The sequence below is a fragment of the Pithys albifrons genome, chromosome 6 (genome assembly GCF_047495875.1).
Source record: "Pithys albifrons albifrons isolate INPA30051 chromosome 6, PitAlb_v1, whole genome shotgun sequence".
NCBI lineage: Eukaryota > Metazoa > Chordata > Aves > Passeriformes > Thamnophilidae > Pithys > Pithys albifrons.
Window position 1 is genome coordinate 10,899,691 of NC_092463.1, and position 245,561 is coordinate 11,145,251.

At 43.6% G+C, this 245,561-nt stretch overlaps 3 protein-coding genes across 12 annotated transcripts; 1 reads left to right on the forward strand and 2 right to left on the reverse strand.

The window, feature by feature from the left end:
* Positions 1–45,091: 45,091 nt before the first annotated feature.
* Positions 45,092–66,979, reverse strand: LBHD2 (LBH domain containing 2). 3 transcript variants are annotated; one of them, XM_071557461.1, is made up of 6 exons: positions 66,799–66,979; positions 57,653–57,753; positions 57,341–57,418; positions 53,363–53,453; positions 49,441–49,642; positions 45,092–48,345 (listed from the first exon to the last, which is right to left on the reverse strand). In XM_071557461.1, exons 3-6 carry the CDS (start codon positions 57,367–57,369, stop codon positions 48,269–48,271), a joined length of 399 nt encoding a protein of 132 aa, XP_071413562.1. In that variant the 5' UTR covers positions 57,370–57,418; positions 57,653–57,753; positions 66,799–66,979; the 3' UTR covers positions 45,092–48,268. The 3 variants fall into 3 exon arrangements, with proteins under 3 accessions (XP_071413562.1, XP_071413563.1, XP_071413564.1); XM_071557462.1 differs by lacking the exon at positions 66,799–66,979 and adding an exon at positions 66,715–66,780; XM_071557463.1 differs by lacking the exon at positions 57,341–57,418 and having other exon boundaries at positions 66,799–66,975.
* Positions 66,980–114,700: 47,721 nt separating this feature from the next.
* CDC42BPB (CDC42 binding protein kinase beta) lies at positions 114,701–211,457 on the forward strand. 7 transcript variants are annotated; one of them, XM_071557464.1, is made up of 39 exons: positions 114,701–115,161; positions 143,357–143,448; positions 155,043–155,126; positions 158,619–158,714; positions 163,631–163,779; positions 166,098–166,191; positions 167,979–168,179; positions 169,759–170,007; positions 170,959–171,038; positions 172,054–172,220; positions 172,310–172,429; positions 174,319–174,452; positions 177,287–177,529; positions 179,060–179,170; positions 179,625–179,869; positions 180,056–180,161; positions 180,717–180,841; positions 181,587–181,692; positions 183,293–183,441; positions 184,044–184,138; positions 184,226–184,305; positions 185,729–185,779; positions 186,889–186,978; positions 187,415–187,489; positions 187,880–187,985; positions 190,383–190,519; positions 191,100–191,239; positions 192,800–192,881; positions 196,008–196,224; positions 196,629–196,691; positions 201,865–202,461; positions 205,478–205,575; positions 205,674–205,758; positions 205,913–206,033; positions 206,125–206,242; positions 207,197–207,235; positions 207,365–207,473; positions 207,565–207,635; positions 209,701–211,457. In XM_071557464.1, the coding sequence occupies exons 1-39, from the start codon at positions 114,984–114,986 to the stop codon at positions 209,830–209,832; spliced, it is 5,235 nt and encodes a 1,744-aa protein (XP_071413565.1). In that variant the 5' UTR covers positions 114,701–114,983; the 3' UTR covers positions 209,833–211,457. The 7 variants fall into 7 exon arrangements, with proteins under 7 accessions (XP_071413565.1, XP_071413566.1, XP_071413568.1 ...); XM_071557465.1 differs by lacking the exon at positions 207,197–207,235; XM_071557467.1 differs by lacking the exon at positions 187,415–187,489.
* Positions 211,458–217,362: 5,905 nt separating this feature from the next.
* On the reverse strand, positions 217,363–241,031 carry AMN (amnion associated transmembrane protein). 2 transcript variants are annotated; one of them, XM_071559385.1, is made up of 13 exons: positions 240,997–241,031; positions 240,699–240,836; positions 238,448–238,566; positions 238,294–238,338; positions 228,971–229,058; positions 227,246–227,481; positions 225,537–225,674; positions 225,347–225,455; positions 224,232–224,314; positions 223,129–223,315; positions 222,235–222,409; positions 217,901–218,003; positions 217,363–217,637 (listed from the first exon to the last, which is right to left on the reverse strand). In XM_071559385.1, the coding sequence occupies exons 1-13, from the start codon at positions 241,019–241,021 to the stop codon at positions 217,542–217,544; spliced, it is 1,542 nt and encodes a 513-aa protein (XP_071415486.1). In that variant the 5' UTR covers positions 241,022–241,031; the 3' UTR covers positions 217,363–217,541. The 2 variants fall into 2 exon arrangements, with proteins under 2 accessions (XP_071415486.1, XP_071415487.1); XM_071559386.1 differs by lacking the exon at positions 238,294–238,338.
* Between the last annotated feature and the right edge of the window lie 4,530 nt (positions 241,032–245,561).

A 245,561-nucleotide genomic window follows, 5' to 3' on the forward strand; every position in this document is an offset into this window, starting at 1 on the left:
CTTGGCATCTGGATGGTTCCTCTAGATTTAGATAACTAAGTATTTCTAGTGTATCGCAAATCTTCAGCCTGAAAGAGAGAAACAGGGAAAATGTAAGAGAGGTCTCTGAAATCACAGGAGGCAACAGAAGAGTTGAATGTGTGATCATCATACCTTTTCTTTTGTCAGAATGAGAACTGAAGATCATTAAGTATCATTAGCAGGAGGTTGGCTCCAAATATAAAAGAGGTTAATTTTTTACACACCACACAGCTGATCTGTGAATTGCATTGCCAGGGGAGATAGATGAAAGAATTTTACAAGGATTCACAAAGTGAGTGGGTAGTCAAGGAAAATTAAAATCCACTGAAGGCAATTAAATACAATGATGATCCTCTGACTCAATAAAACCTTAAATCATAGGTATTTGGGATGGGAAATGAGAGTAGTTGTCTCGGTTTGAGGGGAAAAACCAAAATGTTTTACCCACAAGCAGGGGAGGGGCCTCCTCCACAATAATCACACCACTCTTTATCAAATTTAAGAAAAGGAATTTTAATACAAGAAGGATAACTGCTATATATATATATATATGTAAACAGACTAGTGCAACCCACTTCCCCAACACCATAAGAGAAAAAAAAAACAACAACAAAACCCAGCAGGTTTTCCTCCGGGAGAAAAGGTTATACTTAAGTGTCCTTGTCACAGCTCGGCTGGCTGCAGAGTGAGTTTCAGTCCCTCTCCAGCGAAACAGACGAGCAGTGGGCTTTCAGATGGACTCAGTCTCTTCCCCCTGTGTTCCCCGTCCAAGAAGCCGAAAGGTACGAGCAACCAGCAGCAAATCCAAGGCAGGCAGCAGCACGGCAGGAAAAGGTGGTCCGAAGTAGGCAGCGGCAAGACAGCCAGGGAAAAACCCCAGCAGTAACCAGCAGGGCAGCCTGCCTCCTTGGAGTCCCCACTCCCCCCTTCCGCCGAGCCAAGACTGAGGAGAATATCCAAAAAAAAACCAAAAGAGACAAACCTGCCCCCACCCCAGCGATCACAGTTAACTGCTTCTTTTGTTAACCGCTGGCCTGGGCAGTTAAGTGGCAGGGGAGAGAATTTACATAATAATCCCAAACTACAACATTATCCACCCCTAAATTCTCTTCCATGCCGATACTCTACATTAAACTTAAATTTTCTTTCAAATAATTAAGTGTTTACAAATACAGTAATATGAGTCGTTTACCCAGAGATAAGTTCCCCTTGAGGTATACATCGTGTCTCTCCATCTTCCTGCATCACCCACCAGGTGGAACCAGATCCTTGAGCAAAGACAACCCCACGAATGGGTTTGCCTTTGCCTGAGGCAGGGTTGATCCAGACTGTTTTCCCTAGCATACCTCTCAGGTGTATTACAGGGACTTTGTCTCCATCTACAGTGTGAAGGGGTTCTGATTGGGCAGGGCCGGCTCGATTGACAGAGCCTCTAGTGTTGACTAGCCATGTAGCCTTTGCTAAGTGTTGATCCCAGTGTTTGAAAGTCCCTCCACCCAACGCCTTCAAAGTGGTTTTCAACAGTCCATTACACCGCTCAACTTTCCCGGCAGCTGGTGCATGGTAGGGGATATGATACACCCACTCAATGCCATGTTCTCTCGCCCAGGTAGCAACTAAGCTGTTTTTGAAATGAGTTCCATTATCTGACTCAATTCGTTCTGGGGTGCCATGTCGCCACAGCACTTGTTTTTCCAGGCCTAGGATGGTGTTCCGAGCAGTGGCGTGAGGCACTGGGTGTGTCTCCAGCCACCCTGTGGTTGCTTCCACCATGGTGAGCACATAGCGCTTGCCTTGGCGGGTCTGTGGCAGTGTGATGTAGTCAACCTGCCAGGCCTCCCCGTACTTATACTTATCCCAGCGCCCACCATACCACAGGGGCTTCACTCTCTTAGCCTGCTTAATGGCAGCACATGTCTCGCAGTCGTGGATAACCTGAGAGATAATGTCCATGGTTAAATCCACCCCTCGGTCTCGTGCCCATTTATAAGTGGCATCTCTGCCCTGATGGCCCGAGGCATCATGGGCCCATCGAGCCAAGAACAGCTCTCCCTTGTGCTGCCAGTCCAGATCTGTCTGTGATACTTTCACTTGCGCAGCTCGGTCTGCCTGTTGGTTGTTGAGATGTTCCTCATTGGCCCGATTTTTGGGCACGTGTGCGTCTACGTGGCGGACTCTCACAATCAGCTTCTCTACTCGGGTGGCAATATCTTGCCATATATCGGCAGCCCAGATGGGTTTCCCTCTGCGTTTCCAATTGGTTTTCTTCCATCGGTCTAACCATCCCCAGAGAGCATTGGCCACCATCCATGAGTTGGTGTAGAGGTAAAGCTTTGGCCATTTCTCTCGTTCAGCAATGTCCAGGGCCAACTGCACGGCTTTAAGCTCTGCAAACTGACTCGACCCACCTTCTCCTTCAGTAGCTTCTGCAACTTGTCGTGTGGGACTCCATACAGCTGCTTTCCATTTGCGATTAGTCCCTACAATGCGACAGGAGCCATCGGTGAAGAGGGCGTAGCGTATTTCCTCTTGTGGCAATTGATTGTATGGTGGAGCTTCTTCCGCACGTGTCACCTGCTCTTCCTCTTCATCTGCTAGACCAAAATTTTCACCTTCAGGCCAGTTTGTGATGATTTCCAGGATCCCAGGGCGATTTGATTTTCCTATACAGGTGCGCTGCGTAATCAGGGCAATCCACTTGCTCCAGGTAGCATCAGTGGCGTGATGTGTAGAGGCAGCCTGTCCTGACAACATCCACTTCAGCACTGGTAGTCGAGGTGCCAGAAACAGCTGTGCTTCTGTGCCAATCACCTCTGAGGCGGCTTGGACTCCTTCATAGGCGGCTAGGATCTCTTTCTCTGTGGGGGTATAGTTGGCTTCAGATCCTCTGTAGCCTCGGCTCCAGAATCCAAGTGGTCGGCCTCGAGTCTCACCAGGCACCTTCTGCCAAAGGCTCCAAGACAGGCCATTATTCCCGGCGGCGGAGTAGAGCATGTTCTGTACGTCTGGTCCTGTCCTGACTGGTCCAAGGGCTACAGCCTGAGCAATCTCATGCTTGATCTGGTCAAAGGCTTGTTGCTGCTCAGGGCCCCAGTGGAAATCATTCTTCTTACGGGTTACCAAGTAGAGAGGGCTTACGATCTGACTGTATGCTGGGATATGCATCCTCCAGAACCCTATGGCACCCAGGAAGGCTTGTGTTTCCTTTTTGCTGGTGGGTGGAGACATTGCTGTGATCTTATTGATGACTTCTGTTGGAATCTGACGGCGTCCATCCTGCCACTTCACTCCCAGGAACTGGATCTCTTGGGTTGGTCCCTTAACCTTACTCCGTTTGATGGCAAAGCCAGCTCCCAAAAGGATCTGGATGATTTTCTCTCCTTTCTGAAAAACCTCTTCTGCTGTGTCCCCCCACACAATGATGTCATCAATGTATTGCAGGTGTTCTGGAGCCTCACCCTTCTCCAGTGCAGTCTGGATCAGTCCATGACAGATGGTGGGACTGTGTTTCCACCCCTGGGGTAGTCGGTTCCAGGTGTACTGCACGCCCCTCCAGGTAAAAGCAAACTGTGGCCTGCACTCTGGTGCCAGAGGAATGGAGAAGAACGCATTAGCAATGTCAATAGTGGCATACCACTTTGCTGCCCTGGACTCCAGTTCATACTGGAGCTCCAGCATGTCCGGCACAGCGGCACTCAGCGGTGGGGTAACTTCATTCAAGCCACGATAGTCCACAGTCAATCTCCATTCTCCATCAGACTTATGCACAGGCCAGATGGGGCTGTTGAAGGGTGAGTGGGTTTTGCTGACCACCCCTTGGCTCTCCAGTTCACGGATCATCTTATGGATGGGGATCACAGCATCACGGTTCGTTCGGTATTGCTGACGGTGCACTGTCGTGGTGGCAATTGGCACTTGCTGTTCCTCAACTTTCAACAGTCCAACAGCAGAAGGACTTTCTGAGAGACCTGGCAATGAGTTCAATTGTTCAATCCCTTCTGTCTGTACAGTGGCTATTCCAAAAGCCCATCTATGCCCCTTTGGGTCCTTAAAATATCCATTCCTGAGGTAGTCAATGCCCAGGATACATGGGGCGGCTGGACCAGTCACAATGGGGTGTTTCTGCCAATCTCTCCCTGTCAAGCTCACTTCAGCTTCTAGCACAGTCAACTCTTGAGATCCCCCTGTCACCCCAGAAATAGAAATAGTTTCTGAGCCCACATGTCCTGATGGCATTAATGTGCATTGAGCACCAGTATCAACCAAAGCCTTATACTTTTGTGGGTCTGATGTACCAGGCCATCGAATCCACACAGTCCAATAGACACGGTTGTCCCGTGCCTCTACCTGGCTAGAGGCAGGGCCCCTCTAACACTGATCCTGGTCATAGCGGTCAGAACCTTTTCTCGATGAGTACACCTGGGAGGTGCCCTCCTGTGGGTCAGATTCTTGCCCGTGGGAAACTGGGACTGCACTTACTCTCACTGACCTTCTTCCATTCTCCTTCAGTTCTTGTACTCGGGCTGCAAGGGCACGGGTGGGTTTCCCATCCCACCGTCCCATGTCTTCTCCATGTTTGGCCAGGAAGTACCACATCTCAGTTCGTGAGGTCTGTCCACTTCCTCTGGCTGGGGGGCGTCTGGCTCTGACTTCAGAGGTTCTCATTCGCACTGGTGCCACTTGGAGACTTTCCCTAATTTCCTCTCTGATCGCTTTTACCTCTGCAGGCAGCGTCTTGAGACTCTCAACCAATGTCTCTACAGCAGAAATACGGGCCTGCATTGGGCTGTGGGTCATGCTTTCATATATCCGGAGCTTATTTGCTACTGCGCCCACTGTTTCATGGTTCTCTTCCCTATACATGGATGCCAGGAAATCGGTGTATTCAGCTGGCCCCGAGCGTGAAAGGTCCCACCACATATGTGGTGTGCATCTGACCTTGTCAGGGTCATTATTGGCTTGCCCACCTCTTCCAAAAAGCACGTCCATCATTGCCATCTCCCTCAGACGTAAAATTCCTTCTTCCATCGTCTTCCAAGTCTTCCTAATATGATGTTCCTGCAGGATTTCTCTATAAACAAACTTCTCTCTTACACTCGTTAGAAGTCGTGCCCAGAGTGAAAGGGGCTTTGATTCCCTCACGAACACCTGTTCAATAGCCACGTCCTGGGCCAGAGCCCCCAAAAACCTGGCTTCAGCACCATCCAGTTGTAAGGTTTCACCCATAAGGTCCCAAACTCGGATCAACCAAGTCAGGATGGGCTCACCCGGGTGTCGAGCAATGTCTTTCCGCAAACTACGGAGATTATCAAATGACAATGACTCAGTGATGATCTCAGGCTCTGGGTTTGCTTGCTGTGGAGGTGCAGCAGCCCCCTCATCGTCTGCTGGATGGTCTAATTTGGTCTTATATTTCCTTTTCTGAATAGGGGCAACTTCCATAGGCTTGGCCTGTCCTCCTGGTTTAGCCTCATCCTTTTCTCCCTTCACTGTGGCATCAGGGGTTTTATTCTCTCGCTTTTCCCCCTTCACTGGGCTAGGTTTCTGAATGCATTCTGGAAAAACCCTGGCCCTACCTTCAAACATTCTGTAAGCTGCAGGGATACAACCCTGCAGAAAAACCATAAAGAGCAAGATATCTCTGGCATCCAGGGAGAATTTAAACATCTCAAAAGCTGTTGTAGCAGACTTGAATGGGGAATGGACAAAGGGTTGGGAGAAGAGATTCCCCTTTGTTCCTTCCCAAGGGTCCGTACTATTATCACTGAATCCCCAGAGGTAGCAGCTTAGGTTGCGGCAGGAAAACAGCCTGGAGAGCACCACCCACATGACATCCAAAGGCATCGAATTCATGGCACCATAAATCCAGAGTAAGAACTCAATAATAATTGCGGCTATTTGAGTTTTGCTCATTGATTTGTTGATAAGACTTAAACCTGCCGCTCCTTTTGGCATGAATTTGTACCAACAAAAAGCCAATATATTATACAGGATGGTCCTGATGAACCCTAAGCTCAAGACCCACATGGTGCCACAAAATAGCAGTTATCCTTCTTTGTTTACAAGCCCCACACGTTGGGCGCCAAGAAATGTCTCGGTTTGAGGGGAAAAACCAAAATGTTTTACCCACAAGCAGGGGAGGGGCCTCCTCCACAATAATCACACCACTCTTTATCAAATTTAAGAAAAGGAATTTTAATACAAGAAGGATAACTGCTATATATATATATATATATATATGTAAACAGACTAGTGCAACCCACTTCCCCAACACCATAAGAGAAAAAAAAACAACAACAAAACCCAGCAGGTTTTCCTCCGGGAGAAAAGGTTATACTTAAGTGTCCTTGTCACAGCTCGGCTGGCTGCAGAGTGAGTTTCAGTCCCTCTCCAGCGAAACAGACGAGCAGTGGGCTTTCAGATGGACTCAGTCTCTTCCCCCTGTGTTCCCCGTCCAAGAAGTCGAAAGGTACGAGCAACCAGCAGCAAATCCAAGGCAGGCAGCAGCACGGCAGGAAAAGGTGGTCCGAAGTAGGCAGCGGCAAGACAGCCAGGGAAAAACCCCAGCAGTAACCAGCAGGGCAGCCTGCCTCCTTGGAGTCCCCACTCCCCCCTTCCGCCGAGCCAAGACTGAGGAGAATATCCAAAAAAAAACCAAAAGAGACAAACCTGCCCCCACCCCAGCGATCACAGTTAACTGCTTCTTTTGTTAACCGCTGGCCTGGGCAGTTAAGTGGCAGGGGAGAGAATTTACATAATAATCCCAAACTACAACAGTAGTACACCTGGGGGCAGAGATGGAAATAAATGACTGTACGCGTGCTCCATACCTGTGTTCTTTTCCTGAACATCTCTTGTTAGCTGCTGTCAGAGCCAGGGTATTGGGCTAGATGCAACCTCTGTGTGACCCAGTGTGACTGCTCTGGTGCTCTCATACTCTGGTATTGGAGAACATCTGCCATGTAGAGTGTCTGCCTTGTCAAAGACTTTCTGAAAGCCAATAAAAAATGGACACATGATAGCTGCTATTCTTCTGCTTCTTTAAAGGATGTGGAAAATATGGTCAATGTAAGAACAGGACAAAACCCAGGTTGCATTGGAAGCCTGTTCTCATCAGTGTTGTCAGTTTTGCTTTATGTTAGTATGTCAAAAGGTTTGCCTTGGAATGTTTTCATCCTGATTGCTCTTGAAACATTCAGGCTCCTGGCAATATTGTCCACTGCTCCCTTGTATGCTCCCACAAACTTTTTTTGTGGTGAGAAAATTTTCCTGGAAATACATATTTTACTTTTTCTTGGAGAGAAAAGTCAGAAATTGCCAGTGAATTGTTGGCAACGTTCCTGTCTTTACTTCTAATGTATGAAACAGTTTCCTGTAGCCCATTGCTGTTATTTACTTCATTATTATCTGTCCTTACTTGCACATTCATTCTGTCCATGAAACATTTGGTATTAGGACCTTGCTGTAACAAAATCTTCAATGACATGACAGCACTCGTCTCCATCTCCTTCACTACACCTTTCTGGTTTAGGGGTAGTGCTGGACAATTTCCAACAGAATAATCCATGTCAAGACTCTTGTATCTATTTCTGGCCTTCTTGTCTCAGTGTCACTCAGAGGCAAGACAGTGTCTCATCTTCCTCCAGCCAGTGTGTCTCAGAGGTTCATGAATTCCTCATTCTTCATTCTTCTGCAACCTGCTCCTGGCTATTTGTGCTTACTCATGCTGAGCAGGTCACTGCTCTCTCCATCTTGCCTATGACTCAAGCTGAATTTCCAGCTGGTGTCTCTGTAGGTACATAGTGGAAACCCATCTGTGATCAGTCTTTTTCTTGCTCTTCATGGTACTTGACTTCTGGCCAAGACAGTTTGTTTAGGATCCATCAGTAAAGGACCACTATCATAAATAGCCATTAGCCTGCTCTTCCCTCCACCTAAGAAATACTTTGTGACAGGCTCAATTGTCTGCCTTTGTCCTCCATGTAGAGCCTTCAGTCCTCATCTCCACTTCTAGATCTGAGAAGCCAGCTTTTCCCAGCCTATACATTTATCTCCTAGACCCCTGTCACTGTCAGGATCAGAAATCCCCCTGGTTCTGTGCACTGGAGTACAAAGAGGTGAGGCATCTTGTGCTGCAATGAACTGAAGTATAAGTCCCATGTGCTCCTTTCTCCTATGCTTATGGGAAGAGGAAGAAGTAGCAAAGAATGTGCAAAGTTATGGATAAATGGGCACTCAGTCTACTTCTTTGTTCTGTGAGAATGGTACAAAATTTTTTTTGTTTCTTGTTTTCGCACTAGCAATTCAGGTCTTGTCTACCCTGTTTGTTTTTTCTTCACTAGAGAACTAATACTATTGTGACAATGCAAGTAAAAGCTGATGAATTTTGAGTAGAATTGGTTTTCCTATAAAGCGTTTTAAGCAGTCTGTATTTAGCTAACATTTATCTAACTCCACTCCTAGCCAACAGTTGGAAGAAAATATCTTTGCAGTTTGCCACCTCCTCCTCTCCCCATTTCAGTAGAAACTGCAAAACCTCCCACTCCACTTCTCTAGATCTTCCGAGGAGACCTCTGCCAAAACACAACTTGAGGCTTGATATATATTTTTTAAGTAAGAAAAAGCAGAAAACAAAACACTTCCAGCATCTCATACACAAAGAATCAGAATAGGGCACAAGTCCAATTTGTTTTGCTTCCTAAATTTCCTGAACACGTACTCTTACAGAGGCAACCAATGTGCTCTGCTACATGCTCTACCCACGAGCTTTGTCATGGCTCACTGCTGGGAGCTCAGTCTTCAGGGTGGCATCAAAGCAGGGACTTTCACAAGCTCCTGAGTGTTTGGCACAAAGGAGATCCTGTCTTTGTCAGCTTGGGATGAACTTGTCAGCGATGACACCAGTCTACAATGATGACTCTGATTCTTCCTTGTAGTCATTGTTTCTGCAGCCCTTAACAATTTCTCATGCAATTTGTGGGTGTAGAGGGAATTTTTTGTTGGTTTTGAAGTAGAGCATGGACATGCTTCCCAAGGTTTTTCCCAGGAGGTGGCAGGCAGAGAACATCTGTCCCACAGTCTCCTGACAGCATCAGGGAGGTGCTCTACTGGAGTGCAATGAGCTGTGCCCAGGACTTGGCAACTGGCTTCCTCACTCCACTGTGGGTGAAGTCAGCATGAAGGAAATGGAAGAGGGTCCCAGCTCGGGTTCTCGGCCAGCCTGTGGGCGAGGTCTCAGTTGGGACAATTGAACAAGGTCTCTGTAATTAGACTCTGGCTGGCACAGAGCGATGCCTGTGTCAGGGCCACTGGGCAGTCTGCAGAGCACCAGCCTGCACATGCCAGGCCAGAGCCAGTGGCAGGAAACTGAAAAAATAGTCTTTTTTAAAGAGCTTCTCTTTCCTGTCTAGAAACTGTTTTCCTTAAAACCTACTGATCAGTTGGGAAACTTCAGTGCAGGCTCCTAACCCCTAACAGTAGCCAAACTTTATTTTTTCCTACCACACATGAGAAGTTAAATCCTGCTCCCATTGACTTGTGGACAATGTCAGTTCCAAGATATCTGAAAGCTCTTTTTTTTTCACCCACAAGTTTCTTGACTTACAACAGCACAGCTTCCAGGAAGGTTATTACCTCTTTCCCTCCTTTACCAGCATAGGTGAGTGACAGCTCTGGCATCTCGCTCACACTGCACAACTGGGCCCTGCTCAGTCAAAGCTGCAGGTACAGTCTTGGACAACTCAAAGCATATTTGCCTGAGAGGCTTGTCCCTACCTTATTTCCAGCCTCTAGACATCCTGAAGGATGTCACAGGATGCTATCTTTCATGAGAAATCTCTGATACCCACCTATGAATTGGCTTTCCAAACTCATTGTCTTCCTGTTTCCTCACAGGGCAGCTGCAAACATAGTTTGACTGGTGGTCAAGAAATACCAATACTTTCAGTTAACTCTTAACAAGTGGTGTGAATTCATCAAACTCCCATGATACAGGCTCATGGTGCTGCAAAGTAAAATGAAAACTTCAGCATGTGGTAAGCAAGGGAATGCAGAGTCCTGGTGCATCTCTTAATTGAACCTGTGTCCTATTCACTCTGTTTCTACTGCTGGAAAATGACATATCAGCACCTCCTGCTCTACTGCTTTCTCCTTAAATACCCCTTGATCCTACTATGTGAAACCTGCGTCAAGTTTGACTTCTGCAACCTTTCCACAAGCAATAGTACAACCTGCCAAATATGCCACATCACCCAGACCTGTCCCAGGACAACTTAGATGCCATTCTAATGCATTCAAGCTAAACACACAAATCTTCACAAAAATAACAAAAAATTCATTACTTTAGGAAGCATGGACAAAAAGTACCCCAGTCACTGATAGCTTACACCAGTGGTAGGACTCTTCTTCCCCATCACAAAGGCTGTACAAAGAGCCCCTCTCCAGAAATGCATTCTCTGAGTTTGCAGTTTTGAGGTGTTGGTTGCTGCCTTCCTGAATTGACTCTTCTCTGGAAATCATGCTGGTAACTACTTCAGGATGACAGTCCTGGAGACCTGTCCTATTTAACTTTGTGAGTAGCTTAGAAAATAAAACTTGACAGCTTGCAAGTGTAGATGTTGGGTTTCCTGACCTATTCTGCCTGCAGGAGAACAGAGAGAGAGACTGGAGACTGAGCCTCGTGTACAACCTGGAATCATCCTGCCTAATGTTAGGCACCACACTGTGGTCTCAAAGGTAGGTAGAAGCAGGATTCCTTGTATAGTTAAGAGAGAGAGTAGTCCCCTTGTCATGGGGTGTAAGTCAGGCCTAACTCTGGCTGGGACACCCTGCTCAGCACCTATCCCAAAGCACTTGAAGCAGTTAAGGGAAGATGGCATCACTCTGCACGTACACCTTTAGCAGGAGCAGGCTGCTCAGTGAAGGAGGTGACAGATGAATGTGTGGCTACATCCATCTACTGCCACTGCACTGCCCATGGTGTGCTGTGAATTGAACTGCCATTAACCTCTGCTCTGTTAACTGCTGCTCATCTGTCTTAATTACATGCAGAAGAGACAATGGGGCCTTGCAGAGGGGGAAGTGATGCACACAGCGGTTATGGGGCACAGAGCTGATGTGCACTCCATCTACCATGAAACCAGAGTGAAAGGGTGATTCCCTTCTCAAACTAAATCAAACCTTCTAAAAACAGAGGGAATTGGAAAGCTCTGAGAATTGGAAAGCCAAGCTGTCTAGCTTTAATGGGAGATTTTGTACTGGACTGAGAGAGAAACTCCATCAAGAACTTTAACAGCCTCAGCCAGCAGTAGAACATTTGCTGAGAAGACAGTGTTCCATGAGCACATCAAGTGCCTTGTCAGTTTTTGGTTGTTTAATTTTATTATTTATTGGATAACTCAGATTATCCCCTCTCCTTCCTGTAGGGTGATGTACTGTGGAGACTGCATGACATGAAGACAGATGGAGTGAGGGAAAATTCTGTCTGATCACGTGGTTCTTCACCTGTTGACTTTCTCTTTCCAAGAAAAAAAAGTCAGTTTGAAACAAAAAATGCTGTTTAGTTCTTTTTGTCAGAAATGCCAATTTTTTAAACCAGAATTGTTGTCTTGAACTCAGCATGTTTTCATTTAGAGCAGCCCAATACTGCTTACAATTCACTGAATAAAGTTTTTCTTACTTGCTCTGACTAAAGAGCCTCCATTCCAGAGGCAATGAGAGAGGTGAGCAGCTCTGCCTCTGCAACAGCCAGGATGAGAGAGCAGCAAGGCTTGGCACACCACCAGGACAAGCTCAGGGTGCTCAGGGTGAAGGGAGTGAGAGGGATATCTCCTGGGTTCATGTTCATCACCTTGATGAGTGACCACCAAGGGAGCTGCCAAAGCTCTACTCCTAGGTTAGTGAGTGATCAAATAAGACACAGATGAAATTCAGAATTGATAGAGGCTAACCAATAGCTCCTCGGAAAATGAATTTTAAGTGTTTGTACAGTGTTGGGTTTCTCAATTTGTTGTGACAGCCCAAGGAGAAAATAAACCATTGTGTTGCTTCAGATAGCTGACCCTGAGGGTGTAGAAAGCTGGATGTTAGACTGCCCAGGAAACATGGAAAATGAGGGTGAAAAGCCACTCCTGCAGAACATTATAATATCTGTGCTCAAGTGGGTCTCTGATCTTTATTCACAAGCTGGTAGGGGCGACAGATGTGTTAAGCACCTCTTCCCACTCTGAGAGCTGGGCATGGACAGGCACTGTCATTTGACAGCCAACAAGGCTGGCAAGCACAGCCTTTCAAGTCAAGCCCAAACCAATGGGAGCCTTGTCTAGGGGAGCAGTGAGTGGCAAGAGTTTTCTTTGGGATTGTAATCATAAGGACAGTGGGATTAATTGGCCATAGCCTTGTGCGATTTGAGGAAGAAAGCAGAAGTATTTCTATTGTCCATCAGGGACAGAGCTTATTGGAAACCCAGACCTGCTAATGGAATGCAGCTTCAGACAGCTGAGGCTGATACTCCTATGGCATCCTGGCATCTATCATGTCATCCCTTCTACATGCTTCATGATCCTCTTGCGGTCTGATCAGATTCTACTCATCCTAGACAAGTGATGCAGCCCTGCAGAGCCAGGGGCCAAGGATGGGGGGAGGCAGGGTGGCAGCAGTCTCCTGTTAGACAGCTATGAGCTGCCATGGCAAATGGTACCTTTGGCAAAGGAGAGCAAGAAAACCGCTCATTTTGTGGTTGTTGTCATTGTTGTTATTGCTTTGTTCTTCCACACTTGACAAAACAAGGCTTTGTGCCCAGCTGCCATAAATAAACAGAATAGCACCTGGAAATATCTTAATTGGATTCTCAATTTTTCCAATGGAGAAACAACTTTATGAAGTCCTGACTATTAGCTAACTGTTCACTTCAGGAGAGTAAGACTATAATAATGCTATTAAATAACTTGCTTTCAGTGTTTACCTACAACTAGGTGTGCAGCTCTGTGACCATGCTTCCTGCAGGAGGACCTCAGCCAGGCTACTGGAGGCAAGTGGGGTGGTCCCAGATTTTGCTACAGGCTGGGTTTTCCTCCATATTTTGTTCCTTGTGAGCATCACTGGAGGTGTATAATCTCTCCAGAGATGAGGAAGGGCTATGCTGGGAGGTTACCCTGTGTCCCTGTCTCAGAAGGCAAGTCTGAAAAGAGGTCAGAACTGCAAAGCATCAGGACAGGCAATAGGCATGTAATGCCAGTGTGTACAGAGGAAGCAAGACAGAGATAATTAACCTTATGTAATGAGGCTGAAAGGCAATACACATAAAACTGCTGAAGGGAAACAGTCTTTCCTTGGTGCTTTGGCTGTGAAAGTCATTAGCTTAGTGCTGTGGTGGCAAGTCTGAGAGCTGAGTAGGTAGGTGCAGCCCCTCATTCCTGCTGCAGGGGTCAGGTTCAGGCTAGATGATGGAGCAATTCAGTTGAAAGCATTGTTTTATTTTATTCTATTTAATAGAGAATGGTGTATAACTGACACTGAATGCTAAAGGTTTCCACACAAGTCGCTCTCACTCATGCACAACCTTTGAGATTCAATTGTAGTTGTAGAAGGTGGTTTCCAGGGATTTGTTGGTAAGGTTAGTATTCAATAGGGATAGTTGAATACTAGACCTGAGAAGTGATGATGTGTGGCTGATCTAGGGCAGGCTGGATAACTTCTCTTCCTGGCATGCTGTTACACCTCTGGGTGCTGGGCTCCATCCCCATCATGCTGGCCTGGACGAGTTTAGGGGTGATGCTCCCTGCCGTGCTGACATTTCAATCGGCTGCAAATGGCATGAAGTTGTCCTCTGTACAATAGGGAAGGTCATGCCTGGACACTGTTTCAGGCTGTCTGCATTTCCCAGTTGCTTTGGCAAATGGAACAGCTTGGGGATGGTGTTTCTATTGCAGCTTGGGCAGTTAAATAGCCGCCTCCTGATGCCCAATGGAGACAGTCCAGCAGGTTGGGGATTAATCCACAGTGTTTGATGGTGGGGGTTTTGTTGGTGGTTTGGTTTGGTTTATTTGGGGTTTTTTGTAATTATTTTCTTTGTTTAGATTTTTCCCTACAGTCTTCTGACATTGTGTACCTGCTTTTATAGGAGTGTGACAGGGCTTTAAATATATTAATGACAGACATGGAATGGAGCTGTATGACTGGATATGGCTTGTGTGCAGGCAAAGCTGATTCAAAAAACTCCAGAGGTAAATCAAGCATATGAAATTTGAGATTTTGTAAAAAATTTGGCTGAGTTTGCAAACAGTATAGCTAGCTCTAAAAAGACTCGAGGGTTTTTTGGTTGTCAAAATAGCACAACCAGATGGCAATAGGCTATTTTTAAGCATCAGTTACATAATTTTGCTAAATATTTTTCTTTCCCCTCCAATTCAAAATTATCTGTAACTCAGACTGTGCTGGTGCTGTGTATGGCAGTCTCCTGATACAAAGGCATTCCTAATGTGTTCCCTGTGTTAGGGGCAGCCAAGGCCAGTCTGCCTGTGAGAGGAGTGGAGGAGGAGCTGAGATAGCCCCAGGTGAGATGTGCCTTCCCCAACATCATAGTCCGCTAAGGACCAAAGGGATAGACAGATGACTGGGGAGTCCATGGACAGTCTCAAACATAGCAAGCCATGAGCCAGGTCCAAGCAGAGTGTGGATGTGGGTCACAGATGAGGAAAGCTGGGGCAAGGAAGGAGTTTTGATGTCTAGGGAGAAGGTGCATGGACTGTTCAAGATATCTGAGTGGAACAGCAACACTTGGAAGAAGAGAAGGTAGTGGATATGCAACTACAAAGGGCCCTGAGGGGTCCACAGATGTGACCAATGCAAAGGGACTCTGCTTTGGGGGAAGCCATGAGGTTATTCTCCTCACACCCTTCTCCTGCACCAGAGCATGATGATTTTTGGAAGAAAAAACATTTTATTCCCATAGTCTTATGCATCCATTGCTATACCTTGAATGGTGAGAAGGGAAGAAACTGTTCCTTTCCAACTCCCAAGTGACAGGACTGCAAAGCAGAAGAGCAACAAGGCTGGCGAAGGGACTGGAGCACAAGTTCTAGGGGGAGAGGCTGAGGGAGCTGGGGTTGTTTAGCCTGGAGACTCAGAGGTGACCTCATCACTGTCTAGAACTACCTGAAGGGAAGTTCTAGCCAGGCTGGAGTTGGTCTCTTCTCCCAGGCACTCAGCAATAGGACGGGAGCCACAGGCACAAGCTCTGCCAGGGGAAATTTAAGTTGGATATCAGAAAAAAATTCTTTACAGACAGAGGAATCAAGCGTTGGAATAGCCTGAGCAGAGAGGTGGTAGATTCACCCTCCCTTTAAGTTTTTAAGCTGAGATTGGATGTGGCACTGAGTGCCATGATCTGGTAAAGGGACTGGAGTTGGACCAAGGGTTGGACTTTTAAGCTTCAGCTCAGTCTTGATTTCTGCCTCTGCCTAGACTCCCAACAATGCTGCCATTACCGTCTATGTACTTCTGAGTTTAGCCCTGTCTCTAGCTTTCCTCACCTACACAGTGGTAAAATCTTGATAGGGCCCAGAGCCCCAAGACACCAGCCACTTGCTGTGAAGAGCTCAGGGAGGGAAGTCTCCTGTGATTATTTGCAGCAGTGAGGAAGGCAGCACTCTTATTTCTTTGTTTCTTTCCTTTTTTCCCCTTTTTTCTTCAAGTAACCCAAAGTCAGTGCTTCTATACACAAATATTTCTGCAGTATCACAGGAGAGAAGGAGAGGGATGGGTGGCTCAAACCAGTCCACTTAGCCCAGAACAAAAACAATTTTTTTTCAGGTTGTTCTGGTTCTGGTTTCTTAAAATATTTTGATTTGGGATTAAAGCCAAATGACCTCAGCTATGTGCAGAGCCCTAATTTGAGCTCTCTGGTGTGGGGTGTTTTCTCTGTCTACTGGAAAGACAGATGATTCATCAAGCAACAGAAATCTCTTTGCTCAAATCCTCTCATAACATGTCTCTGCTGTCACCCACAGTGTAACATTACCCCACACCACACATCATATGTGAATCTGCCAGTCTCTCAAGGTCTTCTGCTTTCTTGATGGCTGTGAGACTGCTGACCCTGGACAGGTTGAGCTGCGTTTAGGTTTTCATCTTGAGGAACTCGTGAGACCTGAGTGCATGGTGAAGTGACTGTGCAGCTATGAAAATACTTGTGTGTATGTCCTCTCTCCTCACTTCTTCCCATCATCTTCTGTAGTTTCATGGTCCTGCTTAGCCCATACTGCCAGTGGAGATGCCAACTGCTGGCATTTACCTCCTGGAAGAAAAAAATGGACTCTCTGGAACTGATTTGGCTCAAAAAGGTTGCCCAGAATTGCTGCCAGCCACATGTCCAGAGGGTTCTCCCTAGAAAGAAGATGGTTAACCCTTAGTCCCACTGCTGGAACACCAGAGCTGCAGGAGCAGCTGAAGCAGTGTTGTTTGCTGCCTTTCCAGGTCTCCTTGCTCATTTGAATAATTTGGAAGATGGTAAGCAGGAATTTCTCCTCCGTGCATTTTCTACAAGCCCTTTTTCCCTATGTCACATTCAGGCTGAACCTTCCTCCTCCTTTCTTCCATACAACATGTAGCCCACACCCACAAACCAAAATAACAGAGCTGGTGATTGCCCAGAAAATTTAAAAGGGAAATAATAATAATAAAGTATTCAGGGTTGGGTGAGAAAGCAGTGACAAGGAAACAGGAATCTACAATACTGTGGGAGGGTCACAGCATCACACAAAGGCCACTGGGTTCTGGAATGCTGAAGTGGCCAAGCTTGCAGTCAAAGCAGTGGGGATGTACACTGGAGAAAGGGTGCAAGAAGAGCTCTGTGAGAATCAACACCTTCCCTGGGGCTGCTCTTCCCACTGCCCAGTGAGAATCAGTTGGGACTAGTGAAAAATTTGGGAAAGCGCACACTGCAAGGGTAGGACTGGGACTGCAGATATGACCTGAATCTACTTTGTGGCTGCACCATTTTCAGAGCTGGTCTGTTTGGAGTTACCCAGGACAGGTTTTTCCTATAGCAGCTACCTCTTTTTATGCATAACCCATTTTATTCTAGTTTGAATGCCTCTTTCTGTTTTAGCATAACATACTTGGCAGAAGTCAAGATATTTAAGAACAATTAACACCATACTTGAATCTGATTTGCCTTTCAGGTATAGGCATGGCACAAAAATCATGCCAATAGTCGGTGGAGACAGTTTCCCTAGAGGGAAACCTTTGCTGTAGCAGGACCAAGCTGTGTTGATGAGTGTAGATCAGTGGTGTTTGGCAGTATCACAGGGACAAATAGAGCATTACATTCATAGTGATGGTGAAGGAGAAGTCTTTCACCAGCTTCAGTGCTATGCCATTTTTTCAGAAGCCAGTTTTCTTTTCAGATGTGGCAGAGCTTATTGATGAGTATATGACCTCACTGCAATGATTTACTGAAACAGTTATGGGTAGAGCATGGCTGGTTGCTTCTGGTCTCAAAGTCCATCACCCACGTGATGTCCCTGGGCAGTGACAAACCTGCATTAGACCTGGCCTGAAGTGAGACAGATGCAGCTGGAGAACTGTGCTGGCCCTGTGCTTATGAATTAGGAATGCAACTCCTCCAGCACAGGCACACTCACAGTTTTGGGCCTGGTAGATGACTTTTCTATTTTTATAAAGGGGAGGCTCCTAATTATTTTATTTCCCTTTTTTGTGTTTTAAATTCTAGGTGACATGAAAAGACTGTTTATTTTCCAGCTGTGAGAGGAGGGGTACCTTCTGTCTGGTGAGGATGAGTGTGTGGCAGCAGCAGTCAACATCTGTCTCTGTCAGATCAACAGTAAAGCAGCAAGAGACCGAGCTGTGTCACGAAGATCAATGGCTGGAAAGATACTTGGACTGAACATGGTCCATACTCTTTCTGCTTCCAAACACAGATACAGTCAGTCAGTCCTTCCCAAAGAACAATGGCCCTGGAAATCTACAGGGCAGAGGCAAGGCCCATGATCAATACAAGTTGTGGCCCCAGGGGGTTGCTGGGTCCTCATTAGAGTGAATGCTGATAATATTCTCATCTTTATGCTGATTGCTCTTTCATTGCTCCATCAGGAGCACCTCCCACACCTCCTGAGCTCAGTGTCCTGGAGAAGGGAGTGCTTAAAGGTGAGGTCAAGGTAATTTCAAGAGGTGTTAAAAGAAAAAGTGAGAGCAGGCTGGCAGTCAGGAAAGGAAAATTGGCCCCATTGTTAAAGGTAGAAAAGAACATCAAAGAGCTTTTTAAAATGTCAAGAGTGGAGTATTGCTGTGTGCTCTTTGCTTACTGAGTAGAGTTGAAGGGACATTTGCCTTAAATATACCTTACATACAAATATACAGAAACATGTTTTTAGTGTACTTTAAACATAAGCTATAATAGTCTTTGGATAAAAAGGCAGTCATTATTTCTTTGAGCACACTCTCTACTGCCAAGCAAATGTTCCAATGTGGCAGGATGGTGGCTTTAAAAATAGCTGTTCACTCCCAAGTCTCTGAGAGTGGCTGGGAGGTAAATTAAATGTTTGACTGTGAACAGTCATTGATGTGGTCCAAGAGCTGCAGCCAGCAAACTCTCGTTTCACTGAAGCCAGTGGAAATACAAGGCAGTGGGAAAAGCTTGCAGAAAGAGAAGGTTTGGGCGTCTTCAGAAAGCTCCAAGTCTTTGGGGAACTAGTTTTAAAATCATTACTAGCTGAACTGCTAAAAATCACAGAAAACTGGGTGGAAGGGCACTGACAAGGCATTATTTTGGGTGGCATACCGGTGTCATTTCTCAAAGTACTTTTCCAATCTCTTCTTAAATATCCAGAGACGCGCATGCCTCTGCTCAGCAACTCCAGCTCCACCAACCCAAAGCTCTGCTGAGTTTTGTCTGAATCTCCCCAGCTGTAACCTGAGCACAGTTTTTTGTCCTACCCACAGCTGAAATGGCGGAAAATTTATTTCTTCTTTTCTTTATGTTCTTTGAATTCTTCCTTACTTTTCCAGGAAGAAGAGACCCACTTCTTCTGACCTTCCCAAGGTCAAGTTGCAGGTTTAGGTCCTTGCTCACCCCAGCTGTTGTCTCCTCTGAACTCCCTCCAGCAAATTCAAGACCTTAAAATGCGTCCAAGCTGAACACAGTAGCTGAAGCAAAAATCTTACTCCCATTGAACAGACTTGAATTATTTCATGTGTCTTATCAGCAGCAGTCCTGTTTGTATGTCACAGTACAGTATCTGACTTTTTTGCAACAGCAAAGTTGATTTGCAGTCCAACTGTAACCCACTAAAACCTTTAGTTCCTTTCCTACCCAGCTGATACCAAAGTAGCTTGTTATCTCCCATAAACAGGAGTGCCTGTTCCTTTCTACAGTCGAGACTTTGAATTTGTCGTCATTGAATTTCATCCCACCTTTTTGCAGAATATTTCTCTGATTTTTTTTTGGTTACTTTACATTCACTTGTGATCCAGCATGAAGCAGCCTGCCTCGTGCTAGGGCTATTTGCAAATATAATAAGCATATTTTCTATCCCACTATCAGTACTAGTGATGAAGATACTGAAGGGTGCAGGTCCCTGTCTTTTGGACTGTAAATACCTCCAGTCTCACTGTGAGTGGCCTGATCACTGAGTACAGTTGAGTACAGTCACCAAAAATTGTTGTACCCCTTATTTACAGCTGTTTGGTTACTGCACACTGTTCCCTAATGTGGAGGGTGTCTCCTGGACACCAGCACCTCCAGCCTATCCAGGTAAGCTGTGAGTCACCAGCACTGGCTGTGGGCATGGCACCAGTGCAGCTCCCCACTGCACCCACATCTTACCCTGGGCACAGCACTCCAGCATCGGTTTGTTCTTCATCCCAAATTAAATATTTTTTTTCCAATGGAAATATACTTTACTCTGACAAGAGGGAGGAAACTCATTGGAATGTTTAATTTTGGCAGTTTCACGAGAGATTTCAAGAAATGTGAAAATATTGATTTTGTTTCCACTTGTCAATTTTCAAAATAAAAAATTCTTTTTTTCCCCCTTTCAGTTAAGTTTTTCTTTTCCACTCCCCACCCTCATCAGCACCTACCCTCAACTTTTCCTCTATCTGTTTGCCAGGGAAAGTACAATGTTCAGATACTCTTTCCAAGTCTTCCTTTTTCCACTGTCTAACCTTTCAAAACTTTGATTTGGAGAAGTTAAAGAATGAAAAAAAGGGTGAAAACAAAATTCTGGTTTTTCTAGGACATCTGTGGAGCCATTCTTGTGCAGGGACACAGAAGGAGAGAGTCCTAGTTAAGAAAATAACTAGCATTAATGTCACTCAGTGGCCAAGAGCAAGCAACAGGGAAGAAGGGAAAGCAGTGCAAAAGTAAAATGCATTAAAATGCAGGAAAGGGGAGGTGTTTTGCTCTGACTTGGCAATAGTTAAACACATTCACTATTTGAAAAGTGTTGATATTCTCCCCTCTCCCAGACTTTCTTTGCCCTGAGCAGGTTCTTCTGATGGGCTGTGTCTCCTCAGTCTGGTTCTGCTTCCCATGGGTGTGCCTGTGACAGAGACAGGTCACAGGCATGCTGTCCCTTTCTCTTTCATACCACAGCAGCAGTAAGCATTTTCAGTGACCATACCACAGTATAAAAGTCAACCCTCCTTTTTTTTTTTTACATTTCATGGAAAGAGCCAAGAAAGAACTGATTACAAAAGTGCAAGGGATAAACTATTCCATAAATTTAAAAAACAGCACTATTACTTTTGGAGGGGGCACAAAATGTGACTCAGAGCAGGACTGCTGACTGGAGCTCAGCCAGCCAATGTGTCATCCCTGAGAGCAGTAAGGCTGCTAATCTCATCCGCTAGATAATCTCACTCCCTGCTGAAGGCAGTATTTAAGGGCCATGTTTTCAGCAGCCCTACAAAAATAGGCTTGTTTGACTGCAGGAACTGGACAAATTGCAGCATACGTAGATAGCACCATGGCACGAATACTGATTTTCCACATGCACCCAGAGACACCAAGAGTTTATTCTGGGCAACCTGCTGGAAGTGTGGCCAGAGCTGCCTGTGTTCCCTGCACTAAAGGCTGCAGCTGTACCTACAGCCCACACCGTCACAGTGACCACTCACCACACTTCCCTGGCTGGAAGGATTACTGTCGAGGGTGGCAGGCTTTCAGGGCCCCTCTGGCTGCCTTGAAACTGAACTGGAAGAAATTCTTTACAGTGAGGGTGGTGAGGCATCAGAATAGGTAGCCCAGAAAAGCCTTGGATGCCCCATCAAGGCCAGGTTGAATGGGTCTTGGAGCAACCTAGTGTAGTGGAAAATGTCCCTATCCCTGGCAGGGGGTTAGAACTAGATGATCTTTAAGATCCTTTCCAACCCAAACCATTCTATGATTCTATGAGTCTTCATGTCCCTGTGCTCTCTACCCTTTCATAGGCTCCTGTAGAGGCTATTTAGGGGTTATTTTTCTTCCTTTTCCTTCCTTGCTTGCTTCCTAGAGGATATCTTAACTAGAAACATATTCTGGTTAAAAATTCAAGATGAGAATGAGCTGAAAAGCTACATCTCAAGCTTCCCTGAAACCTGTGCTGGTTTCAATCAAGGTCTACGTCTCCTTTTAAAAAAATCAACCAGGGATCCTCATCCCTTTGAGGGCAAATGAAGGCAAATGCCTTCTTTGTTCTGCCAGACAGGAAGCAAAGAGGTAACTCCCCACATGCAGGGGTGATAGTGGGAGAGGGAAGGGAACATATCGTGGATTTTATCTTGATTCATTGTCAGCTTCTTTGAAGACCCTGCTTTGCTCAGATGAGAGTACAAGATAGGGTGGCTTTTCTCTTTGTGCCTCACAAGTGTTGAGGTCCAGAACTGCATGTTTGAACTTGTGAATGGTGTTTTGCCCAGAGCCACCTCCTGCTCCAGCCCATGGCCTTGAATGTGGGTTCCCAGGTGAGTTCAGAGGTCTATTGTAGACTCCTATGGAGTTTTGGGAAGGTATCTCAGTTACCTTTAATCTATCACTCTCTCACCAAGACTGAGCAGCTTTCTTTATTTTCTTTTCATTTATGTACCAGAAAACCTCTGTATTATTAATTCCTCTGAGTTGAACTAACTCAGCCTGGTTCTTGGAAGTCCTCACTGGTTTCTGAGCCGTGACCTCAGCAGTATCATCACCAGTTGCACTTGCTGTCCAGGCTGCTGTGCGGCAATAGAACCTCCCACAGTGATGTGACTCTCAGCACATCTCTGCGTGGTATCATTACAGCAATATTTGTCCATGACCATATGAGTTTGAGTAGCTGTTTCTTCCTACTCTCTCCTCAGCTGAGCCTTGACTGTGACTAGAGCACCAGAAGAGTTTGCTCAGGGAGGCTGTGGTGTCTCCAGCCTTGAAGACATTCTAAACCTGACTGGCCCCGAGCAACATGCTTTGGGTGCCTTGGCAGTGGCTATTGTCCTGCAGAAAACATGCTGCCAGCTCTGTGGCTGTTCCTATGGCTTCCAGACAGTAAAGATCACAAGCTCTGGGTTTTTCTAACACTAAACAACTTGAGTTTCCACCACCTTTTTCAAATAAACTGATGGATTTTATGATGACCATTGATAAACTGCACTTATTTCAGAGTCGTTGGAAATGCCCCAGTGACTTTTTCTTCACATCCCTGTTAGAAATGTTTTCTTTTCCATTTCTAGGTAAGCAAGAAAAAACATGACTCCCTCAACTCTGTTGTCAGATTTGGTTTAATCAAGTTAATTACTGACATTCTTTATGATGCTCAGTAATTTCAGCCTAAAGACATGTTGAACTTCACAGCTCTGAATACACAGGTAGAATGGGAAGGCAAATCCATTCTCAGCTAGACTGAGGTAGAGGCACAGTGGTAAAAGAAAAGTTTAAATATGCCGGTTCATTTAACTATCTCAGCAATCATCTGTTTACCACCTAGAAAATATTTTGTAAGGTTTCTTGAAGGTTTGTTCAAAGTTTTGGGCATCTTTCTCTTTTTTTTCTAGCTGAATGAAGACCTCATTCTTTCACCTCTCAGCCTGATGGAGCTGGAGACTTGGGATAGGTACTCATATAATAATTGTGCAAGACAACATTTACTGAATAACCTGAAGCAGAGAGGTAAGTGATTGCAGACATTTTTATCATCTGTTATTAATTGGCATACCTGTTGCACAGACCTGTTGGTACCACAGGATGCAACAGTGAAAGATGAAGTCATGGTAATTGCAATCTGCCCGTAAGCTATCATTTAATTTACATTTTAATTAATTTATGTTGAAGCAATTAAAGGCATGAAGGAAAGAACGTGCTAGTGTCAATTAAGAACTGTGAGTCAAAGAGGAGAGCTTGGTTCAAGACAAAGTTCATATGTGACTTTAAGCTCTTTGAAAACTTGAATAAAAGAAGACATAGTTTTAGAGTCTTTGCCATTTTGAGAGATAACAAGTTTCCTTAGTTTTCAACTGAAGCAGAAAAAGTTTGAACATCAGTTCCTTGAGCTCAAGGAGAAGAACTGCAGCAAAGCTGGAAATCAGATCCTGAGATGTTGAGCAATCCACATAAGTATCATCCTTACAAGAGCATTCTTCCAACTGGCTCTCAACAAGAAATTATGAAAGACTTGTGTGTTTTTGTGAGCAGGGTGATGCCTTTGCTACACAGTTCTCATAACCTGGCCTTTGGCTGCCCAGCCATTTGATGTTCTCAGAAAATGGCTGTTACTGATGAGAGTTTTGATAAGTCTTCTGATTTTAATATTTATTGTTTACCTCAAATCTCAGATCTGCTGAAACTTCACTTCTTTTTAAATGAAATTAAAAGGAACTTAAATGTATTTTTGAATCACACTCAGTGTACCATATCTGGAGTTTTTCAAGCCCCTTCCTCAGTTCTGAAGGACTTTCTGATTTGGGACTTTCAGTGTTGCTGATGTTGCACATCAGACGGAATGAGCCGGAAGGTGCTGAGCTGCTCCAAGCAGTTCTGGTCACACCATCAGTGCATCGTCTGGAGGATAGCAAGAAGTGGCTGCCTGTTAAGGAGGGGTACAGCAATGCTGATTTCACCTCCTTGAACTATTTATTGATTCAGCTTTGGGTGCCAAGGTGGGGAAAGAAAGGAGCTGGGTTTGCTACAATGGGAAATGCAAACATCTGAGAATTAGGTGGTTTCAAAGCAGCAGCAAACACAGGTAACTTCTTACACTGGTGAGGGGGCTCAGGTACCAGCAGGTATCAGGCTAAATCTGAACTGAGGTACAGCAAAGATATGACAGGAGATTTATGGTCTTTTCACAAGGAATTGTTATTTTCCTATAAAATCTATGAGGGAGGACACAGCAGAAATATTTCTGTTAGCTTGGTACAGACAGGGATGGCACACAACCCTGCCTGGGAGGTGATGTGGAGAGAGCAGGTTCCCAGAAAGGTCTCCATGCAGGGAGACACAGCTGCTGAGCTGAGGAAACCCGGAGATAAAAACCGTCTTTGCAGCAAGAGTCTGAACTCAAAACATAATTTACTTCTAATTTTGATTCTTTTCTACACCGAAGGGCTTTCTGTTCTCTTCTGCTCACAAAACCTCTTTTTTGAATTTCATTTATTTACAGAGCTCAGGGTGGGGAAAAGGGCCAGGGGGCTCCCTTGAAGATTCGTCTGACTTGGGTCTGTCATGAGAAGCACTGACAGCACTGAGGACAGGTCTCCACCCCTCCCTGCTGCTCCTTGTCCTGGGCAGACTGCAGGTTCCCTCAACAGAGTTTGCTCTCTGCCTTCTTGCAGAGCCTCCGGGATGCTCTCTCCCTGCCTGGTCACTGCCTGGCTGGGGCTGCTCTGGCTGATGTGATGCTCCAGCTAATCAGCATTTTCACACAATCATAACCAGAGATATGTGAGATTTCTGAACCAGTCCTGGGCAGTGCGGGTCTGTTCTTTACCTTCACAGCACGGCGGTACAGAAAGCTACTAAAAACCGGCAACATCCGGCTAGCGAGGGATGGGAAGGGGCGTGAGCTTCCTGAGCGGTTTCAGGTTGCGTCCCAGCGCTGGTGGCGGCGCTGGAAAGTAGGGGCCGTGGTGGCTCCGGCAGGGACATATACGTGGCACCAACTGCTGGGGGGACGGTGAGGGCAACCGCAAGGAGCAGCCAGGGAGACGGTTATCTTTGTCCTGGAAGGAGGAGGTCGGGTGGAAAAAACCATGAGCGATGGGATGAAAACCAACCAGGAGAGAAAGGTCTGTGGGCCAAATCTGCTGCAGCTGCCAATGTCATCAATGGCAGGGCTGGCGGTGGGGCGGGAGCCACCCTTTCCAAATACGGCAGAGGACGTTGGATGCTCTCCCAGAAGCGCTGCTGCAAACCCACCCAGAACACTCATGACACAGGCGAAGACAAATATTAGTCTCTCATTTTAAAAATAAAAAAGTCTGATAAGATATCGAGAAAATGGTGCCAGCTCAGCCCTGCTCCTGCTCCTGGGGCATCCAGCATGTCACCCCACTTTGGGGACAGAGACATAGTTGTTGCACCGGGTGTGGCCATGCAGGTGCCCAGGGAATGAAGTGATGCTCTCTTGACAGGGAGCAGCTGTGAGAATGAAAGCAGAGTGGGATGCATGGGGCTGCCTGAATCCTCCATCTGCAGAAACAGAGCTGTGGCTTGACCATCAGGTTCCAGTTGCCTGGTGAGCTTTGGCATAGGTCTGGTGCAACTCCTCCTGCTGCCGAAGCACCCATTTCTGGTATCACTCATGTCCTTATCCTATTTCTGTGTAGATGGTCCCAGTCCACTGCTGCAAGGGAGGAAGCTGACCTCCCAAGTCAAGCCAAGCTGGACACAGGGACCGAGGTCTCCTCACACAACTCCCCAGTTCACCCCTGGATCTTAAGCCACAAAAAGCCTTGTGCTGCCAGGCCCTGAGCTATAGGAGGTGTTCTCAGACTTTCCTGCTCTGCCCCTGCTCTCATGGTATCCTGCCCATTACCTTTCCTGCTGCCTGTGGAGGGACCCCTGTGTTTTCCAAGCTCCAAATGCTGCAAACACTGACATATGTTGAAATCTAACCCTGCAGATCATTAACATGGGGGAGCAGTTTAGTGAGGAGAAGTGAAAATTTTATTAATGTTCTTTTCATGTTGAAATTATACTTCTCCATAAGCTAAGTGATGAAAGAGAACAGCTGTGTCAATAGTCAATAATGGGAGGGGAAATGAGTTGTTTATAACCAGAGGATGTTCACAGGCTTTGTTTGAAGAAGTGTGTGGCTCCAGCATTAAAGTATTGAGAGGGTGGGGTGCAGGTTTGCTCAGAGCATCCCCCAGACACTGTAAGGCACATGTAAAACTGAGCAGCAAGAGGTGCTAGAAGGTGAGGCCAAAGTGTCAGTGAAGATTAGAGCTCGGATACCAATCAAGATTTCCCACCTGGGACTTCTGGAATGCAAAAGGTGTTCATCTATGCGGCTGATAAAATGCTGCTTAAGGAGGAAAAGATGGAGATTAGGGCAGATATCACTGAAGGAAGAAAGACAAATGTCTGGGGAAGTCTCAGGCAAGAGGTTTATCCTTGTGCTGGCCAGAAGGTTCTGGACCATATGTTCTGGAGTAGAGTTAAGGTGACTGTTTGGTCCTGCAGAGACTACAGCCTGCAAAAGGGAGTTAAATTCACATTCCCTGCAACTGATCTGTGCAAGCTGAGGAGGATTTTGAAAATAATGGAATCTTTTTTTTTTCTTTCAGATTTTTTCATATTTACCCATTTTTCCCCTCAAATGCTTACCCTTGGAGTAGATATTCCTTGTTTATTTACTCCTCCTACAATCCCAGGGTAAAAACAACATTAGAGTTCAGGTTGTATATCCACTGCTTTCTTTAGCAGACAAAGCCTCATAAATGCTTTAGTAGGTAAAATACTGAAGCTGAACATTTTAGGTAAGTTGGGAAGTGACGCAGAAAGTTTGATTCTGAAATTTAGAGATGTCAAATAAAAAAGATCATCTCTGTGTCATCTGAATGAATGGTTTTCCATGTAATGCCCAATATGATTATGGCAGGGAGGGTAGAGAGGAAATATTTCTATGTTCTTTTCCGTTTTCTTGGAAATCCCTCCATATCCCAATGTCACAAGTTTTGCATGCAGTTTTCTTTATCTTATGCAGTAAGACTATTTGTTTCATTTATTTTTAAACATCTACTCAAAAATTAGATTGATCTTCTTCTAGAAATATCTGGTTTTCTCCATTAACTAAAAGAGAATAGCTTGGTGTGTGCAAATGGCTACAGTTAATGCAGGGGACCTGCCTGCCAGCCAGATATCTCCCCTTTTTGGCTCATTTTTACCTGGTTTTCTAGAGATTTATCCTTATCTCAACCATCAATTTTGCCAAATACACTAAAGGGAGGTTGACTCTGCTTTCCTGAGTGTATGTTTTGGGGCCATGTCTCACTGTTCAGGACATCTCTCATTGAAATCACTGTTTGAATGTACTTGGACCTTCAGTAGCCTATTTCTGTCCCTCCCTAGGCAGTTGCCGAAGGCAAAGCTCACCCCAGTTTGTTATTTCCAGCCCCTTGATGCCTGAGCAGTGGGTCTGACAGCAGACTCTTCCTGGCTGCTGGTGCTATGTGTGTCCACCTGTGAGCATTTCTGGTTCCAGCTCAGCTGGTGGCCAGGTACTTGTGTGCTGCAGAGGCATGTCACCGTGGGCCAGGGAGTGAGCAAACAAGGTGTGCAGAGAGGAAGCCCTCCCTGCCTGCAGCTGCATCTGAAGGCTTTGTTGTTTGTGTCCTTTATATTTCATGGAGGACCTTGGATGTCCTGAGTTATTTACTGTGGTATTTAAGCTCCTCACTGATCTTTGGGCAAATCCACACTACTTCTGCATGGGCCTAGGAGAAAGGCAGGAGCCCTCCAGAACATAATGGCATGAATTAAGAGGCTTGTCAAAGATGGCACTTGATTAGCAACCCCCTTCATGCCCTATCCTCTGCTTTTGATGTGGGCAATCAGGAGATGGTGTTACCAAGGCTACGGGACTTGTCAGTTTGCCTTCCAGGTCCTCTGTGGCTTCTCTCTTCCCCCTCTAATTGTGCCCAGACATTCTGTTTAAATACCATCTGCTTCAGCTGCAATTTGCACAAGTGTCCCAAAGGGCCTTGCTCTTGATTCTCCAATAAGATGCCCTTTGTATGCTAACCCTCTACAAGATGGTCTTGTTACAGGGAAAATACACTTGTCTTCGAAGAATGATAAAATAAGGGTGTGAAGGAACAAAAGACAAGCAGGTCAAACCTGAGATCAGTGTTGTCTGATCCAGATTCCACCGCAGATAATTCCTGAAAACAGTAAGGCAAGAATTTGTCATAATCACTGAAAAAATTAATAGAAGACCCAGCCTGTGTTGAAGTACCTGTCTGCTGCCCACTTCTACTCTTATTCTGCAAGTGAAATCCCCACTGGTGTCAGCAAGATTGTCATATGGGAAGTAACAACTTTGTTATGGTCATCCACAGCACCAGTGTGAACCAAACCAGGCCTGAAATTGGCTATTTCTGCTTGCAGCCTCTCTTCCCACAAGTTCTGTCTCTTTTACATAAAAACAAATTTAAGGTAAGCTAGTGGAGTTGCTGTTTGCACGGAATATCCCTTGTGCAACCAGTCTGATCCCAACACCATTAGAAAATTATTTTAATGTAGCACTAGTCCCTTCTCAGCAGGTTCACATTAAGATTTTTTTTTGCAGTGTCTAACCAGTACCTAAGCATTTCTTGTAGTATACAGAAAGAATATATAATATCCAAATCAGTAGAATTTATTAATATTTTCAGGCTCCCCCTTTTGCCGTTTCTCTTGTACTCCTACAGTGTTTAGGAATACTTTTGTGGACAGCATCATCTTTTGAGAGGTCCATCAGCATTCTGCTATGGGCTGTCCTGCTAAAACTACCTGTAATTCAAGCTGCTTGCCTGAAGTTTCCAATTGTAAGATCCTTTCTTCCTCTTTGTTTAGTTTGCAGCCTTTTCCTGTTTGGGCTAAAATGTAACATTAAGAGAGTCAGGTCAGAATATATTTACTGTATACCTAAAAATGTTAGCCTAAAGTAGCAGTTTCTGAGAATAAAGCATAAGAAAGGGTAGTGTTTTTCCCATTTTATGAAAGAATTGCAGGAGTGACTAGAAATTTGATGGGTGTATTGTATCAAGACCATCACACTGTGAAAACTCCTCAAGAAAGGCTTTCAAAAATTTAGCAGGTGATTTCTTCAAGCCTCTGCTTTTCACGAGTTCTGCGCACTGCCAGGAATGTTGCCTCAAAACAGTCAAAGCAACATTGCACTCTCAGTTCCCTATAGTCACTTCTTCGCATCACCAGAGCTCTGGATCCAGACTGGAGCTTCCCTTAAGATCCAGCATGAGCAGATCTTCAAAGATAGCCAGCAAAGACATTTTTGCTTGATGCTCTGTCATAGAATCATAGAATTATAGAATCATAGAATGAACTGGGTTGGAAGAGTCCTTCAAGATCATCAAATCCAACTCTTGATCCAACTCCACTATAATTACTAGATTATGGCACTGAGTGCCACATCCAGTCTCATCTTAAAACCTCCAGGGACAGAGAATTCACCACCTCTCTGGGCAGGCCATTCCAATGCCTGATTACTCTCTCTGTAAATAATTTCTTTCTAATATCCAATCTAAACCTCCCTTGGCAGAGCTTAAGTCTGTGCCCTCTTGTTATACTGATGGGTTGCCTGGGAGAAGAGACCATCCCCCACCTGGCTACAACATCCTTTCAGGGAATTGTAGAGAGTGATGAGGTCACCCCTGAGCCTCATCTTCTCCAGACTAAACACCCCCAGCTCCCTCAGTCTCTCCCCATAGGACTTGTGCTCCAGTCCCTTCACCAGCCTTGTTGCTCTTCTCTGGCCCCGCTCCAGCCCCTCAATATCCTTTCTGAACTGAGGGGCCCAGAACTGAACACAACACTCAAAGTGTGTCCTCACCAACACAGAGTACAGGGGAAGAATCACTTCCCTGGTCCTGCTGGCCACACTATTCTTGATACAGGCCAGGATCCCATTGGCCTTCTTGGCCACCTGGGCACACTGCTGGCTCATGTTCAGCCTCCTGTCAATCCAAACCTCCAGGTCCCTTTCCCCCTGGCTGCTCTCCAGCCACTCTGTGCCCAGCCTGTAGCACTGCAGGGGGTTCTAGTGGCCAAAGTACAGGACCTGGCACTTGGCCTTGTTAAACCTCATCCCATTGTAATCAGCCCATCTCTCCCGCCTATCCAGGTCCCTCTGCAGAGCCCTCCTGCCTTCCAGCAGGTCGACACTCCCTCCCAACTTGGTGTCATCAGCAAATTTGCCAATGATGGACTCAATCCTCTTATCTAAGTCATCAATAAAGATGTTGAAAAAAACTGGGCCCAACACAGACCCCTGGGGTACACCACTAGTGACCAGCCACCAGCTGGATGCAGCTCCATTCACCGGCTCTCTCTGGGCCCTGCCAACCAGCCAGTCTTGTACCACTTTATATCCTGCAAACCAAGTGGTGTGCCTTGTGGCAAGCCAGGGAAGGGTGGTTAGGGAAAAGTTGGACCTGTTTTGCACAAGCCTTCTCTTCTGAATGTGATTCAGTCAGCCTGGCAAGGTCTTCCCTGCCTCTTGGACTTTATCACTGGTCACTCCATGGGTCAAAGCAGGAACAGATCCCTGGACAAGGTGCACATCTCTGGCTAATACATGGATTTGCTCCTGATGTCTCTGCATATTTACTTGGCTCCCTGATTTATGAGGTCACTTCATTCCTGTGTGCCCTGGGATTTTTCTCTAAGCTAAGCAGGTGGGAGATTGGTGAGAAGGAGTAATAATGGACAGAAGACCTGTGAGAAGGAGAAGAGTTGAGCGGAAGGCGACTCTCTCCCAGCCATCTGCATGGCTGAGGAGAAGAGGGCATGTGACCTGTGTAGGAATTTCTGAAGTCCTTGCCCTTTGGTGTAGGACTGTAGGCTCAGAGTGAGACAGGTGATAAAATAGTCCCTGACCAAGGGAGGCTCTTAAATCACAGAGGAAACAGAATAGTAGAAGGTTGGTTATACATGATAAAATAGTTGCAGGGGTTGGGGTTTCATGGGCCTTTGATGAATATCTTTGATGAACATCTTTGACAAACACACTTTGCCTCTTCTGGGGTGTTAGGTGTTTATTGGTGTATAGGCCAGTAAGTCCTGAAATAGGATGGATAACAGCAAACCAGAGAGGAAAAAGGAGAAAAGGGGGCACATGGGGCAGAAAACTGGACACCATGCCCGAGCAGAACCAGGAACAGCCTCCAGACTTCCACCTGGCATCCTGTTCTGTCTCTGTGTGTGGAGGAGGAAACAGGTCAAAAGACACTTAGATTTGTGACTGGTTCTGGGTCACCTAAAGCTGTCACAGAAGTGAGGCAGTTGGCGGCCTACAGACCTCTTCCTTTCTGGAGGACTGGACAGTCTTCCCAGATGGAGCTGTGTTATGGGTTTAGCCAGATGGGCCTAAACTTAGGTTTTAAAGTTCAGCTCGGCCTAGGATTGTCAGCTGATTTGAGCTGGGCTGAGCTAGCTAACAGCTGACTTCTTCCAGCCAATAATATTGTATTCCATACCATACTACATCATCTCAAAGGGTGTACAATCCGGTGTGTGGGAGTGGCTTAGTCAGTTCTGCTATGGCCGAGGTACAAGCCAGATGTGATCCAGCTTTTGTCTTGGAGCAGGCCTTGCTCCTGCCCCTGCTACCTCTGCTTGCATTTTGTTTGCATTCAGGGAAGTAGAAACATTTTTGTTGTTACACTTTCTGTTTCTTGCTATGTGTCTCTTAGAGTACTTACAGATCTAGTGTAATAAATAGACTTTGCTTTGTATTAAATGGGGAGTGGGAAGTTATTCCTTGTTATATATATGTGTAACTTGGGTAAGTGTGTGTTATATTGTAGTTTACTCTTAATTTTCTCTTTTCTGTATAAATACATGTAGTTAGTTTCAGCATAAACCTGCTTTAGAAGTTTTTTCCCTCTCTCCCTCTTCTTTTTCCCTTGGCTGGTTGGAGGGGGGAGGAGGAACCCTCTTCACTCTGTCTTGGACAGTTGGCATTTTGCCAGCTCAACCCAGGACAAGCTGACACATCTCTCCCCTTCAACAGACAACCCAAGGGGACTGAAAGCCAATGGGACTGGACCCGAGTGACCCCAGTTCAGCAGGAGTTCAAATGCTGAAGAGATGAGTGGAGGGTAGTTTGCTTGCACGCCCACAGCAAAGAGATATCTGTCGCTGGCGAATTCTGCTGGGTGTGCTGAAAGGTCAGCAATGTTTCAAGTCAACCAGCCAATAGCTATTTTTGGCTTCCATTTTGCAAATACCACGTCAGAAACAAAGAGTTATTTTGGTCCATCAGGATTGCTCTGATAACTTTACTCAGTACAATGTTAAATAGCCAAGCCCTACAGAAATAACAGCACTGTTTTATAATCCCATATTATCAGATATTTAGAGGCACACAGGGGTGGGTGGGCGGAGGGGAGAGTTTAAATCTTTTCATGAATACAAAGAAATATTTATGTTATTCATTTCATCCTAGTCCACATATTGTAAAGATTTGGAGTACTGTGTAGGTGTGCATAGAAGTGTGGATTTTTAAACAAGGGGGTACTTGTCCTAACAGGTGAAAACAGCAATAGCTATTGTCATCCAGCACTTTTTAGCAATGCCAGTGCACAATGTGGCTGGTGTGACAAGGAGCAACTGAGGCGGCTGTAAAGCCCCAGTCGCATACACACTGTCACCATGGCTTCCCCCACATCTGTGTCTTGAAAACACCTCCTTACCCATAAAAAGCCTGGTGGAAGTGGAGCATATTGATTTGTGAGTCACACGTAGCACTGCTACAGCAACAACCATGGAGAGAAAGTCCACCTTCTTACTTTCTGTGGTTTGTGGCACACAAGATCCACATGGAACCAGTGCTGCCATTTGCTGAGCACTTTATGGACTCAGGAAAGACAGCCCTTACCCAGACCTTGAAAGTGTCCCTGGAGAAGACAGATAAAGGGAAGAGAAAGAGAATCTTGTAATGTCCAGTTTATGGCTGGAGAGGTTAACCAACCTCCACACCTATCAGAACCAACATTTGTTTTTTAAATTGCTATTGAGGTGTCAAAGAAACACCTGTATTTTCAAGCATAATCTTCATGGCAGATGATCACCACATGGAAAAAACCTATTCTAAAGTGTCCAGATGGTAGCAGTGAGAAACTGACCTCCTCTAGGAACACAGAATTTTTGCTCTGAGAGCTGGATACTTTGGAGCCACATCCTTCTGATTACCTGACAAGGGTGTCAGAGACGCTGGTGCTGGATGAGTCTCTAAGCCAAGCTGTCCTGAGCACCAGGCCTGGGATAATGGTTCATCCTTTTATTAAGCCCACCTTTGCAACACTCAGAAGGCTGAAAGGAAAACTCCCTTCTGTCTTGTCTTGTCTAATCAGCAGCAGACGGTTGTGGAGAAGAGGCAAACTCTTCTCATGTATGTGCAGTGAAAGGGCAGAAGGTAACAGTCACATGTTGTAGAAAGGAATGGGAGATAAGCAAAAAAAAATTTCAAGAGGCTGGTCAAGCAGGAGAGGAGGATACACATTCTTATGGGGTGATTCCATCCTTAAAGATGTTCAAGGTTCAGTGTGACACAGCCAGGAGCAGCCAGCTTTACCACCAATGTAGCCATTCTTTGAGCAGGTTTGGACCACATAAAGTCTAGATCCCTCCCAACTAAAATTATTCTGCAGTTTTTCTGAGTTGAAAAACATCACTGGCATGCTCCCTATCCTGCCTGCTGCCATCACTTCCAGACCCAGGGACTCAGCTGTCTGGTGCAAGCAGTGGGATGTGAGAAAGCCTCAGGAGTTTTCATGTCTGCCTGAGGGATTTGACCTTGTTTCCTGCCTCAGAGGTGATTGCTCTGTAAAGCGCTAGGGAGTTGTGAGACTGCAGTTTATTTTCAATACCTTAAAAAGCAAAAATCCCACTAAGCTTCGCACACAACCTCAAAGAGCTGTTTGTCCACAAAGAGAAAAGAAAGACCCCGTTATGCTGCTGCTCAGAGCAGCCAGCTGGAAGGTAAATGTAAATTAAAAAATATTTTGGAGTGAGAATTCACCAGAGCAGGGGTTGAAGTCCTGCAGTCTCCCTTTCCCTTGTCCCCAGATCTCCCCAGATACCAACCTTGAGCTGTGTGCTTTCCAGCCAACTTGGTGGAGGGAAGGCCCCGAGATTCTTTTCCCTGCTGATAGGACTGCCCCCTGTCATGGTGGGAGGAGGGGAAGGCTGAGGTAGCCCCAAGAAGGCTCCTATCTGTAAGCACTGAGCAGAAGCAAACACCCTTTGACACTAGTGTGTAAGTCGCTGGGAGAGGCTGGACTAGAACTACCTCCTTCCTCAGGATTTCCTGTAGCATAACTTGAGCTTCCCTGTGTGTATCAGGCTGGCTGTAATGAGTCCTGCTTCCCAGGCACTGCATCTTTCCATGTCCCTCCTAGGGAGCTGCCATGACTCATTTGGGGATTCTGCAGGATGCATAGAAGTCTGGCATTCAGGGTGATCTCCTTGTCTGGGTTTAGCTCATAAGGACTCATTGATTGGGTCAGCACTACAGAGTCAGCTTGAAATGATGACAGAACATGGGTTTCCAAAGCAGTATCACTAACTAGAGTTTATTGCTCACTAGATACATTCTTTTTCTGGAAATCTAACACCTGGAATTATGAGACTATGAGAAAATCTTAATTTGGGGATTTTCTAAAAGTTGTTCACAGTCTTTTGTGCTGTAGAGTAATGACTGGAAATGCAGTACCTCTCCTCTTCCCCTGCTGTAAAGAGCAGTTATGGAGCCCAGATCCACTTGTTTTAAATCTCACACTTCTGAGTCAAAATTGTAGAACTTTTGAACACCTGGAGCTGACAATCCTACAGCCCAGAGGTCCTTATGCCTAGACCACCCAGTCTTTGCATATATCTGCACAGATACATGTGTCTTCAATTTGTAATGTATTTTGCAAAAGCTGTTCCAATTTCTTGAAACAGGCACTTGATATCTTGAACATTCACATTTCTGAGTGGTGGGATCTTTTGAAGTGTCCATGTGCTTTTTGTCTGTGTGATGGAGAGGCTACTGTCACTCGGTCAGTGCGAAAATAATATATGCAGTTGCATATTTGGGTAGTTCATCTTCTGGAGTGTTGAATAGACTTCCTACATGATGCCTCTATCCTTTGCTCAACTTTCAAAATGAATATCCCTGAGAGGTCTGCATTTTCTGGCTCTGAAAGATGTTCAAGCACAATGAATCAAAAGGGCATGATTTTCTAAGAACTTGTATGAGAAATTTATGGCTTTGCTTCTTCCAAGATGAAAATTGTGATGCAGCCTGTAAATTTACTAAGATGTTTGCCTTTAAAACTCAGCTTGTGACTTCTTGTGGGAAACAAGGGGACTGCTAGGTATAAATCAACCTGTGCTAAATGCACTTCTGAACGAGAAATCTGGTCCAAAAGATGTGCTCTTTGTGGTGGAGTTAAGCTGAGCTTGAACCCAGTGTTACCACTTCACTCATTTGTGCACACAAGACCCTCTGCCATGAGTTCAGTGGCACTTTGAGTTGGATGAGATGTTATGAGTAGGAGCAGAGTCAGCTTGCAGAGACGATCCAGGCTTAAAAAGCCCTTACTTGGAGCACTCCTATTGTTTTCCAGCTGTGCCAACAGTGGTTTTCCCAGCACCGTTCAAGGGAAAGAGTAGGATATGTTGGTTTGGGGCAGCTCAAGAGGCTCATTACCCCATGATTCACACCCAGCCTTGGCCACCCCCCAGTCAGTGGTGGTCATCCAGCGTAGCTGATGTGAAAACAAATCCTGAAGATCTCTGCTGGGACACAGAGAGGAAAAAAAGTTAAACTGCTATGGAGAAACAGTCCCATGTATATTCCTGATTAGTTTACATTGAAATATGGCTACTGACATGTTATTTTGGTGACAAAGGCAAGAGCTTCTTGTGTCCCTCATTCTGCTGCCTACTCCACATGGGTGGAGTTTAACTGAAATTGGCTGGAGCTCTTCCACATACAGCAAACAGCAGGATTAGCAGCAATGTTTTGCAAATATCCCTTCTACTCAAATAACTTATGAACTAAAATGCTCCACTAGGCTGCAATCACCAGTAGGATTGTTCTAGTTTGTAGTTTCTATGGAGAGCAGTGTGTTTCTGGAAACTAGGCTGGGTACAGTTTTTTTCCTCCACTTTGAAACACTGTGTTGAAGAAAGTGGAGGTTGTTAGACGTTTTGAAACATGTTATTCTGCAAAAACAAGTTCCCTTTTGAATGATTGAGAATAAAAATTAATTTGCATGATGTTACAGGCTGTGGGCTAAGTTGCGTGGCTTAATGATTATTTAGGAAGATACAGACTAGCTAAAACAAGATGCCAGTTCAGAAAACAACCTGGCATTGCCTGAGTTTGCAGATCAGTAAGTCATCACAGAACAAAGGAATTGAAGAGGTTGTGGCACCATACAGGACACTTGGCAGTGGTGGAACTGAATGCCACATGATTCAAATCTCAGTATTAAGGCACAGAATCATAGAACAATTGGAGTGGGAAGGGGCTTATAAGGATCATTGACTACAACTCCTGGTTCTGCACAGAACAGCTCCAGGAACTGCACCATGTGCCCGAGAGAGTTGTCCAAAAGCTTCTCAAACTCTGTCAGGTTTCGTGCCATGATCACTTTCCCAAGGACCCTGTTCCAGTGACCAACAACCCTCTGGGTGATGAACCTTTTCCTAGTATGCAACCTGAACCTCCACTGACACACCTTCAGACCATTCCTTCAGGTCCTGTCACTGGTCACCACAGAGAAGAGATCTGTGCTTGCCCCTCCACTTCTCCTCATAAGGAAGCTGTAGATGGTGAGAGGTCTCCCCTCAGTCTCCACCAGGAGGAACAAAGTGACCTCAGCTGCTCCTCGTATGGCTATCCTTCTAGACTCTTCACCAGGTCCCTTCACAGGACATAGAGCAGAGAGGCAGGTCCCACTGATAGCTCTGACATAAGGTTTGCTGTCTGTCCTTCTGCTTTTTACTCTGGAGCTCAAGCCAACACCAGAAGGGTCCCAGAGGTGTCACAGCATCTGCCAATGACTGGTAGTGGGTGACTGTCCCTGTGTCAGCCCCTTTGAAGGATGGGGATGAAAGGAAAGCAGAGCAGAAACATGTTAGGTACATGTGGGCTGTGAAAGGCCAGTGATTCAGTCTAGAGGTGTAGGTTTGGTGGCACTGGGGGAGGGTTGAACACTGGTATCTGCTCAGGACAGGCAGCAAGGTTATTGCCAGCCACAGGGCTTGGCCAACCACCACTACAGCCGCAGGATTGGCTTCTCAGCTCTCTCAGCTGTTCATGTCCAACAGAGGCAGCTGTGTCCTGGAGAGGAGAGATGGGTGTGTAGCAACATCAGATGACTGCTGATAGGAATGTAGAATATTTGAGCTATTTCACTTTCTGTGTATAAAGCTCAGTGTCAGCACCAGAAATGGAACACAAAAGCAAATGTCAAAAAGGAGAAGAGTCAAGAACTGAAGAGTAACAGCTTCTGGTAACTAAATGCATGTTTCCACCCATTAGTTTGAGGATGCAATCCCTAAATCATGCCAGCCTCCACAGTATGTTTTATGCAAACTTACTGTCTTCAGGAGCTGAAAGTAAAAATACTGTTGTCAAACTCATGCTCTTACATCATATGTGATTCTTGTCCAATTTGCTAAGCAGCAGTGCACAGTGTCACACTGTGTGGGCATTATTTGGAAGTCTTGTCTAAATTCCAACGTTTGTGAAATGTTAGGCGTATAAATTACTGCTTTTAAGTTTGGAGTGAAAAGGAGTGAATAAGAGTGCCACTGCTTTTAACCAACGTATCATCTCAATGCCATGCTCTTAGCAGGGAACCCTTAAAAACTACTCAGGAACCTTCTTCCTGCCTCTAGAAGAGGCAGACAAAATTTGTGTGTGAGGACACTGCTTCTTGGACCAGACCCCACCGATGAGAAAGTTTGTCAATCCCACAGGCATACAGAAGTGTGGATGTTAGATGTAGAAATGCAGAATACTTTACTGAGAAGTAGGTTTTCTCAGGACAGTAGAAGTGGAGTGGTTCAAAATTTGGGGACTGAGCCTATAAATCTTCTGTAACTTCAGCTCAGACAGATGAAGTGGCTGCATCTATGTTTGTTGTGGAACAAGAACCAGAACAGAGGTCTAGGGTCTCCTACAATCCAGCAAGAGACATTTCTCCTCCTTGGTTAATCCATCTTCTTCTGAATCATTTATGGATGTTTTCAGGCTGCTTATGAAGTTCAGAGGCATTAGGCTGAAGAAGAAAGTGCAGAGAGGCGTTGCATGTGCTGTCGGCCCCCCGGCGGCGTGTCCATCTGCTCTCGTGTGCTAACGAAGACCTGCTGTGTGATGCCTTTCAGGAAGCTCCAATCTGCAGGGTCTTTTGCATTAATGTTTAATTGCACTCTGTGTGCTAGTCATGTAGGAATTCAGACAGAACCTACGTTGCTTAGCAAAGATGGAGCATATTAGCTGACTTCTCCAGGCTGTGGGCCAAATCCACCATCCTCTGGTGCAGAAGACACCAGCTTGGGATAACATTTTCTTTTGAAAAATTTTCCAAAATGGAGAGGAAAACATGTCATCACTATAAGGGATCCCATTCTGTGTTTTTTAATCCTGCCTTTTGTTGAGCTACCTGATTTCTTCAAGAAGACACATAAGGAGAATTCTCAGTGGAGATCCAGAAAATCTGCCAAGAAATGCACACCAGAAGAACACGGTCACAATCACTTCAAAAGTAAGCTCCAGCAACAATCCAAGTATCCACATTTGTTGTATTACCTCTGCAGAATCAAGTCGACAAAGTCAAAGCAATTACCTCTGTACATACCTGATCTCAGAGAAACATCATTTGGAGGTTCATAAGCACAACTTCACCAGACCAGGCCAAGCAGCATGGGTGCAGCTCAGGCTGGTTTATGCCTCTGTGATAAAAGTTGAGCATGTGTTAGCTGTTTTTGCATTAAACACTGGAGATCCCTGCTCTTTCATGCATATTGTGTGCAGAGCATTTTGCTTTGCATTGGTAGCAAGCCATTACTCAGAGGGTAATGGTATCCTAATTAAAAAAAAAAATACACAAAGAGAAGATCCGGCTTAACTATGCACAGAGTGTCACATATTCCTGACAGCTTGTAGGAAGACTGGTATATCAAAGAAGACTGAAATATCAACATGAGTATCTTCAGTGCAGTGCTAATCACATTAAATTTTGAGAGGAAATGAGGTCTTCAAGTTTCTTCTGAAATCTTTCTCTGGAGCAGAGCTGATGATCACCTTAGGAATGTTGAGTATTTGATTTTTGGCATAATATGCTCTGTGCCAGTATGTCTTATTCAGTTTGTGTATGTTTAACATTTAACTTGTGTAAGTTCACTACTCTGCAGTGGTACAGTATTTACAAACCTACCTACTGCACTACAATGCCTATAGCATATGTTGTTACAGAAGCTCTGTTGTTTATGAACACTTCAGGCATGATCACATTATAGGGAGAGCTTTATTCTGCTCTGGTGTAAAGCATGGACCTTATCTTACCATCTGCAGTCATGCATCTGCTAAGAGCTCACATTGTCTTTTGTTTAAGGCACAAAATTGTCACCTCTAGACTTTCTAAGTAAGAATAGTTCCACAAACAAAGATTTTGCTAAAATGTAGCAGCATCTGGTTCTCATTTTGGGTATCAGCCATTTATCCAATTTTCTAAGAGACTCAAGAGGTCAAAAGACTCCAGTTCAGGCACAGAGTTGGTGGATCAGGTTGATTTACATGTCAAGATCATCTTTGTTCTCTCTTTGAGTCAGCAGATATTACAGAATGACACAAGAGAGTTTCCAGCATTAATGCAGTACTGCCTGTGTCTTCTCATGTAACCTGTACCCATCTATATGTTAAGACTCTGTAAGATTCTAAAATGGTGTTTTCCCAAGCCTGCAGATGTTTTCTGATTAGAGATGTGCGCTGGATTTAAACAAATCTCCACTTAAATGCTGTACTCTGTGTATCTAGGTCATTTTCACAACATTTTTATTGTAAATCTGGAATAACAAGAACAACTCTTGGCAGAGTTCTGTATGGCAGAAACACTCTACGTCTTCGAATAAAAACATGCAAGATTTTCTGGAAGGGGAAAAAAACAAAAAAAACCCAAATTAGTTAATTTGTCTATAGTTCTTCTGGCAACTCAAGAGTGACCAGGAAAGAAAACTGCAGAGACTTGGAGCTGTTGCTTTTACTCCACTTTTAGGCAAACGTGTTGGGTAGCTCTTGGACCATTTCACCTGATTCCTTTCATCTCAGCCCACTCTTGATTTGGCCCTGGGCACCTGCAGTGGTGAAAGTAGCTAAACCCTGCTGGCTTTTTCCCAGCCAGAGCCAGCTTGCCTACACAGCTGGGATCCCAGCTGGGCTGTAGTGGGAAGCAGGGCTGGCAGCAGAGGGCAGGGGGGCAATATGCAGAAAAAGGCACCCCAAAGTGGAGCAGGCACGTCTTGAGCCTCAGACAGGGTATGGACTAGGCACATCTGTGTGGGTGAAACACTGCAGGCATGTCCTGCTGGCTTCCTCCCAAACCTGGTGCTTGCAGAGTGGAGCCCACGGCCATAGGCACTGTGTTCCTAAGGTATTTCCAGTACAAAACAACCAAAAGGCAGTTGCTACCCTGAAGAGTTTAAAATTGAATCACTTGGAAAGAAAGCTTTGGCTGGCTTACATTAGTGGTTATCATGACCCAAGCCAGATGTTGAGATGTGACAAAATCACCTATTGCAAAACCAAGGTATTTACATGCCTGGGTTATTTGTGAGTTGGATCTGTTCTTTCCTATTTGCTGGAATGAGGTGCAAGTACCTAAGCAATGTAGTTTGCTGGGTTGTTCACACAGTGAGGCCTGGCCAGCAGCACTCCTGCCCAAACACATGGAGGCTCTGCACGTGAGAAGGGCACACATCACTGTTAGAAACCAGAAAAACTTCGGAGAGTGTAATAAAAAGTGTACTGACTCAGTGAGCTGGCCTTGATTGGGACAGCAGCTTAGCTTGAGAAGCACCATCTCCTGTTCAACTTATTTCAATAAATAACTGAGCAATTCTATAATGTAGGGATTTCAAATACCCTCATTTTATTCCTTCTTTTTTCCCCTTGGTACCCAAACTCATCCCTCAGCTGCAGAGGACCCTAAGCAATGCCAGGAAATTGGGAGGATTACTATCAGTGGATCTGCAAGCAGGGTTTGTCCCCACACACCTAAACTTTGCATACTTTAATAGCTTCTTTTTCACAGAATGTTTATGAAAACCATACAGATGATTTCTAACAGGACAGTGGTTCATGCTGAGCCAGCAAATAATTCTCTAGTCTTATTTTGAATCATTCTTGGAACAAGTCTGAGCTCTGCATGTACAAACTGGACCAAAAAAATATGGGTGGGGAAAAAGACATAAGGCCCTTTGTCCTCTCTGGAATTTGTTTAAAACCTCAGGGATGAATAAGGCACTGTATTTAACCCATCTGGCTAAAAATAGGCAACAGCACCTTAGCCTCTGTGTGAACTAGGGAATTCAGATGTGCCTGCTCAGTTACAATCCCACTTGAGAGCACAGCTTCAATCTGAGATGTGTCCCTGCACTAAAGGGTCATTAAAGGCAAATGAGGGCACTGGGTTTGGTACAAAGAGAGACCTTGAGCTAGAAGGACGATGCTGAGGCCAGCAGAAGTCAAGAGAATGGTTTGGTTTTGCTCATGTTTTCTGGTGCTTTAAGCACCAAGTGCTCCTGGCACTTAGCATCCCAAAACCCATCTCAATTTTTTTCTTGTTCCTACTGGAGCAAAATTGGCTTCAGCACTATGGGAGTAGCTGTTCATTCCTGGGTACCTCAAGGACTTCATGATGAAAAAGGCACCAAGAGCCTTCCCCCTCTGCAGAGACCCTTCACAGGAGTGGGATTAGCTCCTGCTCTGCCAAGGGATGCTGTCCCAGCACCTGCACACCGCTCCTCTGGGCCACATTAACCAAAACCAGGATGGACAGGAACACCTGAGACTTAGAGAAACTTCTTCTGCAGCAGATGCCAGCCCTCAAGGTCCTGAGGAGGAGGAAGATGAGCTGCTCCAGCCATGCACGGCCTGCTGGGGAACAGGAGTGCTAGTGAATGATTATGGCCATTTAGAATTAAAAAACCATGCTGCTTCAAGAGCCAGTGCATTCCACAGCTATGTGAAGACAATTTTTGTGTCCAGTTCCCTTTGTCCTGTGTAAGTTTTAAATTTTGGGGGGAAAAGCTAGTTGCTTCCCCACACATACCCAAGCTAGGAGTTAAAGACCAGTACCAGTGAAATAGCTACTGAGCTGCTGGTTTATATGCCATGTTCTGTTTCTTTTGTTCTGCCTCTCTGTGTTCGGTTGCAGTTCTGTGCTTGCCAGATCTCACCAACCTGAAGGTGGACATGTGAGTCTGTCAAAGGAAGGCTGAGTCGATGAGAGAGGTGCCTGTGCTTTTACTTCTTGTTCAAATCATTATCAACAAATAGTTGACAGCAACAATAGGTTATTCTGAGGTTTCCAGTGCTGGAAGTCTGGAGTTTTCCCAGATCTGGGGTCTGGCTGTATGTCCCAACAGCATTCCAGACCCAAAGGTTTTCATGACTTCATCACCTACTGAACAGTAATGTGTGGGGGTACCGCTGTCAGGGTATGGAGGACGTGGGTATGTGACAATACCCAACCTATGTTTCACAAATTAAATGACTAATTCATAAAGAGAATTTGTTGCACTCCAGGAGCTGTGACGAAGCTGAATGCTGGCTTGATTGCAAACATACATTCAATGGCTGGACTCACTGCAATCATGGGCATTTTAAACAGATTTTCTTTGGTGTGTGGGTGCAAATTGTCAGGCAGGATGAAAAGATCCTTGTCCTTTCTAGTGTGAGGTCTGGAGTTTGAAAGCTGAGCATGAGAAGAATAACCCCTGATCCATGTCCCCACCTACCTGGAGACTCCTGCTCCTCTGCCCCTGCCCACCCTCACCACTGGGTTCAGGGAAGATCTCTAGAAGGGTCTGCTAAGGTTAGATGTGAAGTTTTTGGGCTCTTCGTGGCAGAAATGTTGGAGAAAAGGAAAGAAAATGTTTTACCAGTGTTTTTAGAGGAAAGCTGCAACTTTTAATGTTTTTAATTTATGTATCTGTTAAAGAGACAAAACAAAACAAACAAACAAACAAAAAGTAAAATCTTAATTTTCCAGAACTGAGTGAATTCAAACTATTTAAACAAAAGCCATTATATGTTTTCAAAGACACGGGAAAAAGGGTGACTTGCACTAATTTGTGGTGGAAGCAGTGCATACAACATGAGATTTTATAACATGAGATTATAACATGAATGTGAGGGATGTGCTGTTCAGTCATGACTGAAGGGGGAGAAAAAAAACCAGTAAAAACACAAATTAGGCTTGAGTTAATTTAGATGTGACATTCTTTAGTTTAACATCATAAAAAAGTCAGTTTCATCTCTTACCGGTGGTTTAAATGAAAACTAATTCCACTGAAAACATTACTTTCTTCTTTAGACAGGAGCATCAAGCAGAATACATTTAAAGAAAAATTACTAATCAGATGTCTGATTAAAAATAAATGAAAATGTCTCATTTCAATGGAATAACCTGAGGATCCAGTGGATATAAGTTTAAAATACAAATGTTTGGATAAGACAACAGTTCCCACGCTCATTTAATTAATTACAGATAAACTCTCCATGCTCACCCTATTTAGTTAATTACAGATAAACACCCCCTGCCTTCTGACTCAAGGAAAGTGAACAGCCAGGGCTCAGCACAGACCTCACAGCAACATAAAATTGGCACCAGTTGAAATCGCATCCTCTGGAGCCATCAGGGAGCACCTGTTGCATCCTTATGTGGCTGAACACCACACAGGAAAACTCCAGATGGAAGAGACAGCTCATAGACAGGTGAGAAGAAGGCAGTGTCAGCCCCTTTGTTATCCCACTCTCAGAGTAATGTATGCCTGGACATGAGATTTTCCATGCATGGCACATGGAAACTCCAGTACTGAGTGACATCAAGCATCAGGTTTGCAAGAGCCGCAGTGCCAAAGCTGGGCTTGCTGCCTTCAGCCTGGGATACAGCCAATTTCCCTTGCCATGCCACCACTGCCCAGCAGGCACCACCCTGCAGTGGCAGGGAACTGGCTTTGACCCCAAGCAATGCCTTTTGCCATACTGACTTACCCATCTCAGAGAGCAGCAGTCGCTTTTGAACTGGGTAAGTAAGATGCAGCCTCACTCTCCAGTTACCTGATCTTTTGCTTTTTGGTAACTTGACATTTGGGGAAAAAAAATCAGTTGTTTAGTGACAGACTATCTCTGCCTCTCATCTTCTCTGCCACATGACCCTGCTCTCTTTGCACAGGGTATAGGTTTCCAGTAATGTGAGTTCCTGTTGGGCTCCACAACAGCCTTTCCAGAAAATGCTAAAAATGTACATTGCATTAAAAGGTGAATGAAGATGAGCCAACTGCCTTGCTGCTAGCACAGCAAGGCAGGGTACCACCAGGGTGAGCAGGGCAGAGAGGGAATCCCAAAACAGAAGCAGGGAATGTTGAGCTGCCTGGTCTAGGAAGGGCTCAAACAAAAGCGATGGTGATGGCAAATTCCATTGATGTAAATCTGAATTTATAAATGTAGGAGCATGTGGATTGGAGGGCCTGGGCGAGTATTTGCATGCCTCAAAGGCAGGCTTAGAGTGGGCTTTTTTCTCTGTATTTGTGGTAGGACACACCACAAAAAACCCTTTGTATGTTTAAACCAAGACACTGTGGATACACCAGTTCTTCCAATCAGTACAGTATAGGCATTTAATAGGCTAAATGGTGTAATACATCTGCAGGACATACATTAGTCGAGTGTTATGTACAGGTGGCATTTTACAAAATTAGAAAGAACTGAAATAGACCAAAATCCAACAATATCTTACTCCATAAAACTTCCTTTCTGCACTACGTGAAATATTCTACAAGCTGGACTAGAAAAATATGACTGAATGTCTTTTTTTTTCTTTTTAGTTTCTACAAAGCTTTTAATCCAGAAAAAAATACAAAACAACTATTGAGTTTATTTGAGAGACAACACTTGCACACAGACAAAGTAAGTGAACATTCATAGACCTGCAAGTTGAATAAATAGGGCTTGTTTGTATAAAACAATTTTGTCTCTATCTTGCTCTCCTGTTTTAGGGCCTCTGGCCCATGTTCAGAAAAATAAAAATGGGAGGCGGAGTTTCGCTTTGCATGGTTGTTAAACTGAGGCCACACAGCTTTAGGAGAAAGCTTTAGTTTGAAGCAAGCACTTGCTTCAGGTAAAATACTTCAGGGAGCAGTGCAAAGGAGGGAAAAGGAAAGAGAGGAGTAATTAGGCTGGAAGAAGGAAATCTGGAATTTCTATATGGGCTGTAGCTTTACGTGCAAGGACAAAAAAGAAGTAGTGCTGCTTGCATGGCGTTTTTTCAGGGTGTACGTAGAATTTTGTTGTTTCTTTGAGAAACTTATTTAGGGAAGTGCCATTGACCTCAGGTGGAAATAGGATAAGGGCCATCCAGAGCAGGAAGGGAGGGAGCGTCTGAAAGCAGATAAAGAGCACATAAAATTGGGGGAAGTGTTTCAAACAACTGGTTTTCCTTTTATAAAGCAAAAAGCAACTTAAGTGATACATCTAACGTCATTCCTCACCGAGCTGGGCAGATGCAGATTGGAAGGAAATCACACAGCTAAAAATATGTCGTCACTGTTGTTGTTTTCTCCCCAGAGCTTTGAAAAACTTTTTGACAGTCAATGCAAAAGCAGCATTTAAAGAACACCTCCCATCAGTGTGGCTGCCTCACCAGCACGGTTCTCTTCCCGCAGTGGTGGGTCCGAGCTGGGGACCTCTCCTCACTGCTCAAGTGCTACTGCAACACATAAGCTTGAGCTTGTTCTTGTTTTGCTGGCTTTATCAGAAAACTGTCACCAGGGAAGGGGGGGACAGCAGCCAAATTTAGGAGGTACTTTTGAAACCTGTGGTTACTCTGCTGAAATTTGGTGCTCTGATCAGAATCCCACTCACCCAACAAAATAATTCTGTGACAATGTAGGCAACAAAGTCTACATCAAGAAGGCAAAACAGATTGTTATATCAGTTGAGAGAGCAAAGTTTAACTTAATATCACATTATACTGTACTACACTGCTTATAAAAAGGGTCCTAGATCCCAAACACCCCAAATAATGAGCTTTAGTTTTGTACATAAATTAATATTGTTTTGAAGTGAAATAGTCTCTTTCCTTTGTATTAAACATTCATTGCACAGAATTCTTTGTGAGTAAATATATTAAATTTGGTTGCTAAGAAGGTATAAACTTAATACATCTGGTCAGTAAATTTTATTGACCATCACACAATTAAAAGTTGCTGTTAGAGAAAATCATTAATGGAGAAGAGAAAGCACTTGGAACTCAACTTAGGAGTTAATACTGTAAGAAATTCTGTTATTTTCATTCTACCTACAGCAAGTGGATTCTTCTGGATGCAACATTAATTGGAAGTACAGACTCCATCCAGCCCTGCAGAGATGGAGAAAGCCAACTTCACAGTTTATGGGACACTCAACACTGACACAGTCAAACCCCTCAGAGTACACACATTATCTCTCCCCACCATCACCATCCAAAGTGTTTTGGGCTGAGATAGGTGCTTCTCCTGGGATGGTGGGAGGGAGTCTCGTGGGGGTCCCTGTGCAGGAAGGGGTTCACCCCTGTCAAAATGACCCCCACATTCCCAAGGAAAATCCACAGGAGGCCACCATGAGCTCTGGGCTCCAGGAGGTGACCATGCATCCAAAGCCAAGAGGGCTGTGAGGGCACCCCTTGGCACATATGCTCCCACAAGCAGTGCCACTTGGGCAGGAGGGAGGCAGATGTTTGTCCCACCACCAGGGCTCTCCTCAACCCCCTCCTACTGCAGGGAATTGAGGAGAGACCTCTGGCTCAAGGGGAGACCTGAAGCCAGACAAAATGAAAGACAGGTTTGGGATGTACTATGAAGTTCCTGCCCCTACCACTACCAGCTCAGGCTGAGGGAGGAACAGCTGTGCCTCTGCACTTGGGTTATACACCAAACATATCAAATTAAAAATGTCACAACAATTTCTATTAACAAGGTGGGATAAAGCCAACCCTGGGGCGAGCAGGAGCCATCTCACTGGCTTTAAGGGAGGCAAGTGCACCCCACACTATGGCTGGACCTGGCCTGAATAGTGCACAAACAGCACAGTCCACACAACCAAGCCCAGCACAGATAGCCTCACTCCACAAACACCAGCGACTGGCTCATCACTTTGTCAATGTACAGTGAGAAAGCGCTTCCAAAAGACATCAGCCTTACTAAAAGGTGGCTAAGGAAAGGCTGGTTCATCCAAATTTGCACAGGTTAGCCAAAGGGAGAGAACTGCTCTGGGCTGCCCTGGGGCTGCAGCTGGGAGGCAAACCTTGCCCTTGTGTCTCTATACAAAAGTTACAAAATCAACTGGTGACATTATATTACATCTATTGTCCATAATATCACAGTGCTAGTTTTAAATGGCTAAAAAAATGAAAGGTTTTAGATTTAAGATATCCCTCCTGCAGAAACACAACACCTTTGTCCTGCTCTTGATACCTGAAAGCAGCCTTTCTTGAAAAAGGTAAAAACAATGAAATGCACTAATTGAAATTAGGAGCATCTTTTCCTTGACAGTCTCATATTTCCTAACACATCCCACTGTTTCCCAAGGGAAAATTAAACAAATAATATGAATCTCAGCCCAAAAATCAAAATGTTAAAAGAACAGTTCTAAAGCCCAAATGCTTCTTACCAGGTACTAACTAAATAAAACCCTTGCAGATTTAAATACAGATTACTTTGACATGTCTTCAGAGTGTGTTAGCTTTCCAACAACATTCACAATGAAGTTTCACTTCTGAGGCCATGGAGTTCCTATTCATGCTCTTCAGTTCTGCTTTCCAGGGTATCTGTACTGTCTTCCATTTCTTGAGCTGGGTGTGCTAAAGGATCTGCAAAGAAACAGCTTGTCAGTATTTATTTCCCCATATAGGTTCAACCTTTGCTTGGTTCCCTGATCCACCTGGCAGTTGAGCTGTTAGGGTAATCAGACTTGATACAAGCAATTTTCTCTGCTTGCAAACCAGTAGTTAAACCTGGAGTAGGGAACTCTGAGTGCATCAGTCTGAGAACTTAAGACCTCAGGTCAGATATTAGTGAGATGAGGTGATCCCCATGGACAGCCACTGTCATGGGAAGGCTACCTGCTGTCTTAAATCTGCTCAAACTGTAATAATGAATCTAAGATCAAGGCACAAAAACAACACAGAGGCCATGATGGGCAGCCTGGAGGTCAAAAATAGATTTGGCTCATAGATCTACTTGAATGATCAAACCCTGTGGTTGTCATCACCCAGAAATGCCAACTGGAATAGCAGGTGATTTTACACTTCAGGACCATTTGTCATCACTCCTTTGATGGCAAGGGAAGGTGCATCTTGCACCCCATCCTGATTACTGTGTCTGGGCATTTCAGTGGCAAATGCTGGTACACTGAAATGGAAAGTGGGTCACTCTTTAAGAGAAAAGGATAGCACTGAGATGAAATAAAAAAAGAGGAAATAAACAGACCAGTTCCACACTGGAGCACTCCCTGCACAAGCTACAGTCCAGCAAACTCCTGTCTTTGGCAGTATTTACCCCACAGTGACATTGCTAATCATAGCTACATATTTGTGAATTCCTGATGCATAAACATACTCCTGAGACACCATGATGTTTTAAAAATGTGCAGCTGTTAAAAACTTTGTTTCTAGGATAGCAGACAGGGAGGTAGATACAGGCTATTACCAGAATTACTGTTTCTGAAAGTGAACTACTAATATGCAGTGAACTAACTGTCTGTTGGCCATGTGAGTGGCTGATGCAGATGAAAACACTTAAAAGCTACAAGGAAATTTTCAGTCCACAGGACTCTCTAGTGCAGGTGTTTCTAGGGATCTTCAAGTACCAACAGTTCTTTGGTTCACTGTTAACTTCAGTGCACAGCATGGTCTGAAACAGCTATTTTCCTATGGGGTACAAGGATGAAAGTTACTCATTCAGACCTCCCAGATCCATCTGCTGCTGCTGCTTCTGGACACAGACTCTTTGGTCACCATGAAGACCCTTGTCCTCTCCTGATTTCAGGTCCTCGGGAGGCCAGCGCAGCTCCCCACTCTCCACCTCCCCAGACTCAGTCGGCTCCACCACGATCGAAGGCAGTCTTTTGGACAGCTTGGGGTACTTCTCACGTGCATCTGGGAAGGCCTGGTGAGACATTTGGGGACATGTACATCAAAGCCTTGCCCAGGGATGCATAGTCAGAGCAAGCAGAGTACATCCTTTCTACCTTTTAACATGCACTCACATGTCCCTTAAAAAATCCTGTTCAAACTGGTGCAGGGAAACAGTCCTGCATACAGAGAATTTCAATAGTTGTTGAACCCAGCTCCTTGCTGGACAAGTGTGGATGCAGAGGGGCTATAGGTCTCAGCACATTCTCCCCTGTACATGCTGTCCCTTCCCAGGCAAAGAACACACTTCGCTTGCCTGTGTGTCAAGCAGACAATTGCCTTGTGTGATCTGACGTGAGCAGTAAAAATGAGACTTAGGAGACAAAATTTGTTATGCTGCCAAACACTCATGTTTCAATCCTGATGGATTTTTAGGACACAGAAGTCATTGCTGTAATGCTAATCTAAATGGCTGCTGCAGCCCTTCTGGCTGCTGGCCTTTTACTCTGATATGATATTCATGTTTTCTTGCAGTGAGAGTTTATTAAGAAGCCACCATTCTGCAGAGCTATTCTCTGTAATATGAAACACAGTATTTTATGATGCATTCAGGCAAAATAGGTAGCCTTAGAGATGATTTTTACACAGAGGATGCTGCCAGCTATTTATTTTAATTTGTCACATTGAAGCTGCAGGTCAAACACTAACTACACAGTGGTTAGAGCTTGAAGCTGAACTAAGTAGTTTTACTGAAGGATACTGTAACACATAAAAGCACTTTCCTGTTTTCAGCATCCCTGGATTACTTAAATCTCTCAGGGTGCTTTGTGTTGAATTGGTTTTTTCTGGGTTTTTTTGAGGAAAAATCATTCCAGCTCCTCCAGGACATTACCATAAGAAACTCAGTTGTTGCTTCACTGAAACCTTATCTCATGGATTCCCAAACTTCTGTATACCTGCACCAACAAGCTGCACACCTCTCAGTGCTACCTGAGTTTTATTTTCATTTTATTTTTTTTTTATTTGTAACAATAAAATCAAGATGCATGCTAGGAGATCGAACTAGTGGTTAAGAGCAAGAACAATCCCAGTTCAACTTCAGATGCTGCCACAGGTTTGCTGTGTGATGGTAGGAACCCCCAGACACATCTGCAACATGTTCCCCACTGAATCAGGGTTTCTGTTTAGACCAAGCACAGCTGGTTATGTGAGCCAGTCTCAGCACAGCTCCTGCAGTAGAAACATGTAAATATTCCCTAACCACCATAACAGAGGGTATATTCCTCAGAACACTGACAGGGACCAGTGGGTGTCATAACCCACTGGAGGTGTTTGCTCCATGGTTTTTGAAACCTTCCTTCAACTCAGCAGCTGCATTCTCTAAGACCTAGGGTTTAGATATCCCACTTGGCATCAGAGATGGCATAGGGTGGTAAGCCCTTGGGAAGAGTTGTGTGTCTAGGAAGCAGTATGCACAGTTTTAACATTGCTCTGATGCCTGTATCCGACTTCTGGAGATGGGGAAGAATAGTAAGCCTCATTCTTATGCCCTCAGTTCCCATGGTAGTGTTGTGAGGATTAATCACGCTTTGCAAATCTGTACAAAGGTGAGAAACATTGTGTGGTATTGTTAGTGTTGCAAAGGGGGACACAATTAGGAAGCTATTTCTTCTGTGAGAAAGCCCCTTCAGTACAACTAGACCAAGTGAATCACCCAAGGTAAACCTTTCTGACACTTCCCCGAGCTGCACCCGCAGGGTGTAACTCATCCTGGCCAAGCAATGCCACTCATGCTGCCTTATCAGAAAAGTTCCCCTCAACTTCCCATTACATTTCCACCTCCTGAGCTGTTTATAATTTGGAAAGACAATTCCATGGCAGCTGTCTCGACTGGGTGGAATTCTTAACAAGCTGCTAAGACAGTCCTGCTATTTCCAAATATGAGACAAGGTACGATCTCCTTGGCCAGGACAGGTCCACCGAGGCCCCTGGGCAGCTGTGTACTCCTCTGCAGAACCATGGTGGAGCCCAGGTCCCTGAGCCTCATGGCTCAACTGGCAGAAAACAGCCATAAAATCGTGGGCAAATTGCTGTCTTTCCTCCCACGGCTGCACATGCAGGTGACAGTGACCTCTTCCCCTGGCTGCTGTGCAGCCTGCTTGGGTGGCAGAGGGCTGCATGACAGCCAGCCCATCCCCAAGCCTGCTGGCAACTCCTGGATGGGAGATCCAATACAACAAAAATCCCGCTTTTTCATCTGCTCTCTGAAACCCAAGGAGATAAAACAGAAAGATCTAAAAGTGTGCTGAGAGACAACTATTATGGCTGCAAAAAAATTTAGGAAAGGCCCTTGTGTAGCCTCAGCCTGACTACTTTTGTTCATGTCATTCTTATATGGTCTTTTCTCACACCAATCACATAATTTTTTTTTCCACCAGATCCCAGTATTTACCATGTCCCTCCAGGAATGAGTCAGGACTAGCAGGAAGCAGAGCTGCCTGTCGGGCCTCGCTGTGTTTTTCTGCAGAAGCTGGAGTGCATGACGAGTGGGCAGGAGACTGCAGGAAAAGAAGGACCAGTCTCCTGGACCAAGTGCTTGGAAGTTGCTGGAAGAGACCTGCTTTTTCCACTGAGTCACTAACTTTGCACTATATCTCATTTCTATTTGATTTTTCCATCTCAGGTGGCCATCACTAAAACGTGGATGGTAGCACCTTCTCCCAGAAGTGAAAGGTAAAAGAGCTGGGGGAAAAAACTCTGGAGCATATGATCACAGACACCACAGAACACCATAGAACACCTAAATACATAGGTGGGAGTTGGGGCTGGGACAGAGTTTGGGCTGTGTACATTAACACAACACTGAAAACCCAGAACTTGGCAATAAAAAGGAAAGAGAGTATTGAAAATACGCTCCATGAGTGAGCAGCATCTATCCTGTGAAGTTGCTGAGACATGGGGAAGCCTATGGTATGCTCTTTAATTGCACAAAGTTTTTCATCACATGCACAAGTGATCAAAAAGGAATTTGCAAAATTTCAGTTCTGACACCTTGTGTTGAGAAGCAGCTCTGGGCCAACCAGGACACATTTGGGTGGTTTGTCCCTGGTAGTGACACAGAATCATGAGCACAACCACAGAGAACAAACTGGGCCGTGGGAGCTGTCACAAGAGGGGCTTGAGACATCGTGATCCCTCCTGCTGGAATGAGCACTGTGGGCAGGTACATGAGTGGGTGTGTGAGACTGCCTGGGGACAGAAAATACTCCTGCACCTACCAGCAAATGGCCCTGACCAGTGCTGCTTCTGTGTTGCCACAGCCATTTATATGAATTACACAATCATTTCAAATGATCTCTGTTCTAAAAAGGGAGCTCCCTCTGAGCCTGAGGAAACTCAGCTTATTACAAGGATGACTGTATAAAAGCTGTGGCACAGTACTGGCTGGATGTCTTCATTGCACAGTAGTAGCTCAGATCTGAACCCTTGGTGGCAAACAACCTCTTTGCCTGTATTCCTGCAGCATCCAGGCATCACTGTCACTGCCCTGCAGACCTGGCACCAGATAAAACACTCTTGCCAAACTCCTACCTTTTAATAATAAAACCTAAGTAAGATCAAACATGTATTTCAGAGCTTGTTCTTCCAGCAGTTATGCTCTACAATTCAACATCTACCTGTGTGACAGTTATTGGTTGCATTAAATCGCTTTTGATAAGCAACTTGGGATACTTTTCAGTTCTGCTAAAGTTACCTGGCTTGAAGGGCCTCCTTCTTCCTCAGGAGTCTGACTGAGCACGAATTCCTCCATCACCGGTTCTCGTGTGTTCATCACCTCTGTCATGCTGTCAATATTAAAACAGAATGGGAAAACTCAGCTCTGAGCATTAATCCCCCAGTTAATTTAACAAAAGGCACTGGCTTCTCATACTGGTTAAGATAATTGTTACAGACTGTCCTTCCTAAGCAATCCACCAAAAGGTGTTTTCTTGACCCTCCAAGCCAACTGCTACTGCTGTGTCTTGTGATGCTGAGCAGGACATCAACCCCAGTTGTACCATGAACAGCAGAGAAGAGCCCCACAGAGTCCCAGGGTCACCAGCTGGAAAGTGGGAGTCCTCCAATGTTATCAACAACCAGCTTATTACTGATAGATGAGCTTAGAAATTGCATCTTGTTGACCAAAAAAAGTTACTGGTGGAAATAGCAGTCTTGAATTAAATTCTTATTCTGATTCTTCACAATGTCTTCAATACTTGCTCTTCCAGATGTCTCTTCCATTTAGTCATGAGCCAGCACTTCTTTTTAAACTGTTAATTCCAGACATACCAGCTGTATTGGTGTGTAAGGACCAGATTTTCAATAGTCTTTACTCGCCTGAGTGTTCAGAGGAGTGTTGAGTGGGATTTTCAGATGCATTGGGGAATGTTTGGCACCTAAATCTCATTTAAATCAGGGACTTAGGAACCCACACTGTTTATGTGCCCATTAGGCATCCCCCTGTGCCATTTGGCCCCCTAGACACTACAGCACTGGCCCTTGAGCTTACCTTGTTCTGCTGAGCATTGCAGCACTCCAGAAGAGGGGTAAGAAGTGGCTGCAGGTCTTGCTGCAGGAAGCTCAGCCCAGCCCAGGACTGGGGAGCTGCATGTCTCTAGGGCATTGGGATTTTCCCCACATTGCAATTTGTAGATACAGCACTCTACTGAAAAATTTGAGAACGCCTGAGAACTTCAGGATGCATACTAAGTGTGTAGGAGCAAACAGAGCCTGATCCACTCTGACCTAGAGACTGAAAAGGCTACGTTCATTTTAAATGTGAACACATCAGCCCTGGATAGATTTGGCACAGGGCTTTTGCTCTCTTTAGCTGGCATTCATCAGGTAGAGCAGTTAGTGGCTGCTGGATCCTCCTGCAGCACGCAGAAAGCAGGCATCATCAATTACACCGCCCTGCCACCTGCCACAGCAAACACCCCTTTAGGCACGACTAAATGGTGCCATTAATTCAGGTCCCGCTTCACACACAAAAGCCTTCTTTGTAAAGGCTGCTCCTACTGAGAAATGCCAAATAAAACATCTCAAGGATAACTTGTTTCAGGCTTACATTACCAATTACCCCACAAAACTAAATTTTACAATATCTGCAATTACTACAAAACCCTTCACAATGACTTTAATTATCTGTGGCACAGAGCAGCACGATAGCGCAAAGACTTGAACTCCCACTGCATCACATTTAACGAAGAGCACAGCAGATCCAGAAGCCATGAGCTCAGCTGTGGACCAGGACCCAATACCACAGACATCCATGAGCTTAGGGAAAAGCCCTGAAGCAACAGACTTGGACCTGACCAACAACTGAATGAATCCACATTCTTCCTGGTACGTACACACATACACACACACACAAACAGGACAGCAGAACCAGGCTTGGAAACTTCACAAAAGGCTGAAACAAACCCCTGATCTGGGCACTTCCCAGCTTACACAGCCTGAGTCCTCCCACAACCATGGCACAGTAGAAGAGGGACAGATTCTGCCTGCTAGAAAGAGAGTTTTGACTTCCTGCTCTTGCTTGGACCTGTGCCACTCCCCAAGGACACCACAAACCTCCTAATCAGTAAAATACATAGATTTTCTGGACACATGCTTTTATTCCTGCAGCACCAAGTGGGCCATACCACTGGGTACTGGTGAACAATAGTACTGAGGGAGCAGTGATCTGGAAATGGGAGACCTCTTCCCAGGGCGGTGACTGTGGGTTCAGCTGTGCCAGCTGTTCCTGCCATGTGAGACAGCACTTAAAAGAAGAGAGATGTGCCCTTGAACCAAAAGAAAAGTAGCACTGCCTCCAATACCTCCTCCCTCTGAACACTCTGGTGCTCATGGCATTCTTGCCTTTTTACCCCATTCTGGCCCTGGTCTCTTCCTTGATCCCAGAGGAACCCTTTTGCATCCCTCCTGCTGCCCCTCCAGCACTGCCTCTGTGAATGACTACACCAGGTAATAGCAGGACCATGCTCTTCCAGCCCAACTCTTCAGGAAGAGTTGGTGTGGGAGGCTTTCACACCACGTGTTGGTCAGACTGAGCTGAGCCTGGGGGAGCACTGGTCCTGCCACATGACCATGTCCAAAATGCACATCTTTCTCTTGGCCTCCTTTTTGGGGTTTGATGCCCCATCCCCAGCCATCCTGGATTGCACGGGAAAGGGAAACAAGAAAGTGTGTGTCCAGATGAAAATAATCCTGGAGCCTTTGTGTGGGGCTGGTATTTATGAAGTCTGGGTCTTGGCAACCACACATAAGACATGTTCCTCTGTTGTGTGTCCCAGGGGCTGATCCCTGCAGCCACCAGCAGTCCTGCAGACACTCGTTTATTTTAGCCTGGTTTATTTTAGCAGCCTTTCAATACATAGCAAGCGTTCAAAATATTTCTCTGTCCTTGTTCCATGGGACATTAGAGATATACATCCACACATGCACTGTCAAATGTCTCTTATGAGCTCGAAGATATTGTTAAGACCTCACAAAATTCTATTATTGAGCAATAATTGGCTCCGTGCTTCCCTAAGACCACATTATACCCTGTAGATTCTTTCTAAATGACAAATGATTTGGGCTAGAAAAATGGTGACAGTCCTGCCAGTGTTACAGCAGATGCCTCAGTGAATCAGCTCCCAAGCTGTTGAAGCTCAGGCCATTTCACAAAATCTGTGCAGCTTAAGGCTTTTGATTGAATAGGATGGAAGAAGTGGTTGCACTTGATGTGCTTCAGAAAAGAACATGAGGCCATGCAATTGGCAAAATAATTAGGCTTTAACTGGAATAGATTAATTGTTCCAATCTCACTTAGAAACAGTTAAGGTAAGCAGAAGAATCTATATGGACTGTGAAAGCAGTGATGCTTCTAACAAGTTTAACTACATCTTTAATACTAAAAATAAGTAGATGCAAAATAATTGAGAATGCTACTACAAATCTGTTAACCTGAAACTTCAAAATCACCTGTAAGACACCACTGAATTGTTTACAAAGCCACATAATCTGAAAAAGGGCCTTGGTGGTGCTGCTTAGGGCTTTTTGAACTGTCAGAATGTTCATGTGCAGGAGAATTTTTTACTTTTCAGCCAGTGTTGATGGAAAAATATTAAGCCACATTTAGTGCGCTTTTATGTGATATGTACTAACATACAACAGAAAAGTGACTGATACAAACAATTATAATAACTACAGCTCTTAAATTTGGTCTTGAATTCATTTTCTGTACCATAGATGATGGCATCACCAATGACATACAGTAGCCATAGTGATGAAAACAAGGCAATAAAAAGCATTTACAAACAAAGAATAAATTCTGTTCTGGTGGATGAGTCATCTACTCTGAACCTTAAAATTCTTGTGGCAGTAAATTAAGAGATACATTACTTCCCCTAGGTTAAATTAAGTACAAATTAGGGGAAAATAAAACAAAATATGTTCTTGCATTTCCATGAGAAAACTACATTTAGAGAAGTTTATCTTAAATGCAAGTGCTACAGTTGCAGACCCACACTATGTTATCTCTTTCCAGAGGCATGGAGGAAGTGCACAGCTCACTTTCTGCTGCTCATGATGGCACTAACAAGGTCAGTAACATACAGAGCAATATATAGGCTGACAAGTGCTAAACCACATACCATAAGAAAGTGTTTATTTTTATTTGAGGTTTTTAACAGAGGGCAAAACTGACCTGTGAAATTCCTGGGGGCAAAGCAGCATTTGAATGAAGACCAGCTTCAGGACTCAAAAATGGGCAGCACTCATGTGGCTATGGAAAAGAGGCAGGTTGTGTGATGCAAGCAAAGATTTCCTTAAGGAGGCAGGCACAAACACATTTTAGGGACAAGCTGAGCCATGATTAGGAAAAGTGTTACCTGGAGCAAGGATCGGTCTAGAGGATTCTCAGACATGCACCAAACTGAGGCCTGATTCTGGCCAGAGCATGAGACACTGCAGAGGATAAACAGCAACTACAGAGCAATGACAGAAGAGAGCACGTTACCTTCAATCACATCAACTAATGTTGCTTCCAAAAACTGTCCTTGCTGCAGGCGTTTTCTTTGCTGATGAAGTGTTGTGCAAACTGTCAGATCCTAGAAGTGTCTGAAAGAGACAAATACAACAGAGTCAGAGCTTGCGACCGAAGGGACAACGCTGGCAGGGACTGGTGGGACAGAGTTCTACCAAAACCTTGCTGCAGAAACTCCTACTGTTAAGGTGTGTATCATTTTCTACGCAAGATGGGATTTGATCTCACTAAGGACGAGGCTCAGAGAGCACCTTGCGAATTATCGAGTCAATTAATGTTCCAAAACAACCCAAAGCCCTTAGCAGAAATACCTTGCAACCTGACTCTTTTTGTGATGCTAAACCTTATTCCTCAGAGTGAGTTACACAAAAACTACTGAAACTGGGACACTCTGAAATTCTCCCATACAGAAATTTTAATGATAGTTAGAAAACTGGAAGATAAAAATGTGTTTCCTTCTCTGGCAGGATCAGTTTGTTTAGTGAGACACGGTTCAAAACATCAACGAATGAGATTCCTGCTCAAGAAGCTACTGGTCAAGACACAAAGAAGACAACATGTGCTGAAACAAGAATATGTTAAGATTACGATACTGCATGGTTCTTTCAGAAGTCACAGGAGCATTGATTTTTGCAAAGGTCTACTCTAATTTGAAAGTAATACTTTGACTGGTATCAGGACAGGGAGCCTGCTGAGCAAAGGTGAGGACCCCACCATTTCAAACTGTGAATCACTGATTTCTGATGACTTCTCTGTCAGAAAGCCTTAGGTGAAAAGCTTGAGGAGTTCCAATGCTGAAATGTAGTCAGTATCTTGGCCAGAGATGATTTTCTGAGAAATTTGTTTAGGCCTACAGCTTTCCAAATATATATTCATGCCAGCCACAGCTATTTCCTTGGATGGGGAAAAGGTGTTTTCGATGAAGTGAAAGGCACTAGTGTATATATTTTACATTCTCCAGTGGTTTGGACTCCAGCCCGAATGATTAAACAAATCTACCTGTTCTGGAAGCCTACCAAGATTTATAACACTGGATTAATTGCACACTGATTTTATTCAAAAACAGTGACAGATGAAAAATTGTGCACTGCATTCTGGAGTTTCTTTTCATGCCACAAACCACACTTATTGGAAATTAAGGAAGCAGGAAATCACTTCTCCATCCCTAGGATTAAATTCAGAAGGTTTAATTTTTGTCTGGCATAACCAATGACCAAATCAACTTCAGAGAGGCTACTGTTTTGTACCTTAAAAATTCATGACTGCACTCAATGCTTGCCTCTTATGACAACAAGAGAGCATCTGATACCACGTTATCCAATACTCTGGGAAGAAGATTTTTATCCCACTACCCATTACAAAACCTCTGTTATTAAACCTGCAAAAATTCAGCAAAAACTTGTCTACCTTCAACATCTCCTTCAGAAAAGACAGGATACAATAAGAACAATTATTACACTGAGTCACCCATAAATGACAGACAAAAGGGTGTAAGAGATAATAAACCAGCCACTACATGGTTGGAATCCAAGCCAGGCCACTTGCTATTTAGAGGTATCTTCAGGTGCCTGATTAGTAGTATATAAGGATCCATGTGGTACTGAATGAAGTAAACCCTCCCATTCATTGCTTTCTAGTCTCAGCAAAGAACTTCTGGATTGAACTGACCCAAGCCCAATGCCCTCTCCAGTGTTTTGGGCAACTCTGTCCTATACTGCATGCCATGTTGGAGAGGGGCCATCAACCCCTGGAGCTCAGCTACTCAAAAGCTGTAATAAAAAGAAAATCAATTCAGGATTTCAGCCTGGAAGAAGTCCGTTATTCCAGGCCCACAGCCATATTTAAAAACAGAAAATACTTCTTCCCAGTCAAGATTGTTGTAGAGTTCATTGTTTCCAGCATATAAAACTACAAGAACGCATTTATTCTCTGAAGAAAAAATACTCACTTTACCTACCTAATAGATGTGATTATCTTCTTTGGCTGACACTAGAGGAAACATAAACTAATACCCTTCCCCCTGTGATACTGCTTAATATTTTAAAAACAAGGCACAGCTACTGAGACTGTGCAATGAATTTTACTGCAATGGAAACAGTCAGGAAATTACTCAAGAAAGCCTTTCCCTGCTTATCTCTTCTTGTCCCTTCTTACTTTTACCCACTTTTGCTGCCTTCCAACCTGGAGACCATTTGCTCAATGTACCCTCTCCCAACCTACTCATCTTCTGACAGCAAAATAACTTGCCCTTCTTTGCCTCAGCTTGACCAAGTCATCTCAGAGACTAGTGACACTGCCTGGCCACCCCTCCTCTAGACTTGCAGAGCCCTGCTACACCTGCCAGCAAAGGGACTACTCCAATGAGCTGGTCATGTCTTGCCTCTTTAGGAGCCATAGCACCAAGCAAAACAATTGTAAGAGAACTGTTTTCACCAGTGAGACCAAGCAACACTTCAGTGATGGCTCCTTTGCCCAGACCAGGGGCCCTCAGCCCACATAAAGGGATGGATTTCCACCTGCACTGCTTGGCATAGGTCACAAGGCCAGGCACTGAAATGTGCTTTTCGGGCTCCTCTCCTACTTTGAAAAGCATCTGGAACACATTGGATGTTTGGAACTTCTACAGCCCAAGGAGACAGTCTGTCCCAGCAGGGTGGGCTCACCACCCACAGGAGGACAACTGGTACTGGGGAGCATGAGAGGGATGTTGGGCAGCAGTTCTGGCCAGCTGGGGTGTGTGGAAAGCCAAGCCTGGCTGTCTCTCCTCAGACATGACTGGCCCTTCCATATGGGGCGAGGAGTTCACCATGCACAGCAGCAAAGGCTCTTCTTGGGATAAATCCACTGTGAATTGCAAAGTAGGTGTTTTTTAAGGCAAGCGTGCCTCATTGGGCAAAACAGAAATGGGAATTGGCCACAGATTGCAATCCTAGCAGCCCACAGATTGGCCACTTGTTAAAAGGGGCACGTTTCAGAGGCTCTGAGCCCCAAACCCTTCTCCAGCAGGCAGCAGCACCTCTAAAATCAGGGCACTTTTATTTAGAGATTCCTCCTACTCTGAAAGCATCATCCCTTTTCTTTAAGCTTCCCCAGTGTTGGAGACAACTGGGTGGCAGAGGTAGACCTGACCTCAGGGTGCCAGAGCTGTTGTTAGATTAGCAGAGATGGCAGGATGGCCTCCTCCCCTCCCAGGCTTCACAAACTGATCATTCCCTCACTTAGCACTCATGAAATATTATGATAACAGCCTAACAATACCAAATTGAAGGTGCACTTTCTAACAAATAAGTGTAGATAGGAGGCAGAAATTGGCTTTGAACCGCGGTTCCACTTGAAAATCTATCATTTTCCTGGCATGGCAGAAGCGGGAGCCCTCCCCTTCTCATTTCAATGGGACAATCCCAAGGGCTTTACCAGCCCCGTATTTAAATTGTGCTGGATAGACACCCCCCACTCGGCTCTGCTGGCTCAGCATCGTTCACAGGAGCACCATAAAGACGGAGCTCCAGGTGCTCAGCCGCGCAATCACAGCAGACATGCAGTTCACACTGATTCCAGATTCCACCTCAAATAATCCAGGAATGTAGCCTTGGGTGTCCAGGCTTCCCCTGCCTCACCACCACAGCCTCTGGATAAATGCAAACTTTTCTTCATGCAAGGAGTCGAGTCTTTGTATGTGCTACAAAAAGAAACCCCTGCTATTGATTACCAGGAAAATTGGGACAAGGTGTGCATAAGAATGGTATTAGGCAGGAGGAGCAATGGCCTACTGCTTGCATTTGGCAGAGTGGAAAATTTCGATGGGTCATAGTAAACTCTGCTCAGCAAGTCCTGATAAACAAACAGGTCCAAGGAGGTTTTTCCACCCAGAGAAGAAGAAAGGGTTCCTTATTTGGGCCACTGTACTGCAGCCAATCAGGCTGTCGGTTCAGCCACAGTGGATGAGAGAGAGATCTAAGGCATAGCTAGAGTTGTTGTGGTGGATGAAGCCACGAAGGGGATGCTCACACGGTACAAGAAGGTGCACGTCCATGCAACAAAAAGTCAGTCAGCATTTTCTAGGGCCAAGTGCTTCTGTGGATCCAACTCTACTATGTCTCAGTCTCCTGTTAATGTCCTAGGAGGCCAGAACTACATATTATACCAACAGAGGCAGCCTGGGTCATCCACAGGTAGCACCTCACCCAGTACCTCTGCCGAGGGTGGGGCAATAGCTTCATCATCTTGGCACAACCCAAAACAAGCGCTTACCTCAGTGACACCCTACAGCCTCCAGTTTTCATGACTGCTAAGGAGCTCAGCTTTTGGACATTGTGGATAGGAACTTTGACAAAGTCTTTGTTTCTCCTGGTTGTGCATTTGTAATGGATGCACTTTATGAAGTGTGGATTCCATGGGACTAGCAAAATGTAAATCACTGCATGGCCCATAGAAGATAAATGTATGAACTCCTATTTAAACCTCCCACTTCTTTGTGGATGCAAATCTCTTTCCTAAGCAACTGAGAGAAGTGCGATATGTGTCAGAGTCTGGAGATTAGAGATCTGTTCCCTCGTTTCAGAAGCTCTTGTCTTTGGCCACCCACGCAGTACTTGAGTTCTGCTCTCCGCAGGCCAAAGCTGCCTTCCTCTCCTCAGCAGTGTGTGTTCCACAGGAGATGTCGATCTCTCTCAGGAAGTAGCGAGATGAAATGACTCTCAAAGTGGAGGAGCAGGCATTTCAGCAGGAGACACAGCACACAGTTTGGGAGAGCGAAAAGGGGTAGGAGGCTGCTATTTCCAGACCATGCTGCCTCTCACTGCTAACTTCGTGGCAAGCTGCAGTTTTTACTGTTCCTGCTCCAAAGAAGTTACTGGGGTAAATATCACCCTGGGGAATTTCTCAAACACTCATCTGTGGACTACCAACACTACAAAACACAGGCTTGCAAAGGGCCGGTACTGGGAGATCACTCTAACTCATCCTCCTCGACTCCTGGTGTTGCACAGCAAGGGATCTCAGAGCTGCAGTTCTTATGTCCCCAGCTCTTGCAGCGCTATGACTACACAGGAACTCAGCTTCCAGTTTGCTGTAATTGTCCAAATTCCTACTGGCTCTCTTGGCAAAAAGAAGCAAAAAATTTCATAAACAGTCAAAGAAGAACTAAATGGAACCAAAATGTGCCTATGTTCAACTATCACAATTTTTAAAGTAATCTCATTATTTGGGGGGGTGATTCAATTAAAAGCTTTTTCAAATTATATTGGCAATGCTGCTTGCTACGAGTGCTTCCTTGGTGGATCCTTCTTTTTTCCTTTTCTTTTTTCCTGGCTGCTTTAAAGAAGCTCATTTATTTCAGCTCTTTGATCTCAGCACTAAACTACCTGGGCTTCCTTGTGGAAGATGCCACAAGGGATAGATATGGCAGGGGAGAAGAGGGGGCAGCCAGCCAGGAGGATTGGAGATAGGGAAGGGGAGCAGACAGCCAGGAAGGATGTGTAGAGCAGTGGAGGGAGGAAGAAGCAGAGCAGATGGGAAGAATGACTAAGCCAGCTCTGAATGCTGGTAGACCTCGATATCGTGGAAATCTCCACAAAGGCTTCATGGAACCGAGTGCCGAGAGAAAGTTTGGATTTTTTTTTTAACATCAGATTCAGCAGCTAATTGATGTGAGAGGACCTCATTAAGAAAACACCCCCATCAAAATTAGAGATAAGCCTCAACAAGCTGTTGAATGTTTTAAGAGGCATCTCTTCTGGTACTTGCTGTGCAAATACTCTCTCATCTGAGAACTTGCTTTTGGGATCGGAAATGCCTGTGCTGAGCAGAGTGATTCTGGGCTCTGCTCACACAGTGAACCTTATGTTGGCTTTAATTTCTCAAAACAATCTTATGAAGCCAGGCATCTTACAAATTACTATAACATTCCTTCTAACTCAGAGCATTCATTACTAAAGGGTCTCAGAAAGAAATGGTTTTGTTCTTGGGTTCTTCTCTGAAAGATGTCAATTCTCTCATCCCTCTTATTTCACACCACAATTATCTCTCACCTTGCAGCACCCATAGGAATTGGTGACAGATGAAAATTGGCTTCCTGTGCACCTTTCTACTATTCCCTAGGTATTTCTGGATAGTCCTGAATTCACACCACAGTCCCATGAGCACATGAGATGGGAAAAAACATCTCAGAGCATCAACACAGAGTACTTGATTCTTAGATTGAAATGTCATGGGAAATGGATTGTGAAATGTCTGATGTCTTTCTGGCACTGTGAAAGAATACCCTAAATAGTCTATCATTGGGCTCATTTCTAGGTAACAGAGTAGGATAAGAGGTTAAGTGCAGTAGATCAGTATTTACTTAAAAGATAAATTAATTTTTTCCTTGTAACTTTGGGGGAATTAGAATACACTGCTATCAGTACTGTAACATGAAACAATATCAATCATTTAGAAGATAATTTAGTAAAGCAAATGAAGCAAAAGTGTTAAGATGTAAAAAAACAAGGAAACAAGAATCCAGCAGACAGTCCTAAGAGAACAAAGACAATGAAGTGACTATTAATATTCTCTCTTGGCAACTAACAGCACAACTGAAGGTATCACGATATCACAACTAACACCAAATATGCAGCTGATTTTCCTCCAGGAATTAGAACTCTGTCACCTAAATTGAATTTCCAACTATGGGAAGTTGCTCCAGCTCAAGGCAGAGAATATGAGAACACCATGTCCTGCCACAATACGAATGGGCAAGATGGAGGATGAGGACAACACTTAGCTAAAAATAAAGAAATCATTAGAAAAATTAAAATTCCATTTTTTTTCAATGAGTCATTAGCACTGAAAGCAGATAAGCATTAACAAGGGTATGAGTCTTCCTGCCAACCAATTAACATTCACCTTCCGGATTCAGAGGTCTCCTAAATATTTGCACAGAGGCAGTTTATGCGTGTGCATGTCAGAGACAGAACTCAGCTGAGAATTCAGGTTACATCTTACACAAGTTGCAGTGGTCTCAACAGAGGAGTTGGACATGGACTATTTTCTCCTTGTCCTATGGGACATGGATACTACTAGGTACGCTGGTGAGAGAAGGGGACTGTCTTGCTGGACCACACCTTCTTCCAGCACTGGTATCTGCTTTGCAGAGGACTGCTCATGCTCTCTCCAAACCATGAAGGAGAGGTGGTCCCAGCATCTGTGGACTTATAATCAAAGAGGGACAAAGACTGAAATGAGATTTTAAGGACCTGTTAGTATCAATCAGTTGACTTCATTCTACCTGGATGTTATGGGTTGGTAGTTTTCCTGGGGTTTGCAATAAAGCCTTCCTTTGAAGATTGAAAATACAGGAAATTGATTATTTTACAGAATTTTCTGGAAAATGTACATGTTTGAAGAGCAAAGGGAAAGGCTACTGATGAGGCAGAAGCTGGTTTCCTTGAAATCTTGGCAGAACTTTTCCTGCCTTTCATGACATAAGATCTGTCCCAGATCAAAGCTTCTCTGACTGACCCCTCCAACACAGATGTGGTTAAATGGGCTCAAACGCAGGGACATAATTTAAAAAAATGAGAGAGAAGGAGCAATATCAGCCTGAGATACTGTGGGGTTGGTACCTGATCTACGGAAAAGCCTGTTGCTTAATACAAAGAGATCATTGTGAGAAGGGAGGGAAAGTAGTGACTAAATTTGCACATTCATTTCTCCTGCTAAGGTAATGTACCAAAAACATTGGAGGAAATTCCACCTGATTGACAAATTGTCAGGCGAGATCAAGAAAGCAAGGAAACCAGGTCAAGTCATTCTCCGTTTGCTTGTTTTCTCTCTGTAATTATGATGTTGACTCTGAAAACATGTTTTTTAAAAGGCATATTAATTATCGAAATCCTGAGCTGTGAGCTGGATTCTTTTCTGGGCACAAAATTTGTTGCTCATTAAAACTAAGAAATGGAAAACACTGGCTTGAGCCTGGCTGTGTGTAGGCAGATTTCCCTGCTTCACCTTCCTTTATAGGCTACTCATAAGGAGGCATTGTGCAGCAATCCAAGCTATAGGGCAGGTGTGAACACCAGCTCTGAGTCCTTTCAGTAAGACGCGAACCTATAGCCAGGAGGGCTTCCATTGCTGTACCGACTGTACAACTGCAGTAAATATCTGAGTCAGGAAAAGACTAAGGGAAACAAATTTCTCTCTCTGTATTGCTTATTGTGGCTGGAGGGGTTAATGCTACATCCAGGCTAACCCAACTCCCCTCCACGACTGTAGCCATATTCAGAGATCTACAAACACGGCTCTGTCCCAGATGAAAAGAAAATTTTTGTGGTATGTTCATTTGGCAGATGGAAAATACACCCCTTGCTCAGAATGAAACATAGTCCTCATTTACAGAGCAAAGTAGGTTCTTTCATTCTCTAAAAGTAGTCGTATGTGTGGTATTTGCTACCTGATGGGAAATGCAAGATTCCAATGTTCAGTTCAGCTCGTCTGCAAGCAAAAGCATCATTGTCTTAAACTTGGGCTTTTGTCAGCTGCTTCCTCGCCTCAAAAGTTGCCTTGGAAAAAAAACCGGCACAAACGAATAGCTGAGGCGATCGCAGCCCACAAACCAACAACTCCTCAGCGCTGCGCTCATTCATCAGGATTCCTTCACACAGCCCTTTCGGCTGCCGAACGAGTTGGGTGGTGTTTCTTTTTTAAACGAGAACCCTTTTAAAGAGAATTCTTAACACCCTTCACTCGAAAAAACCAAGCATCTGGAGAAACAAGCCGCGGCAGAAGCGCGCGTTCCGCCTCTCCTTCCCCCGTAAATCCCCGCAGCCAGGCGTAGGACTGACACACTTCTCCCCGCTCCGCGCTCCCACTCCTGGCTGTCAACCCGACCCGACCCGACCCGACCCGATCCGCACCGCACGGACCCGCAGCGCCCCGCACCGACCCGAACCGACCCGCTGCCTCAGCGCTGGCCCGGCTCCGGCCGCCGGCTCTGCCACGGGCGCGCCGCTCCGCGAAGGTGGCGCGGACCCCCATGGGGCTGCGAGTGGGACACTTACAGGTGGCCGCTCAGCTCTCTGCCTCTGCGCCCCCCGCACTCCCACGAGCCCGGCGAAGACCCCCCGTCCCCCGTCCCGGCTCACCGTCGGGGCAGGCGAGGCGAGGCGGCAGCCGCCCGCCGCCCATGCACGGCGGCAGAGGGGAGCCGGCAGCTCCGTCAGCGCGTCCGCATCCTCACGGGCCGGGCGCTGGCACCGCCGCCGCGGCACCTCCCCGCCCGCAGACCGGCCCCGCCGTCGCCAGCGCGGGGAAACCACTCCCCCGGCAGCGCCGGCGGGGCGGTGCAGCCACGGCCCCTCGGCACGACACGGCTCGGCTCGGCTCGGCACGGCCGCCCCACGGGGAGGGGGCGCCGGCGATCCTTGCGGTCCCGGCACTTTCTGCGGACACGCGTGAAACCGCACGGCCCCGTTCACCCTCGACCCCCGCACGGTGCCGGTTCCACACAGCGCGGACAGAGGTCCCGCAGGGGTCACTTCCCGGACCAGTTCCCCTCCCGCGTTTTGCTCACAGGCGTATGGCTGACACGGGGCTCCCGACCTCTCCCTGCAGCAGCCCCTGATGAGAAAACGTCGCGTTCAGAATGCACAAACTTTGTGGTTTTTTTGGAGGGGTTCTTTTTTGTGCAGGGGAGCAGGTGCTCCATTCCGGGGTGAGTTTCCCAGTTGCATCTCCTGCCCACGGCAGGGACACGCTCTGCCGTGCGCAGCATTCCACCACCTTGTCCCGAGGACCTGCAGAGCTGAGGCTGGCTGGCGGTGTATGCCAGGGCTGGGGTAAAGGGCTCCCCCCTGCCAGGGGCTTGGCAGGACCCCACCTCAAACATGCTGGAGAGAGGCTGTCAGAGCGATATCTGAAGCTCTGCTTGCATTGGTGATGCTGGTGACAAAGGCACAAAACACCGCAGTGGGGGAAGCCACACTGGTGGCAGCAGCCTGGGGTGCAGTGGTGGATGGATATTGATGTAGAGAGGACCATGGTCTTCCCCACTGCTGGGCATCCTCCCTGGGAAGCAGTTCAGGCACAGGTGCTGAGGGATGTAAGGGGGGCCCAGACTTACTTTCCTCCCGCTGAACATCCAGTGATGGAAGCTGTGGGTTCAGCCTGCAGAGCTTCAGCCCCTGGAGTCCCCTCTTTGCTTGGCCCTGGGGGAAGTTGGGCTCCAAGGAGGGACATGTGACACGGCTGCCAGAACAGGCCTTGCCTTTGATGTCTTTCCCAAGAGTGGTGCTTCCGGCACAAGCACGCAAGTGCACAACAGAGCAGCATGAGCACTGAAGGGGAGATGGATGTCAGCCAAGGGGAGACTGGTCTAGCATTTGGTTTGGGTGAGGTCCTGCATAATGAATGCCAGCATGCATGAATGGTGCAGGGTCCATGGAGCATCCAGGGGAGACACAGCTAGGTGTTAGAGCAGGGGTAAAGGAGGTGATGCGTAACATCCTCTTCAATCCCCTCTGCTCCATCTAACATGGAGTTGTCAGGAAACAAGGATCTCGACTTCCATTTCAGGGTGATTCATGCTTGGCTGGTGGGGAGAAAAATTTCAGCTGCTGGTGATTTAAGAGAAGATCCTGCCTATTTCTGTGGGCAATGATGGAAGGTAATTCAATTAGGGCAGTGGGATAGTGCTGGCACATCTACATTCAGCTCTTCATGCACTCAGGATGGTGGATGGGAGAGTTCTATGCTCATGCCCAATGAACCCATTTAGGGCTGAAGGCAGCTTCCTACCAAAGGATGTATATAGATATATGTACACTCTCTATATAGGGAGTGTATCTACTAGGTTATTTTCCAGTGCCAGGATTATGGACATGGATCCCAACTCAACAGCCACGCAAACCTGAGTTTTGTAGGGTCTCCTTTGGAGCTGCTCCTGAACTGTGAGCTTTTACACATTATGTGCTTTTTCTATGCTCCTTTCACAAGTGTGTATTAAACATAACTATCAGTTTAATCCTGTATATCAGTATATAGCTTTAGTGTGTAAAGGCTCAGTGTTTTGAGAATAAACACGTGGCAATGGGCTGGCCAGTTGTTTCTGACAATTCTGTTCCCAGACTCATGTGTTATTCCTGTCTAAGGACAGAACAGCTGCAAGAGGAGATTTATAGTGTGGATACTAAAACCGACTTACCAATAACATTGGGAATTGCAGGAAATCTTTAAGAAGAAAGTGTCCTGGGACCAGAACCCCAGATAGATATTAGGGTGTCTGGATCTCTCATCAGGGTAGTACCCCTTGTGCAGTGCAGGTGCTGGCTGGGAGAGGGTAGGATCCAGATATGGGGCTGGACAAGCTGCTCCACTGTGTCAAACAGAGAAATTGCTACTACTTCTTCTACCAGCTGTATCTAAGGGCAGCAGAATCTTGCAGGGAGGTTGGTGGGAATAGTGCGAATCCTCCAAGGGACTTTTACCTCTGTTTTCACTTGTACTCCCCAGAAGCAGGTTCCTGCCTGTGCTTTTTCCAAGCTGCTTTCCTAGAAGCTGCAAGAGGCAAGGTGGAGAGCACAGACAGACAGCAACTGTTGCAGAAGAAAACAATGTCTTAAAGCTATTTTGAGTTTTGTGGAAACAACTATTTATTTTGGTTTTGTGGCCCCAAGGAAGAAAAAAGCAACCTTCTGTCTCCACCACAGGATGCATTTAGTCCAGAGTGGCAGATACCCCTCAGTAGTACACAGAGGCTGCACCCAGTCCTATTGGTACTGTGGGATGTTCTGTCTGCTGCCAGTCCCCATAGTGACCAGAATGTGTGGGGACTTTGCTTCTCCTCCTTGCAGGAACTGTTGTAGAGAAGTGAGCAATTGTGTCTCTTTGTGAGGGGTTTTCAGATAAGAGGTACAGCTGAGCTTCCCTGTCCTTCCTTCTCCCCAGCATGTTGAGGTCTTCGAGGGATGGGCACCAGTCAAGGGCTTTCTTTCCATTCTTTGGATGTCACTGGACGGTGTGAAACTGGTAGCTGGGACTGATAAAGAGCAGCCAGCTGGGACACTACCCAGATAGAGCAGCAGTGATAATGAGAAAGATGCAGACAGCCAGTGGAAATGGTTGAGGTTTCATTGGATCATGAGAAATCCCCAAGTGTTTTTTGATGGTCCTCTTGTAGCAATATCTCTGCTGTGTGTTTACCATGTGTCTGGTGAGGAAATGGAAACCTTTTCTCACACAAACACTTGTGATATGGTCCATGTCTCTGTCGGCTGAAGATGTGTCTGCTTCAGATAGAGAAAATATTCAGAAGAAGTAACCAGCATCTGCCTAGTGCTCTCCAGGAGAACTTTGGAGTTGCATTACCAACCCTTGAGGACTCAAGCGGGGAATTCACTTTTCTCCATGGGCAAGTTGTTTGGATACCAGTTAGGAAAGCAGAGGATGTGGATGGGGTAACCTCTGTGTGGGCTCCTGGTAGCCCTATAATGGTAGTTTCTGAAGTCCACTGCAGTTTCTAAAATAATCTGTAATGGCAAAGGCTCTCTTGATGATGAACAGGGTAAGTGCCAGTCAACCAGTGTTATTCCTGTGGAACTGATTTGAACACTGCACAGACTGAATTTAATTTCATGATTAATTATGCCAGTAGACCCCAAGTATTGGATAGGTTCCTTTATTAAATAAATGTCATGGAAATAATTATTGGCTTCAAGAGAAGGGGTTTGCATTTTCAGATCCTAAGACTGATGTGAGAAGGGCACTCATCCTGCACACCAAATCCAGTTGAAAACCCAGGGTCAAGATGCTCAGTGAGACATGCTGGTGCTTAGGCCGAGGGTGGCACCAGCTGCATGTGCCACCTCCAGATTCTTGGGAGGGAACCATGTGCAAGCCCCCAGTGCCAGCACTGTTGCATAGGAGAAGACCCTGCCTTGAGCCTCTGCCAAATTCTAGTTTGGCCAAAGGCATCCAGGTTAGACATGCAATATCCACAGCTGGATGCCCACAGTGGCATCTGCATACATATGTGTCCATCTTCCATATCTGCCTGTAGAGCTGTGTGCAACAGATGCAGCTGTCACCTTGCTTCTTTGTGGTGTATGTCCTGCTGTTTTCATGTGTTTTAACAAGTCAGTACATCAGCTGAGTGGTGGTAACTGCCCATCCACACAGCATCTCTATAGTAGTGTGTCTTATCACAAACCTTTTTTGCTATATATTGAAAGGAAACAATTTCTTCTTCCTCTGTCATAAGATAACATCGGAAGCAGGGACAGCAGTGCTGGCTCAGCTGAACTGAAGGAATCAAATGAATATGCATGATGCTAAGGCATTATTATTAACTTTGTGAATTTAATGTTGTAATTTTGACCTTTCTTCTCCCATCTTTCTCCCCTTTGTGGATTGTTGTCCTTCCTGGGCACACCTCTCATTGTGAATTGTGAGATGTCATACCTTGTTGTTTGCTGCTGTTACTTGTGAGTGCTCTGAGACAATTAATCACCCCAGTTCTGACTGAAAATTCTCAGTCCTTCAATTTTCTGGTTGCATTCAACTGAGTAATGTCCTTGCAGAGACAGGGAGAGAAGAGTTTCCAATTCATTTGGCGATATTTGATTATTTTAAAAGGTCTTTTTGAGAAGCATTCTGTAATATGTAAAGTCCCATGGCTACATATCCTGAAGGGAAACATGCAGCACAGCTCCTCAATCCAAGCAAGCATGAGTGAGATGGCCAGTGGCAGGCTGCTCAGCTCTCACACAAATGAGGCAGCAACTAAAGGGATCAATTCCTGCCTGATACAAGGGCTTTTGGGTCAGAAAATCCGGCCACACTGTGATTCTGCTTGAACCAGGTAAGATGTATTAATATGCACCAAGCATGCAAATCACAGAGGCTTCAGGTTCCAGGGATTCAGGCTGGGGAAATTATAAAGAATCACACAAAACATTCTTATACTAAACAACAAAAACAGACGGAAAGGATGAGAGTTACTTTTTATTAAAACACCTGCTGTTCCTTGGCTGCAGCGCTCCTACTTATATGCTTTCCCCAACCCTTAAAACTTCACTCTGATACGCTTTTGAGGCCATACATCTTCCCTTGCCACTGTGCAGGGAACATGGCCTTGTCTACCCCCCATGTGAGTGTGCAGTACTGGAGGGGTTGTTCATGGGTTAAAATCTGCAGGGATGGCTGTAACAGAGGTCTCCCTTTGTAATACCAAATGTCCACTTAAATTATTATGGTAAATATTGGCTATGATAATGAGTTACAATGTATTACAGTATTGGCTTAATTTCCTTGTCCAAATTTGGTCCCTTCTCATATTGGAGCAAAGTTTTATCTGTCTGAATCACTGCATAAGTCAGATGTGGTCTATAGGCACAGGACTGTCCTCCAATAGCCCATTCCACTCCTAGAGGCTGTGGTGGGGAGTATGGTTGCCATGGTGGTAGCAAGACAATTAAAATGACTTTATAATCAGCTGAATGTACTGACTGTTTCCAGGATACCATATATCCTAATCAATCTCAGCTCTGACAAACCTTGGAGCAAAGCCAGATCCATTGACAGCAGTTGATGGCATTTAATTTTTTTCTTCCTCCTCCAGCCCCCCAGGGTTAGCTTTCCTGCATGGATTTGAAGCTGCAGTTCAAGGTGAAAAAAACCTCTATCCTTCCTGGATGTGGTATCTTTCATTCCACATCCTTTAACTTGGGCCATGCAGCACAAAAACTGTGTGAAGTTATCAACATTTCTCTGACCTCCTGACCTGTCAGAAGCTGAACCAGCTTCATTGCATCACCTGATGTGGGTGCTGCCCTTCCGATGAGTGTAGAGAATAAGGGATCTCTTTGTTGAAGGCTCCTCCTAGCAGGCTATGCTGCTCCCCCTGCCAGGCCATTCCCTGTGGGTGGTGGGGGCTGGAAGCAATATGTTGGAAATCACACTGTATCCCAACAGCTTGGGATTCAGAGCTGTCAAGCAGTGGCTCATTGTTAGTACAACTTCTTCCAGAATGCCAGAAAAAGAAAAGGCGACTTAAAACTTTTTATGACCTGCTGACACATGAGTCTGGTAGGAAACTGACTGTGAATCTGGAGAAATAGCAGAGGGGTTTGGAGACTTGCTGCTGCTGGTTACAGGGTTATTTTTTCCTACAGGTAGCAAAGTGAGCCAGAGGGCTCCTCCAATTTACATCTGGTTGTTCCAGCTGGCTTACATGGATCTGCTTTGTGGTGTAGGTGCTGCCCTGTGCTTGGTCAGCACTTCACAGGGATGTATAGTGTTTTTCTGAGGGATTTTTGTATTTTTGCCATGATTCAAGAATACTTGAATTCCCATTTTAGAGTTTCTGACATACGTGAGCCCTGAGGTGACTATGCAGTCCCAGGTGGGCGGCTGGGCCAGCTGTGTCCTGCAAGTCTGCGTGACTTTGCAGTCTGAGACTACAGAAAGGCATAAAATGGCACTCCTGATTGCTACTACTAAGAGAACTTAGGTCAGGGCTGCTCTGTGTGACACTGGGCACTGCCCCAGTGCAGGTGCTACTGTGGGTTTCAATCTCAGGGCTCTCCTGCATTTTGTGGTGACACTGTCCAGTTCAATGTTCTTAACTTTTTTCTTTCTTGAATCCTCACTTACAGACAGAATACTTGATACAATAATAATCAGCATTAAAATAAAATTAACCTGAATCTAACTTACATTTATGGCCCTGCTTAAACCTTCTGGAATTGTGAAGCCTGTTTTGCAAGCTGCTGGTCTATGTCTTTGCAATCAGTCAATAGCATGCAATCAATCACTGCGAGCTCTTGCTTTAGATTATCAGACTGTGGACAAATCTCCTGAATTTCTAGCATGCCCATAGCTTTGTTAGCTCTTCATTCTCTGCTGGGATTTACCTGATCCCTCCAGCTGGAAGGGTCTGCCAACAGCCTCCACTTCACAGAAGGGGTCCTCCACTCAGGCAAACACTCCTGGCATCTGCTGGAACAACAGATTTGAAAACATTAGCCTGCTCCAATAGTCTCCAGGTTAGAGGGTCACTGAAAGTCCCCAAGGTATACCAAAAACCTTGTTGGGAGGCTTTTTCTCCCTTAGGAACCTGCTACCTTCAACACTTACTCAGTGGCCAAAGACAAAAGGTTGAAAAAGCCCTAATTTTCCAAAGATAAGTAATTTAGAGAAGTAAATGAAAACTTACCGTTTTCTTTAAAGGCTCTGTTTGAACATATTTTTCCATGACTCTCCCTTGACACCATTAGGTCTTTCTAGCAGCTAATTTTGGATGATTTTGTTTCAAAATATGTTTAGAAACTTAGGTTCCAATGCAGGATAATAATTACCCAACTAACAATGAACTTAACCAACCACCCGAAGAGCCAGAATGATTTACAGCTTTCAAAGGAGCTGATGCTAGCTTGTCTTTTGTCTTTTTACTTAATGTCTCTCTAATATTTTTCTCTGGACACAATGCCTTTATGAACTGTTTTTTCTCCTTTTTTTTTTTTGTTCTTCAATAGAATGCCAAGTCCTTCCACCACCTAATTCTCTGAATACAAAAGAAGATTTAATATCCTCTAAATGACTATAAAGAACAAACCTACCAGATGGCTGACTTCATTGCTCAAGGGGGATGCAGGCTGCTTTTCTTGGAGAAGCATTTCAACGTGGTTTTGAAAGAAAGTCACTAGATATATTCATCTTTCCCTTAGTGGGGTGCTGTGATATAACTCAGTAAAGGTGCAAGAAGAGGGAAATACATTTTGTGATCCAACAGAGGAAACAAACAGAGCATCATGAAAAACCTTTTTTGCTGATTTCTTGAATCTCTCTGAGAAACATGTTGATTATGACCTTGAGTATATCTGCAGAAGTTTTGAGACATATCATCTGGATGCTATGCATAACTTTTCAGACTCGAAACAAGATTTAAGAAAGTTGCTAGCATTCAAAGACTATTTCTCCAGAGTTAAAACAAGGATGTTGCTGACATATAATCAATGCTCTTCAGGAAGAAACTGTTCTGCTTCATTCTCTTTCCATTTTTCCTGTGTCAGAAGCCAACAAGATTAGTTAATTAAAAGGACTTCTTTAAGAACAAGTGTTTTGCATCTCACTTATTTTCCAAGTATTTGGCTGAATAATTTGTCTGACACACAGCTAAATCATTTATCTTCGTAGATTATCTGAGATCACAATATTTATGTATGGACCTATTGCTCAGACTTATTTGCTGATTAATTTATTGAAATAATCTGTGCTCTGTGTCTCATTTGTGGCCAGTTCCTTGGGAGATGTTGATATTCTGATGATGTGATGTGTTTCTGTTTCCAAGTGGATGAGTGAAACTTTCTGGAATTATGTTGTGATGTAAGTGGCTGTTTGAAATGTGTTTTCACACTAAATTCACACTTGGTGAGTATTCCTTCCAGAAAATGTGTTCCCTAGGATAACTGTGGAAAGCAAACACAAAAAAAGGAAGGAACACAGTCAAAGCAAATCCATAAAAAGATTCAGATGCACAGAAATGTGTTCTCAGGACACACTTATCTCTATTGTGAAGCCATGTGACAGAGGAGGAGACCTCAGATTTATGAGGCAGAGATCACTATGTTCCAACCACCTCCATATCCTGCAAGGACAGCCTGGATGATGATCAACTGCCAGACCTGCTACCAAACAAATGACCCACAGTCACTTGTGTTCTCCTTGGGAGGTAGGTTACACAGCAAAATACCAAGCAAAGCAAAGTGTAGCATTACCTATCAAATGAAGAAAAGGGAGAAAAGATAAAAAGGGCATATTAATGGGATGGCAACAATCTTGGTATTAAGGATGAAGAAAATAGGGTATTTAATGTGTCTCCAAGCTGACACAATAGCCTGTAGTAATGGCCACTACCTGATACCTTGAAAGCAACAGAATAATTTCCATCATGATTTAGTGATCAGCTTTCCTTCTGAATTTGGAGATCTGATCTCCTTATCTTTGCAAGTGCTACTGGGACACCTGCTTGGTAACAAGAAAAGAATTCAACTTAACAACAGCTCATTCATCCTGGTGCTGTGTCAGGCAAAACCCAAGCATTTATCTAGAATATTAATTTTCTACAGACCTTTGCTTCCTATTGTGTTTGCTGTGCACCAGTATGTATTTTAATATAGCCAGACAGAGGCCTTATCTCACAGAAAGGCAATCAAATTCTATTTCTCCCCACCATGAGAGAGTAGATTCAAATGATACACCTGTCACAATATAGCTCAATGGGGGAAAACAACTATTCTGGATTTAATCCCAGCTACCAGTTGGGAAGACAGGTTGCAGTTTTGTCCCTTACTAGTATTCACATATATCTCTAAATGTTGAAGGATGTCCTTGGGCCATCTAGAAATGTCATTGCCTTTTTTAGAGCTTTGGCCATGTCTATACAGGGATAGTATTTTTCAGTACATACATATATACACACACACACATATATATATATATGTATGTATATATATATGTGTATGTATATATATGTTTGTATGTATATATATGTAAATTTTACACACTGCATCAAATTCCCCAGTCTGCTTTACTTGTTATGATAGTCTAAGGTGCTTCTCTTGACAACCCTTGTGCATATACTATTTTCTCAGTACTTGGGAGATATCCTGAGTCCAGTGATCCCTTGCTCTATTCTGTGCTCTACAGATTTACTGGCAGTACTTTGTGGGATACGTTTCCAAAACTACGGGAATACTGGTCTGGAGGGTTAAGTATATGTGGTAGTTTGGACTTTGGTTTTAGCTAGGGCTCAGTTTAGGAGGCTCAGAAAATCTACGTAGATTGGAAGCAAGAGGTATAAGTAACCAAAGAAATATTTCCTACCAGATGACACAAACCTGATATAAAAATACAGTAGGGTAGGAGGAGTTTCTCAGTTCCATCGTGTCTGCAGTAGAGACCGGACACGCTGCTGCTGTCCTGCTCTTCTGGGCCTTGCTACAGCCGCCGCTACTTTACATATTGCTTTAGTTCAGAGAGCTAGAAACATTTTATTGTTATTCTTTTTTTTCTGTGCCTTGTTGGGTGTCTTTTGAGGTACTTTATGAATCAAGAGTGATGGAATCTTTTTTTGGTGGGAAGTAGAAATTGTTGTTACATCTAACTTGTGTAAGTGTGTGTTATATGGTAGTTTTAATTTTCTCTTTTCTGTATAAATATATATAATTAGTTTGAGTTTCAACCTGTTCTGAGTTTCCAGGTTTTTTCTCCCTTTTTCTCAGTGAGGAAGGCTGACACTTTATGTTGTGCAGTTGGCATTTTGCCAGCTCAATCCAAGACAGTGTATTAAAGCACCAAACTCCCATGATTCACATCCTTTCCTGCCTTTCATTAATGTTCCTGGCACCATTTTCAAATTACTATTGGGCAGCAGATGGAGGACATGCTGCTAAGTGCTATGATTATGAGATTCATTAATATGGATGGGATTATGCACATTCATTTGTAGTTGGGCAAGCCAGAAGAATTTACATCTGGGGTTTCCAAAGACATTGAATACTGAAGTGATAAAGCTGTAGGACATGATGCTGTAGGAAGATAAGTTCAAATTTTGTGCAGCACTTATGTGAAGCCTTTTTATTTGATGAAATTTTTGTTACAGGGCTTACATTAGGCAGCAACAACTGGTGGGATACAGGTAGTGGTGCAGAACTGGATGGTCAGGGCCAGTGCCAGAGCTTCTGAATGACAAAGACCAATTAGACATGTGAGCAGAGCCCAGAGCTACAAGAGAAGAGCATAGCTGTGAATGTCCATGCTACCATTACCTCTGGCATCTTACTGCTGATCAGGAGCTCACCAGCTGGGGCTGGAAGATCAGCTACAGCAAATGTTGCCATTTTGAAATGAGGAGGTTTTGGCGCCATCATGTCATAAGCCTGAAAATGTGCAAAAGTTGAAACTTTAAAGAGTTGTACATGACAGACAGTCATGCCTAGTCTTTACCAGCAGAATCAGGTATTTTCCATGAGTTTGCTGAGGCTGACTGATCACTATAAAACATTCACTGACAATAATGGGAAGCAGAAAGCTCTGTGATGCTGTGTCACTGAGAAAAACAGGTCTGGGTGCTGGAATGGAGAGGGACTATTTGCTTCTAGACATGATATGAACATTATGATTCCTCTTCTTCTTCTGGGCATCTGGATACAATGTATGGTCTGTTTCCCTGGCCAAGGAGGCTCTTCATTGGTGGTTTCATCATGAAGGAAGAATTATTTAGCTTTGTGCAGAGTGGTTGCAGATGATCACTGGCATGTACTTCAGGAAGCGAGGTGGTACTTCATCAGAAGGGTGGGTGTTTCTCATCATGATGTGCTTCATGTGATAAGTGCCTGCAGTTCTTTGGCACCTCCATAAGAAGACAGACATCCTGAAGGAAATATTGGAGCAGGCATGTGAGTAGGAGCAAGAGAAAGAAATTTAATGTTTTAGGCAGATGAGGAAAGGATCTCTGCAAAATGACCAAAATAGTCATGACCACAACATATTGGAGGGGAAAGAGAGTGATTTTTGGCCTATGAATGCATTGTAACCAAGGAAATGTCTTCCTCTTTGAAGTATTGATGGTGTGTGGGCATGTTCTGTCATTTAGGGGTTGAGCTGGATCTACGTGCCCTTTTCCACTCAAATGCACTAAAATGAATGTAAGTGAGGAAAGTAATACATGATGTGTTGAATAAAAACCCAAAGACTGCAGGGAGGAAGCACACAAACATAATAGCTGTGAATGAAATGCCTGGTTGGACTAAGGATGACAAAAGGTGGGCTTGGCTGTAATGAGAGCCCCAGAATGGTCTGTGCTCTGGCTTGAATGGGGTTCTCCATGCCAAATCCTGTTTCCCTAGATGTTTGACTCTGCACTGCCCATACAACCCTTCTTGCCAGGGTGCCTCATTCCCATTCTTTGGGAGCACCTCAGGAACTGCCATCTCCCTGTAGCCCCTCTGCTGAGATGCAGTCAGCCCTGGCGAAAATTCTCTCCCAATTTTTTCCCACTCAGGTATCTGTCAGCCTCCCTGTGCAGGATAATGCTTCTTTTCACACAGGTTGTGTGCTACAAGTGCTAAGGGAAATGATAAAACATCTAAGTGCTTATTGTCCATTCCCAGTTTCCATGGCAACCATGATAAAATGTTTCTTTTCCCACATTTCAGGAATGCCATTTGCCTCCCACTCTTCAGTTCCCTTCAGGAGAAGGCAATGCATAGCCCTCTAGTTCCTCAGGGACAGATCCCTATGGCAAAGGCTCAGTGCTGCCCTTGAGTCTAGGAGAGATATTAGAGAGCATGGGGCAGCACTGGATAGCTGGTACCTCATCTTGGTACAACCTCCCAAGACTCAAACAGGTCTTGTCTGAAGAGGAAATGGTCGTGCAAGGACCACACCAGGAGCCGGTGTCTGCCAGGTGAGCTCTCCTTGTGCCTGCAGGAGTGGAAGAGGAGAGCCAACTCTCTCACAGAGGAACATCTTTGCCTTGGACAGGTGTGCTGTGCCACCTGGACTTTGATGTCCCTTATACAGTATCTACAGAGTAATACAAGTGCACTGCGAAATTAATGAATTTCCCAGAGGTCTTCCTGAGCACTTCACAGCACCCCCAAAATCTACCTGCACCTTGCTCAGCTTTGGGAACTCAGTTGCAGGAGTCAAACACTGATAGTTCGCCTTCTTAATCAGCTGAGTGAAACAACGAACTAAAGAACCTTTCATAGAGAGTTTTTCTGCCTGGGATGTATTACTAATGTACACATAAGAGCTTCACAGCGCGCTTAATTATTTCACCAATATGTTGCTGGTTGCTGAACCCTGCATTGAGTGAGCTGCTGTGAGTGTGCAGAGCTGAGCAAACTTCCAGGAACATGGGAATGGGATGTAAGGGCAGCAAGCCTGGCTAAGAGTTGTGGGGTGGTAGTAGGAGGCAGAAAACCTCTAAGTCTTGGGCAACTTAATTTTGAGTTGTGCAATGCATTTGGTATCTTCTCCCAGGTAACAAGTGACAGGACAAGAGGAAATGGCCTTTAATTTGCACCAAGAGAAGTTTAGACTGAGTATTAGGAAACATTTCTTCACTGAAAGGCTGGTCAAGCAATGCACAGTGAAGTGATAGTGTCACCGTCCCTGGAAGTGTTCAAAAAATATGAGATGTTGTACTTGGGGACATAGTTTAGTGGTGAACACAGCAGTGTTGGGTTAATGGTTGGACTTGCTGATCTTAGAGGTGTTTTCCAACCTTAACAATTTTAGGATTCGAAGAAAAGAGGGTTGAATGCTAAGCAGATAAAGAGTTAATACCGGGAGAACAGAAGTGTCATATATTGTCTCAATATTTGAATATACATGATATAATTTACATGTATTTATACATATCTGTTACTGGAGACTCTCTGCACTATGTTCGACAAAGCTCTTCTGAAGACATGTGAGTGTATTGCTTAAATCTGGTAGGTCTTTGCCCATCACTGTCTCCCTCTGCTAATGCCCCCCTTGGTAGACCCTGAAGCACTTCTGAGGTAAAAAAAATACAACGCTGGGTATTACTTTTGTCTTGTTCCTCACTGGTAACACAGTGGTTCTGGGAAAACAGTCTGTCCCACCACTGTCCTATCTGGCAGCGTAATCTGCACAGCACACCTACATATCAGGGAAGTTATCTGCAGAAATATAGTCCAGCTCCTCATAAGCTGAACAAAGAGTGGGATCATTGCCTACCTGCCAGAAGTGGTCTTGCCTTCCTGCAGCACTGCACAGCTCCAGGAGAGCAACCATTTTCCCGTGGCTCTCCTCATTCTGGTGGTGCTTCTCCAGATGGGGAATGAACATGCAGCTCTGGCCTTGTCAGGCCCCTGCGGGGTACTCAGGGAAGCTGTGCAGTGCTGCTAAATGAACACACTCCTTTCAAGCACTGGGAAATGACAGCACCAGAGAGCTGGCATCTAGTCAAGGTGTTGCTGGAGCTGTGGTGTGTTCACACGGGTCCCAAGGAGGTCAGTCCCAATAAGGAGCAGTATCACTTGGTTAATGTTTGAAACCCAGAATAAGTGGCAATGTTGGTACCAGAGCTGGCTGAAGATCAGGAATTCTGGTTCACCAAAAAGAATACTTTTTCTTGCCTCTCCCTCCTTCTGAGTTTCAGAAAATTGAGGCCAAAGACCCATAACCTCAAGGCTTCTTAGCCCAGGGAAGGACTTTCCAAATACAACTTTCTGATCCTCAGTTTGCAGTACTCCGAGCCTGGGAATGTTAGGGATTCCGAGGAAGGCAACCCATAGCCTGGCCTCAGATATGTTGGCTGAACCTAACTCATACTATATGAGACATTCAAGTCCACAAGAAAGCAGCCGTTAGCCTGGAACTTTCCTGGAAAATTTCCCGCCAACCACAGTTTAAAATGAGAGGTAGGGAAAGGCTGCACCAGCTTCAGCACCATCCTCCCGGCACAGCACCATGCTTCTTCCTACCCCCATTTTCATAAAAATAAAATATCGCCCTGCTCAACTGCAATACTATTTCAGACACTTAGAACTGAGGAGAAAAATAAATAAAAAGATAATTCTAGTAATACTGTATTAAGGCCACAGAGGCAGCACAGGGGGACCAGACGAGACCCAGAATCAGATGTGTTATGGACTGAAAATGGCTATCTGTGCCTCTTCACTTCAGAGCCAGGGAATGGTCCCTGTCCTGATTTTAATTTTTATTTCAGACCTAGACTAGCCAGCAAATTTAGTATGGAAGTGAGCAGCATGAGGATATCAGGCACTTCTTATACAAACTACTTTAGTTTCTCTGGTGTAACACCTCCTTAATGGAGGTTTTGTGGAAGCAGCAAGAGGTACAGATGTGTTGTTTTGCCTGTATAACAGGCTCATAAGGGTGCTCAGGATGAAGTATGCTGCACTACAGCTTCTTCAAATTGCCAAGGTGACCAAACTCCATAATTTGCCAAATTCCTCACAAACTCATTGTGGGACAGTTACTATATGGATTTAACTCCTAGGTGGTCAGTATACTGAATGGAATCCAAGGTTGGAGGATATTAACTAACATTAGTTTGCATTTTCATTTCTCTAGTTTATGAGTGGTTTATTGGAAATCAGCCTGGGATCCCTAGGTCTGTTGAAAGAAAGGTATTTGAAGAAAGACTTCAAGAAAAGGGCTAAAGAAAGGATTGGTTACACAACTAATTTCACATCATAGCCATAAGCATCTCATCTATCTCCCAGCCATTTCCATTACAGCTAAATAGACCTGTTGTAATGAAGCATTGAGAGGTGAAAGAGGGGGTTAATGTACTAGTCTGTTACTTCTGAAGATATAATTTACAATTTGATGGAGGTCACACAGGAAAATAAGCATGGTTGTTTCAGCTGATTCTTCAGGTCATGTCCAATGGCTAATTTTCCTGAATCTGCAGGTTTTGCATTAGTTAAGAATCTGCATAAGTGACTTTGAGAGATTGTGTATAAACCTGTTATGCAGTCAAAACAACACTTCTGTGCCTCTTGCTTTTATTTAACATTGTACTCTTATTACCTGGGGTTTACTCTACTGGTGTGATGTATTTTTCCCCTCTCAGATAAAGTAAAGTAATAGCCAGGGGCCTGTGAAGTATACAAATGGGGCTGAGTTGGAAAGGTCAGCCCTACAGATATGTTGGACCATGCCAAAGAGCAAGGCCAGCAGATTAAGCTATATAAATATTTAAAGAGCTGTAATTAGGACTAACATGGCCTCACTCCCAAGGTTCATTATTATACATGCACATGGCAGAAAAGCAACTAATCATGACCTTTTTCCACTTGCTTTTCCTTATATTTTTGACAGAGTGTTTTTCACTGCCTAAGGTGTTCCTGGCTGGCACTGCCTCCTTGGGAGGAGACAGAAGATTTATTGTGGCTTTCTGTGAGACCAGAAAAATACTCAAAAGATTTCAGAAGGAAGTGAGGGTGAGATGTTTGCTTTCACCCAGGCTCCCTGTGCTGCTAGGATCTGAGGCAAGGAGGCAAAGGTTTTCCCTGTGTGGTCAAAGCTCTGGTCCAAAACACAGAAGGACTTGAGGAGCCCTTGCTGAGGACACCAAATGTCCCAGTGTCACAGACACACTAATACCTTCCTCCTGGTGGGACAACTCCAGCTCATCCTTGGCTTCAAGACTGCGTATTTGCAGCTCCAAGACTCAGCTGTTACAACTCTCAAGGCATGCAATCTCACAAGCTATAAACACTCTAGTTGATACAAAGCACAATATCCTCTTTGCTTAGCAACATGCGTTTCCATGAACACCTCACGACATGAGGCTCACTGTTGCCTCAACACTGAGCCTAAGGCAAGGTCTCCATCCTGGGTTGGAGGTAACAGATGACACAGATATACTGCCATGTCCTGGAGCAGCCACCTTCCTCTGACACAAGAAGCAGTGGGACACTTCTTCTTGGGGTGGGCCATCACAACAGCCATCCTGGCTTTTATGTCCCTTGAAGTGCAGCAGTAACTCACAACCTTGGTACCGCCACCTCCAGGCAGGGAGAGCACTGTGGGCTGGTTACTGGAGGAGAGTTACCTTCTCCTTCAGAAGGAACTTCAGAAGAGCACTGAGCTGTCATTCCCAGATGAAGAGGGTGAATGAGGGTCAGAGGCTTTTTCCAGATTGTCCATGGACAGATCCTGATGTTGGGTGGGGAATAGACTCATAAATTCTCTCTGCAGCATCTCATGGGGGATGCCATTTGTGGAGACCGGCCGCTGCAGGGCTGCTGGTGTGAGTCAGGGCTCAAGGCATACCCACACCCCACATTTTTAGTCCTCCTGCTTTCCAGGCATAACATTTTAATTCTGTGTCTGTGCCCCATCCCACTATGCTCACAGCTCAGGAAGAAGAACCAGAATTACCAGCATAACAGGAGCACTTGTTTTAAACCAAACATGATGGTGTTGGACAACATCAACTGCACCTAAGCAAAACTTCTGGTGGCTGTGAACCAATCTGGGTGCCATTTCCATTGAGAAAGACTTACTGGTCATCTGACCAAAGACAAAGACAGAAAGATGGAAAGAATGATAAAGAGTGGGAGAGGATTTCCTCAGCCAGTCATTAAGTTGGCAAGCACACCTGTGCTGCACAGGCCAGCAGTCTGTACCCAGACACACTTCTCTGGAAGTGGTCACAGAACAAGAAAATTCACATATATGCACATGCAGAAAAAAAAGAAAAAGGGTAAAAAAGAAAGGAAAGAAGGTGGTTTGCTGCCCTACTCTTCCCTGTGGCTACATTAATTGGGTCTTACTCCTGCTGTCTGTATGCCGGCAGTACTCCCACGGCACTGACTTTAACAGGAGTGCAGATTGCAGGATCAGGCCCACAGTGTCCTGGAAAAGATGAATAATAATCACTACGTGGAGAAACACTGCAGTTTGCAGCTCAAAGAACACTTTAAATCTGCTTAGCAATTTGTAACGCCCACAGTGGCACACTGTGTAAAGCTGCAGTTATGAGACAAATCACTTTTCCATTAACCACAGCTTCAGGATGTGCCTTATGGCAGCACACAGGGAGCAGCGAGGGGTAGAGGGGAGGAGAACACTGCAAGTGAGGCGGTGCAAGAAGCCAAGAGGTTTGCTTTTTCCAGCAGCTGCTGTGTTATCCCTTTATGGTTATTTTCTGGGCTCACTGCAATTAATCCCCATACAGCCTGATTCCAATGTCCATCCATCTGCGGACTGTTGTGCCACCCATCAGATCTAACCATCTCTCAGTATTGATGACTTTTCTTCAACAGCAAGCCTCAAAAAGGCAAATTACATGAATTTTGCCAAATTACAGTATTTTTCCCAAGTACAAATCTCAGTGTTTTTTGATGAAGTCTGACTGGCCACCCAGTGTTCTGCCAGTGGTTATCTGACCTCACCTTCACCTGAAACATCACTCTGCCATGCCAAAACACAACGATGGGGCTACAAAAGCTCATTGTAAGAGCCTTACTCTTTCTTATTTAAGCCTTTGACATCCTGCTGATCTTCTGGAGACAGAGAACATCTCCAGATGCAGTATGTTCTTGTTTGGCTTGGGGCTGCTTTGCAGTAGCAGAAGGCACTGAGCCACTTGGGGCAGGAGTAAGCAGCAGGTCCCAGTCTCAGCCATCACAAAGTTTAATCAGATGGTGTTTGACCTGGACCATGTTGAGAGCAGGCAGCCTGGGCTAGCATTGGGAGCCTCTGGGGAGAAGAGTGCTGGGAACCCATGGCAGGGAGCAAGGAGTGTTGTTGGAGCTAATCCTCCCTATCGGTGTGACAGGGCTGGTTTTAGGGAACCCTGTGATAGCTTTCAAGTGAGGGAAGCCTCAGCAAAGAGAGCCAAAATTGAAGACGTCACACTGAAATATCACAAGAGAAGCCAAAGAGAGACTAAGTCCGATGTCCAGTCTTCAAAGCAGATAAAGGCAGTTTGTCATGATGAAACAACCCTGATACATGGGACTAAAGCCTGATCCCATTCTCCCCAAAAGTCCAGCTGGCACCTCAGGGGCCCTCTCAGGCAGCAGGGGAGATATCCCTTTCTAGCCTACAGGGAGGGAGCAAAGCTGCTGTTTCTGGAGCCAGCAAGACCTGCAGCTGAACACCCATCACTGCCACAGTCACAATGGAGAGTGGATTTAACCCACCCTCGCCAGCTCTGACCCTCTTGTCCCCAAACTCCCCCACATACCAGGCACAAAGAGATACGTACCTGATGATGACAAAAAGCACTGGCAGAGACACCTCCTGAAACACAGACATCAGTGGCAGGAGGACATTTACAACAAATTCTTCACCAAACGCTTTGACAGGATGACCTGGCTTTGAAGTGTCACGAGAGCAGAGTGGGCTGCTGAGCATGAATGTCACAAATCTCTACCAAAAAAACTAAAGACCTTGGACAAACAAGATATAAAAGGGTGTTTTTAGATGCAGGGAGAAGGAGGACAGTGAGTTATCTTGAAGCATCTACACAAAAGTACACTGACATTTAAGTCTGACAAAGCCTCTGAGGAGATCCAGGCAGACTGGGGAATTAGACAAAACGGGCAGGGTCTCAGTGCAAGCTTTTATCTCATTCCTAGGGAAGGTGTTTGGAGACATTGAATGAAAAGAAAGGGTAGCAAGATAAACAGAGCAGGCAGCTGAATCCCTCAAGATTTTAAAACAATGATCAAAGGAAAATGCAAATGAGGAACCTGCCCTCAGAAAGTCAGAGGAAAAAGATTCATAGTTCAGTGGTGGGAATCAGGTATTAGAAGAGGAATTTCAGCTCCTCCAGGGAATCCATCCTGTCCTACACTAGTAAATCACATGTTTATGCTGCAGGGAGAGCATGGGCAGTGCTTAACAGACCACGTTTCCTTCTGCTTCATGGGAAATGCTACAGCTCCTAAATGTTAGATCTAGGATGTCATGGAAGGATGTGTAAAAAATAAGATATTTTATGTAAAGGAAAAAATTTTCATGGTAAATGTGATTAAATGCTGAAACAGGTCACCTACAGTTGTGTAATCTTAATCCTTAGTGATTTTCAAAGCTCAGAGGGTAACCTGGTTCAATCTTGAAGTTCATCTTGCTTTGAATAGGGTGTTGCACCAAATTATCTCTGGCACTTCTTTTCAACATAAATTGCTCTATGATTCTGTAATTCTATGATCTGAAATTATCTCAAGGTAGTATGTTAAAGTTTTAAGATGTTTGCTTGCTGTCCTAGGAACCCCAACACTGCAATACTTGAACTTAGAGACAGAAAGGACCTTACAAAAAATACAGACCATCTGCAGCTCAGCAAAACCTGAGCTGTTCCCAGAACTACTCTAACAACCAAAGTCAAACTTCCCCAGTTTGCCCTCAGACTGGGGTCTGTGCTCCCATTCTTAATGTGACCCAACATTTCCACTGGGCAGTGCATCTCCACTTCCAATGGAGCAAAAGAGCATGTCTACTTCTTGCAAGCAGTCAGATCTTTTCACTTTACATCCTATCTCAAGACAAGTTTTAGTGCTGTGTTTGAGTAGTGATGGGGGAGAAGCAGGAACATTTCATATACTCAAGGTTTCTTTGCAGACTTCATCCTGCCATCCTCAGGAGGACAATGTTTGGCCACGATGTGTTTCAACAGTAAGCCTGAGGTCATGAACCCTGTAGCCCTGACTCAGAGTGGAAGACAGGGAAATAAAAATTAAAATGAACCTGAAAAATAAAAGCAGAAAAGAAAAATCCCATGGCACAGACTATTCTTCACTAACACCAGTGGTGACATTTGGTTTCAAGCTGGTCATGCCTGGCTCATGGAAGCATGGCCAGGATGCCTTACTTTGCAGCTGTCAGTCAATCAGTACTGAATACCCCAAAGAGATCACATTTGATCATTATTTCTTCAGTAGTACCTTGAGGTTTCCATAAAGGACAAGCACCCTACAGAACCAAATATCATGTGCACTAAATACACCTCTCTCCTCCATCATCATAGTGAGGTTTCCAGTCTCTTTTCTCCCTTGACCCACATTTTTGTTGCAGGTGCTTTTAAAGGAAGGAAAGAATATGAGAAGCAGCTGTTTGATGGCTACTAAAGGCCTGGGATGGCAGCAGCAGCCAGAGCTGAGAGAAGGATTAATGGGCAGCATGCACATGAGGAGGTCAGAGGTGGCAAATAAATGCAGTTTATCAGAGAGTTACAGAAATGAAGGAATGAATCACATTGGTTGCATCACCATAGATGAGGCATAAATAGAGTTAATCAGCACTGAATGAAAGCATATTAACTCAAGGAGAATTATTCATGCACTGCAGGTGTTTTCCCAATCTCTGTCCATGGAAGTAATGAGTGAGAGCAATAATTGGTGTCCAGCCCATCTCTAGCCAGCAGCTATTGCCCCTTCTGGACTGAATTAATCTTCCAAATTGCTATGCTGCTTTACAACACATATTTCAACATAATGATCTTTTACTTATTCTTATTTTTGGTAGCTAGTGAGTTATAGAAATTGATAGCATCCTTTGCAAAAGAAATAACGAACCCAAGGGGAACTGATAATTCATTGAACTTTTGAACTGCCTCCAAGTCACCTCTCTGGGACTTGAAAATTATGATGTATTATTTATTCAGCTCTGGCTGTGCCTCTCTCAGTGTGGTAGGAAGCTTCAGCAGAGTTATAAGAACACAGGCCGTGTACACTTTCCCTGAACACCCACCAGAGAGAGCCTGCTACTAATTTGCCATTCAGCAGGGACTGTGTTTTCCCTTTGTAGCCACTTTTTTAAATAGCAATTTCTACATGTCAGTTTACTAATGCAGCCTCAAGAGTTTCCCTCACTCTGGTCAGCTGAGCTGCTGCTTCCTTGCTGCAACACAGAAGGTGTTTTGGAGCCCTAACAGGAAGGTTCACAGACACTGCTGACCTCCCTGCTCTCTAGGCCAACACCACATCTCCCACAGACTTCAACAATACAAGAACTGATCCCCAAATAAGTGGATGTAGCTCCTCTGGGTCCAAATCTCTCCCTGCAAGATACTGAGCTCTGTAACCAGACTCAGAAAAGTGCTAAAACAGATGTTTAACACAAGCATGTGCTCACCCTCTTCAGAAGCTTAGGGCTCTAAGGATTATCTCTGTGAAAGTCCAAACCCCATTAATTTCCGAGTGAAGACACAAGGTGAAGACTTCAACAGGTGCTGAGAAAGCAGCTTTCATCCACACCATCAGTGCTGACTTGTCTCTCACCTCCTCACCCTCCCTCCACGGTGTTGGCTGGGGGGAGATGCTGGCTTAGTGTGGTTATGGGACCAACCCCAACCCTCTGGCCCCTGCAGTGGAAGCGGGGCCACGGCAGCAGGTCTGAGATCACACGGCTTTGCGATGGCAAAGGTCCGTTGCTTTGAACACCTGAAGCAGAGCCACAGGAGGAAGAGTGAGGAGCACAAGAGGCCTATGACCCTTACGTCCGGGCCAGCCTTTGACAGCAAAGATTCCCTACAAAATCTATTCAAGTGTATGAATATGTTGGTAACCCTTTGGCGGCCTAGCCCCTGCTGCAGCTCATGCCTGGGGCGCTGCGATGGGACCGCGGGGTCCGGGTACCCCCGCGGAGCCTCCGCATCCTCCCCGCGGCGGCCGGGCGGGACACGGGGCTGCGTGGCGCAGGCAGCCGCCGTTCCTTTACTCCTGGCTCCCTCTCGTGGGCCTCTCCAAAAAGCGCAAATTTTGCTGCCCCGGAGCAGGCCGCAGCCCTCTTCGCCTCCCGGTCGTCCTTCGTCCCAGGGAGCTTTGAGGGTGGCTGTGACACAGAACCGGAGTTTGGGCTGCGGCACCTGGCCAGGAGTGTCATTCTGGCTGCCTGGCAAAAAGCAGCAGTTTGAGTTTTCCAGGGTGTGTTGGCTTCACAGCTGTGTTCATGTCCCCAGAAAGGGGGTGTTTCTCATTTAATGCTCCTGCCTTTATTTCTTACAACTCGTTTCAGGAACAAATGTGCTTTCTCCTAAGCAAAAAGACCATCCACGGTTGTCACTCCTCTGCCCTTTCCCACATTTCCTCAAGCTGAAGTCTACAGTAGCTGCATCTCTGGCAGTATTGCTGCATTTCCCTCCACTGCTGCTACCCTGCCCCATGGAACTGAGCCTGACTGTCGCTGTAGCATCCTCCATCTACCCTGAAACTTAGTTTAAATCTTCATCTAAGACCTCAGCTTGCAGCGCTTTCAGAGAGCTGTCCTCTTCCTCCTTGTTCCCAGATTGTCTGCAAGCTTCTCTGCCCCTTCTTGACCCACTTCACCCCAGCTCTCACCTCCCTTTTCACTAGCCATGACCTTGCACCTGCTTGGCAGCTCCTCCATCCTTCTTCCTTCTCTCTGGGCACCTTCTGCACCGTTCTTTGCCAGGGCACTATCAGCACTGCTGTGTGCTTCTGTCAGCTGACCCATTCCTTTCATCCCTGTGATGCCAAATCACCTAAAAGTGTGCTCCTTATCTTTCACTCCTTCCTTTTATTCTATCCCCTCTCATGTTTTCCTGTTTCAATCCCAGCTGTATCCCTTATTCCAGACATAACTCATTCTGAGAGTCAAAAAGTGACAAGCCATGCCACCCAAAGCTGCACTGGGTACACAGAGCTGATACCCAGAGCTGGACATGCCTGCAGCCGCAGGGCTGTAAATTAGGGTTTGGTGCTTTGCTGCATGAGTTGGGAAAGGTAAATGAGCCTTGCTGTGCTTTTCTTTCCTCCTTTCATCTGTTCTCTGTATGTCAACCATAAGCTGCCCACTGTAGGACAATTTGTTATTCCCTTGTGGTAAGGTGTCAAAGAGGTCCTATATTCTGTGTGAATCTAAGGCCTGATGAAAACACAAATAATAACAGTAGCATATAGCACTTGTGAAATAAACCTTTAGCAAATGGGTATCTTGGAAGTTCAGTGATGCTTTCTAGTCTTTTACACATTAAACACCCATGAGCCTGCAGCTGCCTCCAGGACAATTTATTTCAATTCCACCTCATTTTGCTGTGAAGTACTCCATGAGATTTAGTGGCAGTGTGTGAAAAAGGAGCTAGAAAGCATTTTGTTGTAGAACAGCTACTGAGCCATCCAATATGCTTGATGTGCTTTATTCAGAGACATAAATCACTAAAGTACTGAAAATTTATGGAGAATTATACCATTTGGTGATGCATCTGCCTTTCCCTTCTCAATGTTTAGGTTTCTTGGGGCTCACTTGAGCATTTAGCAAGGAGGAGTATACCCTGCTGATCAGTCCAAGAGTTGCTTTGCCTCACAGTACAAAGGGTGTAAGTGAAGTGGAAAACACATGTTCTTTCTCTGTGAGAATCACTATTTACATGTCACTTGCTTGGAAAATTTAGCAAGCATTGTGTGTGTTAGAAATGTCTGAAGCCTTTGGGAAACAAGGCAAGGCTATTTCTGAACTACATCATTCAGTCCGGAGGGTTTCCCCATCAGGATGAAACTTCTCTATTACATAGCAAGGTAGTTGACAGCTGACAGAGAAAATAATTTTTGCTTTGACTAGTCTGGTGTCCCTTCAGTCTGGTCATCTAGGACTCAGCAATATCAATTGCACATAAGCTGTCATGGAAGAGTTTGGGTTGGAAGGGAACCGTTAAAGGTCATCTACTCCACGCCCCTACAATGAGCAAGGGCATCTTCAACTACATCAGGGTGCTCAGAACTCCATCCAACTTGACCTTGAATGTTTCCATGGATGAAACATTTACCACCTCTCTGGGCAACTTGTTCCAGTGTTTTACCAACCTTATTGTGTAAAAGGAGAAAACACAAGATGCTGAGTTGAGGGCAAGATAAGTAAGTATGCCTTTACAACCACCCTAAACAACAAAGCCTGAAGCAGTGCAGGAGTTAAGAGAGCTGAACAGAAAGACTCAACTTTCTTCTGTTGTCCCTTGATGCTTGGCCTTTTCTCCAATAGATCCTTCCAAAGCTTTACCAGGACCACCAGTGGAGAGCTGACTCCAGGCAGCAGAGCACCAGCCACTGCCCACAACCCAACCACTGCTGTGAGAGCACAAACTCTTTCTGCTTCAGGCAGACATGGGATACCCCCCATATCTCATGAGGTGCCATCATAAGATGGGAAAGAAGACCCTGCTCCTGCTGTCACTGACACCAGTGTGAGACATATCTTCAGTGCTGATGGCATGGGTTCCAGCATAGAACTGTCCATGTCAGGGGAACCCAGGCTACCACCTTAAAGCATTGGCTTGGCTCTCACTCGGTCTAGCTGCAAGATTCTTGCTGCAGTCTGCAGACACTGGATTTGAACATTGCCAGAGTGAATGCACTGAGACACAGCCCCCTGCAAGGCCCACAGCGAGCAAATCCCTTTCCTTGCCCTCATTCCTGCTGCTGACCATCCTCCATCGCAGATGCCCTGTGCAGATATAAGGGAATGTGTGTGATATTCATTTGCCACTGTTTGCCAGAGACAATAGCCATTCATGTAACTGCCATCTTCATCCTTCTCAACACATTCTTTTATCAGAGGGATAAATGCTGGCCAGTGACTTGGCTGTTCAGTGCCTTTCAAGTTGGGGATGTGCTGCTAAATGAAGCAGCATGTGCTCTCTGTCTGCCTCTTCTTATCTCCTTTCTCTTCAGCAGGAATTATTTATTGCCCAGGAGCAGCAGTGAGGGGCTGGGTGTTGGTCTCCCAAATGGAGACAGGCCAGAGCTGGGCTCTGCCTTCTGATTCCCCTGCTGCTGAATCTATTATTATTTCAGGTGAGCAGATACTCTCTCGATGTATAATAGAAATGAGTGAGGACCTAGTTCTTAGCCCAGGATCAGTATCTTTGAATTCAGATTTTTGATCAGCAGATAAAGGGGCAGAAAGCAGGGGAAGGGGCAGAGATCACAGGACCACAAAGGTCCTGAGAAAGCCATGGCATCTCTATGCTGTTTCCATCAGCGTGGGAAGAGGCAGAGATTTTGATTCTGCACATCAAAGTCAAAGGTGAAGGCAAGTAAATGGAATTAATTCACTTCTCATTTGGGCAGTAAGTTCACTCATTTCTCACCAGGTGCCTACAAACCCAAGCAGGGACAAGTGCTTCCTTTTATTCACCACCAATCACCACTTTTTGTCCACCAGCACTGATACGTGTTCACAAATAGCTTACTTTTACTTTTTTCCTATGTATTTTCTTATTTTCTATATATATATCAATGTAATATCACATAAAATGGCTGAACAAAGTCCTCTCTAGCCTGTGCCCTGGAGAGGCAATCACCTGGTTCTTAGGGAGACATAAGCACACATTTTCCTTGCCCAACAGTGGAAGGACTTGGTCAATGACTGTGCCCAGACCTCTGCACTGAGGCCCCCTTGGAAATACCTCTGAACCTGGTGGGTGTGCATGACACCCACCCTCACTGCACCGTGGTTGGCTCTTAGGGGTGGCTCCTTGGTGGCTAATGTGGGGTGTGGTGCTGTGCAAACACCCCCCAGGGACAGTCCCCTCTTCCCCCAGGGTCTTCATTGCGAAGGACGGATGGGACAGGAGACTGCAATGTGGTCACAAAGCAGAGGGCAGCAGCAAAACCAGCCCCATTGCTGCCCATGGTTAAACTCCTCTCCACTTGTCTTCATTTACCACAAAAACCTCTGTTAGGAAATTTTGGAGATGACTTAAGAGACCCCTAAAGTCAGCAGGTGGCTTTGGGAAAGGACTTCTAGCAGCTGCTGAGCAGGGAGACAATCAGTCCTCAATATTGCCTGCATGGGGGAAGCAAAGTGGCCAAGGGAGGAGGTGGCAGGGTGCATGACTTCAGGACAGAGCCTGGAGCTTGGTTGGAGGACAGCTTCTGAGCTGAGAGAGAAAATGGCATGGCCTTGGTGTTATGGCATCTTATGATGCAAAAACAAAAATTACCTTTCCTTCCTTTTTATACTTACCTTTTATTAATAATTTGCAAGGGAAAGGTGGGGAAAGTAAACTATTTCAACCTACATCTTTGATGACAAGCTGCAAAGCCACACCATTAAATAAATGCAGAGCTCCTTGTGAGCTGGTGGCTGCGAGCTGGATGCCCTGCTCATCCGCACACCCAGGTTTGTGCTCACACCTTAGCTTGCACAAACCAGGAGTGGCATTGTGGCTTTGTTTACAGCAAACCTGAGTGCTGGAAGCTGTAACTCCCCAGGGACTCAGGGCCACAGACTTAGAAGAGCATTTGGAGTTAGTCAGACTGGAGAAGTCCAGTCACAGGCAGCAATGTGGCATCTTATTGCTCAATTCATTCATCTTATTTGTTAACTGTTACAGAGGAAGAAACATCCTGGAAGGACATCAGATCTGACAAGGGGGAAGCAGACAGAAGTTCTGCCAACACAGTTCCTGCTCCCACTGCAGCTGCAGTGCAGGACTGCTGTTACCATCCCCATCACAGTTAGAGGGCACAGTTATGGTCTTCTGCTGCAGCAAGCAGGATTTTCAGCACTGAATTTGGATTTAAGAGTGGGGGAAATGGCACTTTGGAAATGGTTCTGGCTGGAAATGGTGGAGAAATACTATTGCAAGCTCCTGTCTCCTCCCTGGGCTGCTGCTGGGGTGATTTATGAGCTGGTTTATGGACTGAGGCATGCAAGAGTGATTGACTGTTCCTCTGCAGTGCAATGCAGGCTGCAGCTACCATCAGCTGAAGGGTGTAAAGTGCTGCTGTGCAGTACCCATGCCTGGGAAGAGACAGGTCCCCACTTTTGACTCCCAACAGACCCACTCTGAGGTTATCCTCTGGGGTAATACCTGGCCCAGCAATCACAACAGTCTTATCCTGGTCTTTCCCAGGTAGTCAGGGCTTGAAAACTCATATTCGTAAGGCAACTACAATATTCAAGGGGTCAGAGCTGCAAGGATGCAAGTGCATCTACTAGCTACATCTTCCCACAATCAGAGTTCCCAGGGAAAAACAGTCTTTTTGTATGGATTTAACGTTTGGGTATTTGCTTTATGGTTCCAAGTCAATATCTTTAAATGCTTTGCAAAAGAGCAATAGAAAAGCTCTGCAAACTGTCCATGCATATTAAAAGCCTCATCCTTCAGCAGACTAAAGCCAAGCAATAATCCACTCAGCTCTCACTTATTTCAAGCTTACTTTTAAAACAAAATCATCAGAATATTTAGAGTCAGACAATCCAGCATCTCTGACCTTCAAACTTTCCCAAGGACCCGTGTGTGGCTGATGTGAACATCCCCATCCTTATGCCACCATGCAGGGCTGCATGTTGGGTTTGCAGCCTGCTTGGGCCAGGGACAGCTTATGAGACCAGCTCAGTGGCATTTTGCTCGTCTTGCTTTGCCATAATAAACAAATAATTACCATCAGTATTATCAGCCTCGCTATTTATTATTTTTATTTGACTTAAGATGATAATTTGCATTATTGCATGAAAGCTTTTCTCTATTCCAAGTAACCACATTGGATTGGGAAGCTATATTGCCAATCAAGCTGCCCATTTTAAATGACTCCTTCTTCCTAGAAATGGCAGTGCCGGTCCAGCCAGCAAAGGCCTGCCTGCTGAGGAAGCTGGAAATTTGCTCAGCTGTTTGTCTCCTCACTAGCCTTATCCCAGTAAATGGATTTTCACTGGGAAGCCAGGGAACAGGTAGGCTCCTACAGCCTGCTGCAGTTGCACAAACATGAATGGAGAGACGCAAAAAAACCATCATAAAAACTAGAGAGTTGCCTGGGACAGATAAAATCCCCACGTAAGGGAGAACTGGAGGAAGAGACATTTCTTCTCCCTGTCTGTGTGCAGGGCTGAAGGGAGGGAGGGATTGGTGCCCAGCTAGGGCAGTGGGCTTTGGCTCAGAGCCCTGCTGCTGTAGGGGCAAGGGGCAGGCTGAGGTAAGGTGCCACTGTCTGCTTCACTTCATTTTATCTGAAAGGGCAGCTGCTGACAGAACCACGAGTAACATTTGTCTGTGACTTTACCACTGGTTTCCATGGAAAATACTGTGTCACAGGGGAGTGTGAATTCAAGGCAGGAAAAAGCTGAAGAATTGCAGAAGCTGGGAAATAGGATTGGGAAAAGGCAGGTCAGGGACTGTGCCAGTACCTTACTGGTGGGCTTTCTACGTGGTCAGCATGCTCCTATACTCACACCCCAGGCTGCATGACTGCCATAAGCCGTCAGGATTTCCTGCAGGTTACAATGACACGGGTTATTTTAATAAATCCTCACCTTGAAAAAGGTCTCTCCCCACATCACCCATTGAGGCCTCTCTGGGCTCCCACCAGCACCCCTCAGCCAGAACGCCCTGAGTCCATCGATCCCCATGGCATCCCCAGTATGGCTCCGATCCTGTGTCACTAGAGGGCACTCAGGTTATTTTTTCCACCAAGCCTTGAGTATTAATATTCATAACATGCTCTGTGCTCTTGGAGCGAGTTGGCAATATTCTCTTACGGCAGCACAGAATTTTTTTCAGCTGTTTTGCAGGCGGCGGGAGCAATTGCAAAGGCATCTCCTGTTTTCAGAGGGAATGCCACAGGGGCTGATGGCAGTGCCAGGAATGGTGCGTGCACGGTGTGGGCTGCTGTGCCCGCCAAACGTGGGACCACGTCCTGCTACACTTCGAGGTCGTGCTGGAGGAAGAGATGGGTCCTGCCTCCGCAGGGTGTTCAATAGGTGTAAAGTCACAGCCTCCAGGAACTCAAAATAAATTAAGAGCACTGATACATCCGAAGCTTGATGCCTGGTGAAGGATGAGCTTGCAGTGTGGGCTTTTGTTTCCTGCCTCTGAAGTAGATTGCTAATGCAGCAGCAAAGTAATACATTTCTGTAGGGGCCTAGAAAAGATCCTTTAGAAGGAGATGAGAATAGTGATCTGCCTGGACTAAGGAGTTGCACTGCATGCCTCACTTGGATGGTTCTCCACCCCCCATCCCCCACCACGCTATTTTGACCTGATACTAAGGCTCCTGTGTCCTACCCTGACTCTGGTGTTCCCAGTGGAGCAGAGGATACAGCAACTGCCCATACATCGTCCTGAACTGGAGCAGCACCAGCCTCCCCAGCACAGCACTGTGCTCTGCATTTCCCCAGCTGCAGGATGCCCCATGCCAGATCCTCCCCACCGCGTCCTGCCCGTCAGCACGTGCACTCACACACATCAGCACATAGGGCACCACTGGCACATGTCCCAGGAGCAGCCAGCAGCTGGTTTGGGATACAGCTCCAGGGAGCAAGGCTGTGAGGGAGAGACATGGATGGTTCCATCTTCCAGGTTCCCCCAGCTGTTGGGTCCTCCTTTATCCAGGCAAAACATGACCTGTGGCAAATTCCCTGATGCCTCCTCCACCAATGACTGGGAGTGCAGCCTTTGCCTTCCCACTGGATGGATGCTGGAGCCAGCATACTGCTGTTACAGGGGGACTTGTCTCACCATGACCCTCAGGTCTTTGCCAGCAGCAGAGCGTGTGTCGATCTCCTCTGATGAGCACACTTTCCTCTCACAAACCACATCCCATTAACAGTAATGCTTTCTAAGCTGTAACTGGTATTCAAATCCAAGAGAAGTAGAGTATTTTCCCTTATTTATTGCCACTTTATTTGCACTGGAGTAGCAGCTAGAGGCTCTGATTGGGACTCCCTCGTGCAAGACATAATGAAAAGATGGTCCCTGCCCCAAAGAGCTTCCGGTTTAATTACGGCATGAGCGACAACAGATGGATGCCCCATACAGACAGGGAGGAGCACAAGGTAACAGGGAGACAATTATGATTAGCTTAATAACCCGCAGTCACAGTACAGCAGCTGCCTGTTATTGTCACTAATTGTCACTCCAAATGCTATGAAAGAATTCTTTCAGTTTAATCCCAAAATGTTCTCTATCACCCAGGGGGGGAAATGCAGATATTTTCCAACACCTTGTGCCTCACCTCTCTTTGAAACTGTCCCACCAAGCCTGAGGACACAGAACATGTCTCAACATTGGTGTTTTTTATAGGTACCTCCCTCCCCCTGTTTGCTTCCCAGATGGCCCCAAGACACAACAGAAGTTTCTGTCCCCTCCACTCCTATCTCTGTCTGGTTTTACCATTAAATGGATGGAGGAGCTACAAATAACCTCGCTAGGGGCAGAGTGCATAGGCAGAGCCCACAGAGGAGCAAGAAGCAGGAGGAGGTCTTGCTGCTGGATGTGTGGTACTGTTTAACCACAACATGAGGGTTTAGCCCATCCTTTTATTTTTCTCTCTCTTTCTCCCCACTGTGACTCAGTTACATCTTATGTGCTCACTCCCAGCATCCTTCATGTGCTTGGACACTGTGACTGTCACAGCCTAAGACCAAATTGCATTCCTTTTGTTGTTGAAGTAACCATCACAATTTAGGTGGCATTTAATCCAAAACTACTCCCATCTGTAGCTTTCTTGACTAGCTATTTACTACGTATTTCTGTATATTTTTCTGTGTTTCTGTGCCTACTTCCAGATTTTAACTGCTCATATTCATGTTTCAAATGTTTCTGACTGTCTATTGAGGCTGGCTTGTCCATGTCATACATGTGCAGGATGTCCATGTCATACATATTGCAGGATTTCTCTATGCCCAGAAGAGGAGAAGTAGAGGGCACATCTGGCCATTGAAATTATATTTCTGCTCTGACTGAGCCTCAGAGGAGCCCATCATTCTTTGGCAAGCAGAGAGACTCTCAGGAGACTGAGGCTGCAATGTGGTCTTAAGCCCAGGCCCCACCAGGCACAGCTGCCCTGCATCCTCTATTTCTACAGCCATCAGTCATTGCCCCTTCCCATGCACAGGCATGAATCCTCCAAAGGTGAGTTGGCCGTGGGGTGACTTGGACCATCTCACCTCCCTTCTCCACAGATGGCCATCTTACCTCAGACTGGAAAAAAGGCCTATACTGCCTGCTGAGTTACACCCTGGCCCTCAAGGAACCCACTGGATTGGAGCCATGAGCTCATGTGACCAGCTGTCTGTAGCATCTCCCCTATGAAGAAGCAGAGGTGTGAGCATTGCCCTTGCTGGCTGCCACCGTCACAGTGTTACAGGACCTCAACCCACCTTCTCTCCCTTCCAAGGTCTTGTTTTAGCTTTTGTTTCCTTTGCTGCTCTCTTTAAGCTGAAGTAAAAGACACCTGTGTAGAAAGCATGGGATAGAGAAGGAGGATACATTAGTCTGCACCACTGAGGGCATGACCTTGAGCTCTTCAAGGCTCAGGTGTTACCTGCAGCAGCAAACATGCTGCTGCAGTAGAGCAAGGGATGAGGAGCAGCAGCTGGGCTGGCATCTCTTGCTCATGCTCAGGGAGAGTTCTCTGAAGCAGGACCAGAAGTTTCCTTCAGCCAACACAGCCCATGGGGAGGTGGGAGAGGCTCTGGTGGCTGGGCTAGTCTGGGCTTAGCCAGGCACACTGTGCTAGCCATGCACACCAAAAGTGCTGTCTGCCAGCATTATGCCATGTGGCATGATGTGCCAGAGTCCTAAAGAGAACAGGATTGCCAGCCTACCAGCTGTGATGGAACCTGACCAACTTTGGGGGAACTAAGCAGGAGCGCTCGCAGCAAAGTGATGGATAAGTTCATGCACTGCCCACCTGTGAAGTGCCATGGGCAACTGCTGGGCAGGCCTGGCTGTGTCCTGCCTGTGAAAGCCATTTCTGGGTACTTAATTCACTTTGTAGTGTTCTAAAAGCAAGAAATAAGGTGCTTTTGCCTTGCAACTCAGATCACTCTGTGTCCTTGGATACTTGCTTCAGGTCAAGTGTGAATAAATTGTGCTTGCTGCTTTCCCAGATATATTGCTTTTGTTGGAACAGCAAAGTGCCAGGTTTATTAGCAAGCTGAAGAAAATCTCTGGGTTTTGGTTTGGGTTTTTATTCTGAGCATTAATCACTTGTTATTTATTCCACTATCATTAAAAAATGTCTGTTAAAATATTCAAAGATTTTATGGCAGCTGCTGCTGAACCATTGCAAAGTGGAAAAACTCCTTCAGTAAAATTAACCCATCACATGTTTGTTAGCTGCATTATCTGAGGTTGTATTTCTTTCTTTTCCCTACCTGTTAACTATTGACATGACAAGTACAAGCAAGATACAAGATAAAGTGTAAATGTAATTTTAAAATAAAGCCTTCTGTGTTGAAAAGTGGTAACTATACTGCAATCAATCTGCTGCTACTGTTTTCCTTCTGCTCAAGTGGATATAAGTCAGGGAAAAGGAGAATGCCACAGGATGCAGTGATGTGCTTGCCACAGCCTAGGCTGCCAAACGAGGTATCTTGGGGCCTTAAAGACCATGACAGTTGAAAATGATTTGCCGGCGCATATTTTGCACCATATGTCCTAGCAGTTGAAGTACCTATGAAGTGTGTTTAAGCAATGATATGCTGGCAGAATGAAGGCTGGTGTTCCTCAGCCTTTCAGCAACCCTGCTAAGGGGAATGATTACAGAAGCTGCAGAATCTGTTGGTTTTATTCTGTGTTGGGAATGTGGAGCTGGTTGAACTTGCCATCCAGCCCTGCAAAAAAAGGTGAAAGACATCAGAGGCAATAAAAGGCAAATCAGCATAGAATTTACAGAGTTCAAAAACTGAGCCATTCCATTGTCAGAATAAGACAATATTCCCAAAAGAATGCGGTCAAAAAGCACAGGAGTAGGGGAAACCCAACATAAATATATGTTGGGAAGAAATTACTGTTCCTTCCTAAGGATGCAGAAATCTATTTGAGACAGGTCTCAGTACATCAGTGCCTCAGTGCGTTCTTTGCAATGATGAGACAGATGATGTGAAATGATTATAAGTCTTGCATAGCTAATTCACTGCAATGTTTCAGAGCTGTTAGTGGGATGATAGTAAGAGAAAATAGAGAGGATAATGTGTGCCAAGATTTTTAAAAAGCACTTCATAAAGAGAAAAGTTAGAGATTAATTGACTATTGGCTGTGGTATGATAATGCAGTAAAGCATTGAGTTAGATAGACAACTGGCTCAAAAACAGCTTACAAGGGGAGACTAGGACATGAGCAAACCAGCAAGCATTTGACATTAAGACTTTAATTATCTGTAATGCCTTGTATGTTTAAATGACTAGGTTGGGATATGAAATATTAGTTACTAAAATTTGCAGGTTAAGACAACAGTCGGATTTAATAAGCAGGAAGAGAGCTGGTGTGTATGCAATACAGCTCTGCTCTGAAAGGTGACTGTGAAAATTATATACTGGATTTTTTTTTACATGGTTGTATTTCATGGAAAAACAAATGATAGTTTCATAACCACCTGCTCTGCAAACTGAACAGGAGATCCTCAAACATCAGTGGGAATATTTGTAGAGTTGGGTGCTTCCCAAACTGGATCAGGGCATCAGTCTCTGCCCCAAAGCCAATAAAGGAGAGACGGGGTTTACTGTTGATGACTAACATGAAACAATAAATCAGGGAGAAGTGCCAAGCTGCAAATAGCACTGTCATGCAATACACTGCCAAGTATTTGGGAGTCCTATTCAGAGAAGTTTTGAGCTGATCAGCACTGTATGTTGCTGCAATAAAACTGGGAGAAATAACACTGTTGCTGGGGGTACAGAATGCAGTCAGTGCCATATGGCCTGTGGTAGGTGCCTTTTACTGAGATTACATCACAAAACAAACACAGTAGTTCCACAAATGCTGGTTTAGGACCAGGTTGAATCTCATGAGCTATGGTATGTTTCCATGCTGCTCTTCCATTTAAGGAATCTTTAAGAGGCAGTAAACATATGCTTCATATAGGGGAGGCTGCTCAGGAATTCAACTGTTCTGGGTAGCGTGGTTTGGTCTGAGCAGTGTTTGAGGCTGAGTGACAAGGGTTGAGAAGTGGAAAAGAAACTCACAGGCCATTCAGAAACAGACACAAGAAGATGTGTTAAAAGTACAACCCCAGCAGTCAGGGGTAGTGCAGGGCTTGTATGTCTCTGTGTCTGTCCAGCCTGAATCCATAAAACTACTCATTCAGATCAAGGCAGTGACTGAAAGGCCTGCCGGGATGTAGGCAGCAAAACTGACTCGGACTCTCCAGTGGTGTGTCTGGAAAAGCCTGACTAGCTCCCTGGCTTGAGGGGGCCCCCTCTCCTAGGCATCACTGTTACACTTTACGAGGCTTGAAGGGCAGTTTCTGATGTTCCCATGCTCTTGATTTAGTCCTTTCTCCAAACTGGGCATGCAATGTAGGTCACAGTCAACCCTTCCATTATTGTTTCAAACCCCCAAGCCAGTAAAAATAACTTATAAAGACTTTCATGTTATCTCCACCACCCATTTTTTTTTAGCAAATCAGCAGGAACACTCTGCACCCTGCTCCTTTGCTGGTCCTGAGCCTCCCAAGTGTCTTTTGCATTTTTTTTTTTTTTTTTTTCAAAAATCCTTCTGCAAACAGCTCAGCTGTCTGGAAAATGGCCACTTACTCTTCACCTTTGCCCACCTCTCTGTTAAGGACCTCATTAAAGTGTTCCTTTGCCTTTCTGCAGCTGAATTCTTTGGAACTAAAAGCTTCCATTTTTCTTCTCTATCGGATTCACTCCCATTTGCTGTCTTCTCACTGCCACTTTTGTAAAATGCTCACATGCTGTTAGGACTCCTACTCTGACCCATCATGTCTGGAAAGCCACAAAAGAAATATCTTTTGCTTCATCTTGTCAGCTTTTTGTACCCACTTGCAGCAATATCATATGCCTCTGCAAGAGGCTGAGTTGGGTTTTAAATGCAAACAGTCAGTCACACAGCACATTAATCCTCAGCTGCTTCTGTGTCATCCTTCCTGGGTTGGGTATATCTTGGAGGTACCAACATCTTTCACAACTGTCACACAACACTCAGTCAAAACCTCAAACTCAGCATTTCTGTGATGTTCCTTTCTAGATTTTGGTTTCTCAAAGCCTTCGGACTACTTCTATAGCTGTTCTGCATCTACTTCTTCATCATGCAGGTATTTCTGCTATCAGCATTCTTACAAGTTATAGTCAGAGCTCCTCAGGAACCTTGTGTTCTGGATTTCTGATTTCCTTAGCAACTGTCTTCTGGTTATGTATCTGGTGTTCTCCTTGCACCAGTACCTCCTGATTTCTACAAAATTTGTCAAAAGCACAGAAATAGTAAAGATGTTGCCTTCCTGCATATTCTGTGCAAATGGTGGTTTCACAGAGGAGAGAGAAGTTGTGTTTTCACCCTCACACAGAGGAAGGCAAGACTGCCCCCAGCCATCATCTACTGGGTCTGGCAATAAGCACAATGATTGTAGCACTCAGCTGAGAGCCCACAAGAGGAAAGTGGGAAACAGTAAGGGAACTGGAAATATTGGCAGTAGCCAGAAGGAACTGATAAACTGATTGGAGGGCTGGAGGACAGAGGCATGGGAAGCATGTGTGGGAAAGACAGTTATGGGACTGGAGTGCTGGATGAAGAGCAGTTCTGAGGATGCTGCTGTGGAATGACAGAAAGGACAAGTAGAGGAATGATCATTAGTGCACAGGGCAGAGATCCATGAGAAAAAGTTTCCTTAGCTCTACAGTCCCCATCCTGGATCACTAGTGACAGAGTGACATGATTAACAGTGCCCTGATCTCTGCATCATATGTTTCAGTGTGGCACACTTAGCTAATCTCATTCCCTGTTCACAGTCCAAGGACTCTTAACATGTGATTGGTTTGTTCCTCTATTTTGACACTGCAGTTCTCTCACCCATTTCATCCAACAAACTTGAGAAAACCAGCATGTATCTGTACAGTTCTTCATGGTCTGTTCCTGTTACTTCATCATTTGCTTCTACAGTAATTACTGACAAAGCAGATACCATGCTCTCTTTTTTATCCTGAAACAGCAAATTTATTCACTGAGGGCTTCCAAACTGGTGACTGCTAATAACCCAGGCTCATCATAATACATGCTCATGCTGCATATCTGGCTGGCTTGCTTCTGCTACAAAACAGTGGGTTTGTGCCTTTTTAAATGAGAGTATTCCAGCTCTCTCAATTTTTGCGTGCCTGTGATACTCCTCTGGTTGCAACGTCATATTTTGGAGGTGACCTGAACTGCATAGGATCAAAACATTCCACATTCCAGGTTTCACTTGCACGTATTATTGTTGGTGATTCCTCAAGGTGTATTTGAATTTCATATAAATCAGGGAGAAATCATATAGGAGAAATGTTCCGCATATGCCCAGCCTGCAACCTAAAGGACCAGGCTTCTTCTCTTGGATGCTCTCCTTCAGTGTGATCTGAAAGGAGCCTGAAAGCAGAACTATTGGAGGATTAGCTGTGTGCCCATGGGAATACTAAAGCCCTTCTGCAGGGCCATACCCTAGCTAGAAAGAGCCATTAAAACACCATTAGAGCTCATACTTTGTATGAATGAGGCCCACAGCCCTGCCTCAGGGTAGTGAAAATGAAGCAAACCTTCACTGGAGCCTCAGGAGTAATTCTCAAGGGGAATGCAGCAAGCAGGAGGAGGTGCATGCAGAACAGGACAAGCTGTAAACTTGCAGTACCTCTGAGTTTAATCTAAGCTGCAGACCAGAGACTGCTTGCCAACTGCATTAAAATCATAGAAGGATTTATGTTGGAAAAGATCTTTCAGATCATTAAGTCCAACTGTAAACCCAACACTGCCAAGTTCACCACCAATGTCACAGCCTGTCCCACAAAGACAGGACAGATACTTACAGCTAGAGGGGAGATGGCCACTCTGACCAGGCTGTGTCTCACCAGTCAGGGGCTGCTACAGGTACCTTAGATATGTGAGCCTGCCTATGAGCCATCAGGGACAAAATCCTGGGATAGGTGTCCACCCAGGGCTCATCATGGCTCAGACATTGGGTTGCTACCCCATATTCCTCTGTATGCCTCCAACCAATGCCATCCTGGTGCTTTGCTATGGATCCAGTAGGATCCCACAATGGGAACTGCACATCACCTTGCCCAGTGATGGATGCTCCTCCAGGAGACTTTCTCAGTAGCAACACACCGGAGAGTTTTGGGGCAAGACAGATGGATGGACATGACTAGGGAGGACCTCAAAAGGTCGATATTGGTTAGCTTAGAGACCTTTTTGTTATGTTAAGAGGAGAGATCACATCAGCCTTGCTGAGCAGATTCTCTGCAGGTTCACTCACTGTGAACCTTGGCTCCAGGAGTGATATCCTCTCCCTCCTGCACAAAGCCCATTTCCCCCAGATGAAAAATGGCAGTTACATGAATCAGCAATGTGTCCTTGTGACAAAGGTCAAAGGTATCCTGGGCTATGTTAGGAGGAATGTTGCCAGCAGAGTGAGAGAGGTTATTCTTCCCCTCTACTCAGCCCTGGTGAGGCCCTGTCTGGAGCATTGTGTCCAGTTCTGGGCTCCTCAGTACAAGGCAGACATGGACATAGAGGAGAGAGTCCAGTGAAGGAACACTAAGGTGATTAAGAGACTGAATCATCTCTCTTATGAGGAAAGGCTGAGGGAGCTGGGCCTGTTCAGCAAGAGAAAGAGAATTCTTGAGGGCATCTTATCAATGTGCATAAATACTTGAAGGGAGAGTGTAAAGAGAATGGATCCAGGCTCAGTGGTGCCCAGTGACAGGACAAGAACCAGGGGGCACCAGCAGAAACCTGGGAGTTTTCATCTGAACAGGAAGAAGCACTGTTCTGTGAGAGTGACTCAGTACTGACACAGGCTGCCCAGGGACAGTGTGAAGTCTCCATTCCTAGGAACACTCTCGTATCTGTATAGATACTGCCCACAGCTCTGGGCAACCAACTCTAGATGTCCCCGTTTGAGCAGGGGTAGTGGAATAAGGTGACCTCCAGAGATCCCTTCCAACCCCAATCACTCTGCAATCTATTATTCTGTAACATGGTGAGGATCATGTGTAACACCTGGAGTTTTAAAACAGCTGACCTCAACATGACAATGAGTGATTACATTTGGAAGCTGTCCCTGAGATTCTGCTTGAGCTGAAGCCTGCTGTGAGTACTTTGCATTTACTCTTCAAAACTACACCCAGGTGGATGGCTCAGAGAACAAATGTATTTAAATTAGGCATGTGAATTTGCATCTTAATCATGTTATCATGATAAAGTAGTACCTCGGTGTTACCTGAGGCAACCATAGGCTACACACCTAAACGAAACCTGAAATCGTCAAACCCCTTCTGCTTTACATATATTATGTCAGTACAGATTTTCACTTCTGCAGGGCAAAACATAGATTGGCAAGCAGCATTTTAATAATTGAAAGAAATAGCCTTGTCCAGGACAGGCCCCAATTAACTGCAGTAATGACAAATGCTTTGGAATAATGTATCCTGTTCTTGGACCATCACAAAATTAAATTTAGGTCTTATCCTACTCCCAGCATACTCAATAGCAAAACCTCAGAATCAGATGGACATCAGTGGATTTCAATGAAGTTATGACTGATTCTATCAGTCCTGGGGAATTTAGTTATCGACATAGTGAGACTCCGCAATTTGCTATTGACTCCAATGAAGTCATGAAAATTTACTGTAGCTGAGGATCTACTTCCCTGCCCCTGCTTAATATCAGGAACAGGAGCAGTATCTATTCAGCATTGAATATAACAGAATAAATTATTTCAATTTATTAGGAAGGGACCTACAGCGATCATCCAGTCCAACTAAACTCTGACATATTTGAAGCATCAGTAACCTCTCTCAAGGGATCCTGTTCCAGTGTTTGTCCACCCTCTCAATAAAGAAATGTCTCCTAACATCCAGTCTAAACCTCCCTAATGTAGCTTTAAACCATTCTCATGTGTTCTGTCACTGGATCCGAGGGAGAAGAGACCAGCATCTCCCTCTCCACTTCCCCTTCTCAGGAAGCTTTAGGAAGCTGTGAGGTCACACCTCAGTCTCCCTTTATCCAAACTAGACAAGGCAAAGTCTTTAGCCACTCCTCACAGGCTATTCCTTCCAGCCCTTTCACTAGCTTTGTTGTCCCCTTCCAGGTGCATTCAAGGATCTCACATCTTTCTTAAGCTGTGGGAACCAGATTGGCACACAGTATTCAAGGAGATCCTCTCAGAAAGAGTGATCACAACTTTGTACTCCCGTGTGTTGTCCACCCCAAGCCCTCAGCCTCTGACAATGGCCACTGCAGAGTCTTCAGTTTTGCTCTCAGAAAAGTCCCCATTCTCCCATCACAGCTAACAGACTCAGAACAAGCGATAACCACAGCAGCTTCCTCCTTGCACACTATTCATCTGCTTTTATATCTCACAGCAGAGAAGCAGCTCTCAAACACAAGACTAGTTGGGGATTCCTTCCTTGCTGCTCCTCCTGTGGTGCTTGCTGCTTGGAAGATCTCACCTGGGACTATAGGATCTTACCACAATGTGATCACTGCCTAGTCTTTTGTCTCTGAAAACAGAACTTTGATAGGACATATGTGATGCCATAAAATGTATGTTTCACACTGTCACACACACATTAGCAGATGCAGTCTCTACCCCCATGTTAGTCAGAATTGCACACACATCTGCATCATGATGTTTGGTCTTGCCTCTGAAGTTGGAAACCAAACTGAAGCAGCTCATGACAGATTCAATTTTCAGAACCTCAAGTTGCTCTAAAATGCATGGATCATTCCAACATAATATGGAGACAATTATACAAAGCCAAAAAGAAAACAAGACAAAAGCATGGGAGCTGCAGATAACTTTGTAGTTTTAGGAGTAGTTGAGGGCTTGCAACTACAGAGCTTGCTGGAGATGTGTGTGGGATCAGCAGTTATCCTTTCCTTTTTGTCTGAAGCTGGAGACCAAGCCTTGCTGCTGCTCCTTCCAAGGGCAGGTGAATGCCCCACCAGGGGCACTGCCAGCCACCACACAGTCCCCATCCCCAAATTAGCCAAGTGCATGTCTATCTCTTCAGGATCCTCCCTGGCTTTCTGTCTGCCCTTCTCCTTGATTCCTGCAGACCACAACAGACCTCTGGAAAGTCCAGTTGTGTGGCACCACCCATTCCTGCAGCATCTGCTACTGGAGGAGAAGTAGCTCATTGCTGGTCCCGAAGAGCAGGGAATTGGCATGGGGGTGAGAGGGAAGTCCCCAGCATGGAGGTGGGAAGTGAGGTGGAGGGGGAATGATGGTGGCTGGGATAAGGGGAGTCAGGTAGGGGTAGCATTCACACTTGCCTGCAGTGCTGTGAAGTTCAGGTCTCTTCTGAATTGCTGTCAATGCTGTTACAAATCTTTGTAATTGCTAACGTGTGAGACGAGGGCTTTGGCATAGATCTGTGCTGAGGTGGGGTAAGTCTGTAAAGCCAGACTGAATGCCTTTGGATGTGAAATGGCACAGTCAAGATCAACCTGAAGCTTGGCTGAAATCTTTGTTTAGAGCAAATGAGTAGGAGCAAAATGTCTTTTTTACACATTGTCAGAAAGAATCACTTTGTTTTCGGAAGAGGTTTTATCGAACAGAAATGTGAGAATTATCAGGAGCAGCCTTTGAAGATATTTGATGCTGAAGCTGGTAAAGTTATTTTTTCACTGTCCCAGGATACTGTGAATTGGAGCCATTTTGGTCCCACCTCTGCCTTTCTGAATAATGCTCCAAAATTTATAATAAAAAACCATCAGGTGGGAATGGTTTGCCAGATCGTCATTACTGAAGAAGTAGAAGCATTTTTCTGTACAGTGTCTCCTGCTGCTTTTAGGGCAGTGTACAACTGCATTTTTCCTGAATGCTATTTGTGCTCTGCCTGTATCAGAGAAAGAAATGGGAATATTTTCTGATTTCAACTTCTCATTACCACAAAATTATTATCTATGGATTGTCCATTGTGGAGAGGGAGCCAGGGAAGAGAATACAATGGAACTTGCTCTTTATTTTGATTACACATTTTCTGAAAAATCAAAGAGCACTTTGTCAGAGAAGAAAGAAGTGTGTATTAAAGTAACATTACTTAAAATGCAAAAATATTTCATTCAAAGCAGATTAGTTCTTTTCCTTTTATATAGACTTAGTTGTGCTTATCTCCATGGGAACACTACTATTAAAGTCAGTGACAGATTTTTAAAGGTTCAAGAGAGAAGACTTGGGGAAGTTTTATTTTTCATCTCCAGTCATTCTTCTAACGACATTAAAAAATTAATAAAATGTAGTATTAATTTAAAATGCAAGATGAATAACGCTGATACTCTCAGCAACCCAGGAGAACTAATCCTACAGATTAGCTAAGAAAAAGGAACATATTTCCTACCATATCACCTAAAACTCCTCTTATTCTCTGCAAGGAACAGTATGACTATCAGTTTGGCTGAACCACAGTGCTAGAGAATCTAGGAAAAAATAAAAAAGCCACAAAACAAAAGCAGATAATCTTAGTCTCTCATCAACCAAGGCACAAAAAATCGCCTCTAGCAACACTATGTTTTTCACACTTTGTACAAAGATTGATCCGACCAAGTCTGGCAGATGTGAAGTTGCAGTAACACAACATAATTAAATGACAAAATGGCAGCTGTACAGAGAGCAAGACATGGTGTTGTGACTTGCAAGATAGCATAAATGGAGGTGAGTATTTGGGTTTTTTAACATGATCTCTGTACCAATGCTTCCACCTTCTTGAAATGTCCCTGAAGAAGCATCAGTCTAAGGAAGGTTTTATGTTTTGTTTTGTCACTCTGTCAACACTGCCATGTGCCTAAACAGACTGAATCATTGAGCCAATGTTTTCCTTAGGGTACTGTGGATTTGAAATCAGAACTAAAATAAAAATGAGCTGTTGTCTTGCCTAAATGTGGTGATGACATTCTGTTCCAGATGTCCACGACAATGACCTCATCTATACCCCTAGTTCCCTGTACTTCAGTCATTTCCAGACAAATAGGGGAAGAGAGGGATGGGGTGGGGGAACTGGGAGAAGAAAAAGAAAAAAAAAAAAGAAAGAAAAGAACAAGTGATCTCATAATGATTTTGATGAAAGCAGCTGCCCACTTCAGTTAATGCTGCTCTCAAAGCGTGAATGGAATGGGAAGCCTGTTAATTTGATGGGATCCATTTCAGGGGCCTTGTATTAAACTGCCTCTAATCAGGAAACGTATGGATCAATAAGACTGACGGTTTCCTGAAACAGAAGCAGTTCCCTTCTTTCAGGTAAACATATATAGGCAGAAATTTTTGAGTAAGACAACTATATGAGTAAGAGATAAAATGATGTGTTTGGGAACCTGCTGCATGTGGACTGGAAAAGTGAGGGATTAGCATGGATTCTTTGCCTATTAGAGCACTCTGTTCCCTAAATCCTGCAAAGCAAACCAGTCAGAAGTGATAGTATTCTTAAAAGTCGCTAATACACTTAATGATATTTTTCTTCTTCATTTGTTTGTTCTCTTTAAGAAAGCATGCACCAACTACAAAATACTTTTGCAGCCCATTTTGCCTTACCTTCAGTTCAAAACATTGGGTTATACCATCACTAAAATCTAGAGGTTTACAAGAGCAAAACAGAAGCGCTGCTAACAAATACACCTAATGGCAGAATGCACTTAACAGAAGGTAGCCTGCCAAATGGCTTTGCTGCTCTTTTTGCTTTTTTAATTATTGTTATGAGAAAGCATTTTAGTGAAAATTAGACATGAGCAGACTCTCAGCCCTTCCCAGCACTTTCCTGTGAACAACTGCCCTTTTTCCCTCCCACTTTGCTCATCATCATGTGCAAAGACAAAAGCATTTGTGAAACTCCCTTGCTCAGCTAGTGCATTAGCAGTGAGCTGAAGCAGACAGAGCTCCCTGGAAGCTGAAGCAGATTTCTAACATTCATCACCAAAAGAGCAGAGACTTTGCCTTCTTTGAGAAATTTTCTATGTACTTCCCACCACTGATAACACAATACCAGTGGTGACTAGCTGTTGTTTTTAATATTGAATACATTTGCTCAGTGCTCAGGCTTACATGATGCAATGTCATCAAAGGCAGCCCCACTGAAAGGTTATTTTTAGCTCCCAGTATAGATGACAGCTGTAGATTGACACTGCCTTTGGCAAGAAAGAATTTTTTAGAATATTGCCAAATACAAACAAAGCTGAAAAGGTGACAGTTTCCTAAAAAACAATTCCAGGAAGGAAAGTCTATGATAACAAAACAGTCATGTTGCTTTTAGGCATATTTAACTCTTTATTATATTTTACCTTTGGAACTCATTAGTATGAGCTTTCTCTGATTTCAATTTAGTTATATTTTGTATTCTGGATCTTTGGAAAACTCCCTTGCTGCACATTAGTAATCTTCTCTCTCAGTTACAATTTTCATCTAATTTCATTGATTAGTAGACTGTATTTAGGTCTTCTAGCTAGGTTTTCTAGCTCTTTAGAGTCTCCCCTTTGCTCAATAATAATTAAAAAAAACCAAAAACCAAATAAAATATTGCAACTTGATGCTTTTTGTCTCTTTTTCTAGAATTATCTGTCTGAATGTGACAAAGGAGATATTTGTAACATCTTAATTTTTTTCATGTTATTTTTACCATACGGTCTCCCTTGTTAATGAGATGTTTGCAATTTCTGTTCATACACTTTATATTTCTTCATTCCTCTCAATTCCAAACTGATCTGTGGGTGGATTTTCCTGAAGTCATGAAGTGGTGACACAGCTATTTCCTGTTGCCATCAAAATTCTGTAACAGAATTTCTCCCTCCACTAGTTACTAAGTTACTTGGAGTACAGCCAAAACAAAACAAAAAAAAAAATAATAAAGAGACCTAAGCTGACTAGATGCAAAAAAACTTTTCAGTAGCCATATGGACTTAGTGTATTCAGTTCTGCAGGCCTATAATGATTCCAGATAGGTGAGAACCCCTTCACTCATTCAAAAACAAAAACTTTAAAAAAGGATTTAAAAAATAATTTTCCAATAAAATATGCCACAGGGGAAAAAAAGGAACTGTTAAGATGGATCATTTAATTCATTTTAGCCAGATCACATTTATTTTTAGCCTATGGAATTGGCACAGAGGAGTAACAGAAGCAGAGCACCTTCGGCTACATTTCCGGGCTTGTATATATTTCCTACTAGGAATACCAAATGTCACTTTTCAGCTTGGTCGGTTTTTTTGTAGCTGAAGCCCTTGCTGTGAACACCCGGGATTATTTACAATACACAAAGTTTTTGACTCTTTCCAAGAGTTTTTTTTTAAATGAAATTTCAACTAATTTTGGAATACCTGCAGTATTGCTCATAAATAATCCTGCACGTGCTGGTCTGATGTACTAAACCTCCCATAGCTGTTCAAGCCGGCTTCAATATCATCTGTCACCCATCTGTCGTTTTCCCAGGGCTGGACCCAGCTCTTCCCTGGGACTGGTACAAGTCAGGAACAGCTCCTGAAACCCCTGAATTCTACTAACGTCAGACAGACTGAGAAGGCTGGAAACAATAGAGCAATTGGTGGGCAGAAATGGCTATTTCTTCTCCCAGCTGCCGCCTCCTTTATCTCTTCCTCGCTGAAGGAGGTGATGATAACACCTACAGGAACAGATAAGAAGCGGAGAGATTGTAACAAGATCTTTACAACTCTGTTCTCCCCAGCCATTACTCTGATCAACTGCCCGAAAATGAGTCTTGAAAGCGGTAATAAGCAGCAAATGTTACGGTCTCCTTTTAAATAAAGCAGCAGCACCAGAAAAACAATTGCGATTGTTAAAATGCCAAGGATCCTGCAAATGAATATATCTGTGATATGACACAGCCTGAGGTCAGGTGAAACAATTGTAACCAAGGAGGAACACAGCGAGAGAACAACCAAAAAATTTCGAGGTCTGCTGTGAAAAGTTTTTGTGGTTTTTTTCAAGTGGATGTTTTCAGAAGGAAGTACAAAGAGATAGAAGTTATTCAGGAAAAACAAAACTATTTTAGTCCACTGCGGGTTTTCTTTGTTTTAAAATTATAGGTTCTCAGTATAAAAGTATGATTCACAAGATCTTTCACTTGCATTTTTTAGAATTAGCAGGTCCCAACATGCCTGCATCTTCTTGATCCAGGTACTAGGTCCAAATGCAAACACACTATTATTAAAAACTGAATAGCTATCAAATATAACAAGTATTTGGTGTCAAGAAGATATCAAACACGCCTGAGGGGCAAGGGCTTCTAGAAACAAGTATTTTTGTAATAATTTGCTGGACCTCTCTGTCACATTGGAAGGAACACTTTCTGCTACACAATAATCCATGTAGCTCTGCCTGGTTATGCTCCCGACCCTGTGGAAAGGGCAGCTCCCTGTGTGCAGCACTGGTTGGGTTTGGCCTCACCATTGGCCCTGAAGGTGATGGGTGAGAATGTTCAAGTCCCTCAGCAATGACTGACATGTCACATCTGATCACGAAGGAGCCCTGGCAACTGCAGCCACAATGGTGCAAAGCCCCATCCAGCTCCTGCTGCCAGAGGCAGGGGGTTCCCAGCCCTGACAGAACAGCACTCAGCTGCATCTCTTTCTGGTGTGATTATTTTCAACACACAGCACTCCAACTACTTGCCAGGGGAGACAAGCAAGGAAAAGGCATCCTTGCCAGTTCAGCTTTGCATCAGGACCTGACTGGCTGCATTCCTACAGAAGTAAACTCCCATCCCAAGCTACTCAGCATCTTGCCTTGAGGTGCTACAGCCTCCACAGAGAACAGTTCTCAGAATAAGTTGTGATGAGAAAAAAAACCAGCACTGCAGAAAGTTTTGAGTGCCTTACACCCAGGTCCCTTCTCTTCAAGGGAGTAAGGAGAGCAGCTGTTAACACACAGGGCTCTTTTTGCCCAGGCAAGCTGCTGCTGCTGGGAAATAAAGTCCTACCACTGAAAAGGTTTTGAAAAGGTTAGAAAGCCACAGCTTCCAGACACCGCGTCCTGCTGCAAGGCCATGCCTACTCCTCCAGCCCTGTGCCTGTTGCTGCCAAGGCAAGTCCCACCACAGGACAGGGAATCATGGCCAAGGCTAGGAAAGGGAAACTCCCTCTCCAGCCATGGCTGGAAAAGTCTCCCAATGCCCACAGAGCCCAGTGAAGGCCTGTGGCCTCCATCTGGGGTCAGTCCCATGCTTTGTGGGAAGTCAGGCATGGACCTGGATGGCTTGGTCAGGCTGCCCTGTCCCCAGCACATCTGCCTAACTAGTGTGGAGGTGAATTTGCCCTGGAGCCCTGTCGGGATGGCACAGGTTGGGGCACACACACACACACAGAAACACACACAGAGCCAGGTTGGGACACATATGTTGTCCACAAAATGGGATTTGCCACCTGATGTGCAACAAGCCAATAATTACACTGGAGAGAGACACTGATTTATTTATCTCAGACTTGTGCAAGCCTGGGTGCTCAGTGTATTCCACAAATCAAGCACATGCCACAGGACTTTCCATCCATTATTTATACATCAAAATTTGGACTTACTAACTTTCCAAATACAGCCCCTCCATTAGGGTAATGTCCATACAAGTTCTGTAAGCCCAGTTAACTTCTATCCATGCTATATGTATTCACCTGGGAAGGGGTATTTTGGACCTATAGGTGTGATTTTTAGTATTGTAATTAAGATAGTTCAGCTACAGGATACATGGACTCTGAGTCTTTTGCCAAGTCAGCAATGTATTGAGAGACATGGAGCAGGACATGGAGCAGGTCCAGTGGAGGGCAACAAAGGTGATTGAGGGATTGGAGCACCTCTCTTATGAGATCAGGCTGAAGGAGTTGGGGCTGTTCAGCCTTGAGAAAAGACTGAGAGGGGATGTTATCAATGTCTATACGTATCTAAGATGGAGTGCCAAGGGGGGTAGAGCCAGCTCTGCTCGGTGGTGCTGAGCAATAGGACAAGAGGCAACAGGCAGAAACTGATGCACAGAAGTTCCACCTGAACATGAGGAAGAACTTCTTTACTGTGCAGCGACCGTGCACTGGGACAGACTGATCAGAGAGGGTGTGGAGTTTCCCTCACTAGAGATATCCAAGAACTGTCTGGACTCAGTCCTGTGCTGTGTGCTCTGGGATAACCCAGCCTGAGCAGGGAGGTGGGACCAGATGTGGTCCCTTCCAACCTGACCCACTCTGTGATCCTGTGATTCTGCAAAACACAGACACACACCAGCATCTTGATTTACTGCACCCTTAAAGCTTGTGAGCTCCAGCACAAGCATCCCTGAATAAGGGATGCTGGCGGCTGCCTGCCCCACTGAGACCATCTCCATTCTCAGGCTTGGAAGCACACAAAGCTCTCACACCAGAGAACCTGCTGGCAGAAAACAGACACACACACTCATACACACACACACACACACAGAGACATACACATACACAGACACACACACACGAAAGTGCTGCTGCGGACGCGCAGCCCGCCCTCCCCGCGGCGAATGTGCCGCTACGGGCCGCCGCTCGGCCCAACCTTCCTGCGCGGCTCCGCGCGGCCCTGCCCACGTCGGAGCGCGCGGGCGCCGCGGGGTGGGCGTGGCCGGGGCAGCTCCGAGAGACGCGCCGGGCCGGGGGAGGAGGAGCGGGAGCCGGATCGGGATCGGGATTGGGGATCGGCCCTTCCCTGCCGCCGCCGGGGCGAGGCCGGGGCACAGCGGGGCGGGAGGTGGCTGGGCCCGGCCCATGGACCGTCCGCGCCTGAGGCGGAGCCCGTGGAAGGAGCCGCTCGGCCGCGGGAGGCGGCGCGGGGCGGCTGAGCCCCGCTGAGCCCCGGGGCCTTCGCTTCGCCCCGTCCCGCCCGCGCCCCGCGCCCGCCGCCCAAGCGGCACCATGTCGGCCAAGGTGCGGCTGAAGCGGCTGGAGCAGCTGGTGCTGGACGGGCCGCAGCGGCACGACAGCGTGCTGAGCGTGGAGACCCTGCTCGACCTCCTGGTCGGCGTGTACGCCGAGTGCAGCCGCGACTCCCCGCTCCGCCGCGACCGATACGTGTCCGACTTCCTCGAGTGGGGTGAGCCCGGAGCGCCGGGGGCGAGTGGCGGGGGCTGCGAGGGGCGGCGGGCCGGGCCCGCACGGGGCTCCCGGCTGTGGCCGGAGACGCCGCCCCTGGATGCGGTGCCTCCCTGGGGAACACCCCCGCTGCCAGCCGGGCCTTGACCCTGCGGGTCTCCTCCCTCGGTCCCAGGCGAACCGTTTGGTAGCTGGCGGCAGGAAGAGCATCGGAGTGTCCTTGGCCTGAAACCATGCTCGGCTTAGCCCGAAATGTCAGGCTAATCCAGCGCTCCTCGGAGGGTTTCCTACCTGGGGGAGGGGAGAGCAGCAGGCTCGGGCTTTGAAATGCTGCTTCGGTGCCGGGTGGTTGCTCTGGAGAGAACGTGTGTGTGTATGTGTGTGTGTTTGTGTGTCGAAGAAACAAGGGTGCCCGTTCATCATGCAGTCATTTTTTAAATTCAGGTATGCTCCCGAAGGACAGAGCATTTCTAGGCAGCCTTTCTAAGACTTTTGTGTAATGGTTTCCTGCTCTTAAGCATCCTGATAAGGAGACATGTCCAGTAGTCTGGAGAGTGCTGACAAAAATAAATGTTTATATTTTTGGTAACACTTAGGATAAAAGTTTTCTATCCAATGTTACTTAGTTAAAGGCTATTAACTACAGCTATGTGGAGAGCAGAGATCCTTCCCTGCTGCATGTCTAAATGAATTTATGTTAAAACGGCCGTGGTGGCTGACTGGTTTATTCAGCCGAGTAAGTTATGAATAATAATAATAATGTATGATGAAGATGACTTAACTTCTCCTTGGAATAAGAATTGAAGAGGAGGGAGGAGAGATCATTGCTCACAAGTACATTGTCCCGTTTATCAGCTGTTCCATGAAAAAACCCCACCAAAACAACAAAAAAACAACCAGCAAAACAAAGGATTTCCTAAGGGAGAGGGAGGGGTAGATTTACTTCAGCAAATGCAAATGTGTGTCTTCAGCCCTACAGGCCAGAGCACTCACATGAGGGGACAGCTGGTTCTCCTTAATTTCTGTGGGGACCACCACTCTTTGTCATACACTAACAAACTAAGAGGATTCACTTCCTGGACTCTTCTATTGACGTCAATAATGCGATTGCCAACTGAATAATTAACTACTTTATCACATCTGCCCCGCAAGGCTGCAGCCTGGGGAGCATTGATTATTTGTTTTGTCGTGGGAGCTTTGTACATCTTCTGCAAAGTGCATTCAGGTTTTTTTGTTTTCAAGCTGATGGCTTGAACGAGTGAGCACCAGCAAACTGTTAAGTGTGATAGATCAGACTGCGAAGGTGCTTTGAGCACTGAAGTTGAGGAAAGGATTTGGGGCAGAATGATATACTTTTTCTATAGCACTGCTGGTGGCTGTGTCTTCCCGATTGATCCCGGCGTTGTCACTTTCAGTGTGATGGAGAGGCCGATTATCCAATTGTTTATAAAATTGCTTCTTTTAATTCTATTTATTGTGTTCACTGAATGTGAAAATGTTAACTGACGTGATGAAAAGTATAGTTCGCAATAAAAACAGTGTGTAGTTCCTACTGCAGTGTGGGATTACCCCGGTATAACAAAGTGCCCATTCAATAAATAATTGAAATGTATGTGAGCTACCATCTGGTGCTGCAGAGTAGGGATAAAAGTTTATAATCCAGACTCTTGATGGTAAGGGGGTGGGCCTATATCTGGACTGCTTTATAGTTGTGTTTCATCAACAAGGGATACCCTTGGAACCAATTACAGTTGATACTGTGTGCTCCTCCCTTTCCTTCAAGCTGTTAAAAGCAAATAAATGCCAGCAAGGAGACACCTTTTATCTGTGTCCTGATGCCCTCACAGTATGTTTCCACTGACAAGGAACTTGCTTCTGCCTCCAGCTAATAAGGAAAATATGCCAAACATGCTAATCTTCCTTATGTCATGATGTGTCTTAATTACAGCCTTATTCTCTGTTAGATGATATTCTGGACTGATGTGCTCAAGTTTTCTGTGCTGCTATGTGTATGCAGAAGCATGAGAGTATAGTTAAATATTTAGGATATACTTTGAAGACCAGTGTTTCTTTATCAACTGGAGACAGAAGGAATTTCCTTTTGACAAAATGGAGACTTATCACTGACAATGGAAATAAACTGCATAGGTATTAAGTTTTAATTAAGTTGAGCTGTATAACAAGCATTTCTTTACAATTATGGATTTAAAACTAGGTGTGAGGTATCACACATGTAAAATTCCCTTGCCATGATTCAGTGTGGCTAATGGACTTACTCTCATTCTTAATTGCCAAGAGAAAAGAGAGTTAAGGCGTGATAGTTGGGGCAGTGCTTTTTCTGGTGCAGAGGAGATGTAGTTGTGTGGCATAGTTCCTGGATGTGGATATCTCTGTTCTGTGGGCAGCATGATGGTGCACATATCCTGGAGATGATGGTTGCTGAAGAAGAGAAATAGGGAGTCCAGAAAATTAAGCCCCACGTTTATCCTGTGAGACTTGGGCCAACTTGTCCCTATTCAACATCTATGGAAGCCTCACACCTTACCTGCAGAGGCTGGTGAGCTCCAGATGGTGAATGCCATTGCTTCTGTCCTAAAAATCCCACTGCTGCTTCCTGGCAGTCCTGCCACAGGCTTATTTCTTCAAAATCTTCTTCCTATTTGCTAACCATATAAGAGTAGAGGGTGTGGCTGTTTGCCTTGAGGCAGCTTGTGGCTTCCATTGCTTTACAAATGTAAGAATCTGCCATTTTAACCTTGGCAATTATAGCTTTCCCATGGTGAATGGAGCTTTCAAACTCACTATTTCTCCCTGTAATGCATGTATAATACACATATCTTTATGCCAAGGATCTTTGGAGAAGAGTTACCAGAGTTGAAAGTGAGGAGTCCAAAATCCTCTTCTTCTAGTTATTTTTATTTGTATTTCTGTTGAAAGAGCCCACCCAGTTGATTATTACTATATTGTTTATGTAATAGATATTGAAATAATGCTCAGTATTCTTAGCAGGAACTGAATCCAAATCTTTTAGATAACAGACACATGTCTACATGTTCAGAAAGAATTTCCCACATCTGTGCTCAGTATCTTCTAAGCTGTTGCTGCATCTGCTGCTCTTGGAGTGAGAAATTCTGAGGAATCCTAGAAGTGAGGAGTCCTGTTTATTTTAGTTTGTTTTGCTCATTCTTCTCTGCAAGTAAGCCTACCTGAAGCCATTAGCAAGCACAGAGGAGGCTGCGTGTCCTTTGTACATATCTGATGCCAGTGCCTGGATTCTGTGGGATGGTACTGTCCATGTGCTGCAGAGAGTCCTCCTAAGAGACTCTTCCTGCAAAAATTGTGTGCTGTACTTGTTTAACCTGACAAGGAGAGAAGTACAGGAGTGCTGAAGCAGCATGGCTGCAGCTCAGGTGCCTGTGCACCATCTGTCCTTTAGCTTTCAGGTACAGTGTGTTCCTCCCTATGGAGCCTCTTCTTCTGTCATACTGAGGCATCTGAATCTTGCATAATCCTGTGCTAGAGTGGCTGCTCCCAGGGCACCTTGCTGGCTGGCATCACACTTAGCTGATCTGACATCACCTTGTTTTTCAGGAGTTATCTTAGTTGGCTGTGGCTGGTGCTCACTGCCCCTTACTTCCAGTCAGCAAGGACTGGTGCAACCGGCTGCTCTGTTTTTGGACAGCTACTTGGCACAGTTTGCAGCCAGTAGGCAACTGCGTTCAGAGAAGTCTCACAGGAATGGGCCTTATTTGTATTCAAAATTATCTTGGTGCTGCACAGCCTCTCTTACTCCAGCCTTTGTTTCCTCTGACCCTGTGTCGCACTCCTGGCATGATACAGAGGGCAGGGTGGCACATGTCCCCATATACTTCAGTCAGTGTTGTCTCACTCCTGGACTATGTACTGTCTGGTTCTCTCTGTGAGGCCATCTCAAAACTGATATCAGAGTGGTTTAGACTGATCTGAAATATGTTTGGTTTTACTTGAAGCAGGTGCATGAGATACTTCTGTGGACTGTTTCTCCTGATGTGTTATGAGCTGTTTGTTTGAATGCTGACTTCTGTTTTGTGTTCCCAGTTGGTGCAAGATCTGCTACTCAGCCAGAGTGGTGTTCTGCTTTTGGATGGTGGTGGGGTTGGGTTTTTTTGTCTGTGTGTTTGGTTTTATTTTTTTCCTGAGAGAACTTTTAAGGGGGCTAAAGCTATGGGGAAAAGGAAGATTGCAGATGATTAGCACAAGTAGACTGGCTAGACACCTTCTGCCGAGCTCTTGAAGACAGTCTAGTGTAATACAGTGGATGCTCTTGTAGTAACTACAATATGTTCCCACTGTGGATTAGAGGACAGAAAAATGTACACGCCGAGTGCTCAAAGCAACCTCTAACCTAGCTCTGAGCTGCCACTTTTGGGTACATACCTGTTACACTTGAGGCTGGGCCATAGATGGAAAAAATCATGCACAGAGCATTTACCAGGGAGGCTGCTGCTGTGCTGGTGCAGTGATTCACAGCTTTGGTTCGCTGTTGGGACTCGTGCTTCAGGTTTGGATCTTGCTGCTTGGAGGGGCTCTGTCAATTTTGCAAGTCGACTCACAGGCCTACTTTATCCTCCTTCCAGTTCTGCTTAAAGAGGCACCTTAACCTTTCAAATAAAAGAGTACCTGATGAGGAAGGGGAGAACTTTGCAGGATGGCCTTTCTGTCAGAATAGTACCAAGCTTGCTCTCTGCCTGAAAGCAGTTGTATTCAGAAGTGTAGATGTGGCCCTTAGAAAAGATCTGCCCAGCCTGCATTAGAGCATCTTCAAAATGAGCTACAGGGTGGACTTAGTCTTCTGACTGCCACAGTTGCTGAGGTACTAGAAAAAATGGTAGGTAAGGGCAGGTGCAGAATATGTGGGTGAGTGTGTTGCTGGTATAGGAGGCAGAAATGATCCTTAAGTATTTCTGAGATGACCTTAGAGTTGTTGAACTTTGAGCTTTGCTTATGAGGATCTTTTCTCTGTTCTTTTGGGGTTACACCAAGAAAAACTGTCACTTGATAACATGTCATGTCTCTTGACTTGAGGGCTTAAATTCCTCTCTTCTTACCCTTTGGCACTCCTTCCCCCTCCCCTGCTTGCAAAAATACACATAAAAAGCCAGAAAGGGACCTCAGGCTCTGCCAGCTCGTATAATGTCCTTGTCTGTGCAGGCAAAAGCTGTGCAGTGAGGAATAAGCCTGTTGGCCACGTGTGTGAAATGACTGAGGCTGGATAATGAAGACAGCTGATGAACAAGAAAACTGAATTTCGGATTTTGGCTAAATGTCCTCTACTCCCATTCTCTGTCCACCAAAGACTGTTATGATCCCTTCTACCAGAGCTGGTGGCAGGAGGGTGTGGATTGAGGGCCCACCCGGGCAGGACACAGCTGCAGGTGTCCTGCAGAGGTTCTCGGAAGGCGAGTGGTGGTGGTGATTATGGTTTCTTTGTGCAGTGTGGATGCTGCTGGAACCCTTTCCTGTTCCAGAAGGCTTTCCTTTGGTCAGATAAGTTGCATCATACCTTGGATCACCTTTGCTAATGAAGTCTTAGTGTGAGCATGGCTACCAAATCCCAGTCTCCTGAGTTCTCTGCTTTGATTAAACTGGTTTTGTTATTTTCAAAAATGTATGTTAGCATTAGTTCCTGTTGAAGTGACCCAAACTGCCATGTTGGCTTTGACAGCATTGTAGTCAGGGCTAATGACCTGAGGGCATGAGGTTCAAACCCTCCTGCTGTGTGATGGTGGACTCTTTACAGTACATCTGTTTCAATTGCTATTTTTCAAATGAGGCAATATCTTTTAATGACTTTTTCTGTAAAACTTTATGCAGTGAAACACTGACACTGATGAACTGGTGCCATCATGTTTTAGTAGTGGGAAAGCAACATGGTCTGGAGGATGAGAGATCCATTGGAATGTGCTTTTAAAATGACAGGCTCCTATCTGAAGCTTGTCTTTTGTCCTATAGAAGGAAGTCAGTATCGCTTTTCTGTGGATAAAGGTGCTAATAAATAGCACCGGTCTTTAGTGGGGGCTTGAGGAATTATGTGGTGTGTTAAAGGCTCTAATCCGTATTTTGCATTTGAATTTTGTTTATCTGTGAAAACTCAGGGGTAAATAACTCACTGATAAATTTATCATCATATAGGAAAAAATATGTGCAACTAGGATTTTCTCACTGGTATATAAGGCATCCATAAACTAACAATTTTTCTGACTTGTTTCACCTGCAAATCTAAATTATTTTCTTACTGATCTGTCACATATTAAGATCCAATATTTTGGAAAAAAATTAATTAATATACATCCTTAAAACTGCCATGGTTGGCAGAGTGATGCATGATCAGTGGAAATGGCTTGGAAGTCAGTTTACTCAGCAAATCCAGTATAATGAACTTTTTTATCAAACTAAGTTGAACTAACCTATTTTTGCACACAATTCACGTGTGGGAGTGAGTCAGTTTCTTCCACACCTACTAGAACAAATGATTTTAGCTGCGTGAATCAGAACTGAGGAGACTTGTTTCATTAGCTTCTTTTAGCAAGTTGCTTTTACTTTATGGTTCTAAATTGTTTCAGGTTTTAGAAATGATCTGTAGTTGAGATTAGCTGGGAATGTTAAACTACAGATTCTTAACATTTATAAAAATTTTATTTTATGCCTTGCATGTGATTTGAAGCTATTAATTCAAGCTGGTTTAGATGGGTGTTAGAAAAAGGAAGAATTATAATATTTATCCTTAACAGTTGCAAATTTGTGTGAGCCATTAACAGAATAGGATTAGGAAAAGTTTTATGGGTTCATCTTTTTCATTACCCAAGTATGAAAGGATTAATAGGATGATGGACAACAAACCAATATTTTAGAAAAGTAGAAGGTGCTTGTTAAAGCTTTTTACTGTATTGTTGCCTTTGATAATGCTTTAAACGGAGTGGAGCTGAATTTCCTAGGTCTTTCATAAGGTACACTTGAGAACTCCAATGTATTCTCAGTGCAGTTACCAAAGGGCTCAATAATATATCTCAGTGAAGCTTTAGATTTTGTGATGTTTTGTTTTCATTTTTTTTTAAGAAAAGAGATTTAACTTTTAAAAGCTTCTGCAGGTCTAAGAATTTTTATATACATTTACTCTGTTGTTCACTGTGATCTGTTCATTTTAGCTATTTCTTAACACTAAAATCTTCCACTCTTATTTTTCTCATCAGCATATGCTGATTGCCAGAATGCCGAGCTTTCCTTTATAAGGATCTTGCTCACTATAATGAATGTAGCTTTCTTCAATAGGAAACTACACACTGTTTTCTTAAGCCCTGATTTTGCATAGGCCTCAGTAATCATGTCTGTAGATAGAGCCCATTCAGATTAAGTGTGTGCATCCATCATTTCCAGCTGAGGCCTTAGGCATCCCGAAGTGCCTGAGATCTTAATTTCTATCATTCATGTCATCAGGGTCTTAACACTGAGACCTGTTATTACTTAACCATGGCCTAAAGCTTCAAATGTGATTAGTATCTTTGGACACCCAATCTGAGACCTCTATAAAGGAGTCTGAGCTTTGGAAACTGGTGGGGAGTCTTCACCAAGTATTGAATCATTGAAAATGAATGGAATTTATTAATCAGACATGCATTAATGAAGGCTGAGGTATAGTTCTTAATTTGCTTAAGTGCATTGCCAGTGAGGGCTGAATATATAATATAGGTGCCTTTTGTAGAAGATGAGAAAAGATCAGAAGCAGCACCAATTCCAAATTCTTTTCATGATTTATAATTGTTCTCCAACGTAAAAATAAACATGGATAATTGCTTTGTGAAGTCCTATTTGAAATGTATTTGTGCCAGTTTAGTTAAACATGCATGTTCAGGGTTTTAGAAAAGTCTGTACTAAATTCTGTCTGGATTTTTAATTCAGCTTAAATGTGGGTTATATTGTTCTAATTGTCATCAAACAAGTAGGTGAAAGATAAAGTGGCAAGTAAGATGACACCTGTTTTAAACTCACTTATGTAGATATGTGGAAGTCAGTCTTAAAAGTTGCACCTACTCTGGCAATATTGTACTTTTTTTGTGACTCTGTAGTCTGTGGGATGTGGATTCATTCTTTTTACAGGTGGTATAACTTTACCCAAAATACAGCGACCACTATAGAAGTATGGGGGTTTTTTGTACATTATGATTTTCCTGCTAGTAGTGGTCCCTTAGCCTAAGAATTAAACTCTGTGCCTTCCCTGGACAGACAAAATCTGCCCTCATCTGAGGAAGGACAAGATTTCTAGTAATTTCTTGGTAATACTTGTGGAGGATCTGAAAGCTTTTTCCCACTCTTCAGGAATTCCTCTGTCCCTGCTTCCCCTCTTGCTTCTTCCAGAGGTCTGTGTGCACCTGGGGGGTGGATGAGGGTTATTCCCATTGCCTTGCACACCTTTGGATTTCTGCTGTAGTCACAACATGACTACTGTGACTACGTCAAAAGTTGGCTTCTTCCTGGAGCTTTTCTGTGTGCTCCAGCTTCATTGCTGCCCCTGTGACTTGGATTATCAATGCAGAAAGCTGGAGTGTTCTGAGTGTATTTCTGTTTTACTGTAATTAAGGCAGAGTAGAAACAGCAGGAGGGTGACTTCAGGCATGAAGATCCTATTATATCGTTTTGAAATATGCTCCCAAAGGTTTTCTTTTTAACATGCACATTTATTCTTTAAGTTCAGCTCTTTCTTCTGAGAGCATTAGTTAGGTCGCAATGTATTGTTTCCTTCACCCCCATTTCTGTGTGTGGTGTCTGTGTGGCTGGGCTCTCCTCTCTTATTAGCCCTGAGAGGTGGGTGCCCAGTGTGCAAGCTCTGCAGGCTCTGTCTGTTCCTCGAGTCTGGATCCAAAGGAGAACAGCAAATGTGTTTTTCCTACAGTTAGGTGTACTCAAGTAAGAAGTTCCTATTGAAAATTTTAAATTAAGGATTTAAATTGTAAATTATGTATAATAATATATTATTATATATAACACAGTATTAATAATATTATTAATAATAAATTCAAAAATTTAAAATTAGGTTTCTATGTCTGAGGGTTTGCATTATGTCTGTGTGAAATGGGAGTGTAGTGTCTGGCCACATTTTCTTTCTTTTTAGTTTGTATGTTTTTTAAGCCAAGGAGGGGATCTCACTGTGCTCTTGCTATCAGTGGTTCCTCTTAGGGTGGTTTCCTTGCCCTGAAATGCTCTCAAGTTAGTCACCCTAAAGAAAACTACATTTTTGTGATTCAGAACCTCACCCCATGTGACTTCCCTCAGGAGGCTGTGAGAAGAAAAGGTTTACATGTGCAAGAGGCTAAAAGTGATCTGCATGTCCTAATGGAGTAAGTGGTGGCTGGTAACTGCCAGATGTTGGGTTACAGTGCGCAGTGAAGGCTGGAGCCTGTGCTGTTTAATCTTTCTTGCCTTTTATGGGTAACATGGTATTTTTCCTAAACTCACAACACTTATCTTTCAGAGTAGATTTTTTGAGAAGCTGCAGATCAGTTGTGTCACAGAGAAGAAGCACAAACATTTTCTTTCCAGACCAGCTTTACTCGTTGTTGTAAAATGCCCTAATCGTGTGGCAACATATGGCTGCATAGTGGAGTTAAGTTTGACTGCGTTAAATTACTCTGTTATGTAACTGAAGATTTCCATTACCTGTAAGTTCAGCCTTTGGTTTCCCGAACAGTTAATGTTTAAGTTGGGAATAATGACAACATACCTGTGGTCCTGCTGGCCTGGTACTGCGGTCCTGCTGGCCTGGTACTGCAGATAACACAGGACAACATACGGTGGAGGTGCCTGACTGGAGGCAGTATCAGGCCCACACGGTGTCTTTATCTTACCCTTAGAAGTATTTACTGGTTATTAAGGCAACTGAACTGTGGTTGTCACTGTGTTTGTTATTGTGGGCCAGCAGGATTTACTGGATTGGATATAGTGGTGTACCAACAGGGCTCTACTGGTCAGGCTTGACCCAAGCAGGCAACACTCAGCCAGGTCTACATGTGTGGCCGGAAATAAACCTTGTGAATCCTGAAGTTGACTCTATCCGATGTGAATTATAAAGATAAAAAACCTGGCATTTTGAGAAGGAGGGGAGGGGGAGAATTTTAATTAAAAAAATTAAAATTTGGTGATGGAGAAGCTTTTACTGCCCTTAGGAGAGGTCTTTGCAGAATCGCCCTCAGCATTAAAGGTATGCATGGATCTGAGTGGCTCAGATCAGGAGCAGAAGTGCTGAAAGAATCAGAGCTATAGGTTGTCTAGGTATAACCTTCCTGTTCTTGTGGGTGGTATTAAACATTGTAAAGATTGTGTTTACTGCTTTGGGCAATTGTTCTGGGTGGGGATAGCAGATACTACATTCTATCCTTCACCTTTTGCATACCAGCATTTTACTTCCTTCACACTGTGAAACCTCACAAAGTTCATCATGACAAGTGTGAAGTCTTGCACTGTGGAGCTGTACAAGCTGGGGAATGACCAACCAGAAAACAGCCTTGCAGAAAAAGATTTGGGGATCCTGGTAAACAATTAGTTGGAAAAGTCAGTGGTGCATCACTGTAGAAACAGAAGCTGCCTGTGTGCAGTACTGCATCTGTGAGAGTGTAGCTAGAGGCTGAGGGAAGTGGTTATTCTTCTCTTTGCACTAATTCTGAGGCCTTTTCTGGAGTACTTTGTCTACTTTTGGACTTCCAGTACAGAAAAACCACTGGGAAACTGAAGTGAGTCTGGCAGTAACCACTGGTGTGGTTGGAGGCCTGAACTATGTGATGAGCAATAAAAGCCTGAGATATGTGAGGCTGGTCAGCCTGGAGAAGGGGAGTCTGATCCTCAGCTGTCAGATGTGTATGTGTGGTTAGGGAGGACAAAGAGAGACTTCCTGGGTGCACTGCCAAGAAGGAGATACAGTGGACACAGGCTATGGCAAGGAGGATTCTGACTGTTTGTAAGGGGGCACACAAGTTCTCCTTTTGAGGGTGGTCTGGCACTGGAAGTTATCCAGAAAGGTGATAGTATTTACATCCTAGGGTACAAACCTCAGCTGGACAGGACCTTGCATCACCTGATGGAATTTTGTTGTTAGCTTTGGGTAGGAGAGTGGACTCTGATCTCCAGAGATCCCTTCCAACCTAAATTTACTCTGTGATTCAGTATAATATTTTTTCCGGTGTTTGCAAATGTTTGTAACATCTAATAGAGAACAGTTGTTCTTCATACTTCTCAGAATGGAAAAAAACCCATGTGAAATAGAATCTTCTTGTAGCAGATAAAGAAGTCCACACAACTTGTACAAAGTTACTGTTAATTTTTTGATAATCTTAGGTGGTACCACAGTCTGAGCATAAGTATTGCCAAACCTTTTACTAAGCTTGTAAATGAAGGAAAGCTAAATTTTGTTCATGTTGTTCTGCCATGAATTTAAAGAAAGCACCAGTTTCCTCGTTCCTGGCGGAAAATTGCCAGAACAGGTTTTAAGAACTTTGCACCTGTGTTTTATGTCTAGTGCTTTTTCTCAGAAAAGTGTGGTTTCCTTATGTCTGGTTGTTAGCCTTGATAGCAGTTGAAGTATTTTAAAGCATTGTTCCATGGAGCTGTCAGAAGAGCCTGCAATCCCTGCATGGCTGCAAGCCTGAATCATCCTTTATGAAAAATACAGGTTTAGCAGTTCTGTGAGATACATTCTCATATCACAAAGGGATCTCTGTTTAGTAGGGTTCCAAATATCCTTGGATCTGACATTATAAGGAGTCTGCCTAAGCAGTTGCTAACAACAGGGTGAAACAAATCTTCCTCATAGTTCTAAAGATCTAATGGGAGATAGTAGCTGGGGTTTTTTTGCTTCCTCTGTAGAGTAAGAGCTTATGTGACTTACATGAAGTTGGACTTGCAATATGGATATTCTTTACTGATGATTGTACACTCAGCTAACCAAAGCACACAACAAATTCAGTGTTTCAAAATCATTTTGATATATGGAAAATAGCACAAGAAGTGCTGCCAGTGATGAGGATAACAATGTACAAATGGGGCAAACCCCAAGAAATAAATCCTTTATTAGTGGTGTGTTGTGCCTATAGGGTATTCTAAGTGCCACTTGACTTTCCATACAATGAATTTATATCTGTGTCTTTGAGTATGTTGCTTAGAGCAAACTCCTTGGAAAATAATAAGATTCTTCAAAATTCTCATATTCCTAAATGCCTGGAAGTCTGGTAGATATCCTTCTCAGAGAACATATACTGTCAGCTGTGTCAGGAAGGCATTAATTGACAGTACCATGTATTGTAATGGTCCACTGCCTTTCTAGGGCAAGGACTGTGTCTGTGAGCAGTTTATAATGTGTGTGAGTTTTCCCAAATAAACTTTTTTCAAAGTGTTGTGTAGTTGTTACAGATGCACACTTGAAGGTACCTTGAAAGAAAAAGCAGATAGTGAAGTAAAGGCAATAACTTCTTTTTGTGGACTGAGTCTTTCTGGTTAAAACTACTGAGAAATATCATTCTCATCCTCAAATGTCCTTAATTTCCTCTTTCATTTAATTATTCAGACTCTTCACTTCTCACTTCCTATTTGTATTTAGAGCAGGCACTTTGCAGTGGTGTCTTTAAAGCAGCAATGCCCACGTTGCAGCAGTGATCTTTTGTGTCAGTGTCTGTAATACGTCGTTGTGCACATGGGTAAGGATGGCTCGCTCTTCAAGTATACGCTTGAGAGCTACAGACTAAATAATAAAGAAAATGTGCTCCAGTAATTTACCTTCAGAGCTCTGTGGGAAGCTCTGTGGGGAGCTCTGAAATGGGTGACAGCTGGTGAAAGATAATGGATTATCTTTCTGCTAGAGGAAAGCATGGGCAAGACCTACTTCTTACTTCAATCTCCTTGCCCTCATCTCTCCCTCCCCCTTCATGTCCCATATAACATTAAGAACATGTCCTCTCCATTTTCTGAGGGACTTGGGTGGAGACTGCTAGTTATCACTTTCGTGTTTAAAAAATAAAATAAAAAAAATTAATTGGCAAGGAAATAAATTTAGGTGTGCATAACAATTCATGGAAGAGGAAATCTACACTGTCAGCTTGTAATCTGTTAACACATATCCAGAAATAGGTTGCTGAGGAGTCATAGTACTTGACTTAAAGTTTGTAGTATTGCAATAAAAAATAAGCAGGTACATGAATTAGAAAGGAGTGGGAAAAATACCATTTACAGTCCTAAATATTGATAAATATACTGCAAACATTGGTCAGGCCAGATGTCTTTGCCTGTGTTTCCTGAAGTACCTTTACTTTAAGGAAAACTTCAAAGTTGAACTTGCTTACTAAAATATTTGTAAAGCAAGATTTTGAAGGAGAGATAGAACTAATAGTCCTCAAAAAAACCCCAAAAACTTTTCTTATGAGATAATAAAGATTCTTACCAGACTTGGGTGTTTTGATCTGTTCAAATATCTTCATGTAAAAAACATGAGGCTCTGGGTTGACTTCTTGGTTCTTTGAAAATGCTTTTCTTGTAGAGTGGCTCTTTAGAAAATAATAATGTCTTGAATTTTAGGTTCATATAATACAGTTGTAAATACTTCTGGCTTCTTTTCTTCAGTTAAAATACAGCTGAACAATCGGTCGGGGTGAACTTTTGCCAGCAATTACACAAACTACTCTGCTCTTGTAAAATTTCTTAAAATAATTAGGTATATTTTTGTTCCTGTGTGAGGGTAACTACTGGTGCAGGCTGAGCACAGTAATAGAAATAGTGACAAAGTGACACTTGCTGCTCATGCAGATAATAAAAAGGAATAGTTTAACACATGACTGTTCCTGCTACTTCTTTTTAAAGATTTCATGGTCCTAGATTTCTTTTTTTAATGATGCTGCTATGGACTTGGGTTTAAAATTCAAATTATATGGGAAACAAGAGGTAAGCTTCCAGAAATTATTATAAAATGAAATTTTGTGGCTGTTAAGGTATTAACATTAAGACAGTTGCCAGAAGAACAGTCTTCAAGACTTTAAATCCTAGACAATTCAATCAACAAAAATGCAAGTTTATAAGCACAGCCTTCTTTCTCCTCAATGCTGCATTATACCTGTCTTACAGACCATTGCCACAAACTCGTGTTCTCTGTGTACCTGCCCCTAAGAACCAGATTGAAACTTGTATATTACTTTAAAACCGTGAAAATATGAAGAGATTAAAAACATTTTTGCTAATATTCATGTCCTTGCTGGATTCACAGTGGCAATCCAAAGGTGGAATGATTGAACAAGCAGTCCTGAGCACCCACTTCAGCATGTTAAAAAAAAAAAGAGGTGACCTAAGTGGCATATATATTATCCTAAGAGATGATAAAGTAAAAAAATAAAGATTACATCTTTTCTATTAGAGAATTCCAAAGGGTAGAAAAGGATTACATTCTCTCAGCTCTATAATACTAGCATCAAAAATGAAACTAGTTTGTCTGAACTACAGTATCAAGGATGAAAAATTTGACTGTCTTTATAAATTGTGGTTTGGGACTGAGTGTTCTTTTTAAAGTGAGTCAACGCAAGTGGAAAAAATTGCATAAGACCTAAAAGAATCACGGAATGGGCAAAGTAGCTGAGGTTTATTTAGATGACACTGGAGACAAATTAGTAAAGGAAAGTACTGTATTCCATGTGGGAAAAGAGAAGGGAATGGGGTATCCTGAAATGATGCACAAAGAGGTAGAAAGGCAACCATTTGGCTTTTTTCTGTGTAAATATTGACTGAATGTCTATACTAATTTACAGTTGCATTGAAATAATTCAAAGTATTTTGAAAATTGACTGAGGTGTCTTGTTCTACTTGTGGGCAGCTCTTCTTCTTGTGGTCTCCTCAAAGGCTGAGTACTGTCAGAAGATTTCTGGAAGGAAGCTGTTGCATCTTCACTGGTTCCTACTCTGGAAATGGAAAGCTGTTAAAGCACACCTATACTTGTAGGGGTTTCCAGCTGCATCTGTACTGGCATGCAGGTGCTCACCCTGGTGTTACACTGGAGCTTCCAAATGTTTGGTTGTTATTTCCAAGTATGAGTAAAGGCAAAGGTTGGAAGCCAGCAGAATGGAGCCTGAGGTATAGATGAAGATTGGAGATTGCCAGGGTACTACAAGCTTGTTCTGAATGTCCTTGTAATTGACTTTCTGTTTTGAAATCAGCACACCTGTCTGGATGGGCCGTAAGAGGAAGGAAAAGGAATTGTCCACCTTAAATGCACAGAAATAAATCTTGGGGCAAAACAATTTTACATGTGGTGCTTATTAAATAAAGATGGCATGCAGATAATCTCACACTGTAACTAAAGAGGAGTGTACAAAACTGAAAAGTTGGGTTCAAAATGACAATCTTAAAAGCAGAATGTTCCACTAGGTACTGCATCTGAGATAAAAACTTTTGGGATGATCCTCACTTGATCTGCCTCCCTTGAAAAGCTGAGGAGCGAGACACAAAGGTGCAAAGTGGTATTTACAACTGTGAGTGTAGTGATTGAACAGATTTTTGTTTCCTGCTGACTTTGAGTACACAAGAAAGAGGGAGAAAGCAGAACCTACCAATCTTGGACTGCTGCTGATCATGCTGGAGTGTGCAGTAGAGGGGGGAATGTTCTAAATTGGAATGTTAGTGTGGAGGATAAAGCTTCCAGCAGCCTGCAGGAGGTTTGGGAATGCCTCATGCGTGGCCATTAAACAGCCCATCATGTGGGCTGGCAGTCTGTTGAGAGCTTTTCTACAATCATAATCCAGAAACTGGATTTAACAATTTTTGAAAGATATCACAGCAAAGATGTTAGGAAAAGATGGGCTATAAATACTAAACAAAACAAAAACTGTTCTTTGATACACAGAATACTGAGATAAGGGTAAAGAGTTCATTCAGTGTACTGTACATAAATTAGCAAAAATTTGGATAGGAAAGTGAGATAAAATTGCAGAATGAGTGGGAGAGAAGAAGGAAGAACTTCATCCTGCCTTTACCAGAGAAAGCTGAATTTATAATTCTTGGAGCCTTGGAAATGTCTCTAGGAAAAGGCATGGTTTCTATTTTTAGGTTCTTGTTCTGTATGCTTTGCATATATATATGATGTTAAAGCTCTTTAGTCATGCTCTAAATCAGTTAGATTTTAAAAATTCACTCCTAACTGTTTTAAGATTTGACTTCCCTCAGGACAACTTTTTGATTGAAAGAACAGTTTAAAAATTGGGACATGCATAAACTGTCATGTATTTAATATTCTAAATTATCATTTATGCAAAATGTTTTCTTTCAGGGGCATACAATGTGTGCAAAAAACCAAACCCTCTTTCCACGCAAGCTGTAAATGGATTTTTTTTTAATTTAAGAGCACGCGTTATGATCTTGGGCAGTTTGAAACATCAGACTAATTAGTTGATGCTAGCAAACCAAAAACTGAAAATGGACAATATTCTAAAACAGAATTGTGCAGGCTTCTTCATTTATTTCCTAATAGTGACATTTTGGGGATTTTTTTTGTTTGGTTTGGTTTTTAGGTTTTTTGAGGGGAAGGTGAAGGCGGGGGTGGTTGAGCCATGAGCACTTATAAAAAAAATGTCCTGTTAATGATTCATGTACTATACAATTTGACTCCATTTTTAGAAATCTGCATCTAAGGCCAGGTTGTGGATTTCTTCATAGTTTTCCAGTAGATTCTCCCCTGCCTCCATGGTAAAAATTGAGACCTTCCTTATCCATTAGTAGTATATGGAAAGCCTGGGGATAGGTACAGACAAATTGTGAAATAAGCTGAGACAGTATCAGACATTAAGGAAAAGTTGCACAGTGAGATTGGAAGCACGTTGCCTTATCTGGATAAAGTTTTCATCACATCTTGGAAGGCTGAGAGATGGATTTATCCTGTCTGAGCAAGGATGTGTCAGGAATGTCCTGACATGCCCTCTGGAGGTGTGCTTGCCTTCTGAATACCCCAAAACACAGTGATTGTTCTGTTACAGGTGGCTGGCCATGCCCCTCATGGTTGCCCTGTGTTTGTTGGGTGTGACCTTTAGCACCTGGAGTCAGTGAAAATAGTGCTGCTGTTACTGGTTGTCCACTTTCTTGCTCCCAGCTGGTAGAATTGGAATGAATAGATCAAGACAGAATGGCCTTGGCTCTAGAGCTCCTGGTCTAGAGAAGGAACTGAAGAAGTGAGTGATTTCAATAATAAAAAAGCCACTCTGAGCCATCCACTATAATGTGTAGCAAATAATAGCATGAGACTTGTTAATATTCTCTGCAGATTTAAAGACAATCCCCCTCTTCTCTGCTTTTGAATAACTTGAGCTACTCCAAATATTCTTGTGCCTGGTTACAGTAATTGCTTGTTGCATGTCTTCGTGGCCTTTTCCTGTGGCAAAAATCTGACTTTCAGTGACCTTTTAATTCAATCTCAAGTTCCAGGCAAGTTTTGAAACAGGGTGAGTAATGTGTGAGAAAATGTCCTCCTGTCTGCTGCCATTTAGAAGGAAGTGGATTGAAGAGAAAGATGTGCCACACCTGTACTTACAGTAGCTGTTGCTACCTGAACTCTTGAAGTTGAAAAACAGCTCAGGGTGTTTATATGTGTAGTGTTGCAGCCTTGAACCATCAGAAAAATAAAAATCTGCTGCAGTTCTATGGCACGGTAAGCTGATCTAATGTCCCTTCCCATTAGTCTTATGTTTCCTAGTTTATGGTGTTGATCTGGTTGGGAGCTGAAGTACCAGGAAAAAGGCAGTTGTCATTTGGCTGTACTTCCTTATCAGCTTTCCATGGGTGTTAGCACCAAGTCAGACCACCTCTGCAGCAACTGGACTGTGATGAAGGCTGATGTGTGGGCAGCTCATCTCCCCCTGTGCCACAGTACAGTGGCCTCTGAAGAACAGCTGGGCCCTTCTTGCTTGTGTTGATTTTGCAGCCTCTCCCGACCCGTCAGCGATGATGATTCAGTGTGTTAAACTACAGGATGATAGTTGTGTTGTGTCTCGGTAGGCTGGGATCCTGCTGGTTTAGTGAGTAGAATCAGGTCAATGAGGTGAGACCAGCTGGGTTTGTTGGAGCTGATACAAGGAAGAGAGCAGGTCTGTGGATCTGTCCCTCTGGTTGCAGTGGTGTGCTGTGGTTGGACCATTGAAGTAAAAGGGTCACTTCATAATGTGAATTTTGGTCCTGCCACATAAGTGCATTTGTGTAGGGTGCTTTGGCAAGAAGAACCTAATAGAAACCTCTGACATAAAGGAGGTGGCATGTGATAAATACAGCACCAGTGTAAAGTATAAATTGTCCTGTTACATTGTGCGTGTATTAAGTTTATAGTAACTTGAGAGAAAAATCTTGCCTGTATCTTGAGCAAAAAAAAGGGATGCATTTACTGTAAATAATTAATAACGCTTTCTTGCTACATTTTACTTCTAAAGATGAAATAAAACGTGCCATCAAGAAATAGAACTTTGCTTATACATTGATGATGTAAGTGGTGGCTTAATTAATGTAAGTGTATGCAAGCTTATATCAGCACAGCGTGGTCATCAGATTGGAATTGTTTTATTTCTTAGCAGGGTGTGCAAGAGGTGCTGGGTCTGATGAAATTTAGTGTAATCCTATGCTGTTGAAATTTGGGTGAGCTGAAATTTGGGATTGTCTTAATCTCTGCTTTGAAACCATCTGAAAAATAAGTGATGATCTCAAAGGGTTTTTTTCTGAGCTATTCTACAAAACTATTCTATGAAACAAAATTAAGTTTCTAGAATTTTTCATCATGCAGTAAAATAAGCAGATTTCAGCAATATTTGCAACATTGTTATGGAATAAAAGAAATTGAATCCCTGACATTTCACTGTTGGGAACCAGTGATTCATGTAAACCCCTGAAACAATTTTCCATTACTGATGTGTTTCAGTATGCAATTGCCATTTGCTGTGGCTTAAAGGGCTTCTCCAACACCTGCAAGATCTGGCCCTGAAGTAGGAGTACAGCAAAATTGAGACACAAATAAAGCTACATTAAACAGAAATTGCATTCTGTGGTGTGTTACATCCATTTCTAACACTATTTTGACATGTATCTTGGGAGATCCTGTGCTGATGTGGTATAGGTTGACTAGAAACAGGCCCTGGCATAGCATTTCCATGCTCGCTGCAGCCCAGTCCAGATTCACATCCATCCCAATTGCCCTTCTCCAGTCTTGTCCTTCTCCCTGCCTTGGGCTGGGGCACCACAGTCGCAGCTGTCTGTGAGTCACGTTGGGTGAATGGTTTGGTGGGAGGGGGTGGAATGGGATAGACAAGTTAGTGTTCACCTGGAAGTGTTTCCTGGTTTGTCATAGCATGTGAATGCTAATGTTGATCCAAACAATAGAGTGGAGTGTGGTGGGAAGAAATAAGAAGGAACTCTTTCGATAGCAGAATGAATTTCCTTTGTGAATTAAAGTGGTCAAGTAGTTCCCTACTCATTTGTCTCAAATGTCTGAGATGTCAGACAGTTGCAAGGAAAATCTATAATTCAAAATGCTTGTATATGACTTGATGTACATGTGTCCTCTAGGCTTGGTATGATCATCTTAAGGAAAATAAAAGCATTGAAGATGAAGCTTATGAAGGCACTATCAACAATTATTTAAGAATTTCTTTATTATGGAATAGTAGTATTTTCTTTGCAGTTTTTTTTTAGCAAGGCTTAAGAGGAAGGCAAGTACCACCTCTGAAAACCTTACAAAATTTGAGTAGAAGCAAGATACATTTGTTTCAGTCTCTTCAGAAAGCAACAACTTGCAGAGGTTGGGCTTCTGCTCAGTAGATTAGTCACTGAAGGCTCTAAGGCTTAAGAGGCTGATGAACCACCCGGGAATCCTTGGCTGGTGCACAATCTGCTGAAGGAGCTGGGAACCTTAGGGAGAGGTTAGAGTGGCATAGCAGCTCTCCATCTCTGAAACAAATGTGACAAGTTGAAAAGAGGTATGAAAACCTGGACTACAAAGTGCACAGTCAGGAATGCTGTGTCTGTAGGAGCTTGCTTTATTTTCTCATGAGGGTTGGTCTAGAACATCATCTCCAGCTGCTGAGTGTTTTCTGAAATGCTCTGTGTCCTGACAGCTGTATCTGAAATGTTACATGTTGTGAACCTTCACCACGTTTGTGTGGATAGTAAGTCACTTCTGACTTTCACAAACTAAATGCCATTCACAGTCACATTTTTCTTCAGTCTTTGCACTGACAGTACTGTCTTCCAAGATCAGCTTCACTGTTGGAAGGGGGAGAAGACAAATCCTGCCTGACTTGGTTCTAGAGACCAAGTTGTGCTTTCCTAAATTTGGATAATTTCATGACAGTAACACCAAAATGAGAAATTGGGCAGTGAGCTTCACCCTCCATTTGATACAAGCTTGTTCTCCTTGTACTTGCATTCCTTGGAGTATTAGCATAGGCCATTACCTTTAGGTCTGATAAGCATGTGGTTTTTATTTTACCTGACCATTATTTTTCTTTTGGCATGCTAAGGTCTTGCAGATATATACTCATATATCAAATACTCATATATCAAATATACTCATACAGCAAATAGTCATTTCGTGGTTTTTTGGATATGCAACCCAACATTTATTTCCTCTCACCTGCTAGAACTCTGTTGCTGTTTAGTTGTCAGACACGTGCAGTGGCTTTGACAGGAGTTAAATTGGAAATGCATTTTGTCACTTGGACTACTGGGAACCATCTCTGTATTCCTTAGTAGTAGTCTGTACAAACCTTGAGTATTATCTTTGGTGCCCTTTCATTGTAAGCATGAAAAGCAGTGAATGGGCTAGTCAGGCAGATGGCCAGCTATGAAGTGTTTGTGGTAACATTCATCAGTGAGCTGGCAAATCACTGCTGATTGAGTCCTTCTGGGTGGCTCTTGCTCTTGGAGCTTGCCACACAAAAGAGTAGTAGTGAACACAGACGATATTTCAAGATAAATGCCTTGCTCTTCTGGTGGCAAATTTAGCAACACTAATAGGATCAACATCAGAACTACTACTCAATATTTTTCTTCAAAGCATTTCCCAATGCCATTACCCTTTACCTTGGTGGTAAATTTTTCATGCAGTTATCGCAGACTAATGTAGAGATTCTAAATACTACAATCAGTTCTTCTGTAATTGAAAAAGCCACTTGCAGAGCAAAATGTAGATGTTGTGAGCATTCAGTCTTGCTTTATGCCTAAATTAATATTTTCGCCTTTTCAACTTTTGAAGGGTTTGCATGTTATTATCTGATCCAAATCTTGTCCAAAATCATCTCTGTTTAAGTGTCAGCAAGGTATCTGATAGAAAGTGGTCACAGTCCTTTACATATGTCAGAAAGCTTTCATAAAATGAAACAAATCCATAATCATGGCTGCAAATGAATACCTTTGTGCAACAGTTCTTCAGAAGAGCTTGAGGAGTTTTTAACCATTTGTATACCAAATAAAGAATAACTATTATATTTAATAATTAGTTACTATTTACTGTCTTAAAAAATCAGTCTCAAGAAGACTCAAACTTTCTTGCTCTTTTGTTAGTGTATATGTCTGTTTCTGGGCAGTCCTGTGGTGTAATGGAGAGCACTCTGGACTCCGAATCCCAAGGTCCTGACTTCGAGTCTCAGTAGGGACCGTCCCTGCCATCCCATCCCATCAGATCTCGGATGCCCAGCAGGGTCAGCCCCGGTTAGTACCGGGTGCTGTGACAGTCCCGAGGACTTCACTGTCACTGTCCAAGCTCGCTCGGCCCTGGCAAATGGACCTTGGGACTTAAACGGTGAGGCCAGTTCTGCGCACACTGAGCCTCACCTTAAAAAATCCACTGTGCAGGCTGGAAGGGCTCACCCATGTGGGGAGAGCCCTGCCCAAATCTTTGTTTGTGAAGTTTGGCCATACAGACATACATGTCTGTTTCTACTGGCATTTTAGTTCAGATAAATGCTGTTACAAGAGAAATTAGGATATACTCAGTAGCCAGGCACTGTGAAAACTGGATGGCCTTGGTCAAGGAATGAAGAGGACTCTGACAGTGTGTGAAGCAGTGGTCATATCAGGAGGCTGTTCTGCAAGGGCTGTAGGCACTTTGCAAGAGGTAACCAGGTTGTGCCTCTCCAGTTTCTAAGCCAGTGGAGTTTGTGTCATTGTAGTGATAACCAGCCTTGCGCTACTGCAGTGGTCTCATGGATGTTGATGAATGAAGAAGAATTGGATCTCTGAGCAAGAGGCAGACAGAGTAAGTGAAGTGTGTCTATGTATGTCATAACAGGAGGGAGGGCAAGCAGAAAATGTGAAGAACACAATGTGTCACCTTTGGCTTGTGACCAGCAGAACTTTGCTGAAGTTTTTCTTCCTGTAGAACTTGTATCTACCTCCTTTACTAGGCTCAGTGGAATATTGCCCTGCCCATCCCACAATACGACCTTCCCTTTTCTGCTGCACTCTTCCTTTCTTCCCTCTTCTGTGTGCCATTGCTTCACTGTCCCTGCAGAACCATGAGTGCTTTGCACCTTGGCGTGTGCTGGCTGCCAGTTCAGCAGGTGACTGCTGTATTCCTGATGCAGCCATAGGTGTCTCCTAGTCACTGCCATTTTTTTTTATAAACCTTGTAGCAACTTGGCATCTCTGGAGAACTCCAGTGGATTTTGTTAAAGGGAATATGAAGGGTGTTCACTGGGATCAAAAGATACTGGGGGGAGGAATGGCCTCAGACTGCCCAACACTGTAATCACACATACCTTATTTCCTTAGGAAACCAGACTGAAAGAAACCTTTCACAGGGGTGAACAGTGAGAGGAAACAGGTCAGCACAGGAAAAGGGAGGCAGAGATCTATATTTGTAAAAATTAAAACTGGAGTCAGCAAAAAGTGGAAGAATAAAATAATTTGCATTTCTCAAAATATAGGGAAAATTTCACAATGAGTAGCAAGGGGATTGTACTTCTTTAAAAGTCAAGTGTGGGTTGTAACAGGTATTTATCGCCTTAGTGAGCAGGTTGGGGCTACCTGGGTGTGGGTATCTCCCAAGACGTGTATACAAGCACTAACTTGTTAAACCTGCCAGCCTTCTGTTTTGGTAGCAATATCACAGGAATGCTGGTGTCTTTGAAAAGGGTGCACAAAGGGCAAATAAGTTAGTTGATTTCTAGAGTGCAAGTTAAGAGGGATGGTTGAGGGAAATGGTAAAATTTACTGCACTTTCATGTTCTTCCTCCAAAGAAAACATCTTAAATAAAATATTGTATCTGCGTGGTGGGAGGATGGCTCCACAGACGGTTATCTGCGTCATTTTCTTGTTTCCCTGACATTAATATTTTGCAATTCACATAGTTTCCTACCACAATGTTTTCTAAAGTGGATGAGTAGATAAAGGGACTGTGGTGGCAGATGCATTTCTGTCTGACCAGCCAGTTTGGACCTACCTTCAGGGTACATCTACCTCAACGTTGTTACCATGTTATACAATGACTTCAACCCCAAATCACTTACGGGATCAGTTCTGAATTGTGAAACTGTCTGGTGTAGGGCAGTCTAGTGTAGAAAGGTTGTCCAGAGAGCCCATGACATCTCCTTCCTTTGACATATTTGAAACTGACTGCTCTGAGTACTGAGTAACCTGGCCTGAAATGAGTGTTGACTGTGATTTTAGCAGGAGGTTGAATTAAAGACCAACTAGTCCCTTTCGACCTGAATTGTGATTCTGTGTACTGTTTTCTTGCAGTTGTCACATTTATTTAAAACTTGGAGCTGCCAATGATACAAAATATCAGATGTTCTTGACCATTTGGCGGCTTCAGCTAAGAGTGGATTTTTGTGAATTTCTGGAAACTTGCACTGCCTAACAAAATATGGCTGAGTCATCAAATTACAGGCATTGGGTAACTCCACACTGAAGCAGTGATTATCATGAACCCACTGGTGTAAATGTGCTAACTGGGAAATTCCAGATGGTAAATTGTAAACATAAATGGATTCAGGATCTGAACACAAAGTAAGAATTCCAAACATATCTCAACACTTCTCATTTTTAGTGACATTCTAGGTGGGAAGAATTGGCCTATTATTTTTTGAGGGAGATGTTGGCAATCCTGCCGTCCTTCCCTGACCTGCCCTCAGAAATGAGAGGAAATGTGACGTATGCTCCTGACCTTGACAGTGGAGCCCATTCCTGGGGTAGCTGTGCAGAGTGCCCAGTCTGCTGTGTCAATTCATCTCTGCTGGCATTTCCTGCAGCTTTTAGTCATTCTGAAACAGCCTTCAAATATTTTCTATCAGGTGGCATAATACAGATTGACTGCAGTGTAGGTGCACCAGCTCTCAAACCTAAATCACAAACTATTTACCTGTCACTGTGCTTTAAATTATATTTTCAAATTATTCAAATTGATGTTTTCTTTTTGTGTAAATAAAATATCCTAATCTCAGCTATCAGTGGAAGAGGAGAATATGATCAGAATAGAAATTGCCTGTGAAGTGTGTCTTTCATACGTACCCTGGATTGTAATGAGGAAATAAACGCTGGCATTTTGCTTCCCGTTATGAATCAAAACATCAACTGTTACTGTTTTGTATTGTATTCCTGAAAGCATACATTACTGGGCTCCTTAAAATTAGTGTTTGAGTTTTGGTTGTATTTTTTCCCTTGTCTGGCCTTATGGAGAACACCCTTCTTCCAAATAAGAATAAGTACAATGATGTAAAATGAGCTTGCAAGAAAAGGCAGTGATACATACAAATATATTGCATGTAGAATGTCTATCCTGAATTCTGATTACATCCTCACAGTCATGAATAAACAAACTCTTGCAATTACCCTCAGCTGATGTTACCCTGGCAACAGTATATATATAACAAAATTCAGTAATCACTGCCAACAAAACCCCCAGTCTGGCTAATGCTTCTGTTTGCCAGGATGAAATACTTTCATTAAGTATTAAATCAACTCTAAATCATAAGTTCTGCCTTCAATATTAGGATCAAAACTAATCAGTAAAGTGTAATTATTCATTCCAGGGTATGGAGATGTTTGCTCTGAGTTCCCTATTTATCAAATAGTGATATGTAAAAGGAGAAGCAGGAGCTTTTTACCAGTTAGCAATAAATCACTTGGCGTTGTTCTGGCAAGCACAACAAACACAGCCTGTCTCTGACACTTTTTGGTGCAAGTTTCTGCTCACTCAGTTTTGCCAGTTCTGTTCATGCTGCTGATCTGGATGTTTGTGGAAGGAGGAACAGCAGCCTCCTGGGAGGAGAGCAGGAAAGCAAACTGGAAATACTTTTTTGATTTAACTTACTAAGAGGTATAAATTGTGAAATCCAGTTCTTAAATGTATCAGGTCACATCCTGGTGTATTTTATTGCACTTCAAAGTGCCCATAAAGTAAATAGGAGTTTAAATGAATTACTGGTCTGTAGCCTCCTTTAAGCTCTGATTTGCTGTGTACCCTCTGTTGTAGTCTCTGTGGTGATAAGATTCTGTGGATATTAGGTTTTATTTTCAAATTGTATCTACTTTTAAGGAATCTCAGATGCCTTGACTAAGACTCAGATTTTTTTATTTCAAGAAAAGTCCTGTCCAATTTAAATTTCTTCCATCCATTGAAATATTCATGTTTAGTGCTTTCCAGGAGAGGCCACTGAAGCTGCTGAGTTTGAAATGATCAGCAGGAGAATGGGGGCTGCTCATCCTTCTTTCTTCAAGGGTACAATTCCTAGAAAGACAAGATTCATGCCCATCCCTGCAGACACTATTTCTTCTGCTTACTGTGATTTAAGTATGTGCTCTGCTTGCTACATGATATTTATTATCTTTGAAAATATAAAACTAATCTAGTTTACTTGCTTTTATACACCTTTCTGCATTTCTAAACTGAATCTCAGTTTTAGTGGTTAAGGAAGTTTGATACACTTCAGAGCAAGGAAGTTTGTAGAAAAAAAGAAATATTTTGTCACCAGCCAACAGAAATATAAGATATAAGGGTTTTTTCTTGAAGTGTACAAGACAGCTTAAACTTTGACAGGTTTGTGTCTTCCTTCTTTGAAAGTTGCTTGTGATCAATTTACAATAACAGGGCTTTTATACTTAAACCAATTAATTTATTGCTCTGAGAAGCTGTGAATGCCCCATCCCTGGAAATGTTGAAGGCCATCTTGGTGGGGCTCTGAGCAAGCTGGTCTATTGGAAGGTGTCCCTGCCTATGGCAGGGGGTTGGAACTGGACGATCTTTAAGGTCCCTTCCAACCCAAACCATTCTGTGATTCTATGATTTTGATATTCTGTTTACTTACTAGAATTATTGCTAAAATTTGTTATTTATTTAAAACAAAAATTATTACTGGGTTAGTGACCCCAGAAATAAAAGTACTAAGTTTCATTTCCCCTCTCCTTGAATTTTAATAACAAAAGCTGGTGTTTTGCAAAATTAGTCCAAAGACCCACATTCTTAATAAGGGAACTGTCTCATTTATTACTCATCTTCAGTCGTGTTTCCTCAATCTGTCTTCGTTTGATGGGAAGGAGGTGACAGAACCTTGCAGATAATTGATCTGTATCAGCCATCAGCAGTGGTATTTAGTTGTACAGGTGTCTGATGGGACTGGTATAGGTCTTTAACTGTTTTGAGTTGGTGATGCTGGATAAGTTTTTTATAAACAATTTGGGATAATAGACTTAATAGCCTTGTGGGGAGGGAGACATGGTAGGCATGTCTGTCCAGCTGAAATAGAGTCTAGGAGAAAATCTAGTAGAGTGTTGCTCTTAAATTTCGTACTTTGGGTTGACAAGAAACATGCAGTGAAAGAAGTATTACTTCTGGAGGAAACCTTTTCAGTAACACCTCTCTTGACTACAAGGAAGCAGCATGGCTGTTCTTCAGTACAGCTGTTTCTTCATTTGTTTAGCTCTGATGATTTTTTGCTGAGAAGTTTTCAGATTTTGGTTAAACTTTATACTGAAATCTGCAGTCTACAGTTCAGACTTTTGTATCTCTTTGTTGTTGTAAGGCTTGTTGTTTGTGTTAGCATCTGAAATATCAAGGCAGTGACCCCTCTTGTAGGAATTCTGTTTGGCTTATAACTCATTAGCTTAATCATAATGTAAGGTGAGGTAAAACAAGAGTCTGGCCTGAATTACAAATAGTAGTTCTGTGATGTTTTATTCAGTTGTAGATGGGAAAAATACATGTATTGAAAAACTTCAGTCTTTTTAGTCTAACAATGTTTGTGATGAGCTAAAGAGCAGCAATCTTTTTGTGCTTAGTTTGAAGAGTGAGTTGCTGCTTTGCTTGTGAGTACTTGCCCTTGTGCAGTTTGGCTTGCACTTGCACCACTGTTTTCCCTTATTGATTTGATCTTCATAATCAGAGTAGTGAATTGTAAAAAAAATGTTGGATCTAAATAGTGATCCACATGCTGTGATCTGCTAGAAATAAAGTATTCTGAATGTGATCTAGAGCTGCAGATACAGTAGAATTTATCAACCAAATATTTTGAGAAATGTCATGAATCCAGTGGGACCACCAGAACAACATAAGTGTAGGTTAGTTAATCACTGGACATCTTTTAGGCTGGAGCCCTTCAGTACTTTGTCTAATTGAGATCTGGTGAGTGTTGCTTAACAGAAGAGATAGTTCAAAGTGAAAATCTTAAATTAGCCACAGATCTTGTGGGAAATGGTTTCATTGCTGTTGAGTAGAGACCACTCTCTCTTGAGAGTAGGTTAAAGCTTTAGCTGGTACTAGCTGAAATATAAAAAGTAAAGCTGCACTCTGCTTAAGAAGAGAATTAATCTAGTGCCTGAAGGGTAGGACAGATTGTCTCTAGGATTTACCAATAATGAATGAGCTCTCTCCCTTTCACATGGTCCTTCGCTCATTCACAAAACCCTAAAGAAAGAGGGCAGAAATCCTGAAAGAGCACTTTGCTCTTTACTCATAAGCAGCGAGGCAGAACCACTCATACAATGGAACTTTTAAAAAAACTTCTAAATGTTAATTAAATAGTGTAATTAACATTTTCCTTCTATAGTTCTAATAGTTTAAAATTTACTATTGCTCTGGGTATGCAACAAGTACTTTTGACCTCTGGTTTATGGATTATTTTGGCTTGCATTGTTTCTCTTTATAATTAAATTCTCTTTTTTTTTTCTTAAACAGCAAAACCATTTACAAAATTGGTGAAGGAAATGCAACTCCATCGAGATGACTTTGAAATTATAAAAGTGATTGGAAGAGGTGCATTTGGTGAGGTAAGAGATTTTTACTCTCAGTTGTAGTAATAGAACTTCTTTCATCGTTTTTGCATCTGATTTCTTGCTATAGTTGACCTGTACTTGTCCTAAAGATGAAAGATTCACACAGATGTGTTAAAATACTTCCAAATGTGGGATGAAGCTGGATATTAGTGCCAGCTCCCTTTGAAGAAGGTTATTTAGTGTCCAGTTCTGACATTTCTGTCAGTGGCACATTCTGACTTCGGTATAGGAAAACAAGTGTCTCTTCGATGTGTTTATGAGCAGGGTGGTCCCACCTGGAAGCTGCACAGCTGAATTTGGATCTCTTCTAACACTTGCATGTGTACTGCTCGGTCCTGCTCTGATCTAACCCAACTGGGCTGCTCCACCCATCTGCCTGTCTCTATAGCAATCTGGTAACGCAGAAAGACGCATTTGGCTGCCTCAAAGGCTGTTCCCTGTCATCTTTGAAGATCAAAGGCTGCTGGAGCTGTTTTTTGGACAGCAAGTTGAATCACGCTGGGATGATAGGAATGCCTTGGGTTTTGAGGACTTGCTAGTCCCAGGACCCAGGACTGAAGCTTTACTTCTTCATATGCTTGATGAAAGTCTCATCAGTCACAGAAATCTGGTAGGGCTTGTCCCTGGGAAAAGCATTCAGGAGCATGGCCCTCCAGCAGGGATAGGATACCTGAGACTTCTGGAGAACCTCAAAGACAACCCTTTCAGCATTTAAGTACAAGTTAACTAAAGTCATAGCTGTCAGCAAGAGAGGTTATTAACTAGAGAATTTCTAGAAGTAAAATACCCTTTAGATTTCTTTCAGGAAACTTCTTTTAAGTAGTGCCGCTAAAGTGAAATTTAAAGACTGCCATTAGTGGCTCACTTCAACCCATTAGCGTTTGCTTACAACTTCTGCCGGTGGCTAAGGATAAGCTTCCTGATCTCCATCTCCTGTTGTCTCCACAGAGGGCAGGACTGGGTGCCATGCAGGGCTTTCCTGCCAGGCATGGTGTGCCCTGGACACCTCAAGCTCTTCCATGTGAAGTTTGATTGTGGAACAGGGTTATCACAGGCTGACCAGAAACTAAGCTGGTGAAATACCAGGACCCTCCTGGACTGGGTTCAGAAAGCAGTGAGGTTTATATGTGCTTATGCACTTGATAGTGGGTGAAGTAATAGCTTCATATCCACATAATTGTAACCTATTTCAGAGGCTGCTTTTTAGAAAAGTTAACACCTAAGACAGAAATTAGTGTTGCAAGAACACCTCTTCATCTGGACATCATCTAATGATGTGATGAGGTAACATGAGGTTCACATGTAATCATTGTGAATAGAGCTGCTGAAGGAACTGGAGCTTTTTAAGTAAAATGTCCAGATAAACAGAAGCATCTTGACCTGTAAGACAAAAGTTCACTTTCTAGTGGATATTGAGCTTGATGAGTGCAACATTTGTTACAAAAAAGGAAATGTTATTTTAGAGCAGTGGAAATACTGCAGGAAAATCTGTTACTTAAGTGTTTCTTTTTAGCTGGTATGTATTATTTGAACATGACTTTTAGGGAAAAACGTTGCTGCAAAGATTTTGGCAGGAAAAAGCAAAAATTGTGTAGTAGTTTTGGCTTTAGTCAGCATAGGTCCCCATTTAGGCCTCAGTTTTTAGCAGGCCTCAAAGGTTGTGACACAGATTAGAGGGGACAGGTATCATCTGACTTAAGCAGCCAAAGAGGTATTTCATATCATCTGACATCATCAGGAAGTGTCGGGGAGTATAACAAGCAAGGGGAGAGGAGTCTCGCCCCTTTTCGGTCCATGCTTCTGACCAGGACGGTTCCCGCTCCCTGACTGCTGATATCAGGCCCTGCTGCCGGTCAGCACGTCTGTTTAGCCAGGGACATGAGCACATTCCTGTTAATTCCTCTTTCCCTCTTGCTGGGATGTTTCCTTTGGGGAGGGGGTTTGGTTGGTTTAGAGTTTCACCTGTTAGCTGGGGCGACCTCGGTGAGCCTGTTGTTGTTTCCTGTCACCATGTGCTATTTCGTATTCTGTGTTAAGCTCTCCTCTTCTCTGTATAAATATAAAAACCTCACTGTGTCTAAAGCCTCGTTTATGCTGTTTTCTCTCACTCTCCTGCTCTGGGAGTGGACTTTTTGACTGGGTACCAGGCAGTTGGCATTTTGCCAGCTCAAACTATAACAAATTGGAAAAAAAATTGCTAAGTCTCAGGAAGGACTGAAAAAAGCTACGAATTTAGTCCAGAAAAGAGGTTCAAGCAGAGAGGTTTGTAAGTAGATAGAAGGTCTGGAGAATCAAGACAGTGGTAGTAATGTCTATGTCCCTGTTAGGTTTTTGGCTCAAGGCACTGGCACAGTTGTGGAAAGAGCATCCCCACTTACTGCAGAATGATTTTACTAAGCATGAGCTGGATTTCTTTTGCAGGAAACAACTAGAACCTCCATTCCAGGTGTGCACCAAATGTGCTTCTGGGCCCAAGGAGTACCAAAGAATCAATCATTGTGTTTGACTTTCCTAACAGCTTCAAAGCATGTTTGGTCCAGGAAGCCAGGCTAGATACAGTATGAAACAAAATTCCTAAACTGCATATAATAGAGATGGGAAGGCTCACCACAGGATACTTTGATGTTGTTCTGGTCTTGCTGTGCCAAATTACTTGCTGAAGTGGCTGTGACTACTGATATCTGAAGATTTTTAGGTTAGTGTTTCACCAGTTTGTCTTTTGGCAAGATTAGAAGAGGTTTCTGGATCTTTTCAGAGCTAGACTTGTGAATCACTAGATATCAAAAATGGGATCCCTCTATAGTGACTTGCAGATGGAGTCAGTGTTGTGAATGCCTTCCCACAGTATAACTTGAAGGAAGGGCTGTTTTCCACAGTACTTGTTCTCTTCTTTTTCACAAGATGCTCTTCTCCACTCAAGGAATTGACCAACTGGAAATCTCAGTACAACAGCAGAATGAAGTATTTATGTGCACTTAGAGACTTCAGTTTATATTTGCCATGGAGCTTTAGGATGACCTTTCTTAGCTTTAGATCAAAAGTCTTAAGGTGTATAAAACATACAAATTCTGGATGGAAATTCATATTAATAATGTTTGGAGTGCCTGAATCAACAACGTGTTTCATATTCTTTCATTTGGAAGAGCATGGAACTTACCTGAAGTTATTCAAACATTCCACCCCCTGCCTCCAGCTGGAAATGAAATTTAACAGAAGTGAAATGAGAAAGTATCTTAATTTCATCCTTCTGTTAGAGCTGTGAGTGCTCACGGAGTTGGTGGTGTTTGTTATCTGTCAATATCACATCTTGTTCATTTCTTATCTATGAAAGTTTTAGTGTATAGTTGCAGCAGCTTGAAACTTTTGATCACTTTAAATTAAGCAGGAGTCATTGATTTTAAGTTCACTGAACTTTAATCACTCCTGCCACAGACTATTTTGTGCTTTTTGCTTATGAAAGAATCCTTTGACCCTTGTGTATACTGCACTGCCAGCTATAGTAGGCATTATAAAACAGTAACTATTTAAAGGTTGACATTCCATAATAAGAAAATGAAATACCGTTTCTTGAGAGGAAGTTATGGCATCTGACTTGTATAAAACAACACTTGATAAAACTGAATGGAGGGACTATAAGTAATTTTTCCATAGTATGTTCATTCATGCATGAGAACCATGTTAGAAATTAGTTGATGGGATTTATATAGTAGGAATAAATTTTTAAATACTTATAAAATATGTGTTTAAATGTATAAAGAATTTAATCTGAATTAAGCTAAACATATTCCTGTTAGAACTAAGAGGTTTAATTTAAACAATGAACAAGGCAGACTTCAAAAAGGATGAAAATTACATTCCATTCTTCTCAGTTTAGCTTTTTTGGACTTGGGCTTTATTCCTACCTAAGAACTTTTGCATATATCAGTAGCTTTGAACAAATATAGCTTAAACAAAATAAAAGCATATTATTTATTAGTCAGGATCAGTGGTCAATTTTTGCTGGACAACATGTAAGCCAAGAAAATATGGTATTTGACCAGAGTGAGCATTGAGATCACATGTGAGCTTATCCCTGTGAACACAACTGCAAAATCAGTATCTAATCTAGGCAGATTGATATAATCACCAGTACATAACTTTACTGGTATGTCAGTTCCTTTTTCTTCCTCTGTGGCGAATCAGCAGAATTCATCTTGGTTCTTCACACTTTCTCCAGCAATATGAGAACAAAACCCAGTGCAAAACCTGTCTGAACTTAAGTTCTTGTAGCATGGTATGAAGACTGTGGCTCTAAATACTTGCATGTGCTCCTTTACAAGGTTCATCTGACCTCTTGGTAATGTACTTGTAAGCCTTTAAGGTCATGTGTCCTCATTTTGTGTAAAAGACCACTTAGGTACATTGCTGTATGCAATTAGAGTTGAAGAGCAGTTGTTGAAGGAAAATGTGTTAAGATGTACCTTGTTTGAGGACTTGTATAACATGGCTGACACCTCCTGGAAATTTGGCAGTGTGGGATTGAAACAATTGTTCTCCTTCCCTTGTTTGTTAGCAAGGATTTCGTGAATGAGCAATGCTCACTGTGGTTCCAGCGGAAGGGTGGGACTGCTTGGTCTTGCTGAGCTCAAAAATAACTAAAACTCTTAATATGCCCCACCTAAGTATTACTGCTCTGGACGGATTAGAAATATCTTTTCATATAAGTGCTGTGCTGTACAGACTTGATCTCTGTTGTGTTTAGTAACAGTGCATGTCACCTTGACTCGGGATGCTTAGTCAGAGTCTCAGCTGGAATCAACAGATGTAAAAACGTGTTTCCAGAAGAGAATAAATAATGGTTGAGAGAACAGGACTGATCCCCTGTGTACCACAGGTTCTGATAAGTCGTGTGGTTCCTAATGAGAGGGATACTGGCAAAGGTTGCAGAGAGTTAAAAGTGAACATGTAAAATCTGAGCTTCCTGCGGTCAGTCGTGCTTGGCAGCAAGAGGCAGACCTGCTTCTGCCCTTTCCACCTTGTAATCACAGCTGTAGGGTGCTGAGTTCAATGTTTTGATGTACTTCTAGAAATTAACCCAGGGCACAGTGAGCTGCAGACTGCAATTAAGGCTGTCTCACTTATTCAGAAGCTTTGGTGGTTGGTGTTAGGTGCCCAGCAGGGACTGTACCTGCCTATATTGTAGATTAACAAAATTCCTAAGTATTGCACATAACATATGACACTTTTCATTGAACTATTTGAAGAGTAAAAGCATTCAGAATACAATGCAGAAGTATTTAATTAGCCTTGCTTTCCTTTAGTATGCTCATCACAAAAAAAAAAAGAAATTAAAGCAGGGTATTTTCTGCTGTGGAAATGGATGAAGAAAGAAGCTGCTTTGTTTTGAAAATGCTTCAAAATAGCTGGTTGCTATCTTAGTCCTCCCCAGCTCCGTGTGTATTTGTATGGCTGCACCAAGTAACTATGGAGACAGACAGGTTGCAAGGAGCTGGAGAGACACAGTTCATTGTAGTGCTGCTGGGAGACCAGCCATTTGTCTCTGCAAACCCCCCGATTGCTGAGGAACAGCTTAGGTGCTATTGGGGGCCCTTCATTCCTCTTCTGCAGAATCCTGGCTGGCACTTGTAAGGGATTTCTTATTTGCACAACATGAAGATATACACATTGCATGTTCAAAAAAACCCCAATTTTGCTTTGGAAATGTGCAGCATGGCATATGAATGCTATCAAAAGACTCTCTGGTTGTTAATTTTATATGTAAAATAGACATAAAAAACCTGATAGAGCAGCCCAGACCAGTTTTTCCTTCAAGATGCACTATTAAAACAACTACTGAGCTCTGTGTCAAAGACTTTTCCTATCCAACAGTATGGGGAGGATAAAGCAGTTCCTGCAATGTTTCTGCAGTAGCTGCTATGCATGGTATGAATAGCACGAGACAGAAATAGTAGAGTAAAAGAGGCAAACACAAGCTCCAGCTGAGGGAAATGACTGTAATACTCAATTACGAATCTGGTAATAAGACATTACGGATAAATTGTTTACATCTAAAATGACATTTTGTCTCTCCTCCCAGTTGAAAGGCTTGACTAAAATCTCTGCTCAGATGTCTAAAGCCATTCCAAGTTCCTGCCAAAGGTTAATTCGTGGTATTTTACACTCTTTCTCTTTTATCCATGTAATTTTATTGCCTATTAGCCTAAGCAGATCTTTTATCATCCATATTACTGATGTCCTTCCTTCCAATTTTATTTGTAGATAAGAATAATATCCCTCCCCCTTTTTTTTGTAACAAGTAAAGCTTCTTCTATTCCCACAGTAGTATGAGAGGCTCTTTAGTTCCTTGATCATCTCAATAGTCCTCTTTCACACCTGCTCCAGTTGAAGTTTATTTTTCTGAGGTGTGGCTGTATGTAGAGTTGCCAATGAGTTTGTATTACAAGGCAGTCATGTTTACCCATCCCTAGTGGTATCTGCCTGTGAATTCCAGAATCGAGTTTGCCTTTTTTCTTTACTACCTGCCTTTATAAACTATTTGCATGAGTATTGTCAGGTGTATGTCTGTGTTCCTCTTCTTTTCAGCTGAGAACATTTTGCACTCGAGTTTTGCCTTATTACTGAAGTCCAGTCCTTGAGGATAAGTTTTACCTGAAAATTTTAAGTGCCATGAGCATGAATATTGTCCAAATCAGCTCTTCTAGTCTTTACTGGGAAATTAATGCCAGCATGGTTTCCAAGAAGTCTTTTTGTTAAGTGTGTTAAATTATTTTCTGGAAAGCCAGTTGTACATTTGACTGATTTCTGCACTTTATTGTGCTCTACTTATGGTTCACATAAAAGAAAATTTGTAAATTGATGCCACTTCCTAATACTGATCATGTCACTCAAAGGGCAAAGTACAGTAGTGGGAAGTTCTGTCATGTTTGTAGAGGCTGATATGGCTCAATTCCCACCCTGTAGGTTTCATCGGGGCATGAGGAAAGGTGGAAATTGTCCTGGGATGGCTTTGCACAGTGCAGCCCTAAATGTCAGTATTGAATGGGTTTTGAAGATCAGAACGTAAGAAAATACTTCTATAAAACAATTCAAGAAGCAAAATATTAACTCTTGCCAAAGTCTAGAAAAATTACTTTAGCTATATTGGTTTTTTATTCTATTTTATTGCCGTACAAGTGAAACAGAGCTTTGAGGCACAAAGCATGGGAATAAAACAGAGGACAGAAGTAATACAAATCTGATTGGGTGTTGTGGCCTGTAGTTGCCATAGCTGGATCTCGCACTTTAGCACCAATGCTCATGTATTTTTTGACATAAATATGTCTAAAGTCGATTGAAGTGTAGGCACTAGGATTCATTAGACTTTCTGAAGTCCTTGAGGAAACATACTTGAGCTTTATTGCAGTGTTCCTGTTCCCCTCGAGAGCTGCAGTGATGCTAATCACATCAGATAGTAATCAATGGGCCAGTAAACCCATAGGGACATGTCTGGAAGGGGGGTTGCAGTGGTGGGGGAACCCTTGCATCTGCAATTTTCCTTGTCAGTGTTTCAAGACTTAGTAAGACAGGATCACCTAGACCTCTCTCCCAAACCACCCTGTGAATGTTGTGTCTTCACATCCCTTGATTCTGCATTTCAACCTGCCATTATGAAATGCAAGTGGGGTAATTTTTAATTTTCTCAGTTTGACATGGGTATCAAAGGTCGTTGTTCTGGGTCAAAGGTGTGAAGATTAGCTATCCCACATCCCATCAGTTTGGCCAGGTACAGGTGAAGGAAACAAAATCCAAGGACAGAACAGCTGAACCGTCCCTATTTCCAGCAGCTGAGGGTTCAGGGACTCCCTAAGCACACCTCTTAACTCAGCAGTCAGTAGTCACTGAGACCCACACTGTGTTTGTGTTATTCAAGTATTAAACATGTACATACCTAAATACTTTCTGAATGCTTAGGTGTCCACAGCAGCCTGTAGCTGAGTTCCAGAACTGTTGTGTGACAATAATTGTTCCTTAATCTTGTTACCTTTTTAGTTTATTTGATGCCTTTCAATTTCTCTGTTATGAGAAACAGCATTATTATTCTCCATTCATCTTCTCCATGACATTCATGGGTTTGTATGTCCATCATAGCTGTTATCTCTTCCAGGCCTGGACTATTTTATGTTATTAAATCTTCTTCAGAAGATTATTCTTCTTTTATTATACCTCTGCTTGTACATTTTTTTCCCTTTCATTATCCTGAACATATTTCTTTTTTTTTTCCCTCTATTAAGTTGTATTAGTCTTGGAAATGAAGAATGAACACCAAAATTAAATCCTGGCCTGTGCATAACATGAGCACTTGTTCAGCCAGTAGACTATTTTAAACTCTGAAGACAGAAGCAATGCTTTTGTTCTTAAAGTGGGTATTTGTAGCAGTGTACAAATCTGTGTCCCTTGGAATATTTCTGAACACAAACTGAACAGGTTTTTTCTTACTTTAATAGATATGGTTAATCAGTATGTACTATAAGAACCATCGTATTTAAAACCAGGTATCTTGCCTGGTTAGTACAATTGCAGTAGAAGAGATCTCTGTTTGATCTCGAAAAGTGGTCAGTGTGGTTACTGTAATTGAATCTGAAGTATCCCAGAGAAAGAGGAATTAATACAAAAGTAAGAAAAAACAACTCCACTACACCATCTTGGAAGCAGCCAAAGCATTATATGACAAAAGTAAACTTAGAAATACTGCCATGTGATGAAGAAAGTAAAAGAAATGTAACTCAAGGAAACACTGAGGTGTTTTATGGAAGAAAGGATTTTTTGCAATATTTTAAGTACTCTTGCTTATAATATCACTGAGTTTATCAGGGCATAATTTCATTTGCACTTCTCTGTTTCAGTTCAGGCATCAAGGAGGTTTGGATTATGCTTTTCTGTTTGTTTTCCTTAAAAAAAAGTCCTAATTGTTTGAATTGGTTGAGGAGTCAGGTCTAGTCAAGCAGAAATTCTGTCGCTGCTGTGAGGTATCTTCACCACCTCTCAGACTTCTTTTCAAAGATAAAATTAATGGGAAATTACCTAATTTGCTGGGTGGTTCAATTATATTTTTCCTGACATGAGAAGCTGCCCCACTGTTGTCCTTATAACTAAACCAGGGTGTGTTTACTGGTGTCGTAACTTGATAACCACTTAATGTGAAAATATGGCTCAACTTTTTTTTTTATTAATTCTACTTTTTTTTCCGTAGAAGACAATTATCTTCCTCCAGAAAGTTTAAATTGGTCTTTTTTTTATGATGTCCTTTCTGTTGAAAATAAATAGCACTAATATTGTTAGCAACTGGGGAATCAATAAATAGGTCCTAAAGATTTGGCATCCTTTCTTCTTTTTTTATTTTTCCAGGCCTGTTTCCTTTACTACTTTGTTCTAATGTTTGCACAGCTCCTCAGATATGCCTGTCCTCCCGGACTCCAGGCTCCCATCCTTCCTCAGCAGTTGAGCACACTCCAAACTTACACAATCCTACAGTGCTTTCGGACAGTGATGGCCTTACATGAAGTGCAGTAGATGCCTATCTGGGTTCTGATTTGTGCTCTGTATTTGTACTTAAATGGCTGAGCAGCTCTAGTGTTGCGCTGCAGTGAAACTTGAATGTTGCTACTTCAGGGCTTGCAGAGCTACACTTGCAAATTGCATCTGCCCCGGAGGGTTGCGGCAGGTGACGGGCACTCAGCGCTGTTCTGTCGCTGCTCTGGAGGTGGGAGCTTTTCCTGAATAGTCATGTTCTTCCTGAAGCAGTTTCAGTGTAGTGGGTAATGTCAGCATCTCGCAGTTTCTCAAAGCTTTTAATGTGCTGTTTGACTTCAGGCGTGCCTTCAGCTGGGTCATGGTAATGACCCAATTTAGTGTATGGAGAGACGCTGTTACAATGACTTTTAGCTGTGATGAGGCAAGGAGCGAGGCTGTTTACATTTTAAGCCATTGCTGAAGGTCAATGTTGAACAGTGTCATATGTGCTGAGGAGTTTGGTTGAGACACTCTTGTCTTGCTCATCCTTCCCCTGCAGCATGAGCAGTGTCTGCAGGAGGTGCTTGTTGGCCAGGAGATGCTGGGGTTGTAATATAGCTGTGGATATTCTACATCACTTCTAGAAGCTGCTTCTTGGTCCTGTGCCTTCACAGCTGTGCTTAGAGCCAGATTCCCATGTCTTTCCTGCAGTGGGTACCTGCAAGACGTTTTTTAGAGCTGTGTTTTTATTACCTGACTGTGCAGGTGTGTACAAGGAGCTGGTTGTCCGTTATGGGACCTGGTGAGTGGAGCTTCACTCACTGAGGGGTAGAAGGCATAGGTATTCACCTGCAGGGTGAGATGTCTGTCTAAACCTTAGTATCCCACTTTTGTATCACTGGAGAAGCATTAGTGCTCCGGCCCCTTACCTGCAGTTTTCTTTCCTGGTAAGATGCAGGGAGGTGTTACACTTTGCTCCTCCCTCCTCCAGACTTACAGCTTTTTCTATAGTGTTGCTCTGCTTGACACACTATTCCAACCTTTTTTTATAGTCAGTATCATCTTAAAACTGCTGTAGTTCCTGAATCCTTTGTCGATAAGAGTTTTTAAGCAGCAGAAGAGGCGAGCTGATGTCATTGCTGTTACTTTTCTCACAGCTATTCTGAGCTCTGTTGGAAGCAATGAAAGCTGCTTGGTTTTCTGCTTCTGAAATAGAAATGAGCTGAGAAGCAGTAGAAATATTCAAGCAGCCCATGTATAGTCCTGTGAAAATGTTGCTGTCTTAGTCATGATGCCTGTTTTTCTTTTGCCAGCTGGAAGAATTTTGTGGAAATGATGGCTTTACCACAAGATGAATTAGTTTTGGTCTTGGAGAATACAAGTCTTAGTCAAAATAAAGCCTTTGCATTCCTAAGCCTTGAAATTTTTGTATTCTTCTGTTTTTTTCTTCCACTGTTACAGCAATCTGCACAGCTACTGTTCATAATAGATCAGTGTAAGCAAATCTAACACACAGGATGCAGAGTGAAATGCTTCAAGCAAAATGGTGAATAAATAAATGAGTATTTTTTCTTTTAAAGTATCTACATACAGTACACAAAAGCATGCTGATTTGCAAATATCTTTCAAGTTTCTGAGGCCTGAAATGTGAAAACAAATTAGTCAAATGTAGTGTATTTCTATTGACAGCAACCTTTCTTCTTTTCTCAGGCTGCCCTTTAAATGTTGCCCTGTTGGCTGCAGGCCTGGCTACAAGCCCTGCTTGTTCTTGGGAAACAATGCAGCTCTACTGCACATCTTCATATGAAAAGCTTCATGCTCCTCCTGTGTCATCCCCCATGAACTTGACCACACGTGGTGCATCAAGCACATAATATTAATGTAGGAGGAATATAGAAGGAGCAGAGACTCAAGCTGTAGTTTATCAGTGTGTCAGTTGATCAGTGATGACTCCTTAGTAACTTATTTTGTTGATTTATGAACATGAAGCTGTTTGAAAACCGTATTTTTCTCACCATGCTTTTGTGTGAGTATTGAGCTGTTTGAAAACTATTTTTCTGACCCTGTTTCTGTTAAATAAAAATATCTTATTATTTCAGGTTGCAGTTGTTAAAATGAAGTGTACAGAGCGCATTTACGCAATGAAAATTCTAAATAAATGGGAAATGCTTAAAAGGGCAGAGGTAAGTAATGTGGGGTTTTTAACACAGAATTTTTAAAATGACATTAGGAAGATTACATTGAAGCTCTTCTAGATTAGAAAGAATTATTTCATGAGCATAGGAGCTTCGTTCTTTTTTTCTTTTTTTTTCCTTAAGCTGTTTTAATGCAATCAAGTCTGACAGTCCCTTCCAGGCATCTGTTGTTCTCAGCATTACTGTGTATTCGTTTACCAGACAGTCTGCCCTAGTTCTTACCCTGAATTTATTGGCCAGATTTTTGTTTACAGTAAAGGCAAGTTAAAGACTACATGAAAGCTGAAATTGGTGCTACTGTGACATTCACAGCTGTATACAAAAATGTTATCAAAAGGTCTTTTTTCTCTTCCATTCAGAAAGCATTGCATAAAGGAGATCTGCATTCTACAGTTTGTAACAGGATTTGTATAACTAGTGAAACTATAAATAAATACTTTGGAATTAAGAGATTCAGACTGCAAAATAAAATGTGTTAAGAAGATAAATTTGTTTAAGGGTTTTTTTCCTCAAAGGAGATGTACATTGTCACAACAAATTGTGTAAATGTAAATGGGATTGGGTACTTCACAAATTAGGAAAAGACCGACTAAGAATACACAGGGGAAATCATCTTCCCAGGGTAGATATTCCTAGGATACCTACTCTTGCATGGTAGAGGAAAACCTTATGGCACAGGTAATATTACATCAGTTAACATGTAAATGAGCAATAGATTTGAGGAGAAAGTACATGTAGTGCATCAGTCCTTGAGCAGTTCTGTTAAGGGGTGAGCGGCTGAGGACTGAGCCTGCTGACCCTTCTCTGTCCCATTCTTCAGTCCCCTTCCTGACACCTCCTCCCCCCAGGCCTGCCCTTCCTAGTCCCTCCCTTCCTTTCAGTGAGTCAGTGCCAGCTCTTTTCCTGTGATAAAATCTCTTCCCTCCTGTTAAGCCCCCCTTCACCACTGCCTTTGCCTGATTTAGTCACACTCTGCCCATCCATCCATGCACTTCTTTACAGGCAGCAGCAGCCACAGCCCCCCCCCCCCCCCCCCCCCCCCCGGCTCTCCTTTGAGCTGTCAGGAGATTTCACACTCTGGGCTGTGCTGCATCAGCAGTTCTGCATTAAGCTTTTCCCTGGAAGAGGGAAATTTGGTGCCCTTTCTACACAGATTTCAGCTGTGTTAATTCATTGGTCAGTATAGAATTATTTTGAACAGAAATGTTTGCAGGGATCTCCCAAATTAATGGAAATGCAGCTATGCTGCCTTACTTCAGTCATTTTTAAAGTGGCTTCATTACATGGCCTGTCTGAATAGCTTCAACTGTCATGTAGAGATGTCCTGAGAAGACAGTGTTTACAAAGTTTCTTCAAATCATGCAGCTAACTCCTCTTCCCCTCTCAGACAAGCATGAGGTGGAAGAGGTCTGGCCATCAAGGAAAATGTATAACGAGCAACAGTTTTCCCAATACACACTTACAATAAGTAACAGTCCAAAAAGGTTCTCTTTCTGCTCATTTTCCACATCTGCAAAGTGCAATAGAGGAACTGTTTTCTCTGCTGGGCCTTTGTCTTTTCCTGTTCAGTTTGCTCGTTTGATTTGGCTTTTCTGGATAAGCAAGACTTTATAACCTGCATATCAAGTTCATACAACATCTGAGTGTTAAAGTTTCCCCAATGTGGTAAAACTTGTTAGTTTTTCAAATGAAGCCTGCAAGAATACAGTAGCCTCTTAAATGGGCAATTCCACTGAAAAGCAGACTTCAGGTGTTTTATTAGCCACTACATGAGTGGTCTGAGAAGCATGTTGTTTTACTGGTTTATGTTTGCTGTGTGTGACTTACTAAACATAGCAAGAAGTTATCTAAATACTGCTTATTCATGTACTAGCTGCAAGAAAAAAACCCCATATGGTTGGAAGACACTAAAATACAGGAAAGATTAGTGAATGTCACCTGACATCACCTGATAAATGGATTACAAGGAAAATTGGCATGCCATTTATGTTGATAAGGACCATTTGTATTTATTGTTCTGACTGAAAAGTACATAATCATTGGGATATTACTGTTGACAGTTCCAAGTAAGCCCTGACTGGGCCATTAGGGAGCCTGTCATGCCTTTTCAGGTCACATCTCAAGGCCTTTTAAGCCAGTGTAAGCAGAGAAGGAGAGTTTTATAGAGTTCATGATGCAAAGTGTTCAGGATTTTTGGTGTTCATAACATTCCCTTGCAGTTTGAGGTTGCACAGTGAACTGGATCAAAGGACTGATGTCTTCGAAAACAAACAAACTAGATTTCTGTGTTGGCAGCCTCCTCACATTGTGGTGCCAGAAGATCTGAGCAGGGCTGTGCTCTGGTGCTGCGGGAAGGGGATGGGATTACTTGGAATTGCTGTATCTGCCAAACTTTTTTGCAGGGCAATAGTTTGGCCTTGCATTCATAAACCATTAAACCAGTCAGATAGCATTTAATTACAATTTACTTCTCTTTGCACCAGTGATTACTAACTTTACAATGTGACCACACCATGGTCTTCAGTAGAAATGTGCACTGAATTTTGCTTCCTTTGAGGGAAAAATGGTTGAGATACCTTTATAAGGTGCAATCAGTATATGGTAAAGGTTGGGCTTCCCAGTCACATTTCCATAGTAAATTTTCTGAACAAATGGCAATGACAAAAAAAGGTCAGTTCTTGTCCAGAACCCAGACACTTGAATCTGCAGCTACTGAATATCCTGATGGTGCCTTTCTGAACTGAGAGTAGTGGAAGAGTCCCAAGGTCTGTGTCTTGATGGTTTTGATCCAATAAAAACATTAATATATTTTTATTAAGGAGGACTCGCTTGAAGTTTATGAAAGTTGGGTTTATGTAAAGATGCTGAGAAAACCTGTTACACAGAGCTTGGTTCTCTGAAGTGTTGCAGTCTGCTGTTTGAAGTAGAGGAAAGGTTATTGAAAATGAAAATTTATTATACTGGACAAAGATAGTAAAATCAGCTTATTTCCTATAGTGTGTTAGCAGTGTCTGGAACTGGGGCTGTAATGTAATAAAAGTATACACGAAACTGTTTTCATAAAGGTCTTTATCAGAAGAACAAGACTTACTTTCCTAGAGCCATTATCTTTCTGCTACAGATGGCAGTGACAAGTTATCATTTTCTGGCTTTTAAAAATACTTTATGGAACAAAGATTTACTGTTGAATTGAATTGGCTTGTGGGCTGCTTGGTGTTTGGGGAGGGTGTTTGGTGTTGGTGTGGAGATTTTTGGTTTGTAGGGCTTTTTTAAAGTTGCAGTCAGGATTAGAATGACTGAATGCCTGACTAAAGCCTGCAGAGATTCCTTGGCTTGTCACTTGTGCAGACTGAATTCCAATGAATAGAGACCTCTGTTCAGTAATTTGAAATAATCCCATAAAACATCCATATATATTCATCCTGTGAAAACTCCTTGTTGATGTTGACAATGGCTTTTTCCTCCCCTCTCTTCCTTTAGACAGCTTGCTTCCGAGAGGAGAGAAACGTCTTGGTGAATGGAGATTGTCAGTGGATTACTACATTGCACTATGCCTTTCAAGATGAGAACTATTTGGTATGTTTGATTCATCTGCTAATAAAAGCTTTAGGTTTTGAAAGAACTTTATTTTGGTATGTTTTAAGGATATTAGTGCATTAGACCAGTTCACCTCATTCCTTGCAGCAGTGTTTCAACATTCTTCTTTTCTCCTTGAAGAAAAACTTCAAAGGGACTGACTGTAACTCCAGCAGAGTGAGAAAGTTGTGTAGTAATCTAGTATATAGAGCTTTAGTTAAGCATTTTAAATTAACTAATCTACACTTGCATAAAAATATCATGGTCAAATTTAATATTTTGGATAAGGTTGCAATTAAATAATTTGAGGTGTTAACTCTGTGAAAGTAAGAACTACTTTATTTTAAACCTTCAGAATGCCATTTGAAGCAAGATTTTGTTTCAAACTGGCAAAAGTAATTTAAAGTGTTGGTATTTTAAAAGCCTTAGGGGGAAAAAGGCTTATTTCTTGAAAATATTTATCAAGTATGTTTTTAAATCTGTCATCTCAGTAGACTGAGAGACTTCAGCAACCATTTATAAAGGAAGTCCATACTTTCTGTGACATTTTTTAATGATGGATTACTAGAACTGTAACATATAAGCTGTGTTTATCTAAGTCACAGAGTACAGGAGGTTACTGGTTGGAGCAAAGTCAGTAAAGCCCCACCTTTCTGCAGGTATACTGAACCATACAGCTCTGTGGCTGCTCGAGACTGGATTTGTACAACTGCTACTTCTGTAACAACTGACATAGTTGTAGTGTGAAAGTTTTCACCTTCTTAACTCTTTTCAGATAGCACCACAGTTGCAAGTCATGAATATAAATAAGAAAAAAACTATTTATAAAAGGCTGCCAAAGAGTTCAGGAACTAAGCAAGAGTTAGAAAATACTCGAGCATTTTTACAGATGCTGAAATAAAACATATTACTTTGTCATGTTTAAAATATTTTTAGAATAACAAGTGCATTGTAAGAAAATAACTAGTCATGTCTTAGGTCCTTATTTACAGGCTATTTCCAGTGAATGGTTTGTGGTGGATCCAGATTTTGAGTCTCTCACAGTTGAGTTATCTCTGGCACTGCCTCATGAAGGTAGCTTATAATTTCAAATTCTGGCAGAACCAAAGAGCCTTCAGTCCTGCATAAAAATAACCTAAAGCATCCTGTTTGTATTTCCAAGTAGCTTGTAAGAATAGAGCTACCTAAGAAAAAAATTGTTAGCTATGGTAACGACAGTACAGAGAGGGATCTAGTGTGGGTAATACCATCTTATACAAATCAGTTCCAAGCAAGCTGTTTCCATATAAAAACATTTGTATTCCTGAAGTGCCCAGAGGCATTGAGGTGTTGAAGTTTCACTTGACAGCAGAATGGAGACATCTAGCATGTAATTTAAGATCCAGTATCTAAGAAATCAACAGCTCTGCCTGGCAGCCAAAGCCAGCAGATTCTCAGCTTGCCTGAGGTCTGGGTTCTTCATGTGCTGAGATGCTGCCTTCCAATTTGGTCTGTTACTCAGCATCTATCTCCTGTAAATGTCTGCTGCTCACAGATGGAGTGGATCTGCATCTCAGTCACTGTTGTAAATGATGCATGAAGAGAAGGTGAAACACGTCAGGAAACAAATTCATCCAAAAAACCTGGACAGAAGGTTCTCTTTTATACCATGTAGTACTTGTCCAGGGGCTAAAAGGTCTCTATTTGTTTTTCTTCTGAGATTGAAGAAGTTTATAGTCACATTTTTGCTCATCCTGGAGAGTGCTGCCTTTTTATAGAACTTGGGGGCAGATTTGGTTTACTTTTTAGCTGTGCTGTTTGTCCATGATCCTTGTAGAATGGAATACAAAGCTGAGAACAAAACAAGAACAGACAACAGAGCTTCATTTTCCAACCTTACCCTCTGAAAGAGAAAGCTCTTATAGATTCCTGTATCTCCTTACAGTGATGTTGGTGCTTTATATCTAGTGATTCTTAAATGCAAAACCACATAAGCTACCGCTGAAGCAGAGAGAAAGCCTTGGTGTCTTCCCACACCTTGGCCTTTGCTTACTCTGGCTGTGTGAGAAAGGGTTCAGAATGAGACAAAGAGAAGGTAAGATGTTAAAGTAGAAAAGTAGTTTAGTACCTGCCTGTCCTGGGTTGAGCTGGCAAAACGCCAGCTGTCCAAGACAGAGAAGAAGTGTTCCTCCCCCTCCAACCAGCCACGGGAAAAAGAAGAGGGTGAGAGAAGAAAAAAACTTTTAAAACAGGTTTATGCTGAAACTAACCACATGTATTTATACAGAAAAGAAAATATTAAGAGGAAACTACAATATAACACACACTTACGCAAGTTACATATATATAACAAGGAATAACTTCCCACTCCCCAATTAATACAAAGCCCATTACTCCAAATTCATAAGCACTCCAAAAGACACTCAGCAAGAAAGAGAAAGTATAACAACAAAATATTTCTACTTCCCTGAATGCAAACAAAATGCAAGCAGAGGCAACAGAAGCAGGGCCTAGCATAGTAGAGGAGCTGCTAGATGTCCTCCTCTTAGTGCAGCCATGATGGAACTAACTAAGCCACTCCCACACACTGGATTTTACACCCTTTGAGATGATGTAGTATGGTATGGAATACAAGATTATTGGCTAGAAGAAGTCAGCTGTTAGCTAGCCCAGCCCAGCTTAAATCAGCTCACAATCCTCGGCCTAGCTGAACTTTTAAAACCTAACTTTAGGCTCATCTGGCCAAACCCATAACACTGCCCTTGAAGAGTCTAAAAGTAACTAGGGTTTTATTCTCTCTATTTAATATTAATAGGGCATTTGATAATGCATTGCTTATATTTAAGCAAGAAATACAAAATTTCATGAAATGTGTGTGTTCTGGAGTTCAATTTCTGGTTCTGCTTCTGCATTTTTAAGACCTTTGAAGCAAACACACTGTTCTAAACAGGCAACTCTTAAATTACATGGAAATGCTAGCATGACTTTTTTTATGGTTCTTAGAAAGCTTTCATAGAGACAGCTTGAGTCAAGATTTTGCTGAAGCAGATATGATGTGGGTAAAACATAGTCTGTGAATATTAGAAACTTGTATGGGACCTGAAGTTCTCCATCTCTTCCATATTCAAATCTGTTAGTTTTCTTTCCCAGTCTGAGTCATGATGAAGGACATGTGTGTTTGTCTGCTGTCAGCCTTTTAAAGGTTTCTGAGTGCTCATAAGAATATTTTGATATCCTTTTTTCCTTTGATTTCTAACTATTCTCACCCTGTTTGATGTAGTCACTTCCCCAGAAGAAATGCAGTACCTCTGGATTTCACCGTCAGGATAGCCTTTATTTTAACCCAATATGAAGGGAGAAGCACCTCCTGGCAAGTAGATTGTTGTGATTTGAAAGATGAATAAAATTTGACTTTCTTACAGAAGAAGTCTCACCATCTTTCTCTGATCCAAGTGCCTCACTTCATGTGTCAGCTGAGTTCTTGTTGAGTTATAAATGTTTTGGGAGCCGAGGGAAGTGAATTACCTTGTCTCTGACAGGCAGGATATTTCACTTCTCACAGAAGACACTGTAAGGTCTCTTTTCCTTGAATTTGAGAGAAAATACTTTAGGACAATAACTCTTTTAGAAGATTGATGGTTCCTGTCTGTAGCATTTTGTTTTCAAACATAAATATTGTGTGTGTACAGTATTCACCATATGTTAAAATTATTTGGTGCAACACACACCGATGGATTTCAACATAAGTGATGAAATTTGCCTATCAGATTAAGGTGTAATTTGAACAAAATGGAAAAAAAATATAAAAACTTACACCTTTCAGAGTCACTCTTTTATGCTAAAAGTAATGGGGAAATGGTTAGTATTGCACTTGATGTTCCATTGCATTCCTCTCTTCTCTAATTTGCTTCCCTTGTGGAAGATAAATCTGTGTCAGGGGCAGTGGATTCTAGGTTGCTTTACTTCACAGAGAAAAATAAGGTGGCTGCTTTGAAAACTTAACTCCAGAATAAGCAAAGTTAGTCCTAAAACCATGTATTGAATCATTTTGAGAAGCATGGAACAAAATAGCTCCAGACTGATAGTACTAGATAAAGTCATTATACTTGAAGTGATGGTCTGGATTTAGGTAGATATTGCTAGGAAATAACTAAAACATAATCCTTGTTTTCTGGTATGAGAAACAAATAGCACACCTGAGTCCTTTCCTTTCATGTTACCCTATCAGTATTGCTCCTTTTCCTGGACAGCGCAGTGGCTGATTGGCCCAGGAGGCTGTTTACTTTTTCACTGAAATATGTTCAAAAGACCATTAATCTTTGATTTTTAAATTTCTACTTTAGTGCCTTTGGCTTGTCATGGGCATCTGTAATGTAGAGTGTCGTCAAGCTCCTGCCAGCTATGTAATGCATCCATGATTTGGAATGTGTCAAGATGAGTATTTGAAGATGTTGATTCGTTAAGTGCCACTTGGAACCAGTAGTAGTACTGACATTACACCAAGATTAAAAGTAGAAGTGAAATGTATATTTTAGACTAAGCTACATCAAATCCTGATTTTCACTATACTTGTTTTTTTTCTTCCATTATCTCTCATTTTAAGAGTTGATACCCAGCATTAGTTGTGGTGATATTAGATCATTTTCTTTGTGCAATACTAGTTAAGACAGAAATAAACTCATCCTGAGTTACTTGTTTGTTGCTGGCATATCTTGTTTGGAGGTAAGGCCTAAATGCCCATGTGTCATTCTTACTGTGATTATTAATGAACTATGGTATCTTCTTCTACTAAGAAAATAAATAAAACAGAAGAGTGCTTTTCACAGGCACAGAAAAAAGATAGTGAAAGGTTTTTTTCAGGGTTTAACTGATGAACTTCAGGGGTTTTTCTTACCAGCTGTCTCTCAGTATTGACTGCTTTATTTCTCTGTTTTCAGTATCTAGTGATGGACTACTATGTTGGTGGTGACTTGCTGACACTTCTCAGTAAGTTTGAAGACAAGCTTCCAGAAGATATGGCTAGGTTCTACATTGGTGAAATGGTGCTTGCTATACATTCCATACATGAACTGCATTATGTGCACAGGTAAAATACCATCTCATTTGGCAAAAAATGCATGTACAGTTATATGATGTTAATCCTAAAGCTACTGCTACATACACAAATGATCATGGTAGCCACAGGCAAACTGCTGTGGGTACATGCTTGCTGTACACTATGGGATAGCTGTATAAGCTATTATGTTTTAAATATCAAGTTTTGCTGGATTGATATTAGAAGCACTGACATTTATCTCACTAACCTTTTACTGAAGCTTCTATTTTTAATCAGGGTCCTTGACATATTCTCAGTTCACTTAATGAATATTTATCTGCCTTTGTCCAAGCCAGCCTAGAAGTCTGAAGCAGTTTGAAATGGTTTGAACTTTCTACAGATGTTTAGACATTCTAAAAACTTTATGCACAGTGAGCTTGTGATAACATCAGTGCATCTACTTGATGAATGATCTCAGGTCATTCCCCAACAGTTTTTATAATCAGTGGCCATGTGCCAGTCTAATTGTTTTTGTACACAAGATATGTATTCCGAATCAGTGGCTACCATTGTGTAAACTTAGGTTGTGGTATGTAGTAGTTTTACAATTAATGTTTAAAAAGCACAGGGGATTCTCAAGCTATAATGCTTTGAACTCTTCTGTTCAGACTATTCTGTTTTAAAAATTAAAAAGAAAAGATACATAAACTCTGTAAAACTCCTGTGAGTAAATGTGGACAATATGTAGGGATTTAAAAATGTTACAGCCTCAGAGAAGTTCACCAGAGGCACCATTGCACCCATTTCAGAGGAAGGTGGCCTGACAAACTGACCAGCTACAACTCTTTATGTGACTGAGTGAATATCTGTTGTGGCAATGGATGACTTTAAGGCCAAAACACATGCTTTGAATAGGAGATGTATGAATGCCCAAGAAATAACTGCTTGGCAACTGGAATGGATTAGGAGGAAGCATGATTGCTCTGGAGAGGGTTTCAAGGACCCTTTAAAGGCTTATATGACCTGTTAGCTGTAGATAGGAAACAGTGGAGCTCACAGATGAGGCATTAAGCCTTTCTGAACAGCTCAGTGGTCCCTGAGGCAAGTGAGATCTGCATGGGAAGTAGAGTAATGTGGCATGAGATTGGCTCATGCTGCAAATGGCACTGTGAGCAGTGTTCTTTCACAAAGAAACAGACAAATTAGTGTATACTTTTATATTAGCTTTCATAGTCCCCTGCAACAACTGAGCTTGACTTGCAGTTATGGGACTCTTAAGGGAATGTTGGCAATATCTGAACTGGAATGCATAGAATAAGTTTAACAATACAAAATTGTTAATGATTTTATTGGGAAAGCATAGTGACATAGTCTGATTTTCCCAGCACATATTTTTGTGTATTATCACAAGTAAATATGCATTTAAATTTATGTTGACAGGGATAAATTAGCATTCGTTATGTTGTATTCATTAATACTGCTAATGAGCAGCAGTATCAGTGACATTTCAGCAATTAATTTCAGATCATTAGTCCTTGGTTAAAAAAAGTTATTGCAAGTTTGTGTTGGAAAAATGTATCAAGTTGACTGGATTTTTACACATATGAAGACCCTTTGTTAAACCTGTCTTAAAAGTTTTCATAAGTATGGAACTGGAATTAATTTTATACCCAGCTGTATCCGTGTAAGAACAGGAAATATGCAGATTGCCATCAGAGACTTTCTAATGCTATTTTATCCTGTTGAAATAGTTTTGCCCTCAGCCCAGAGCTGGACATATTCAGTGGCTTGTAGGGTTACTGCTGCATGTACACAGGATGCAAAGGTCCTTAGGTATTCCTAGAAGCAAATGTGCTGTGCAATAGTGTGTAGAAAGACTAGAACAGCAAATGAAAAATACTGGTGAACAGAAATACTGGACAAAATTCTGAGAAGCAGTAAAAAGTTGTCCTAGATAAGAAATTAGAAGTCAGTTATGTGTCTTGGCAAAACCAATTGATTAAAAGATTGTCTTTTCTCTTTTGTCTTTCTTGCTTCTAAACAGTATGTTGTGATGCATATAAACTTGAAGTTATGTTGATGGAGTAAACTGCCTGTCTGTTACAACTGGTAGACTCACTGCCATTGATGTGCCTGGTTATTTGAACAGTTTCAACTTTGAGCTTGAAAATCTCATGTAGTCTACACCTTCAATATTGTGGGCAAAATTTGAAGTTGAGCAGGAGAAGGGGGTAAATAGTACAATAAAAAGATTTTGCATCAGTGTGTATCTAACCTAAAATACTGTGTTATTCTGATGCAAGATTAATCTTTGCAAGCAGAGCTTCTACCATGTGCTTAAATCTTTTTATTTCTCTCTGTTCTAACAGGGACATAAAGCCTGATAATGTTCTTTTGGACATGAACGGCCACATACGACTGGCAGACTTTGGGTCCTGTCTGAAAATGAGTGAAGATGGCACAGTATGTATGAAGCAAAATTTAACTGGGTAGCTGGTAGTGGGACCTTTCAAGTGAGGTGCTGATCCTGAAGAGATAAGGCATTATCAGCATCCATCAGGGATGTGGTATATTGTAAACTTTCTGACATGCTGAATATTGAGGGAATTCAAAATTGAGGGAAGTAACTCAACATACTTAAACACATTTCTGATGTCTTCATCTCCTTTTTTTACAGGCTTCTAACTTTTAAAGTTATCCTTTGCTGTATTTTTCTGGTTTTCACATTTTTTCCTACTGACCATTTGAGTTCTCATGAGTTTTTTATGAACTATCCAATGACCCTTTTATTAAAAAGAACAGTAATTTTGTATTATTTATGTGTTAGAATCACATGTGACCAAGAACCCAAAAGCCATGACAGACTTAAGTATAAGGCATCCCAAAGGAGGACATAACTAAGCCCAACTAGAACTTAATCTGGCTACTGCCATAAAATTCAATAAAAATGTCTCCATAAATACATTATCAACAAAAGGAGAGTTAAGGAAAATCTCCATCTTTTATTGGATGTGGGTGGAAATATGGTGACAAAGGATGAGGAAAAGGCTGAGGTACTTAATGTCTTCTTTGCCTCAGTCTTTAATAGTAAGACCAGTTGTTCTCTGGGTAACCAGCCCCATGGGCTGGAAGAGAGGGATGGGGAGCAGAAATGAAGCCCCCATAATCCAAGAGGGAATTGTCAGTGACCTGCTATGGCACTCAGACACAGGCAAAGCTGGAGTCACCATCCCTGGAGTTATTGAAAAGACATGTAGATGTGGCATGTAGGAAGTTGTTTTAGGTAGAGTTGGCAGTGCTTGGTTAACAGTTGGGCACAATGATTTAAAAGGTCCTTTCCAACATAAATGGTTGTCTGATTCCATAATTAATAAGCAGTTTGTTTTATATGCCATTGACAAAGGGAACAGCAACGTGATGGTAATTGGCCATCTTGTGCACCAGATTGGGTATACCTCTAACAGCTAAATTATGCATGATGTTTTTTGTTTATTTTGCCTAGTTTAGAGACTTTGGGTTGCCAGACCTGCCAAAGTACTACATGCAGCATTGTTTGCTGATTTTGGCACAAAATCACATCTTGGTGACCTTCTGTAGTTATAAGATGCCTGCCAAGGCTCCAGGGTATTAAAATGCGAAATTGAAGGAGCCATTGGAATTGAGAACATATTGCTAGAGATTAGAGCTGCTCTGACATTGCCCTGATGGTCAGGACTTCCCTGCTACTTGGGCACAGGGACATTCCCTGCCTTACCCCTGTACTGTATCCAGTTACACATTAGGCAATAAACATTTGATTGATTTCTGACATAATAAAACTTACCCAAGGTACTTGTTTTGTGATCTTCAAATGAAACTGTAAAATTGAGGAGTAGGACTTGATCTCCTTACTTACTCATTTTTCATTTCAACTTCTGGCAGCCAATTGCAATTTTAAAGTATAAACAGACACAAAGGCAAAACATATTTTGTCTTTCTGCTTTCACAATAACTATGATTATTTTGTGTTTCTGCTGTCTTCAGAATAAAATATATCAACTGATTTTATGTAGCAGTAGACTGGAACTTGATCTTTGCAGTCTTTGTTACTTTCTTAATTTTTTTTTTGTTATGTTGCTGGGAATTTATAAATCTCTTCCTTCTGCAGAATCATGTCCTGATGTCTCTGTCAGAAATACTAGTGTGTGAGTTAAAGAAGTTGCTGAGAGAACCTGAAAACTTAGGAGAATTATGTTTGTTTTACATTCAAGGTACAATCATCAGTGGCAGTGGGTACACCTGACTACATCTCTCCTGAGATACTGCAAGCAATGGAGGATGGAATGGGGAAATATGGGCCTGAATGTGACTGGTGGTCACTGGGTGTCTGCATGTATGAAATGCTGTATGGGGAAACACCCTTCTATGCAGAGTCACTAGTGGAAACCTATGGGAAGATTATGAACCACGAAGTAAGAGCTGTATTGCATCTCTTCTGTTTTCACTTTGTTTATAATGTTTACAGGGAAACTCATCACTTGAAGATACCAAAGTGATAGTAGTTCTTTGTTTTTTCACAGTGTTTTAGAGTCATGTTGTGTAGGTTTGCTCGTTCAGGTTTTAGGAATGTTTGGTTCTTGGAACGGCAGAAATTTATTTGTTTGACTAATCAAAATTTTTCTCTAAATGCTTATGTGTTTGTTGGCAAATCTAAGCAGTCATCACAAAATCAAAACATACTCTTGTGTTAGGCCCAATGAAAGTTTCCTCTGGACTGTGCAAGAGAAATGAAGTAATGCATTATTTCCAGAGCTTTGCACATTTTCTGTCACACTGATAACAGTACCAAAACCACAACAGGCAAGTCAGTGTAGACATGAGCTGCATGAGGAACTTGAGGTTGGGAGGAGTTGTCTGGAGTGGCAGCAGATAGTGAAACATGAACTCGAGCTGCATGAAGGACATGAGATCAGGAGGTTTGCCCAGGGTCAGAGTGGTAGAGAAGGTCTGGAACTTGTGAGTGTATTTTGAACTTCAGAAAGTGAGAACAAAACAGTTCACAGTGTCCTTTTGAGATCTGTATTAGAAGGATGTACTTGTGTGCATAGTCATCCTAAGTAGGCAGAAGCTGTTGCAATAGGGTTATTACTGCATTTTCCTCTCCCCAGGATGAGTGCACTTCACTGGATACTGAGTGCTGGACTGTCACAGTGAGGCAGTGATGGATAAAACATGAAATCCTTGCCAGAGCTGACACCCTTGCTGTGATGAATATTGATATCTCTCTTGTTTTTATTCCTTCAATGAATGAACTGCTTGCAAATGTAACCAATGTAAACTCTGCCTACCTGGCTCTTGAACTATTTGAGAGGAAATTTGAAGCTGCTGTCCTGCAAACTTAATATTTTAATCTCATTTGGACACACAGTCAATGTGATTGTATGTTTTTCATTGCAAGTTTTAAAGTTCAATTTCATCTATCTTTGTTTATAATAATATAAATGTTTTCTAAATGTAGATTATGTTTTGGTAAGAAAAACAGGTGTTTCACCTATAAATTAGAAAAATACATCCTTAAATATAACAACATTTTTAAATAATTAACTACCATGGTGGGGTTTTAAGAGTTGAAATTAATTAACTCTCCAGGAGTACATCTTCAGGAGACCTATGAACCTCTGACTAAGAATACCAGTGAGGGTCTGCCCCTATTGTATGATCTTAAATATATTATGGTGTGTTAAAATTCTGGTATGTCTTTTAAAAAGTTTGTTTTCCTGACAGAGTTACTGTAATCACAGTTAGTTTAAAACAGATCTGTATTAAAGAAATTGAAAAATGATTTCTTGTCCTCCAAAACCATTTTAAGACAGAAAGTCTATCACTGAAGGTATTGAATTGTGCTCTGTCACTGCTCACCGGAACTAGAACAGTATTTGACTATTTATTTCCAGTTTTATTGCTGTAATTTGGCATGTTCTTTTTGAAACTTCTATTGGAAGTTATGGAATGGATTCCTTCTCTAAAACTTTATCTTGTTTTGTTTTGCAGGAACGATTTCAGTTTCCATCCCATGTTACAGATGTATCTGAAGAAGCAAAAGATCTTATTCAGAGACTTATCTGCAGCAGGGAGCGTAGACTGGGACAGAATGGAATCGAGGATTTTAAGTCTCATGCATTTTTTGAAGGACTTAATTGGGATAACATCCGAAACTTAGAAGCACCTTATATTCCAGAAGTCAGCAGTCCTTCTGACACCTCAAACTTTGATGTAGATGATGATGTACTAAGAAATCCAGTGAGTCTTTGTTTTTAAATAATACTAATGGAAGCATGTAAGCTTGCTGCAGTAGTGAGAACTTATTTCAAAATAAATAATGTGACAGATGAAAAATAAGTCACTTCAAATGTGAAAAATTCATGTTTTTCATCTCTTTGGCATTTTGGGTTATCAGAAATCATGAACTGCTTTTCTAAGTGGTAGCACTTGCCAAAATGCACTATTGTTACATGGTCAGTCAAAGTTTAAACATACTTAGGCATGGAAAAAAATCCCTTAGTTGCCCTTTCAGTTTGCCTTTACAAGGAGCTAGTATTTGAATTTATTCCTTCTCAAAGGTGAAAAAAAAATCTGTCTTTAGAAATACCCATACATTCTCCATGCAGCAGTCACAGCTGTCCAGGTGAGAGGACTCACACTTCTCCACTCACTTGAAAACCAGGAGGTTGGGTTTTGGAGTAGGGAACTTTGGTGTTCTGCTCCTCTATTGCTGTTGTGTCGTAGTTTGCAAATGTGTCAGGAAGTGCAGAGAGCTTTTGTGGTAATTCTTTCATCAGCTTGTGTTCCAGGACATGAAGAGCTTTTGGCACATTTTTTGATTACATGTCTAACAGTAACTAGAATGCTAAAACTAACAGCATGCATTTTGTTGCCAGGTCACTTCTAATTAGGAACTTGAAATTTCAGGTTTTCTTTTAGTGGCCGCATTGTGCTGTGAACTTGTTGAAATGCTGCCCTTTTGAGTGCCAGTTCAAGAGGCTTCTAAATTCAGGTCATTATATTAAGTGACCTAATCTGAAATAAAGCTTGTTCAGGGACAATGGAGCATAACTGCCAACTGTCAGTTGGTGTGCTAAGAAAAAAGTCTTTCCATTAGCTGTCTCTCTTTTAGCTGTTGAGGCTCAATCAAATGCCTTTCCCTCTGTATGGGTTCTCTTTCGGGTTTTCATGCATGTTGTTTTCATGCAGGAAGTGGTGCCACCAAGTTCTCATACAGGCTTTTCTGGATTGCATTTACCATTCGTTGGGTTTACATACACAACTGATAGGTAAGCAGAGAATATGTTCTTCATTAAACTTGTTTCCCAAATGTAGGTAATTCTAGGAAATTCTCATGTTTGTAAACATGTAAAAAGGTTGATGTCCACAGGTATACCCTCTGGATAAACCTGTATCCATCCTTTCTTCTTTTCCTTCAAATGTCTGAATGTATTCTGATCATGCTTGCCAAGATTAGTTGCTTTTGTATTTAATATTTTATCTAGTTGAAATAAAAGAAAGTTAAGGGACTAGATGTGTCAGTTGCATGTGGGTATAAACTTGCTGTTCCTGCATTGAGAGGCTGAGAGCAGGTATTGTCCACATTGGACATCTGCCAGGAGCTGCTCAGGATTATTTCTTTGCTCCAATGTAATTATTTCATTGCTCCTGCTGGTAGGCCAAGTTAATGTGGAGGGTTCTGAGCATGCACAAAGTGGCTCATTTTGCACATCTTTGAAATGGCCTCCATCTGACCTCAGAGATCTCTTAAACATATTCTTGTCTCTGATCTTAAGGTGCTCTGCCCTGTTTGTTACTCTGTTATTTCTCATTGATAGGGTTTGTTACCCCATGAACCCAAAACACACATCCTTTTTAGAGTGAGATCACGTGCCTTAACTGAAACCCATCTTTGTCATGCTTTAAACTAAACTTTGGGGTTTAGGGTTTTTTTGGGAGACACTCAGCTGTCTCAGTGCAGGCACACTTACCTGCTTCCTTCTCTGCCAGGCAGTAACCTTTGGCATGGGAGAGTTAACATTCTCAGTCATTTATGCAGTTTGAAAAGTGAATGTGCATCTGCATCACTAAAGTCCTGCATGCAGGTATCTTAATTCCACAGCAGCATGGACAGTAGCTGAGGAACAATAACTTTAACCCTGACAGTTGTCTCTGCAGTAACAATTACTGCACTAATTGTTCTTGTAAATTTAAGGTGCCTATTTGGTGGAGTCCCAGCATGTCACTGCTATAGACTGCTGTGAGTATTTATTAAAATGTTCTAACTTCTATAATTGTTTTCAGCTCTTTATCTGATAGAGGCACTTTAAAGAGTGTGATGCAGTCTGACACTGTAACCAAAGACACAGATGTACAACGTGACTTAAAGAACACTTCACAAATAGAAGGCTATGAAAAGAAAATACGGAAATTAGAGCAAGAAAAGCAGGATTTGAACAGAAAACTGCAAGGTTAGTGGTTTATATTTGTTTAGATTCTTAGTTCTGGTTATTGGAACATATTTTATAGAAAATATTTTCCTTTCTTTTCTGATTTTAAGAATCTACACAGACAGTGCAGAACCTCCAAGGTCCAGTGTGTGTTACAGTAAATACAAGCAGAGATAAAGAGATTAAAAAATTAAATGAAGAAATCGAACGGTTGAAGAACAAATTAACAGGTAAGCTTCTGGCATGATAATTATAGTAATGCAATTTATTTTGCTGCTCCTAGTAACATGATGTACTGTGTTTCTGCAATAAGTGGAATTAATGTTCTTGAGATACTTAAAAAACAAGAGTTTTTTTAAAGCCTTGTTCAATATTAAGAGGCATCTCAGTTTTTCCAGATGAGTGCTTAACTACTTCTTCCACTTGCTTGGCCTAATAGCATATCCCAGCATGAGAAGTTGAGTACAATGAATTGTGTGGATGGATCCAGTTAAATATTTTGTGTCGTGTTTGTTTCCTTAAAAATCTCAGGAGATTCTGTTCTCTTACTCCTCCTCTTTGGGGGGAACATTGTTTTGAAGGGGTTTTACTTGGAGGCAGGTGTAAGAGACAGGGGAGAGAGAAGGCTTGTTGCTCTCTAGTAACAGAAGTGAATAGATGGGGGGAGGTATACTAATAGTTCACATTTAAGTATTTCTGAGCTCCTGCTCCCTTTGTGTTTCTGTTTAGTGATGCATTAATTAGGAAGCACTGAGCTTTGCAGAAAAACAAATACTGGCATCTGTCCTGAGGGAAGTCTGACTCACCCTTATCACTGGAAATCTGTTGCTTGACAATGCTATTAGTTTATCCATACAAACCTCCTGTTATCACCTAATTTTTAAGTGGGAATCAGTGATAAACAAAATGTTAGTTTTGAATCCTAGTGACTTGGCTGAGATTTTTATAGGGGCCTGTAGTGTTGCATACTTTAGTTTAAATGCTGAGTTGTTGATGCTGGATTTTTTAAAATATTTTTTCTCCCTTTTAGTTTGGCAATACATCCCTTTTTCAGGTGTAAGCATTGCAAAAATCAGTTCAGCTCTCCTACATAGATTATCCTTCCAAAAAAAGTGATTCTTGTGTATTCTGAAATTAAGTTTGAATCTAACAATAATTAGATTAAGGTGCTATTTCTGCCAATGGTTGAGGTTTATCTAGTTCTTCAGCCAATGGTGTCCCGTTAAATATAAATTCTAGCACTTTGGTCTGATTTAAAAAGAAGTAGCATTGGTTCGTGTAGGTGGGAGGAAGTTTGTGCTGAACTGAGGAAAGGAATAATGATTCAAGCTTACAGCAGTGTTTGGGATCCCTGAATACATAGGTCCAGTTTCCTGTTCTGCCACAGACATCAGTGGAACTTGAGTGAGACATTCCCTGTGCAATTTCTTACTTAATTGTTTAAAAGAATTAGTAGTTAAAACCAAATGCAGAATGGCAGTTCATTTTCTTACCAGTTTTAAGACTGAGCAGAAATATGTAGTGGTGGCTAGTGGGTTTGAGATTTTTTGCACTTAGAAGTGGTAATTTCAAGTCAAATTTGTTTATATTTCTTTGAGAGTAAAGAGAGAACAAACTGCCAGGAATGTGGGCTCTTGGGTCTGCAGCTTGCCTTGTGCAGGATGGTTTCTCCTTCTCAGAGTATTAGTTCTTATCTAGTCTAGAAAATAAATAGTCCTTGCCTGTCTGGCTGTGTGCACTTAGTGACTGACTGTAGCCTTTCTTGTCACATAATGAAAACTGTTTAGGAGACACATTACTGGAACTGGAATTGGAACAGCTCAAGTTTATTTTAATGTTTTCAAGTGCTAGAAGTTGCATTCCTCAAAAACAAAGCCCTGAGCTAAGGCTTTTTCACTTGGAGATCACAATCTGTGTGAGAATTTCTTTAAGGGGCTGAGAAAAACAAAGTTGTGTTGAAGTATCAATGCCCCAGAATTACTTTAAACAGTCTAAAATTGTGGGAATGGGAAAAAAGTTGACTCTCCAAGGAAAGTGATGCCAATTTGCATGAGTGATGTTGCTTGTTTTATTGGTGTTAATTTGCAACCAGTTACCTTTAATATGTGTTAATCCACAGATATAAGTAAACTGGAAGCACAGCTTGCCGATGCAGTGGCTTTTCGACAAGAGCATGAGGACTCTCTACACAAGCTGAAAGGTCTAGAGAAACAGTGCAGAGTACTGCGGCAGGAAAAGGAGGACCTTCATAAGGTATTGATCCAAAGACAAGATACTTTTAGAAGTGCTAATAGAAAGTAGCTACAGAGCAGTTATGTTGTGATTGCAGTTATAGTGTTTTAAATGCTGCTTTTTTAGAACTATACGGAGATGTTATTAGGGAACCTGTTTAGCATTGCAGTAGTTTTTCAAAGTAGCACACTTTCTCTTTTGGAAGTTGCTGGGCTTCTTATTTCAAGTGTGTTTTGTTAGATGGAACAAACACCTAAATAATTGTTTTACTTAAGCTGTTTAATTATTCTTAACTGTTTCAGTAGAAGTCTGAGTGCAATCAGGAGAGACTTCAGAGCCCTTGGATAACTTGTTGAGGGATCAGGAACATAAATATTGTTCTCCTCTGTTCTTCCAGTTTCAGGGAACGATGAGGGAGGAAACAGGAAGAGCCAGTAGATCACTATCTGTCTGGTATCCCTGGCAGAATTCTGGTCTTTTTTATTATGGATTGGTTTACATGACACCAGACCTTCTGGTGACAGATGGGGTACACCTTCCTTAAGGGGGAAAAAGGATCTCTGCTCAGAAGTTAGCAGGGCTCATTGAAAGAGACTTAAACTAGATTTGAAGGGGGGAAAGGAACAGAGCCAGGCTCAATAAAGATAAGCCTGGGATCGTGTGCTACCAAGGTCCTTTGGTCTGTTGTCTCTGTGGAGCAGCAAAGACTTAAGGGTTGTTGATGTGTTAGAAACCACGGAAGCACGTGAAAATGGTCACATAGGACCCCAAAGAGGTGGTAGGATAGATAGCCCATTTGTGTCAGGTTCAACCAGGTGAAGAGCTGGGTCCTACACTTCAGTCATGACAGCCCCTTGCAATGCTCCAGGCTTGGGGCAGAGTGTCTGAGAATCTGACCCACAGGAAAGACCCTGAAGGTCCTGTCAGCAGTGGCTGAACACAAGGCAGCAGTGTGCCCAGGTGGCCAAGAAGGCCAATGGCATCCTGGTCTGTATCAGCAATAGTGTGGCCAGCAGGACCAAGGCAGTGATTGTTCTGCTGTACTCGACATTGGTAAGGCCACACCTTAAGCAGTGTCCCATTCTGGGCCCCTCACTGTAAGAAAGACATTGAGGTGCTGGAGCCTGTCCAGAGAAGGGCAACGAAGAAACTGAAGGGTCTGGAGCACAAGTCCTGTGAGGAGTGGCTGAGGAAGCTGAGGTTGTTCAACCTGGAGAAAAGGAGGCTCAGGAGAGACCATAAGGCTCAACTACCTGAAACAAGGTTGAAGCAAGGTGGGGGTTGGTCTCTTTTCCCAAGTGACAAATAATAGGACGAGAGGAAATGGCCTCAAGGTGTGCCAGGAAAGATTTAGATTGGATAGTAGGAAAAATTTCTTCACTGAAAGGTTTGTCAAGCATTAAAACAGGCTGCCCAGTCAAGTGGTGGAGTCACCATCCATGGAGGTATTTAAAAGATGGATAGATGTGGCACTTAGGGACAAGGTTTAGTGGTGGAGGGCTTGGCAGTGCTGGGTTAACAGCTGGACTCGATTATCTTAAAGGTCTTTTGCAGCCTAAATTATACTGTGATTCTATGATAATGTACACAGGAGTTAAACTCAGATCTGTGGCTACTTAATAGTCATCTGGGTACCAAAATGTGTATATATATATGTATGTGTGTATATTTATATATATATCTGAAAGAGTTAATAGAGCTAAGTCACTGATCCAACTTGAACCCACTTACTCTTTGTGATACCAAAAGGTTAATTACTGCTTAAGACTGATGATGACTTTTATGTAATCGCTGAGTTTATTTGCTGCTGTGTAAATTATACCTTTGTTTCCTTCTTAGAATTTAGCCTACTAATTCCTAGAATTTAGCAGTTTTTAGTTTAAGTAAGCAAAATATTTTGCAGCAAAGTAAATAGGGAGTTGCACATACTGTTTACCACTTTCAATAATATTAAAAAAAAAGGCTACCTGTATTGCAATAACTAGTTTTGGAAAAGCCTACCAGCCATATTGTTCATGGGCATTCAGATGGACCCAAAAATACTTCCTGGGCCAAAGTCTCTGGGCTGTTTGCATGTTAGAATTTAACAGTCTCTCTTCTGACTGTTAACAAGAGTGTATGAGTAGCAGAGAAGGCAGATCTGCTGCTCCTGGTCCAAACACATGCCTCTTGGGAAGTTAATGAATGTTCTTGCAATGCTCCTACTAAGGAGAGAAATTTTAGGAAATCTCTTGGCCAGTGTACATTTATTTTGTTCTGCTCTTATTTTTTAGCTCCTACTCTCAAATGATTTTATGTAGAACATTGTGTTTTACTTATTAACTACTTTCTGCAAAGGAGACAGCTTTTATACTTTCAATTAAAATATTAGAGCTTCACAATTTATTCTTAGGAATCTTCCTCAGTTTTCTGAAGAATTTCACAGGATTTGCTGCAGCCTCAGTGCTGGTACAATGTAGTTGATGGCTCCCCTGAATCTGCTGTCTGCTAAAACATTCCTTTAAACAGTGTTACTAATGTACAGGTACACAGTGCTTAATCTAAAATTAGGTTGCTTCGAAGTGAGCTGGCCTTGTGTAGTCACATTTATACGAAAGACTTTTGGAACACCAAAGGTAGTCTTGGAGCTGCCACACTAGAAGCAGAGTAATGGCCATCTTGCTGTGTCACTGCAGCTGCTTATCCAGAAAAAAACCCAAGTAATTGTGTAAATTAAGAATAAGAAATAATCTTTAGAAGTTATGTGAGATGGTTGAGCTTTCAAGTCATGCTTATGTAGGTCCAGTGTCGTTCTTCTTGGAAGAATATATGGAGTTCAAATTACTCTTTTTGTTATATTTTTTTATCTAAACCAGCAACTTGTAGAAGCCTCAGAGCGGTTAAAGGCGCAGTCCAAAGAACTGAGGGATGCCCACCAACAAAGAAAGTTGGCTGTGCAGGAGTTCTCCGAGCTCAGTGAGAGGATGGGAGACCTGCGCTCTCAAAAGCAAAAGCTGTCCCGGCAACTTCGCGACAAAGAAGAGGAGTTGGATTTGAGCATGCAGAAAATCGACGCTCTGCGACAGGACGCCCGCAAATCTGAGAAAATCAGAAAAGAGGTAACTTGATAAAATAGCCAGCAGTAACATCTGCAGCTGCCACTTATCCAGTATCTCATATGTGATTGTATTGAAGAACTGGGACTGTCTTCTGGGTTTCTTTTTTGTGTACTCAGACTGATTTGAATCTGGAGGAAGCTGTTCTTATATGCCCAGCTTATTAGCTCTTATGTTTTTATTCTTGTAGACTCTGACTCACAGTCAGCTTGAAACCTAGAAAGCTCAGTGAGTGTCTTCATGTGCTTTGAGGCTGGAGCATTCTGACTTCACTTGGTTTTTTTTAACTGAATGTTTCTCTTCAGCTAAAGGGAGGAATAGTGATTTTAAATATGGGGTTTTCTTTCCTCTGTAGTTAGTCATTGTAAGAATATCTGTAATATCTTTAAACAAGTTAATTTCCAATTAGTATTCTAGGCAATTTATAGTTTTACATGAGATGAAGTGGATAACCAGAAGAGGGCATAAGCAAAAGCTACTGTGGTTAATCCAGTGTTTTAATCACTGAAAAGTCATCATGTTTTATGTATTCTCTGAGTGAAGTGTAGAAAAGATATTCAAGAGTTTTGGAAACATTACGTGAAAACGTCTAATAAATTGAAGGGCAGTCTATCAAAGTGTAGTAAAAGATGAAGTTTCTCAGGCTTTTATCCACGAGAAAGAAGTGGTAGGTAACTGGGAACTGGCAAAGAGCTGCGGCATCTCATCTCTAGAGCAGAGTGCAGCAGGCATTCAAATGTTGTGGCTTATTCAGTTAAATGCTTCCATGCAGAGCTTTAAAATCTCTTGCCTTTGTTCTTAAAAATGCCTCTGTACTCCCTTTCCTAACAGTTGTATCAATCTGCTATTCAAAACATAGTCTAGAAGTTCATTGTCTTCTCCCACAGTTCTAGGTACAATCCTTTTAAAACCAACTTTGCTAATTTAATTTGAACACAGAAATATTTTACTCTTCCTGTCAGGCTCTTTATTATTGCTTAAATTGCAAGTTGCCTTAGTTGCCATGAAATCTGTATTGTCTTTCTGATAAGCTTTGAAGTCAGTAAATGGATGAACAAGCTTGTTTTGTTCCATAATTGCAATGTAAAAATGTTCAGTGTTCATATTTGAAGTATTCTGCAGTAATTTGGCTCAAAGGTTGAGACTTTCAAGCTGCCTTACTAGATGCTGAGGCACGGAACTGACCTGTTGTAAATGTGGGAGATTTTCTTCTTTCACAACTGCAGTGATTTCCGAATGCCATTTCCTTCTCTTTGCCTTAACAGAAACTGTGCAGTTATCGCTGAATGGGCTTGATGTAGTTCATATCAGTACAGAGAGTCATAAAATAACAGTTCTGCAGCATGAGACAGATGGATGCCTGGATCACTGAAGGCAGAACAATTATCATGACATTCTGAGATGATTGTTATAGTGGTGTAACTTAAAATAGAAATAAGTAAAACTTGCTGCTAGTTCCATATGGAGGAAAGGAAATGAATGATACCAATAGTGCTGTCATGTGTTGAAATGACCTAAAATTACTCATTACAGCTGGAAGCCCAACTTGAAGAAGTTGTAGCAGAAGCATCAAAAGAGCGCAAGCTTCGTGAGCACAGTGAGGTTTTCTCCAAACAACTGGAAAATGAACTGGAAGCTCTAAAGGTTACATGTTTTTTGACAAATACTTATGGCCCAGAAGCTGCAACACTTTTTCTTTTCAACTGTTGATACCAGTGGGAGACTTAAAAAGTGTAGCATTACTAGAAACCTGACCTAAGCTGTCTAGATTGATTTGCCTTTTTTACTTGAAAGACTTTAATCATTGGACACTAATTCTTGAAAATGTCCAGTTTATATAAATTCAAAGTAGATACTAAACCAATGTGGTCCGAATCTCTTACCTTTGCAACCCATTTCAACTCCTTATTAGGGTCATGTAAACAGAGCAGTCACTTTTACTGGGCTTGATTCTTGGAGACAGGCACCTTTTACATCACTTGGTGCCCAAATAAAAATTTTTCCAAAGTGCCACCAAATTGGGCAATTCTGACTTCAAAGAATATTCCCTAAATATAAACATATAAACCTCTTCCTGATGGTTTCTTCTCTTTTGCAGCTGAAGCAGGGAGGCCGGGCAGCTGGTGCCACACTAGAGCATCAGCAGGAGCTTTCCAAAATTAAGTCTGAGCTGGAAAAGAAAATCTTATTTTATGAAGAGGAGTTGGTCCGACGAGAAGCATCACATGTTTTGGAAGTAAAAAATGTGAAAAAGGAAGTACATGATTCAGAGAGCCATCAGCTTGCACTGCAGAAAGAGATCATGATATTGAAGGACAAACTAGAGAAAACAAAGCGAGAGAGGTAAGATTTTGGGAATGATTCCTTAACTATGGATTTGTTTTTGTTGCAGGTATGTATGACATTGCATAGGTACCTGTGCAGGCTGGTATTTCACCTTAACTCTGTTTATTCCTTTTTGAAAATACCAATCTACAGGTTTAGCAATGTTAGAGGTTAAGTGTTTCTATTTCTTGTCCTTCTCCTTAGGCACAGTGAAATGGAGGAAGCAGTAGGAACAATGAAAGAGAAATATGAGCGTGAAAGATCTATGCTCTTGGAAGATAACAAAAAGCTAACAACAGAAAATGAGAGGGTAATTATTTTAGGAAACATTTTTAAGCAAAATATGATTCTTACTTCACTGCTCTCTGGTGTTGAAGTAGCCTACTCATTCATCGAAACAGGATCTGTGAATGTTCAGGCACTGTCTGAATGAAACAAATGTCATTTTCACCATATAAATGTCAGAGACTTGGCTACGTGGTAACTTTAGCATCTTGTTACTGCTTTTTGGGGAATTGATTCTCACAATTCAGAGAATACCCACCTGCTGATTTCCTCATGAGGGCTGCACAGAAAAGGATCCATTAACAGACTGCCTGCATTCCTGATGGCTTGCAGTTAAACCTCATTCCTCTCTGACCTCTACACTTGCATTTTCTTTTCCTTTGTTGTAGATTATTTTGTATGAACTGGCAGGTCCACACAAAAAACTCCTTCCAGTTCTTTGCTGTGTTAGAACTCCCAGATAGCCCAGGGTGGTCTTGTTTGTAAAGGTGTATATATATAAATATATATATAAAAATATATATATATATAAAGTCTGAAACTGACATAAGTTGCAAGTGAAACTAATGTTTTATTGCAGCTCTGCTCCTTTGTGGACAAACTAACAGCACAGAACCGACAGCTAGAAGATGAGCTTCAAGATCTAGCAGCAAAGAAGGAGTCTGTTGCTCACTGGGAAGCTCAGATTGCAGAAATTATTCAATGGTATGTGCTGCTTAGAGATCCAGATATGGCACTTCCATCTTCTGAAATACTGATTGGCTTCTGTTTTTCTCTAATGTATAGCTAGGCCCTATCTCTGTGTCTGAGATGAACAAAAACATGGTGCTTCTGAGTGTTGATTTTGTTGAAATTGTCCGATGCCACTGCAAGAAGTACAAAGAGAGAGTTTTGGTGTCAACTCTAAGGTGGTTATTAAAGTCACTCAAATTGGAATATTTTGATAAATTAAATCAGGAAGATGGTCAAGATTTTAAAGGTCCATGTTAACATATAGAACCTCACTAGCTGTGCTAGACAAGCACTTGCACTTAATTCTTCAGTCTGTTCTTCCCTCTGTAATTCACTGTTTTAGCAAGCTATGTGTGAGTATTCCAGTGTGCAAAACAAAAGGGACTGGAAGGTAGCTCTTATAAAACTTGAACAGGGAATATGCAGATCATGTTCCAAACTATAACAGTGAATCTCTGCAGAACTCTTGCTGATGGCAAAAGGGAAACTTCAGTTTCCCTAGCAACTGCCATAATCAAGAAAATCAGACAAAAGAAAAATCTAAAGCAGGCAATCTAAGATGTATTTGGTTTTCTATTGCTGGGAGAGTTTTTCCTGCTCTGTCAATTTCTGTTATGTCCTAAATCCAATGCAGACACTCTGATAATTTGGTGGTACAGTATTTGGTGCTATGAGCCATGAAACTGCTAAGTTACAGGTTTTTGTAATTGCACAACAGGGTAAGTGATGAGAAGGATGCTCGTGGCTACCTCCAGGCATTGGCCTCCAAGATGACAGAAGAACTAGAATCATTGAGAAGTTCCAGTCTGGGGTCACGAACACTGGTAAGAAAATAGGAAGCATTCAGGCTGTTCTGGGGATGTCTGAGAAGCTTTTTTAGTTTCAACTACATGTACATAATCAGAATTCTTCTCTAATAAATCCTCTGCTCTGCTTTCTAAATTTTAGCTATTGTTTGCAAAATCCAACTAGGTAGTCTGATCAGAATTCGGGCAGTTCTCTCATACTAATATCTGCCATCACAAACTGCTTTAAAAAGTACAGAGAAGAGAAGAAACAGTAACATAAAACCATTAAAGAGAAGTACAGAAATGTACCTCTCCATGTTGGATGCAATTGAATAATTTTAACTGCTGTTGCAGTGAAATAACTAAGTTTTCTTTCATGAAAAAGTATTAACGAACGGGTTGATACAGATACAAACTAGGGACACAACGAGAGTACGTGGCATTATTTACATGCAGAACAATGAGACCTTCTGCCATAGTTTTTCTGTACAATAGTAACATGGATTCCCCAAAAAATCTGCAAATTAGAAAGGCTCTCATAAAGGAGTATGGTTTCAAAGACAAAAGCATATGCAGAAGGAACAGGAGAGCCATTTGCAGCTTGGCATGAAAGCCCACATCCTTAGCAATGCCAGCCAGCAGACTCTGCCATGCAGAGTCCATCTGCTGCTGGTTTATACATATAAGAAGTTACTCACCCCTTCCAGACCTATGAATATGAGAGAGTAAGAGAAAGTTATTACTTCTATGAGCTAACATTTGCTTACTTCATAAAAAGGAGATTATAATATTGAGAGGTTTAATAGGAAGAAGAATTGGATCAAATGCAGTTGACATTTTCATCTTAGCTACTGCCAGAATAAAGAATGCTGTCTGATCCTCATATTACAACTGGTATTGTAACTTCTGCAGAACCTGATATAAGGCAATTATTTCTCAACATAAAAAATGGCTCTCGGTTTTCACGACTGGTATTTGCAAGTTTATGTGTGACTAGAGAGGTATTTCTTAGGGAATATCAGAAATGTAGTCCACACTGAAAAATGCCTGGAAAGGTGCAGAGCATTTGCTTTTGGGAGTAGGAGGGTGGAATTGCATGGTATATGCAGAAGTGTAGCATATGCTCCTTAGCAAGCATAAGAATTGCTAAGGCAAATGTTTTAGGTATCTTTGGTATCTCAAGACTTAGATTCTTTCTTTCTTTTTTTTTTCCTCATGGTTTTGCTACTCTTGGTATGTTTTGTATTAGTATGTTTTACATTAAATATTAACATTTATCTCATATTTGAAAGTCCGTTATGTCACTATGCAAGTTTACACTCTCTTCTAGATTGGACAGTGAAAACTAGCCATTTTCAATGGGTTCTCTCAGTTTGACTTCCATGCTCAGTGATCTAGCACTTTGGTTTCAAGCATATTGTGTATAATGGTATAGCCAGTATTAAAATTGCTCATTACTTCATATTTTATGTAATGAAGTCTGACTATTGACTGATTTTCATGCAGCAGTTATACTGTCCATAACTAATTAAAAGAGCATTCTCTGAACCAATGTGAAAGATAATTTATGTCTTTGGACCAGAACAGAAATATCCTTAGGCTGTTGATACTAATATTTAGTAACTTACTGCAACAGGATCCCCTTTGGAAAGTGCGACGCAGTCAGAAGTTGGATATGTCAGCCAGGCTGGAATTACAGTCTGCCCTTGATGCAGAAATTCGTGCCAAACAACTAGTTCAAGAAGAGCTACGAAAAGTTAAAGATGCAAACATGTCTTTTGAAAGGTAATAAGAGCTTTGGTTCTGTTTGGGTTCTAATGTACAGATCTAAACTGCTGATCAGAATAGTAGCAACCTTCTTAAAATGGCCCTTGTGCTTGGGATATTGAACTTTGCCAGAAAGATCCTGTTCTACAGACTACACGTTTCTTACCTAGTCAAATGAGAACTGTAGAAATTTCTTCAAGTAAACATTTCACTGCTGTTTGAAGATACAAATCTTGTGCATCTGAGGTAAAAAAGGCATAAAAGCAAATTCAAAACAAATTCACACCATTTATTAGGCTAAGTGGAGAGTTAAACATATTCTTGGGAATTAAAAGTCAAGCTGCTATTAGTATAATTTTGTTTGGCAGATATTTGCAATGATAGCAGAAGTCTCAAGTACAGTTTTAAATATCTAGTCAAGTAGTGAGGTGCCTATTCAAGGGAAAAGTAAAATTAATCAGCCTTAAGATAATATCTTAAAAAAAAACAATGCTCCTCAAAAAAAAAGACCTTTTCTGAGACTCTGGAGACATAGGACCAGAAATTAACAATCTTGTGTGCTGACATTCCTGCCTTTGAGACACTTCAGATTGCATTTTAATCTTACTGTGTTGCTTTAGTAAATTAAAGGAATCAGAAGCAAAAAATAGAGAACTGCTAGAAGAGATGGAAGGTTTGAAGAAAAAACTGGAAGAAAAATACCGAACAGATTCAGGTAATTAAAGTTACTGTGTTTTAACAGAGTTCTAACCCTACCTGTGATGTTGCCTTTTATCTAAGCCTGTTCTGCTTTTGGTTTTAGGTCTCAAACTTCCTGATTTTCAAGATTCCATTTTTGACTATTTCAACACCTCTCCTCTTACACGTGATTTGACTTTCAGAGTGAGTTATTACATAAAATAACTATAAAAATGTGATAACCGAATTATATTCTTATATAAAAGTAACTCTTAGGCACTATGTGGCACATTTGGATCTGGCATGTTAGCCAAATCAGCGTGGCACAGAATTGGATGCCCAGTAGATGTCAGATTGCTTGGCATTTTGTAGAGAAGCTGGCACCTTTGGGAAATACTCTCAGAAGTTCACATTAATTATTTCCTATCCTAGCCTCTTTGTTTAGGTTAATCTCAGACATTTGGCTAAATGAAATATATTCAGGGGTTTTGGAAATGCTGGCACACCCTGTTACAAATAATGGATTAAATGCTTTGCAGTTGGAAGATGCTGATTATTACAAGGAAAAGTGTTCACACAGTTCAAGGAGTGTTTAAACAGATATGTAAAATTGTTGGCTCCAGATCTTAATGGAGTGGTTAGAGTAAAAGGAGCTGGAAAGAGAATCAGAGGACCCACAGATGTTGGTATAATAAGTTCATCGTGACACACCCTGTGATCCTTAGAAAACTAATCATACAAATCACAGCTCCAAGTAGGCGTTTCACTTTAAATGATTTGTTCGTTCCCGGAGGAAGCAGCTGTTAAATGCAACATTGAATCATTTCCTTACTTCATGAACTCTTGATCCGTGGAGATTTTTCTGGGATTTTTTTTTAAATTTTGTTTTCAAAGCATAGACAGTTAAGGATAAAACCAAGAGCTTGAACTGGAAAGAATAATTTGTTTACTAAGCGGAGTTAAAGAGGCTCAGGTTAAAACCTCATCAGTCTGGTTAGATTTTTAATCTAGATGTGTAGTCTCTCTCTATTATTTTTTTCAGTTGTCAGTGTTGCTAAAAAAAAAAAAAGCCTATGGACATGCTGTGATATTTGTGTACAATTTGTGTATATGCTGTTCCCAGCCGTACAATGTCCATGCTGACTTTCTTGCTGAGGCCAGTTGTGCTATAGGGATGGGGTGGAGGGAAGAGAGAGAAACATTATATATGCCACTATCTCAATAATAACTTTTATCTACTGACCTTGATATTTTGAAACATTGCTTTAAAAAGTACCAGATATACTTAAAACAGTAACATCTAGAATATCAAGCCCTTAACTAAACAAGATGCCATTCTACAGATCCTGAAATAAACACATAGTCTCTGTGGAAACACAGGTGGCATTTTCTGATTAAATTCATTAAAATGGCTGATACTGTGCTTAATGACTGACATTGACAATTTTTTTTTCACATGTACTTATAAAGATAGTTTGTATCATCTGCACTGGGGTTAATTTAATTGGAATAAATATCATTTGGCCATACAAAACATTTTATTTAACTAGCCAACTAATATTCTATCTGAAGTTTTCCTGTGGGTGATAAGCGATCGTTTTTATCCCTCATATCTGTTACAACAAAGGATTCTGTTTCTTCTTCGTCTACATCTTCTCTGCTAGCCTTTTGGGAAGAAGTAAGTTTTTGTTAGTAGTTTTGTGTCCTTATTTTGTTGTGACCTGTCATAGTAAAAATGGCCCTCTAAAACTAGATATTTTGCTTCCTTAATTTCTCTGTAACTTAATCCACTAAACCTCTTTAGAGGCTTACTTGTTTTATAGTTTGGCTATCTATATGGTTAAAGCTGAATCACACATAGCATTTTGAAATTGTTCATATTACATAATGGTACAATTTGATCTTAAATGACCCATCCCTACCAATCAGTTTGTAACAAAACAAAAATAATAAGTATCTGAACATATTTAGTGAGCTAACTGAATTTAAGCAAAGCTTCTTCCTGTCTAAACTGGCTGGGAAGTGAGTGATTCATTACTTGTTGTCTTTAGTGCTAATTACATCATTGATGTGAAGTCTAATCTGATGTTTGTTAATCATGGTTTTCATGATTTCCTCAGAGTACAGTAATGCTGAGTCCTACTTCCACACCCAGCTGCCTTAGCACTGGAATTGTAGCATACTTCCCCCTTGTGCTGGCAATTAGTAGTTGCTAATTTAAGTGTGAAATTAATAGATGGCTTGTAATGGATGCTAGTCTTAAATTTTAGTGAAATATAAGACAATATGATTAAGTAGACATGATTTGTTTAATGGCAGAGTCCAACAATTTTTAAACACACTTCTTTAAAGATTGAGTATTACTACTTTAAGTATTTTTCTTGTGGCAGACTTGCTGGCTGCGGTGTGCTAGACAAATCCCAGTGTAGTAAACTACCATGAGAAATCAGCTATTTTAGGGATAATTTCCAAGCTTCTCAACCATTATTCCATACCTGCATGCAAGAGATTAGACACAGCCTTGCTGGGAGATGATGCTGCCTGCTATGAGAATGAGATTTTGCGTTTCAGTACTTCCAGCTTTTCCATCAGGTGGCAGGGTTTGTTTTGAGGAAAGATCTTTTTTCAGAGTGGTAGGTTGTTAGATGTTTGTGTAAGATTTTGTTAGATGTTTGTGTATTTTGTATACAAACCAATATTGGGTTTTGTTTCCATTCTGTTCATGTGAAAACGCTACATTCAGATACGTGGTATCTAATCTAACATGCTTGCTGTTGCTTTTTGCAGACCAGCTCTATTAGTGAGCAGGAAATGCAGGGTCCCAAGTCAGAAGTTTCACCATCTACTTCAGTTGTAACTGCAGAGCAACAACAAGAAGTAAGAAAACCGTTATTTTACCCTGAAGAGTAATTCACCAGAAAGGCTCTGTCTTGTTCACAATAATACATATTGCAGCATTCCTTATGAAGAAGCACAATTGAATGCTGCTGATTTGCAATGTCTCAGTGTTAATTTCACCTGCTTTGAGGAGAGTTGCAAATGAAACCTTTTCGCTGCCTTCTGTATGTTGATGTACCTCATTTTCATGTTTTCTGTATTGCTGCTTGTTTGTTAGTGTGCAGGCTTTCCTGTGAGTGCTTTAAAACAGAATCTGCTGCAATTAAATCAGAATGGCAATGTTTACAACAATTATATTTTTAATAATTTTCAAAAAAGAAAAAAATATATCAGAAAACAGTAAGCTTTGCCACCCCCATCTTGAAACAAATTCTTGAAGCCTTATTTTGCTCAATTAAAGTTTCTTGTGATTCAGGAACCAATTCGGCTTCAGAGGATGCCTGCTGCTCCTTCCCCCACCATTCAGTCCATTTCTGTAGCTGTACCAAAGGTAGGGGGACTGTGCTAACCTTATTCTACAGAACAAAGGAAAAAAGTATAGTCTATAATAATTAGCCCTCTGTGTTTGTTCTTGTCCAGTTTGGATTTGTCATGTGTGTGTTTGTTAGGTCTGTGTTTTTCCAAGTGCATGTTGGATGAGTTTTGTTTTGTTGGAAGACATGACTAAAAATGGTTGTAGTTTTTGGTCTGAGTGTCTTTTGCAGTTGGAAATAAAGCTGTTAATGTTGTCTTGAAGCACCTTTCACAAGCTGCACTTATGTAAAAGAAGCCCAGATTTCATAATGTGCACACTGATATACTTGAGGGTGGTGAAGGGAGGTGCTTGCATTACTTAAGTCCAGAAAATTAAGTTATTTTTTATCCTGAATGTCTCTTTCAGCCTAAAGCTCACCAGCTCAATATCAAGTCATTCACAAGCCCTACTCAGTGTAGTCATTGCACCTCTCTTATGGTGGGATTAGTTCGACAAGGTTATGCCTGTGACGGTGAGTCAGTGAAACTTTTTATATTTTCAGCAAGTGCCTCTAAAAGCATCCCAAAACACTAATGTTTTTTAAGGCAGCCATATCTTTGGGGAGGGAATGAAATAAAGGGGTGGCTTCCACTGAATGGTTCTCCTTTCTTTTACATCCCTCTAGAAAAATGATGATGACACATGATGAAGTATGATTCCCTTTCATGTTGCTAATTAATTCTACTACCATTAGTGCTGTTACAGTGTGAGGGAGGGGCTGGGGAAGGCAGGACTGGTTTCTCTCGCTGTAACAGAGAATGCTGCAGGAATGATCTGGTAATATGAAACTGATTATGTATATTTTATGCTATTCTGATCATAAACCCCATATGTTGGCAGGGCCATTTGCTAAATTATTTGATCTGTAACTTGTCTTGCTGTCCAATAGTTTTAATTTAAAATTCCTTCTCTGATGCATGTGTCATTATTGAATTCCATGTTTGAGTATAAGAAGGTATTTTTATTTAGAAAATACTTACTGTATTATGATTGGACACATGAACTCATTTAAATAGGTCACGAACCTGATGAAGACACTACAATATAAATAACCCTATTTCTGTGGCCAGCTTAGTTCTTGCTAGTGACACCCTCTCCACTGACACCCTCAGTATCACATTTAAATTGCCTCATCTGCTCTTCAGGGCATTTTTTCCTGGCAGATATTCCTGATGGCAGTTCTTCCCCAGGAGGACCTATCACTCTGTCAGCACTTGCCCTGGGGCTGCCTTTTGTCTCCTGTTGCTGACAGTTCTGAACTCTTGTTTTGTATCTCTTCCTGCAAGCTTGAAACTGTCTTTTTCCCTTAGTGTAGCTATCAGCTTCACTCTTCTTTTTGTCTCATGTATTTTGATTAAGCTCTGCATCATTAGTTTTCCAGTTTGCTTATGCTACAGCAGATCTTGATAGCTACAGAAAAAACTAGAATCACATTGACAAAAGAATAGGGATGACTCCAGCAGAACAAATCTCTGCCATGTTCCACTCCCAATCACTTGCTTTTTCCAGTTCCTTCTCTCTATAATGCTGAAGACCGTGCTAAAATACAGATACACTTCCAGAGGCCTGTGGAACTGACTATATTTGTGAATTTTCCCTGTTCCACAACTGGTGTGCCTTGATAATCACAATCCCAAATAATTATGATGCCTCCTCAAAGAGCTGAATGTATTACCTGGTCTTGGGAAGCACCTACAGTACTTGGCATGTATGACTTTTTGGTAACCCTTGTCCTCCTGGGAGCAGACGGAAACTCAAAGCACAAGCCAAGCAGCCTTCTCAGGGCTGCCCTCTCTGCTGTCTCTTCCCTCAGGCATCGTGAGGAGAAGTTTTGTTGCCCACTCTGTGGCTTTAGCAGAAGCAGGCTGTTTCCAGAGTTTTTGGAATCTTTTGACATTTCATAATTACAGGACTAGATGTACCTAGAATACCTGCCAGTTTTCCACTTCTGAGAATGTGATTAGAAGGAAACACAGGGTAAACCAGAGTGTTGTGCCCCTCTCCTGCTGCCTTCCCAAGCCTACTGGTAGAAAGAGGGTAGCTGGAACAAACCAAGCAAAATCTCTGTGGAAAGATCTGGCCCATAAGCTGTGGGTTGGATGCCTCAATATGACACATTGACTCATTCTGCAGTTCTTGTAGTCTGTCTCATGTGAAGTAGCATTTATTATGAGTTTTTTCTGTGTGCTACTTCTGCCTGAAGTGCTCTGTAGGCAAAAGATCTAGAGGCCTTTGTCCCTTGCTGATGCAGCACAAAGTGGTGCAAATGGTCAGAAGGCATGCAACAACAATTTGCTCCTTATTAGAACTTACTTGAGCTCTGGACAATATATATATATACATACATAAACCTTTTTCATCATGCAGTATTTCAGTCCTTGTCCCTGGTTTCTACTTTATTTAATGCTTTCAAGTCTGTCTTGTGTTCAATGGTTTAACCCTTTCTGGTTTTTTGGTTGATTCATTTTTACTTTGAAGTATTCTTGCATACTTGGATCAAATTAAACACCTATTATCACTACCCTATAATTTTTATCCTCCTTCATTAGTACGTTTCTCTTCTGTCACTGAGTTAGTTGGTGCTTAACATTAGCATGGCTGCCTAACTCCTTTTCCTTGAAATGTGAACTCAGTTCCTGCCCTTTATGGATGTAATAGGCTAAAAAGAGGAAATAAAAGAGCTTTGGAGAGTCTCACACACTATCTAGGTGTGGTTGCTCCTTCAGTGTAATGAGCTATTGCAAGTGAGCTATTTGCCAGTTTCAGTGTGATTAATTACTTTGCTGAGAGTGAAGGTAGACTGCATTAATCACCTGTTGTGATTGACTCATACATGCATTTCACTGTGAATTTTCTCTTTTGTACTTAGTGTGTTCATTTGCATGCCATGTTTCCTGCAAGGATAGTGCACCTCAGGTCTGCCCTATACCCCCTGAGCAAGCCAAAAGGCCTCTTGGAGTAGACGTGCAAAGAGGAATAGGAACTGCCTATAAAGGTTATGTCAAGGTAACAGCCTTTTGTTCTTGGTCAAGAGTAGAATACTAAACTTCACTTACAGCTATGTAGCTTGGAACCTCTAAGTATGTTTAAACAGATCTCCTAAGTAGTGCTAAAGCCCTAAGGCTTTGTGTGCTATCTGTGTAACTTATTTAACCTTCGTTGCTTTAGATGTGGGAGAAATGCTTGGTCTTACTACAAGAGCTGAAGGTCAGTAGATTAGTAGCTACAGTGTTCATAAGCATCAAGGGGGGGAAAAAAGAATGGATTAAGAAAGAATTTCTGTCATTGTTGATGTAAACATAATATAGAAGGTAAACTGTCCTACCATTTTGGCATTTGTGGAATATGCAAGCCTAATATCTTTATACAAACCTTAATATATTTATTAAACTTTATCAAGAAATGGTTGAATTTCAGAGAGGATAAATGATTGCTTGATTACTGGAGATTTTTTCATACTATTTTGAAGGGCAAATAGAATATATTCTAATTCCATTGATCTTAGTATAATCTTTTCTAAATGTCCTGCTTTCTCTGTCTGCTACTTGTGCTTACATTTAATAAGCAATCAGTTATTTATATGCAGGTCCCAAAGCCTACAGGAGTTAAGAAAGGGTGGCAGAGGGCTTATGCAGTTGTCTGTGACTGTAAACTGTTCTTATATGATGTGCCTGAAGGAAAATCCACCCAGCCTGGAGTTGTGGCAAGTCAAGTCTTGGATCTCAGGTTTGTATTATTATGACAGTGTAGAAATCTTCAGTACTTCTTTCTTAACAGCAGTATTTATTTATAGTACACAAGAAACCATAACATTATGAGAGCTCTGGTCTAAGAAGATATATGTGTTCTGTATATAGACTGCAGCTAAATTTAGGCTGATCAAGCAGACTCGGCAAGAAGTCACTTAAGTGACTTTACAGTCACTTAAACTACAGTCACCAATATATACAATATTAGCATGCTTCTTCCTAGACTTTCCTTATGCATCTGTGGAAAGCAAATGTACTTTGGTAGATTGCTTTTCTCATGCCCTCTGACCTCAACACTGAGTCACAGATCATCCCATAGCAAATAATTTCAGGAATATTAGAAAAACTGAAGTAGTCTGCAGAAGAGCACGAACTAATTTGTACTGCAAATGGCTCTGACCCTGCCTTCTCACAGGAGTTATTATTTCATGGGGAATCATTTGAACCACTGAACACTGTCTACAAAAGATCTGAGTCTTACAGTGATCAGAGTAACCAAGAGGGTTTTTTATTAAAATTTATGGAAATATCAAGCAAGTATAATACCTTTTAATGTTACAGCATCTTTGTATCTCTGTTGAATATAAAGTTTGCATTCAGAAGCACCTTCATTTACATTTTTTCCAGATAGTACCATGGGTTGCACCAGTACTGCTGTGCTGTTCTCACAGTCACTAAGAACTGTCAGTGTCAGCTTGCTCTGTCATGCTGGCAGGAGCAGAAACGTGGAAGTATTGCAGATAGCAGCATTCACATCAGTACATTGCTTGAAGCAACTCAGCCAGATATTATACCAATTGTTCCATCCTTTATCTGCTTATTGTAGCTGCCTCTTTGAGGCTGTCTTCTGAGGACTCTTAGATGTTTATAATAGATGTTAACCACCACAGCTATGAATTTTAGCATGGGCAAGTTTCAGACATTAGTGTCATCTTTGCACTAAAATAGGCAATTATGGTGATCAACTTGGTCAAATTCAGTTTAAAAAGGCTTGTGTAGACAAGCCCTCTGGGGTGGAGCATTCTGAAATGCAAAAGTTGTTCTGATGTCTGTTTATTTTACTGTAATAGAGAATAAAATCTAGCTGTTTTGAAAACCCTTGTTTGAATCCCACAAACTATAATTATGTTGCCAAGAGCTTTTTATGTGATTTTTCTTTTTTTCCAAAGGCCCCTCTCTTGCTACACATTGAGGTATGAATTATTCATTTCTAATGTGTCTGCTGGGCTGGAAGAGCAATATTCTTGCTTCTTATTGTAGAATAGGTGTGGTTGGTACACCAAAACTACACAAAGCCACCCCACTTAAATTCAGGTGGACTGAGTTACATGCACCGAATGCTGTAGAAACATAACTGAAGCTTGTGAGTTGTTTGGGTCAAGGATGGTTAGAGCATAACAGAGCAATGATGGCAGTTGTGACCTCTGTGCGGTGTTAGGAGATTGCAGCCTATGAAACAGTGGTGATACCAACTAGATGATGCTCAGCAATATTAGTCTGTGCTTGTATGTGATTCTCTTGCTCTCTTTCTTACTAGAGATGAAGATTTTTGTGTGAGCTCTGTCCTAGCATCGGATGTGATACATGCAACTCGTAAAGACATCCCTTGTATATTCAGGGTATGGCTACCAATTTACTCTTAAAGAAAATGCAAGTTCAATACCAGTGTTGTGTTTTGATACTGGCATACATTATGCATATTTAATGTTGAAGTTGCAGAAATGTAAGAATTTACAAGGACTGCTGTGTAGGGGAACAATATGGTACTCCTTCTATATCCAAACTGTAAAGAACAAAGTTCTCCTTCTTTTGCTGATTCCTTGTATATAGAGTTTGGCTTTTTTGTTTTCTTGACTGTAATTCAGTATATTTTGTCTCTTCTTCCATTAGTATTACCAGATTATGATTTTCTTGCTTAGCTTTGGACTCTTACTTCAGGAGCTGATGCTGTAACAGAATAGTCTGAAGCTGGGTTGTGCTCATTGATTCCAGTTGCCATATATTATCTTGTTTTTAAGAAATACATTTGAAATTTCAGTTTCTTTAATTTCGTATTTAAGTACAGTAGAAAAAATAAAATAAGAAAAAATAATTAGCTGAGTTAAAATATCCTCTGATTTATGTTCTTTCTGAATGCTGTATTTAGGTATTAACAACAGGAACTTCTTTCCTAGGTTTTATGTAAATTACATTTAATCTGGAATTTTAAAATTTACAGCAGGGTACATTAGTAGCCAGTATCTATAATACCTTGCATTTGAATACAGAAAGTCACTGTTTTCAGCGTCTCTGATCCTCAGTCATTTAGAATCCAATCAGTGAAATATGGAAAACAAAGATCTGACAGTCACATGCAGTCACTACCATTTGGTCCTTTAGGGTTTTATGTAGGAAATGTCTTTACTACTTGACTGCTTCTGTCAAGAGGCTTTTTTCTAGAAATACTTTCTGCAGTGGAATTTTATACTTTAGTTTACTACTACCTGTACCTTAATTTTCCTCTTATATGTTTCTGTTTTGAGTTTTGTTTGGGTGTTTTGGTTTTTTTTTTTAAATTCCCATCTGCCTGCTCTCTTCTTAAATTAGCAAACATGGGATACTGTGGGAAAGGGCTTCTGAGGAGAGAAAATATGCTATGCAGAATTGTTTTAAGAACAGGGCATCCATACAGTTTAGCCTACCTGACTCACTGCTCTAATTTCCACCTGCAGTTTTTAAGTAAAAGGGTATCTAAGGAAAAAAAACCACTTCCGTCAAATATCCCCATGTAAGACAGTTTGTGTGGATAGACATTACAAAATACCTCCGTGGTTTGATCAGATTATCCCCTGCTAAAGAGATCTGATTAATTAGCTGGAAGCCTGGTGTGTGAGTAAATCTGTTTAGGTACTGGAGGCCAGAGGGGACGCTGCTCGAGTCCACCTCTTTTTCTCAGTTTTATGTCCTCCTTCAAAAGAAGGAATTTCCAAAACTGGAAACCACTGGTGCGAGAGACTCTTTTCTCGATTTCATTTAGTTCTAGATTTGCATCTTGCTGACATAATGACGGAGAGTAGCTTCTACATAACAGTTAAAACTGTAACTTCATGTAATCTGCGTAAAAATGTGTCCTTCTTTCATATGTGTCATTGTACATAACACATGATGATATTGGCAGCCAACCAAGGACAGATTTTCCTTTCTTCTGGATCTTCCGCCAGCAGAAAGCAATACCAGAATGGTGCCTAACACTAAAATTACCTCTGACCACCTCTGACCCCCCATGAATTCAAGAAGAGGAAGAACTTCCCTGACACTCCCAACATTTTCCTTGGCAACCAGTTTTTAAAGCTGGATGTTAGGCTGTCCTGGCATTTAGGCACTGCAGTCTAAGTGCTTCCATCAATATACATTTTTAATAATAGTGTAGGAGTGTCTGTACTGAAGTGCTTCCGCAGCTTAGGAGTTCGAGTTAAGAAGTCTTGAGTTCCGTAGCAGATACTGAATTCTTGTATGATAAATAATGCAAGGTGACCAACTTCACACATTTCTTTTCTGCATTTGACTATATGTAAGATGCCACCTTCAAAAGACTGAGAGGAGTAATACATAGTGATACTTCAAAGGGGAAACCTTAGTTGAAGGCTGGTTTGGTTTTGTTTTCTAACTTACAAATATCCATCATATCTTCATCTCTCTAAAATATTAATGCTTAGTTACATGAATAAAGCTCGATGCACAGTAATAAGAGTTATGAGCAATGGCAAACTACTTGGTTCTTTTCTTACCTCCCTTTACCTTCATCTTACTTCTGGAGTGTTCTGTATTTTATCTTTGAGATGAGTGTTATTTTTCAATTCTCTCTTTCAGGAAGTGTGTGTGTTGCATAACCTCATTATCCATCTTTATGATGATTTTCTTGTGAAGGCATTTATGCTGAAGGTCTGTTAATCCATGCTACAGTCTTCAGATTTGCCCTTTTGCACCTTCTGTTACTTTTTTCTGTGATTGAAAGCATAGTTCCCGTGATCCCACAAACCCTTCAAACTCTTCATACAGGACACAGAACTAATATTAAGAGTTAGTAAGTGCATGCTTGAGGCAACAGAAGTTCCTGGATAGTTTTTCTGTTTAGAATACTTTCTACCTTGAGATCTATAGGATGTTTTACCTGAAAATAAAAGGAAGCCATAGTGATTTTCTTTTAACATGGGCATGTAGGAGGATGCAGACGTCAGTCTCAAACACTGCTTTACAACAGAGCTGCGAATGCTAATATGATAGGCTATGATGAGCTCTTCCCCTGGAAAAATATTTGAAAATTAAATATCAAAATCTAGAACTGATCATTGCAATGCCTTTGGGTTTGAATACATGTAGCTCAGAAAGCATGTGTGGCACTTTCAATAAGTTATTAAAATATGGTGGGTGGGAGGGGTCAGGACAAACTGTGGTATGCTGCTGAAATTCCAGTTCATAGCAGGAAGGAGTCTTTTACTGTTATGTGTTGATTATTATAAGAATATTTTACGATCTAAAATGATTAAGCAAGACTAAGTACTTTTAAACTGAGCCACTATGGTTTGTGCAGTGGTTATTTTTTGTTTGTTTTTTTGAAGCACTGTGGCCATATTAGCTGTGTTGTGCATGCCTCTCAGGTACATCATTGCATTGTAATGAAAAAGTGTATTTTATTTTCACAGTTCTGTATGACAAAAAGGGCTTTTATTACTCTAGCTAATTTCACTTTCTCTCTCTGTTAAAAGGTTACAGCTTCTCTCTTAGGTTTGCCTTCAAAGTCTTGTTCTCTACTGATCCTGACAGAAAATGAGAATGAGAAGAGAAAGTGGGTTGGAATCCTAGAAGGGTTGCAGTCTATCCTGCACAAAAACAGACTAAGGAACCAGGTTGTCCATATTCCACAAGAAGCCTATGACAGTACACTGCCTCTTATTAAAGCAAGTGTAGCAGCTGCTATTGTAGGTATGTTTGTTTTAACTTTTATAAGTGTGTGAGAGTTGTTGGAACTTTTGGATGGAGCCTTTATGCTCCATAGTAAGAGCACTGCCACTTTGAAATAAATTCCTCAGCTGAACTCCTTCGTAGGAGTTTAATAATGGGGAAAACACTAGTCTTGAACTGATAGTCATATTTCTTCATCCACTGGGAGTAAATAATAATAATGTTTAGTTGTTTAGGAGGTTGTTTTAGCAACATGTTACGTAGCATGCTTTTGACAGACTGTGTGAACTTAACCAAAATTGATTTGCTGTTGAAAATCTGTTTGTCCAGAAATTTTTTTCAGCTGTTCAAAGCAAACAGTCTGTTTTGAAGATAAGATGAAGTGTACCTGAATTAATAGCCTTTTTCTTTTCCTCTTGGTTTAGATCGAGATAGAATAGCAATCGGTTCAGAAGAAGGACTGTATGTGATAGAGGTGACCCGTGATGGTAAGTTAGGCCATAATGCATGCAGTAATTACATACAGAATAATGAGCTCCATAACTTTTAGTGCTGCTGTAATATAGGTTGCACAACAGCCTTTCATGTGTACTAAGTATTAAGCACTCAGTTAATTGATGAGAAGAAAAAGTGAATGTGAGATATAAGCACTAATTTGGTCATTATCATTACATTCAGTTGACTGGCTGAAATTAAAGGGATGAGTTACTCAGTATATTCTGACACATTCTCGCCTTAACTGTGTTCCCACAGCAGGCAGCAAAATGCTTCAGCATCCAGAGCATGCACTGCACACACAGAGTTTGCAGACTTTCCATTAAAGCCTTCACGTCTCATTATCTGTTTCTTCCAGAAATCTGACAAGCACTCAAATTCTCTTTCAGACCAATGATGTCCAAAGCAAGTGCCTCCTTTCTCCTTTCCATTATCTATTTCCTTAACTCCATGCTTTGTTCTGAACCTGCATTTTCCTTCCTGTCCTTAATGCACTTTGCTGTCTGCTTAGGGAAAAAGGGGATTAGTATAGTCTGTTCTTTCTGAAGACTTACTGTGTTCATTCCATAAATTCACTACTCCAGGTACCACAGTATAGCATATGCTGCGTAGTCACTGGGCAGCACAGGCATATCTCTCTTTCATTGAATTATTAGAAATCCCAGCTAGGGAGTAAGAGAAGCATTTTTCTCTTTGACTGGATATACTGAGCACTAACACAAATGACAGCGAGGGACATGCCTTGTGTGGTAGGGAAAGCATGGAGGCCAGAAAGATTAGTAGGACATGAGCAGTGTTTGGAGTCATTCCATATGAAGTGCAATTTTAAACATGGAAAAGCAAAGAACAAATCTGGTTTATTTTGCAGTTTGTTTCCAAAATGAGATATTCTTATTTTGACCAAACAGATGAACCAAAAAAAATTTAAAAACTCGTTGATTTAAATGGAATTCTATGGATTTGTGGAAGTTAAGTAATATATGTCTAAGAAGCAACTATTTTACTTCTATTTCAATTACTGTATTTAAAACACAACAATCTACTACTATTTTATTCTTTTCCAAGTTACTGTAGGAAATATTCATAGAACCATAGAATGGTTTGGATTGGAAGGGACCTTGAAGATCGTCTAGTTCCAACCCCCCTGCCATGGGCAGGGGCACCTTCCGCTAGACCTGTTGTCTTAAAACCACATCCAGCCTGGCCTTGGACACTTCCAGGGATGGATCATCCACAGCTTCTTTGGGCAACCCTCACCACCTACACAGTGAAGAATTTCTTCCTATTACCTAACCTAAATCAGCCTTCTCTCAGTTTGAAGCCATTTCCCCTTGTCCTAGCACTACATGCCCTTGTGAAAAGTCACTCTCCAGCTTTCCTGCAGCTTAATTTAGACTTTGAAAGTACCAAACATATCCTGTGAAAATTCATGCTTTCTTATAACTACTGAGGCATTCTAAATTTAGACTACACTCTAAATCCATACTTTTTGTGGTATGAGAGCAAACAACTCTCTGATTATTTCTAATGCTTTCTTCACCTATATTTTATAACCTCTGAGCTTAGATTCTTCTGGTGTCTTTAACTGTCTCAAAATTGAGGATAGTGATACAGATTTGTAACATTAAAAGGTGCCTTTTTCACGTTTGGAAAAGTCACTAAGACACTCCTGAGATATCCCTTTGACTGGTTTTAGTATTTGTCATTCAGAGTTCCAAAAAGATATTTCTTTGAAGTTACCCTGGATGCAAGAATTTGAATTTCACAGAATAACAGAATGGGTAAGGTTGGAAGGGACCACCAGTGGAGTCATCTGGCCCAACCTCCCTGCTCAAGTAGGGTCATCCCCTGCACATGGCACAGGATTTCATCCAGGCAGTTCTTGAGTATCTCCGATGAGGGAGACTCCACACTCTCTCTGGTCAATCTGTTCCAGTGCTCAGTCACTGCACAGTAAAGAAGTTCTTCCTCATGTTCAGATGGAACTTCCTGTGCATCAGTTTCTGCCCATTGCCTCTTGTCCTATTGCTTGACACCACCGAGAAGAACCTGGATCCAATTCTCTTGACACCCTCCCCCCAAATACTTACAGACGTTGATAAGGTCCTCTCTCAGAAGCCCAACTCTTTCAGGCTTTCCTCATAAGAGAGGTGCTCCAGTCCCCTCATCATCTTTGTAGCTGTCTGCTGGACCCAGTCCAGGAGCTTCATGTCTTTCTTGAAGAGGGGAGCCCCAGAACTGGACACAGTATTCCAGGTGGAGTCTCACTAGGGCTGAGTAGAGGGGCAGGATCACCTCCCTCAAGCTGCTGGCAATGCTCTTCCTAATGTATCCCAGGATTTTGTTGACTGCAAAGGCACACTGCTGGCTCAGGGACAGCTTGTTATCCACCAGGACCCCCAGGTCATTCTCCACAGAACTGCTTTTCCAGCAGGTCAGCCCCTCAGCCTGTAACTGGTGCCTGAAATTCTTCTTCCCTAGATACAGGACCATGCACTTGCCTTTGTTGAGGTCCTTCTGAAGGCCTGCACAGCACTCTGGGCTTTTGGCTACTCCTCCCAGTTTTGTGTCATTGGTGAACTTTCTAAAGAGGCCTCTGCCCCTCATCCAAGTCATTGATACAATACTGGAGCCAGTACTGAACCTTGGGGGACATAACTAGTGACAGGCCTCTAACTAGGCCATGTGCCACTGATTTCAGCCCTCTGGGACTTGCTGGTCAGCCAGTTCTCAGTCCACCTCATCTTCCCACCACCCAGTCTGCACTTCCTGGGTTTGTCTATGAGGATATCATGGAAGACAGTGTTGAAAGTCTTGCTGAAGTCCAGGTAGACAATATCCACTGCTCTCCTCTCATCCATCCAGGTTGTTGTCTCATTGTGGAAGGCAATGAGGTTGGTAAAGCGTGATTTTCCTTTACTAAATCCATACTGAGTGCTCCTGATCACCTTCTTGTCTTCCATATGCTTAGAAATGACCTCCAATAAGGTGCTCCATCATCTTTCCAGGAATTGAGATGAGGCTGACTGCCTGATAGTTCCCTGGGTCTTCCTTCTTGTCCTTTTCAAAGAGTGGGATGACATTTTGCTTTCCTCCTGTCCTCAGGCACCTCTCCTAATCACTGTGACTTTTCACCGCTAACCATGACTGGCCTCACTGTGGTGTCCAGCAGCTCCCTCAGAATTCATGGATTCATCACCTCAGGGCCCAAGGACTTGTAGATGTCAAGTCTGTCTAGGTGATCTTTAACCCAGTCCTCCTTCTCCAAGGAAAAATGTTCCTCCCACCATTCCTTTTCCCTTGTATTCTGGGTCAGAGATTCCTGAGGATTGGTCTTATCAATGATTTCTTTGATTTCCTTTGTCAGTGTAATTTAATATGTGGCTATTTGAAAGCTGGATTTTAATCAAAGCTGAAACTTTTATTGCAATGTAAAAATAAACTTGGGAATACAGGTTTTTAAAGATTTCTTTGACTTCTAAGATTAAATGACATTGGGGATGTTGTTTTGAGTCAAAAATTCAAATGTTATTGCTTTGTCTTGTTTGAAATAAGACATTGCCCAATTCCAGGGGAAACTGCTTTATACATGAAAACAGCAGATATTTGAAATTCTTTTTAGGAGTAATGAATGCCATTCCTTTGAGTAAGCTTCCAGTGGTTACTGTTCTCTAAGCAGTTAGATATAAACATAACTTGAGATGCAGATAATTCTAGAGATTCCAGTACAGCTTCTTGTGTAGAAGAAAATTGTACATTTAATTTGAAAGGAACATTTATTTTCTTAAAGGAACAATTATCTGCATGACCATGTCATGTGTGAATGTGAAAATGAATTGTCAGTTTTTATTTAAAGTTAAAAGATGTTTAGCAGGAGTTTTCTATGTCCAGTTCTGTGTGTTAATAGCATTCTTACACATAATCTCTTTTTCATTCTATGGCAGTTGCAATTTTCAGTGTTGATTAACTACCAGCTATTTGTATCAAAGGTCTTTGGTCAGAATAGCACTTAATTCTTCACAAGTAAGTTGGAGTTGGTGCTAGGAAAAAAATATTTTCTGTATGGCAGTTTCAAAAGCTGGTTATTTCAAAGAACATTTCTTCAGACATACCATCTGTTTGTGCAAGTGGAGGGATGGCACAACAGCACTTGGCTTTGTTATCTAAACAGCCGAAGTCTTCTTACCAAGTTTACAGAATGTGGTAACTTGGCTAGGTTACTCAATTATTACTGAAAAAGGCATATAATTTCCAGTTAATATTGCTCTTTTTTTTATTATCATTCAAAGATACTTTTAATGCATTCAGCTAACATAAAATTAAAGTTACAATTTTATATAGTTTCCTTATGCTTATTATGTTTCCTAGCTTAGAATTGCTGTTCTGTTTGTACTCCATAAAATACTCACTGCATTCTTCAAAGTGCTTGTCTAGCCACAGTGGCAAAAGCAGAACACATTGCACCTAACCACCTTAGCTGCCTTTAACTTAGCTTTAAAATAATACTTCTAACAGTGAAACTCCCCAGCTGCCATTGGTAGCCTATAACTAGTCCTTGCTTTGGGGTGGCTTTTCCTAGTGCCTGTCCTAAACCTCTCTTCCTGCAACTTAAGCCTATTCCTTCTTATCCTTTCCCCATCACAGCATTTTTTTGCCTTTCCATATCGGTGTTTTACACCCACTTACTGTACTGTTTTGTATCTGGCTGAGACATCTGCCTACAGTACAGCATTTTGTTTCCTGTTTTAAATCAGCATTAAATACTTTATATTTCTTCTCTTTGTATTCTGCTAATTTGGTTTTCCTCAAGTGATGCTGATGTTTTCCTGAAGGTGGGACCCATTTCAGAAGATGTGGTATCTTGCACTGTACAGAAAGTACAAATATTATTATATTAAAAAAATTTTACGTTCATCCCACATGTTTAGCAGGCTTTTTCCACAAAGTATTGAGACTTCTTATCAATAAATGATAAACGAATGCTTTGTTTCACTGTTTGCTCTGACAATTAATAACAGAGATTGAACATGTGTAATAAGTGCTCTTCCTCACCTGGTACATGTCTGTGTTTAGATTAATTTTCAGACATCACTATGTAATACTGCAGTGTTTCCAGGCCTGATGGTTTTCCTGTTTAACTTATGGCAGCTTTTGTTTCCTTTGCAGTGATAGTCCGAGCTGCTGACTGCAAGAAGGTGTACCAGATTGAGCTTGCTCCCAAAGAGAAAATTATCATCCTCATCTGTGGTCGGAACCACCACGTCCACCTTTACCCCTGGGCCTCTCTGGATGGGTCAGAAGGGAACTTTGACATTAAGCTTGCAGAAACTAAAGGCTGCCAATTGATTACAACTGGAACACTAAAGAAGAGTTCTTCCACTTGTTTGTTTGTGGCTGTCAAACGACAGGTTTTTTGCTATGAAATTCACAGAACTAAACCTTTCCACAAAAAATTCAGTGAAATTCAGGCTCCAGGAATTGTACAGTGGATGACAGTGTTCAAGGACAAGCTCTGTGTTGGCTACCAGTCTGGGTTCTCTCTGTTGACCATCCAGGGAGATGGACAATCTATAAACCTGGTAAATCCTAATGACCCCTCGCTTATCTTCCTCTCACAGCAGTCTTTTGATGCCCTTTGTGCTGTGGAGCTCAGTAATGAGGAATACCTGCTTTGCTTCAGCCATATGGGAGTATACGTCGATTCGCAAGGTCGAAGGTCACGCATGCAGGAACTAATGTGGCCTGCAACTCCTGTTGCCTGTAGTATGTATATGTTTTTCTGTTGCCATATCCCTGTTGCTGCTTTACTTGTCTAAAAATAGTCAGCATTGTATTCAATTTTGCTTCAGTTTGTCTTTGAATATCTAGTTTAAAAGTTTGATGAGTCAACAGACACATAGTTCTTCCTGGTGGTAGTTTTGTATTTGGAGATCCTGGATACTGCAAGAAAACCTCTGTCTTGTTACAGGACACAGAAGAATAAATAGGAGAATAGCAAAATAACTTCTACAGAGAGTAGTCCTGGACGCAGGACAGTGCAAAAAAAGCTGTTTGTGAAATTCTATAAATATTTTTGTTCCTCTAGAGAGTGTAAATATCTAGTTGTCCATAGGGATGTCTTCTGTGTCCTGTACTCAAAGTACTATAGAAAGTTGAAGAAGAAATGTAACTGCGACTCTAAAGGTTCATGAAGATAACAAGAGGTAAAAATTCTAATTTTGGTAGTACTGGTAGCATTTTTTCTCCTCATGGTTTTATTTTTAGGGGGAGACTTTTCAAAATAATCTAGGTAGAGAATAATTTTTCAACTACTCTGCTTGTTTCGGGTGTGTTGGTTTAACAGCAAGGTAGGACAGAGGCACGTGCAAAGCATTTTTCAGTATTTAGTAGTCAAAGGCAGTTGATGATAAAACTGGGACTTCTGTGTGGAGCTCAAATAGCAATTAAAATATTTTGAATGATTGAAGGCAAGAAATAGCTTTTTATTTAAACAGTGCAGCAAGGAGTTAGGTGCATGTTGGTATGATCAGGTCAGGCCCTAATAGAATTTTGTTTAATTTTAATTGTCTTGGACTGAAGTTGTTTGCTTGCTTTACTCTGACCTAGTTCAGTACAGAAGTCTGAAGCAAAGGCCCAAGGAAACAATGCAGTGGCAAATTTACTTTAAAACACCATTAGCTAAAACTAATGTTTCCTTTTCCTTAATCAGCTTTACAGTTTTTTGCATTTCAGCAAACTAGACTTGCTGGTTAATGGTTTTGTCTGTTATTATTAGAAGTGTTCCTACTGTAAACTATTTTATAGCATTCTTGTGTGTGCAGTCTGAGTGGCGCTGGCCTAGGGCTGTTTTTGTAGAAAGAGCAACACTTTCTGCTGCCAGAGGAAACTGGATTACTTCCCTTTTCATTAGACTTTGTCTTCCCTTCTCAGTTCTGCTGCATGTCACTAGTGATGGTCTAGTTTTTTAAATATCTCATCTGGAGGTCATAAAATTACTGAATGGTTTGTGTTGGAAGGAATCTTTCACATTTCTAGTTCCAACCCCCCTGCCATGGGCAGAAACACCTTCTGCTAGACCAGGTGTCTCAAAGTTCAATCCAGCCTGGCCTTCAACACTTCCAGGGGTGCAGCAGCTTCTTCCACAGCTTCTCTGAGCAACATGTTGCAGTGCCTTGGCACCCTCACAATAAAGAATTCCTTCCTAATATCTAATCTAAACCCACTCTCAGTTTAAAGCAGTTACTCCATGGCCTATCACTCTATGTCTGTGTAAAAAGTCCCTCTCCATCTTGCTTGTAGCCCCTTTAGGTACTGAAAGATACTGTAAGGTCTCCCTGGAGCCTTCTATTTCCCAGGCTGAACAACCCCAGCTCAGCCTGCCTTCATGGGAGAGATTGTCAAAAGTGGACATGATTCTCGCCCTCTTACTGTTTCTCCTGTGGTAAAGCACCATGTTGTAGAGAGGTTTTAGAATACAGCAGAGAATTTGTCTCTGGGACATTCAGTGCCCTCACACTGGGAGAGGGCAGAGTCTGCACTCACACAGCTCTGTTACCCTGGGAGGCCTGTCTCGGTTGCTGCTGCACCAGCCTAGTGCTCTATTTCTGTGCCGAGCCAGTGTAGGCATCGTGGGGCTGCTTGGCTCAAGTGCAGCCCAGTGCAAAGCCTGGGAGCCAGCAGGTCTCGAGGCTGCAGCCTGGGCAAGCCCAGTGCAGACACTGACATGTCTCACTGGAAACCAGTTGAGATCAGTGATCAAGGTCATAGGCTTTGACTGGCAAGTGCCAGTCTCAGCAGGCAGAAGCAGTTGGTGTTTCTGCCTGATGCGAATTCTCTCCCTTAATATGAACATCCAAGCCAACCATGACCTCATGTAATAAATACTTGACAATAAATCACTTTTGTGATACATATTTATGATTGCTGTCCCAAGCTTTGTGCGAACAAATATAAAAAATAGCACCACACCTTACTTCAGTTCTTCTAAGAAGATTCTGTAATGTGTTTAATGTCCTACTGGATTATTTTCATTTGTTTATTGAAGCATCTTTTCTCTATTAAATCCCATAAGTGTCTAGTAACTGCTCTTTACATCAGAGCACAGCCTTTACATGAGAGAAGCATGTTGATTCGAAACTAGAGATCTCAACGTTTCATTTGGCCTAAAATAAACTTGTCATCTGATGTCTTTTATGCTTTAAAAAAAAAAGTTGAAAAGAAAATTAGTTATGGGCTTTAAGCATTGTGACATTTTTCTGTTAACCTGATGAAAGCACCCATACATGAACATCTACAGCTAGATAATTGTTAGCAAAAGAGGAAGGAAATTGAGAACAGATCTGCATCATGAGTTCATGACCCAGCTCACAGATGGTGGCCCTCTCCTCTTCTCTGCACACAGCAGATGTATAGTTAGTTTGCTGCTTCCGAAATGAAGTAATCCATAGAAAACCCAGCTGCTCAGTTCCTACCACCTAGCAAATTTATTTGCATCTAAAGTTTTCATTCTTGCCATTTTTGCCATTTTACAACTTCATGAAATGGCAACATGAAATTTTAATAATACTGAAATTTTCATCTTTCCATGATGCTAGTAGTTGTCATTAGCAAATCTATTAGCACAAAAAATCTGTTTGAAACTGGGGTTTTGAAAAAGTGCTTTAAAATGTATCTTGCACATAGTGGGAAACTTGTAAGTAATGGAGTTTGCTCAAATATATCTCAGTTCTGGACTACTGAAATGACATTAGGATGTTCTGTTTGTTTTTAATCTATGCAGGTTGCAATTCTTCATATGTAACAGTGTATAGCGAGTATGGTGTTGATGTATTTGATGTTAACACTATGGAATGGGTCCAGACTATTGGCCTGCGAAAGGTAAGTAATTTTGTTGAATAATGAACTGAATTGGGTTAATTTCAAATGAGATGTTTCTTCATGGGCTTGTTAATTCTCTGTCTCCTTCCTCAAAACAGATCAAACCATTAAACACAGATGGCACACTGAACCTCCTTAACTGCGAGCCACCAAGACTAATATATTTCAAGAACAAGTTTGCAGGTGAGTACTGAGCAAGGGAAGAAATGGGGAACTGATAGGAAACTAACGGGGTAAATTTAACCATGTTATTACCTTTGAACGGGATGAAATTTGTGTTGGATGCATCTGGGTCAGTGTGTACCTGTGTATGTGAAATTGCATTGTGGTATTACAGCAGGAGCTGGCCTCAGTGTGCCAGAGACGTCTGACAACAGCAAGAAGCAAATGCTTCGAACCAGAAGCAAGAGAAGATTTGTATTTAAGGTTCCTGAGGAAGAGCGATTACAACAAAGGCGGTAGGAATTTAATTGTTGTACATAACTTAATATACATGATGACATGCAGAAACTGGGAGGGCTAATAGTAAAAATCACTCTGTTCTTTTAGGGAAATGCTTAGAGATCCTGAGCTAAGGTCAAAGATGATTTCTAACCCAACGAATTTCAACCATGTGGCTCATATGGGACCAGGAGATGGAATGCAGGTTCTCATGGACCTCCCACTGGTAAAATACATTTAAAAGGGAAACATATGTGCATTTGTTCTTGCTCACAAAAACTGTGAAGATGAGCTGTATGGGCTTCAAGTATTATCTCTGTACCAAATTCTTCTTTAAATCCTTCTGAGAAAGGTGAACCTCCCTGCTGTGCAATGCTTCTAAATCCTATGCAAGGAAATACTGTATGCTGGCTTATGAATGAGACACTGAAAGAAACAGATATCACTGCCAGGAGCTTGTTAGTAGTTTTGTGAATAATCAGTCTCTCCTCCTTCCTTTTTCTTGTTTGTCTTCTTAAAATAACAGAATGAATTTCCTTTCCCCTCATCCTCTCGTCATTCTGCTCTTGATATCACCTCCAACAGGCTTTGAGCACGTCTATCACATGAGCCCTGTCTCTGCTGAAATCTCTCTCCAGAGTGACCATTCCTCACTGCAAGGCTCCCCTCTGCTTTCTTCCTCTTCCTGTCCCTCCTCTGCTTCCCTAGCAAGGGTAGGAGTAGCTGCAAACTGTTAGGAACTGGAATGGTATGCTTGTGGCACTTTGCCAATTCTAGAGAAATAACAAGGGGGAAAAAACTAAGGCTGTGGAGGTAACTAAAATGCATGTGAGTTGCAGTGCTTTATAGCATTAATTTTGTTTTGTATTTAACTAATACAGCATTTTGTGAGCTATTTTAGTGTTAAAGTCACAAAGGAAAGATGCAAAGGTACACTTTTATTTTCTGTATGAGGTACACTTTTATATTCTGTATGTACCTTCCATTTCATAGCTGTTAGTTAGGCTTTCTCTTATCTTTTCTCAGATAGCCCAGATGTGAGTAAGGCATTTGTCCTTTCAGCAGGAGGAGGAAGGAAAGTAGAGCTGTTTGTACAGTCCGTGCCCCTTCATAGAGGGTTTGCTGGCTGACAGGTTCCGGTGGCTGCTATGGGGCTTAGTTCTTTCTCTGTCTTTCTCAGGGTTTGTGTCTGTTACTGAAAATATGTGGATGTGGTCAAGTAAGTTCAGTTTTTCTACCAACACTGGGTTGTAATAGCTTCAAAAGCACAGTAAAGTTTTCATGAGTAACAACTTCTCACTGGATAGCTTTTGTTGCTGGCTAACAAGGTGTTTCATTTCAACTGTAGAGCGTCCTACCTCCTGCACAGGATGAAAAAACCTGTCCATCTTCAGCAAACCTCTCACGGCAGCAGCAGCAGCAGAGAAACAAAACCTACATCTCATGGCCCTCATCAAGTAAGGCTGGAAGCAACCTTTGCCAGTTCTGAGCTGGAATTACAGCATCAACAAGAGGTGTGAACCTGCCTTTTTTCTTTCTTCTCTACAGGTGGCAGTGATGTGGGAGCACCCATGCCTTCCCGAAGCATGTCCGACCCTGACCAGGAGTTTGACAAAGAGGTAAAATAGATTTTGTTAAACGGAGACCAACGATTTCCTGTTGACATAGGTTGTTTTCTTTTTCCAATAAATTACATTTCCAAGGAAGTACTTCATAAAGACATTTATGGAGTTTTTTCTCTTCCACAGATGCTTTTTTCCAGCCTGTAATGTATGTTTGCAAGTTAGGCCAGCACAAAAGCACAGCTGTGAAAAGATCTTTTTACAGTGATATTTTAAGAAGTGTTATGTCTTGGATTAAGCTTTATAGGCAAGGGAAATTTGACTAATTGATGAAATGTCCTCAAAGCTCCTAAAATTGTTCTCTGGGCTATTAGCATAGATTAGCAAAGTAATATGACTCGTTAAGTAATTTTCTGTGCTGCCTTAAGAAAAATTTTTGTCACATAACTTGAGAAGGAATCATATTTTAAAATACACAGAACTGCTTTTAGCAAGAGTAAGAGTATATGCCAGTAGTGAAAGTGTCCTAGCTGTACAGAACTGGTGTTCCTGAATCTAAATAGAGAAGTTGTATGATCTGTTTCCTTGATTTATCACGTATGTAGCTTTTTCCAAGCTTTGCTGAAGGACTATCTGTGCAATGAAAGTGTTAGGAGTTATTCCTGGGAGACAAACTCTTAGATCAAGATCTTTTTTAGGGCTTTTTGATATCCAGCTGCAGACTCATGTAATGTTCTGTATTTTAAGTGTGTTTCCCTGAAATCAGCCCTTTGCAGGATGCCTTAGTACACCCCATGTCCAGAGTTCTGATTACAGACATGCTCTGGCTTCCTTTGTCACCTTCAGTAAGCCATTAAAATCATGTGAAAATGGGGATCTCTAAACACAGGTGTTTTTGAAACAGTCTTGATTTTCAAAGGTAGTGATGATGGATAACTAACATAGGTTGATGATAAGCTCTCATAAGTTAGTTGACTTGGTTATTCTGCACATCTTTCCAAATTGCATTATATTCCATGCTATAACAATAATTGGTGTTCGTATGCACAAATAATGATAGATTCTAAAGGGGTATTTTACAATCTTTTGCCTTTTTGGTATATCTTACAATTTCTTATGACTTTCTAAATTTTAAAAAATAGTAGTGTGAAACTGGAAAGAGGCTCTAGTAACACCTTTTGGCTTTATACTATTATGCTTATGGCTTTTGGCTTTATCACAGCATGAACTGGACCATGTTACGATAATCTTGTTATAGATGATCTTATTATTGTTCAAGCCATGCAAAATCTTGTGAACAGCATTCTTGAAAGATGTTACCTTTTGATATATTTGCTAAATATGTATTTCCCTTTCTTGAAAATAATTTGCTGCAACAGTACCAGTTTTTCCTGTGCAGTGTTTCAATAGCTGTGAGTGTGTGTTGTGTTCAGAGCTGTAAATCACCAAAATAGTGGGAAACTTGCCAAGCCATCCTGTTGCAGTGAGACCAGCCTGTGAAGGCAAATATCCAACAACTAATCTAACACTGGGGAAATAACTGTGGATAGTCTTTATTAGAAATTGACATAGGATGTATCCAGTAAGTATATTTTGTTTCCAGATCTCCGGCCTGATTCTAGGCAACCTTCACTCTTTTGTCAGGCACTTCACATGCTTGTTGCTGTTTCATAAACAGTTCACATGCTTGTTTTGTTCCTTCTCACCAAACTGAAGATGGTTTGACCATATTGTTTACATGTTTACATAGGTAGATAAACCTCCTCCTGGGCTATAAAAAATACCTACAAATTGCAGGCTGGTAAGTTCTGAACAACAGCAAACAGATAGATGCATTCTACCAGAAAAGTTTTGCAAGGGCAAACGGAGAGCAGCTGGAGATGTAGCAATTTCCACATACTTTACCAGAATTCCTGTTATGTCAGAAAGTCACCTTTGGGACTACACTTCAGCCTGTTGATGACAATGGAAGTACTTGCATGAATGTTTTAACTATGCAATTAAAAGCACGCTGCTTTGTAGGGTGTTGCTCACCCTAATTTTTAGTGACTTTGAAAGCTTTTGAGTGTAAAGAATTTACTCTAAATAAACATAATTTTTTTTTAATATTTCTTGTTAACAGCCTGATTCAGACTCCACCAAACACTCTACTCCATCTAACAGCTCAAATCCAAGTGGCCCCCCAAGTCCCAACTCTCCTCATAGGAATCAGCTTACACTAGACGGACTGGACCAGTCAACCTGTGATGCATAACACTACTGCTCTTCACCATTCCAGCTTCGACCATCCACTACTCCTTGGTATTCAAGAGCAAGGCAAAGCTGTCTCAGATGCTAGTGCCAAGACTGACACAAACTCTCTAGTGTTGTACCAGAATAATTATATATCCAGATTGTAGATACAAACTATTGAAATGAAGAAAATTCTTTACTAATAGTGATCAAGCTTTTTATGCAGAATTGTTCACTGCTCAGCTATGGTTGATTCCTTTCTGCACAGCTGTGACAGTTTTATTGCATAGGAACATTTAAGGCCACCAGTAAATAGTCTTATTCTTATGGTGAAAGAGAAATAGAGAGAGATACTGATAATGTTGCTACAATATCAGGAATATTATTTTTCTATAGAATGATGTAATGTCTGATTAGCAGGAAATCCTTTTAGACAGAATTTGGACCTTTAAATAGGAAATGTGAGCAGGTCTAGTTACATCCTCAGATGAATACACTTTTCCCTTTTTCCCATAACTGTTTGTTTCCTAAATCTTAAGGAGAATGCTAGGAAGCTGTAGGTCATTTCCAACATCAATAGAATCACCAGGAAGTCAAACAAAAGTTGGTTATAGTTTTGTGGCCTTTTAAATCCTTTAGCCATACATATACAGCTGCATAACTGTCTTTCTATCTTTCTACCAACTTTTTAGTCTTGTACATAGGACTACTGCCAGTTATCTCTTTACCCATTCCCTGCTTTTTAGTCCTCATCAATCAGTCATTAGTCAGGGCTTTTAAAATACTGGTAATTACTGCTGTGAAAAAAAAATTAACTCCTAGTTCCTGCCTATCTCCTCCGGAGAAGTTGCTTCTCCTGGGTTTTTCGGTGTAAGGACACACTACGCTGTGTAGCTAGCAAGCCTTCTTGTGGACACATTGCCCTCAAAGTCTGCCTGACCTAAGGGACTATACTGCACTAAAACATCAGTCTGTTTTATTGGCTACCAAAGTGGAACGTGAAGGATTTGTAACTGGGGGTGCTGCTTTTCTCATTAAATGTATCCTCACCTGCATGAAGACCCCATGATTATTAATCAAGTATTGATCATGTAGAAAAATGCACAACACACTCCTGTATATTTTGCGATGGCCCACGTGCAGTGATGTTTTGCGTGTATATTTAATCTCATGCTTCCATGTATTATACATTTAGTAATCAAGGATTTGTGACCATGTTTCATTAAAAGCTTGTAATTAATTCAGTGGCTGGCATATCCAGTTTGTCATTGTCACACTAGTGTGCCTTCTGTGCCAATTTTATGACAGTTGGATGTCACTTATTTAAAATTCGGTTTAAATGGGCTAATGATATGCCAATGGCTAATGTTCTTTTCTGAAACACTGTATAGGATGTGCACTTATCTTTAGTTTAAACTGAGTGTTCTAGTCAACATTTAATCCTGTTACATTAAGTGTTCGACAGTACTTGCTCTTTTTCTCAGATTCTTGATAAAGGGGCTCAGTTAGAGCTGGACACTACTGCTTTGGGGGTTTTCTGGTTTTTACTTTTTTAATGTAAGTCTAAGTCTTTGTAATTATTGAATTGTGAGAACATTTTTGAACAATTTACCTGTCAATAAAGCAGAAGAGGGAGGTTTTAAAGTTCATAGTTGTCTGTCTTGACATCTGAAAACAATCTACCACTGACACTTGCTTTAGTCTCATGGTAAAGTCACTTCGTTCACATGGATGTTTTACAATAAACTGAAAGATACTTCAAAGCTCTGTACCCAAACACTTCTAGAAAGGTGCAAGTTGCTGCAGATAAATGAACATTCCAGAGAGATGGAAATCCTTTTGGTGGAATACAGTGCTGAAATTTTGTCCTCTCAGTTTGCATTAGAGTTGTCATTTCATTGAGCTGCCGGCCCTGTGAGTTCCCTTTTAAAGGATTTATACGATTACTTCCTTATGGCTGAAGCATAGGGAGGAGGCTGCAGGATCTATTCAGGCATCTTAAGTGTGATAAAACAATAATTATTTTTGCCTCGATGTCAAAGCAGTAGTCCCAAAGAAATGCTTAGGAACATTTCAAGGATTGGTGTGTGAATGGTGCAGCCCCTCATATCAGGGTTTTTTTAAAGCTCCCCTCATGGTCTGGCATTTGAGTATCACAGAGCCCACTGTAGCTAGAGCAGAGCCAACATCTCTACTGTGTTCTGGGTAAGCATCCCCCAGCCCTTATGGGGTGCCAAGCGTTCCTGAATTGCATCTTGGTTTGTCTCACCCTTAAAAGGGAAAGCCTGACTGGGTGTTTTGGACCCTGCTGTACCTGGACAGGCTGGGGTGGGTCGCCTTGGGAGAGTGCACCCACCCTATCCTGGGGATGGAATGATAGCTGACAGGAGGTTTGAGGGCTGTGTGCCGGAAGCCTTCTGACAAGTATCCCTGCTAATCAGCCTTTGACTTTAAAAAAACATTTCTCCTGCTCTTGAGCTGATTTTTCTCCTCACAGTGAGGATTTAGGATGACAACAAAGTCTTTAATTATGGGGGTATTAAATCATAGCACTCAGCAGTGCCAGGGCTTGGTTATAATTTAAGCAGAAGAACATTTCTAGAAAAATAAATTAATTGCTCATATGAATACATTACTCTTTTCTTTCTGTTTTTTTTCCCCTCAAGTCTGGCCAAGCAGAATTCCTTCCCAAGTCCTCCACAGCACAGGCCTTTGCAAATCATCTGTTCCCTTGAGGATTCTGATTCTGGTTACCTAAAGAATCCTCTTGAGCCCTCAGGAGAACTTTCAGAAATGCAGAAATTCAGGATGTGAAATGATCTTCTGACAATGCACTTTCTTATCCCTGGAGGCTACCAGTCTAGGATTGAAAGTGAGGAATTGAGCTATGCAAGGAATGAGAATAATTTGGTCTCTGCCAGTTCCTTTCCTCATTCCATTTTCACAGAAGCATTACATCAGGTCCCAAAGCTGAAGTGATGGGCACACCACTCACCGGGACAAGTTGGTCACTTCTAGCACAGACCATCTCAGACCTGAGTATTTTGGAACACGTGATGGTGTCATGTGACACCCAAGAACCAAACTCATCTACCACCACCTCTGTTTATAGAACAGATGTGCTAAATAGAACAGCTTCCTCAATAAGTGCAGTCTTCTGGAGGAGGGTGTGTAAACACTCCCTTTATCTTTGCAGGGTAAGTGTTTAACACAGGTAAGTCACAGGGAGGGGACTTCGTGGAATTGCTGAAGCTGCAGGCACCCTTGTTCTGCACAATGCCAGATTGGGCATCCCTGGGAGAGAGCAGATGTGTAAAAACCTTAAGAGTAAGCCTAAAGCACTTGAGAAGCAGGAAAGCGTTTCAGGCAAGAGATGACTCTGGGAACGGAACTGTACCTTGAGGTGCAATTAAGCAAAGTATTAGTCAGAGGAAGGTGTGGCATGCATCATGACCAAAACCCTTGTCTTGCTGAGTTTAGCTTATTTTAAAAGAAAAAGGGGGGAAGATAAGCCATGGTGTTCTTGTGTGCCAGGCTACTGGAGCATTTCATGTTCAGTTTGCACCCTCTCTGCTCCCTATGAAGCAGCTCCTGCAGGCAGGAGGGAGGAGGACCGTCCAAAAAGCAGCATTCATCTGCCCAGCCCTTGCTGTGGCAGCAGGTCTTGACTGTCTTCTGGCCATTTGCATCCCTCTTAATTTCCCCTTATATCCATCCTTGGTAGCCTTGGGGCTTCTCGGAGCTCATGGGGCAAGAGCTGCAGCCACTGCCACCCTTGCCCCATGCAGGGCAGCCCCTTCCTATGGGGTGAGAGCTGCTCTCCATGGCCTGGGCTCAGCACTGGTTGGATGTGGAATGAGGCCACAGGGCTCTGCTTGAGGGGAAGGCGTGCCATGGGCACAGGTTCCACGTCAGGGAGGCAGGATGGAAGGCAGGGTAGTTGGAAAGAGCCAGGTCGATCTCAATGCTCCCTTGCAAAGCCTCCTAAGAGTGTTTATGGGAACAGGGGGTGGTGACGAGACCAGGCATCAGCTGCAGGGCTGGTGCGGGATGCCCGGGAAAGCCAAACGGTGGCAGCGCGTGTCCCAGTGGTGGCTGACGCTCAGGCCAGCGTTGCCGGCGGGGTTAGCTGAGGACAGGAGGAGAAGACAGCAGGACGTGCTCAGCCAGCGGAAGCTGCAGTGCTGTGCTCCAGCCAGAGGAGGAATATGGACTCAGGAATCAGCTCCTTCCCTGTCCTTGCTGCAAATATTTTCCCTGCTCCCCAGTAAGCTGCAGCACTTTTTTTGTCATCGGACTGAACAGCTTCATGCAGCTTTATTGGTTGCTTTCTCACAGATAAAACGCTCAGATTTTTTTTTCAGCATCGCCTGCATTCCCGTTTCTTACGCAGTCCCTGTGGTCCCGTGAGGACGAGCAGTGCAGAGCGCTGTGTGCTGATGGAGGAGGTGGCCAGGGCTCTGCTGTCACCCCGCTCGCTGCGCCTTGGCCAGCTCCTGTACTCCGGTGAGACCAGTCCCTGCCAAACACCTTCCCTTCCACTGGTGCTGCCTCCTGCTAAAAAAGATTTAAAACCAGAAATTCATTTGGACAAGTTTGTCTTAAGGCTCGGGGGTATTTTGAGTGCTGTGCCAGTCTGAATCTGCGTTTCCACAACTTCTGTGAGCTGCTCTATCGTGCAAAGGGGAGGAACCATGATATGAGTTGGTGTCCACGAGTAGTGTGCAGGTTGCTTTTTCTTTTAAGACCCCGGGAAGCAATGATTCCTGAGCTATTGCCATTAACACTAATGCGTTGTGAATTAGTCTGTCACAGCAGGGGACCCCTGACTCTCAAGACCAAGAGCAAAACAAAGCCATCAGGTGCCGCGCCGCGCACAGCCTCGGCAACCACCCATCTAATGTGCTGCTTACCAAAGATGTCTGCGAATTAAATTCCTTGTTTAGGGTGGATCCCAGGAGACACTTACATACAAACCCTTTTGCCTTGCCCTGCCTGCACCGCGGGCTGTCTGCGTGCGTCGGTGCGCAGAGAAGCGATCATGGATACAGCTGTTTTATTCCGCAGCTGTTGGTCCCGGCAACGCAAACTGACTCCGGTGCTTCGCTTTTTTTTTTTTCTGCAGAGCTCCCCCCTCCCTGCGGTGCGTTCAGTACGAGCGAGCGGACGTGGCTCCCGAAGGAAAAGTACAGACTGTGCTCTGCTCGCGCGCTGACAAAAATTGATCTCTACTTTAATTAAAGCCTCTATTGTAAGTGACCTCGAGCTGCTAATGCATTTTAAAAATGAAGCTTCGCCAACAGCAAATCCATACACCCCAACACGGTGGTGATCCGTGCCGCAGGGTGGGCTGCCTCCCTCCGTTCCCTGATGTGTTCCAGGAGGCGGTCCCACTGCATGGCCACATGCCTGACTGTGGGCCCCCCTGAAATCCCAGTGTGCCCAGGTGGGATGCAGAGGTGATGTCCTTGGCTGCGAGCAGGAGGACACCATCCTGCCACGATCCTGTGCAATGGGCCCTGTTGCCAATGTCTTTTCCCTTCCCCAGCATGTGCCCACAGGATGCTCTTACCTCTTCCTTCAGCACATGTGGCAGCGATGCAGCCACCGAGACCTCTCATAATTCCGGAGTGAGGGGCCCAAATATAGGCAGGGAGGAAAGTGATTCACTCCAGGGTGAGCAGCAAGGGATTCCCTGGGGGATGCCCCTAAGCCCAGCCCTTTCTTTGCACGGGGCAGCGCTGGTGTGATGGGCTGCCTGGTGCAGTGGCCTCCAGCGTTCAGCACTGCATCGGCCCAGTCCTGGAAAGATAACTCATGTGTGTAGTGTATTTAAAGGCTTGTGAGCCGGAGGAAACTCAGTCACCTGCAATGAACTGCTGTGAAAGGGGAAAAGAAGACAAAAAGTCTCTCACAGGCAGAAAGTTGGGATGCAAACGCCTCCCTCTCCGCAGCGAGATCCAGCCGCGGTGCGGGGCCGGCAGATGCTGCGGCTGCTCGCACAGGCACCATGGAAACATCACGGTGCCAGTGCTTGCCAGCAAGTAGCACACGGGCTGACCGAGCTGCGCTGCTCCACATCAAGCCCCCGGCCCAGGGTGATGTCCGGCCTCGTGGGGTCTGCATGAGGCCTTGGGCTGGGGGTGACTCCCTTGGGTTCATGTCACAGAAGTGACTATGTGCTGTGGGGTGAGCTTTTTGGGTCCCATCCCTGGGTCACTGCTGCCCACAGTGATGCACTTGCTGTAAGATCACAGGATGGTGGGACTTTGGTATTCCAAAGCTGCCAGTGTCAGCTGCTGCCTGCAGCAGCCGATGGCTCCTTCTGCTTTTTGACCTGCTTAGTGACCATTTCATCTAGCACCAAGTGCCTGAGAGATACAGCAGGAACTCCTGCACAGGCAAGTTGCTTTTCATCCCAGTACTGCCAGTGGGGTGCCTTCAGGAAAGCTGTGCATGGTGAAATCCCAAGGGTGTTCCTTGAGGACAGACCTTCTCACAGCCCTGGCTCTGCCCTGCTTGCAAAGTCAACCAGGAGCACAGAGACAGCCTTGGTCCCTGCCTGGCTCATGTTTTTGTCCTGTCTGCTCACACTGCCTGTTTCCAGAGGTCTCTGGGCAGGGGGCAGTAGGACTGGTCTCACTGCCACATGCTGCCTATTGTCCTTCATCAGGGCTCTGATGGATCTAATGATGAATTCTCAGGCCTTTGAGAAGGGATTAAGTCTTCCAGAGACTAGAACAAAATATAATAAACTTAAAATAGCTGCTTCCTTATGGAATATGCCAACAAGCACTACTGAAAACCCAGTAGAGTGTAAATTTACATACATTTGCATACATATCCATAATTTCAGCCTCACCCATCAAACCTGCTCCATAATGAAGCACTGCCTGACGTTGTGGGCAACTGAGGGTGTTTGACAATGCCAGCTCTAAGGAGGCCGTTCAGTGCCACAGTGTGACTGTCCCCAGCCCTCAGGTTGCTGCCTTGCTTCCCTCCATAGGGACCCCTGGCACCAAACCTCTTTCCACTCTACCATGAGAAGAGGTGCTTTTTAACCTCTGGGAATAATGTGGTAAATCCCCAAATGGGTCCAAGAGGGTTTCATACCTGTCAGCCCGGGCACAGAGGGAAGGAGCAAGTTCCAGCAGCTCAGGGCAGGGTATGGGGAGGGAATTGTTTGCTCAGGACTGCCTCTCACCAGCACCCAGGGGACAGCAGTGAGAGAAGGAATGGGGAACTTGAACAGAGAGCCCCAGAACTGAGCACACTGCTGGAAAGCAAAATAACCTTCCAAGGGTCTAAGCCCTGAAGGCTCCATGACATGTTTCGAAATGTATTTGAACACTGAATTTCTGTCATGCATCCAGGAATGCTTCCTTCATCATGCTGTGTGCCCTTGACAAATCCAGCACAGTGCCGGCTAAAGCATGGGGTGCTGAGCTAGACTAGAGACCCAAATCTCAATGTTGAACTGTCTAAAAATAACTGATACCTACAAAATATAGCTTAAAACCCAGAAGTAACACCAGGGAGCCTGTATCCCTGTGGCTGAGTCCCAACAGCAAAGGTTTCCTATGTTTTCCTTCACTGCATGGACACTTTTATTCAAGTGGTATCTGCTTCTCACTTAGATCCCACCAGTAGCGATGTGAGGGGCTGTGAGGGCTAGAGAGGTGGTGGTGTCCTCAGGGAAGTGGTGTCTGCCCCCAGCATGAGTCCACACCATCAGGTCTCCGTCTCACTTGCATCATACAGAGGGTTGAGGTAGAAAACCTGGAGGTCTTTAGGTGTCTCTTCTCCAGGATCAGTGCTTGGGGGCTCCTACAACAGCAAGGAAGGGAAAAACAACTGATGGGGTAGGGAAGAAAAACCCTTGGCAAAAGCCACCCAGTGCTGAGTCCCTGCAGCAGGCTGGTGACCTGGGGGAAGATGGGAACATCCTACAAATTCCTCCTGGCCTGGGGAAAGGAGGACCCCTGCCAGATGAACCCCAACTGGCACTCAAGAGTGTCCTGGCTGCGGTCCCACACCACCTCCTGCCCATGGACCTGAGCATCCCAATGTCCCTGGTAGTGGTGACTCACCACGTTGAACATGGGGTTGTCAAAGCCTTTGTCACTGGGTGGTGCAGCAGACACCGGGTCCTCCAGTCTGTCCCAGGGCTGGGGAAAGCGCAGGGCAGGCAACCTGGGGAGAGATCTCGGCATCACCCACCCATATCCCTCCCATCCCAGCAGCACCGCCAGCTGAAACCCTGCATGTTCAAGAGGTGGATGGGAAAACAACTGGGGCAAAGTGTCAGGCTGTCTTTGAAATGGGGTGTTTGTACCCTTTCCCAGGGAAACGCTGCTGTATCCAGCACAAACCATTAAGTTTGGAGGTCTGGGACCTGCATTCTGGAGGGAAGAGTTTGCAGAGGCAGACTACTCTAGCACAGGCTTCCCTTTGGAGCCATCACTGCCTCCCCTAAAATGAATTGCCATAGAGCTGACACCTGTTCCCACTGCAATATCAACAAGTGCTAATTATCATTACTTTTATCATGTTATCCCTTTATCATCCTAATCACCATCACTACTTGTGTTATTTTCTTCATTACTTTTATCCTAAGGGTCTGTCACTGAGCTTCATCCCCTGCACTGGGCACCTTGTGCAGGTGGGCTCAGCAGCAGGTCCATACACATCACCTCAGGAGCTGTGCTGTCTGCAGGGAAGCTCTACCAGGCCCTTTTTGGTGGAAAGAAGCTGAATTCCCGGGTTCACTAGTGGTAAGGATGGCTCTGCTGCATGACGGCACACTCTGCTTGCAGGCTCCCAGGGACTCATAACTAATTTGCAGCATCCCTGGTGGTGTCAGATGCCTCCATGATGCTTAACAGCACTGGCCAAAAGGGCCCTGCCTCAAAGCCACCCAGTGACACACAGCAGGAGTGGGTCAGATGGGGACATTCCTTGGGCTCAGGTTCAGCTCTGCCTCCCACAGCTACATGAACTTCCCTCTTGCTGCTGACAGAGCTGGTTTCAAAGGCCTGTCCAGTGTCCAAAGAAGTGCCAGTGAAAGATAAATCATCAAGTAGTAATTATGGGTCCAGGAGTTTTATTTAGAAATTAAATGAAGGCACGGGTTTACTGCTAGGAAATATCATGTCAGCATGTGCCAAGTGGCAGGGCAAGTGTCCCCGGCCAGGGCCACTGCTGCATGGTGAGAAAATCCCACTGGAGGACCCAGGAGGGAAGATGTGAGCCTGTGACATGGCCAGCCCCAGCACTGGGTAGCTCAGTATCTTCTGGCAGACACAGGTGCACTTTGCACATGCAAATTTCAGCAGTTCCTGTCCCTTGGTTATAAAATGTATAAGGTCAACTGTAGGGTGATGGCCCTGATAAGGCCTGATGTGTTGAGGGAAATGCCTCAGCCCCCCTGGAGAGAAAAAAAAGGGCTTTTGAACTGATAAGATTAACAAAAGATGGAGTGTTAAGACATAGCACGGCCTTCTTTTGCGATATCTTCAAGGGCCTACCTCACCTCAGGGCATCACCATCACCCTCCCAATAGATTGACTTAGCCACACAAACCACGTGGAAGAAAAAATGGTATAAAAAGTGTTTGGAGTTTAAACTCCAGTAGGAGAGGGAAATATGCCAGTGTCTCTGTGAGGGTAACTGCTGCAGCTTGTCCAGAACAATGTAGGGGTGAGGAGACCATGTGCTTTCTATTTTTCCTAACTTTACTTTCTTTACTTTCTTCCTTTGATTCTTACTTTATAAGCATTTCTTTTACTAAATGTGTTTTGCTACCTTAATACTAATAATAGTAACTTGCTTCACACTTTGCTACTTTATATTGGTTATTGCTTTTTGCTATTCTTACTTTTCTAAGACCAGCTCTGTTTTGCAACTACAGTAACTTGCTTCACTTTCAATGTGCAGCTTCTTTTTCAACATGTATGTTGATAAGAAGCAGCTCTGTTCTTTCCTTTTGCTTTGTGTTACAGAGAGAGTGGTGTGCAAGATATTTTATTGTCTTATGTTATCGAGAGAGTGTCTGGATAAATGCTTGTTGTAGTTTGGGATTATTATGTAAATTCTCTCCCCTGCCACTTAACTGCCCAGGCCAGCGGTTAACAAAAGAAGCAGTTAACTGTTGATCACTGGGGTGGGGGCAGGTTTGTCTCTTTTGGGTTTTTTTTTTGGATATTCATGGAAGAAGGTCAGTGAGAGTAAGTGCAGTCCCAGTTTCCCACGGGCAAGAATCTGACCAACAGGAGGGCACCTCCCAGGTGTACTCATCGAGAAAAGGTTCTGACCGCTATGACCAGGATCAGTGTTAGAGAGGCCCTGCCTCTAGCCAGGTAGAGGCATGGGACAACCGTGTCTATTGGACTGTGTGGATTCGATGGCCTGGTACATCAGACCCACAAAGGTATGAGGCTTTGGTTGATACTGGCGCTCAATGCACATTAATGCCATCAGGACATGTGGGCTCAGAAACTATTTCTATTTCTGGGGTGACAGGGGGATCTCAAGAGTTGACTGTGCTAGAAGCTGAAGTGAGCTTGACAGGGAGAGATTGGCAGAAACACCCCCATTCTGCCGAGCCAAGACTGGGCAGAATATCCAAAAAAAAAAAACCAAAAGAGACAAACCTGCCCCCACCCCAGCGATCAACAGTTAACTGCTTCTTTTGTTAACCGCTGGCCTGGGCAGTTAAGTGGCAGGGGAGAGAAATTACATAATAATCCCAAACTACAACAATGCTTTAGGTGGCCGTGGTCTTAGTTAGTAGTTCTTTGTTGCTAGTTTCTGTCTGTTGTGAAAATGGGATACATTGCTGTATTGAAACTTGAGTTTAGTGTGTTTGTCTCTGTAGAATGTGTTTGGTGCTGGTTTCTTTTGGGGTCTTTTATTATCAATTAAATACAATCTTGCAGCTGAACGTTATCAACCCACAATAACTGTCACATATTTGTATTAATAAATGTTATTTCGGGAGCTGTTGTGAGAAAAGTTCTTTTCTGGCTTAAGTGTGGCTTCGTATTAGAAAACCTTCCAACCTGTGGACTGTCAGTTAGTTGACAGACAGTGCTGGGGAACATAAGGCTCTGATTGTCTAGAAGCACTTATTGCTAATAATTTTCTCCCTGGCTTAAGTGTGGCTTCACATTAGAAGTCAGAATCCCTTCCAACCTGTGTGCTGTCAGTTAAAAGACAGACAGTGTTGGATACATAAGGATCTGATTGTCTGGAAGCACTTACAGCTAATAACTTTTAATTAATACAGTTAAGACTAGAAATCTTTGTATTTCTGTCTCCCTCCTCCCTTTCATGTGACAGTCAACTCAACTTGCCCACAGCTGCATGAGACAAGCCACAGTGGCTCATGCAGACAATGAATCCTGCAAAACCCTCCAAGTGAAGGTGGATGCATGAGGGAGGAGCAGAGGTGGGTGTCCCAAGCCTCTGCTGTGGGCACTGCTGGGATGCCCTAATCAGTGTCAGAGCCCATCTTCAAGCTATGAGGGAAAAAGATGATGGAGAAGGGCTGACTGGCTCCAGGCTGTGGTGTGGTCAGGTGCTGCGCATCCACCACTCCTCCCCTGGGACCTGCACTCCATACTCCATGCTGTGTGAACAACTAATGCACCAGAAGCTGCACTTGCTTTTGGATGCTGTCACTCTCTTTCACAGTTGTGAAGCTGTGTGACAAGTGTTTTGTATTATTTTGATGCATTTCTATTTAGCAGCTGGCAGTTTCAGTCCTCCACTCCCCAGGAGGGCTGCAAACTAATGGTGCCAAGGAACTGGAGATGTCACTAGGCACCATGACCAGCAAAGCTCCACCTGAGCTGCAGCAGCCCTGCTTTCACCAGATCACACCATACCAATGCCAAGAGCAATTCTTTCCAGACATGGAGTAGTCTGAAGTATCAGTCCAAGAGTACAGAACTGCCTTGCAGCTTTTACTTCCAACAAACTACAAGGAACAAGGACAATGGTTTTACACTGAAAGAGGGCAGATTTCGATTAGATATTAGGAAGAATTGTTACTGTGAGGGTGGTGAGGCACTGGAACAGGTTGCCCAGAGAAATTGTGGATGCTTCATCTCTGAAGGTATTCAAGACCAAGCTGGACAGGGCTTTTAACAACCTGGTCTACTGGAAGGTGTCCCTGCCCATGGTAGGGGTGTGGGAACTAGATGATCTTTAAGGTCCATTCCAACCCAAACCATGCTGTGATTCTATGAACCAGTGACGTTGGGTGTAGCAAACTGTCTGGCCATGTCCATGACTGTGGGAGCTCTGGGCAGCACTGTGTGCCTCTGTGGGCCCGACCAGCTGGAAGGACAGCCTGGGGTGACAGCTGCCCCCAGGCTGAAGCAGCCTGACTGTACACTGCTGGCAGAAGCCACATCCCTACCTTAGCTTTCCCTTTCTGTAGAGAAAGAGGATCCCTCCAAGGAACAGGAGACCGAAGAGTAGCCCCATGACAGTCCCCGCTGTGATCCTGCTCAATGTGTGGCTCCCCACTTGTCCGCTGGAAGTGCTGCCAGTGGCCACTTCCACTTTGCCACTTGAAATGCCAAGTGCTTCTCCTGGGAAAGGGCAGGAAGAAATAGGGGTGAGGATTGTACCGGGCAACACATCCCTGCAACCATCCCACCCAGAGCAGAAGCCTTCAGCTGGGTTGGACACTGCTCACCTGGTTAATCACCTTTTCCTGGAGATGGGATACACAGGTGGATAGACTCAACAAGAACAAGCCCGTGTGGGTCTGCTACCCACACAATGACCACCTGGCTGTGACCTACAAGCCCATCAGCATCTATCAGCTTCCATGGCTGCCTCCACACACAGCTTTCTGGCTGCAGAGCAGCTCTGCAGAGAAGGACCTGTGGGTCCTGGCAGACACCAAGCTGGTCATGGTCAGACATGGCATGGAAGCACATGTATCCCAGGCTGCATGAGAAGAGCTGCCAGTAGATCAAGAGAGGTGGCCCCTCCACTCTGCTCTGCCCTGGCGAGACACAGCTGGAGCACTGAGCCAGGCTCTTCTCAAATGTGCCCAGTGACAGGGCAAGAGGCAATGGGCAGATATTGAAATATGGTAAATTTCACTTAAATATAAAAACCCCCTGTTTTACTGCAAAGGTGGTCACTTGCCAAGACAGGTTGCCTGTAGATGTGGCATGTCCATCCTTAGAGACATTCAAACCCCACTGGTCATGTGGGATCCTGACAGGGAATAAGCTCTGGAGGGCAGTGGGTCAGGCTGCACCTGCAGGGGACTTGCCAAGGAGGACAGGGGCATTACCGTGCTGTGCCACGTCCTCCATGATATCTGCTGCCAGCTGCTCCGCAGTCGTGCCGGCCTGCACTCCTGCTCTGTCATCAATCAGCACAATTTGGATGAGAGGAGTGGAGCTTCGGAGTATGATGCCCAGGAAGGTCTGTGCTTTGTGCACCTTGGATATGGCCATCTGCACGCCAGCGTACTTGGGCTTTTCAAAACACAAGGAGACAAGTACAGCTCATTAGAGTGCAGACAGAAATTAGTTCCCTCTCCAGACAGCCACTGTGGGTGCAGTTGCAAAACCCACCTGAATCTTCATGTGAGCCCCATCACAGAGCTGCCACCCTGTTACTGCACTGCCATTGCACTTCCCAAGAGCCCTCCATCTCCCAAGCTGTGCCCAGCACGCAGCATGCAGTGTGCCCCCACGGAAGCAAGCACACTGTGAAAGCAATTTTGTGTATCACACACATTAAAAGCTGTATTAAGACATGTGTGGCTATAAGCAGGGCTGGCAGCCGGCTTTCAGCTCTGGATCAATAGAGCAATACTCTGGTATTGATCCTCCCAGTGCAACGCGGGGCACAACTCCTCCCCTGGCAGGCTCTGGCAAGAAGGAAGGATGTCATGTTGTGTCTGACAAGCAGCTGCATGGAGTGATGCCTTGTAGAGCATCTGATTGCTGCCCAGTGCCAGTTACCCACCCAGTGCTCGCCTACTGAGAAATGAAAAAGCAGCCCAGGGTTGGCCAGAGGCCATGGGATGCCCTGCTGCAGGTTTGCATGATCCCAGATGCATGCACTGACCTCCCACGTCATCTAGACCTGATTTCCTGTATTTTCTAGGGCAGCGTTTCCAGCATCCTTCCATCCTCTCTGCATCCTTCCCTATATGTATGCTGGCAGCTCTTCCTGCCCTGCATTGAGCAGGGCAGTGTGGCCATGGTGGGGAGCAAGGGACCCAGCCCCACAGCTGGCACATCCAAAAGGTCAAATGGGGGATGTGGGCCCTGTCGGGTAGTGGGGAGTGATGCTGAACACTGGGACCACATGTCCCTCCCAAACACTGAGTCACTGACAGATGTGGCCAGTGGCTTGTGGTTTCATTAGCCCCTCCTGATGTACCTGGCTTAGCAACTCTTGAATCAATCTGTCCTGGTACTTCTGAAGGTCGAAATCAGGAGTGAAATCCAGGTTGATGGTGGCCCCTGCAGCCCAAAACCAGACAGACATCAAATTGTCACCATGACTGGGCAGACAGCTGTCACAGCAGCACCACTCTGACTGGCACGAAAGGCACTGAGACCCCCTCCAGTATCTGTGCAAATGGTCTGGCTGGACTCGGAGAAAAACTTCTCCATCCCTTGCTGGTCTTTTTGTCATCTGGCTTTGGCAAAAGTCTTTTGGCTTCCACTATATTCTGGATAGATTTCCCTGGAAAGCCTTCTCCCATGTTTCCCTCTGGAAAGCTCTGCAAGTACCTGGTTTTGAGGCCACAAGGATAAAATTCAGCAGTGCTAACCTGGCTTTGGAGGGAAGGCTGAGAGAAGGGAACACCTGTGCTCTCTGTACCACTGCCCTGCAGGTCAGGGAGAAAAATATTTTCCTTGGAAACAAAACACAAGTGAACATTTGTTGAAGTATTAAATTGTCCTAACGGCTGTAAGGGGCTCTGCTTTTAGGAGCACAATGGAGAAACATATGTTGCTATTTTAATGAATTTGGTATGATACACCAAATATGAGATACCAAGTATCCAGGTACAATTGTGCATGAAAAATTCTCCTTAGCAACTTTTCACGTGGATTAATGGAGGATCACCCGTTGCAGAGGGAACACTGTCAATCTGCATGGATTTATTTTAAATTAAATGAAACAAGCTGGCTGTTGGGAAGCTGACATTACAGTGGAAAAGGTTGCATTTCCTCTGAGTGTTTTCTGCTGCATAAACTCAGCAGAGCCCTATTAGCTTGATGAGCTGTGACATCCTGACAGGATAAACCAGAGCGAGGGACAAAGGCCTGCGACTCAGAACAGGTTCCCAAAAATCAGGATGATGCTTCAAAGAGATGTGCTGGGAGGGTGAAACAATGAGACCTGCAGATGGGACCCTTGGGAGCATGATGGAGCAAAACTTCAGCCTGTGATGAGCAGCACCCATGCACCAACCCTATGGAGCCAGGGGAAGGGGGCTGGGGCAGCTGGCAGGGAGAAGGAATAGGGCCATGTCCCCCACTCACCACAGACCCCACAGCAGTGGCCAAGGGGCTGCAAAGGGCTCTGGCACACTGGCGCTGGACACCGCCTTCCCAATGCCCTGAACAGGGCTGCGCAGATGCGGGGGCCATCCTAAAGAAGAGCAGGGCAGCGTCAGTCCCTCGCCCCACAGGCTGCACTGGTATCCCCCAAAATGGAAAAGGGAAGACTCACCAGGGTGTTCCCGCAGGCACAGCCAGACTTGTCGGGACAGCCAGTGCCTGTCACCTGGAGAGTGCCATTGCCATGAAACTGCAATGGGGCGGAGGGGCCCTGCAGGTACCCAGCCCAGGATGCTGGGGTGCTCAGCTCCTGTGCAGGGAAGAGCAGCAAAGCAGGTATCCCAGGGCAGGTCCCAGTGTTGTCCCCAGCCACCCCACAGTGCTGCCAGAACACCTGATCTCACATCTGATGGCCATCATTGGGCAGCCTCCTGCAGGCAGCGATCCAGCAGGAAAACCCTGCCAATACACCCATTCCAGCTTTTCCATTGGACCACAGAAAAATGCTCTCTAAAACAAAAAAACCCCGAGCAACAAAAACCCAAACCAAATAACAAAAAAAAAGTCAATGAGATGGCTGGGCCATACTTTTTTTTTTTCATATTTCTGCTGGCCCAGAGAATTCAGATTACTGGCTTTTCACTACTGGGAGGAAGGGGCTGGATCTGAGCTGCTTTGCTTTTATCTGGGAAACATTTCCATGGCCTTGGCATTAGTGAAGGCAGAGCAGGACTGATGGGTCTCATCCTGCCAAGCCGCTGGTAATTCCCTCACTTGCTCTCTTCCACAGGAAGCATCTCCATGCCCTAGCACAACAGGCAGATTTCTGAGGTCCTGGGATGAAAATAGCCAACACAGAGCATGGAGTGCGCTGGCTACAAAGGGATATAAGCTTATATGGTCCGTTTTTAGAAAATATGCTACAATCATAAAAAGCACCTTCTTCTTCCATCTCATCTCTCAGCAGCAGCCTCTGCCCCAAGGGACAGCCAGCAGTGGTCTCTGGGGGGTATGATGTGATGTGAGGTAGTCCCCAGGCATCAGCAGGACCAGCATCACTCTGAGCACCCAAGAGCATCCGCCTCTGCATTCCTGTGGCTACGTCTGCCCGAGGTGAGCTCTGCTGGGGTGCTGCCTTGTTCAGACTTGCCTGCACCTGCCTGGGCACTGACTAAGTCTGTTACTCAAAAAGCAGCTACCTAATGCCTGGCCCCGAAATGGCAGATCCCAGCCAGCACAGCAGTAGAAATAATAAATAACTTATGAAATGCCTGACGCATCTCCCACTCCTGGAAGGAGCCTGTGTTTACTGCTGCAGTGCCTGTGATCTCCTGCTCCTCCAACCAGTGAGAGATGGGGCTCGTCATGAGCCTGGTTCCCGGGCTGAAGCACAGCAAGCTGCCAGCGCTTCTATAATTATCCCTCCAATCAATTAAAGAGCAGGGCTAAAGCAAAACTGGGGAGATGATTACTGGTCCACGGGCCATGTTAAGGTCAAGGGCAGAAGGGAGGTGTCCCCAGAGGGTCTCTGAGCTGCACGGCTGCAGACACGTGCCTGGGAAGGGAGCAGCCCCTGGGAGCCAGAGAAGATGACATTTGCTGGTGGTTTGACCCGTGCACCATTGGCCCTTTTTTTTAATATGAATAGTAAGACAGCCTGTGCTCCCACACTGCAGAGAGGGAGGCGGTAACAAACCGGTCAAGGAGAAAAGCCATTGAGGCCATCTACAGCAGCAGCCCATGAAGCTGCATCCCCGTGGGAGTGCCGCATCTCCCCACGCAGTGCTGCTCCTCCATCTCCACCGGGTCCCTCCTCTCCTGACCTACTTTGGGGCTGTGGTGAGAAGGTGTCAAGCCAGTCTCTCATTATCCCCACCTTACCTGGCCCATGACAGAGATGCTGCGGAGGTGAATCACTTGCTGTGATGAGTCGGTGTTTACTCGGAAGGAGGTTTCAGCCTGGAAGATAACATCATCGTAGCGACACGGGACACGTTCCTCATCCACAGAAAAGATGCGCCCACTTGGCTTGAGCTCCCCATTGGGAAACACATCCTGCCACAGTGTGGGGTTGAACCATGCGTGCTGCTCAGCATCAGCGAACCTCACTGTTTCCCCTGGCAAAACCACAGGAAAGGTTGAACATGACTCAAAATCAAAGCCCCCACAGCTGCATCTGAGTTGGTAAAACCACGCACTGTCTGACCCAAAGCAGAGGATCTCAGCCTACGGGCAGGGAGACAAGGGCTGGCTCTGGCATCACCCTCACAGGCAGCCACTGCAGACACTTCCCCAGCACTCAGGACTGGGGTCTCAGCCCAACCCCGCCCCCCCCCCCCCCACTTGACTGCAGGCCTCGAGCCCCAGAGCCCCTCTTCTTTAACGCTCACCCTTCTGGTTAAGGAGGAAAACAGCTGCCTGAATGCTGAGTAACAGCTAAACCTGATAAAAATGGGTATAATTCATGTCCCAATTTCCCAGCAGTCTGGCAGACCTGCAGAAATGTGACCAACCCTGTTCACTGAAGCAGGTAACCCCCAAACCGATGCCCCATTTAACTCTTAATTATTTGATCATTAACCATTTCCCTGCTGGTTAGTGTCACCATGCGGTGCCCTGTTCCTTCTCACCCTTCCCAGCAGCTGAACCTTTGCCAATTCTGCCAGTGTGTGGGCACTTAGTGACTGAATTATTTGCATTAATTTTGAAATCATGCTTTAAAAAAGTCCATTTGTGAAAGTTGCCCCAGAAACGCCTGTTGATCTTGGGGGAGCAGCCCATGGCCAGCAGGAAAAGCCCTGTGAAAAGCACAGCTGTCAGAGCATCCCTGCTGGGGGGCAAACAGCCCCAAAGCAGAAAAATGAGAGGGATGAAGGATTTCAGAGTGGTTCTGGATGCTCTTATGCTACAGTCCTTCCCCTGGGAAGACCCATCTGGGCTTTTTCTCCCCCCCCCCACTTTTTTTTTTTTTTTTGCCAGTTGGAGTGCAGGCACAGACACTCTGCTTGGACTCTTCCTTTTCCTGCAGGGGAACTTAAAAAGTTACTTGCCACTGAAAGCATGAGGTAGTTCTTAAATACCCAAAATACATCTCCCCAGAAAACTGCTTTCAGACTAATAACAGGCACCAATGACACAAACGTGCTCTCCTAGCCACGAGCTGTAGGCTGGGAGGTGAGGGAAGGATGTGCTCATGCCAAAGTGTCTGTGTGTGTGGGGCCAAATGCCAGCTCGCTGAGATGGCTGTGGTTTGGCTCAGTAGTGTGTAACTCCTACCCAGTTTTCTTTGGAAATACTGTGGCAAAGAAAATAAGGGCTTTGATGTGGCTACATGTCTGATAGGCAGGGTAGAATACAAACAGTATTTGCCTCTCTGCTACAACTTCAAAGGCTTCCCTACTATAATTACTTTTGTAGAAGACAGGTGATCTAGCAGGGAAAAAAGATCTGATGTGAGGGAGATCATCAAAGAAAAGGTAAGTATTGAAGAGAAGTGATTCACTTTGCTCTGAGGTGGGACAGCAAAGACCTTTCTAGAAGTGTTTGGGCTGAATTTGCATGATTAATCACAGGGTTGATGGGGTGCCTGGTTTGGGCACAAAATACCTGAGTCACAGCCTGGATCCCAGCTGCCATCGAAAGCTGTGAATCCTGCACCAGCTGCCAGCACGAATTCTCCATTCAGGGGCAGGTACTAGATTAAGGAATTCAGAGTGTTACTGTGCGGTCCTGCTACCAGGCACCCGGGCTTGTAATCAAATAACAGCACTAATTGTTAGGCTGCCTATTACACTCACAGTCTCTGAGGCACTTTACACTCATCAGGAGCCACCCTCGCCGTGCACCATGTAAATGGGAAAGTATCTGTTCCCAGTTTTACAGATGGGGACGCTGGGATGGAGAGAGGCAGTTTGATGTTATTTTCCATAACACAGAAAAGCATGAAGCATTCAGGGAAGTAAGAACAAGGAAAAAGCAAAATAATCTCTTCTGACAGCTTCTTCCTCCTCTTGCACACACTCCCAGCAGCTCAGGAATGGATTTATACATTGGTAGACCATGAAAACCCCAATCTTGGCAAGTGCCAGAGGTCCCTTCACTAAATGGGTTCCCATGGGCTGTGCTTGCCCCACAAAACAAGCTATGCTTGGTGCTGTGTCAGTTAGTGAACTGGCATTCAGCACAAGCTAAAGAAAGCACTCAGCAGCATTTGGAGCAGCCTGCCATAGCTAGACCCTCTTTTTCTGCATCACCAGCAGGTAAACAGGGTCATGATACTGGCCTGGCTTCAGCCTGGCCACAGACAAACTTCAACATGTACATCTTTGCTATGAGAACCTTTTTGGCAAGAAACTGTGGCCACCTGGGTCATCAGCTGGCATTGCCAACTCCAGGATGGGCCCTAGAAAATTATCAAGTCAGGTGACTCACTCACAGCACACAGGTTATTCAGCCCAGCCCATTTTATGTTACATCTAGAAATTGCCAGAGAGATAGTCATGTTTTCCCAAAGACTCTCTTCTCTATTTCAGTCTACCCAGAGTTTTAGCATCACTCCCCAGACAACAGCTGTAAGCCCTCCAGGACTGCATTATGCCAAAGCACTGGGTCCTGTGCTCAGGCAGGAACACGTTAAATGGGATTTTAAGGTTTCATCTACTTAATTGGTCATTAAATATGTATGTAGGATAGAGAAAGCAAGACTTACGACTGACTGTTGCAGGTGACTGTGATAGCTCTCTGTCCTTAGGGCAGTCTTACCTGAGGATGCTCTGCCCCACTTAGGGGCCACCATGGGGAAGGAGTGGAGTAGGTAGACATGGCAAAAAAGCTCCTCATCCCCAAAGTGTAGGCAGGTCTTTAGAAGTTTAGTTCCTTGATAGTACAGTGCTTTGCCCAGGTCTCCCTCTTGGTTCAGGAACCGTGAGAAGCCAGGATGGAGGGCAGAGGGTGGCTGCCCCCAAGAGCCCTGCAGTGCTCCTCTGAACTGTCTATTTCAGACCCAGCAATGGGACAGTGGCCTGGACAAGAAGGGGTGGCACTGTGACTAGTTGAGGTCTGGACAATGTCTGCCCCAAGGGTGTGGAGTCTCCCACTGGCCAGGAAGAAGCCTTTGCCTGTGGACACTGCCTCATCAGGCCATAGCGTGTCCTGCCATCATGTTCTCTGAATTTCTATTGCTCTTGAGTAAAGCAAATTTTTCCAATACTGAAGCACTGATAGGGGCTGAAAGGTCTGCCAGGACATGAATGGCAACATGCCCTTTAGCTGCAGCTTAAAAAGCCATGTCTGGTGAAGTTCTGAGGCTCAGGACTTGGCCTGCTTTGAGTTGGGTGAGGGCAATACTACCAGCTTCTGTCACAAGATGCTATACTTCAAGTGCCCTGGCTTGTTTTCCTGTGAGCCCACACAGTGGGTGGTGGGAGACTTTGGAGCACTCAGCTCATTTCAATACCCAGACAAGTACCAGCAGCACTGCCAGTCAAGTCCCTTTTCCCAGACTCATGGAGCCATTTTAGATGGGAGTCCCTCACCACCGCCTCTTCCCCAGTCTGCAGGCTGGCATCCTGAACAACAGAGCCAAGCAGGAAGGGTAGCCAGCTGGCTGCTGGCATCTGAGCTGCTCAGAGTGGGGTTTTGGATGGGGTGCAGCAGATCATTTCACCAATGCAAAGGTACCAGCTCTTCACAGCAGTCAGCTCCGGGCACTCAGGCCCAAAACTGCAGGAATCTTTGGGTGGTGCTGGTGAGGAGGATGTTACACAGCAGGACCATGATTGGCCTTCTCTTGCTCTTCCAGGCTGCAGGAGTTGGCATCCATGAGTGTTGTGGCTGGATCAAGGCCACTAGGTTGGGAAGTCCCTGCACTCATCCCTGCCTGCCTGGCAGCTCTCTTCTCTGTAGTTACCAAACACTTTGACTATGGCTGTGGGCAGAGCTTTCCAAATGCCCTATGGTGGGCATGCAGGGCATGACAAGGACACATAAGGATCCAGGGCATTGCTCATTCAGATCTTCACAAAGTAACTAGTGGTGGTGGGAAACACATCAAGGATTCACATGGTGGGGCTGAGTTCAGTGTGAAAAGAAAGAACATGAGGTGGATTTGCTTGGCTAGGGATGTACACACTTGTGCACACACACATGCACAGCACTGGTCCCATGACCAACTGAGGTGGTTCCCTCCTGCATGTGCTTGGAAGGGTCTAGGTGGGGTGACAGCACCCACAGGGCCGGCAGCACATGCCACCAGTCCAGCTCACAGAGAGAGCTGGGAGAAAATGCCTCATGTCAAATCTGTCCCACACCTGCTGCACCTGTGCTCTGTAGACATCAGCCTCCAGACTCTCTGGAGAAGATACAGCTTCTCCAGCCACCACTGGAGATCCCACTACACCACTGAGGCGAAAACCCCAGGCCAGCTGGACTTCCCAAGCCCAGAGGAAGCTGTCCACGCGAGTGTGAGTGTGGCAGGGAAATGAGAGTGAGCACACATGGTGCCTCTTCACACTCAGGGAGTACCCAAACACTGCAAGCACCAACCCTGGCATTAAGATGCAACACAACACAAACTGAGACAGGGGATGGAGTCATCACATCTCCGCAAACACGAAGTGCAGGAAGAGCCTTGTACTCCTGCTTCATCACAGGAATTTCTGGGGCTGGTCCCCACAGTTATGGCTCCTTGCCCAGTGAGGCAGCTGAGCTACTCACCCACCACCAGCCATCCCCCAGATTCACAGCACTGGGCAGTATTTCAAAAGTGGCTCCATCGTCCAATGGATCTTGGTAAATAATTTGCCCTTTCTCTTTTCCTAACATAAGTTAAGCTTCTCGGCCCACTGCAGAGGACTAATGAAGACTCCAGCTGAGCAGTGGCTTTCTACCTTTGGGAGTTTAGTATAGAAATTGCATATAGGTTGGGCCACTTTCCAAGTACATTTTGAACTGAGCAATGACAGGTATCAGTGGACTGGAGCCAAAAAGCTGGCAGTTTCATCTGCTTTCCCTTTCTCCTGCCAACCTGTACTCCAAAGCCATTAATACAGCGAATGCTTAGAGTCCCATTAGTCATTTCCTATCCCTGATACTGGTAAATCACTTATCTCCTTGGTCATTGTTATCAATTGTAATGACAACTGAAACACAGCCATCATTTTTCTTATCAAAGTCGGCCAAAAAAAAAGAAAAAAAGAGGAAAAGGCCCATGTGGCTCTTGGTTCTGCCCCAGGATTGCAACACTGAGAGGAATCCACTGCCTCAGTGCGTAACAGAAAGTGGAACTAACCTCTGAAATGTGAAAGAAAAAAATTAGCAAAGGTCTGAGAGATGGCCTTTCAAGTGGGTGGCTTTGAACAAGCCTCCAGCACATCCTGGCACTATGACTGGCACATCACTGTCATCAGCACGGGAAAAATGCAGCACTTCTGTTTTGAGCTCTGCTGAGTGATGCTCATGATTGCATCCTGCTTTTCCTCTAGCCTTGCTTTGATTTGCAGCATTGATGCATTTAAATTCCTTGCTCAGATGAGATAGTGCCACCATCCCACCCACGCAACATCAAGACTGCCTGTGCACACTGGGCTCTGCAGCACGGCATCCACGGCTGCACCAGCAAGCAAGTCAGTAGCCATCAGGCCTCCACATACATCCTCTCACCTGGCACCCAGCCTGGGAGCAGCTGGTCCTGGTGGCATTCCATTGAAAAACATCACTGGGGTAGGATATGAGTGGGTTATTTCTCCAACATGGAGTGCCATAGTCCAACAAAGGCAATAATGCACAAAGGAAATTATTTCCACATCATCTTTCTCAGTCTTTCTCTGCTGGGGCAGCAGCAGTCCATGGATGACAGCAGGCAGCCCAGGCAGCAGGCAGGCAGCCCCTGCCATGCTGCCCACAGGTGGGAATAGCAGGGATTTTTCCCAATGTCCACTGGGGCTGGAGGTCTCAGCACAGATGGTGGTGGTGTCTCCGTGGTTTCCAGCTGCTGGCTGATAGCCTTGGAGGCACAGGGCCAGATTAAACCACAGGTAAATCCCTCTGATGGTTCTGGAGCATTGCCAGGGGCTTGCTCACAGCAGCATTTCTTGGGTTAGTTACTGGGGGTTCATTTGTTCGCTTTTTTTTCCCCACATGAAGCTTCCAGCTGCATCCTTGGGATGCCATCTTTTCTCTCAGCCACATATACCACCCCATTGCCCAGCCTGCCCCTGCCATGGCCCCTGATCCCACACCAGGTAATCCAGATCCCCTGTGAGAGGGGTCAGCAAGGCAGGATGGCCTCCAGCCAACCCAAAACCTTGGGGGAATAAAAAGGAACAACGGACCCAAAAAGCCCATTAATTTGATTACAGTTCCCCAGCACACACTTCTAGATTCAGCACCAAACAGGTTCCAGCAGTGTGCAGAAATCAGGTGTCACGGGGACACTCGAACCTCCTTGGGAAGTGGATACAGGTAAACCAGCCCAAGACACTTGAGCTATGGATGCTGAAGGCACAGAGACGCTTAAAGCCATTTGCCAAATCTATTTCAGGTTAGTTCAGCTCCTTTTCCTGAACTTCCCTCCACAGACAAGGTCAGAGGAAGAGGCTCAAGGTGCGGGCAGGGGAGCCATGCTCAGCAGCGAAGGGATGGCAGACGGTGCTGCCCAGCCAGACCTGTCCCAGCATCCGCTGCAGCCCAGGATGCTGGCAAGCTGCTCCACTCAGCACAGACTTCAATAACTCCTCCTTCTGGAAAGCAGCCTGGAAGGAGCAAATAAACTCGTGGAGATGACTGTAAAAGACTGTTTCACCACACTCCTTTCCTAGGGCACACCTTCAGTGTGAATGCCAAAGGAGGAAAGACTGCAGGATTCAGGCTTGGAATTAAGTCCTGGCAAATACACACACAGACATGCACACCCCTGAAATTTTTTACCTTCATCCTAGGAGAAGGAAAAATAATCCCTTTTCTGGGTGTCTCATTACCCTGCTGTCAGGTAAGCAGTGGAGGAGGGAGGGCCCGTGCCTGGGACGAGCGCAAACTGTGACAATTCATTAGAGCTGGTGCCCCTGGAGAGCAATTGGCATTTCAAGATCAATCTCTGCCAGGAACCGAGCACGAGCATCCTGCAGCAAAGCCGAGTACATTCTGCTCTTGCAATTAGGCAGCTAAAAATATAAGGCTGGGGGAGGAGTCCCTGATCAGACCCCAGTGCCCCACACATCCCCAACCCTGACCCAGCCTTGCAGCCCCTCACCAGGTAGGCAGGGAGGGGGTACAGGCAGCTGCTGCTCTGCAACACAGCTCGGGGATTAAGCAGAGCTGGAAAGGGGATGTCGGTGCAGCTGAATAACCCTGGCCAGTCCCCTGACCCTGGCACCCTAAGGCACCAGCAAGGCTGTTCTGCCATGTGACTAAACCTGATTCCTGCCACCCCAAAAATAGAATCAACATCATCCAGCTTTGGCCTGCACTTTAGTGTTGGCCAGCTGGGGCACAAACTGCACCAGGGCTGGTATTGAGGCAAATACCAGGCCTACAGCTGCAGCTGTGCCCTGGCCTGGCTCCCTTTGGAAGCACAGCCATAGTCAGAGGGTCCAAACCCCTCACAGGAGCCCTTCTCCCCCATTAGGGAGACAAGCAAAGTCAAAGTCTGCCTCATCTGCTCATATCAGGCACCACCACTTCCATCTACACCTCTATCTTTTTTGCACTTTTACTCCCAGGCACCTGGAAAAGCTGGCTAAATACTGATCTGCATCTTTAGGCAGCTAAATACCATAGAAAATCCAGCCTAATCACAATGGTTGTGCTCCAAAGCCACTTACGCTTAAGCTGGATTTGGATTTAGTGTGTGGCTGAATCAGGGACCCCCTTGAAACTTCAAATAAACACTAAACTGGGCAATCAGTGGGTCTGAGCAGGGAGGTGGGCTCCATTGTTCCTACAGCCTGGCCTCCTCCCAAGAAGGCATCTCGCAGCATTCAGCCCACATGGGATGGATGGGCAGGGGAGCTGGAGGGCTCACTGTACAGAGGTGAGCATTCACATAAATGTCTAGGAGGGGAGTGATGGTGGCATATGAGGACCCCCCAGCACTCTGGGCCTCACTGCACTCAGCTGGAGAGTTGAGGTGGGAGATCTCATGCTGCCCCTCCAGTGGCAGGGCACCAGCACCAAGCATCCTCCCCTACACTTGCCACAGCAGGCACTGTCCTCATGAAAGTCAATGAGAGTGCAGTCCCTCCTCAGCCGTGAATTTTCTCCTGAGCTACTATAGCAAACAACGCTCTTCTTTTTTTGGCCAAAGGCCATACAGCATCTCCATGGCGACTCTAAAGCTTAATGTATTCTTGCTGATTTAAGTGATTAATGTTCCAGCGTGCGTGGCCGGCAGCTGAACAGGTGCAGCCCAACCTCTCTGCAAAAAACCTCATGAGCAATTCATTTTCTGAGCAGCTTGTTGCCAAATTTCACGCTGTCCACATGAGTGACAGCCCTGTTCAGGTGCAAGGTTTCATTCCTTGTTCATCTCTAACCTTGGCAGTCCCTGTATCACCTGGTGACAGAAGAGCACAGCAGTCACGGGAGGGAAGTGTCTGAGTGGAAATTAAAAAGAAATTTTAACCACTGCACTAAAAGGTGCTGGGACAGTTAACAGGGAATTGCTGGGGCAGTGATGCTCAGAAGAAAGGTGTGAGCTGCAGTACAGGTTATAGCTGGGGATGAGCTTGGCTGCTCACCTCTGGTGCAATTTGGTGCAGGAGGGGAAGGATGCTCTCACAACTCATGCTTTATTCCCTTATGGATCCCCCAGCACTCCTCTCCACCTGCACAGCACTGGGACTAAAATTCACTGGAACTCTGAAGCCTGTGCAGCTGCCTGCCAGCAGTGGGGGCCCAGAGAAAGCCCAGGGTAGCAGAGGGTCCCTATGGGCTCCCATGAGCACTCTGGATCCTTTGATTGGGATGAGTTGGGGGTCACTCCAGCAGCCAGACCCATCACTCAGTTGTGATGGGAACCATCCACCCGAGCAGCCAGCAGGCACAGCCACCATGGGTGTTGTGCAGAGGTTGTGTTGGTTTCCCTCTCCTTAGGCAGCCGTGGGGCTGCTCAGCAACGCTCTCCAGCTTGGCTGCAGAAGGCTCATCTGTAATGACTGAAGCTGCTCTGCAATTATGCACTTTGCAGGCCTCTGATGAAAGTACTTTAGAAATATTATACATTCATCTGTAAGTAAAATAAAATCTGCTGGAGTGGTATTTTGCTCTTTTCTTCTCTGGGTAAATTCCACATCATTTATTACATTATATTTGTACGTATTTCCCCAGTATATCCTTTCCTTCAAAAATTCATATTTAAAATACCATATAAATAAAGTATCTCCTCCAAATATTTGCGGAGGGATTAAACATGGCACATGGTGTTATTAAAGCATCAAAACTATTAGTGGTGTAGACAGCCTGAACAAATTACACCACATAAATTTCAAGGGTTTCTTCGGATTTAATGGCTGATAAAAGAGCAAAGCTGCCCTGAAACTGAGAGAAAACTCATTCATAGGCTCAACCTCTCCGGGGGAAGAGGTTTTGCAAATGGGACCCAGCCCATCATTTGCTGTCCCAGAACTGGGAGACGGCTCACTGGTTACCCATCCCCCGCTGGCACACTGGGGCTGTGGGTTTGCTTTTCCCTTTAATTCCCCTCTGTTAGATTTTACCTTTTGAAACATGGAGATCAAGACCCTGTGTTTTCATGTTTGCCTGTCAGCCTGCTCTAGGCAGGCTCCTCTTCTGGGGGGGGAACCAAGTTGATCAGAAACTCCTCTGAGGTGAGATTTATCTCACTCAAGACACATATTTCAGCAGGGTGTCGTGCCCGTCCTGCCACAGCCAGGCTAATATCGCTGCAGAAAAATATAAGACCCAATGGCACTTGAAACAAAATTTTTCAAGAAACATTTTGGGATTTCCCAGAACGGTTTGTTTTCATTTCAAAATATTTTGGTGTCAGCTTCACTTAGCCTCTGCCTGGGGCTAGAGCCTGCTCTGTGTTTTCCACGCTGTGGGTTGGTGCTTCTCAGCCAACTACTGCCAAGGTGTCCATCCCATGGAGGGGGTATTATCCCTTCTTTGGAGATGAAAAATGAACTTCTTTCAAATGAAATTAGAGTTTGGGGTGCTCTCCCCCATGCCCCCTAATTAAAAAAAAACCACACACACCAAAAAAAACCCCCACAAACCCCCCCCCAACAAACCAAGAAAACCAAAAGAAATGGGCTTTTTGGTTCTACGGCACAGAGAAACCCAGGATGCTGTGGGACTGCTGTCCCCTGCTCCATCTGAGGCACCTTGGTCTGGCTGGACCACAGAGCAAAATGTCAAAGTCCATGGAATGGCTTTAAACTGAAACAGGGCAGGTTTAGATTAGACATTAGGAAGAAATTTTTATTGTGAGGGTGATGAGGCACTGCAACAGGCTGCCCAGAGAAGTTGTGGATGCCCCGTGCCTGGAAGTTGTTCTTGAACTCTGTCAGGATCAGTGCTGTGACCACTTCCCTGGGAGCCTGTTCCAGAGCCCAGTCACTTTCTAGGTGAAGAACCTCCTTCTAAACCTCCCCTGACACAATTTCAGGCCATTCCCTCAGATTCTGGCACTGGTCACGCCAGGGAAGAGATCAGTGTCTGCCCCACCCTGTTTCCCTGAGGAGGAAGTTGATGGAGTTTTGAGCAGCCTGATCTAGTGAAAGTTGTTCCCCCCTGCGGCAGGAGGCTTAGAACTGGATGATCTTTAAGGTCCCTTCCATCCCAAACAATTACATGACTCTACGAGAGGGGGGGGGGGGGGGGAGGAGAAGGGAATGTGCCCACAGCTGGCAGAGCTCCAGCACTGGCCCTGCCCTCTGGTACCACTCTGGTACCACTGCACACTGCCTTACCATGTCTGTCAGCTCATGGGGAGACCTGACGAAGACTGAGACGACCTGTAAGAAAAGCAGAAATAAAAGGGTGCTTTGCCCTGTCAGGTAAAGGGCTTTTCCAATGCTCAATGGCATTTTGCAAAAAATAAAATAAATTAAAAATGTCCAATACCTTGTCCTTCTCAAAGTGAACCACGTCGCTGGCACAGGGCACTCTGCCTTTATCCCAGTTGGAGGCGGTTTCAAAATTGGTGTTGGGGATCCACTGCTTGTACACGGCAGCAGCGGCAGCTGAAGGAGCAGAGAAACCAGTGTAACCCAGTCCACAGAAGGCACTGGGAGCCTTCTCTGGGATGGCCTTTAGGATGGCTTAGCCTGATTCAGCCAGATTTGGGGATTTTCCAACCCAACAGCAGCTCCTGCATTTTCCCAGCTGGGCAGTCACAGCCCTTCTCTGAATAGGGGATTTTTTTTGACTGCGTGATGATTTTTACCCACCCAGATAGGAAGTGGGACAAACACTTGGCAGGCAGAGGGAAGGCAGTAAAGTGTCCTTCAGGCAAAGGGCAAGAATGACATACAAGTGGTAGTTTAGCAATCCTTGCAGTGGGTTTTGTTGTCACTTAGACTAATTAAGTAAGTAGAGATTCCTCACCTTTTTGTTTTCAGTTGTAGCACGTGGGCGTGCAGGACTGTTAGGACCATGAGGACAGGGCAAGAGGAGAAATAAAATGCACATGTTTGGGGCTGGTGGTGGTGGAGGATTCAGTGGTGTCCTGCAGCCTGAGGCATTGACAGGTTGGAAAACAGGGTCCTTCCACATGGGGTTTGCTGGGATGGTGGTGGCCCTGCCCATGGATCCCTGCAGGGATGACCCGGCTGGCCAGTGACAGGGCAGAGCAGAGGGGGATTTCACTCTAACTTGCCTTGTTGGTGTAAGCACAGCAGAGCAGCCTCCCAACCTGACACTGCCCAGGCTTTGCTGTAGGATGGATGTTTAGCTGAAGATAAATCTCCAGCAGCTTGAATTAAAAGGCTTCAGGCAAGTGAGTTATAAGACTGAGAAAAAAATAACCGAATCAAACCAAAAATCCTTTACCTATATTTATACCATCTTTTCTATAGGAGAAAGACCCATTAAACTACAAAATATTTAGAAAGCCAATGGTGGAGGGACTGGGGTACTAATGGTGAGGTGGAGAGGGGTTATGGGGACCCCCCAACCTGGTCTGCGGAGGGAGGGGCATTCTGGATGACTCCAGCTGATGGAGGGAGGTGCACTGCAGAAATCCTGGGCCCAGCTACTCCAAATGGGTCCCTTTCAACTCAGAATATTCTGTGATTCAAGATTAAGAAATGATGGGGAGGGATGTGGCTGCCTAGGCTTTATCAGCACACAGTGATCGCCTTGGGATGTAATTTGCACTGTCGGACGCTGCCAGGGGCTCTGCTGAGACCATTTGCTGTAGGTAGCCATCTCCAGATGAACAGGAAACGATGTATTTTTAATAAGAATGAAAGTCCTGATGTAGGAACTGAGGCTGGAGCCCAGGTGCAAGGTGCAGAGGGGCTCCCCCAGCCTCACACCGGGCTGTGGCCACGGTTTCAGCTGCCTGAAGGATCCCTGAAGCAGAGCAAACACACCCTTGCGATATTCTCTTTAAAACCCACCGAGAGCGGAAAAGACACTAAGAGTGGTAAGAACACGAGCCAAGCAGCTGCTTGCAGTGTTGTGAGCACCTTGCAGGCTCAGAGTCGAAAAGAGCTTCAGAAAGGAAAAATCGCCCGGATGGTAATGGCAAGTCGTTCCGTTCCTGCTGCTGACTCGCGTCCCTCCCACGCCGGGAAGCCACGGAATGGAGAGGTTAAAGCTCCAGCCAAAAGGCTCAGCCAGCCCCAGCGCACACGTGCCTCTCGTCCCGCAGCTGCAGTGCAAAAAGAGCTCACACCGTGGAGGTGGCTCTGCATCCCACTCGGCTGCAGCATCTCCGTCGGCCGAAGGTTAATCTCCTGGCGCAAAGCCTTTTGTCCCATGCAGAAGCTCTGATGCATTCCTGCCCCTCCCTAGCCCTGGAAATATCAGTCTGCTATTTAATCAGCCCTGTCTCCTGGGAAGCGCAGTCCCTGAACATCAAAGCGACATGCATATTCAACAGGGAGCGTGTCCTGCGGCGCAGCGCTGCTGACTTCAAATGAGAGGAACAGCAGGCACCATACGGCTATCCCAGCCTCATTCCCTGCCTCATTCACTCAGCTCTGGCCGGTTGGAAATGCCTTTTTTCGTTTGCGTTACAGATACGCGTTAAGTGACAGAGCCTGCAACTCCGCTCCAAAACACGACTGCCAAGAGCACACGCGAAATGGGGAAGTCACTCAGCGGTCAGCCCTGCTCCCCACGGTGGCCGAGCCCTGGGCGTACTCACCAAGGAGTTGCAGGACACCGAGGAGGAAGAACGGGCGCTTCATTGTGCAGCAGGCGGCCATCCCTCGCCCTGGCGGCCCCTGCCCCGCTGGACCTTGCACCCTTCCCGGGGCACGTGATGGGCTCAGCCCGAAGGAGGCTGTGGGGAGAAGGGTGTGGGAGGCAGGTTTCCCCCACCATCTTGCTCTGTTCCAGAAGATGGTTTGCACTCAGCTCCTTTCCCAGTCTCCCTCTCCACCCCGTTTCTTTGGTATGCATGGGGAGCCTAGTAAAGGAGTTAGGGAGGCAAGAGTCCTCACAGTTTGGCTCACCACATCCCGCCATCCACACTCGCCCCACCCTTCCAGGTCCAGCTGGAGGGTGGCGAGGGAGAACACACTGCGTGCACATCCCACGCCGCTCTCCCCGGCTGAACTACGGCTACCTTGTAATTACCAAGAATGGTCTCAATGTACTTTCAATTAGCTGTCTTAGAAGGGAGCAGCTCCCAGCCACGACTTGTAATTGTACTTTGGCCACCAGCTGATTTGCTAATTACCCAGTGCATGCAGCAACGGTGCTGGCACAGCCCCACACTGCTCCTGTGGGGCCTGCTGGGGGTTGGATGGGGCTGGTGGATGTGGAACCACTGGGTGTGGATGGAGAAGGAGGAGAAAGGACTACAACATTCATGTTCTCTGCCCCAGCAAGGAGCAGTACTGCATGCCAGTGCAGGCTCATGTCTTTAGTAAGGAGCAGAAAAGCATGGGGGGAAAGAAATTACATCCTGGGAAGGAGAAGGCAATAAGGTTGGTGAGAGAGGTCCATGCTCAGGGGGGAATCTGGGGGACTCAGTAGCCCTTCAGCTGACACTGGTACCATCAGGGGGAGGGCAGAAGATTTGTGACTTAAAGGGTTTACTGGAGGCCAAGGAGGAGATTGGAGAAGTAAGGGACATCAGTGGAGGTGTCACAGCCCACAAGAATCTCTGACCTGACACCAGCAAGGTTTTAGGAGTACAGGAGGGGCAAGCAAACCATCCCCATCTTACCCTTCATGCTCCCCTTGCTTCCTAGCTTCCAACTCAGCAGACTGGGGGACAGTGGAAACCAGGAAGCCATCACTCCTGGGTAATCTGCTCTCCATCTCCAAAACCTTAATACACTTGATGCCATTTCCCACCTGTGCTGCAAGAGCAGGAGTGAGAAGAGCCATAGGGCTCCTGTTCCCAGGAGGTCCCCGTGCAATCCCAGGTGAGACACGGTGCCCTGTGAAGGATTATGGAGGTGCCCCTGTCCAGAGCTCTGTCCCCACTGGAATCATGAATGTGGACCACAAACTGCCAGGAGAACTGAGCAGCAGCTCCAAGCCTGGGCATCAGCCAAACCACAGTCAGCACTTTCTGCGCAGGAAGTTCAATGCTGAGAGATGTCCTCGAGGTGAAAGGCTCCTGCACTCTAATTACCACTCACAAATCTCTCCCAGGGGACTCTTGGGGTGAATGCTGGCTGCAGTGAGATGTCCTGTATTTTAATAGAAGAGGGAAAAAATATAAATCACAGATACTCAGCAATAACAGCTTGGAGAAAGGACTGCAGTGTGCAGAGGGCAGGTGCATGCTTGTCTGTGGCCTTGGCATTCTTCAGCATGGCTGGGTTGTGTAGGAGGGGAAGAACCTCTCTTGGGACACTGTGCAGAGAGCAATGCCACAGCCCCTGAAGCCCCATGTTTTGGGAGGTGCTCTGCACCCTTAGTTTTACTTTTTGTACCCTCCATCTGCTGCTTCTCCAAGCTGCTTGTTTGGCAGCTCAGGTCCCACCAAACCTGATATCTCATTTGAAATGAGCCAGGATTAATCTGGCAAGCAGGCAGAGGTCTAAAATCCCCAATCTTCCCTGAATTCATCCAAGGGCCTGTGAAATCCTGCTTGAGGGATGGACAGTTCCTGCTCCCCCTGCTCCAGCATTAGGATAGGACAGGGCAGGGCAATGACAGAAATCTCAGAAAAACTTTTATTATAGGGGCCAGCTGCTCACTGCAGCATTACTGGTGGGAGCAAGAGGACAGAATAAGTTGGCCCTTGCTGTGGGTCTCTCCCCAAGGCCCAAGCACATTCGTCTCCATCCCAGCTTTTGTCATTGCTACTGTCCCAAGGTGCTACTATGCCTGAGGACCAGGCAGGCACAACAAGAGTGAGATTTGGATCAGGCAGTTATATGGAGAGCAAAACAAAGATGAAAGAAAAGGAGAAAGCAGTCTCCAGAAATTAAAGCAGCTGCCCTAATGCAGAGATCAGCACATTTTACTCTTTGCTGCCCACCTGTCCTTGTGCTCCCCAGTGCCGACTGCCTGCAATGCCCCTGGGGAGGGCAAGCACGTTGCCGCCGCAGAAGGGAACAGTGGATGCTTAACCTTCCCAGCACTGAGTTATAAACTGGTATCAAAGCCAGTTCCCCTTAGCCAGACTGCAAAGCCACCTCCTAAAGCCTGTCAGGGACATCCAGCACCTCTTGGAACTTCCCTGTTGTACAGCTGCGTCTCCTCTCACCACTTTAAACAGTTATAGCCTGCAACACTTGGCCCCAGCACTTTGCCTCTGGAAAGGTAGCCCAGGGCTGAGTATGAAGCAGTGGTGTTTGTGAGCACCAGTCACCAAGGTGGGTGATCACTCCTGGCACGCACACACTGCCTGCAGCCCCCCAAACAGCCGAGCAGCAATGGCACTACCGCCAGAACATCATTAAGTGCATGGAAAAAATATTCTGTGGTAACCATATTACATGCTGTGAAATAGAGAGGAAAGGGCAGAGGCATGCCAAAACCTGGCTCCAAATCTCCAGTACCAAAGTTACCTCCCAGGAGGGGCTGGGCTGTACCTGGGCACACAGTCTTTGATAATGTCCTTGGCAGAGTGCTTGACATTGCTGAAGGTTTGAACATGAAGCTAATCCTAAAGAAAAGGGTAGCAGTGCCCTGGAAGGCGACAGCTCCTCCAGCTGTTACATCTCATGGCTGCCCTCAAAGCAGGCAGCCCCGAGCAGCAATCAGAGAAAATTCCCATGTGGGAATTTCTTTAATTTAAAAAAAAAATTTAAGTCTTTTGTACAGCAGCACAACCTATATTGCCAGAACCAATTCCTGGTGCCAGAGGAGCTGTGTGTGCTGCCAGGAGAGGCACAGCCTCATTTCAGGGCTGGTCAGGAGCTGAAGCTCAATGTCCAGTCAATCCATGGAGTTAAGCCCTCTTTGGAGCTCTACACCAGTTCAGCAAGAGGAACTCACCCAGTGCTTACAGGCCTCCAGCCACCACAGCATCACCTTCTCCTCAGGGTAGCAAGGCAGGAGAAGTCACCTGAGGGGATCACATTTGATCTCAGAGCTGTCTGGAAGGCAGTGTGAAGCAGGGGAAGAAGAGCTTCCTGCTGGGGGCGTCCCCAAGGAGCAGCTACAGAGTGCGATGTGTGCGGATGCAGGGATGTGAGCAACCAGCTTTGCTTCTCAGCCCTAAGCCCACTCCACACTGCACACTGGAACCAGCCCATTCCATCCAGCCCTGTGCTTGGGGAGGTCTGTTTACCTTTAAAGGACTGAATGCCACTTAACAGCCAACAGTACCTACTGCAGGGACACCTGCTAAAGGGGTCATGGCTCGGGACAGGCTCACGCCTCACCTGTGTTCCTGTAGGCTGGTGGTGCTGAGATGCCATTTCTGCCAGGCAGATAGAAATATCTGGTAGAAATTCAAATAATCTCCTTTGCAAAGCTTCTGTGTTGGCACAAAGCAGCCAGCAAGTGTCCACAGCAATGTCTGCAAACAGCTCCTGCCTCCCATCACACAGCCACGCTGCCAAACCCCACGTTTCCACCAGCTACAGCCAGCACCACCAGCTGTTCTCAAACATCACTTAACACAAGGTACAGCCTGTGACATGGAAGTCACTCCTTGAAGTCTCTTCTGTGTTGTCCAGCCTGGACGCTGGGAATTAAGCTTCCAGCTTGGGCCATTCCCCATTCTTTGGAGTCTACAGGACACGCAAAAGCACACACTGAGATCCTGCCAGAGCCCAACCTGCAGGAGCAGTGATCTGAGTGGGTTCAGCTGCCCCAGGTGCCACGTTTTCCAAGGGGGGTCAAGGGAAGACACTCAGGTTATCACCTCTTCGGGCTGAACAAGGACAAGCCAGACCTGTTACTGGACAGTGACGGCCTCCAGGGCTCAATCCAGGCATGCAGGAAGGAACCGCACAACTGACTCACAGAAAACCATCTGTAGGGAAGGATTGGGGAAATCACCTTTTTCAGCATTTGTTTTGATCACTGGATATTTCCCCATTCCTCAAACAATTCCAGGACTTGGTCACACTGAAGCAGGCAGAGAGCAGGACATAGGTTGATACACAGGACCGAGCATTTTCAGAATCTCTGACTACTTCTTACCAGACAGCAAGCAAATATGAGGCTTGAAACTCTGGAAAAACTTCCCCCAAAACTTTTAACCCCCAACTGCAGTTCTTGCAAGAGATGATCCCAGCAGCAGGCCCAGATTCAGGCATTGAATTCAGCTGGAAACGCCAGTATGGGCTGGCCAGGTCATACTCACATTCATGTCCCTGCAGCACAGTAGGGGCTTTTGCCAAGACATGTCAGTCTTGTCTCTGTGCACAGACAGGACAGTCCTGCATTGCTAAACTCAGTACTACCCCTGCAGTGACGTGAAAGAAGAGAAACTGAAATTTCAGTAAGAAAGGGGTGGGAGTGATGCCAGGGAAGAAAAACAGGACAGTGTGGTGCTTAATAGAAGTGACATGCTTCAGACAGCACCCCTGGGGATCAGAGTTTTCATCACTAGGATGAATCTGAAATGTGATAGAAGTAATATTGCTCC

Bases quoted from the DNA above. Each gene is read 5' to 3' on its own strand.
- LBHD2 (XM_071557461.1), bottom strand. From the start codon at position 57,369: ATGCTGCTTTGCCCCCAGGAATTTCACAG. The intron at 49,643-53,362 runs GTAACTTTAGCA...ATGTCTCACCAG, and splicing joins AAGGAGGCCCTTCAAGCCAG to GCCTTCCCAGATGCACGTGA. The intron at 48,346-49,440 runs GTCTGAATGAGT...GTTTCTTTGCAG, and splicing joins GCAGCAGATGGATCTGGGAG to ATCCTTTAGCACACCCAGCT.
- CDC42BPB (XM_071557464.1), top strand. From the start codon at position 114,984: ATGTCGGCCAAGGTGCGGCTGAAGCGGCTGGAGCAGCTGGTGCTGGAC. The intron at 205,759-205,912 runs GTGAGTACTGAG...GTGGTATTACAG, and splicing joins TTTCAAGAACAAGTTTGCAG to CAGGAGCTGGCCTCAGTGTG. The intron at 207,236-207,364 runs GTAAGTTCAGTT...TTTCAACTGTAG, and splicing joins AAATATGTGGATGTGGTCAA to AGCGTCCTACCTCCTGCACA.
- AMN (XM_071559385.1), bottom strand. From the start codon at position 241,021: ATGGCGGGATGTGGTGAGCCAAACT. The intron at 229,059-238,293 runs GTAAGGCAGTGT...TCCTTAATCTAG, and splicing joins CCCATGAGCTGACAGACATG to TACCTGCCCCTGAATGGAGA. The intron at 227,482-228,970 runs GTATTTTGTGCC...TGGTTTTGCCAG, and splicing joins GGATCCAGGCTGTGACTCAG to GGGAAACAGTGAGGTTCGCT.